At 45.1% G+C, this 212142-nt stretch overlaps 7 protein-coding genes across 11 annotated transcripts; 2 read left to right on the plus strand and 5 right to left on the minus strand.

Moving 5' to 3' along the window:
• The first annotated feature begins 39715 nt into the window (after positions 1 to 39715).
• LOC121574009 (protein adenylyltransferase FICD) lies at positions 39716 to 42228 on the plus strand. Its single transcript, XM_041886516.2, has 3 exons — positions 39716 to 39883; positions 40178 to 40524; positions 40804 to 42228. The coding sequence occupies exons 2-3, from the start codon at positions 40251 to 40253 to the stop codon at positions 41898 to 41900; spliced, it is 1371 nt and encodes a 456-aa protein (XP_041742450.1). The 5' UTR covers positions 39716 to 39883; positions 40178 to 40250; the 3' UTR covers positions 41901 to 42228.
• A 2846-nt stretch (positions 42229 to 45074) lies between these two features.
• sart3 (spliceosome associated factor 3, U4/U6 recycling protein) lies at positions 45075 to 59577 on the minus strand. 3 transcript variants are annotated; one of them, XM_041886494.2, is made up of 20 exons: positions 59486 to 59577; positions 58773 to 59071; positions 58017 to 58143; positions 57617 to 57721; positions 57338 to 57522; positions 56978 to 57083; positions 51947 to 52071; positions 51508 to 51663; positions 50765 to 50903; positions 50429 to 50557; positions 50241 to 50318; positions 50092 to 50150; positions 49856 to 49965; positions 49626 to 49738; positions 49404 to 49480; positions 48998 to 49169; positions 48229 to 48701; positions 46824 to 46976; positions 45488 to 45678; positions 45075 to 45277 (listed from the first exon to the last, which is right to left on the minus strand). In XM_041886494.2, exons 2-20 carry the CDS (start codon positions 58956 to 58958, stop codon positions 45088 to 45090), a joined length of 2874 nt encoding a protein of 957 aa, XP_041742428.2. In that variant the 5' UTR covers positions 58959 to 59071; positions 59486 to 59577; the 3' UTR covers positions 45075 to 45087. The 3 variants fall into 3 exon arrangements, with proteins under 3 accessions (XP_041742428.2, XP_041742437.2, XP_041742418.2); XM_041886503.2 differs by lacking the exon at positions 59486 to 59577 and having other exon boundaries at positions 50450 to 50557; positions 58773 to 59438; XM_041886484.2 differs by lacking the exon at positions 59486 to 59577 and having other exon boundaries at positions 58773 to 59437.
• On the plus strand, positions 58150 to 72617 carry LOC121566909 (iron-sulfur cluster assembly enzyme ISCU, mitochondrial-like). The gene is made up of 5 exons (XM_045226936.1): positions 58150 to 58240; positions 64483 to 64596; positions 64765 to 64875; positions 64999 to 65077; positions 71704 to 72617. Exons 2-5 carry the CDS (start codon positions 64585 to 64587, stop codon positions 71775 to 71777), a joined length of 276 nt encoding a protein of 91 aa, XP_045082871.1. The 5' UTR covers positions 58150 to 58240; positions 64483 to 64584; the 3' UTR covers positions 71778 to 72617.
• Positions 72484 to 73926, minus strand: LOC123493097 (oligodendrocyte-myelin glycoprotein). The gene has a single exon (XM_045226991.1). The coding sequence runs from the start codon at positions 73924 to 73926 to the stop codon at positions 72484 to 72486; it is 1443 nt and encodes a 480-aa protein (XP_045082926.1).
• Positions 73927 to 78282: 4356 nt separating this feature from the next.
• Positions 78283 to 98401, minus strand: tmem119a (transmembrane protein 119a). 2 transcript variants are annotated; one of them, XM_041899797.2, is made up of 2 exons: positions 98292 to 98401; positions 78283 to 79429 (listed from the first exon to the last, which is right to left on the minus strand). In XM_041899797.2, exon 2 carries the CDS (start codon positions 79412 to 79414, stop codon positions 78566 to 78568), a length of 849 nt encoding a protein of 282 aa, XP_041755731.2. In that variant the 5' UTR covers positions 79415 to 79429; positions 98292 to 98401; the 3' UTR covers positions 78283 to 78565. The 2 variants fall into 2 exon arrangements, with proteins under 2 accessions (XP_041755731.2, XP_041755732.2); XM_041899798.2 differs by lacking the exon at positions 98292 to 98401 and adding an exon at positions 83461 to 83561.
• Positions 98402 to 98829: 428 nt separating this feature from the next.
• Positions 98830 to 100942, minus strand: selplg (selectin P ligand). Its single transcript, XM_041899796.1, has 2 exons — positions 100854 to 100942; positions 98830 to 100247 (listed from the first exon to the last, which is right to left on the minus strand). Exon 2 carries the CDS (start codon positions 100235 to 100237, stop codon positions 99503 to 99505), a length of 735 nt encoding a protein of 244 aa, XP_041755730.1. The 5' UTR covers positions 100238 to 100247; positions 100854 to 100942; the 3' UTR covers positions 98830 to 99502.
• Positions 100943 to 109959: 9017 nt separating this feature from the next.
• On the minus strand, positions 109960 to 164457 carry LOC121573995 (coronin-1C-A). Of its 2 annotated transcripts, none has more exons than XM_041886458.2 (11): positions 163673 to 164457; positions 140057 to 140256; positions 119382 to 119504; positions 118168 to 118297; positions 116310 to 116491; positions 116031 to 116150; positions 115755 to 115859; positions 115369 to 115514; positions 114825 to 114882; positions 114262 to 114504; positions 109960 to 112858 (listed from the first exon to the last, which is right to left on the minus strand). In XM_041886458.2, exons 1-11 carry the CDS (start codon positions 164361 to 164363, stop codon positions 112739 to 112741), a joined length of 2118 nt encoding a protein of 705 aa, XP_041742392.1. In that variant the 5' UTR covers positions 164364 to 164457; the 3' UTR covers positions 109960 to 112738. The 2 variants fall into 2 exon arrangements, with proteins under 2 accessions (XP_041742392.1, XP_041742402.1); XM_041886468.2 differs by lacking the exon at positions 163673 to 164457 and adding an exon at positions 162578 to 162708.
• Between the last annotated feature and the right edge of the window lie 47685 nt (positions 164458 to 212142).

Genomic DNA, 212142 nt, shown 5'->3' on the forward strand with positions numbered 1-212142 from the left:
ACAAGCCAAACAGAAACAAGATCCCACAACTAAGGTAGGCAACAAGGCTGCCTAAGTATGATCCCCAATCAGAGACAACGACCGACAGCTGCCTCTGATTGGGAACCACACCCGGCCAACATAGAAATATATAAACTAGATTTCACACCCTGACCAACTCAACTAGAGATCTCAATGTCAGGGCGTGACAGTACCCAAAAAAAGGTGCGGACTCCGGCCGCAAAAACCTGACTCATTAGGGGAGGGTCCGGGTGGGCATCCAGCCTCGGTGGCGGCTCTGGCTCCGGCTTCGGACGTGACGTAGGCAGTAAACTCTTCTCCCATCCTGCCTCCCCTTTGCACGCCTGGCCCTGTCTGGACCCTGGTGTGGGAGCCCTCGACCCTGGAGAGGGGCTGACGTCTGGTCCCGGCCCAGCAGTCCTCCCGCAATGCACCAAGTCCTGTCTGGACCCTGGTGTGGTAGACCCCGACCCTGGAGAGGGGTTGACGTCTGGCTCCGGCTCGGACCCCGGTGGAGCGGATGTCTCCGGCATGGGGGAAGAGTAGACGACCGGACCCGGACTAGGCACCGGTGAAGTGGACTGCCCCGGCTCTGGTAGGGAGCAGATAACCGGAGCTGGACTAGGCACCGGTGGAGCGGACTGCTCTGGCACTGGAGTGAAGCAGCTGACCGGAGCTGGACTGGCTTCGGATCATCAATGGAGGCTTCGTGCCATGGATCATCACTGGAGGCTTCGTGCCATGGATCATCACTGGAGGCTTCGTGCCATGGATCATCACTGGAGGCTTCGTGCCATGGATCATCACTGGAGGCTTCGTGCCATGGATCATCACTGAGGCTTCGTGCCATGGATCATCACTGGAGGCTTCGTGCCATGGATCATCACTGGAGGCTTTGTGCCATAGATCATCACTGAGGCTTCGTGCCATGGATCATCACTGGAGGCTTCGTGCCATGGATCATCACTGGAGCCCGGCAAGTGCGGGGCGCTGGCACATGACGCACTGGGCTGTGGACACGCACCACTGGTTTGGTGCGAGGAGCAGGCACGGGCCGTACCAAGCTGGGGACACGCACCACTGGTTTGGTGCGAGGAGCAGGCACGGGCCGTACCAAGCTGGGGACACTCACCACTGGTTTGGTGCGAGGAGCAGGTACGGGGCGTACCAGGCTGGGGACACGCACCACTGGTTTGGTGCGAGGAGCAGTTACGGTCCTTACCGGGCTGGAGACACGCACCACTGGTATGGTGCGAGGAGCAGGCACGGGCCGTACCGGACTGGAGACACGCATCACTGGTTTGGTGTGAGGAGCAGGTACGGGGCGCACCGGGCTGGAGACACGCACCACTGGTTTGGTGCGAGGAGCAGGTACGGGCCGTACCGGACTGGAGACATGCACCACTGGTTTGGTGCGAGGAGCAGGTACGGGCCGTACCGGTCTGTGAAGGCGCACTGGTGGCACAGTGCGTAAAGCTGGCGCATAGCCTGGAGCCTGCACGGTCACACGCTCCTCAAAGCGAGTATGGGGAGTTGGCTCTGCTAAACCTGGCTCCGCCAGCCTCTGCTCTAAGGACTGAGCTCTCTGCTGCTGGAGGTTTAACTCCTCTCTCAGCTCCTCCTGTTGCCTGGCCAGCTCCTCTCTCCGTGCATCCACTGACTCCTTCTCCCTGTGGGCCTCCTGCAGCGCCTCCTTCTGAAGGGAGAGCATCTTCTCCCTCTTAACTAACAGCTCCCGTAAGGCGGTGGTCTCCTCTCTCAGAGTACTGAGCTGCAGGTCTTGGAGGGCATCTATCATAGTGGCTTCTTCTATCGCTATCTCCCGCTCCACAATCAGCCCTTCCAGGGCCTCCTGCTGCTCCGCCAACCCCCCCGTGTGCCCCCCCCAATTTTTTTTTATTGGGGCTGCCTCTCGGGCTTCCTTCGTGATCGGGACCTTTTGAGTCGCTGTTTTTTCTCTCCTGCCTGGGCTTCTTCCTTCGCCAAGGTAAGGTAGGCAACATGGCTGCCTAAGTATGATCCCCAATCAGAGACAACGACCGACAGCTGCCTCTGATTGGGAACCACACCCGGCCAACATAGAAACATATAAACTAGATTTCAAACCCTGACCAACTCAACTAGAGATCTCAATGTCAGGGCATGACACATTCTCCACAAACCACTCAGAAGCGACATAGAAATGTGCCATTCAAGAAAGCAGAATATCAAACATTTTTCTTTAGACTTAATTTTTAAAAGGCCCAGTGCAGTCGAGATTCTGTTTTTCCTATGTTTTATATCATATTGTACAAAGCTGATGAAACTAACAATGTAAAAGTGTGAAAAAATGTTTCCTGATAGTTGCTTGACCAATAACAGAGTTCCAAACCGCTTTGCCAATAACAGCTAGTTTTCAGTTTTACCCTCCCCTCTTTGACCACTCCCAGACAGTCCTAGCATAATTCTTGCTTGAGAAACAGTGTTTTGCTAAAAAGCTGTTTTTGTCAATTTTAATGGAAATCTATTACAGTAAGGTACTTAATTGTTACCCAGAAATGATTTTATATTGATATAACAACGGCTGCATTGGGCCTTTAAGATTATACCTAATAGTGACCTTGAATGATGTGCTTCGGGATCAAGCCTAGTGGGTTCATTATTTCAGTTATTCTCATATCCTATTCTTCTGAACATCATACATGTAATCCTCTACTTACTCAGCAATGTCCTCTGACTTCCAGCACAGTGAAACTCAATTCCCAGTGGTCCAGATCAATACCCACACACTCAGATTACACATGCTCCTCAGGCACTTCTGTTTCTGGTTTGACATTAATAATCTGCCATCCCATGCATAAGCACAACTGGATATGCATTATCATTGTGGCTATGCTTCAAATAATGAGCAAAGGGACCAGTAACGTCCCACAAAACCTTCCCTGTCATATTTCAAGTCATGCAGGCCTGTGGAGCAGTTGGGCTGAGGCCAATTTCCTTTGATATCCACTCATACAGAACTGTTAGAGTGGATATGCTGCTGAAGCTTTCACACCCTGGTTCTGGGGGATTGAGCACATCAACTATTCACAGGCCTTGCAGATGTGGTGCTTGAGGGATTGGGAGTGCCTCTGGGTATTTGTTTTGATATTACAAGGAGCATGTCGCCAGATGGGAGCGCCATGCTTAACCGCCATATGGGACTGTGATGATTAATCGAATGACAATGCAATTGGTGCCCCCAGCCCCCCCTAACCCCCCACCTGCTGGCAGCTTATTCAAATCAAATGTATTGGTCACATACACATGGTTAGCAGATGTTATTGTGAAATGCTTGTTCAGATCATTTGATATCCACTCATCTTTGTGTTTGAGGAAAACATTACATCTGAGGCATATTATAACACAACTCAATTCTCTTCCCTGACCAACCATAGACAGAACATGAAATAAAAACTGGACAGGAAAAATACTGGAAAGGCATCTCATGGTGCATATAAATGGCATATCAGTATGCCATTATAACCACATTGCTTATTGTAATGGGTCATGTTACAGGGAGGATTTGAGACTACCTTCCTTAGTTTTCGTTTTACCCCACTGCAGGTGAACAAGCCCCTCCGAATCTACCTAGTATAGCTGTTAAACAAAGGAATTGCATTTAATATTTTCAGTGTTATTTTTCATGTATGGTTTCCAGTAAATTTCAGGCAAGTACTTTACTTCAAAACATGTGTGATAACAACCAATCAAGTCAACCCACCAGACAACCACCTCACGTTCTCTCTGTGTATGATAAGATTATATTTTCCTGCCACCCACAGAAGCTGAGTGATCTCTGTGTACTGAGACATGTCCCTGTTAGTATTTGACTCCTGGGCTGCATCTCAAGTGGCACCCTATTCCCTATATAGAGCATTACTTTTGACCAGAGCCCTATGGTAGTAAAGTAGTGCACTAACAAGGTAATAAGGTGCCATTTGGGATTCATATCTGGTTCATTTGGCTGTACAGGAGAAAGCAGATGTCGGATGGTGATTATTGTTGGTAAGTGAAACAGGAGTCCCTTGGAGGCCTCTGGTAGTTGTTGCCCTACAGCAGAGGCCTGAGGTTTCTGTTCTGGGCTATTTCTATCTCCTGTCACTCTGCACGCTACTGTATCCCATACACCACTTCATCAGCTGGTGGCACTGCTGGAGTCCAATAGTATACAATTATCTCAGAGGAATCGCTAGGTACCACACCACAGGAGACTGCCACTGTGGCTAGCCTACAATAGGTTATTTGACAGAAAACATAAATGTTATTGATCATTCTATAAAGATTGTTATATTGAATTTTATTTTCTGGGGATTGTTATGCAGAGGTTCTTTGTTCCACATTTACATAGCTATAGTGTTCCTTAGACTCTCTAGAACTGATCAATGAATATGGTATTGATGAACAGGGGAAGGGGGGTAATCACAAGAAAAAATAAAATAAAGAGTTGGGTAGGTCCTAATTTACTTCAATGTTCTACACTGATTCACTTTTCTCAGAAAGTGCCTGCTGTCCCAGACTGGTCTCATAGACTAGACGTAACATAGTAAATATAAATTTGGGACACTCAAATTAGTATGATATGTTACGTTTGGTATGGTTACATAAGACAGGTTACTTATCGCAAAAACTAAATTAGGGTGGTTGGTCGGGGTGGCTGGGTGGGCTTATAACGCAAATGTTTAGCAACTCAAAAGGATGTGTGTTCGAATCTCATCCCTAACCTTAACCTTTCAACCGACCTTCTAACCTTAACCCTAACCCCTAGCCACCTCGCTAACGTTAGTCAAAACAAAATTGGAATTCGTCACATATACGTTTAGCAAATTCGTAACATATCTTACGAATTGCAATTCGTAACATATAATACAAAATGGATGATGTACATCCACTAATTAATACATACCTGTTATGATGAGTTTCTCAGGTATCAAAGAATCAAGGATGCAAGGATATACTTAGACATTCTGTGGAGATTTCATACCAAGTATTTATTGAATCACGAGCTTGTGGGTTCATCTAACCAACGGACATAGCTTTGCCCTTCGTCAGTTGAACTCTTGAACAAAGAAGACACTCTACCTTATATACCCTTTATTACCCACTTCCTGGCATACATCTGGCAAGTCTCCATGGGCACTCCCTGTCTTTGATGTTCATCACTCTTTACCCCAAGTCAGTATCCTAAACATCACTCATCTACCTTGACATAATGGAATGTAGACTTCATGGCCCCAAACCACTCATCTCTTAACTCTTCCTCTGTCCTCACAATCCTATAACATGACATCATTACAATACCATACTAATTGCAGTGTCCTGGATTTACATTTACTATGTTACGTCTACTCCTGAGTCCAGGTTGGCTGTCCCTGGCCTACACACACAGCTACTGTATGCCCACAGAAAGAGAGAGGGAGAGTATCCTCTGTGTTCAGCCATTCATAAAGGATGCCTCAATGTGAATAGCTACCCTCAGGGGGCTGTGTCAATGAGGTAAAGAGGAAGGATGGATAAGAGCATCAAGTGTTGCCATCTTGTTGTTTCCAAGATGGCATAGTAGTGCGGTGATGTATTGTGTTGTGTCCTCGTGTAACTAGCCTGTTTTTTTTGTTTTTTGTCTTTTATTCGTATATATATTTCTCTCTCTCACTTTCCATCCTTTAACTAAATATACTTTCCTGCAACCCGCCTCACCCAATGTGGAACGGATTCAATTATTTCTTAATTTTTATCAAGAACCTACGGCTAAAACTAGCCAGCTAACTAGCTACTTGCTATTAGCCACCGTTAGCGGTCTTCAGCACTGTCCGTGGCCTGCAGTACCTACCAGCCAGCTCTAGCCTGGGCAATTATCGGCCAGTCTGCACAGCGTGCTATCAACCCAGAGCATATCGGATTTTCTGCCGGAATCACTGAATCACTGGACCCCAACACCGGACCATCGCAACTAGCTAGCTGCAACTGAATGGCTGTTGTTGGCTAATATCCACTTCCTGACGTACCAGTTAGCCTTGAGCTAGCCTCGAGCCAGGCCCATCTCCCGGCTATCTACCTCTCTGTCAACCGGACGGGACCTCCTAGTGTCGACACGGAGCCCTGCCAATCCATCGTGTCTGGTCTGCTGACGTAATCGTCTGATGAGGCTTCCCGTTGCGACGACCACGAAGATCCATCTGCTAGCCCCGGCCCACTAGCACGCGCAATCAACAGCCGTGCCTCCTGCTCGCCTGTGCTTTAGCAACCTACGATCTGCTCCCGGACTTACTTAGTGCTGTTCACTGGACCTTATGATCACTCAGCTACACAGCTAATGCCTGCTGGACTGTTCCTTTACACGGTACCCCATCCTGTTTATCTGTTTAGCCTCAGCCCAAACTTTCATCGACATTACCAGTTGTTGTCTTAGCCCTCTCGAATAACACCTGTGATTGCGTTATGCCTCTCTCCCATGTCAATATGCCTAGCCTATTGCTGTTTGGGTTAGTTCTTATTATACAATTTCACTGTAGAGCCCCAAGTTCAGCTCAACCAGCCTCAGAGAGCTCATTTGTCCCACCCCCCATACACGCGGAGACCGGCTCAATCGGTACCTCCAGTGATGCTATCTCTTTCATAGTTACCCAATGCTTAGGTGTACCTCCACTGTACTCAAATCCTTCCATATCCTTGTCTGTACATAATGCCCTGAATCTATTCTACAACGCCCGGAAATCTGCCCCCTTTCTCTGTACCCAACGCACTAGAAGACCAGTTCTTAAAGCCTTTAGCCGTATCCTTATTCTATTCCTCCTCTGTTCCTCTGGTGATGTAGAGGTTAACCCAGGCCCTGTAGCGCCCAGTATCACTCCTACCCCCCAGGCGCTATAATTTGTTGACTTCTGTAACAGTAGAAGCCTTGGTTTCTTGCATGTTAACATCAGAAGTCTCCTCCCCAAGTTTGAGTTATTCACTGCGTTAGCACACTCTGCCAACCCTGATGTTCTAGCAGTGTCTGAATCTTGGCTTAGGAAGGCCACCAAAAATTCAGAAATGTTGTAGTTCGGAATGGACATTTTCCGTCTAGATAGAACTGCCAAAGGGGGCGGAGTTGCAATCTACTGTAGAGATAGCCTGCAGAGCTCTATCATACTATCCATGTCAGCTTCCTGCTTCCCCTGTTTGTCTCCTGGCCTCTAGAGGTCAGCTGTGTTCCCCTTTGCCTTAGTTTTTCCTCATGTGTCCTAATTAGCTTATCTATGTCACCTGTGCCTTGTTTCCCCTTGAGTATTTTAGCTGTGTGTTTTCCCCTTGTTTCTCACTTGGTTATTGCGTCCTGTCTATGTGTCTCCTGCTTTGTCCCACCGTATCAGTCCTAGTAAGTTATTCGAAGTTATCTTTAGTTTGTTTTTTCCCCTCGGGGAGTTGTTTTGTTTTGCCTCCTGTTTTGGAACATTAAATCTACTTACCTGGAGTATTGCCTTGGGTGTTTCATTTGGGTCCTACTACATCTCCTCTGTGGCTAAGGGGTAGTACCCCCAGCTCTACACACATTTGAGACCGGAGTTCTAGCCCGGCTTGTGACAGAATAACCAAGTCAATCATGGACCCAGAAACACTCAGTTCCCAGGACCTGTTGGCGGTGATCATTCGACATGAGGCTTCTTTCCAGCGCCATGAAGCCGTTCTCAGCCGACAAGAGGAGCTGATGGCTAGACATTCTCAAGTCCTGGCCGAAATGATGAGTTCCCTTCACCAGCTCTTTGAACGCCTCCTTGGTTCTCCCCTTCCCCCGGTCACCTCCCAGTGACGACAGGCCTTCTCGGTTGGCGGAGCCCCCGACTACCACCTCCCAAGCCCTTTTCTGGGGATCCAAGCTCTTGTCAGGGTTTCCTCACCCAATGCTCCCTCACCTTCGAGCTCCAACCCTCAAGTTTTCCCACAGACCGTTTCCAAGATTGCCTACCTCATTACCCTTCTTTCAGACAAGGCGCTCGCCTGGGCCTCTGCGGTGTGGCAGTCCCAGGAGGCCTGTTGTGACTCCCACGCTGCATTTGTAGAAGAGTTCAAGCGGGTGTTCGATCATCCTGTCAGTGGGCGGGAGGCTTCCAAGCGCCTACTGTCTCTCCGTCAGGGCCCCCGAAGCACGGCAGATTTTGCCATTGAGTTCCGAACCATAGCAGCAAGGAGCGGATGGAATGATGAAGCGCTGAGGGTCTGCTTTCAGGGAGGGTTATCTGAGCCCCTTCAAGATGAGTTAGCCACCCGTGAACCAGCTGAAGATCTCGAGTCCCCTCATAGCCTTGGCCATCCGCCTGGACAATCGTCTAAGAGAGCGGAGAACGGCTCGCCGTCAGGTGTCTCAGTCCCAAGTTCCTCTGAGCAGCTCTGTTTCTCCTGTTTGGACTCCGTCATTCAGAGCTGCCCCGGCTCCTGAACTGCCCCAGGATTCCCCGGAGAGCATGCAGTTAGGCCGTTCCAGGCTTTCTTCAACGAAAGGGAACGTCGCATGAGGGAGCGTCGGTGCCTCTACTGCGGGGTTGCCGGCCACTCCGCTCCACTTGCCCCGAGCTGGGAAACGCCTGTCCCCGCCCAGCTACAGGAGGGTTGTGATGGGGAAAATTAGAGCTCCTCCTACTAACGCGGTCCTAGCTATTCCAGCCACTCTGTCCTGGGAGGGCCACCAGCATCGGGTCCAGGCTATGATCGATTCCGGTGCCGCAGGTGATTTTATGGATGTAACCTTGGCTAAGGAACTTAAGATCCCTACCCAACTACTTCCTCAACCCCAGGCAGTTACAGCCTTAGATGGCAGACCTCTGGAACCAGGAAAAGTTACTGAGGCGACTCAGTCCCTGCGACTTACCATCTCTCAACACCAGCAGGAGGAGACCTTCTATCTCATTGACTCTCCCGAGTATCCTATTATCCTGGGTCACCCTTGGCTATGCAGACATAATCCCCAGATCGACTGGCCTACTGGCACCATTCTTAGCTGGGGTCCCACTTGCCAACTCACCTGCATGCTTCAGAGTTCCTCAGCCCCTAGTACCCAGTTTCAAGAGTCTGTTGACGTCTCCCGAGTCCCCAGTGTTTACCATCGGTTCAAAGCAGTGTTCAGCAAGGCCCGGGCTACTGCCTTACCGCCTCATCGCACTTATGACTGTGCCATTGATCTACTCCCTGGGTGCTGCCCTCCTAGAGGTCGGATCTTTTCCTTGTCCTCCCCGAGCACGCAGCTATGGACACCTACATTAAGGAGTCCTTGGCAGCCGGCCTCATCTATGCCTCTACTTCCCCGGCTGGGGCGGGCTTCTTTTTTGTTGAAAAGAAAGACGGGGGTCTGAGGCCTTGTATTGATTACCGGGGACTCAACAAGATCACGGTTCGGAATCGATACCCTCTTCCTCTCATGGCCACTGCTTTTGAGCTGCTTCAAGGGGCTTCCATTTTTACTAAGCTGGATCTCCGCAATGCTTACCATCTCGTGCGGATCCGGCCAGGAGACGAATGGAAGACGGCGTTCAACACGCCCACGGGACACTATGAATATCGGGTGATGCCGTTCGGGCTCACCAATGCCCCCGCAGTATTCCAAGCCCTGATTAATGATGTTCTCCGGGATATGCTTAATCTGTTCGTCTTCGTGTACCTGGGACGATATCCTCATCTTCTCGAGGTCACTGAAGGAGCATGAGGGGCATGTTAGCCGGGTTCTCCAGAGGCTCCTTGACAATCACCTCTACGTTAAGCCTGAGAAGTGTGAATTTCATGTTTCTCAGACTCAGTTTCTCGGGTTTATTGTCACTCCCGGGCACCTAGAGATGGATCCCAAGAAGGTCAAGGCGGTCCACGATTGGCCCACACCTGCCACGGTCAAGGAGGTTCAACGGTTCATTGGCTTTTCTAACTTCTATCGGAAGTTCATCAAGAATTTCAGCTCGGTGGTAGCCCCCTTGACGACGCTTACCAAGGGAGGAGGGACCAAGATTCACTGGGGTCCGGAAGCAGCAGGGGCCTTCGAGGATCTCAAGCGCCGCTTCACTTCTGCTCCGATTCTGGTGACCCCTGACCCAGAGAGACCTTTCGTGGTGGAGGTGGACGCCTCAGAGGTGGGGGGTGGGAGCCGTCCTGTCACAGAGGGGTGCGGATGGGAGATTACACCCTTGTGCCTTCATGTCTCGCCGCCTGTCTGAGGCCGTGCGCAACTACCACGTGGGGGATCTAGAGTTGCTTGCGGTTAAACTGGCCTTGGAAGAGTGGCACCATTGGCTTGAGGGGGCTCAGCACCCTTTCCAGGTTCTCACAGACCACAAGAACCTGGAATATCTCCAACAGGCTAAGCGGATGAACCCTCGGCAAGCACGATGGTCCCTTTTCTTTAATCGATTCCAGTTCATCCTGACTTACCGACCTGGCACCAAGAACGTCAAGCCGGATGCTCTGTCTCGAGTCTATTCTCCCGAGGTACAAGAGAAGCCCTGGGCATCGATTATTCCGAGGTCTAGGATCGTCGCACCTCTTCAGTGGGAACTTGAAAGAGGGGTACGAGAAGCTCTTGCCCATGAGCCCGATCCAGGCGGTGGTCCTGCCGGTCGCCTGTACGTTCCTCTCTCGGTTCGGGCCCGCGTCTTGCAGTGGGGTCATGAGTCGCCCTTGACATGCCATCCTGGCAGTGCTCGCACACTGGAGTTCCTCCGACGGCGGTTTTGGTGGCCGTCCATCAAGAAGGACGTGCAGGTCTATGTTGAGGCCTGCCCTGTGTGCAACCAGGGAAAGTCGACACACCAGCGACCCCAGGGACTGCTCCATCCCTTACCTGTTCCTCGAAGGCCATGGTCACACCTTTCTCTGGACTTTGTTACGGGACTTCCTCTATCCCAGGGCAACACCGTCATCCTTGTGGTGGTAGACCGTTTCTCTAAGGCTGCCCGGTTTATTCCCCTGCCCAAGCTGCCCTCGCTAAGGAGACTGCGGAGCTCCTCATGAACCATGTCTTCCGGATATTTGGCATTCCCCTGGACGTGGTCTCTGACCGAGGTCCCCAATTCTCGTCCCGGTTTTGGGGGGCCTTCTGCAGGCTTATTGGGGCCACAGCCAGCCTATCGTCAGGATTCCATCCAGAGTCTAATGGCCAAACGGAACGGATTAATCAGGATCTGGAGACCACCCTGCGGTGTATGGCGGCCAGTAATCCCACGTCTTGGGCCACCTATATCATTTGGGCTGAATATGCCCACAACACCCTCCAGTCCTCAGCCACCGGATTGTCCCCCTTCGAATGCCAGTTCGGTTACAACCCTCCTTTGTTTCCAGAGGAAGAGGCGCAAGTTGGTGTTCCCTCGGCCCAGCGCTTTGTCCAACGCTGTAGGCGGACCTGGAAGAAGGCCAGGTGTACCCTCCTTCGGACCTCCCAGAGATACCAAAGTCAGGCTAATCGCCACCGCCGGACGGCCCCTAGTTTCCGAGCTGGTCAGAGAGTTTGGTTGGCCACTAAGAACTTGCCCCTCCGGGTCGAATCCAAGAAGCTTTCCCAGAGATACATCGGCCCTTTCCGCATTTCTAGAAAGGTTAACCCTGTGTCGTATCGTTTAGTTCTGCCTCGCTCCCTTAGAGTTAACCCCACTTTCCATGTTTCACTCCTTAAACCTGTCTTGTCTTCTCCTTTTGCCCCCCCACACAGACCCCCGCCACCTCCCAGGATCATAGACGGCCAGCCAGCCTACACAGTCCGCCGGATACTGGACTCCCGGAGGGTCCAGAACTCTCTGCAGTATCTGGTGGACTGGGAGGGCTACGGGCCAGGAGGAGCGCTCCTGGGTTCCGGCCAGGGACATCCTGGACCCAGGGTTGATCCGAGATTTTCGCACCCCTGGGGCCAGGGTGTTCTGGAAGGAACGTCAGGAGTCGTTCCTAGAGGAGGGGGTCCTGTCAGCTTCCTGCTTCCCCTGTTTGTCTCCTGGCCTCTAGAGGTCAGCTGTGTTCCCCTTTGCCTTAGTTTTTCCTCATGTGTCCTAATTAGCTTATCTATGTCACCTGTGCCTTGTTTCCCTTGAGTATTTTAGCTGTGTGTTTTCCCCTTGTTTCTCACTTGGTTATTGCGTCCTGTCTATGTGTCTCCTGCTTTGTCCCACCGTATCAGTCCTAGTAAGTTATTCGAAGTTATCTTTAGTTTGTTTTTCTCCCCTCGGGGAGTTGTTTTGTTTTGCCTCCTGTTTTGGAACATTAAATCTACTTACCTGGAGTATTGCCTTGGGTGTTTCATTTGGGTCCTACTACATCTCCTCTGTGGCTAAGGGGTAGTACCCCCAGCTCTACACATTTGAGACCGGAGTTCTAGCCCGGCTTGTGACAATCCAGGTCTGTGCCCAAACAGTTTGAGCATCTACTTCTAAAAATCCACCTTTCCAGAAATAAGTCTCTCACTGTTGCCGCTTGCTACAGACCTCCCTCAGCCCCCAGTTGTGCCCTGGACACCATATGTGAATTGCTTGCCCCCCATCTATCCTCAGAGTTCGTACTGCTTGGTGACCTAAACTGGGATATGATTAACACCCCGGCCTTCCTACAATCTAAACTAGATGCCCTCAATCTCACACAAATGATCAAGGAATTTACCAGGTACAACCCTAAATCCGTAAACATGGGCACCCTCATAGATATCATCCTGACTAATTTACCCTCTAAGCACACCTCCGCTGTCTTCAACCAGGATCTCAGCGATCACTGCCTCATTGCCTGCGTCCGTAATGGGTCCGCGGTCAAGCGACCACCCCTCATTACTGTCAAACGCTTCCTAAAACACTTCAGCGAGCAGGCCTTTCTAATTGACCTGGCCCGGATACCTAATTCCGTCAGTAGAGGATGCCTGGATGTTCTTCAAAGGTGCTTTCCTTTCCATCTTAAATAAGCATGCCCCATTCAAAGAAATTCAGAACTAAGAACAGATATAGCCCCTGGTTCACCCCAGACTTGACTGCCCTTGACCAGCACAAAAACATCCTGTGGCATACTGCATTAGCATCGAACAGCCCCCGCGATATGCAACTTTTCAGGGAAGTCAGGAACCAATATATACAATCAGTTAGGAAAGCAAAGGCTAGCTTTTTCAAACAGAAATGTGCATCCTGTAGCACTAACTCCAAAATGTTTTGGGACACTTGTGGTATCTAAATATATGTTGCTAATTATGCTGTGAGAACAAGGAGTCCGCTTACACTGTACTTTGATTATAAAGGTTTATTATTTCAAAAGATTTCAGCGTAAATTTACAGACATCTGCAGGCATCTGGAGAACAACGGACCCAAAATAATATGTTGTTCTGTCCTCCTTTGTCCCAACCAAGTATTTATAATCTTTAACATGATATGGGTGGTTTCCCCTACATACCAATACCATGACTCCACACAACAGACTTCCTCTGTTTTAGGGTGCCCCTATAGAACTGCTCTCCAGATGCTCTCCTAAGCTGAATCAACATCCTCTAAGATACCATTTGCAAACGTTAGCAAAGTCACAAATTGCTCAGACACCACACACTGTAAAGTCCATGGAGAATAAGAGCACCTCCTCCCAGCTACCCACTGCACTGAGGCTAGGAAACACTGTCACCACCGATAAATCTACGATAATGAAGAATTTCAATAAGCATGTTTTCTACGTCTGGCCATGCTTTCCACCTGGCTACCCCTACCCCGGCCACCAGCTCTGCACCCTCCGCTGCAACTTGCCCCCCCCCGCTTCTCCTTCACCCAAATTTGGATAGCTGATGTCCTGAAAGAGCTTCTAAATCGGGACCCCTACAAATCAGCTTAGCTCGACAATCTGGACCCTTTCTTTCTAAAATTAGCAGCCGGAATTGTCGCAACCCCTATTACTAGCCTGTTCAACCTCTCTTTCGTATCATCTGAGATCCCCAGAGATTGGAAAGCTGCCGCGGTCATCCCCCTCTTCAAAGGGGGTGACACTCTAGATCAGGCCGACTCTATTCTCTGTGTATATCAATGATGTCGCTCTTGCTGCTGGTGACTCTCAGATCCACCTCTACGCAGACGACACCATTTTGTATACATCTGGCCCTTCATTGGACACTGTGTTAACAAACCTCCAAACGAGCTTCAATGCCATACAACACTCCTTCTGTAGCCTCCAACTGCCTTAAACATTAGTAAAACTAAATGCATGCTCTTCAATCGAACGCTGCTGGCACCCGCCCACCCGACTAGAATCACTATTCTCGACGGGTCTGACTTAGAATATGTGGACAACTACAAATACCTACAGTGGGGAGAACAAGTATTTGATACACTGCCGATTTTGCATGTTTTCCTAGTTACAAAGCATGTAGAGGTCTGTAATTTTTATCATAGGTACACTTCAACTGTGAGAGACAGAATCTAAAAAAAAAAAAAAAAATCCAGAAAATCACATTGTATGATTTTTAAGTAATTAATTTGCATTTTATTGCATGACATAAGGATTTGATACATCAGAAAAGCAGAACTTAATATTTGGTACAGAAACCTTTGTTTGCAATTACAGAGATCATACGTTTCCTGTAGGTCTTGACCAGGTTTGCACACACTGCAGCTTGGATTTTGGCCCACTCCTCCATACAGACCTTCTCCAGATCCTTCAGGTTTCGGGGCTGTCGTTGGGCAATACAGACTTTCAACTCCCTCCAAATATTTTCTATTGGGTTCAGGTCTGGAGACTGGCTAGGCCACTCCAGGATCTTGAGATGCTTCTTACGGAGCCACTCCTTAGTTGCCCTGGCTGTGTGTTTCGGGTCGTTGTAATGCTGGAAGACCCAGCTCTTTCTGAGGGAAGGAGGTTGTTGGCCAAGATCTCGCGATACATGGCCTCATCCATCCTCCCCTCAATACGGTGCAGTCGTCCTGTCCCCTTTGCAGAAAAGCATCCTCAAAGAATGATGTTTCCACCTCCATGCTTCACGGTTGGGATAGTGTTCTTGGGGTTGTACTCATCCTTCTTCTTCCTCCAAACACGGCGAGTGGAGTTTAGACCAAAAAGCTATATTTTTGTCTCATCAGACCACATGATCTTCTCCCATTCCTCCTCTGGATCATCCAGATGGTCATTGGCAAACTTCAGACGGGCCTGGACATGCGCTGGCTTGAGCAGGGGGACCTTGCGTGCGCTGCAGGATTTTAATCCATGACGGCGTAGTGTGTTACTAATGGTTTTCTTTGAGACTGTGGTCCCAGCTCTCTTCATGTCATTGACCAGGTCCTGCCATGTAGTTCTGGGCTGATCCCTCACCTTCCTCATGATCATTGATGCCCCACGAGGTGAGATCTTGCATGGAGCCCCAGAACGAGGGTGATTGACCGTCATCTTGAACTTCTTCCATTTTCTAATAATTGCGCCAACAGTTGTTGCCTTCTCACCAAGCTGCTTGCCTATTGTCCTGTAGCCCATCCCAGCCTTGTGCATGTCTACAATTTTATCCCTGATGTCCTTACACAGCTCTCTGGTCTTGGCCATTGTGGAGAGGTTGGAGTCTGTTTGATTGAGTGTGTGGACAGGTGTCTTTTATACAGGTAACGATTTCAAACAGGTGCAGTTAATACAGGTAATGAGTGGAGAACAGGAGGGCTTCTTAAAGAAAAACTAACAGGTCTGTGAGAGCCGGAATTCTTACTGGTTGGTAGGTGATCAAATACTTATGTCATGCAATAAAATGCAAATTAATTACTTAATTACTAAATCATACAATGTGATTTTCATAGGTACACTTCAACTCACAGTTGAAGTGTACCTATGATAAAAATTACAGACCTCTACATGCTTTGTAAGTAGGAAAACCTGCAAATTCGGCAGTGTATCAAATACTTGTTCTCCCCACTGTAAGTGTCTGGTTAGACCGTAAACTCTCCTTCCAGACTCACATTAAGCATCTCCAATCCAAAGTTAAATCTAGAATCAGCTTCCTATTCCGCAACAAAGCCTCCTACACTCATGCTGCTAAACATGCCCTTGTAAAACTGACTATCCTACCGATCCTTGACTTCGGCGATGTCATTTACAAAATAGCTTCCAAAACTCTACTCAGCAAATTCGATGTAGTCCATCACAGTGCCATCCGTTTTGTCACCAAAGCCCCATATACTACCCACCATTGTGACCTGTACGCTCTCGTTGGCTGGCCCTCACTACATATTCGTCGCCAAACCCACTGGCTCCAGGTCATCTATAAATCACTTCTAGGCAAATCCCTGCCTTATCTTAGATCATTGGTCACCATAGCAACACCCACCCGTAGTATGCATTCCAGCAGGTATATCTCACTGGTCATCCCCAAAGCCAACACCTCCTTTGGCCGCCATTCCTTCCAGTTCTCTGCTGCAAATGACTGGAACGAACTGCAAAAATCTCTGAAGCTGGAGACACTTATCTCCCTCACTAACTTTAAGCATCAGTTGTCAGAGCAGCTTACCGATCACTGCACCTGTACACAGCCCATCTGTAATTAGCCCACCCAACTACCTCATCCCCATATTGTTATTTACATTGTTATTTATTTTGCCCACTTGCACCCCAGTATCTCTATTTTCACATCATCTTCTGCACATCAATCAATCCAGTGTTAATACTAAACCCCACCACTTTAAGGAACACCTGGGATAGGATAAAGTAATCCTAACCCCCCCCCAAAAATAAAAAAATAATAATTTGTAAAGTGGTTATCCCACTGGCTATAAGGTGAATGCACCAATTTGTAAGTCGCTCTGGATAAGAGCATCTGCTAAATGACGTAAATGTAAATTGTAATTATTTTGCACTATGGCCTATTTATTGCCTTACCTCCATAACTTACTACATTTGCACACACTGTATATAGATTTTCTATTGTGTTATTGACTGTACGTTTTGATTTTGTTTATTCCATATCTAACTGTGTTGTTGTTGTTGTTTTTATTGCACTGCTTTACTTTATCTTGGCCAGGTTGAAGTTGTAAATGAGAACTTGTTCTCAACTGGTTTACCTGGTTAAATAAAAGGTGAAATAAACATTTTTTAAATAACATTTTTTTTTAAAGTTAATTAATCATGCCAACTGTGGAGACTATAGACAGAAAGTCATGTGGAAAAAAGCCCCTCTCCCGCAGGCCTAGTTGTCTAATTTTGGAAGCGCATAGCATTAAGAGTGATTATCTTCCCAATCCATCCTCCCAGTCTACTGGTGTGTGGCCTAACCTCTCTGCAGAATGAGCTATCCACATAGCTGATGCAATAGTTCACTGAACCATGCTGAACAAGGCAGGGTCAGTTGGGACACAACTGTGGGATTTGGAGTAGGGTTAGAGGTCAGAAATTATTTGATAAGGACATTACCATAAACTGTTTGTAAAAGCATATTTGTTGTATGCTCGCTCGGATTATACAGTACAATATATTGCATGTTGATTTATGTTCACTATAACAGGCAGCCAATTCTCATTCTGAGCGCGAGGCAAAGTTGGACACTGAAATAGCTGTGGAATGAGTACATCAGGGAGGCCTTCTCTCCATCCACTCCCCCCCCCTCCCCCCCCCATTCCCTGCCCTCTGAGCCATCCATACTCAAACGGAAAAGAGAGTGGCCATCCCTCCATCTTTCTCCCCCGCTCGCTCTCTCCCTCTGACAGTTTAAGGAGATCCCTCCATCTGTGACACCCAGCTCTGTCACCCAGAACAAAGCCTCTCCACAGACAGGAGCACAGCTCTTAAAAGCTGGGCCAAGAAGAGAGAGAGTCTGGGGAGAGGGGGACAAAGAGAGGGACAGAGAGAGTGTGTGTGTCTGTGCCAGAAAGATTTGTTCACTGAGCCTGATAGGTCTCTCTTTTCTCTCTCCCAGTGGTTGGATAGATTCTCTATCTCTTGAGACCAGTGTGTTTTTTTAATTGTCTGTAATGGAGCACTCTGTATCAGTCTCAGTCTGGAGGGGGATCTCGTGCTGCTTCTGTGTTCACAGGCCTGTGTTGTGAGCACACACATGATACCTGACGTGATGAATTGTCTATCTTATACCAGCATAGTGCAGGTATCACATCATTGATTCATCCCTATGCAGATCATACAAACACTAGTACCTACACGTAAAAGAGACATTATACAATTTGCCTGGTGAGGGGTATGTACAGTATGCCGGTCTCTCACCGCTGGCCCGTTGTTCACGTACCATGCATAGCAATAACGTAGAAGCACTGAGCCGGGAGATAACAGAATATGAATTTGTCCCAGATAACAGGCGCCTAACCTGTTTTTGTAAGACTTTCATTTCAATAATAATGCCAAAGTGACATAAGCATTTAATTGCATCTGCACTAAGTGCTCTGAATTAGCATTCATCAGGGATTTCATCCCTTCACCCACACAGTTTTATCCTATTCTTGCAGCCGAGAGGTTTCTGCTTAGCATATGCCAGATGGACGCAGAATTAGCCCAAATTATGACCCGAGGGTCATCCATCTCATAACTTCATGTTTCCCTGAGCCTTTGCTCATTCTGCCTCAAAGAGAATTCCCTTTCAATCATGCTCCATTTTCAACTGGAGTGTTGTTGTGAATTCTCACCCAGAGGGTTAGCTATATGATGTCACTGTTCTGCAGATCAGAGATCTTTTGACTGTGTTCTCAGTCAAAGTGACTGGGAGAATAGCTGCAGATAACATTAAACAGCAAGGTCTTTGGTTATTTTACTGAAGGTGTATAGCCGAACATACACTGAACACAAATATAAATGCAACATGTAAAGTGTCAGTCCCATGTTTCATGAGCTGAAATAAAAGATAGCAGACATTTTTCATATACACAAAAAGCTTTTCTCTAAAATGGTGTGCACAAATTTGTTTACATCCCTGTTAGTGAACATTTCTCCTTTGCCAAGATAATCGATAATCCATCAACCTGACAGGTGTGGCATATCAAGAAGCTGATTAAACAGGTGCACCTTGTGCTGGGGACAATAATTTTGTCACACAACACAATGCCACAGATGTCAAGTTGAGGGAGTGTGCAATTGGCATGCCGACTCCAAGAATGTCCACCAGAGCTGTTGCCAGAGAATTGAATGATCATTTCTCTACCATAAGCAGTCTCCAACGTTTTAGAGAATTTGGCAGTATGTCCAACCGGCCTCACAACCGCAGACCACGTGTAACCACGCCAGCCCAGGATCTCCACATCCGGCTTCTTCACCTGCGGGATCATCTGAGACCAGCCACCCAGACAGCTAATGAAACTGTGGGTTTGCACAACTGAAGAATTTCTGCACAAACTCAGAAACCATCTCAGGGAAGCTCATCTGCATGCTTGTCGTCCTCACCAGGGTCTTGACCTGACTGCAGTTCAGCGTCGTAACCGACTTCGTTGGGCAAATGCTCACCTTCCATGGCCACTGGCACACCGGAGAAGTGTGCTCTTCACGGTTCAATCCCAGTTTCAACTGTACCTGGCAGATGGGAGACAGAGTGTATGGCGTCGTGTGGGCGAGCGGTTTGCTGATGTGAACAGAGTGCCCCATGGTGGCGGTGGGGTTATGGTATGGGCAGGCATAAGCTAAGGACAATGAACACAATTGCATTTTATCAATGGCAATTTGAATGCACAGAGATACCGTGAAGAAATCCTGAGGCCCATAGTCGTGCCATTCATCCGCCGCCATCACCTCATGTTTCAGCATGATAATGCACGGCCCCATGTCTTAAGGATCTGTATACAAATCCTGGAAGCTGAAAATGTCCCAGTTCTTCCATGGCCGGCATGCTCACCAGACAAGTCACCCATTCAGCATGTTTGGGTTGCACTGGATCGACGTGTACGACAGTGTGCTCCAGTTCCCGACAATATCCAGCAACTTTGCACAGCCATTTAAGAGGAGTGGGACAACATTCCACAGGCCACAATCAACAGCCTGATCAACTCTATGTGAAGGAGATGAGGCAAATGGTGGTCACACCAGATAGACTTGTTTTCTGATCCTAGCCCCTACCTTTTTTTAAAGGTATCTGTGTCCAACAGATGAATTTACTTATATTTATTTTACCTTCATTTAACTAGGCAAGTCAGTTAAGAACAAATTCTTATTTACAATGACGGCCTACACCGGCCAAACCCGGACAACGCTGGGCCAATTGTGCGCCGCCCTATGGGACACCCAATCATGGCCGGTTGTGATACAGCCTGCAATCGAACCAGGGGGTCTGTAGTGACGCCTCAAGCACTGAGATTAGGGCCTCATGAATTTATTTCAATTGACTGATTTCCTTATATGAACTGTAAAATCTTTGAAATTGTTGCATGTTGCATTTATATTTTTGTTCAGTGTAATTGAAAATATTTGGCAAGACCTGAAAATGGTTGTCTAGCAATGATCAACAACCAATTTGACAGAGCTTGAAGAATTTTGAAAAGAATAAATGGGCAAATGTTGCACAATCCAGGTGTGGAAAGCTCTTAGAGACTTACACAGAAAGACTCCCAGCTGTAATCACTGCCAATGGTGCTTCTACAAAGTATTGACTCAGGGGTGTGAATACTTATGTAAAAAAATGTTTTACAATTCGTTGTCAATAAATGAGGTATTGTTAATCCATTTTGAATTCAGGCTAAAACACAAAATGTGGAATAAGTCAAGGGGTATGAATACTTTCTGAAGGCACTGTATAGTCGGGCAGTTGCAGATGGATTAGCAATTGCGGGTGGGTGCAGGTGAACAAACAGCTGACCCGTGCACCAGTACACACATGTTCAAAATTAATGATGCAACTTTGAAACCAGGACTTAAAGGCGCTGTCATTAAACACTGGAGTTAAGGTGGGGTTATTCCAAATAGGGGTGCCTGGCGATGTTGGTTCTTTCCACCGCATGAATTTATGTACATTTTCCCTAATACAAATGGAATTGAGAATCATTGGATTGTCAGTTTTTTTCTTCAACAACTTGGACCCGAAGAAGTTAATATATTTTAGATCATAAGGTATTACTTTTGTGGCTTTGGCAGTCCTCCATGCACAAGGATGGTCTGCTGTCCATTGTTTAAGTGAACGCAGTTGTGCAACCCAGTAATACATCTTCATATGAGGTAGTCCTCCAGATTTATAGGGTAAGTGTAAAACAGTCAATTTGATTCTAGGTCTTTCCATTCCAAATAAAGTTGGAGCAGGCCATTATTTTATTTTAAAAAGTTGGATGGAATAAATACGTCAACCTTGGTAATATATTCATTTTGATTATATTGACCCTACCTAACAAAGAAATAGGGAGAGAGCTCCATCTCTGAACATCGGATTCAATCTTATCTATTAAAAGGAACGTCATTGATTTTATATGCCTCCTCCAGATTGCATGGTATCGGTACACCCAGGTATTTAAATTTTTTACATTTACATTTTAGTCATTTAGCAGACGCTCTTATCCAGAGCGACTTACAGGAGCAATTAGGGTTAAGTGCCTTGCTCAAGGGCACATTTACGTCATTTAGCAGACGCTCTTAACCAGAGTGACTACAAATTGGTGCATTCACCCTATAGCCAGTGGGATAACCACTTTACAATTATACCTTTTTTTTTTTGGGGGGTAGAAGGATTACTTTATCCTATCCCAGGTGTTCCTTAAAGAGGTGGGGTTTCAAATGTCTCCGGAAGGTGGTGAGTGACTCCGCTGTCCTGGCGTCGTGAGGGAGCTTGTTCCACCATTGGGGTGCCAGAGCAGCGAACAGTTTTGACTGGGCTGAGCGGGAACTATGCTTCCGCAGAGGAAGGGAAGCCAGCAGGCCAGAGGTGGATGAACGCAATGCCCTCGTTTGGGTGTAGGGACTGATCAGAGCCTGAAGGTACGGAGGTGCCGTTCCCCTCACTGCTCCATAGGCAAGCACCATGGTCTTGTAACGGATGCGAGCTTCAACTGGAAGCCAGTGGAGTGTGCGGAGGAGGGGGTGACGTGAGAGAACTTGGGAAGGTTGAACACCAGACGGGCTGCGGCATTCTGGATGAGTTGTAGGGGTTTAATGGCACAGGCAGGGAGCCCAGCCAACAGCGAGTTGCAGTAATCCAGACGGGAGATGACAAGTGCCTGGATTAGGACCTGTGCCGCTTCCTGTGTAAGGCAGGGTCGTACTCTCCGAATGTTGTAGAGCATGAACCTGCAGGATCGGGTCACCGCCTTGATGTTAGCGGAGAACGACAGGGTGTTGTCCAGGGTCACGCCAAGGCTCTTCGCGCTCTGGGAGGAGGACACAACGGAGTTGTCAACCGTGATGGCGAGATCATGGAACGGGCAGTCCTTCCCCGGGAGGAAGAGCAGCTCCGTCTTGCCAGGGTTCAGCTTGAGGTGGTGATCAGTCATCCATGCTGATATGTCGGCCAGACATGCAGAGATGCGATTCGCCACCTGGTTATCAGAAGGGGGAAAGGAGAAGATTAGTTGTGTATCGTCAGCGTAGCAATGATAGGAGAGGCCGTGTGAGGATATGACAGAGCCAAGTGACTTGGTGTATAGGGAGAAAAGGAGAGGGCCTAGAACTGAGCCCTGGGGGACACCAGTGGTGAGAGCACGTGGTGCGGAGACAGCTTCTCGCCACGCCACTTGGTAGGAGCGACCGGTCAGGTAGGACGCAATCCAGGAGTGAGCCGCGCCGGAGATGCCCAGCTCGGAGAGGGTGGAGAGGAGGATCTGATGGTTCACTGTATCAAAGGCAGCAGACAGGTCTAGAAGGACAAGAGCAGAGGAGAGAGAGTTAGCTTTAGCAGTGCGGAGAGCCTCCGTGACACAGAGAAGAGCAGTCTCAGTTGAATGACCAGTTCTGAAACCTGACTGGTTTGGATCAAGAAGGTCATTCTGAGAGAGATAGCAAGAGAGTTGGCTAAAGACGGCACGCTCAATAGTTTTGGAAAGGAAAGAAAGAAGGGATACTGTTCTGTAGTTGTTGACATCAGTGGGATCGAGTGTTGGTTTTTTGAGAAGGGGTGCAACTCTCGCTCTCTTGAAGACAGAAGGGACATGGCCAGTGGTCAAGGATGAGTTGATGAGCGAGGTGAGAAGGTCACCGGAGATGGTCTGGAGAAGAGAGGAGGGGATGGGGTCAAGCGGGCAGGTTGTTGGGCGGCCTGCAGTCACTAGTCGCAAGATTTTATCTGGAGAGAGAGGGGAGAAAGAAGTCAAAGCATAGGGTAGGGCAGTGTGAGCATTAGACTTAACAACAGTGTCATTAGACTTAACAAACGAGGATCGGATGTCGTCAACCTTCTTTTCAAAGTGAGGAGAATGTGGCAAAGTGCTTCCTAGGGTTAGAGGCAGATGCTTGGAATTTAGAGTGGTAGAAAGTGGCCTTAGCAGCAGAAACAGATGAAGAAAATGTAGAGAGGAGGGAGTGAAAAGATGCCAGGTCGGCAGGGAGTTTAGTTTTCTTCCATTTCCGCTCAGCTGCCCGGAGCTCTGTTCTGTGAGCTCGCAATGAGTCATCAAGCCACGGAGCTGGAGGGGAGGACCGAGCCGGCCGGGAGGATAGGGGACACAGGGAGTCAAAGGATGCAGAAAGGGAGGAGAGGAGGGTTGAGGAGGCAGAATCAGGAGATTGGAGGGAGAAGGATTGAGCAGAGGGAAGAGATGATAGGATGGAAGAGGAGAGAGTAGTGTTAGAGAGAGAGCGAAGGTTGCGGCGGCGCGTTACCATCTGTGTAGGGGCAGAGTGAGTAGTGTTGGAGGAGAGCGAGAGAGAAAAGGATACAAAGTAGTGGTCGGAGACATGGAGGGGAGTTGCAGTGAGATTAGTAGAAGAGCAACATCTAGTAAAGATGAAGTCAAGCGTATTGCCTGCCTTGTGAGTGGGGGGATGGTGAGAGGGTGAGGTCAAAAGAGGAGAGGAGTGGAAAGAAGGAGGCAGAGAGAAATGAGTCAAATGTAGACGTGGGGAGGTTGAAATCCCCCAAAACTGTGAAGGGTGAGCCATCCTCAGGAAAGGAACTTATCAAGGCGTCAAGCTCATTGATGAACTCTCCAAGGGAACCTGGAGGGCGATAGATGACAAGGATATTAAGCTTAAATGGGCTAGTGACTGTGACAGCGTGGAATTCAAATGAGGAGATAGACAGATGGGTTAGGGGAAAAATTGAGAATGACCACTTGGGAGAGATGAGGATTCCTGTGCCACCACCCCTCTGACCAGATGCTCTCGGGGTATGCGAGAACACATGGTCAGACGAGGAGAGAGCAGTAGGAGTAGCAGTGTTTTCAGTGGTAATCCATGTTTCCGTCAGCGCCAGGAAGTCGAGGGACTGGAGGGTAGCATAGGCTGGGATGAAGTCAGCCTTGTTGGCGGCAGAACGGCAGTTCCAGAGGCTGCCTGAGACCTGGAACTCCAGGTGTGTGGTGCGTGCAGGGACCACCAGGTTAGAGAGGCAGCAGCCACGCGGTGTGAGGCGTTTGTATGGCCTGTGCGGAGAGGAGAGAACAGGGATAGGCAGAGGCATAGTTGACAGGCTGCAGCAGATGGCTACAATAATGCAGAGGAGATCGGAATGAAATGAACTAAACATCTGGGAAGGGAGAGAGCAGGCCTCCCTCACCAAAAAAATAAAATAAAATATATATAACTCTCCCAACTTCCACCTCAGAAACTATAATTGTTTCACTGAACCACCCGAGTAAAACTCTCCCAACTTCCACTTTAGAAATTAGAATTGTTGTAAACTACAGCAGACTGTTATCAGTAGCTGTAATTAAGTACAGCAGCTACCAACCACCTAACGTTAATGCCTCGGATGAGGTTAGAAAAACAGCTGAATGGTAGCAGCTAGCTGGCTCAATCACAGGTACTCTTAAGCATGAAATAACATTGGAAACAATTAACCACAGTTGCAAAAAGTTACCAGTAGCTACCCGCTAGCTAGCTAGCTAGCTAGCTAGCTTTGTTGGTCCAAGTAGTGGGTAAGCTAGCCTCGTGCTTCGCCGGGGTCTGCCGAATACAATACTTACCTACAATAACCTTCAATAACTACCTGAGTAAGCTACCTATAATACCAAACTACAATCTAAATACATGGTTTAAGCTTAACTCAACACCATATAAGAAGCCAAGCTTACCTTTCATAACGCAGCAATGATTAAACGTTGGGTAGCTAGCACAAAGATATTGTATTTAGCTACCACAGTACAGCCAGTTGGTAGTGTTGGCTAGCTAGCAATGGCTGCTGTGTTGACTTTGTTTGAAAAACGGCGTCGCTGCGAACGAATGTAGCTGGCTAAAAGGATATTGTTTTTAGTTGCTACCATTGCTAATAGCTACTCGCCAGCTAATCCAGGAGGTGAGTTAGCTAGCTAGCTTCGTGCTACACCCGGCTTTTAGTTGCTACCGTTGCTAATAGCTACTCGCCAGCTAATCCAGGAGGTGAGTTAGCTAGCTAGCTTCGTGCTACACCGGCACCGCCCGAATACAAAAGTAACCTACAATAACTACACAACAGCTACCCACAACAGCCCACGATGCCTACCTATACTACTTAATAATATACAGCCCACGATGCCTACCTATAATACCTAACTACAATCTAAATACATAGTTTAAGCCTTACTCGACAAAGCCCAAGCTATGTATAAAGCCAAACTGGCAGACTGCAATCAGTAGCCGTAATTAAGTACAGCAGCTACCAACCACCTAACGTTAATAATAATGAGGTTAGAAAAACAGCTGAATGGTGACGGCTAGCTGGCTCAATCACAGGTACTCTTAAGCGTGAAATAACATTGGAAACAATTAACCACTGTTGCTAAAAGTTACCAGTAGCTACCCGCTAGCTAGCTAGCTTTGTTGGTCCAAGTAGTGGGTAAGCTAGCCTCGTGCTTCGCCGGGGTCCGCCGAATACAGTCCTTACCTACAATAATTACCTACAATAACCTACAATAACTACCTGAGTAAACTACCTATAATACCTAACTACAATACCTACCTACAATCTAAATACATGGTTTATTTCATGTGTCTTTGTCCATTTCCACTTAAATGTACTTTCTAAACTTGAGATATCATAATTAGAAATTCTCCCAATTCACTTTGAATCCTGATCAGTAGTAAAATAGATGACAGAGATTGTTCTGGTTCAGATAAGTAAAGTAAAATGTCATCTGCATACAATGATATCACACGTTGATCTCCACCAATCTCTATGCCCCGGATTGAGCCATGAGTTCTAATTATTGATGCTAGGGGTTCTGTGGCTAAATAAAATAAATATCTAGACAAAGGGCCTCCCTGTCTTGTCCCTCTTGATAACTTGAATGATTCCGAGATATGTCAATTTGTTCGTATATGCATGTACAGTGGCTTGCAAAAGCATTCACCCCCCTTGGCATTTTTCCTACTTTGTTGCCTTACTACCTGGAATTAAAATAGATTTTTTGGGGGTAAGGATAATTTGATTTACACAACATGCCTACCACTTTGAAGATGCAAAATATGTTTTATTGTGAAACTTGGGGTATGTCTCTATAAGCTTGGCACATCTAGCCACTGGGATTTTTTCCCCATTCTTCAAGGTAAAACTGCTCCAGCTTCTTCAAGTTGGATGGATTCCGCTGGTGTACAGCAATCTTTAAGTCATACCACAGATTCTCAATTGGATTGAGGTCTGGGCTTTGACTAGGCCATTCCAATACATTTAAATGTTTCCCCTTAAACCACTCGAGTGTTGCTTTAGCAGTATGCTTAGGGTCATTGTCCTGCTGGAAGGTGAACCTCCATCCCAGTCTCAAATCTCTGGAAGACTGAAACAGGTTTCCCTCAAGAATTTCCCTGTATTTAGAGCCATCCATCATTCCTTCAATTCTGACCAGTTTCCCAGTCCCTGCCGATGAAAAACATCCCCACAGCATGATGCTGCCACCACCATGCTTCACTGTGGGGATGGTGTTCTCGGGGTGATGAGAGGTGTTGGGTTTGCCCCAGACATAGCGTTTTCCTTCATGGCCAAAAAGCTCAATTTTAGTCTCATCTGACCAGAGTACCCTCTTCCATATGTTTGGGGAGTCTCCCATATGCCTTTTGGCGAACACCAAACGTGTTTGCTTATTTTTTTATTTAAGCAATGGCTTTTTTCTGGCCACTCTTCCGTAAAGCCCAGCTCTGTGGAGTGTACGGCTTAAAGTGGTCCTATGGACAGATACTCCAATCTTCGCTGTGGAACTTTGCAGCTCCTTCAGGGTTATCTCTGGTCTCTTTGTTGCCTCTCTGATTAATGCCCTCCTTGCCTGGTCTGTGAGTTTTGGTGGGCGGCCCTCTCTTGGCAGGTTTGTTTTGGTGCCATATTCTTTCCATTATTTAATGGTGCTCCTTGGAATGTTCAAAGTTTCAGATTTTTTTATAACCCAACCCTGATCTGTACTTCTTCACAACTTTGTCCCTGACCTGTTTGGAGAGCTCTTTGGTCTTCATGGTGCCGCTTGCTTGGTGGTGTTGCAGACTCTGGGGTCTTTCAGAACAGGTGTATAAATACTGAGATCATGTGACAGATCATGTGACACAGATTGAACACAGGTGGACTTTATTTAACTAATGATGAGACTTCGGAAGGTAATTGGTTGTACCAGATCTTATTTAGGGGCTTCACAGCAAAGGGGATGAATACATATGCACACACCACTTTTCCGTTATTTATTTTTTTGAAACAAGTTTCACCAATTTGGACTATTTTGTGTATGTCCATTACATGAAATCCAAATAAAAATCAATTTAAATTACAGGTTGTAATGCAACAAAAATAGGAAAAATGCCAAGGGGATGAATACTTTTGCAAGTACTTTTGTAAACACATACACTTTGGGGGATTTGTACAATAGCTCAATCCAGGAAATAAATATCAGACCAAAAAAGAAATAATTATATAAATAAAATAAAAAATCCCATTATAATCTACAGACTACAGTAGGTTCCCCGACTTGTCTTGGGTTCGGTAGCCTTGTCTTTCAACATAAACAAGGTACACTATCACTGGAGAACACTCACATTTCCTGAGTCATTAGATGAGCCGTTATCCTGCAATTAAAAACTAATTTAGACAATTTTGTTTTTGTCAGCAAGTCATGGTGCCAAATCTGTCCATTGACTTACAGCGAGGGAAAAAAAGTATTTGATCCCCTGCTGATTTTGTATGTTTGCCCACTGACAAAGAAATTATCAGTCTATAATTTTAATGGTAGGTTTATTTGAAAAGTGAGAGACAGAATAACAACAAAAAAATCCAGAAAAACGCATGTCAAAAATGTTATAAATTGACTTGCATTTTAATGAGGGAAATAAGTATTTGACCCCCTCTCAATCAGAAAGATTTCTGGCTCCCAGGTATCTTTTATACAGGTAACGAGCTGAGATTAGGAGCACACTCTTAAAGGGAGTGCTCCTAATCTCAGCTTGTTACCTGTATAAAAGACATCTGTCCACAGAAGCAATCAATCAGATTCCAAACTCTCCACCATGGCCAAGACCAAAGAGCTCTCCAAGGATGTCAGGGACAAGATTGTAGACCTACACAAGGCTGGAATGGGCTACAAGACCATCGCCAAACTTGGTGAGAAGGTGACAACAGTTGGTGCGATTATTCGCAAATGGAAGAAACACAAAATAACTGTCAATCTCCCTCGGCCTGGGGCTCCATGCAAGATCTCACCTCGTGGAGTTGCAATGATCATGAGAACGGTGAGGAATCAGCCCAGAACTACACGGGAGGATCTTGTCAATGATCTCAAGGCAGCTGGGACCATAGTCACCAGGAAAACAATTGGTAACACACTACGCCGTGAAGGACTGAAATCCTGCAGCGCCCGCAAGGTCCCCCTGCTCAAGAAAGCACATATACAGGCCCGTCTGAAGTTTGCCAACGAACATCTGAATGATTCAGAGGAGAACTGGGTGAAAGTGTTGTGGTCAGATGAGACCAAAATCGAGCTCTTTGACATCAACTCAACTCGCCGTGTTTGGAGGAGGAGGAATGCTGCCTATGACCCCAAGAACACCATCCCCACCGTCAAACATGGAGGTGGAAACATTATGCTTTGGGGGTGTTTTTCTGCTAAGGGGACAGGACAACTTCACCGCATCAAAGGGACGATGGACGGGGCCATGTACCGTCAAATCTTGGGTGAGAACCTCCTTCCCTCAGCCAGGGCATTGAAAATGGGTCGTGGATGGGTATTCCAGCATGACAATGACCCAAAACGCGGCCAAGGCAACAAAGGAGTAGCTCAAGAAGAAGCACATTAAGGTCCTGGAGTGGCCTAGCCAGTCTCCAGACCTTAATCCCATAGAAAATCTGTGGAGAGAGCTGAAGGTTCGAGTTGCCAAACGTCAGCCTTGAAACCTTAATGACTTGGAGAAGATCTGCAAAGAGGAGTGGAACAAAATCCCTCCTGAGATGTGTGCAAACCTGGTGGCCAACTACAAGAAACGTCTGACCTCTGTGATTGCCAACAAGCATTTTGCCACCAAGTAATAAGTCATGTTTTGCAGAGGGGTCAAATACTTATTTCCCTCATTAAAATGCAAATCAATTTATAACATTTTTGACATGCGTTTTTCTGGATTTTTTTGTTGTTATTCTGTCTCTCACTGTTCAAATAAACCTACCATTAAAATTATAGACTGATCGTGGGCAAACGTACAAAATCAGCAGGGGATCAAATACTTTTTTCCCTCACTGTACTTCAGTTACCATCTGTTAAAGCAATGAAATTATTCACCATGCTCCTCTAATATAGATTAATCCGACTCCTTCAGTGAACAAATTGTGTGTTCTGTTATGCTAAATTGATTTGATGTGGATGTGCAGTAAGAGACATTTACATAAAGACATCCCATTTCTTAATCTTGTTCAATGGTATTGCAATTTCTTTGTACACCAACTCCCATGGCATTACTTTATGCATTGTACTTAAATCTGTAGAGACTTGATTCAACAACTGTCTGTTCACCCTTCTGCAGCTGCACCTACTGAATTAGAGCCACACCTCCTGCTGTTCAACTCAGTCCAGGTTACGACGTGTCTGCCCATGAGCCTAGATTCTCCCTGGCCATGCCTGTCCCTGCCGCTCCATGGCCCTCCCCCAGCAGCCTCCCTGGCCCTGTCAGTTTATTCCTCTGCAGTGGCCCTTTAGTCTGATTTGATGGGCTCTTTATAAAAGTCTTAACGCTGTGGCGTAGCAGGGGCTTTAGCCAAGCATGCCAGTATCACTGTTAAATGTCTGAAGAGGCCACACGGGTTGAAAGCTCCGCCCTATGTGATGGAGATTTAATTATCATTGTCCTCAGATGACTTATGTTAACCGTCTGAATGAGAGAAACATATTGTAAGACTTAGGGGATAGTGGGGTAAGTTGAGCCACGCTTGTTTCTAGGAAACCATTCATTAAATTTAGAATTTGACCAAATATTTAGGATGAGGTCATCATTTCATGGAGTCTGTAAAGGAAGAAATAACATGAAAAAAAATGGTAAGCAAGTTAGGTTCATAAAAATGATTTTCACCAAGTCAGATGAATTTATTGTGTTAAAGGTTTCATGATGCTTGTATCTAAAACGAAGTAGATCATTTTAAGATTGATATAAGCTTCAATATAAGGTCCTAAACCTAGCATGAAAGCGCATCCTTGTTGCTTTGTGTGCTAATATAGTCAAACTGTTTGCCTTGGGGTAAGTTGAGCCAATGGTTGAGCCAGTGACAAATTGAAGTGTTTTCTTCCCAGGTGTAATGCAAGGCAGTACAAAGTGTTTGTTAGGTGTTAAGCCGGTGTTAAAATATACTTAAGACATAAAAACGATTGTGATGAATTGTGTTCGGGAAATAAAGATAGATGGTTTTAAAAGCTAGTTGAAATATTTCATTCAGTACAGAAATGTGTAGGCAGCTTAACTTACCCTGTCTTGGGGCTCAACTTACCCCATACCCGGTAAGCTGTGTTTTCAAAACTGTAATGTTCACATGAATTCTGATTATTTCCAGGGATACACAACATCCTGAAATATATGTAGATATCTTTGTTAGAAATAATATTGTATTTCCCTTGACTGAGTGATGCTGAATGTAAAAAATGGCTCAATTTACCCCACTCTCCCCTATCATTGACTTACCCTAGTTCTCTAGATAACATGTGATGTTGGTACAGAGATCAAATGTTACAGTTGACCAAATCAGTTTTATATGGCTGTAACTTAAGTCAAAGTAAAACTTTGATCTTGCATCAATAACAACTTTGACATGTTGCTTTTACCTGTAGGACTTAATTGTAGTGCTAAACATTGGCAGTCTCTCAGAGACACACCCTGCCTGAACTATAACACAGTAATCTCATAAGCACAGAATCAATGAGAGATTTATAATAACTGGCTTCCTACTATAGTGGTTTCAGGCTCTGAATTATCTCTGCTCCAGTGGTCATAAGCAGATATACCACTGTACAATATCAAGCAGGATGTGCTGTACAACAGATGGAAGAAGGACTTCTGATTTATTCCAGCTCTGAAGTACCGTCACACAGCCAAGGTAAAAATAGCAGCAAACACGCAGTTTGGATGCGTGGGATGGTGTTGCACACCTAGATGGCATACTAAGTAGACTGTCTACGGGAAATGGGGTGAAGAGACACCTCTCTTCTCCCTCTGACATTTCTTCAGATGAGGGAATAAAAGCTTTGAATCATCACATGAAAGGATGAGCCTTTGGGGTAGTTTTTTTCTCTCAGAATATCTGTTTGCCATGGGCCAGCAATATAAGACCTTGGCTTGTGTCATGAATTATGGAAGGCCTTCTCCTCCAAGGCACACCTGTAATAATATATGTGGGCTGGTGAAGAGAGAATTGCATATACTCGGGTTCTATCTTCAAACCTGCCATATATAGCACACAGTATGAGGGCAAGGGGGGTTTGACAGTTTAACAGCATTATATCTCCCTACAGCAGATATGCTTTTATCTGTAACATTTTGATTAAAGTTCTCCCAAGGATTGATATCTCTTGCTCTAATAAATGCTTTATTGGCATGAATGGGTGGTTGCCACTGTTGGCAAAGCAATGTACAGTATATGAAGTAATACATAAATGAACAATATTTATCTCTCTCGTACACCTCCAACCCAATTCGATTGAGAGCAGGATGGAGCCTTTACAGTAAATACACTTGGCTGCTAGAACTGCGTGAGGTTGCAGAGGAGAGCTCTCTCATGCTATAAATCACACTTCCCTTGGCCCCGCAGAAGACACAAACAGCTGGAGCTGGCCTCAGCCTGTTGGGAAGGCTGTGTTTATACTCCTGCATGCATGTATTAAGTGTTTGTCTGTATGTCTGTCTGTGTAGCCTGGTCTCGTAAGACTAGACTGTTATGATGAGTTTCAGAATGCTTTGACCCCTCATGTTTTGCAGAGGGGTCAAATACTTATTTCCCTCATTAAAATGCAAATCAATTTATAACATTTTTGACATGCATTTTTCTGGATTTTTTTGTTGTTATTCTATATCTCACTGTTCAAATAAACATACCATTAATATATAAGACTGATCATGTCTTTGTCAGTGGGCAAACATACAAAATCAGCAGGGGATCAAATACTTATTCAAATGATTATGTTTTACCAATTATTCTTAATACCAATTTCTAATATACTTCCCAATTTCTGTTAGCATCGCTCTGTGTAGTGTGTCCTTCTTGCAGCGTACCAATAGGGAAGTTGAGTCCCTGCTCTCCCCCTAGATTCTGTCCAGCTCTGACTACTTTAATCCTTTACTGCCACATAGTCTCCACAGCACAGAAAATGCCCAGATTCTACTGTTAGTTCTGGCCGAGAAGCCTTCACCCTTTGAAAGAAAGTCTTCAGAACATTGTTAGATGATACACCCTATGCTACTTCATCCTGTCTTCATACCAGTCAGTAGAAACCTTGATATTAGAAAGTGCACATTTTCACTAGTTTCCTAGACAGGCCTTCTCTACATACTGCCTTATACCATGTTATGCATCCCAAGCGTACATGAAGTCCCCATGACATTTCTTCTCAAAATAAATGACATGTTTACCCAAAACTCACATCATACAATTATGTGTGTGCCCCTTTAAGACCCACTAAAATAAAAATAAAAAAACCCTATCTAAAACCTCATACTAGGTGGGTTGTGTGTGGTTCTGAGAAACCCTATTGGAAAACCTCAAAAAATTGCCAGGCCTTATTTAATTTGGTAGCTCCCTCTTATGACCTAACATAAGACTGCCTAATTTTACTAACTGTTCCACCTAGCCTACATACTTTTGAAACATCCCAATGAGATATAAGGAAATCCCCATTCTCCTGGAAGAGAAAGTATATATGTCGTTAACATTCAATTATAAATCAGCAATCCAAAAATATTAATTTCACACAAAACATGATGCAGATATACACCCTGTCCTATCGCACATCAATAATCGTTTGTTTTAATCTAATTCCTCATAACTACTCCAGAAGATGATGACATACATCTCTCAAAAGATGAAAACCACTCAAAACACATCAGATAAAACCATGTTTCATTAATTTCCTCAGCCTGTTGGGAAGGCCGTGTTTATACTCCTGCATGCATGTATTAAGTGTCTGTCTGTGTAGCCTGGTCTCATAAAACTAGACGTAACATAGTAAATGTAAATCTAGGACACTGAAATTAGTAGGGCGGTTATACAGTTCAAACGTCTACTTTTTAGCTACTTTGCATGTTAGCTAACCCTTTCCCTAACCATTTAACCTAACTCCTAACCTTAACTAAACTCTCACCTCTCACTGTCAACTGTTATTTTACGCAAACTTAACATTTGTAAATATTTGTATGAACATAATAAGATTCAACAACTGAGACATAAACTGACTGAGACATAAACATAAAGTTCCACAGACATGTGACTAACAGAAATTGAATAATGTGTCCCTGCACAAGGGTGGGGTCAAAATTAAAGCAACAGTCAGTATCTGGTAAGGGGGGGTTGAAGGATTACTTTATCCTATCCCAGGTATTCCTTGGCCCTGCCTGATGCTAGAACCTTCATGGGTTCCACAGGTGCATGTTCATTAATTGTTTATGGTTCATTGAACAAGCATGGGAAACAGTGTTTAAACCCTTTACAATGAAGATCTGTGAAGTTATTTGGATTTTTACTAATTATCTTTGAAAGACAGTGTCCTGAAAAAGGGCTGAGTTTTATAACGTGAATGTCTAGCAACACAAAGGTTGTGTGTTCGAAACTCATCATGGACAACCTTAGCATTTTAGATAATTAGCAACTACTTTTGAGCTACTTTGCAACTACTTAAAATGTTAGCTAACCCTTCCCCTAACCTTAGCCCTTTAAACTCTAACCCTAACCCAGCTAACGTTAGCCACCTAGCTAATGTTAGCATTAGCCACCTAGCTAACATTAACCACAACAAATTAGAATTCGTAACATATCATACGTTTTGCGAATTCATAACACTGTTGAGTTCTAACTTGAAATATACTTATTCCTGTCGCTATAAAACAACTTATTGATTACGTTAAATGTATGATAACTATCAGTGAAGGTTGAATAAGGAATGTGTATGGAAAGTTACTGAGGGAGGGGAAGGGCAACAGTCTCTGATAAGGTAGGCCAGCTGCGGGACTAGGAAGGAGCGAGGAATTCAGCTCGAGGTCAAGTCAACAGATGAAGTGAGAAGAAACCTCTGGGTGGGAGGCCAGAGGGGCCCACCCCAACGGCCCTCCTACTACAGCCCTATCTCACACATGTACACCTCCACACCCATGAAGGTTCTAGCATCAGGCAGGGCCATGACTACACCAGTGAGAGGAACCAGTTAAGTTCCTGCCTAGCATCAGAGATGTATTGGCTGTCTAAATTTGTAAAAGTTTACCCCACCTAGTAGGACATTATAAATATATGTGCTTGGACATTATAAATATATGTGCTTGGACATTATAAATATATGTGCTTGTATCTCGTCTTTGCATCTGTATGACCCAATGGTATGAATAAACTTGGCTTGCGCTTTTTTTATTCATCCGTCTGAGTCATTACTCTGTGTTAAGAACCTAACAGTATGAATTGCAATTCGTAACATATCATGCCCTCCTTTTCTCATCAGTAACATTCAGCGTTTACACAAAATGTCCTCCCTTGAGGTTTGTGTAGCACTCAGTTGGATCGAGGTGTTATTTATAGCCTACCCATCAGCTTTGATGATGTTGATCAGTGGTGGCTTTTGATTGTAGCAGGGGATCGATTCACACCATCATGCAATGTTAACAGTGAACACGGAACGATGTATCCTCAGTCAGTAGTACCCCAGGAGGTCCAAAAGAGTACACCTAAAATCTAATCAAAAGAGGGAGGGATACATTACTATAAACCAGTGGTTCCCAACTCCAGTCCCCACAAAGGTACTTATTTTTATTGTAGCCCCAGACAAGCACACCTGATTCAACTTGTCAACTAATCATCAGGCCCTCAATGAGTTGAACCAGGTGTGTTTTTCTGGGGGCTACAACACAAATGTGTGCTGTTGGGGGTACTCGAGGACCGGAGTTGGGAACCACTCCTATAAACCAATGATAAATTGTTGGTGTAATAATCACAATGATTTTATCAGTGTGGGGAAAAACAAGAGGCAACATATTTCACGATGGTAATGATGCAGTAACACTGTGGCAGCAGTAGTGTTACTCTTGTTGTTCAATGATATTACTGTTATCAAACACAGTAATTCGGCTTTGAAAAATGTAAAGAGTATGGCAATACTGACCTCCCCTGTTTATAAGTGAAACTACAGAGAAATTCACAGCTCATGAAAAAAAAACATATTACAGATCAGAATATGAACATTTTATACAGCTTTACAGTGACTGACTAAAAGGTGATTGTATAAATTAGAATGTAAGTATCCAGATCAAATGGAAATACAAAGACTGAATTATGGGGAAATCCTGTGGGTCTGTTGCAGATCGATCTGAGACCTATGACTAGCTGTCACCTCAATCAGGCTTATCAGTGCTTTAAATGGAGATCAGTAGTAGGAGGACATTTTAAGTATATTTCTCTGCAAATGCATATTTTGCTGTATGCCTTTTAATGAATTTCCTTCATAGCCTCCAGTAGCAGGGATCTACAAAACAGGGCTCTCATTAACCTATCAAAATGAGCAGAATCAACTGCTCCCCCAGAGGTTTGGCTTGTGCCAGTCTAATTACATGCAAAGCCTGTTCCTGCATTACACCGCTGGCTGGTGTTCCTCTGAGGCCCTCCACACTGCCTGGACTCTAATTGAGCTGTAACAGGGAGAGAGAGCTAAGCATGACACTTGAGGGGTTTATCTGATCACACAGTATTGCCTATAGATGTTTATTAATATGCTAATGCTACACATTGCAAATATCCACTGTATTTTCCGGAAAGAAATAGCCCTTCAATTTCCAATTAACACCTACTCAAGGCGACAATGACTGGATTATCAGTGAGTCAATAAAAAATTGGTTTAGCTGATAGGCCTACACCAGATCCATTCAATACAAGGACTAAGGAGATATGATCAGGTGGAACAATGTACAGTGCCTTCAGAAAGCATTCACACCCCTTGACTTATTCCACATTTTGTTGTATTACAGCCTGAATTTAAAATTGATTAAATTGAGATTGTGTGTCAATGGCCTACACACAATACCCCATAATGTCAAAGTGGAATCATGTTTTTGAAATGTATACAAATTAATTTAAAATGGAAAGCTGAAATGTCTTTAGTCAATAAGTATTCAACCCCTTTGTTATAGCAAGTCTAAATAAGTTCAGGAGTAAAGATGCGCTTAACAAGTCACATAATAAAATGCATGGACTCACTCTGTGTGCAATAATAGTGTTTAACATGATTTTTGAATGACTACCTCATCTCTGTACCCCACACATACAATAATCTGTAAGGTCCCTCAGTCGAAAAGTGAATTTCAAACACAGATTCAACCATAAAGACCAATTCAACCATAAAGACCAGGGAGGTTTTACAATGCCTCGCAATGAAGGGCACCTATTGGTAGATGGGTAAAAAAAAAAAAAAGCAGACATTGAATATCCCTTTGAGCATGGTGAAGTTATTATACTGAACAAAAATATAAGGGGCGCATTGGCCCACCCACTGTGGAGCAAGGCCCAGCCAATCAGAATGAGTTTTTCCCCACAAAGGGGCTTTATTACAGACAGAAATACTCCTCCGTTTCATCAGCTGTCCGGGTGGCTGGTCAAGTTATTAATTACACTTTGGATGGTGTATCAATACACCCAGTCACTAAAAAGATACAGATGTCCTTCCTAACTCAGTTGCCGGAGAAGAAGGATATCGCTCAGGGATTTCAACATGAGGCCAAATGTGACTTTAAAACAGTTACAGAGTTTAATGGCTGTGATACAAGAAAACTGAGGATGGATCAACAACATTATAGTAACTCCACAATACTAACCTAAATAACAGTGAAAATAAGGTAGCCTGTACATAATACAAATATTCTAAAATATGCATCATTTTTGCAACAAGGCACTAAAGTAATACTGCAAAAAATGTGGCAAAGGAATTCACTTTTTGTCCTGAATACAAAGTGTTATGTTAGGGGCAAATCCAATACAACACATTACTGAGTACCACTCTCCATATTTTTAAGCATAGTGGTGGCTGCAATCATGTTATAGGTATGCTTATAAAAAGGACTGGGGAGTAGAATGGAGCTAAGCACAGGCAAAATGCTAGAGGAAAACCTGGTTCAGACTGCTTTCCACCAGACACTGGGAGATTAATTAACCTTTCAGCAGGACAATAACCTAAAATACAAAGCCAAATCTACACTGGAGTTACCAAGAAGACAGTGAATGTTCCTGAGTAGCCGAGTTACAGTTTGGACTTAAATCTGCTTGAAAATCTATGGCAAGACTTGAAAATGGTTGTCTAGCAATGATCAACAACCAATTTGACAGAGCTTGAAGAATGTTGTACAATCCAGGTGTGCAAGCTATTAGAGACAAATATATTAGAGAAATATTTCTGTTCTCATTTTCAAATAATTTGCACAAACATGTTTTCACTCTGTCGTTATGGTGTATTGTGTGTAGATGGGTGAGAAATAAAATATATTGTATCCATTTTGAATTCAGGCTGTAACACAACAAAATGTGGAATAAGTCAATACTTTCTTAAGGCACTGTGTCTGTCCGTGGGATATGTTTGAGTGAGAGTTAGAGAGAGTGAACTATCCAGCTCATGACACAATTGTGCCTTGTCACTGTTGATCTCAAAGCTCGCAGGAAGCCAGGGGACAGAATACTGATGTGTTTTAATTCTCTGTAATAGCTGCTGGATCTATAATTAATCAGGAGATCATGGAAAGTAAATAACCAGTGTTCTGGGGGCAAGGATGTCTTTGCTAGTAGTTGTCTCCTCTGAGAGAGTTGATATTGAGTCGTTCCACGAAATGAGTCCCTTTGATATTCTAAGTAGAAATTGTGCAGCAATTTTACATTTGAAAAGCCTGTTATATTAAATTAAGTGTCCTTTAATATAGACCACATGGAAAATGCAATAAATTCAGCATTTTGGCATGTCCCTCTGTGTACTCTCTGTGACTTCTAGGAAGATTTGAACTCACTTAACCCCAACATTTCTCCATGTTTTCACCATCATTGTAAAGCCCTGGTTATTTTGTTGCTTTGACAAAGTAATTTCTGAAAATTATTATTTATTTCATGTGATTAGTGATTCATTTTAAGGTTAAAAAAAACAACAACCTGTCCCTCATTTTAAGGTAAACCCTGTTACGTGAAATGAACTCTAATTTTAATATGGTTTTTTAAACATGTCAACCCTGTTACCCATAGATAGACAGGCTAGAAATGTTTTAACAATAAACATTTTTGAGGTGAAGCTTGAATTCAATTGCCCCTCCATGTAACGGGCTTCCATTCCCCCTCTCACAAGGGTATTCAAGACTGATTAAATATGAAATCGTCAAACCAGTTACGGTCAACCGTGTTACTTTATTTGGTACTTAGTCATTTTTTTATTTAACCTCTTGAGATGGGAAAACATGTTTTTTATTAAGTTGAACACGTGCTCATGACAGAATATAAAAATGTGGTGAAATAAAACAGTTTTTTTTACAGGGGTTACAATACCCAAAAGGGACTCATTTAGTGAAATGACCCTATTACCCACATGCTCAAACTGGTAGAGGATGCTTCTCAGCACTGACTCTCATGGTAAAATAAAATGGGAATATCTATAGGCCAATTTGCAATTTAGGAGTAGTGTTAGAAGCGTTGCATGATCACCAAGTTAGTTATTCAGTGCTGACTGTCAACATAGGCTGCAGGCTAGGCTAGGTTGCTGCTTATACAATACAGGTCGACCTATTTAATCAATGCATAACGATTTACTCACCAAATTATATTGTCATAATAACCTGACAGTTATTACATTATATACTGTTAACTCTGGTTAATAGGTAATAGGCCTACATTTTCATCAGGCAAAGAGAGCACAATTTGTACAGTACTGCAGTAAACATCCAATCAACGACAGCTACGACCCGGTGTTTGTTTTGCTGAATAAAAGCATGCTTGGGAGATCTGAGCCAATGAACAGCAAGGAACAATCTTGTTGTGACCAATCATATTCCAGCATATATACCAGGCCTGTTTTCCCAGGAAGTTGATGATGTGTATTTACAAGACGTTCATAGCTAGCGAAGCTGCGCTTTAGCTACTTAATGTAGTCTACAAACGATAGTGGTTACTTAGAGACTGATACTTTTATTTAACATTTATACGTAGCTTGTTGTTTGATTTCTAGTCAAGAATGGTGTAATATGGTGAGTACGCTGATGAAGATGCTTTGCTAGCTAGCTAACAGCTGTCAGTGCCGTCTTTGCAGTACTAGCCTAGTTTGTCGAAAATACTGCCAGTAGCTAGCTATGTATCCTGTGATTTATATTTAGCCATATAGCTAGTTAGGCTTACTAATTTAGCTACTCAATTTAACACATTTTAGCTCTACGTTAGCTAAAGACTGCCTCCGCAGTTTTTCGTTTGACATGCACACAGTTGTCAAAATGAAACGACCATCAATTCTGTGTGAAAATTGCTTCTGCCTCTCTTCTACACAGCTGTTCCTCGACTAGCCCAACTCGAATAGATGGGGGACGTGTCACTTGAGAATGGAGGATACTATCATCAGTGATGATGGCTGCATTAACGGTGTGGTGGCGGTACACAAGTGGCCATCTCCTTGGCGGATGGGGACCGCTGCTCTGCCTGTTCCTGGGCTCTCTGGTGGCGCTGTTGATGCCCATGGTGGGGGTGGAGGACCAATGCTGTGCCACTCTAAAGGGGATTGCCCAGTTGCACTGCCAGCTGTGGGGTAAAACTCAGCGCCCCACTGTCCAGTCCACCAGCCTCACTGTCCCCTTTACAGCCCTTGATCTCCTGCCCCTTAGGGCCAAGCCCAGTATAGGTAAGTGTGAAGCTGTCATGAAATATACTTCTGGTTGTACGAACTAAATCAATGGTTGGTGGTAGTGCACTGTTCAAAAAGAAAATACAACTGTCAGCTAATAGGGATAATTCATTTCCAGAGTGTATTAAGGGTGGGAGGATAACACCCTCCATACTCTTCGGTTCATGATTCATATTTGAAAGTACAAATATGAAATCACCTTTTTTGAATGGGTTAATACATGTCTTGGACAGCACAGCCTGGTTATGCAATGTATTTGGTGTGTGCTGATTGCAGAGACCCAGCTGGAGGCCAAGGCAGCCCTGCAACAGGCTGTGGAGATGAAGAAGCAGGGGAAGAGAGAGAAGGCCCACAAGCTGTTGGTGCATGCACTCAACATGAACCCAGACTTTGTGGAAGCTCTGACGGAGCTGGGGACCATTCTGGAAGAGAAGGACGTTGTCCAGGCGGACCATCTGTATACCAAGGCCCTGGCCATCTCACCATGCAACGAGAGGGCCCTGGTGAGCCGTGACCGCACACTCCCCCTGGTGGAGGAAATCGACCAACGCCACTTTGGGGTTATCGACAGCAAAGTACGCAGGCTGATGTCCATCCCCAAAGGTAACTCTGCTCTTAGACGTGTCATGGAGGAAACATACTACCACCACATCTACCACACAGTGGCCATAGAGGGCAACACACTCACTCTGTCTGAGATCCGCCATATCATTGAGACTCGCTACGCCGTACCCGGCAAGAGCCTGCAGGAGCAGAACGAGGTCATCGGTGTGGACGCGGCCATGAAGTACATCAACACCACGCTGCTGTCCCGAGCTGGGGCCATCACTGTCAATGACATCCTGGAGATCCACCGGCGCGTGCTGGGCTATACAGACCCTGTGGAGGGTGGGCGGCTGCGTACCAGCCAGGTGTTTGTAGGCCACCACATCCCACCCCACCCCCAGGACCTGGAGCGCCACATGCAGGACCTGGTGCAGTGGCTCAACTCAGAGGAGGCCCTACAGCTGCACCCCGTGGAGTATGCAGCGCTTGCGCACTATAAGCTGGTGTACGTGCACCCCTTTGTGGACGGGAACGGACGTACATCACGGCTGCTAATGAACCTGGTGCTCATGCAGGCACGCTACCCACCCATCACCATCCGCAAAGAGCAAAGGTCAGAGTACTACGCCGTCCTGGACACTGCCAACGAAGGCGACGTCCGCCCCTTCATCCGCTTCATAGCCAAATGCACAGAGATCACCCTGGATACCCTGCTGATCGCCACCACTGAGCACCCTGTGGGGCTGCCTGGCTCCAGCCACCACCAAGCCTGTCCAAACTGCAAACAAACCATACCTGTCCACAACCGTGAGAGGGGACGGGAGTGAGTGGGGCGGGAGGGAGGGTGCATGACTGTTTGGCTTTGTATTTCTCTTTTTATTTAGATAACTAATTTGGGGTTAATCCTGCTCTAAGTGTAAAGATATGTCCGTTGATTTATGTATTACTAATAGCAGCCCTGTGTCAAAATGATAGCATGACCTTGCCCATTTCTACAGGGAAATTGCATCTTTACATAAAACAAATATTCCCATATCTCATGGTTTAAGGTTTCCTCATACCAGGTAGCTTGAGGTGCAGGTCAGTGGAGGCTGCTGAGGGGAGGACGGCTCATAAATGGCTGGAATGGAGTAAATGGAATGGCATCAAACCATGTATTTGACGTATTTGATACCATTCCACTCCAGCCATTACCACGAGCCTGTCCTCCCCAATTAAGGTGCCACCAACCTCCTGTGGTGCAGGTGTTTTGAACTAATTATGTTGGGTTGTGATTTAGAAAACAACACATTTTCAGCTGTAGATTGTTAATAAGGGACAAATGTAAAAAAAAAAAAGTTAACATAAGGGTCATGAATTTGTTGGCAAAGACTCAAATGGGGCTGTTTCATACTCTTGGCAATGCTACTCATTGTTTTTAGTGTAGCTTCTAAATAACATTTAGGCCTATAACTGCATTCTATCCATCTGTTATCAGTTTTTTTTATTAGCGAATTCATTACAATAACTGCAAGTGTTACGAATGGGTAATACAGTATGTGTACATGTCTGAGATAAGATTGAGTTCTGTGATTCTGATTAGATGTTTCTCCCTTACGGACAAGACAGACCAACAAACATTGGCTGTGCGCAGCAGATCACCTGTTCGGTGTCGACGAACGGTGATGTAATGTAGCTTATCCAAGTGGGTCATACCGTCTGATATTTCACTGAAGCACTTTCATGTATTTAATTGAGTTTATTTATTTACTACAAAATAAATTATTTTATTACCTGTTGAATGTGATTTAGTTAAGTTTAAAAACTCAAACATCTATTTGAATTACTTTAATAAACAACTTTAGGCCAGAAACAGCAACAAAATGACAATTTTACAACACCCAAATGACAAGTGTAAAACTTGGAACAAGCAGTAAATAAAATAATCACTGAACAAAAATAGACCAAGTACAATCTCGTCAGAGAAAGTTGCATTGACAATTGTTTTTAAAAAAAGTTTAGTTTACATTTGTTCTAATAATAGAAAAATGAAAACACCATGACAACAAAATTATTTTTAAATGACCATACAATGTGCATACACCATATTTTAGTATTTGACAAAACAGAAAGCGACTTCTAAAGATCAAACATTTGTAGTCTCTTAAACTAGATTAGGCCAGGGTTTCCCAAACTCAGTCCTGGGCCCCGCCCCTGGTGTGCACATTTAGGTTTTTGCCCTAGCACTACACAGCTGATTCAAATAATGAAAGCTTGATGATGTTATTTGAATCAGCTATGTAGTGCTAGGGCAAAAACCAAAATGTGCACCGGGGGGGGGGCAGGACCAGGACCAAGTTTGGGAAACCCTGGATTAGGCCACTGTGGTGATAGAACATTGATAGATATAGCTAATAATTCTCAAACATAGAAATGTATTACAAAACTATGGCCTACCACTGGGTGTGTGTGAACACACATTTGACGTTCCCCACTCATCAAAACAGGGTTACTTGTCGATTTAATTTGAAAGGAAAAGGAGACAGTTCTGAATTAAGTATAAACCTACATTCCCATGATGTTATCACTTACTGAACTTATTGATATTGTAGGCAGATTTGATACATGGACATGAAGTGCTCTTGCAATCAAACAGCTGCATAGATTCACTTGTGGACAGGACTCATTACAATACTGGGATGACTGTAAAAGACAAGGCCTTTTAGGACTTCTCCAAACTGTCAGTTCTTCATTCCCTACCCATCTCAAGACTTACACAGATAGCTTATTCAATACCTTAACCAGGAAAGAGCAATCCATTAAAAAAAAAAGTTAGCTGGAAGTAAATTGGAGTACACCAAAAATGTCTTCCCTTCAATCATTTCACGTAGGACAGCCTAAACATGATTGGCAAAAAAAATGGGGTGCCGGGTTACATGCTACCTGTTAAATTATAGTGCCAGCAATAAAAGTCTCAGTAAGGGATTAGTAACAAAGGATTTTAACAGCTATAATTGAGACATGCCTTTTCTTTTTTGTTTCGTATGGACAAAGACTTTTGAAAACTACATTCTAAAATGTGAGCACAGAACAGGTGAGGAAGTAGTACATCTGCAAATAAATTATTTGTACAACTGCAGTTTAAGGTAATATTCTGTAAAGCGAAGCATTAGTCTTTCACTGGCTGGGAACAAATATCGTTGCATGTTAGCTGCCCTGTAAGGGACGCAAAAGATGTTAGTGGTATGTTGACATCTTAAGTTGCCTTATAGGAAAGATTCACCCATTCTGAACGTTATTGTTTTTGTGCATCTCTGAGCGATCGGCTATCGATTCCCGGGGTCATTTCATGTTTATCTGATGCAAAACGCATCATAGTGGCTGTATTTCTGCCTGCTTGAACAGCAAATAGCTCAGATAAACATGAAATTACCCCCGGAATCGATAGAACATTGCTCAGAGATGCACAAAAATGATATTCAAAATGGGTTAATCGTTACTTAAAACACAAACGGGGAAATTCTTTTCATTGTTGTAATACATATACACAATCTATAACACATCTCATAAAATGTCAAGGTCTTGCATATACCTTTTAAAACAACAAGAAACATGATTCACAAGCTGGGTTGTTTTAGCATGGCAAATACTAAACTCAGAATTTGTCAAACCCTTTCCTCAATCCAGAACAAAATAATTTACACATATCACGTCTTCTATAAAAACACCTTTTCCAATCTAAAAAAACCAAGCCGAAATTGGTCATTAAAACAGAGATTCTCACACTTTTTCAAAGGCAATATCAATCAATCATTGTTCAAAGGGATGGTAATATGTGGTTTGGGACCAGTTGAAGGAGCCAGGGAGATTAAGGCTTTCTCACAAAAAGTGACAAGGAGAATGAGGCCATGGGAGTGATTTAAAGGAGAGTCAAACACTTACAGCACAATATCTGCCATTTCTTCTCCTCAAGGACACAAGATGGCTTTCCATACAAAAGGGAGTTATTTTATTACTTTTGTTTTTCCATAATTTTCACTTTTTGAGAAGCATTTTGGCAAAGTCTGAATTGGACATGGGCTTGGCGTGTGCGTCAAACCCAGCGTCTTCGGATGCACCCCCTGTGGGTTTAGGTGCAGTCCCATTTTCTGCTTTACTTTCTGATCCAGTCTGCCGATGTAGGGAACGAGGGATTAGTGAGAGTTGGGTTCGCCCTTTTCCCCTTCTGAAAAATAAAACCAAAGGAATCAGAGCTCTCAAATTCACATCTATATATTTATTCAGTGAACAGGTGAGAATAGCCGATTTAAAAGGCAGCTTATGTTTCATGAGTTGGAGAAACATAGCCAATCGGATATTAGTATTGAGTACTATCGTCAGGGTAACATCTTTCCTTGTTAGAAGAGTCTTATTACTAGAGCGTTGGCCAACTTACGATCCATAGACCATAGCCCGGGGCATCATGGCTCCCATGGGCCTGCTGAAGTCAGGCTTGTCGGCTGCATTTCTGCGAGGTGGGTTGCTAATGGCAACAGAGAGTGTGTGTTCCTGTAGTACGGTGCCATCCAACTTCAGCACGGCCTGGGAGGCCTGAGTCTCATCTTCAAACTCCACGTATGCCAGACCCTGCAGAGACACGCCACAGCAGCACATTAGAGCAGCAACTCCCATGAGAGCTATCCATTTTACGTGTGTAAGTAAATGGAGCTTCTACATGTGTGATTCAAATTATATGTTTGGATGTTTACAAAGATGGGTGTAATATTAAACACATTACAACAAATATAAGTTACTAACTTATTACTCAATTGGAGAACTCAAGAGCAAATTAAATACTCTAAACCTAACATCTGGATAGAGAAAAATACCTAACCTCCCTGCCCCAGACCTGTATAGCCTCACCTCCCAGCCCCAGACCAGTACAGCCTCACTTCCCAGCCCCAGGCATTCTAGTCTCCCAGGCCCAGATCTCCCAGCCCCAGACCTGTACAGCCTCACCCACCTCCCAGCCCCAGACCTGTACAGCCTCACCCACCTCCCAGCCCCAGACCTGTACAGCCTCACCCACCTCCCAGCCCCAGACCTGTACAGCCTCACCCACCTCCCAGCCCCAGGCCTTCTAGTCTCCCAGGCCCAGATTTCCCAGCCCCAGGCCTGTATAGCTTAACCTCCCAGCCCCAGGCATCCTAACCTCCCAGCCCCAGGCATCCTAACCTCCCAGCCCCAGGCATCCTAACCTCTCAGCCCCAGGCATCCTAACCTCTCAGCCCCAGGCATCCTAACCTCTCAGCCCCAGGCATCCTAACCTCTCAGTCCCAGGCATCCTAACCTCTCAGCCCCAGGCATCCTAACCTCTCAGTCCAAGGCATCCTAACCTCTCAGCCCCAGGCATCCTAACCTCCCAGCCCCAGGCATCCTAACCTCTCAGCCCCAGGCATCCTAACCTCTCAGCCCCAGGCATCCTAACCTCTCAGCCCCAGGCATCCTAACCTCTCAGCCCCAGGCATCCTAACCTCTCAGCCCCAGGCATCCTAACCTCTCAGCCCCAGGCATCCTTACCTCTCAGTCCCAGGCATCCTAACCTCTCAGCCCCAGGCATCCTAACCTCTCAGCCCCAGGCATCCTAACCTCTCAGCCCCAGGCATCCTAACCTCTCAGCCCCAGGCATCCTAACCTCTCAGCCCCAGGCATCCTAACCTCTCAGCCCCAGGCATCCTAACCTCCAGCCCCAGACCTGTACAGCCTAACCTCCCAGAGTTATGCCTCCTCACCTTGGGTTTGCCTGAGCGGTTGGTGACCAGACGGATGTCTTTGATGGTGCCTTGATCCTTGCACAGCTCCTCCAGCTGCTCCTTGGTGCAGGAAAAAGGCAGGCCCGAGATAAATATCTTGTGTTTCTCCAGGTTTGTGTTGTACTTAAACACCTAGAGGAAGAGACATTAAAAGAGTAACTCACTATCTACATGGTGAAACCACCATTCCATTCATCCACCCCTAAATCAAAACTAACATACTGAACAAAAATATAAAAACAGGCAACAATTTCAAAGATTTGACTGAGTTACAGTTCATATAAGGAAATCAGTCAATTGAAATAAATTCATTATGCCCTAATCTATGGATTTCACATGACTGGGAATACAGATATGCATATGTTGGTCACAGATATCTTTTTTTTAAAGGTAGGGGCGTGGATCAGAAAACCAGTCAGTATCTGGTGTGACCACCATTTGCCTCATGCGGGGCGACATCTCCTTTGCATAGAGTTGTTCAGGCTGTTCATTGTGGCCTGTGGAATGTTGTACCACTTCTCTTCAATGGTTGTGCGAAGTTGCTGGATATTGTCGGGAACTGGAACATGCTGTCATACACATCGATCCAGAGCATCCCAAACATGCTCAATGGGTGAGTATGCAGGCCATGGAAGACCTGGGACATTTTTCAGCTTCCAGGAATTGTGTACAGATCCTTGCGACATTGGTCCGTGCATTATCATGCTGAAACATGAGGTGATGGCGGCGGATGAATTGCACGACAATGGGCCTCAGGATCTTGTCACGGTATCCATGTGCATTCAAATTGCCATCAATAAAATGAAATTGTGTTCATTGTCCATAGCTTATGCCTGCCCATACCATAACCCCACCATGAGGCACTCTGTTCACAACGTTGACACCAGCAAACCGCTCGGCCACACAACGCCATACACATGGTCTGCGGTTGTGAGGCCGGTTGGACGTACTGCCAAATTCTCTGAAACGTTGGAGGCGGCTTATGGTAGAGAAATTAACATTAAATGATCTGGCAACAGCTCGTGGACATTCCTGCAGTCAGCATGCTAAATGCACGCACCCTCAAAACTTGAGACATCTGTGGTATTGTGTTGTGTGACAAAACTGCACATTTTAGAGAGGCTTTTTGTTGTCCCCAGCACAAGGCGCACCTGTGTAATGATCATGCTGCTTAATCAGCTTCTTGATATGCCACACCTGTCAGGTGGATGGATTATCTTGGCAAAGGAGAACAGGGATGTAAACAAATTTGTGCACAACATTTTAGAGAGGTTTTGTTTGTGGAACATTGCTTGGATCTTATTTCAGCTCATAAAACATGGGCTCAACACTTTACATGTTGCGTTTATATTTTTTGTTCAATGTAGATGGGTCTCACGCTCACCTTAAAATCAGGGTTCTTGTTTTTATCCACACAGGGCGATACGAACATTGGCCTGCCGTCCACCTCTCGCCGGTCCATCTTCAGGGCCTCGGGCACGGACACTTTGCCCTCAAACTGTACGTAGCAGTACCCTCTGAAGCCCTTGGCAGCATAGACGGGGCGCACCGACTGGACAGGACCGCAGGGCTCAAACAACTCCTTCAGTCTCTTCTCTGGATCCTCCATGCTGAAGGCCAGGTTACTGATAAACACACTGCAGTCATCCTTGCGTTGCTCTGGATTGTCTTCCTGGGTCTTCCGTACGGTGGCTGGTGCCATCTGCTGGCCCCTTTTAGCACCCGGGGGTTCCTGTCTGCGGCAAGGGGGGGCTCTCCTCCCAAACAGTCCACTCTCTGTCTCCATGAACTCCTCAGCGCCTCCTCCCCTGAAGCTGCCCTGGTTGCCCTCCCCTCGGTGCCTCTTTGGAGGTTGCTCTGTTGCACAGGAGATAAATTAGGTGTAAGGCCCTGCAATAGACTAGCGTCCAGGTGGTGTACTTGTACATCAAGCTGCCTCACGCTACAGAATCAGGAGATAGGCTCCTGCCCTATGAGTGGCTCAAGGCTACTTACTTACTGTTGCACAGAGAGGTGACACAAAGTTTAGCAAACACACAGGATTACTTTTATACATGCCACTTTGTTAGCATAAGCGGAGACCAAGCAATAAAATTCCTATGTAAAAAATAAAACAATAAAAAAGGTAGGATCATCATGATGTCTCTCCTTACCTGATTCCTCCCCCCACTCATCGTCGTTGTCCTCGTCCTCTGCCTTCCTCTTCTCCCCAGGCCTGCTGCCTTTCTGGCCCTTCTTCTGGTTCTTCTTGTCTGCCTTGGCCCTCCGTCGCTGTTCAGTCTTCTCCTCCTCCTGTCGGACCAGATGGGCCTCTTTCTCTGCCACCTGAGAGATGGACAGGGATGAAGTTATGAACATGACAGCACAGAAACAGACAGCTGCACAAGCAAAACGTTTGTTTTTTCCTTTCAATTCTGTTATAAAAATCTACAACTGTTCCCATTCCCCTTACAACCCCAACTCATCCTTCCATCCTCCCCTGCCCAGTATAATCAACGTCCTACTATGTCCACAGGCCTAGCTAGCAGCAGTGTTGTGAGTGTTGCAGGGTCATCTTACCTTGGCCCTCTGCTCGTTGACTCTGTTCAGCCTTGTCTCAGTCTTCTGCACCGCTGCATCCCAGTCCTCCAGAGACCCTGGTGGTGACACACAACAAACTGCACTGAAACACTCACACCATGATTTATGTGTTATGTTTTCTACAAATCAGCCAATCCATCACACCAACTGACACCTCTGATACCTGTCCACTTATTCATGACATTTCTATCACAGACTCACCCTCGACCCTCTCAAAGGTGAGCAGGACCTCACACACATGCTCTGGGTAGTCGGTAGTACACTGGACGGCCCTGTGGAGGGCTTTCCTGCAGTGGAGAGCGTCTCCATACGACCTGCAAAGAGTCAACCCATATCACAAAACCACCATCAGATTTGTCACTGATAAATCAAGGTCTCTAACCATCAAATCAACAGTTCACAGGTGACCACTAAAGAGTGACCTCACTGACCTCTCCAGGTTATAGTACTCCAGCCACATGTTAGCGAATTTGGCATTCCCTTTTGTCATGATGCTGTCCCACAGTTCTCTAGCTTTCTGAATGTTCTTACAATGCAGGGCCTAGAAAGAAAAAATTGTATAAAATCACATTTTAATTTGTATAGATGCTATTTTTGCACTGACTTGTATCTGCAATGATAGGAGCAAGTGAACACAAGACAAGTTTGTCATGATCTTCACCCTTACCTCTATCTTTGCCCAGACCTGCATGATGGTACAGGAAGGGTCTCCACTTTCACTAAATCCTAGACAGGAGCAAGACACAGTGGTGAGTCTCCAACACAAACACACAAGGACCAAGATGAGTACTGTACACAGGCTGCAGGTCGACTTACTCTCTTCCACGTCCTGTTTCATATAGTCTAGAGAACGGGTGAAGGCTGCCCGCAGCTCCTCCAGCTCTCTGCTCGACTCTGGAAAAGAAAGAACAACACCATTATCAATAGAGGACTTCTTTCATCCATACATTTTACTTTCCCCACACCACAAATAAGATCTTATTAGTTCAATTACTTTGCATTACCCAATGTTAAGGTGCTTTCACCTTTGCTGAAATTGACGCGCCTCCTCAGGTAATCGAGGTATGCTTCCCAGATATTCACGTAATCTGCGGCTTGTATGAAACCGGCATTCAGGGCCTTTTCAAAAATGTCTGTGGAGGGGAAAAAAAGAGATGGTCTTTCATGATTCCGAAGTCCCAGTATCAATAATAGGGGCGATACAACATCTTTAAACAAGTTCACCCCTTATGAATGAAATGTATGTTTCAATTCAGTTTGAAATCTCCTTGTTTACATCCACACAATACATGACACATATGAGTGATGCCTCCATAACCCACCTGTGGTCCAGTGCTTACCTGATATAGTGTGGTGGTTGGCCCCATGCCTCTCCAGGGCAAGCAGGTAGTTCTTCCACAGGCCCATGGTCCAGGGGCAGTTCCTGACTGCACGGTCGTGAGAGGACAGGACCAGGTCTTTGATTTTTAGTTGACGATCCTGAGGCAACAGCAAAATACTTGTTAATAAAACAATCCAACAATAAATCACAACCCACATTGACAAGGAACTCAAAGACCGTAAATCTACAGTAATTTCTACCTGGGTGATAACAGACTTGTTTGCTAGAAAGGTGAACCTGTGGGATAGCGTTCATTTTCCATCATAACGCTGCACAAGGAATACTATACTGCCCAACACCATTAGGCAATGTCATAACTTGATTCATGTGTGGAAGCATATAATGCACTTAAATCGCACCTCCATCAATTTAATCACTTCCCTTAGTATATGCAGGAGGCCAAAACGTGGCTTCTTAAAAAGAGCCTAATGGATTACAGGTTTGGAACAATAAGATTAAACTTTTGTTTTTTCATCAAACTGGTGAAACGCCCAGGCTCTGATGAATTACTGGATGTTGTCCATGTTTAGGGTTGCGATCTCAGCATCTCATTACCATCCCATTAAAGCAATTAAAAGGCCATGAATAAATTTCAGGAGCTGCTGGAGAGAGCGAGAGACGGCTGGCTGTGAGTAATTAAAATGAGCCCAGTGCAGCACGTCACCCGGTGCGGTGCAGTGGAAGGGGCTGGGGGACACTCACCAGGTACTTGGTGTACTTGGCCCACATGTCTGGTACCAGGCAGTTCTCTGCCAGTGCCCGCTCAAAGATGATCTGGATCCGTGCCGGGTCACCCTCCCTTTGCTCATAGTCAATGTAGGTCTGATACTCTGCCAGCTTGGGCGGCTCGGCTGCCATCTGAAACACAAACGTTGGCATGTTAAAGGCATTGAGCAGACGACCATGTCTAGCATACAGACTCACACCAAGACTCACAATGATTTCAGAGGTACATGTAGGAAAAAGCAATCAATTTGCTTAAGCACATAATGCTTAAAACGATACAAAACTTTACTACTAATCTACTGCTACTTTCTAGGCAGTGCAATCAGAATTGAATGCTTCAGATCCATTGAAAATCCTTCCAAAACAAACAGTATGGTACAAAATGTCCAGAGTAGAATACAATCTAGGTAAGTACCAAAGTCTCCTCATAAGGCTTGCTCTTCTCCATCTGTTGCAGGGCTCTCTTGTACTTCTGGGAGACTGTTTCAGACACCCCCTGGTCAGACCACTCCTCATACTCTGCATATGTTCCTTCCATGTCTGTAAAAGAGCAGCTTTCATTAGGAGAAACCTTTCACACGGTCAACCCTGAATATGCATTCAACACTCAGCCACAAGTGTGGCTTAGAATGAAGGTGATTATATAAAAGAGCATTCTGTGCATTTATTACAATAAATTCAAGGGAGGAACACCAAAAGGTTAAAACTCATTCAGAAGGATGTTGGCTTTTGACATTGAGTTTGTCCACATTTTACCAATAGCACACAGCCATGTTTTCTTTTTCTTTGTGCCATCATCTTGTGGAGGTAGAAAGCAGTGACTGACAGGCCACACTGAGCGTTGGCACCATGGTTGGCACAGGTCATAGAAGCGAGAGATGGGTTTAGCCATTCCAGAAATGCCTCCAGTGGCCGTTCAGCCGGACCAGAAAAAAGGCAGCAGACAATGCCAGACCATCTGGCTATCTCTTGGCCAGTCCTGCGCTTGGATGAAAGGCTGGTCAGGGACCACATTACTGGGCCTGGTGAGTATGAGTGCTTTCTCTGTAAACCTCTATTGAGTCTATCAAAAGCCACATAGTAAGAGAAAGCAACACTCAGCAACTCTCCTAGTGGCCGGTAATTTTAATGCAGGAAAACAAATCCATTTTACCTAAGTTCTACCAGCATGTCGCCTGTGCAACTAGAGGGGGAAAAAACTCTAGATCACCTTTACTCCACACACAGAGACGTATACAAAGCTCTCCCTCCATTTGGCAAATCTGACCATAACTCTATCCTCCTGATTCCTGCTTACAAGCAAAGACTCAAACAGGAAGTACCAGTGACACGCTCAATTCGGAAGTGGTCCCATGAAGCAAATGCTAAGCTACAGGACTGTTTTGCTAGCACAGACTGGAGTTTACCACATTGAGGAGTTTACCACATCAGTCACTGTGTTCAATAATAAGTGCATCGATGACGTCGTCCCCACAGTGGCCGTACGTACATATCCCATCCAGAAGCCATGGATTACAGGCAACATCCGCACTGAGCTAAAGACTAGAGCTGCCGCACTGAGCTAAAGACTATTGGGCCTCCTGTAGCTCAGTTGGTAGAGCATGGCGCTTGCAACGTCAGGGTTGTGGGTTCGATTCCCACGGGGGGCCAGTATGGAAAATGTATGCACTCACTAACTGTAAGTCGCTCTGGATAAGAGTGTCTGCTAAATGACTAAAATGTAAATGTAGCTGCCGCTTTCAAGGAGCGGGACACTAACCCGGACGCTTATAAGAAATCCCACTACGCCCTCCAACGAACCATCAAACAAGCAAAGCGTAAAAACACAGGACTAAGATCTAATCCTACTACACCGGCTCTGATGCTCATTGGATGTGGCAGGGCTTACAAACTATCATGGATTACAAAAGGGAAACCCTGCCACGAGCTGCCCAGTGACACGAGCCTACCAGATGAGCTAAATGCCTTCCATGCTCGCTTCGACACTGCCTTGAAGCTCTCCATAGCCAATGTGAGTAAGACCTTTAAACAGGTTAACATTCACAAGGTCAGACTGATTACCAGGACGCGTACTCAGAGCATGCGCTGACCAGCAGCTACATTTTCAACCTCTACCTGACCCAGTCTGTAATACCTACTTGTTTCAAGAAGACCACCATAGTCCCTGTGCCCAAGAACGCCAAGGTAACCTGTCTAAATGACTATCAGCACTCACATCTGTAGCCATGAAATGCTTTGAAAGGCTGGTCATGGCTAACATCAACACCATCATCCCAGACACCCTGGACCCACTCCAACTTGCATACCACCTCAACAGATCCGCAGATGACGCAATCTCTATTGCACTCCACACTGCCCTTTCCCACTTGGACAAAAAGAACTAGGGCTCTCCCCGACTAAAAAATCTTGGTCGACTAAGAATCTGTTCTTTCGACCAATCGACTTCTCTAAAGTAAAAAACGTGTATTTGCCCATATATAGACACACCCTATGTGTTTTAATCAAATAAACTTGTCTGATCACAAACTGTAAGTCGCGCTGGATAAGAGCGTCTGCTAAATGACTAAAATGTAAATGTAAAATGATGCTTTAAGTACACTGTGATTAATTAAGACACAAAAATGACTCAGAGTGAGCCAGAGATCAAGAAAACCAGAAGAAAAAAAACCTGTTCCCGAACCACCGCCTCCCACTGCTGCTGGCCTTCGCAGATTCTGCCATTATGCTCCCGAAGTTGCCGGTAATAGGCTACACCAGGGGTTGGCAACCTTTTTATCTTACCCTTTCTACCGATCTGCATGCCAGTTATGATTTTCATATGCACATTTTCGTGGAACAGTTTCATTTATTTTATAATAAAGTTGTCGTATCTCAAAATCATTGTCATGTGATTAATACAATTATATCTAAATGAAAATTATATTATATTGCCAACTATGTAAAAAATAGCCTACATAACGCCAACAAATAAAAACATTGCAGCCTGCAGGTAGAAAAGATCCTGATTAAAATAAATCACATTGGCTACACATGGCCTGTCTACAAGGAACTTCAAATAATGTATCAACTATCAACTTGGTCCAGCCAAAAGCTTGTGCTAATAAACTTGCAACATTGTATAAAATATTCTGGACCCTCAGTTTCCCGTGCCAGTGAGCTCCAGACAGACACAGCTGTAGGCTATTTGCGGAAGGGATAAGAAGTAAATCAGAAAGGCCTATTTTATGACGTTTCTACTGGATCAGAGCATGACATTTTTTTTCCCTTTCACGACGAGTGGTTATCGAAAGGGAGAGTGCTGGAAAGATTTTTCAAATAGGCTACATTGAGGAACAATTGTCATTCTCAATGGATGTAAAAACTGACTTTGTTTACTTAATGTTTGAGTTGAAGAAAACATTACTTTGAGAAGCTCCACAGCTCATTAGTGGTGGTGCGTTAAGACAATCAGAAATAGTATCAGATCCCCAAATGTGCACATTTATAACGCTACATTGGCGCGCAGGCCAGGTAGCATAGGCCTACTTCTATGTGTAATCAGGTGCATGTCCTTACTAAACATTGACAGGAGCGCTCCAAATAAAAACTCGTAAATGGAATGAAATAAACCAAAACTTGTCTCTCACAAGTGTAGCCTAGGTTGTACACTCTGCAAACAACGTGTCCACTCCGACAATGAGAACTGTAAACGACTGTAATAATAATATATTGAATGCATTAACTGATTTACGATAACCAAACAAACATTGTAGATTACTAATTATGGGAATTAACAGTAAATGTACTACTGGTGATACTGGTGTGCCACCTCAGGAATGGAATAGTCCACTGAGATAGGCATCGATCAAGACATGTGCCATAAAACATTGTTTTTTTTGCAACTGCTCGACTAAAAATTGGGTCAGCCCTAAAAAGGAACACCTACGTGAGAATGCTGTTCATTGACTACAGCTCAGCGTTCAACACCATAGTGCCCTCCAAGCTCATCACTAAGCTAAGGTCCCTGGGACTGAACTCCACCTTCTGCAACTGGATCCTGGACTTCCTGATGGGCCGCCCCCAGGTGGGGAGGGTAGGCAACAACAGATCCGCCACGCTGACCCTCAACACGGGGCCCCTCAGAAGTGCGTGCTTAGTCCCCTACTGTATTCCCTGTTCACGCACAACCGCGTGGCCAAGCACGACTCCAACACCATCATTAATTTTGCCAATGACACAACAGCGGTGGGCCTGATCACCGACAACGATGAGACACCCTATAGGGAGAAGGTCAGAGACCTGGCAGTGTGGTGCCAGGACAATAACCTCTCTCTCAACGTCAGTAAGACAAAGGAGCTGATTGTGGACTACAGGAAACAGAGGGCCGAGCACGCCACCATTCACATCGACGAGGCTGTAGTGGAGCGGGTCGAGAGCTTCAAGTTCCTCTGTGTCCATATCACTAAGGATCTATCGTGGTCCAAACAGACAAGCACAGTCGTGAAGAGGGCACGACAACACCTCTTCCCCATCAGGAGGCTAAAAAGATTTGGCATGGGCCCTCAGATCCTCAAAAAGTTATACAGATGCACCATCGAGAGCATCTTGACCGGCTGCATCACCACTTGGTTTGGCAACTGCTTGGCATCCAACCGCAAGGCGCTACAGAGGTTAGTGCGTACGGCCCAGTACATCACTGGGGCCGAGCTCCCTGCCATCCAGGACCTCTATACCAGGCAGTGTCAGAGGAAGGCCCAAAAATTGTCAAAGACTCCAGTCACCCAAGCCACAGACTGTTATCTCTGCTACTGCACGGCAAGCAATACTAATGCACCAAGTCTGGAACCAACAGGACCCTGGACAGCTTCTACCCCAAAGCCATATGACTTCTAAACAGCTAACCAAATGGCTACCCGGAATACCTGCATTGACCCGTTTTTGCACTGACTCTGCACACACACTGGACTCGACCCACACACATACTTACACGGACACCCCAACACACACACCTTTCACACTCACCACATACGCTGCTGCTAGTAACTTTACCCCTACCTATATGTACAGTACATAGCTACCTCAATTACCTCGTACCCCTGCACATCAACTCGGTACTGGTACTCCATGTATATAGCAATGTTATTTTCTACTCCCTATATATAGCCATGTTATTTTTATTTATTAGTTATTCACCGTCACATTTATTTATTTTTTATTTTTGTTTCTGATCTTTAAATCTGCATGGTTGGAAAAGGACCCGTAACTAAGCATTTCACTGTTAGTTTACACCCGTTGTCTACGAAGCATTGCACTGGCTCTCCACGTCTCAGTCCTGAAAGGTATTTGTGATGGGTACCTCCCAAGTGTGCCATAATAGCCTCTCAAGGACATGTTATTCCATCCAACCAACCCCCCCCCCCACCCTCTGTACAGCATCCCCTCCAGAGTGGAGCAGGGGGAGCCTTACCCATTAAGGGGATGGCCAGCTGGCGGCGGAACAGAGTGTGGATGCGCTCGAGCTGAGTGTTCAGAAGCTCCTGCTGTTCACGGGTGGGGACGCTGCCAGGGGGAGGCTGAGGAAAAAGCAGGGAGAGAAAACTGAGTCAAAATCCAGCAAAGAGCCTGGTTTGTGTAATATCAGATTGCATTCAATCATGCTTTTTTTAACATTTCTGCCCAAGACTGAAGATATAAGGAAAATATACCATCATTAATTTAGCAGATGGTATTATACAAAACACCCTAAGAAATATAGACATGGGGAGATATAGAAAAATGAGCAGCATGTTGCAGCTACTTGAGATCATTATTCTTCAGGGGCGCTCACCTGAACAGTTGCCAGTATGGCGTTCTCAAACTCCCTGTAAGCCTCCCACACAGTCGCCCCCTTGGTCATGTGCAGCCCCACGGCTGTCAGGGCTCTCTCAAAGATGGACCTCACTTTCTCCATCCCACCAGGCAGTCCCATGCCCCCGATAGAGTACTGGGCATACTCCAGCCAGATTTCAGGGCCTGAAGGCCACACAAGAATTTCAATGTTTACTTTACAATAACATCACATCATATAGAATCGTAACACAATCCAATGAGTGGGGACAGAACTCACAGATATAATCTTTCACAGCTGTCTCAAAGAGTTCGTAGACTTTCTCCCGGTTCGGCTCCTCCTCGGTTAGGCGGATCTCATCCTTGAGCCAGTCCAGCCAAATCTCTGCAGGAGAGGACAAGTCAGCTTTATAGAGTTCACAATAACATTCAGTATGTTTACAACAATGAAACCATCAGTTTTCACAGAAATTATGAAACAGTAAACCTTGTTCCAAATTACTGAATCATCATCATACATAAAAGGCTTCTTCACACCAATTAATCACAAAAGGAGCAGCAGACCTTCTTGCAACGAGTTTTATATTTAATCTAGTCTACAACATAAAGCACTTCAGCTCAATCATAAAAGTTGCCAAGCATAAAGATGGCTGCATCTCCAGAGGCCATCAGACACAAACCTTCGGTCAGTGGGAAGAGCTCACTCATCTTCTGCCTTGCCTTACGCAGTGGAGGCAGTTCCCCCTCCTGCCTCAGGAGTTTTATGAGATCCACATGACAGTTGTAGTCAAAAGCATTGATGGACAGCTGAAAGTCAGAGAGAGCATAGAAGACAAGTCAGACCAACAACCTTAGGGGTGTATTTACAGACGTTGTCTTTGGTTAGCAAACAAATACACAATATGTAAGTAAACTAGACACTGTAATGAGTATTGCTTGTGCCATCAACCAGATAGCTTGACTGTTCAATGATGTTGCTGACTGGCTAGCTACCTTTCCCAACTGCAGCTCGCCGAAAGGGCACGTGTTTACAGGCTGTAATACAGCTTCAAGCACGTTGGCTGGTATTACGATGGCTGGTATTATATTCACAAGTATTATATAATTGTGGCTGGGTAACATGCTAGCTGACTAGATAGTTAAATAATGAGGCATCAACTAATAGCTAGCCGACGTTGCTAACTATTAGCATGCGAGCTAGCGTTAACTAGGTAGCTAGCTAGCTTTCTTTGCAGTACAAGCGGTGCAAGTCTGCAAACAAGCCAGCTTGTTGTTTGTGATGTGTTGTTTGCTTTTAAATCAATGTAACCAACAACGTTGTCAGCTAGTTGACATCAAACGTTATACGGCTAGCTGTAACACTGTGGATTAAAATAGCTAGCTAGGTTTCCATTCATTTCTCAAACACAGTTAGCTTAGTCAGCTAGCTAACGTACCTGCTCCTCCAAACGCTGAATTTCGGCTTCATTATCTTTATCATCTTCGGATGAATCGTCTTCTTCGTCGTCGGAATTTTCGATTCCCATACCCTCCTCTTCATCTGAATCTCTTTCCCTTTCCATCCCTGCCTCTTCCTCCATCTCTTGCAACTGCGTCTCTTCTGCGTTCCCCGTTGCTGCCATGTTGGAACTATGTCTGCCTGGTAACAGTAGTGAGAGCTGTCCAAGGTAGAGCCTGGCTGGCAAACCCACCCTCTGATTCTATGCTAAATTCGAAACGTCACGTAATCTGTTACCTACATGGAAACAACACAACCAAATAACTATTTATTAATATTACTTGGACAATAACAGCTATAACCACTATACATTGCATTTGCTAAGATTCCTCCTGAAAAGAGCGGGTACCGAATCTCCCTGCAATTAAAAAGAGGGACTCCAGTACGGCAATTTTAATGGCCGACGTCCCTGTGCACGCTGTGCAATGATGAGAAGCACAGAAGCAGCCTATTGTACTGTTATGCAGTTCTGTTTTGCAGTTCATCGTCCATATCATGAGTAAAACGCAAAGTGTGAGATCTAGATCTATGTGTTCCTATATGATCACAGAAATAAATGATTCCTGTGTATATGCTAATGCGGCAATATGCTACGTTACACTCTATATTATTGTGCAGATGAGACTTAATAGAAATGTTGCAACTAATTACAATTTGTTATTTGAATGCACAAAATAACTTGTTGTTTGGCGCCACAGCACGGCATACTGCCAAAAAAAGATTATACAGCAGACAACCGCCTTTTCTTCTCGAGCATAAAAAATTCGAAACTGTCGTGTGTTTGCGTGACGTCATCCATGACGCTAACTTCTTCTTCTTCGGTATTATGACGGTCCGTAAACAAATATTTTAGGTGCATGCTGCCACATACTGTATTGGCTGTGTATCAGCCTACAATTCTGTAGTATGAATTAATGACACTTTGTGAAAACGTGTCAGTTTGTGAATTTCACGAGGTTGGAGTAATAACTACTTAAGACATTGAATATAGGTTGTGACTTTAGATTTCAAGAAAATTAACAACTAAGGAAGAATGTTTCACTTCTCTCATTGACTTCTTTAACCCCTAACCCCGGCCTGGTCTGCTTCGCAAGCGTTCCCGGAAGTCTCGCGATATTGCGCCTATGGGTTTAGAAACTCTGTGATCTGATCCTACTCCAGGCCAGCAGCCTGGTAGGACGGGACACGTTGAGCCTATGGGTTTAGAAACTCTGTGGCCAGCAGCCTGGGCGGACGGGAAACTATAGTTCAAAACATCTTGTAACTCTTATGCAGTAAAACCTTGTACACCCAACTACTTCTCTGCAGCTGCCTTAAACAACATATATCCTCTGTGATTTACGTTCCATTCCTGCGTTACAATTGACAACCATGGCCATGAACGCCAAAAAATACAACCTTACTGAATGAAGCACATGTTATTCCTGTCACTCAATTCAATGGGATTTATTGGTATGGGAAACATATGTTTACATTGCCAAAGCAAGTGAAAGGCTGGTCATGGCTCACATCAACACCATTATCCCAGAAACCCTAGACCCACTCCAACTTGCATACCGCCCCAACAGATCCACAGATGATGCAATCTCTATTGCACTCCACACTGCCCTTTCCAATCTGGACAAGAGGAACACCTACGTGAGAATGTTATTCATTGACTACAGCTCAGCGTTCAACACCATAGTGCCCTCAAAGCTCATCACAAAGCTAAGGATCCTGGGACTAAACATCTCCCTCTGCAACTGATCCTGGCTTCCTGACGGGCCGCCCCCAGGTGGTAAGGGTAGGTAACAACACATCTGCCACGCTGATCCTCAACACAGGGCCCCTCAGGGGTGCGTGCTCAGTCCCCTCCTGTACTCCCTGTTCAACCATGACTGCATGGCCAGGCACGACTCCAACACCATCATTAAGTTTGCCAACGACACAACAGTGGTAGGCCTGATCACCGACAACGATGAGACAGCCTATAGGGAGGAGGTCAGAGACCTGGTCATGTGGTGCCAGGATAACAACCTCTCCCTCAACGTGATCAAGACAAAGGAGATGATTGTGGACTACAGGAGGAAAAAAAAGAGGACTGAGCACGCCCCCATTCTCATCGACGGGGCTGTAGTGGAACAGGTTGAGAGCTTCAAGTTCCTTGGTGTCCACATCACCAACAGACTATCATGGTCCAAACACACCAAGACAGTCGTGAAGAGGGCACGACAAAACCTATTCCCCCTCAGGAGACTGAAAAGATTTGGCATGGGTCCTCAGATCCTCAAAAAGTTATACAGCTGCACCATCGAGAGCATCCTGACTGGTTGCATCACCGCCTGGTATGGCAACTGCTCGGCCTCTGACCGCAAGGCACTACAGAGGGTAGTGCGTACGGCCCAGTACATCACTGGGGCCAAGCTTCCTGCCATACAGGACCTCTATACCAGGCGGTGTCAGAGGAAGGCCCTAAAAATTGTCAAAGACTCAAGCCACCCTAGTCATAGAGTGTTCTCTCTGCTACCGCACGGCAAGCGGTATCGGAGCGCCAAGTCTAGGTCCAAAAGGCTTCTCAACAGCTTCTATCCCCAAGCCATAAGACTCCTGAACAGCTAATCATGGCTACCCAGACTATTTGCACTGCCCCCCACCCCACCCTATCCCCCTCTTTTACGCTGCTGCTACTCTGTTTACTATTTATGCATAGTCACTTTAACTCTAACATGTACTAGCCGGTGCCCCCACACATTGACTCTGTAACGGTACCCCCCTGTATATAGCCTCCATACTGTTATTTTATTTTACTGCTGCTCTTTAGCTATTTGCTTTTATTTTCTATTTTTCTTTAACACTTTTTTATTTTACTTTTTTATTTTTAAAAAACTGCATTGTTGGTTAAGGGCTTGTAAGTAAGCATTTCACTGTAATGTCTACACCTGCTGTATTCGGCGCATGTGGCAAATACATTTTGATTTGAAATAGATAATAAACTCTCTATTGGCCTGTCGTTTCCAACGGGAACAAATGAGTCATAGTGGGCAGAACAATCAAGGAGGTGGGCAGAGCCAAGCACGAGCTGACAAATTCCTGTTGGCACCTTCTAGCGTACATCTGCATATTTCCGTTATGGAACGCCTCCTCTGTGAAGTGCGCAATAACGCCATTCGCCTTTGCACTCCTTCTAAACAACGCACTCCCCGGCTGGTGGCCGGGGTAGGGGTAGGGGTAGCCAGGTGGAAAGCATGGCCAGCCGTAGCAAAATGCTTGTTGAAATTCTCGATTATTGTAGATTTATCGGTGGTGATAGTGTTTCCTAGCCTCAGTGCAGTGGGCAGTTGGGAGGAGGTGCTCTTATTCTCCATGGACTTTATAGTGTCCCAAAACTTTTTGGAGTTAGTGCTACAGGATGCAAATTTCTGTTTGAAAAAGCTAGCCTTAGCTTTCTTAACTGCTTGTGTATATTGGTTCCTCACTTCCCTGAAAAGTTGCATTTCGCGGGGGCTATTCAATGCTAATGCAGTACACCACAGGATGTTTTTGTGCTGGTCAAGGGCAGTCAAGTCTGAGGAGAACCAGGGGCTATATCTGTTCTTAGTTCTGAATTTTTTGAATGGGGCATACTTATTTAAGATTGAGAGGAAAGCACTTTTAAAGAACAACCAGGCATCCTCTACTGACGGAATGAGATCGATATCCATCAAGGATACCTAGGCCAGGTCAATTAGGAAAGCCTGCTCGCTAAAGTGTTTTAGGGAGCGTTTGACAGTGATGAGGGGTGGTCGTTTGACCGCAGACCCGTTACGGACGCAGGCAATAAGGCAGTGATTGCTGAGATCCTGGTGGAAGACAGCAGAGGTGTATTTAGAGGGTAAATTAGTCTGGATGATATCTATGAGGGTGCCCATGTTTACGGATTTAGGGTTGTACCTGGTTGGTTCCTTGATAATTTGTGTGAGATTGAGGGCATCTAGTTTGGATTGTAGGATGGCCGGGGTGTTAAGCATATCCCAGTTTAGGTCACCAAGCAGTACGAACTCTGAGGATAGATGGGGGCAATCAATTCACATATGGTGTCCAGGGCACAGCTGGGGGCTGAGGGGGGTCTGTAAGCAAGCGGCAACAGTGAGATACTTATTTCTGGAAAGGTGGATTTTTAGAAGTAGGAGTTCAAACTGTTTGGGCACAGACCTGGATCTCTACAGTAGATTGCAACTCCACCCCCTTTGGCAGTTCTATCTAGACGGAAAATGTTGTAGTTGGGGATGGACATTTCTGAATTTTTGGTGGCCTTCCTAAGCCAGGATTCAGACACTGCTAGAACATCAGGGTTGGCGGAGTGTGCTAACGCAGTGAATAACTCAAACTTAGGAAGGAGGCTTCTGATGTTAACGTGCAGAAAACCAAGGCTTTTACGGTTACAGAAGTCAACAAATGATAACTCCTGGGGAATATGAGTGATACTGGGGGCTGCAGGGCCTGGGTTAGCCTCTACATCATTATTGACCCGGTCTCGGCGTGTATGGGGGGTGGAACAAAGGAGCTATTTGAGGCAGTTTGAGAATGACTTGGGGTTCTATATTGAAATTATATAATAAGAACTAACTGGAACAGCAATAGGCAAGGCATATTGACATGGGAGAGAGGCATAAAGCAATCACAGGTGTTATTAGAGAGAGCTAAGACAACAACTGGTAATGGTGATGAAAGTTTGGGCTGAGGCTAAACAGATAAACAGGACAGGGTACCATGTAAAGGAACAGTCCAGCAGGCATCAGCTGTGCAGCTGAGTGATCATAAGGTCCAGTGAACAGCAATATGTGAGTCCGAGAGCAGTTCGAATTGGTGCTAAAGCACAGCGAGCAGGAAGCACGGCTGTTGTTTGCGTGTGCTAGCGGGCCGGGGCTAGCAGATGGATCTTCGTGGTCGTCGCAACTGGAAGCCTGTTGAAACCACAGACGATTACGTCGGCGGGGCTCTGTGTCGACTCTAGGAGGTCGTGCGTTCCTTTTTCTCAGAAGACGTCGTTGACACCGGAAATTAAAACGTAATGCCCTTATCACAAAAGGGTAATGTTCTTTACTAGCTATATTTCACTATATTTTAACTAATACATTTATCTCAGGTCTAGTTTACCCGATATTTACTCTAAATGCAGTGTGAATGCTAAAGCTAACATTAGCTGGTTAGCAACAGTAGCTAGGGCACAGTTGTTATTTTTGTAGCTAAAGTTGTCCAGTAGCTAGCTAACTAACAAGAAGTTGCTTAATCTTTTAAACATTTTACATTTTTTGTCATTTTAGCAGACGCTCTTATCAATTTTTTTTTTTCATACTGGCCCCCCATGGGAAACGAACCCACAACCCTGGCGTTGCAAACGCCATGCTCTACCAACTGAGCTACATCCCTGCCGGCCATTCCCTCCCCTACCCTGGACGACGCTGGTCTCCTGGTCGCGGCCGGCTACGACAGAGCCTGGATTCGAACCAGGATCTCTAGTGGCACAGCTAGCACTGCGATGCAGTGCCTTAGACTACTGCGCCACTCGGGAGCTGCTATGTATTTGATCCTGATGCCATACTGTTACGAATAGCTTTTGTCCCCATATGTATGCTTTGTTTCCATGACTTGAATGTCATTTTCTTGGGTCTTTTCTGTGCCATTCTCAGGTAGTGGACCACTATGAGAACCCGAGAAATGTGGGTTCCTTAGACAAGAATGCCAAGAATGTGGGGACTGGCTTGGTGGGTGCGCCTGCATGTGGGGACGTTATGAAACTCCAGGTATGTCAGTTCAGAATCTTGTTTATGTGCAGTGGATTGTTTTGGAATCCTTTGGAATTATTAGTTTTTCTTGTCTGGGGTTTGATTCTAAGTTCATCATAAGTAAATCGTAAGTAAGTAGTGGTCTTTTCAGTAATGTGCAACTGTTAAATATTTGTTTGTCTGCAGATCGAAGTGGACGAAAAGGGAAAGATAGTGGATGCTAGATTCAAGACCTTTGGCTGTGGCTCAGCCATTGCTTCCAGTTCTCTAGTAACAGAGTGGGTAAAGGGCAAATCCGTAAGTTGGTCAGCCCAAATTTAACAGGCACTGTGAATGTACAGTACTCTCTCTGCATCATTCTGTATGTGTGTTGGTAGGATTGGGGTTTCGGTTTATTCTCCTATGTGTTTCCGCTTGCAGATTGACGAAGCTCTGAAGATCAAGAACACTGATATTACCATAGAACTCAGCCTTCCACCAGTCAAGCTCCATTGCTCTAGTAAGTTAGTAAAACATACCGGTACTACAATAGGGATAGGGTCTAGTACCTACAGTGCCTTGCTTCAGAAAGTATTCATATTCCTTGACTTATTCCACATTTTGTTTTGTTACAGCCTGAATTCAAAATGTATGAAATCGTTTTTCTCTCTCACCATCTACACACAATACCCCATAATGACAAAGTTTAAACATGTTTTTAGACATTTTTGCAAATGTATTGAAAATGAAATACTGAAATATCTGCTACTTATATAAATATATAAAATCCTTATCTAAACCCCAATTCGTAATGAAGACATTCCAAGTAAATGACAGAAACAAAAAAATGATATTTTCATTGTTTATTGAACAAAAGTGGTTTATTTAACAGAAACTCAGATTTGATGTGTGCAGAAATATGTGAACCCCTTCAGTCAATAGCTTGTGGCACCTCCATTAGCAGCGATAACTTGGACTAAACGTCTCCTATAGCCAGTAATCAGTCTCTGACATCTGTTTACAGAACTCAGCCAATTGAGTGAGGTTTGAGGGGTGTCTGGCATGAACTGCCCGCTTCAGGTCCTGCCACAGCATCTCGATTGGATTTAGGTCAGGACTTTGACAATCCAAAACACAAATCTTCTTTCTTCTGAGCCATTCTTTGATAGATTTGCTTGAGTACTTTGGGTCGTTGTCTTGTTGGAAGTCCCATTTTCGGCCCAGCTTTAGCTCCTTGACTGATAGCCTGACATTCTGTTCAAGAATCAAAGTTAAGACGGGCAGTTTTGTTCTTTTTTGACAGCAGAGGCTTCTTCCTAGCAACCCTCCCATGAATGGCATTTCGATTCAGTGTTCTTCTTATTGTTGAAGCATGCACAGGTACCTGAGATGCAGCAAGGGAGGTCTGCAAATCTCTAGATGTTATGTTTGGGTTGGCTTTTACCTGAGTTATTATTGTTCTTGTGGCTCTTGGGGATATTTTGAAAGGGTGTCCACTTCTAGGCCGAGTTGCTGTCATGTTAAATGCTCTCCATTTGTAAATGATTTGCCTCACAGTGGACTGATGGAGCTCAAATCTTTTTCAGATGATTTTATAGCCTTCCCCAGACTGATGTGCTCTCACTACCCTCGTCCTGATGTCCTCTGAGATCTCCTTTCCTCTCGGTATGGTGTGCTTTGCATTTACCTGGATAGGTAACACCAAACTGACCAGGTTTCTTATCTCTAGTTATCAGAGTCCCGCCCAAACTCTTTCCTAACGATCTCTCCTTTGATTGTTTTATTTGGTAGCTAATTATTTACCCACCTGATTCTACTTATCTACTTGATTTAACCAACGCAACCTGGGGTTCACATATTTTTGCACCTGCACTAATTCCTTTTTAATTTTGTTTTTCTACTACACGCATGATTTCCTCTACACCAACATATGGTATGGGTAAATATAAACCTGTTATGTCAGATCAAAAAGACTGGTTCTGATTAAATTAAGATTTCATGGTAAAAACTGAACAAATCTGTAATTGCACAAGGGGTGCACATACTTTCAAGCAACACTGTATAAGTATTCACACCTCTGAGTCAATACATGTTAGAATCACCTTTGGCAGCGATTACAGCTGTGAGTCTTCCTGGGTAAGTCTGTAAGAGCATTGCACACCTGGATTGTACAATATTTGTACATTCTTTTTAAAATTCTTCAAGATCTGTCAAGTTGGTTGTTGATCATTGCTAGAGAGCCATTTTCAAGTCTTGCCATAGATTTTCAAGCTAATTTTAAGTCAACTATAACTATGCCAATCAGGAATATTCAATGTCATCTTGGTAAGCAACTTCAGTGTATATTTGGCCTTGTGTTTTAGGTTATTGTCCTGCTGAAAGGTGAATTTGACTCCGAATGTCTATTGGAAAGCAAACTGAACCAGGCTTTCCTCTAGGATTTTGCCTGTGTTTAGCTCTATTCCGTTTCTTTTTATCCTTGATGACAAGCATACCAATAACATGATGGAGCCACCACCATGCTTGAAATTATGAAGATTGGTACTCAGATGTGTTGTATTTGCCCTAAACATAACGCTTTGTATTCAGCACATAAAGTTAATTTCTTTGCCACATTTTTTGCACTTTTACTTTAGTGCCTCATGATGCATGTTTTGGAATATTTGTTATTCTGTACAGGCTTCCTTCGTTTCACTCTGTAATTTAGGTTAGTATTGTTGTCATGAGCCCTCTCACTCCACTGGGTTACCACCTTAAGTTGTTTCCACTCTGCTCACCACTCTCTCTCTACTCAGCCTAACTAGCTCCACCTGTCCCTGCTCTGCTCGGCTCTAATTACTCTGCCAGCTGCGCTGCATTACCCACTAACCTCTCCCAGTATTTATAGCCCTGTCTTTCAGCTCTCCTTTGTCAGATCGTCTGCAAAGCTCACACCCCGAACCTGTGTGCTCGCGCTTTCTGGTTCACCCCTGTTTTGTGACCCCGGACCTGCCTGATTCCTGGATACTCTTCTGCCCCAGGAGAACCAGACCTGCTTTCTGCCATTACGACTCCTGACTACTCTTCGACCCGGTAACTCTGACTGGCCTTCTGCCTTGCTACAACGTATTTGGATTTCCCTTGAACTGTACTTCTGCCTGTTTTCATCTGCCCCGTTGTGTCTGTGTTTCCTCCCCCCAGGACTTCTGGACCACCAACCACCGGCGTCATCGGACGCATCGCTGCCACTGGGGGGAGGCACAGACCCAGCACATCGGACGGGATAACCCCTGGAGCCTTCACTCACTCCCTACATCCCTTTCCCCTTAAGTTTAAATAAACTTTCTGGTGTGACGCATTAAGTGTGGTCCTCTTGTCGTCTGTCTGAACCGTGGCAGTACGATCTGACCATCATGGACTCAGCACACTTCCCCCGACAAGGAAACCGAAGAACCTGAGCAACCCACCGCCATGCTACGCCTGGAACACACTGAGAGAGAGCTAGGCCGCATGAGGCGGGACATCACCTCTCTGCTTCAGGTGCCACCAACAGCATCAGCAGTTCCAGCAGCACCAGCAGCAGTCCCAGCAGCAGCAACAACAACTCGCCATGATCATTCGGCTCCTCACCAACCTGACCCCAGCCAGTCTGCCCCACAGCCCTGCCCCCGAGTTACCTGCCCCGGTCATTGCAGCCGCTGCTCGAACCCAAGATTGGAAACCCCGACCGGTTCAACGGCGATTCAACGCAGGTCCGGCCATTCCTGACTAGCTGCCGACTTCAGTTCTCCTTGCAGCCAAGGACCTTCGCCACGGAGGGGCTAAAGTTGGGTATGCCATCACTCACCTGACGGGCCGAGGCTCGACTGGGGAACAGCGAGTTCGAACGTCAAACCCCGCATGTGCAACCTTCGACCGGTTTGCTGAGGAGATGCTGAAGGTGTTTGACCTGGATTCACCGCAGAGGCGTCTCGTGAACTGTTCAGTGATCGCAAGGCAGACGTACAGTCGCAGACCATTCCATCGACTTCGAAACCCTGGCTAGACGCAGTTCTTGGAACACACCATCGTTGGTGGACGCGTTCTTCCATAGTTTGGCTGACTATATCAGAGGACGAGTTGGTCTCCCAGGAACTGCCTTCCACTCTTGATGAAGCCATCGCACTGACTGTCAGGATCGACAGAAGGATACAGACCCGTCGTCGTGAGAGGGGGCGCCAAGGTCCACCTACTACCGGCATTCGGAGAGATCCGACTGGTTCCTGTCATCTACTGCCACTCACCCAGGTCAGCTAGATCAGTCTGAGCCTATGGAGATTGGGCGAGCCTCTCTCACTCCTGCAGAGCGCCAGCGACGCTTCACCTCAAACCTCTGCCTCTATTGTGGGGAGGTGATGGACATCGTGTGGTAACCTGCCCTTTAAAGGGCGAAGCTCACCGGGCATAGGGGGGTCCGGTTGAGTTCCATGACCATCCCAGTCCTCCGACCGCAAACCCCTGCTACAAGTTCACCTCCGCCTCTCTGACTCAACTCACACCCTGGCTGCTCTGGTGGATTCTGGCGCGAAGCCAACATAATGGACATCAAGCTGGCACGCCAACTGGGACTGGAGAACCTCCGTTTGACACCTCCTATTCCTGCCCGGGCACTGGACGGACACTTACTCGGATCGGTCCTCATGTCACGGCCCCGGTCTCGATGGGTCTGTCCGGAAACCATCAAGAAACTATCCAGTTTCACCTGCTCCCCTCTCCAGGCCAACCCCTCATCCTGGGTTACCCATGGCTCCGCCCGGGCACAACCCTCAGCTCGACTGGGTGACCGGGGTGATCAGGGAGTGGGAAGAGGACTGCCACCGAACCTGCCTGCTTGCTGCGGCGCTGCCCCCTCGGCCAGTACCTACTAACTCGGCTCCTGACCTCTCCAATGTCCCAGAATGCTACCATGGCCTCAGAGAGGTGTTTAACAAAGCTAGAGCCACACTCCTCAGATCCGTTGCCAGCTACTACCACCGGGGCCAACCGTCGGAGAATTCCTGCTCCCACCTACCATGTTGGTCAAAGGGTGTGGTTGTCATCGAAGAACCTGCCACTCAGGGTGGAGTAGTTGCAGAAGCTGGCACCTCGGTTCATTGGCCCATTCCCTATCATAAGAGTGATTAGCCCAACTGCTGTCCGGCTCCAACTGCCTGATTCCCTGAGGGTGCACTCCACATTCCATGTGTCTAAGATTAAGCCCATCCATGAGAGTCCGCTGGTCCCTGCTGCGCCTGGTCCTCCTCCTCCACGGCTCTCGATGGTGGTCTGGTTTACACCGTCCGCCGCCTGCTTCGGTCCAGACGGAGGGGTAGGGGTCTCAGTACCTCATTGACTGGGAGGGCTATGGACCTGAGGAAAGCTGCCAGCTAGTCGGATTGTGGATAGGACTCTCATCACCGCTTTCCACCAACGGCATCCTGATCAACCTGCAATCCGTAGGGGGCCCGCCCCAGAGGGATCCTAACCGTCCTGCCCGCTCGGCTTCCTGTCCTGTGCCTGATCCTGTCTCGGGACCTGTCCCATCTCCCGACCACGGCCCTCCGGCTTCCTCCGAGGATGAGGACGTTCGCTCGGACCGTTCGGAGGAGTTCTAGCCCTCCTCCGGCTCCCCTCCTCCCGCCCGGCGTGGTGTTGCTCTTGGGACTTCTGGGGCCGTCCCCTTGGGGGGGTTCTGTCATGAGCCCTCTCACTCCACTGGGTTACCACCTTAAGTTGTTTCCACTCTGCTCACCACTCTCTCTATACTCAGCCTAACTAGCTCCACCTGTCCCTGCTCTGCTCGGCTCTAATTACTCTGCCAGCTGGCTGCATTACCCACTAACCTCTCCCAGTATTTATAGCCCTGTCTTTCAGCTCTCCTTTGTCAGATCGTCTGCAAAGCTCACCCCGGAACCTGTGTGCTCGCGCTTCTGGTTCACCCCTGTTTTGTGACCCCGGACCTGCCTGATTCCTGGATACTCTTCTGCCCCAGGAGAACCAGACCTGCTTTCTGCCATCGACTCCTGACTACTCTTCGACCCCGGTAACTCTGACCAGCCTTCTGCCTTGCTACAACGTATTTGGATTTCCCTTGAACTGTACTTCTGCCTGTTTTCATCTGCCCGTTGTGTCTGTGTTTCCTCCCCCCAGGACTTCTGGACCACCAACCACCGGCGTCATCGGACGCATCGCTGCCACTGGGGGAGGCACAGACCCAGCACATCGGACGGGATAACCCCCTGGAGCCTTCACTCACTCCCTACATCCCTTTCCCCTTAAGTTTAAATAAACTTTCTGGTGTGACGCAATTGTGGTCCTCTTGTCGTCTGTCTGAACCGTGACAATTGTGGAGTAACCACAAAGTTGTTGATCCATCCTCAGTTTTCTCATATCACAGCCATTAAACTCTGTAACTGTTTTAAAGTCTCCATTGGCCTCATGGTGAAATCCCTGAGCGGTTTCCTTCCTCTCCGGCAACCGAGTTAGGAAGGACGCCTTTATCTTTTGTAGTTACTGGTTGTATTTATACACCATCCAAAGTGTAATTAATAACTTCACCATGCTCAAAGGGATATTCAATGTCTACTTGTTTGTATTTTTACCCATCTACCAATAGGTGCCCTTCTTTGCGAGGCATTGTAAAACCTCCCTGGTCTTTGTGGTTGAATCTGTGTTTGAAATTCACTGCTCGACTGAGGGACCTTACAGATAATTTTATGTGTGGGGTACAGAGATGAGGTGTTCATTCAAAAATCATTGAGTCCATGCAACTCATACATTTTTACTTCTGAACTTATTTAGGCTTGTCATAAAAGGGGTTGAATACTTAGACTCAAGACATTTCAGCTTTTCGTTTTTTATTAATTCATAAAGTGTTTAAAAACATAATTCCACTTTGACATTATGGGGTATTGTGTGTAGGCCAGTGACTATCAATTCAATCAATTTGAAATTCAGGCTGTAATACAAAATGTGGAAAAAGTCAGTGTGAATACTTTGTTTCTGAAGTCACTGTATATCCCAGATTTGTTGGCAAATGATTTTAATTAAAAGTAAAGATCATTACAATCATTCATGTGCAGGTGTTTTTTATTTTACCTGGGGTGACATTGTATTGCTCCCTCTCTGTGTTGTTTCATCTCCATTTAGTGCTTGCAGAGGATGCTATAAAAGGCAGCCTTGGCAGGCTACAGGGTCAAATAGAAGGAAAACTCAGCAATTAGTCCCTGTTCTTCCCAATCGCCTTTCTCTGACATCCTAACCACCTGTATGATGCAGGTCTGAAAGGTGAACATGATACAGGCCAACAATCATGGCCAAGTTCTCCAATGTGTGATTGATGCTTTCAGTTTGAAGTAAAGCCATAAATCAGAACTGCTGGAGAGTGTTTGTATCATTTTAAGTTTTTATGGCAGATGTTTAAGAATTGTTTTTGTTTGCCGTTATGGATGCCAATTCTCAAATGATAATCCTAAATGTTGAGATGGAATAAAACAATCCTATTTTGTATTTCCAACTGCCAAGAAAGGCATTTAAACTTAATTAATAGATTAGACATGGACATTATCAAAAATGTACTTTTATTATTATGTACATTTGATTTTTGGCAATCAAGTTTTTTGTTTAGTTAGCTCAGTGGTTATACATAAACAGCATCAGGGTTCCTGTGGGAAGTTACACATAACTAGACAATTGAGGTACAGTTACATTTCAGTAATTGAACTGCTGATAATATAGCGCCATTGAACAAATTGAATAAAAATATAAATACTGGTATGTTAGTGTATGTTCTTCTTTGTCACTCTGGGGGACACATTGTCCCTACTGTTGAGATCTCATAAATCACAGCAAGTGTGATTTATCCATCTGTGTGTTACAGTAGCAGTTAAAATAATCTGATCATCAAAATGTTTTTAGTACATTTTACTCTCATGATTGCTGAAATGGGGCCACCCTCTGGTTATGCGCAAGGATCTTTTTCAGGATCAGCAGCACTGCTAGAATGAGAAGACCCACCAGCACACACAACACAGCCAACAGGCCTATGACTGCTGAGAAGCCGTGCAGAGTGAGGGTTCTGGGAGTGGGTGCAGGTGCAGGTAAGGAGCCATCCTTGTTTGTGGAACTTGTTGCTTCTACAACGCTTGAGTTACCATGAGGGTATCGGCCTGTAGAATTGTCTAAACACCTGGGCTCCTCAATTGGTAAAGAAGTGGTGGAAGGCTCCTTGGGTGTTGCTACAGATGGTGTTGAATTCAGAGACAAGCAGTCTTCATAGCTTCGATCCTGTAAAGTGTAGTGGTCAGACAGAAGGCGTGACAGAGCAGTATCTTGGTGAGGGTATGGCGATTGAGTGGGGCTCTCTACATTGGTGAATGTTCCCTTCGATGCTTGCTTTGATGAACCAGAGAGACTTCCAAAAGCCCTGGTTTTGATGGGTGAGTATACAAAACCAGGCACAGGGGTTTTCACTGTGGAGGTACCCAGCTGTCTCTCTGGCTTGGTGGTGGAGCTGAGGTGAGAAACTTTCTCATTAGGCTTTAGGACCCGTGGACAGATAGCCATGACAGATAGGGTTAGGAGCATGCGATGTGCAAGGTGTGTTGGTTCAGCACACACCAGGTCAGTGGCCATCTTCAGCCTTCCACTCAGTAGCCACCGGTACAGGTACAGGATGTCACACTCACACAACCACAGGTTGTTGGCCAGCTCCAGAGAACGGAGACTTGGTAGCCCGTCAAAGGCGCTCTCTGGCACTGAGCGCAGGCAGTTGCTGTTGATCTTCAGGACCTGCAAGTTGACCAGTGCATTCAGCGAGGCGAGGTCCAGGGCAGAGATGCAGTTAGCTGACAGATCTAAGTGGATGAGGGAGGCTGGCAGGTTCAGAGGCAGGCTGGTTAGTTGGTTCCCCTTCAGAGTCAGAACCTGCAGCCTCCCCAGGCCCAGCAGAGCCCCTGGCTGGATGGCACGGATGCGGTTGTCCTCCAGGTCTAGGTGGGTGAGGTTGCCCAACTGGCGCAGGGCCCCGGTGGTGATGTAGGTGATGCGGTTCTTCTGCAGCTGCAGGGTCTCCAGGCTGGGGGGCAGGCCCCGGGGGAAGTGAGCCAGTTGGTTGTGGCTGAGGCTGAGCTCCTGCAAGCCAGAGAAGGGCCAGAGTAGGTGGTCCACATTACAGAGCTGGTTCCGGGCCACAGAGAGGACAGATGTGTTGAAGGGGACGGAGACCGGCAGGGACCTCAGGCCCAGGGACTCACAGAGGACCAGCAGCCCAGGGTGAGGACAGCAGCAGCCCTCGGGGCAGTGGGATGTCACAAGGCAGGCCAGTGGAGACACACATAAAACCAGTAGGAGACCATAGAGGCGCCACGGCATGGCTCACTAGGAGGAGTGGAGGGAGAGGGAGGAGAAAGGACAAGGCAACATGAGACATGGAGATAGGCACAAGCTGCAATCTACCTAGCTACTAATGACTAACTAATCAGGATAAAGATACAGCAGCATGCACTGCATTTAGTAACAGACAACTGTGTGTGTGTGTGTGTGTTTCTGATACCAAAGGCAGTTTCAGAGGCTGATGTCCATTTGGATGGATATAATTATAAGGAAGGGGAGTCACTCAGACTTTTCAGAGCTGTTATTCCAGTCATTTGATTGCATATGAAGCTTGGATGTTTAAAAGATAAGACTGTGTTGATGTAGTAAAAGCCAAATAAGATTGTTATTGTAAAAGACAGTGTTCTCAATTACTTACCTGAATAAATAAAGGTGAAAAAAATAACTTTTTGAAAAAACGAGCTATCGTCATGTGTCAATGTAATCATCGTCATTGTAAATCACAAAGTAATTGGCTTACATTTTTATACACAACCTGTAACTACTACTGTACCATTATTTACCATTCTTCCAAGGCTCTGTTTCATCCGCTCTTCCCAAGAAGTTGACCAGCCAAGACGGCTATGATCCTCACATGATCCACTGTGTGACTGACCCTCTCCAGAAACCACAGTCTGAGAATTCCAAGCAGCTGCACATCAAAGTTTAATGATACCCTTAAGGTGCTCTATTACCTATTTTGCATCCTCTTCATCCTCCAAATTAATTGAGTGCTCCTATTCCTTTAAGGGTAGAGAGACAACACTGAAGTCTCAAAATAGAAACCCAACAATTGTCTCTCTCAGGAGCAGACCTCCCTCTGGTAGTGTCCTCTCTACGGTTATCCTCCAGGTCATATGGCATCCTTTAGCATACTGTCACTCTGAGAAGCGTGACTAAATATAGCCAAGCCAGTGATATTGACAGCCCGAGACACTTTGGGTGGTCCTGTCCTTTGGCTGTGTGCCTTCTGTTCTCCAGGTGGGAAGAGTTAGAGTGCAGGGGTAGTAATATTCCAGAATTATTTAGCACCTTGTTGACAAAAGAGCAGGGAATCGGACCTTGGTGCGAGGCTCCCTCAGTGCTCACGTTTCAGGCGCTACAAGGCTTCACTTGCTTTTGGGCTGTTCTGCCTTCATCTTTGATGTTTGTTCTTTGTTAACTTGACTCTGAATAACTGGCCTTCTGCCATGGGATAAAACTTCCAGTTTTCACTTTGAAAATTAATTGGTATTTATGATATACATTCATTCCCTTTCTGTGAAAAAGAGCAATAGGATATTTTATAATTAAATCATAAAAAATAAAGATGGCAATCAATACTTTAAATTAATTATTTCTGTATCGGATATATTGCAAGCATTTCTGCACCGTTATTTATAGGCATTCTCACAAAGAATATTCACATCAAGGAATCAACAGTTTTTTAGGGTCTGGTTTTAACTATGTTCTTTCTGGCAACATAAACAGCTGGTGCGTCCTCTTACAATACTTAAAATGTTTGCAGGAGGGCAGCAGTTGCCTGACATTTAATCAATAGCTTACATTTTCTTTATAGGAAATAGGCCAATCTTTACATATCCCTGGTACAATATCAGATAAGTGATTTATCTTCAAGTAACCTGACTTGATATGGGCATGTGGACAAATCAGTGTGTCTTGTTTTCAAATACGCTCATGTCCAGTTTCAGAGCAAAGTACTTCATGTAGTTGGATTGACGGCTGTTGAAATATTGATTGCATCTTGTAAGGAAGCCAGGGGGAAAGACAAAGGAGCTCTCTCGTCATCTCAAGGCTCTGGTGCCTTTCACTGGCTTTGTGTTTGGGCATGACATTACACAATGGTGCCAGCCTCCTGTCCCTGGCCAATCAGTTGACACTAGTCATATTTCCCCCTGTAATGTGTGAGTGGGCAGAGTATTTCAAAGTTTGTCGCTGAAATATTTATTATAGTATATGTAATATGAACCTAAAAATACAACCGTAGCCTCGTCTGTCAATGCTGACAAAGTACATGCAGTAGCATGCATGTCACTATAATTGTCCTTAAGCGTTTTGGAGAACAAACATAACAAACCAGGCAGATTTTCTTCAAACAGGCTACTGAAGTTATTCTTGGGTAGAAATCAATTTAGATGAAAATTAGGGGATCCAAAGTTGTATCAAATGTTTTTACACACCCTGTGGCCAAATTGTCAGCACTACCATTCAGGCATGGCCAAATTCCACATGGCAATTTATGTTATAGAAACACAGCTTAGTGAAAATTGTGAAATCTCTTCCTCACACTCAATGAAAGACTTTTGCACTTACAATTTCAATAAAAACAAATATATCAACAAAACCTCTTTATTGAAGCTGGACAAAAAGAAAATAAGAAAACTACCACAATCTACAGCAGAACTGAGGGTCACTGTAAAACTATCCTTAATGGGATTCAGGAGAATCATTGGATTTTAATTGACTTTAGAATAAAGTAAGTACCAGTATTTAAAAAAAGTTAGTATGCACTGACCTTTAACCACATACTCGCACCAGTAAATCACAGTTTTGTTTGAAAAATAGATTACAAAAAGCAGCTCTACCCTCTATCCATATAGCATTAGCAAATTCTCTTAAATAATAATCCATAAATCACTAATGAAAATGTATGTAATTTCAAAATGTCTAATTAAGTCCACTCAAAGAATAAGACATTTTCTCACATCAATTAATTGAGTATAGTTAGCAGAGAGACATATGCTTGGCTTTCTCTCTTCACAGATGCCAACTTTATTTTCTCTGTGTGATCTAATGGTAACTGCCAAATAAAGGAAACACCAACATAAAGTGTCTTAATAGGGTATTGGGCCACCAGAACGGCTTCAATGCACCTTGGCATAGATTCTACATGTGTCTGGAACTCTATTGGAGGGATGTGACACCATTCTTCCACGAGAAATCCCATAATTTGGTGTTTTGTTGATGGCGGTGGAAAACGCTGTCTCAGGCGCCGCTCCAGAATCTCCCATAAGTGTTCAATTGGGTTGAGATCTGGTGACTGAGACGGCCATGGCATATGGTCTACAACATTTTCATGCTCATCAAACCATTCAGTGACCACTAGTGCCCTGTGGATGGAGACATGGTCATCCTGGAAGAGACCACTCCCATCAGGATAGAAATGATTCACCATAGGTTGAAGGTGATCACTCAGAATGGTTGTGTATTTATTGCCGTTTACCTTGCCCTCTAAGGGGTTGAGTGGACCTTAACCATGCCAGGAAAATGCACCCCACACCATAAGAGCCCTCATTTACTCAAGCGTTTCCTTTATTTTGGCAGTTACCTGTACATCTCTTTAGTAAAGCTAAACTGAGCAGTACAATTTCCCAACAGTAATAACAACATGCAAACATCCTATAAATACTGTCTTGGTATAATATGTCTTGATATGTATTTTTTTTAAACTATCAACAATTGATGAACCAATCTCATATCACAATGACCGTTTTCTACATCAAGGGAAGTATTGGAGGAATCATATATATATACACTACCGTTCAAAAGTTTGGGGTCACTTAGAAATGTCCATTAAAATAACATCAAATTGATCAGAAATACAGTGTAGACATTGTAAATGTTGTAAATGGATATTGTAGCTGGAAACGGCTGATTTTGTATGGAATATCTACATAGGCGTACAGAGGCCCATTATCAGCAACCATCAGTCCTGTGTTCCAATGGCACGTTGTGTTTGCTAATCCAAGTTTATCATTTTAAAAGGCTAATTGATCATTAGAAAACCCTTTTGCAATTATGTTAGCACAGCTGAAAACTGTTGTGCTGATTAAAGAAGCAATAAAACTGGCCTTCTTGAGACTAGTTGAGTATCTGGAGCATCAGCAATTGTGGGTTCGATTACAGGCTCAAAATGTCCAGAAACAAATAACTTTCTTCTGAAACTCGTCAGTCTATTCTTGTTCTGAGAAATCATGGAATAGCCTTTTATAGCCAGTATTTATTGCTTCTTTAAATCAGCACAACAATGTTCAGCTGTGCTAACACAATTGCAAAAGGGTTTTCTAATGATCAATTAGCCTTTTAAAAGGATAAACTTGGATTAGCAAACACAACGTGCCATTGGAACAGGACTCATGGTTGCTGATAATGGGCCTCTGTACGCCTATGTAGATATTCCATTAAAAATCTGCCGTTTCCAGCTACAATAGCCATTTACAACATTAACAATGTCTACACTGTATTTTCGGATCAATTTGATGTTATTTTAATGAACAAAAAAAATTGCTTTTCTTTTGAAAACAAGGACATTTCTAAGTGACCCCAAACTTTTGAATGGTAGTATATATATACATACACACACACATACATACACATGATATGGCATATACTGTGTGTGTATATAGATATATATATATATAGATATATAGGCAGTCAGGCCTGAAATTCCTTCTGTTTTAAGGCCTTTGTATGCTAACTAGACCCAATTGTATCTGTATGCTAAAGGTACCCACAGAGTCAGATTCCACAGACAAGTTTGGCACACAGCAGCGGACGTACCCAGGGAGTTCCCTCTGCACAAGAAAAGGCCTCAATCTCCGTTTTTGCTAGTTTGCATGGTTGGAGCCCCAACCTATACTTAGTGGTTGGCCTTCCGCAGGTGGCAGGTGCAGACCATGGGCTGGCTGGTGCTGGGGCTGGAGCTCGGCTGCACCTCCTCAGCCTTCTGGCCTTTGTGCTTAGGCTCCACTCTACGCGTTTCCTCCTCCTCTACCTCCCTCACTTTCTGGACCTCCTTCGGTTTGGGCTCCTTGCCCACCTTTTCCCCCACCAGTGCAGCGGAAGGGGTGCGCAGATTCTTGGGGGTTCCCTGGATCCTCCTGGCAGAATCAGGCCCGCCGAAGACCCGACTCTGGACCTCACTGGAGGGTTCGACTCCTCCAGCTGTGTCGCCAATGTACTTCCTGGGTGGGTTGGCAGGGGGTTTGTAGGCCTCCATCTTGCGCTTTTGGCTCATGGTAGCGGCACAGCAGATGATGAAGATCATGACAATGAGGAGGGAGGTGACCACGATGATGATCAGCATATTATCCTGGAGGAAGTCCACCACCCGGGTGAGCATAAAGTCCTTGAGGCGGATCATGGTGATAGTGATGGTGTTGGTGATGGTGCTGACCAGGGTGGGGGGAGAAACAGGGGAGACATCGGTGGGGGAGACATCAACGGGGGCGACATCGACGTTGACGACATCTACAGGGGAGACATCAACGGGGGAGACGTTGATGGGGGCGACATCGACAGGGGAGACATCTACGGGGGAGTAAGGGTGGGGGGGGCCATCGATGGGGATTATGAGATCCGGCTCCCCTCCGTCACCACTGCCATCCATGGAAATTCTATAGACCATGGGCACATGCACTGCATTCCCATGGCCACAGAGCAGAACTAGGCTCACACATGCCAGGTGAAGAATCAAGTGGTTACTCATATTTCCTTCAGAATCCTGTAAAGACAAGAGACTTTCAATACAACATTTCTCAAAATTGCAGATGGTTTAGAAATGTTTTGATGTCAAATTCATGACTGTTTGGGCTGATTTCAAGAATATAGGCTTTCATTTTCTGCATCTATATTACATCAGCTACTGTAGGCCTACAACATGCCTCCCCACTGAGCACAAACTGGTTAAATCAATGTTGTTTCAACATAATTTGTCAACGTATTGTGATGTGGAATCTACATGGTAAATACATTGGATTAGAAAAAAGTAATCCACGCAAACTGTTGTTGAGGGTAAAATTTCAACCACAGGATTAAGTCTTCATGTTAACCCATTTTCAACTAAGACAAACCTTTTATGTCGAATTTGTATCCACTATAAGCAACAACAAAAAACAATAGCCTGGGCAGCACCTCCTACTGGAGAGTTGATATATCTACAGATATCCATTCTGTCCCCCATTCGGAGCTGCAACCTGGTCTCAGAGCATTTTGTATTACTCGGTACGTAAGTCCGACACTCCATTTAGTATGATATGTTAGGTTTCATATTGAGTTGCACCCCCCCAAGCCCAGCACTGCTTAGCTTTGATATTTGTCACTGACTACTACCAATGTGCTATAGTGAGAATGATTAAGTTATTCCAAAGGGTAGGTTCAACAGTGCAAATTATATCAATCACATATTATCAATGATGCTATTCATGCATAGGCGGCATGTAAGTTTCAAGTTTGGGGAAGCTAATTTTGATCATTAAAATGCGCCTTTATAATAAAGCAAAATATGTTTTCCCACTATTGTATTTTGAAATATTGCGATATGCCTGGCTGGGCCTCTACTTTTCACTGACAGTTACAACTCAACAATCATGTATTCGGTATTTGCCACGTGCGCTGCCCAAATTGTGCACGCTGCCTCTCCTTCCGACTGTAGGCAATGAGATTTAAAACACTTTTGTTTTTGTTTTAAGAAGCTAGTGATCCTCTGTGGCCAAATCATGCTTTCAGGGGCATATTTGGACATCTGGCAATTCTGGCAAATGCCAGATGGGCTGGACACTTTTTTGTTGGGTGAGCTTATTGAAATTGACAAACACAAAAATATGTTTTATATACAGTACCAGTCAAAAGTTTGGACATACCTACTCATTCAAGGGTTTTTCTTTATTTTTACTATTTTTTACATCGTAGAATAATAGTGAAGACATCAAAACTATGAAATAACACATGGTTACTACATATCATGTAGTAACCAAAAAAGTGTTAAACAAATCAAAATATATTTTATATTTGAGATTCCTCAAATATCCAACCTTTGCCTTGATCATAGCTTTGCACACTCTTGGCATTCTCTCAACCAGCTTCACCTGGAATGGTTTTCCAACAGTCTTGAAGGAGTTCCCACATATTCTGAACACTTGTTGGCTGCTTTTCCTTCACTCTGCCATCCAACTCATCCCAAACCATCTCAATTGGGTTGAGGTCAGGGTACTGTGGAGGCCAGGTCATCTGATGCAGCACTCCATCACACTCCTTCTTGGTAAAATAGCCCTGACACAGCCTGGAGGTGTGTTGGGTCATTGTCCTGTTGAAAAACAAATGATAGTCGCACTAAGCCCAAACCAGATGGGATGGCATATCGCTGCCGAATGCTGTGGTAGCCATGCTGGTTAAGTGTGCCTTGAATTCTAAATAAATCACAGACAGTGTCACCAGCAAAGCACCCCACACCATCACACCTCCTCCTCCATGCTTTACGGTGGGAACTACACATGCAGAGACCATCCGTTCACCCACACCACGTCTCACAAAGACACGACGGCTGGAACCAAAAATTTCCTATTTGGACTCCAGACCAAAGGACAAATTTCCACCCGTCTAATGTCCATTGCTCGTGTTTCTTGGCCTAAGCAGGTCTCTTCTTCTTATTGGTGTCCCTTAGTAGTGGTTTCTTTGCAGCAATTCGACCATGAAGGCCTGATTCACACAGTCCCCTCTGAACAGTTGATGTTAAGATGTGTCTGTTACTTGAACTCTGTGAATAATTTATTTGGGCTGCAATTTATGAGGTGCAGTTAACTCTAATGAACTTATCCTCTGCAGCAGAAGTAACTCTGGGTCTTCCATTCCTGTGGCGGTCCTCATGAGAGCCAGTTTCATCATAGCGCTTGATGGTTTTTGCGACTGCACTTGAAAGAACTTCCAAAGTTCTTGAAATGTTCCTTATTGACTGACCTTCATGTCTTGAAGTAATGATGGACTGTCATGTCTCTTTGCTTATTTGAGCTGTTCTTGCCATAATATGGACTTGGTCTTTTACCAAATAGGGCTATATTCTGTATTTTTTAATTGTTTTTTGTGTGCAATTTCTCTGTTATACTAATCTATAATGAGCCTTTGGCTGATCAGTGGGCAACGGTCAGCCCCCATACCAAGATGGACCGGTCCGGTTTTCTGATATGCTGAGCGGAGGTCACTCAAACTCAGATTCAAAGTCAAACGCGGCATCAGCAAAGAGACCTCTGTCATCAGTTAGACAGCCAAGATCATGAATTGTACAAACCTAAAAAAGGTGCCTATAAACGTAGAAAGTGCACATTCTACATTGTCACCTCAGTAAAGTGCATTATCCTCATGATTCATGTAATGAACGTGTCTGCCATGCCCCTATGCCTGTTTCGCTGGGGTATGTTGCTGTGATGAGCGACCACTCCTCTACCCGCATGCGCTTGAGGAAAATGCGTTCTGATCATATAACACTTCAAAATGCAATTACGGGAAAAACACAGCTTTGGAAGCTTCGTCCCCTTGTCCCTGTTGAAGATATTAGGCTCTCGGCTCTCTGTAGGTATCATTTTTATTTCTTAACTCTCAATATTTAGCTTAATAGCAACTATTTTACAACCAAGATAATTGATAAGGCATTGAGATATGGAGCGGCACACGCGCGAAATGCACACCGGCCTTTGCGAGGGTATAGGCCTATAGGTCTCATGGGTAGTAGCCTACAACTGCCGTTTTTTTTACATTACATTTACTGTTGGATGAATACATGGCTACTAACAGTAGGTATTATATTTAGAGTTAGCAATCTAGTTATTGGATTTTGAGTTTCTACTTCCTCTGGTGTGGAAACCCAAATTAAGGTGCCTATGATAGGCCTATTAGTTAGTGCACATAAAGATGTATGTAATTCATCTCTATTGAAAAGAAAAACCCGGGATATTCTGGAGTCCTATTTTGACAGTAAAAAATAACAACTATAGTCTAATTGTCAACCCAAAATTCATGTCAATCACTGGATTAGGTAGCACATCCAAAATATATTGAGTCATGCATTCCTGCTTGGACGTGTTAGATGAAACCACCTATTTATGTAATACCTCAGTAGTCTATTAATTACACTTCTTAATAAGGCACTATGAATGACTATATAAGATGATTACTAGTGATTTGGGTCCGACCAAATCATGGACTTGTGCCACCAACTGTAAAAGTTAGAGGCACCAGTGACACCAGGGGAAAATGTTAGTCTGGAATATTTTAGTAATTAACACTTAGGGTAGGTGTTGATTCAGGGGAACACATATGACAGGCACTAATTTGCAATATAGCCTAATGGCTGGTTTACAGTCCGTCTATCGACATGTCTGTAGACAATTGTCGTAGCGACATCATGAACATTCTATTGTCGTCCGACATCAAACTTGTCGTCCTTATTAAAAAAGTACACAAACCACAGCCTCTGCATGACATCAGCAGCCCGGTGCTCCAAATAGCATATTTTCTCTATTTTAACACCAATAAACCCATCCATAAAAAAATTAATCAAGTAAATAAATGTCAACCTAGCAAGCCAGGCAACTAAAAGCAATTTTCTAAACAATGTTTTGGTTCGTTGCTAGGTATTTAGCTAGCCAGTTAAAATAATTACCAGAGTATAGCTAACAACGTCTTAACTTGATCTACTTTTTTTCATTACTACAGGAAAATAAACCCACAACATAATTATTTACAAGGTAATGGTGAGTTTACAGAAAATAGCTTACTGCCACAGTGTGACAAAATAAAAGTAGGTCATTCCAAAGACAGACAGTACAGTATGAAAATAGGCTAAAACTACTCCTCCAATAGAAATCCCCGATCACACTTGTAGGTGATGTTATGGCGACTCATGCTAGAAACACGTAATCGGGTCTAACGGTCGTCTCGCACCGAACTGCGCATGTGCAGGCCGTCAAATCAAAGACACCCCTTCGATAAAAAGTCATTTTTGATGAAAATGTGTCAGTTTGTCACTTTCACGAGGTTGGAGTAATAACATGTTCAACTACTTAAGACATTGGCTCGAATCTAGGGTGTGCCTTTAGATTGAGAAAATGACCAACTAAAGAATAATGTTTCACTTCTTTCATTGACTTCTCTAACCCCAAACCCCGACCTGGTCTGCTTCGCAAGCGTTCCCGGAAGTCTCCCGAGTTTATAAACTTTGTGGTCATTCTATCAGAGAATTTAATAATTCTATCAGAGAATTTTATAACTCCCATCATCTTGTCACAGGAGGATTTCCCGGTTGCTGTCGCAGTCCGGTAACCACAACAACGGACGTTGCGACAGTCACAGATAAACTTATTTCATGTCTGTGCAACAAGGAAAACGACAGTCGCAGCGACGGACGGTCTACAGCAGGGGTCTCCAACAGGTCGATCGCGAGCTACTAGTAGCTTGGGACCTACCTATGAGTAGCTCGCCAAACAATTCCGAAAGTATACGCAATTTTTCATGTGTTCCATCGCAAACTGTCAAAAACAAATCTCAGCTACTATCTAATCAATGCAACATTGACATTATCCCACCCCTGATTAGCCACTATTGGCTTAAAAAGCCAAACCTAACACAACATCTGCCAATTAATTTCCAGGAATATTGACCCTGTCTGTGTAGTGCGCGCGTTTGTCTTACACTCCTTGTGTAGCCAGTTGATGCATAACCATCTTGTGGGTTGACAGCAGTGGGGCTGCTGAGGGGAGAATGGCTCAAAATAAGGGCTGGAAAGGAGACCATGGGTTTGACGTGTTTGATACTGTTCCACTTATTCACAGCATTTCATCATTTATGGATTGTCTGTAGCCCAATCACAAGGCATGCTTAGTCGGGAACCCCCGGCAAATCTGTCAGTGAACAGAATGCAGCCAAAACAGGCCATTTGCAATATTTCAAATACAATGGTGGGGAACACAGGTTGGAAAGCAAATGGCTCCTGCTGAAAAGAGAAGACTAATCTGTATGTAGGCTACCAAATACGTTATCAACTTCCAAATAGGCCTATTGAGTCGAAGAGCATTGTTTTAGAAAGTAAAACAAGCGAGAGATAGGTGGGAACTACACATGCAGAGATCATCCGTTCACCCACACCACGTCTCACAAAGACATGGCAGTTGGAACCAAAAATCTCAAATTTGGAGTCCAGACCAAAGGACACATTTGCGCAATTAAAGCCAAAACAGGCCATTCGCAATATTTCAAATACAATGGTGGGAAACACAGGTTGGAAAGCAAATGACTCCTGCTGAAAAGAGAAGACTAATCTGTCTGTAGGCTACCAAATACGTTATCAACTTCCAAATAGGCCTAATGAGCGAAGAGCATTGTTTTAGAATGTAAAACAAGAGAGAGATAGGCTTTTGCGATGAGCACATCGGCCATCGCGGGTGAGTGAGTTGCGCATCATTGGGTGAGTCAGTGAAACTGGAAAGCTTTTTTAGGACTATAATTTCATCATCATATTGTACAATATGTGTCTCCACACACCTAGCTCTAGGCTATTGATGGATTCAAGACAAGGTCATTTTTATTGATCTCAGTTTCTCAGTGTCAAAGTAGCTTGTCATTTCGATAATTTGTGAGGTATTAAAAAAATTCTGCTGAAGTCTCCAGTCAATTATTTAGAATTGCATGAAATGTGTTTATAAAAAGGCACACACAAAAATATCCCCATGTGTGCAACTTCTGCAAGTGCCTCTACCGCTCTATGCCAGCAAACAAGAGCGATGGTAATGAAAGCAATGCTTTATTATAAAAGGTGATTATTTTTTATGCGTTCCGGTACCTCAGAGCCCCATAGGTCACCCCCCTCTAGGGTCACTTTTTGTTCTGGCACCTCCCAATTTACAAATTAAGCACTACCTGTGTCTAAGTAGGGTGTGTAGGGTCAAGGTAGGGCAGGGGTCGGCAACAGGCGGCCAAAACCGCAAAGTGATTTATTTTTGTTCCCCAAAGTTTTTTGTAAAAAAAAAAAAAAAAACGTTTATATATACAGTACCAGTCAAAAGTTTGGACACACCTAATCATTCAAGGGTTTTTCTTTATTTTTACTATGTTCTACATTGTAGAATAATAGTGAAGACATCAAAACTATGAAATAACACATGGTTACTACATATCATGAAGTAACCAAAAAAGTGTTAAACAGATCAAAATATATTTTATATTTGAGATTCTTCAAATAGCCACCCTTTGCCTTGATGACAACTTTGCACACTCTTGGCATTCTCTCAACCAGCTTCACCTGGAATGGTTTTCCAACAGTCTTGAAGGAGTTCCCACATATGCTGAGCACTTGTGGGCTGCTTTTCCTTCACTCTGCCGTCCGACTCATCCCAAACCGTCTCAATTGGGTTGAGGTCGGGGGATTGTGGAGGCCAGGTCATCTGATGCAGCACTCCATCACTCTCCTTCTTGGTAAAATAGCCCTTACACAACCTGGAGGTGTGTTGGGTCATTGTCCTGTTGAAAAACAAATTATAGTCCCACTAAGACCAAACCAGATGGGATGGCATATCGCTGCGGTAGCCATGCTGGTTAAGTGTGCCTTGAATTCTAAATAAATCACAGACAGGCCTGGCTTCCCAGATTTTTCATAGTGTTCTATTGTTTCCAGTACTTGCCTTATATTATCTCCAATGTATTGTCCATGTAAAAAACCTGTCTGATTAGAATGAATAATGCGCTATACATTTTGCTAGAATTTTTGCATCACAACACTGAAGTGTAAGGGGCCTCCAATTTTTTAAAATGGACTGAATCTTTATATTTCCCACTTGTATCCTGTTTCAGTAATAATGAAATCAGACCTTCTTGAGTGTCTGATAATCTACCATTTACATAAGAGTGGTTAAAACATACTAATAACGGTCCTCTGAGTATATCAAAAAAGGTTTGGTATACCTCGACTGGTATGCCATCCAACCCTGGAGTTTTCCCGGACATAAAGTCTTTAATTGCATCCAGAAGTTCCTCCTCTGTAATTTCACCTTCACATGAGTCTTTCTGTATGGCTGTTAATTTTACATTATCAATAGAAAAAAAATCCCTACAATTAGCTTCAGTTAGAGGAGATGGAGGCGACTGAAATGAAAACATATGCTTAAAGTACTGTGCTTCATCCTTCAAAATATCATTTGGTGAATCATGGGTGACTCCGTCATTTGTAATCAGTTTCAGTCAATTATATTTGGTAACATTTCTATGTTGAAGATTAAAAAAAGAATTTGGTGCATTTGCCCCATATTCCATCCAGTTTGCTTTATTTTTATAATATATTACACTTGATCTTACTTGAATAAGTTTCTCAATTTCTTTTTGTTTTTCCTCAAATTTATTCTGAGCCTTTATGTTACAGTTTTTATTGCTATCTATCTGTTCTGTTAGACCTATTTCCTTTGTTAGTATGGACTCTTTTGACCTAAATTGCTAGTTAAAAACAAGTTATCATCCAATAGGCTTTGATTACATTTCCAATATCCTCGCCCATGTGGAAATTCAGTAAGAGTAATGTATATGCCATTTTATTTGATGGGCCGACCGCATTCTGTCCCCTATCAACACTTTTTAAAAACTTTTGGTGCCAACGAGAATGAGATAAGAAAGAAGTCAAGACGACTAGCTTGATTGAGTCTCCATCATGTATATCTCACTAGGTCAGGATATTTAAGCCTCCATATATCTACTAGTTCTAATGTATCCATGACATTCATGATTTCCTTAAGAGCATGAGGGTGATCGTTTGTAGTGTGATTTCCTTTACGGTCCATTGAGCTATTTAAAACAGTATTATAATCTCCCACCATAATAATAGAGTCTTGTATTGCTTGCAGGGTTGATCATTTATTATATATATATTGTCAAAGAAGTGCGGATCCTCATTATTTGGTCCATAAAGGTTAATGAGCCATATCTGTTTATGGTCCAATAATATATTTAAAATCATCCATCTCCCTTGCGTATCTGTTTGGACAATTTGCACATTCGGATCGAAATTACTGTTCATTAATATCATCACCCCTTTTGAGTTTCTTTGCCCATCTGTCCTTTTTCCACACATCTTCATCTAGAATTGTTGAATGAGTTTCCTGTAAACAATATATATTATATTCCTTCTCTTTGAGCCATGTAAATATTGTTCTTCTTTTGTTATTATCTGTTATGCCATTACAATTATAACTGGCTATACTTATTTCACCACTTACCATAATGTGATACAAGTTTCAAATCAATTTATCATAATATATGTTTGTAAATTTACCAATAGAAAATACCATAGTGAATGAGTGTCCATATACAGTTGAAGTCGGAAGTTTATATACACCTTAGCCAAATACATTTAAACTCAGTTTTTCACAATTCCTGACATTTAATCCTAGTAAAAATTCCCTGTCTTAGGTCAGTTAGGATCACCACTTTATTTTAAGAATGTGAAATGTCAGAATAATAGTAGAGAGAATTATTTATTTCAGATTTTATTTCTTTCATCACATTCCCAGTGGGTCAGAAGTTTACATACACTCAATTAGTATTTGGTAGCATTGCCTTTAAATTGTTTAACTTGGGTCAAACGTTTCGGGTAGCCTTCCACAAGCCTTCCACAATAAGTTTGGTGAATATTGGCCCATTCCTCCTGACAGAGCTGCTGTAACTGAGTCAGGATTGTAGGCCTCCTTGCTCGCACATGCTTTTTCAGTTCTGCCCACACATTTTCTATAGGATTGAGGTCAGGGCTTTGTGATGGCCACTACCTTGACTTTGTTGTCCTTAAGCCATTTTGGCACAACTTTGGAAGTATGCTTGGTGTCATTGTCCATTTGGAAGAGCCATTTGCGACCAAGCTTTAACTTCCTGACTGATGTCTTGAGATGTTGCTTCAATATATCCACATAATTTTCCTTCCTCATGATGCCATCTATTTTGTGAAGTGCACCAGTCCCTCCTGCAGCAAAGCACCCCCACAGCATGATGCTGCCACCCCCGTGCTTCACGGTTGGGATGGTGTTCTTTCGGCTTGCAAGTGTCCCCCTTTTTCCTCCAAACATATGATGGTCATTATGGGCAAACAGTTCTATTTTTGTTTCATCAGACCAGAGGACATTACTCCAAAAAGTACGATCTTTGTCCCCATGTGCAGTTGCAAACCGTAGTCTGGCTTTTTTATGGAGGTTTTGGAGCATTGGCTTCTTCCTTGCTGAGCAGCCTTTCAGGTTATGTCGATATAGGACTTGTTTTACTGTGGATATAGATACTTTTGTACTTGTTTCTTCCAGCATCTTCACAAGGTCCTTTGCTGTTGTTCTGGGATTGATTTGCACTTTTCGCACCAAAGTACGTTCATCTCTAGGAGACAGAACGCGTCTCCTTCCTGAGCGGTATGACGGCTGCGTGGTCCCATGGTGTTTATACTTGCGTACTATTGTTTGTACAGATGAACGTGGTACCTTCAGGCGTTTGGAAATTGCTCCCAAGGATGAACCAGACTTGTGGAGGTCTACAATTTTTTTTCTTAGGTCTTGGCTGATTTCTTTTGATTTACCCATGATGTCAAGTAAAGAGGCACTGAGTTTGAAGGTATGCCTTGAAATACATCCACAGGTACACCTCCAATTGACTCAAATGATGTCAATTAGCCTATCAGAAGATTCTAAAGCCATGACATCATTTTCTGGAATTTTCCAAGCTGTTTAAAGACACAGTCAACATAGTGTATGTAAACTTCTGACCCACTGGAATTGTGATACAGTGAATTATACATGAAATAATCTGTCTGGAAACAATTGTTGGAAAAATTACCTGTGTCATGCACAAAGTAGATGTCCTAACCGACTTGCCAAAACTATAGTTTGTTAACAAGAAATTTGTGGAGTGGTTGAAAAACGAGTTTTAATGACTCCAACCTAAGTGTATGTACACTTCCGACTTCAACAGTACATATCCTTTAAATGATAATATTTGGTTGAGTCATTGATCAACCAAACACAATTCAATAACACTTTTGTACATTAGGCTATTTACTATCTTACAAACTAATATGACAGTATTTATTCAACCTTAAAGGGCAACCTCATTTTCATTATCTCCAGCACAATACCAGTGTCAACATGTGAAAACGGTGCATTTCTATGTTTTGTAGAAAAAAAATATGAAGTTAAAAAGTTCTACCCGATGACATCAAAAGTTAAAACATTTTAAAAACAGTGATTTTCAAACACTATGAGATTGGCGGTGACGTTGGAAGCAAGAAAATACCCTCCCTTGGGCTAGAAACTTGTTGCAGGTTTTGAAAATCACTTTCTTTTCATTTAATCCTACCCTGTGATGTCACAGAGAAGGATTTTTATGGACCTTTTTAACCACAGATCATAGAAACGCACTGTTTTCACATGTGCAGGAGATGATGAATATGACGTTGTTACGGATACAGGTATACTGTATGTGTATTTGTGTTTGTGTTTTTCCTCTCCTTCTGCCATAATCACAGGTGTCCTTTGTGTCCTGATTGGAGGTCGTTGGTGTGTCCCACCTGTCAGTCATCAGTTCATCTGCTGATTGCTGAGGTGGACCAATCAGTGGCCACTTCTCCTGATTGCACCACCTGTTTCTGGTTTTCATTTCCCAATCACATCACACATCCCTTGTTTTAAAAGCTAGTCAGATGTGTTTTCTGACAGATACTTTTTTGTTTGTGAGTATGGATAATGTGGTGTCTTGTTTTTTTTGTGTACTCACTCATTTGCTGTTTACTCCATATGGTATCTATGTTGTTTGTTTGTTCCTGGGAAAAGGGGATTTTTAGCAAGTCGCCATTGGGCGTACACTACCCGTAGGAAAACTTTGTCTAAAAACACTAGTTAGACCTGAGCGGACCACCCACTGTATTTTTGTGTAGTTAGTAGTAAGCTTAGCGGTTCTTGAGGCAGGCCAGATCAGTTTAGGGGTTTTTGACATTATTGTTTCATTCCTTGGGTCCTGCTCAGCCCCTTTTCCCCAAACCTTTTACCGTGTGTTTATAATACAAAAAAATGTGTTTGACGGTAGCTTTTTGGTTGTCGGCATATTTTGTTCTCACTGTTCGTTGGCAATATTCTAATTAGCATGAGTTATGTTACGTGTCTCTTTTCCATCCACCCTAGACTTTTAAAGCCACAGGGTTCGTAACAGATGTTAAAATGGCGGAATCACCCTTTAAAATGAGTGCATGTTCAGGGTCGCAGGTCTGTGGAAATCTTAACATTTGCTAAAAGAATCTGCACAGAATCTCAAAAAACGCATTGATTACTTGCACCATGTACTTTAATGTAATCTCAACTAACTGCAATCCAGGTAATTTGGTTGTGCTATTAGATCAAGCACAGTGATTACACATTAAGTTGTTGTATAAATAAACAATCTGACATTGTATTCCCATTTGAACTTTGCTGTGCTTTTAAAATGGTTGAAAGTGCAGTGATAACACATTTAGCCAACTAAACAAAAACTCTGACATTGATTTTTCATTAGAATTTGGTTGTGCAGTTAGATGGTTGAAAACATAGTGATAACACATGGACTTGGACAGCGACGGGTGAGGTTGTCTCTCTCTCTGGCAGGAAGTAAGCTTGGCTCATATGGTGTCGAGTAAAGATTAAACCATGTATTTAGATTGTAGGTAGGTAGGTATTGTAGTTAAGTATTGTAGGTAGTTTATCTAGGTAGTTATTGTAGGTAAGTATTGTATTCGGCTGAGCCCGGTGAAGCACGAGGCTAGCTAACTCACTACCTGGACCAATAAAGCTAGCTAGCTAGCGGGTAGCTACTGATAACTATTAGCAACTGTGGATAGTTGTTTCCAATGTTATTCCACGCTTAAGAGTACCTGTAATTATGCCAGCTAGCTACCTACCATTCAGCTGTTTTTCTAACCTCATTATCTGAAGCGTTAACGTTAGGTAGTTAGTAGCTACTGTACTCGAAATGTAGCTACCTGGATAGCTAACTAAACAATAGCTGGAACGACCTAGCGTTAATATTTGGAGACGCTTTCTCTCCGTTGGGACAGACGCGAACTGGCTGAATCGATTCAGTGGCTAGCTTTGCACTTAACTGGCTAACAGTAGCTACTAAGGGTAAGCTATAACCTACATTTATTTTTGTTTTGTTTTTACATACTGGTAACCAGAGTCGTTCAAGGGAATTCGGGACATGGGTAACTAGCTAACATTAGCTTGGCTCTCTGTGTGGGGGTTAGTTCGTTGGCAGAGAGCAATGGCTAGCTAGTATGCTAACTATGCTAGCTAACTATCTGGCTGAATAAGTTGACGACGTACTCACTCAGACTGTCAAAACTACCCAAAAATGTACACACACGTTAGACACGGACACGAATGATCTGCTTGGTGTGTTAACACACTGGTGGTTTGTTGTAACCGAGTATTGGTGCTAAACCGTGTTATTGGAGGCTGGCATGCTAGTTGGCTTTGGCGTCATATGATTCGGTGTACCAAGTTAGCTAGCTGAATAAACTAAGTTAGTCTATTCCTAGAAACATTGAACCGCTGTAGTTTACAACAATTATAATTTCTAAGTGGAAGTTGGGAGAGTTATATTTGAGTGTTTCAGTGAAACGTAAGTGAGGGATGCCCCGCTCTCTCGCTTTCCCAGATGTTTAGTTCATTTCTTTCCAATCTCCTTTGCATTATTGTAGCCTGTTAACTATGTGTCTGTCTATCCCTGTTCTCTCCTCTCTGCACAGGCCATACAAACGCTTCACACCACGTGGCTGTTGCCACTCTAATCTGGTGGTCCCTGCGCGCACGACCCACGTGGAGTTCCAGGTCTCTGGAACTGCCGTTCTGCGGCCAACAAGGCAGAGTTCATCTCAGCCTATGCTACCCTCCAGTCCCTCGACTTCTTGGCGCTGACGGAAACATGGATTACCACAGAAAACACTGCTACTCCTACTGCTCTTTCCTCGTCTAACCATGTGTTCTCGCATACCCCAAGAGCATCTAGTCAGCGCGGCGGTGGCACAGGAATCCTCATCTCTCAAGTGGACATTCTCTCTTTTTCCCCTGACCCATCTGTCTATCTCCTCATTTGAATTCCATGCTGTCACAGTCACTAGCCCATTCAAGCTTAACATCCTTGTCATTTATCACCCTCCAGGTTCCCTTGGAGAGTTCATCAATGAGCTTGACGCTTTGATAAGTTCCTTTCCTGAGGATGGCTCACCCCTCACAGTTCTGGGTGACTTTAACCTCCCTACGTCTGCCTTTGACTCATTTCTCTCTGCTGCCTCCTTTCCACTCCTTTCCTCTTTTGACCTCACCCTCTCACCATCCGCCCCTACTCACAAGGCAGGCAATACGCTTGACCTCATCTTTACTAGATGCTGTTCTTCTACTAATCTCACTGCAACTCCGACCACTACTTTGTATCCTTTTCTCTCTCGCTCTCCTCCAACACTACTCACTCCGCCCCTACTCAGATGGTAATGTGCCGTCGCAACCTTCGCTCTCTCTCTCCCGCTACTCTCTCCTCTTCCATCCTATCATCTCTTCCCTCTGCTAAATCCTTCTCCCTCCGATCTCCTGATTCTGCCTCCTCAACCCTCCTCTCCTCCCTTTCTGCATCTTTTGACTCTCTATGTCCCCTATCCTCCCGGCCGGCTCGGTCCTCCCCTCCTGCTCCGTGGCTTGACGACTCATTGCGAGCTGATAGAAGAGGGCTCCGGGCAGCCGAGCGGAAATGGAGGAAAACTAGACTCCCTGCGGACCTGTCATCTTTTCACTCCCTCCTCTCTACATTCTCTTCCTCTGTTTCCGCTGCTAAAGCCACTTTCTACCACTCTAAATGTAAAGCCTCTACCTCTAACCCTAGGAAGCTCTTTGCCAACTTCTCCTCCCTGCTGAATCCTCCTCCTCCTCCCTCTCTGTGGATGACTTCGTCAACCATTTTGAAAAGAAGGTTGACGACATCCGATCCTCATTTATTAAGTCAAATGATACCACTGGTCTTGCTCACACTGCCCTACCCTATGCTTTGACTTCTTTCTCCCCTCTCTCTCCAGATGAAATCTTGCGACTTGTGACGGCCGGCCGCCCAACAACCTGCCTGCTTGACCCTATCCCTTCCTCTCTTCTCCAGACCATTTCCGGAGACCTTCTCCCTTACCTCACCTCGCTCATCAACTCATCCTTGACCGCTGGCCATGTCCCTTCCGTCTTCAAGAGAGCGAGAGTTGCACCCCTCCTCAAAAAACCTACACTCGATCCCTCCGATGTCAACAACTACAGACCAGTATCCCTTCTTTCTTTTCTCTCCAAAACTCGAGCGTGCCGTCTCTAGCCAACTCTCCTGCTATCTCTCTCAGAATGACCTTCTTGATCCAAACCAGTCAGGTTTCAAGACTGGTCATTCAACTGAGACTGCTCTTCTCTGTGTCACGGAGGCTCTCCGCACTGCTAAAGCTAACTCTCTCTCCTCTGCTCTTATCCTTGTAGACCTATCCGCTGCCTTTGATACTGTGAACCATCAGATCCTCCTCTCCACCCTCTCCGAGTTGGGCATCTCCGGCGCTGCTCACTCTTGGATTGCGTCCTACCTGACAGGTCGCTCCTACCAGGTGGCGTGGCGAGAATCTGTCTCCGCACCACGTGCTCTCACCACTGGTGTCCCCCAGGGCTCAGTTCTAGGCCCTCTCCTATTCTCTCTATACACCAAGTCACTTGGCTCTGTCATATCCTCACATGGTCTCTCCTATCATTGCTACGCAGACACACAATTAATTTTCTCCTTTCCCCCTTCTAATAACCAGGTGGCGAATCACATCTCTGCATGTCTTGCAGACATATCACTGTGGATGTCGGATCACCACCTCAAGCTGAACCTCGGCAAGACGGAGCTGCTCTTCCTCCCTGGGAAGGACTGCCCGCTCCATGATCTCGCCATCACAGTTGACCACTCCATTGTGTCCTCCTCCCAGAGTGCAAAGAGCCTTGGCGTGACCCTGGACAACACCCTGTCGTTCTATGCTAACATCAAAGAGGTGACCCGATCCTGCAGGTTCATGCTCTACAACATTCGCAGAGTACGACCCTACCTTACACAGGTCCTAATCCAGGCACTTGTCATCTCCCGTCTGGATTACTGCAACTCGCTGTTGGCTGGGCTCCCTGCCTGTGCCATTAAACCCCTACAACTTATCCAGAACGCCGCAGCCCGTCTGGTGTTCGACCTTCCCAAGTTCTCTCATGTCACCCCGCTCCTCCGCACACTCCACTGGCTTCCAGTTGAGGCTCGCATCTACTACAAGACCATGGTGCTTGCCTACGGAGCTGTGAGGGGAACGGCACCTCCTTACCTTCAGGCTCTGATCAGATCCTACACCCAAATGAGGGCACTACTTTCATCCACCTCTGGCCTGCTAGCTCACCTACCTCTACAGAAGAACAGTTCCCGCTCAGCCCAGTCAAAGCTATTTGCTGCTCTGGCACCCCAATGGTGGAACAAGCTCCCCCACAACGCCAGGACAGCGGAGTCACTGACCACCTTCCGGAGACACTTGAAACCCTACCTCTTTAAGGAATACCTGGAATAGTATAAAGAAATCCTTCTACCCCCCTCCCCCATAACAAAAAAGTGGTTGTCCCACTTGCTATCATAAGTTGAATGCACCAATTTGTAAGTCGCTCTGGATAAGAGCGTCTGCTAAATGATGTAAATGTAAAACAATTAAACACGTTGGGGGAAATTCAACAAACTTTTGGCTGTCTTTGAGTGTGAAAAGGTTGGAATCTCAACGTATCTACCAAATATTACCCAATTCTCCACGTTGAAATGAGGTGTGCCCAGTGGGTCCCTTTCTCTCTACTAAGGATGGAGGGGCATTTGGGTTTCTAGTATTAGAATGAAGAAACACTCAATGGTTTGATAGTACAGAGGATGGATTTAGTGTTATTATAACTCAGAACAAAGTAGAAACTGCTCAGATGTTGTTCCCAATGACCAGATTCATCTAGTTCTACATCCACTATTTTTCCCATTTCACATCTTGTATTAAATCTATTTTAACTGTCTGTAGTCATTACTTATTTGGGGTGGAGGCCGGCAGTTTGGTCGTGGTTTAAATTTGTATAGTGGAGGGAGGCCACCCATCCACCACACCAAAGAGGCGAGGAAGCTATATATGCCACAGAGAGCAGGGAGGCGTGGGAGACTTGTGGCTGTGGTCTCTATATTTACACTGGGCTGCAGCAGGCTAACAACAGGCTACGGCAGGGATCGGATGGATTCAGCCTGCCTTAGGAACGGGTACACTTACAGTATGCTCTACAGAGAAAGAGTCAGTCTCTAGAATCAACTAATGCAGTTCAAACAGTCTCGCTCTCCTAACATAATATTACACACCAGTAGCCCAAACTCTCTCTCTAAATCTGTAACCCAGTAACTTCACTCCATCTGGAAAACAGTTGAAGTCAGAAGTTTACATGCACTTAGATTGGAGTCATTAAAACTGGTTTTTCAACCACTCCACACATTTCTTGTTAACAAACTATAGTTTTGGCTTTTGGCAAGTCGGTTAGGACATCTACTTTGTGCATGACAAGTAATTTTTCCAACAATTGTTTACAGACAGATTATTTCACTTATAATTCACTATCACAGTTCCAGTGGGTCAGAAGTTTACATACACTAAGTTGACTGTGTCTTTAAACAGTTTGGAAAATTCCAGAAAATAATGTCATGGCTTTAGAAGCTTCCGATAGGCTAATTGACATCATTTGAGTCAATTGGAGGTGTAGCTGTGGATGTATTTCAAGGCCTACCTTCAAACTCAGTGCCTCTTTGCTTGACATCATAGGAAAATCAAAAGAAATCAGCCAAGACCTCAGAAAAAAAATTGTAGACCTCCACAAGTCTGGTTCATCCTTGGGAGCAATTTCCAAACACCTGAAGGTACCAGGTTCATCTGTACAAACAATAGTACGCAAGTATAAACATCATGGGACCACGCAGCCTTCATACCGCTCAGGAAGGAGACGCGTTTCCTCTCCTAGAGATGAACGTACTTTGGTGCGAAAAGTGCAAATCAATCCCAGAACAACAGCAAAGGACCTTGTGAAGATGCTGGAGGAAACAGGTACAAAAGTATCTATATCCACAGTAAAACGAGTCCTATATCGACATAACCTGAATGGCCGCTCAGCAAGGAAGAAGTTAAAGCTTGGTCGCAAATGGGTCTTCTAAATGGACAATGACCACAAGCATACTTCCAATGTTGTGCCAAAATGGCTTAAGGACAACAAAGTCAAGGTATTGGAGTGGCCATCACAAAGCCCTGACCTCAATCCTATAGAACATTTGTGGGCAGAACTGAAAAAGCGTGTACGAGCAAGGAGGCCTACAAACCTGACTCAGTTACACCTGCTCTGTCAGGAGGAATGGGCCAAAATTCCCCCAACTTATTGTGGGAAGCTTGTGGAAGGCTACCCGAAACATTTGACCCAAGTTAAAGAATTTAAAGGCAATGCTACCAAATACTAATTGAGTGTATGTAAACTTCTGACCCACTGGGAATGTGATGAAATAAATAAAAGCTGAAATAAATAATTCTGACATTTCACATTCTTAAAATAAAGTGGTGATCCTAACTGACCTAAAACAGGGAATTTTTACTAGGATTAAATGTCAGGAATTGTGTAAAACTGAGTTGAAATGTATTTGGCTAAGGCGTATGTAAACTTCCGACTTCAACTGTACATGTAATTACACAGTGCTGCTTACTACTCTCTGGTGAGAATGGCTGGCTTTCTAATCAGCCTAGTTACATTCAACCTCTGCATCCTTACTGTAAATGATGTGCCCATCATGTCTGCTTGTGTGGTCATGCATACAGTATGTATGTACTGTAAACTACAGTCATACTAAAATGGATGGTTAGCTTGATCTCCCCACCCATGTATGTTCAGTCAGGGTGGCTACAGAGCCATGTGCGCTGTGACTAGACCATGGTATTTACCAGCCATAATTACATCTTCAGGAATAGTCTCCTGGTTGGTCATCTCTACAGTCCATCCACTAAAAAACCCTCTAAAGAATCATCCTGAATTCCTCTATCCATCTTCACCTACAAGCACCACCATGTTATTGTGACTTTTACCCCTCTAATTATTAAGATTAACTTTCTAATGTGACATGCACCATAATCATATTTTTAAACATTCTATTAGCTGGAGGACTTAACCTCTCGAACTTTGATATTTCTGAACAAAAGGACTCTTACTTCGATCATTCTAAACCTAAGATTATGATGGATTTATGTTAATCTACACTTTTTAAACCTTCTCTGATGTCTTCACCAAAAATGTAAGACCACAACTGATCTTGTATGACAAATGAAACGTGACAGTGGTTATGGTTAAGGACTCTTGTCCTTAAGTTGACAGGTTTATCGTACTCTACAAAGTCTACAGCAATCAAAACTACTATTTATTCTTGTTACACATATCCTAACCGTGAATTAAACAAAGAAATAAAGAAATTAAAAGGTCTGTACTTACAGATGTTCTGTCTGGCTGAAGTGTCTCCTCTGGAATAAATGGTAAAGGGATTCTAACAGCAGAGAGAGAAGAAAATTGAGGGAAAGAGAGGGAACGTCTAAGTTGCTACCCTCTCCTGTAACTTCCAGTATACTGAAAGTTATTTCTCCAGTTCTAAAAAAGCCTGCAGAAAGACGTCCATGCCTCTACATTTCCATCTCCTCCCCCTACCGCTCTACCTACCTCCCCCTAAAGCATCCTCTCCCGGGAGAGGGGTCATGGTGGATGCTCATACGCTTTGGTGGATGCTTTGGCCAGTCTAGAAAGGAGGGACAGTTAGGGGCAGCCGGACTGCATGTATTTTCCTTGTTTGCTCCTAAACCTTACATATGATGGAGATATTTATGAGGCGAACATCTTTGTCCACTACATATTGATATTTCTAATTGTTCACAATCACTGAGTTACTGGTTCACGTGGCAATCCTGAAAGCGATGAGGTCAAATACAAAATTCAGCTGAAATGTGGTCAATGTTAGTGCAGGAATAAAGCACACGAGTAGCATGTGATTTTCTTTAATATCAAAGACAAAATCCTCACTTCCCCCTTGCCTTTACACACAGTTGAATCAGTATTCTCTAAAATGGACAATACCACTTTTTGTACATGTTGACAGTTAGTGGATATTTATGTTCTCCACAGGGCGAGTCCCTATGTTTCTCTGTTTCTCACGGAGACCTCTAATTATGTGCTCCAGATTACAGCCCGTCTCCACACAGCCTACAAGACCAGCTCACAGGGAGAGGGCCTGTCTTTCATCATATCACACATGTACAAACCTAACATATAAACTTTACGGTCTGCTACAAACATGTGCCTCAGAACTCATCCCTGCTGGCGCTGCAGGGATTCTGTTTTTGCCCATGGCTGTTTGGAGCACCTCATGCCTCAGCATTGCCGTAATAAGATTTTATATCATAGGTTGAAGAATTCAGTATGACAGAAAAAATATCATATTGATTTAGTTTTTGATGTTGTTATTCAGTACGTACAGGGAAGGTCAGGTATACACATGCTTGGCCATAGTGATAGATTTTTATTTCTCATTAGAATAATGCTGAGAGTTAAGCGATGCACTTCTTTTTCTGTTTAAGGACAAAATATTTGCTATGTAGCTGACAGACAAAGCTCAAGTGTGTTATTGTGAAGTGCGAGTTTGACTGTGTGAAGTATTACAAGCCTCCGTCAAGGTCTGGGATGAAGCTGTTGAGAGTGAGATTGTCCCCCTCGCTGTCCTCTGCGCTAGGCATTAGGGTTACATTGATTTTGGGGCATCTGGATCTCCCCTGGCCTCTATCAGTGGTATTGGTGGGGACCATTGCTGAGATGCACACCATCTCTGTGCCCTGTCCCTGCAGCCACTGGGCTCTGTGCCTGTATCTGCTGCCCCTCAACTTGGTCAGGAGGATGACGGTGCTGACTATGAACATTGTCATCAAAGCAGCCAGCACAGCGATGATGATCAGGCACTGACCTACCAGCCCTCTCCCCTTAGGGGTCATGGTCGGGCATGTCACTTTGTTCGAGACACTGACACTTCCTGGAATGGAGGATTTTGTTGTCCCTTCTGTGAAGGAGTTGATGGCAGTGGTAGGGTAGGGCGGTGGGGATGTGGTTGGCTGCAGGGCTGATGGGACAGGTGTTTGTTTAACTCTCACCGTGGTGTGGGAGAGCTCAGTCTCATGGTCTGTCTCTGAGGTTTCAGTTCTCACTGTTTGCTGGGTATCGGAGTCTTTGGTGAGGGCTACAGGGGGCGTTGTTTGATGTGGTAGCTCGGACAGGTTTGACTCCTGGGGTCCATGGGTTGCTACCTCCCCGTGGCTAGGTAGACGTCTTGAGACAGCCTTGCTTGACAGAACCAGAAGTAACACAAGAGCTGGAAATCTCCCAGGCCTTGGGGTAAACATAGTGGCAAAACTGCAAAGGGAAACGATAACAGCAAATATTGAAAGCTGAGTTGTACAACTGTTTCCTTGAACATAGACGTTCATCACAAAACTATAAGAGGTATAGCTATGCCCAATTCAAGCCTTCCTGTTTTACACTTCCTTAGCATGCGCTAAGGATGAACCAATGTGATGAGTGCTATGAGACAAAAAGTGTGAAAAAGTAACTTGCCATTCTGTAATATAGTGTGATACATTACAGGACACTGCACTGAACCGAAATTCCAGCACTGTCAAGCACAAATACCCAATACTTGTAATAATACTGTATACATTTGCTTAATATTTAAGATGCGATGTTGCTCATCAACATCACATCACTTTGAGCCTCTGTAAAGGGATCCATTTCCTTCACAAATAATATTAGTGATAGTGACTGACTGATAATCATCTGAGATGCAACCGCATGTAACTCTACCCCATCAGTGATGTTGCAACATTTCATCAGCATTTCAGAAAAAACAAATCAATCTAATTACAGGTTGTATATTTTTTTTTAAAGTGGAGACTTTGTAGTAAATGTATACTAGCTCATGCAGCCCACCACTAATGATCATCCCACTGCTATGACACTTACCCAAATGCTGGGGGAGAAGTCTTGTTTTGTGGTATATTGGCCCCTCAACCAGCAGATTGTTCCTCGTCAAGCAAGAAGCGAGACATTGGCTGATCTGTGAGGAATACAGGAAGCATGCTGCCTTTCACAGAAGTGAAGTGTTTTTTTTTTTTTTTTTTTACACTGACAAGTGTCAAGATGACAAATGAGGAATGGGGTATGGTCACATACATTGGTTTCAGAAACAATGAAAGCAAGAATCTCTTGAAAAAGAAGAGCAAGTATGTGAGAGCAACAGTATATGAGCGTACACTGTTAATACCTTGACATACAGTGCATTCGTAAAGTATTCAGACCCCTTCCCTTTTTCCACTATTACGTTACAGCCTTATTCTAAAATGAATTAAATAAATACAAAATCTTCATCAATCTACACACAATACCCCATAATGACAAAGCAAAAACAGGTTGCTATGAGACACGAAATTGAGCTCCGGTGCATCCTGTTTCCTTGATGTTTCTACAACTTGATTGGAGTCTACCTGTGGTAATTTCAATTGATTGGATATGATTTGGAAAGGCACACACCTGTCTATATAAGGTCCCACAGTTGACAGTGCATGTCAGAGCAAAAACCAAGCCATGAGGTCGAAGAAATTGTCCGTAGAGCTCCGAGACAGGATTGTGTCGAGGCACAGATCTGGGTAAGGGTACCAAAACATTTCTGCAGCATTGAAGGTCCCCAAGAACACCGTTGCCTCCATCATTCTTAAATGGAAGATGTTTGGAACCACCAAGACTCTTCCTAGAGCTGGCTGCCCGGCCAAACTGAACAATCGGGGGAGAAGGGCCTTGGCCAGGGAGGTGACCAAGAACCCGATGGTCACTCTGACAAAGCTCCAGAGTTCTTCTGCGGAGATGGGAGAACCTTCCAGAAGGACAACCATCTCTGCAGCACTCCACCAATCAGGCCTTTATGGTAGAGTGGCCAGACGGAAGCCACTCCTCAGTAAAAGGCACGACAGCCCGCTTGGATCAGCTTAATATTGCAGATAGATTGCATCTTCTATCAATGTAATTGTCTGCATCACTTCCAATCCCCCATGTTTTTTATATATATACTCCCCTTTATTACTTTTCAACCCCGCCATCATTTCCCTACTTTGAGTAAATTAGTGAACACCAATGCCCAGGCCTCTACTTCCGATCTATACTTACTATCTACACCTTATGGACAGAGTTAATTTTACAATAATTATATTATATATATTTTTTATTTTATTTTTTTTGCTCCTGAACTTCTTCTACTCTCAACCTCTCCGATCATTTTCATGATGTCCATCCGGTTTGCTTCTATATGCCATATCTTTCTAACTGTGCTCTTTCCCAAAAGCTCCCAACATACAACCTATATACTTATTATGGACACAGTATGCTTACATTATTAGCTATCTTTGTTATTATTTGTTGTTATTTGTTATTAGTCCCATCCTTCAACTCTATTCAATACCTCCCATCTATCTCTTAACACCATCCATATAGGATTTCTATTTGCCATTGTGATGTCACGAGAGGCTGTGTCCTGGAGGGACGTTACATCCCCCTGAGGTGGCTGCAAACCCAGACAGCTATGGCTCCATCTGCTGGTATGGTCGGGAACTCCACCCCTCTATGGCCAATCTTCCCACGCAGCTGAAACAAATGAGGAGCTGATGAGCTGAAGGTTGGGGAAGGGAAGAGACACAGTCTCCAACCTGGGCTCTCTGGAGGACAAGAGTGCTGCACGTCCACTTCCATGAGGAATATAAGGATTTGGAGATACTTACCTTTGGGAAAATACTCACCTTTGGATATATGCACCTGTGGAAATACGTGAGAGACATTTGGAAGGACTTTTTGCTGGGTTGGCCACTAGCTGCAACGTGGACTACAGTAAGGCTGGGGAAAAGTTATCTGAGCGAGTGAGAATTATGATTCTGGATGTGGAAGAGACATCCCTGAACTGTTAACCCTTAAAGAGCCACAAGAGAACAGAATTTTGTTATATTTCCGTTAATTTCCCAAGACCTATAATAAAATCCTTGTTTTGTTTGAACCTTGTCTCCTTGCACTACTTGAGCAATCCCGCTGAAAGCTGTGTAGCCTCTCGTGACGTCACAGATGGTGGAGAATACGGGCACGCTCAAGCGTTAATAGTGCATGTCAGAGGAGGATACCGAAGGTTTGATCACCCAGTTTTCCAAGTTGGCCGTAGGCTCCCCGCCGACTGAAATGGAGGACATATTGAAAGCCCCTTGTTGCTGGCCAGCAAGCCCAGATGCAAGCAAACGTGGCTCTCTTGGAGGAGCAAAAGAAAGCCAACCTTCTGAAGGCAGAGGAATTGCAGTTGCAGAGACAGAGGGTTGTCCAAAATACCCGCCCAATAAAGGCAAGTGACTTTATATCTAAGATGGGAGCTACCGGTGACATTGAGGCATACCTGCATGCATTTGAGGCCACGGCCACTAGGGAAGCCTGGCCCAAGCAACAGTGGGTTGGTCGGTTAGCCCCCTTTCTAACCGGGGAATCGCTGAATGCTGTCCGGGACCTGGGCCCTGACCAGGTTACTGACTATAATGCCCTGAAGTCTGAGATCCTCAGCAGATATGGACTCACAAAGTTTGGTATGGCCCAGCGCTTTCACGGCTGGACCTTCCAACCAGACCAACCTCCTCGGGCGCAGATGCATGAACTTGTCCGAATCGCAAGGAAATGGCTGGATCCGCAGAGGAATACAGCAGCGGCGGTGGTGGAGGCCGTTGTGGTGGATCGTTACCTACGCGCCCTGCCTTATGAGGCAAAACGGTTCATCAGTCAACAGGACTTGACCACGGCTGATCTGACCGTGGAAGCTGTGGAAAAGTACCAGGCCACAGCGGAGATGCTGAATGCTTCCAAAAGACCCCAGGAGTGCGGCCCCACCACAAATGGGAAGAACCCGTCCAAAGGACCCCAAGGTCTCGAACCCAGCCACGTCAGGACTTATCCCGGCTCCAGGGGGAGCCAGAAACCAGGCGGGTCCAAGAAGAGTACACCAGGAGGGGGAAACTCGACAGTGTTACCGGGTGTGGGGAGATGGGACATATCTTCTGGCAGTGTGGGAAACCAGCCGATGAACCTATGCCCACTGCGGAGTCCTCCAGCTCAGCACCCACACACCGTTTTGCCTCACTCTTGGGAGTCGTAGATGGCGGCCCAGATCGACCCCCCCACCTGCCCGGTAACTGTGAATCACCATGATGTGGAGGCCTTACTGGATTCTGGTAGCCGGGCCACCCTGGTGCGTAAGGATTTGGTGGGCCCAACGTGTCTGACCCCGGGAAAGTCCTCCCAGTTTCCTGTGTCCATGGGGACACCAGAGAATACCCCATTACTGAACTTACAATGACCAGCACACGGGAACCATACACACGACGGCGGGGGGTGGTTGATTCCCTCCCCGTCCCTGTCCTAATTGGACGAGACTGCCCAGCCTTTTACCCACTCTGGAGAGAGTCTCAGGAGAGGATAACCCGAGTACCTCGGAAACGGAGAGGCAAGACTCATCCTGGGAAGGCTCCGGTGCAATCCTCCGAGTTACTCACTCCCGCCCGGGCTCTGATAGGGATGGCAGGTGCCCAGACCGACACAGAGACGGAGCTACAGAATCTGGACAAAGAACTGTCTGGTCTGAAGGGGACCGCTGAGAGGTATCGTTTGTTAAAGCAACAGTTAGACATGAAGACAGAAGAGTTAGATATCCTCCAGGCTAAACTTCCAACAGAGCTCCTTCCCTAAGCAACAGGAGGAGCTGGAGAGGCTGCGCAGGACCATCGAGGAGTGTGAGGAGACCCTGCGCAGTAGTAAGGAGGTCCAGAAGAAGGCAGAGGAGAAGTACAAGGTGTTGGAGAACAAGATGAAGAATGCGGAGGCCGAGAGAGAAGGAACTGAAAGCTGCTCAACAGAAGCTAAACTCTGCTAAAACCAAGGCTGATGCGTTCAGTAAGAAACTCAAGGAGAGACAACAGGAGGCTGAGTCCCTGGTCCTAGAGTTGGAGGAGTTGAAGAGAGAGCAGTCTGGCAAGCACCACGGCAATGCGGACGCCCTCTCCCGGCGTGATGCCTTCTTCGCTGCCTTTACCCCGACGAGGACGTCGGTCCCGAGGAGGGGGATGTGTGATGTCACGGAGGCTGTGTCCTGGAGGGACGTTACATCCCCCCTGAGGTGGCTGCAAACCCAGACAGCTATGGCTCCATCTGCTGGTATGGTCGGGGAACTCCACCCCTCTATGGCCAATCTTCCCACGCAGCTGAAACAAATGAGGAGCTGATGAGCTGAAGGTTGGGGAAGGGAAGAGACACAGTCTCCAACCTGGGCTCTCTGGAGGACAAGAGTGCTGCACGTCCACTTCCATGAGGGAATATAAGGATTTGGAGATACTTACCTTTGGGAAATACTCACCTTTGGATATATGCACCTGTGGAAATACGTGAGAGACATTTGGAAGGACTTTTTGCTGGGTTGGCCACTAGCTGCAACGTGGACTACAGTAAGGCTGGGAAAAGTTATCTGAGCGAGTGAGAATTATGATTCTGGATGTGGAAGAGACATCCCTGAACTGTTAACCCTTAAAGAGCCACAAGAGAACAGAATTTTGTTATATTTTCGTTAATTTCCCAAGACCTATAATAAAATCCTTGTTTTGTTTGAACCTTGTCTCCTTGCACTACTTGAGCAATCCCGCTGAAAGCTGTGTAGCCTCTCGTGACGTCACACCATATATATTTCAACCGTACTGTGATGTTTTACAAAAGTTCTGAACCTTTCTATTCTCATTGCTTCTACAGATTGTGAATTAAAAATAAACATTTTTGCTAAAAGTATTATTATATTATTGATTGATTGACTATGACTTTTCAGATCACACAGTAATGCTATCTGCAAGGTTAGCTCCAGGTAAATATTGCAATCCTTTAGCCATTCCTGGACCTGTGTCCAAAAACAAGCTACAAATGGACAGAACCAAAACAAATGATCTAATGATTCTGTCTCTTCACAGCAAAATCTGCAGAGCTGGGAAGATTGTATCCCCCATATAAATAACATTCTATTGGTAGCAAGAATTTTATATAATAATTTAAATAGAAAGATTCTAATTTTTGAATCCGGTGTCGTTTTGCGTGTCAGTTCTTAAACACTATGCCATGGGATCGGTACGTCAAAGATCTCTTCCCAACTATTTTGCAATCTATATGGGACGGCTGTCAATCCTTTGGTCCTTAAGTGAAACTGATATACTTTTTTATTTATCACAGTTTTCCTTAACCAATTATGTTCTTTAATGCAAGGCCGACAGACAAGTTCCTTACTTTCTCCCCCTTCCACTTTCCTCTTCCACTTTTGTGGTAAGGCTGCAATTATTTGGTTGTAATTTTGGGTAGAGCAGACATTTCCATATGTTTTTGTTAGCTGCATGTGCGACATAACTCCACCAGTCCTACCGATTATATCATTTACGATGGTAAAACGATGGTAAATGATATCATTTACCTTTTTTAAACATTGTCAAAAAAGTTAGGTTTTTTGTCAATTAGTATATTTGAATTTAACCACAATATTTGTTGCATTATTTGAAATTGAAATTGCAACCAACTTTCTATGGCTTGTTTTAGAAAGAGTGATATTTGGGAGATTATTTCCTTTTCAAATAACTGCAAATGAGTTGTTGTAATCTGAATAAAGGGAAAAAGGCCTTTCTTGAACATTGGGTGAGACAATCTTACTAATTTGCTTGAGAACCAGTTCGGATTTAAGTATAACTTTTGTATGACTGAAGCTTTTAGTGATAGGTCTAATGCTTTAATATTTAATAATTTTTGTCCTCCGAATTCATATTCATTATATAAATATGCCCTTTTAATTTTGTCTGGCTTGCCGTTCCAAATAAAATTGAATATTTTTTTCTCATAATTTCAAAAACTGTTCGCTAGGCGTAGGCAAGACCATAAGCAAATAGGTAAACTGGGATAATACTAAAGAGTTAATCAGGGTGATTTTTCCACAAATTGACAGGTATTTTCCTTTCCATGGTAGTAAGATCTTATCTATTTTTGCTAACTTTCTATTAAAATGTATTGAAGTGAGATCATTTATTTCCTTTGGGATATGTATTCCGAGTATATCCACATCACCATCAGACCATTTTATTTGTAAACTACATGGTAATGTACATTTTTTATTTTTTAGTGATCCAATACGTAATATAGTACATTTGTCATAATTTGGTTGTAATCCAGAGAGGTTAGAAAATGTATCTAGATCCTCTATGAGGCTGTGGAGGGATTCTAGTTGTGGATTTAAAAGAAAACCTGAATCATCAGCGTACAATGACACCTTTGTTTTTAAGCCCTGTATTTCTAATCCTCTGATATTATTATTGGATCTGATTTTATAGCTAACATCTCGATGGCCACAATAGATAGATATGCCAATAGTGGACAACCTTGTTTCACTCCTCTTGACAGTTTAAAACTTTCTGAGAAATAGCCATTATTTATTATTTTACACCTAGGGTTACTATACATGATTTTGACCCATTTTATAAGAGATTCTCCAAAATTGAAATGCTCCAGGCATTTATATATAAACCCCAGTCGAATTTTACCAAATGCCTTTTCGAAGTCTGCTATGAATAGCAGGCCTGGTTTCCCATATTTTCCATAGTGTTCTATTGTTTCCAATACTTGCCTTATATTATCTCCAATGTATCTTCCATGTAAAAAACCTGTCTGATTAGAATGAATAATATCCGACAATACCTTTTTAATTCTATGCGCTATACATTTTGCTAGGATTTTTGCATCACAACACTGAAGTGTAAGGGGCCTCCAATTTTGTAAATGGACTGGATCTTTATATTTTTCACTTGTATCCTGTTTCAGTAATAATGAGATCAGACCTTCTTCTTGAGTGTCTGATAATCTACCATTTACATAGGAGTGGTTAAAACATGCTAATAACGGTCCTCTTAGTATATCAAAAAAGGTTTGGTATACCTCGACTGGTATGCCATCCAACCCTGGAGTTTTCCCAGACATAAAGTCTTTAATTGCATCCAGAAGTTCCTCCTCTGTAATTTCACCTTCACATGAGTCTTTCTGTGTGGCTGTTAATTTGACATTATCAATAGAAAAAACATCTCTACAATTAGCTTCAGTTAGAGGAGATGGAGGCGACTGAAAAGAAAACATATGCTTAAAGTACTTTGTTTCTTCCTTCAAAATATCATTTGGTGAATTATGGGTGACTCCGTCAATTGTAACCAGTTTCATTAAGTTCTTTTTGGTAGCATTCCTATGTTGAAGATTAAAAAAGAATTTGTGAATTTTTCCCCATATTCCATCCAGTTTGCTTTATTTTTATAATATATTACACTTGATCTTTCTTGAATAAGTTTCTCCATTTCTTTTTGTTTTTCCTCTAATTTATTCTGAGCCTCTATGTTACAGTTATTGCCATCTATCTGTTTTGTTAGACTTTCTATTTCCTTTGTTAGTATAAACTCTTTTGACCTAAATTGCTTTTGTTTTCGAGATGAATACTGAATTGCATGGCCTCTAAAGGCACATTTAAAGGTGTCCCATACAATAAGGGGATTCGCTGTACCTATGTTATGTTGGAAAAAGTCAGTTATAAATTCCTTTGTTCTAATTATAAATAAATTACCATCCAATAGGCTTTGATTACATTTCCAATATCCTCGCCCACGTGGAAATTCAGTAAGAGTAATGTATATGCCTATTATATGATGGTCCGACCGCATTCTGTCCCCTATCAACACTTTTTTTACTTTTGGTGCCAACGAGAATGAGATAAGAAAGAAGTCAAGAAGTCAACGCCCGCTTGGAGTTTGCCAAAAGGCACCTAAAGATTCTCAGGTCTGATGAAACCAAGATTGAACTCTTTGGCCTGAATGCCAAGCGTCACGACTGGAGGAAAACTAGCAATATCCCTAAGGTGAAGCATGGTGGTGGCAGCATCACGCTGTGGGGATATTTTTCAGCGGCAGGGACCGGGAGACTAGTCAGGATCGAGGGAAAGATGAACGGAGCAAATTACAGAGAGATCCTTAATGAAAACCTGCTCCAGAGCGCTCAGGACCTCATTCTGGGGTGAAGGTTCACCTCCAACAGGACAACGACCCTAGGCACACAGCCAAGACAATGCAGGAGTGGCTTCAGGACAAGTCTCTGAATGTCCTTCAGTGGCCCAGCCAGAGCCCAGACCTGAACCCGATCAAACATCTCTGGAGAGACCTGAAAATAGCTGTGCAGCGATGCTCCCCATCCAACCTGACAGAGCTTGAGAGGATCTGAAGAGAAGAATGGGAGGAACTCCCCAAATACAGGTGTGCCAAGCTTGTAGCGTCATACCCAAGAAGACTCGAGGCTGTAATCGCTGCTTCAACAAAGTACTGAGTAAAGGGTCTGAATACTTATGTAAATGTGATATTTCACTTTATTTTTACATTTGCTAACATTTCTACAAACCCATTTGTGCTTTGTCATTATGGGGTATTGTGTGTAGATTGATGAGGGGGGAAAAAACTATTCAATCAATTTTAGAATAAGGCTGTAATGTAACAAAATGTGGAAAAAGTCAAGGGGTCTGAATACTTTACGAATGCACTGTATCTCAGATATTGCTTGTTTGAAGATGGTCAAGTCATGTTTGCCGTTTGCCCACTCCTCTGGATCACTCATTAACTTGACACCAGAAAACAATTCTTTTTTTTCTTTATTCATTTTTCTGATAATTAATAAGTTTGATACTTGAAGCAGAAAAAATGAACAAAAATGCTTAACAGACCTCCACAAGAGGCTGAATTCTTGTTTGTTTTTCTTCTGTTATTCATTTCTCTCTTTTTGTATTCATAATACCTGTGATAGAATGGAGATTCTGTTCTGTCATGACGCATTATGGCAAGGGCAGGGAAAGCAGACAAGAGGAAACGTTCAAAACCAACCATAACCCAACTCCCAAACACACTTCAGCCCAAAACAATAAACAAAACAAATAAATGAAAACAAATATTTACAAAGCTTTAAATCATTTTCTAGGCCTTTATTTCAAACATCACATACATCTATCTCTCTACAGCATATTTATCCAACCTACAGTGTCCCTTTTAATAGCTATTCACTAATATTCCAAACATCACATCTCTCGCTGCCTTGAGTGGTCCAAGGAGGCTGAGGAGAAGCACTTACAGGGCAGTACAGGACAAGGCCCAAGACAACCTCCCCTGACAGATCAATATCATATCTCAGTAGAACACCTTGAAGTAATTCTCAACCCCAATAAAATATTACAGAACACCAGACGATGCATATTTAGTGTAAAACTGAATCCACGGATATAATCTTAGATCCTGGGAGGCCAAGATGGATTGATTGATATAAACTTACATTTCTCAGTGCTTTCTATGCCCAACACCCCACTGTCAAAGTTCCACTCAGGGTGCCTATCCACTCTCTCCTGCTAAATAACTCACACCATTCTCAAACCGCAGTCATCAATTAAGCACTTCCTGTGCACAACTATATGGCACTTTCTGATCTCTTCAGTGGTAACAAACTTTAAAGGCTAACAAACTCTGAAAGTTAAACCTAACCCACCCTTCCGCTGTAAAATAAGCATAACAAAAATAGCATGACAACAGAACTAATATCGCAGTTGGCAACACCATCAAATATTCGGACGATCCAAACAACTCCTTGTTCCTCTGATTCTCTAGTGATGTGACTGAGTATTTAAGGGGAAACTATTAAAAATCCTGATAAGGAAGTACACATAGTGGGATATCTGCAACGGGAGAGCCGGAGAAGGAAGCACAGGCTAAAACACACAGTATATAAACTACTATCACCACCACACCATCCAATTCTGTTATCATAGGCCAGAACCTTGGTCACACCCTACGGTGAACCCATATAATATCTAAAATCCTCCTCACATTTTCTATCTGGGAAAACAAAAACAAAACTCATAAAAAGGTGCATCCTCTACAACTCCAACCAGGCCAAAGACATATTCACACATCTCCACGTTACATCTTGTCAACCATGATCAAAACAGTCAAAATTGTTATTGTTTCAGACACATCCCGGTCACTCACCCTCTGGTTGGCTGTATGGATATGGGCCAATGAGGTGGTGAATAGTGAGCATCCTGGCAAACACAGCATTTCGCTACACCCGCAATAACATCTGCTAAATGTGTATGTGATCAATACATTTGAAGTTGATTTGAACACAAGGGCATGGTTCAACATTGGGGTTTATGACAGCACAGATTACACACAAACACCTCAGAGGCAGAACAAGGCTGATACACTGCTAAAAGTCTGTGGGAATGTTTACCAGCCTGGTAACCCACAATTCCATTGGTCCTTCTCTGGGCAGCACACAGGACATTGCCACAAGAACCCGTACAAGCCACCCAGGTGACTGCATATCATGTGTCAGCAGCAGCACTGTGACTTACAGTGCAGAGCTTATTATAGTACATACCTACCATCTGTGTCACAGGGCCAGAGTGGGACATACTAACAAACAAACAAGGAACATATTGGCAAACTATGGCACATTTCAGTTTCATAAGACTCAAACGCTAACAATGTTGATCGCAGAGGTCACCTAAATGATTCAAAAGGATTTTTGGATTGGGGCACGTGCATTGTAAACAACTCCAAACAAACCAGTTTAAGGGAAAATCTAAGGCTACGAGAAGTACAATGTGCAGGGTGACATCTCACCTGTCGTTTTCATCTACAAAGCTAAGGGGAGTCCACTGATAACCCTTTCTGTTCCTGGGACACAAAATTGATGGAGATTATCAAAACGTTGTTCAAGTTGCATACATAAGTTATACCAGGTATCAAATGATATGTAAGGACTGCATGTTTGCTGCTTGCTTAGTAAAACAAGCTAGAGAGTAAGAGATCAAAGATGGAGAAAGAACAGTGGAGAATGAATCTCTTGAGTAGAATATCTATGAATGTATTAACTCTGGTCAGGGTCAGGAGATGTTAGCAAGTGTAAAGACAGCGGTCCCGTTACAATCTAGTCCACTAAGATGGGAGGAGAGGGAAGGATTTAGAGGTTCAGAAAAGCCAGGCAGGAGAGCGAGAACCTTCACACTTACAGCCAGAATCACGCCACCACTTTTACACCTCAGAGTTTTTAGGCATCAAAGACAACAGAATTACTGTGATACATCAGGATCGAGTGTTTGATGGTCAGTCAGTTTCTCATGAGTTAGTTCTCCTCCATTGTCTTTTACAGTAATTGTTTGATTGTTTAAATCTCCCCCCCTTGCATTACCAGCCTATTGCATTGTCCCTTATAGTTTGTATTTTGAATCTTCCCGGAAAACAAAGAGAGAAAAAAGAAAAAGAAATACTGTCAAGGAGGTGTGTAAACAAAACTCCTTTAAAATTTGGCAACATAAGAAGTTGGGATATGGGGGAGACAAAATACTGCTACCTACATATAAAACATTTGGGTTTACCCAAATAGGAACGTTTCACATTGGAATTTTCTTGGTCACAATCTTAAAAGCAAAAAGAATATGTAAGACTTTTTCATTCAATAAACAAGACTAAACTGCCACTTATTAATAGGAATGGAATAGTTTGCCATATTTCTCTCTTATTCCATAATGTTAACTGAGGGTTAGGGGCTGACTAAGAAAAGTTAATCTCGGAATGTTGCTTGGGATTGTTGCTAGGCAGGTTTCAGGCGGAACGCTGTCATTGAGATTGGCAGTGACGGGTCCCGCCCACCTCCTAGCCAATGGATCGTCCTGAACTTTGGCGGGAGGGTCCTTAAATGGCGATCTTGGACATCTGCTCCTCGAGTTGGATGATTCGCTTCTCCTGACTGCTGACCAGGTCCTTGAGGGATTTGATTTCTTTCAAGACCTCATCCAGCTTGGCTTCGTTTTTCTGAGGAATACAGAGACAGAGCAAGACATGAGAGGCCCTTTCTGGAGATGTTTGTACCAGTCCTAGTATAGTTAAAAGCTTTTGCACCAAGACGAAATTGCTGTGAATTCAACAGATTTGGTATTTTGTTATCTGAAAAGAAATGTAGGGTCTACATTAGGGTTCCCTAACTTGCGGCCCGCGGACGATTTTATTTGGCCCCCAAATGAGCATTTAAAAAATATATATGTTTATTAAAGTTTTATTGTTGTACTGTAAAAACACCAGCAAATCAGTGCCAATGATTTTTATTTTGGAAATCTGTTCCAAAATATTCCCACCCATAATAATATGATCGAATACAAAATGTAAGCAAGTTTTGAAATGATTATGTTTTAGTCAAATATTATATCCGTTTTGGGCTTCTTGCGGTCATTTTGCAAATTATTTGTAATTATGTTCCAGCCCCCTGACCATCCACTCAAGAAAAAAAATCTGCCCGTGTCTGAATCTAGTTGATGATCCCTGGTCTACACACTGTATGTATATATATATATATATATATATATCTAGTGAATTTCCTCAGATCCATTCTATCCCTGCAGGCATGTTATGCTGCAGGCAGGCAGGGCTCCAGTACCCTGTGACACCCTGAGGGTTAACATGGTGCGCCCAGTCTGCCATGATTACAGGCCAGAGCTGCAGATAGATGCGGAGGCCAGGGCTGGGTCCCACGCGGGTGGCTGTGTTGTGGGCGAGGTGGGGCAGGACGCCCAGAGCAGCAACCGCCCCTCAGTTAGTGGGTCAGAGAGAGCGAGGGGGGTGGAGACTTCTAGTAACCACCTTATGAAGTCAGGCAGCCACCCCCCTCTTCACGTTCCAAGTCCCCGGCTGCAACATGTCGAGGCCAGGGCTGAACTAAAGGCCATTTAATGCCTGTTTCAGTGGTAAGGTGGTGGTGGGTGTGGTGATCATCAGACTAGTCCTGGGAAAGCACTGTACATACCCATGTAGATACATACTGTAATGTTGGTATACTGATCCAGTCTGGTGTCAACTTCCACTCAAAACACTAATGGCACATTGCACATACAGAATAATATCCTGGTGTCTGGTGGGTAGTACTTGTATCCATAAAATAGAGCAGTGTTTCCCAACTCCTGTCCGCTAGTACGTCCAACAGTACACATTTTTATTGTAGTCCCGGACAAGCACACCTGATTCTACTTGTCAACTAATCATCAGGCCCTCATTGAGTTTAATCAGGTATGTTAGTCCGGAACACAACACAAATGTGTGCTATTGAGGGTACTCTAGGACTGGAGTTGGGAACCAATGAAATAGAGTGGAGAGAGAATGTAACAGTCTCTCCAATACAACCCAGTCAGAGTCCTCCCCAGACAGAGACAGACAGTAATCCTCACTCTGGATGGAGTGGGCGAGGCAGACTTGTTGGCTGGGCCCCTTTTCTCCGCGTTCTTGCTCAGCTTGTTGTCCAGGATGTTCTTCTTGACCACCTTGAGGTCGCGGTTCTTGCCAGGGACGTAGCCGTTCTTCAGGGATATGAGGATGGGCTCGCCGTTCTTCCCCTCGAACCAATCCTCCGCCTCGATGGCACAGTCTGGTCCTGCCGTGTCTGGGTACAGGTCGTCCTGGAACAGGTCAGACTGCAGGGAGAGAGAGGAAAGAGAGAGGAAAGAGAGAGAGAGAGAGAGAGAGGGGCACAGAGACAGCTGTTAGAGAACACTGTACCAAATGCATAGTTCCAGTTACCAAGACACAGATTAAACATAATCCTGGATGAAAAAGCATTTTCAACTGAGATTCTTCATTGATCTTGCTTTCTTAATCTGTGTCCAGGAAATCACCCCACAATATTCTATAATCTATCCCTAGCCTCAAAACAGACAGCTTGAGTTAAATGTGGCATTGATTGTTGAAATCATTCATATATCGACTGTCTCTAGATCAGAATGAAGAAGCTCACCTTTCTGGGCACAGTCATGATGATCGGTTCACACTTCCTTTCGTGCAGTTTATAAAACCTGTCAACATAGAAGTACAAATAAGCATATTATTCACAACATCATATAAACAGGCCTACTGTCTAACATCCTTTTACACACACTGCAGCCCAGCCCAATGCACTTCTACTTCCAGGACACTGGCAATACTCTCAGGCAGCCTCAGTAAATATGGAGCTGTAGAACTGCATGGTACATGATTCTGGTTGGCAGGGCCTGAGTTAAACACAGTTTAGAAGGAAAGAGCTCTCCTCCAACATGTGGTTCTGTGCTGCCTCCTGGTGGACATGGACAGCTAATAGTGTCACATCACAAGTCATGCCTTCCATTTAGGGCCACCTCATTGACCCTCATCATAGACCCAGCCAAGCACCAAAACACTTGGTTCAACTAATCAACTAGACCTTGCTGAACTGGATCAGGGTTGTGCCCAACAAAGCATGATTATCAGATATGATAGAGCAGTCCTAAAATGGCTGATCCGTTTCCCTATCCAGCGAGCCCTACCTGGCGATCTCACACTTGTTGACGTCCAGACCTCTCTTGGGCATGTATCCCATCCCCCTCTGGGGCTCCTTGGTGGTGAAGGTGTTGAGGTAGTGGACAAATGGGGCCTCGTCTGTGATCTCAAAGTAGCGGATGCTGCTGTCACCCTACAAACCACAGAGACAAGATAACGGCCTTTTAGTGTTTGTCTGAAATCCTTTTTTTTTTTTGGGTTGATGACTTAATGAGCAGCAATAGACTAAAGTTTAAGATATAGTATGACGTTTTAGTAATGGCTTCATGGATAACACTTCATCATGCCTAACTTCATGGATCAAAGTAAGACCTGTTATACGTTACATGCACAGCAGATCAAATGGATGTGTATGTATGTAATCTCCACTTACCTTACCACACAGATAAACCACATTGGTGTCTGGGTCATAGAAGGGCAAGAGAACTCCATTGCTGGTGTCCATCTCATGCACTGAGATTGCCTCGTCCATGGCTTGCTGTAAATTAAACGTTGACATAAAGTCAGTTACTGAGCAGTCCAGTAACATCTTTAATATAGTGCACTACTTTTAATATAGTGCAAAAGTAGTCCACTATAAAGGGAATAGAGGGTGCCATTTGGGACTCAGCCCAGGAGTTGTGATGGTGAGGAGGACAGGGTGACCCACCGGGTTCCACAGGGCTAGCTGTCGCTCACTCATACGGCTGAAGCCTGTGGTGAACACGTTCCCGTCCGCCAGGAAGATGGCCCTCATCGGCCGCGCCCCCTCGTGTGCCTTTTCCTTCTCCTGTGACACAGAGGGTCAACATCAACATAATGTACGTACATCCTAAATCATCATCTCAGAGAGATCCCTTGAAATTAGATTCTTTTGGGGGAAAGTTACCGGAATTTGACAACCCTATACAGCAGATTTGTTAGTGAAAGTCCTGTCAGTGGTGCTCACCCCTACGATCTCCTCCTTGCGGGGGTCGATGACACGGATGGTCTTGTCCTTGCAGGCGGTGCAGATGAGGCTGCCGTTGCGGTTCCAGCAGGCGCTGAAGATGACATCAGGGTGCATTTCCTCCAGCTGAATCATGGCCTCGCCCGTCCCCACGTTCCAGATGATGATCAGGTTGTCACAGCCTGAGGAATACACACATTTAATATACACACAATACACAAGAGAAGCATGGACACAATACCACTGATATGGCAAGATAATACCATCTACAACTCTTAGTTCATTCTGGTTTGGTTTTGACATGGAGGACAGGGTCATTCTTAAAGGGATACTGTGAGATTCTGGCAATTAAGCAATGACGACGTCTACAGGTACAGTAGCATACGCTAGCGTACCTACTGCTCTGTTCAATCCTTAGGCATTTCTGAGTTCAACATTATTACATTGGAAATGTTTTACGTCAACATTTTTCAGAGACAGCCATGTATGCATTAATTAATCAATTATACAATCAATTTGACTTTGTTTTTACCACTAAGTACATAACATAATGGTAATCATTTATTTATAGTACGAAAATGCTGTATGTCGCTTTGGATAAGAGCGTCTGCTAAATGACTAAAATATAAAATGTTTAATTGGAATGGTAAATCTCTATTGATAAACTGGATAAATCAAGATATAGCCTAGGCCTATCTGCAATACAGATGAATGCATATTCAATAGGAGTGTGTGTGCATGCATTGAGTAATTGAGCTTGTTTTGGCTGATTTCATGGGGCTACAGATGACAATCTGTTTCCCTTCCATTTGGGATGTATTGTACTGTACTGAGCAACAACATTTGCATAGAAGTAGTTTATTTTTATAAAAGTGTGCGCTGTCTCTAACCAGTAATGACATCATTCACAAGAGGGGTGCGGCCTGTCATGGCCCACACACAGTCAGTTCGCTGAGGCAATAGATCATCTTTGGGAGAGACGTGAGCGAGTCCGATTAAGTGAATCAATAAAGTTTTGGTAGCAATCAGCTTTGAAATCAGCATATTTTGCGTTACAAAGTACTAGGGTAGTGAATTGATGTTGGCTTCAGCTAGTAAGGAAACTTAACCTACAAAGCTGGAAGCTACTGGTATCTTATTGCATTGTAAAGTGTTCTAGCCTGTAGACATTGTTTTGCGAACAGTAATGAACAGTTTCAACATTTCTACATGCCGTGTCGCATTATTCAAGTGTGTTCATTTCTGTGCAGCATGAGTGGGGAGCAAACCTGATGCAGCCCAGACTCCCAGTGCAGGCTAAGTGTAGCAGGCACGGTGCGCTCGCGCTAAGGGGGACATTGGCTGCGCTGATACAGAGTTGATCCGTGAGAAATTCGACAGAAGTAGCGGAAGTAACAAAAATTATAGTACCGAACCATTTTTTATGTTCTAGTATCGAATAAGTACAGGCATTTTGGTATACCATGCAACACTAGAGGACATTTTACATTTACATTTTAGTCATTTAGCAGACGCTCTTATCCAGAGCGACTTACAGTTAGTGAGTGCATACATTATTATTATATATATATATATATTTTTATTTTATTTTTCATACTGGCCCCCCGTGGGAATCAAACCCACAACCCTGGCGTTGCAAACGCCATGCTCTACCAACTGAGCTACATCCCTGCCGGCCATTCCCTCCCCTACCCTGGACGACGCTGGGCCAATTGTGCGCCGCCCCATGGGTCTCCCGGTCGCGGCCGGCTACGACAGAGCCTGGATTCCAACCAGGATCTCTAGTGGAACAGCTAGCACTGCGATGCAGTGCCTTAGACCACTGCGCCAATCGGGAGATAAGGAGGACACCACTCACCAGCACTGAGCAGGACGTTGCGTGCCGTGGGGTGCCATGTGATGATGCCAACTCTTTTGGAATGTCCCTCCAGGACCACAACAGGCTCAGACAGGCCAGTAACCAGTCCGTTCTCAGGGATCTGCCACACCTGCAGACAGAGAGAAGGGTCAGAGGTCAGGGGTGAGGACCAGGGCATAGCTAGGGTCATTATAGCATCATATACTGAGGTCAGAATGTATGGCTGCAGTTCCCCTGCTGTTGTGTCATAAAGCGCTAAACTGGTGGACCGCAGAAAGCAGTACATTCACATGAACCAACTTGTCAAAAACCCTTTTAGATTGACATTACTGTGACAGTAAGTCAGTAGATCACACTTACAACCATGAGACTCAAGGTGGCAGCAGAGATCTAAAGTCACTCACCATACTTATGTACATACTGAGTAGCTTACTTCCTCCTGACAAAACAGCCAGTAGAGACTATACAAATATGGTCAACATTGCAGAATCAGAACATGATCTATGGAAATGAAGACTAAAGTTGAAAGTCACTATGGATTCAGGAGTCTCAACAGCAACACATCAGGAAACTTAATCTAAAGTCAACATTACTTTTAGAGAACCTATTCAGGGGGTATTTCTAGCAGCAATATCAAAAGTTCTGAAGAGAGAGGAACCTTTGGCGGTTCAACTTCTGTAAATACACTTGGAACACTGCACCCATTTCACAGACTGAGGTATTTTTCTGGTGTTCAGAGAGTTGCTTGGGGAAGTCAACGCCTACAGGTGGGGAAGTGGTAGAGCACAGTGAAGTACACTGCACACACTGATCACTGCCGTTCACAGCCCAAATAAGGACATATGGAGAAAAGTACAGCACCAGCCTCAAACAAGTTAGTGACCTCAGCCCTATAAAAAGGCTAAATCATTCCCCAGAGCTGATTCCTATACGACACGTCTCTCTCTGCGTCTAATCTAATCCAGACTAGAGGGCGAGCCCTGCCTGCACCCATGCTTAGCTACCCTATCACCATCTGATTCGGCACCCTTCCCTACACTATCAGTCTGGCCTTTCACAACCAAAATGTGTCATCTCCTGTCGGTTGGCATCGGTGAGAGGGTGTGTATAGAGCAACAGGTTAAGTATGAACAAACACACATTAGTGTACTGCTCCACTGAGAGGAACAGTCTCTGCTGAGGCGTGTGAGGGAGAGGGGTGATTGTAACCTTACCATAACTGTGCAGTCCTCCGAGCCACTGGCGATGACCTGGTCATTGTGGGGGCACCAGTCGATGTCCAGCACAGGGCCCGTGTGACCACACACTGTGGGGTAGGCCTTGTCAATGCGGCCCGACTGTGGAGAAACAAGCAGATACACAAGCAGACATGAGATTAGTCACGGATGTCATTGACGCCTGGTGATCTGAGGGAACAACCTGACACAAGTTTAACTTGAACCATAAAATCAGGGTTAGGCCAACCAACCAGAGACGATGTACAAAACAAGGAGTATGCAATTGATATCATCCCTGTGAGCCGAGAACAGGAAGACACCTCCAGCCGAGGAGGAGGAGCTCAGTCAAACATTAACAAGACACATTTTGACTACCTGTATTTAAATCTGTGTTTCGGTCCAAATTACACAGTCCATTAATGCATTAAGAGCATAGAGGGGAACAGAGAGAGAGATTCCCCAGCTTAGCACTGTCATAGCCTCAAAAATCTATTTCTGTTTGCAATTCTGCTGCATAGCTACAGCCTAGGACTCATTTAGATTAGAGCTTATCTTTGTTGAATATGTAAATTAAGGTGTGTTGTTGGTGGTGATGACGTCATCAGACGCATGCCAGCAGATGCTTAGTTTTTGCTCTTTAAAGTGAAACACTGAGCTAACCTCCAATCTGAGCCCCTTATATAACCCCCTTATACAACACACAGGCCAGATGGCCAGAAATCACTTCCCCAGTCATCATACAACACACACACACATACCACAAAGGAGCCAGACAAAGGGAAGGCTGGTCTGTGAGGGCGGGTAATATCTTGACCTCTGACCCTATTGTGATTGGAGGATCAGGTGCTCTCCACAGTGTGAAGTCTGGGTAACGTATAGCTCTGAAGATGCTGAGAGGGGTTAGGGTTGGATTCGGGAGACTAACACATCCTTTTCCATGCTCCCGTCTGTTGATTCCCCAACCAGACCACCGCAGGGCCCGACAGTCAGATGATGTCAGCGAGACAGAGAGCCCTGCTGGCTGCAGCCATACTTAGAGCATAATGGTCTGCCTCATGAAAATCACTCACTGCCCACAGCCATTCTAGCATTAGACTGGGCACCATGACAACAATGGTTTCAGAGGGGCTAAATTTAAGTGCTACATATTCAGTCACGGGTAGAGAAGAGCTTTTCCAGGTCTCTACTGTAGACATTAGAAAACAAAATAACAGTACCTGTAAGCATTAGGCACTACAGCCTTTAGTGTTGACTTCAAAACCATTCAGACAATAACCTCAGAGCGTGAAGTCAGAGAGAACAAAAATATTCAAGTATGAAGAATCATGAACATGTAATAGAGGCGTATGTGGACAGAGAGAGGTAACAAACAATGAACCTGAGTGGGCGGTCTAGGCCCTATGTCTAAATGCTTGTGTAACAGCAGACTGGCCACTAGGACCCAGACAGCCATTTCAGACCAGAACAGGATATGAGTCAGTATGTTGTCTGAAGTCTCCTCCATATTTCTCCATTACTTCCCTGCCTGCTGTGGCACTGGGGAAAACAAAGACTGGCCAGTTCAACTCTGCTGTTCACATGTCACAATACACCACACACAGCCTTAGGTTCAAACCACCACACACAGCCTTAGGTTAAAACCACCACACAGCCTTAGGTTCAAACCACCACACACAGCCTTAGGTTAAAACCCACCACACACAGTCATAGGTTAAAACCCGATTACAATAATGGTCAGTGAGTAACAGTAGTTCAACACAAATAAAAATTAATCTGGTAAAAAGGTCTCATTTTGGGAGTGCCAGACATTGCCATGGGTATAGTGGTCATAGATGACAGTCAATTGGTTCACACCACAACGCACTGCTCAGGACACATTCACAGCCCTCCCTACAGCTCAGAGTCCCTCACAACATCAGAGTTGGGCCATGACACAAACTCCAAGCTCAGTGATCAAAGTCTATGCGAGTGTGCTATACCTGAGTGTGTATGAATCTAAAATCACATGACCTAGTCCATGCCTCGCCCTGTCCAGAGAACACTCCCGGAAATCTAACATCAGAATAATCAGCAGCTGTTCTGGGCCAGGGAGGGAGGGATAGGCTATAATAGCACAGGATACTGCTCAGTACTACCGTTTCCTCTTAGCTGCTTCGGCCTTGCTCAGTGCTTCAACATACAGCTAGCTAATGGCTTTGTTCGAGAGTATCAAAACTGATGTATCATGGGTAAATTGTGACTGACTGATCTACAAATATTATTGAGTAGTTATTTATGATGCATGGGGATTTCTACATCAGTCAGTTTCGACTCGCCTTTAAAGTCGGCTGCAATGTGGAACACACCCAATGTTTTTCATCAGGCTGGGTGGTTGGTTGTATAATGTCCTCATTGTCAGCAGAGCTGTAGTTTCCCTGGCTTCATCTGACTGTGACATGTTGAGCTGCAGGTTTTCAGTATACTTTATTTTTTTCTTCACAGGGACAACAAAGGTGTGAGATGACAGACTAGAATCTGGGTGTGTGCAGTAGATGGGTCTATACACAGTGTACAAAACATTAGGCTCTTCCCATGACATAGACTGACCCGGTGAATCCAGGTGAAAGCTATGATCCCTTCTTGATGTCACTTGTTAAATCCATTTCAATCAGTGTAGATGGAGGGGAGGAGACAGGCTAAAGAAGGATTTTTAAGCCTTGGGACAATTGAGATATGGATTGTGTATGTGTGCCATTCAGAGGGTGAATGGGCAAAACAAAAAGATTCAAGTGCCTTTGAACGGGGTATGGTAGTAGGTGCCAGGCGCACTGGTTTGAGTGTGTCAAGAACTGCAACGCTGCTGGGTTTTTCACGCTCAACAGTTTCTCGTGTGTATCAAGAATGGTCCACCACCCAAAGGACATCCAGCCAACTTGACACAACTGTGGGAAGCATTGGAGTCAACATGGGCCAGCATCCCTGTGGAACGCTTTCGACACCTTGTAGTCCATGCCCTGACAAATTGAGGCTGTTCTGAGGGCAAAAGGGGATGCAACTCAATATTAGGAAGGCATTCCTAATGTTTTGTGAACTCAGTGTATGTGCTGATCGTGAATGACAAACACTGCTACATTATACAGCGGTAGGCTTATAAAACACACAGGTGGGTGCCTGTCTTAGTGGTATTTGCTGCCTGCCTGTCTCAGTGGTATTTCCCGCTGACATAAGCAGTATCATGTCCTCTAGCTGCAGCCTGGTTCACAGACCCCAGAGAGATTAGGGCTACCCCAAATGGCATCCTATTCCCTATAGAGTGCACTTCTTTTCTCCAGAGCCCTATGAGTTCTGGTCAATAGTAGGGCATTATATAGGGGACAGGGTGACATTTGGTACACAGTTGCAGACTAGGACTATGTGCACAGGGTCTGGGGAGGACCTCGGCACTCAACAGGAGACTCACATTTCACATGGAAACTCCCACACACCTGTTCAAATTATATGCTTTTGTCAACACGCTTTTGTTGTTCTTTACCAAAAAACTAAAAAGGAGTACAGTACAGACTGTCACCCAACCAATAATCATCTACATGGCTGACTTGTGAATAGGGGACATATTGCCCAACAGGAGTGAGGGGCTGCTGTAGGCCTGTTACCACACAGCTCACAGGGCTGCTGACGTGCCTTCCAGCAGGCCTGAGAGCCTGTCGTTCCAGTCATTCCACACCCCAGGCAGCTCTGGTATGGCTGTGACTAATGAGAGTGAGAGGGCCGCGGGGGTGTTAAACGCACCACTCTTTGAGGTGTTAATCGTGTTTGTCTCTGCTATACACAATAAGGAATTCCAGTCAGAGAAGTACAGGAGAGGATCTCGCTTCAAGCCTGAATAATTATTATTTGAAAGCGTTGTGATAATCTACAAAAGGCTGGAATGCTTGTGTACGGTGAGGTCACTGTGGTTAGGAAAGGACTGCCAATAAACAGATCCTAGCCAAACTGTTCAAACACTTCCAAGGCAGGCACGACACCACCATGCTGCTGTTTATGAGTACAGACCGTATACACATGTATCTTACTCTTTTAGACCACGACTTCTCAACGCATAATGACAAAATCAGGCTTATTTTTATAACCATTTTGGTTATTTAGCAGACACTCTTATCCAGAGTCCAACTTCCTTGATTCAGGTGAACACAGGTAACTAAGCTAGATTCTCAGAGATAATAAGGAGCAGTAGGAGGACTGGCCTGTGGCAACCTGCCTCTGCTCTGACTGACTGGCTCCTCCCTGAGACGCAGCCTGAGGCAGGTATGTATAGCTGCGTTTACACAGGCAGCCCAATTCATTTATTTTATTTTATTTTTTACTTTTTTTTAAAACTAATTGGTCTTTTGACCAATAAGATCAGCTCTGAAAAATATGTGATGTGAAAAGATCTGATGTGATTGGTCAAAAGATAAATTAGTGGAAAAAATATTGGAATTGGGCTGCCTGTGTAAACGCAGCCAAAAGATACGGCCAGCCTTGATTCTTATTACAGTGTGATAATATTTACCCTCATGTCATTCAGTAACCACAGAACTATGTGGAACTGGAACCAGTCCGGAGAAGAAGGTGCCAGGTGAAAATGTGCTAAAGCTGAAGATAAGGTAAGTGGATAGGTGCTGATAAAAGATGCTCGTAAGTAGAGAATAGTGCTCTAAGCTAGAGATCAGGCAGAATACAAGGACCGGCTACAAGTAGAAACACAGTGAAGAAAAGACAGTTAGCTACTTGGCACAGCCCCTTTACATGCCTGCCTTGAGTGACATCACAGAACACTTTCACAAAAAAAAAATAAGAGCTGCTCCTGAAACAGACCAAACCAGCAAAGAAGCAAGGAATGGCAGACCAGACCGCTGATCATCAACTCCACGGCAAACAGTCCAGTGGGAGCACAGTGGGAGAGACAGGAGACTGGGTAGGAGTGTGTTTCATGTAGACAGGTGGGAGTTGGAGATATTTGACAGCCTGTTGAGCAAACCACTGACATTAGTAGAAAGGCTGAATAGCACGGTCAAAATCATACGCAATTGAGGCAACCCATCAAATATATAAGCTAAAGCCTGTATTGAATAACGCAATCCAAATGTAAGCAGCAGTCTATACATTATTCAATTGTCATTAGTGTTCAATATGTTACTACTGTATTCTGTAAATGACCAGAACACCCAAGGACCTTGACTAGGCTATGTGCTGTATGATATCCTATGATAGAATGTCTGTCAAGCAAGCAGACCTGTTGGATAGCAACAAGTGAAGTTACACAAAATGTGCTTGAACCTCATAACAAGATATAACAAAACAAATGGACGATGACATCAACGTTGACACTTTGAATCCCTAAAACCCAAGAGAGGCATCATGCACAAACACATCCTTACAGCAAAACATGTGATACTCACACACTAAGAGAGGTCTTACACGCATGCTTCCCCTCTGAGCACCATGGAAAGGTCCACCTTTCCGCTTCCCTTTGTGAGTGTATGGCCTTGAGAGCACAGCTGAGGCTGCTGCCCAGTCGGACCCTGGGCTGGTCTCCATGACAAATGCAGCACAATGAGAGGGGAGGTACAGTACAGGCAGACTGGACAGGACACCACCGTGAGGCCCTCTACTCTGACTGTCCATGGCTGAAGATCTGCTCCAGCTTTAACATGGTAATGGAGGGATAGAGCAGAGGAAAGGTGGCCAGACATGAGTGATGACAGGGCAGGAGCCAAGACCAACATGTGGCTTCCCAGGCCCAGTTAGGTTAGGAGAGAGCCTGCAGGTACACAGAGAGAGAGGGGGAAACTATTGCTCAGGGAAATTGTTTTGATATAGAGATCAAAAGAGTAATGAATCCTGGGCCCAGCATGTCTTACAAACCCCATTAACAAAAGGTTTATAGGGACATGATTTTGTCACTCAACCAGCAAAACACTTTACCAATCGTGAGGAGAGATTCTACTTAGTTCATTCAATGTTCACATGTTCCATTCATAAGCAATTTCTTTGCCTTTCAGAAAAAAATTATGGAAAAGCAATTATATACAAAACAATGAAAAACTGCACCAAGCAAGCATAGTCTTAACCTTGTATTAGAAAATCAATGGCACTAATAACAAACAGAACATGGCAATGAGATCCACAGAGGGACTGTGAGGGACTGGCTGACAGACAACACTTGACTCAAATCTCCCTTCTCATCCAGGCCCCTCTCTCATCTCCAGCCTATCCCTGAAATCACAGAGAACTGGCAGTGCTGGCAGCCAATGACGAGGCAGGGAGGAAATGGTCCTGTAAGGCTGTCAGGCGGTGAGCAGTGAATGGCCATATATGGTCAAATCTGCAGTCAGCAGGACTCAGTTGCAGCAGTGGCGAAAGCAGAGGCATTATAGGGCTCCTGGAATACAGATTGAGCAGTGGGCAAAGACGCTTATAATACCCCTCTTCCATATGTTTAAGAGTTAGGTAGGGAGTGTGTATGTGTGAGAGAGATAGTGTGTGTGTCAGGGTAATAGCCGGCTTTTGGCAACAAAAAAAAAAAAAGAGAGAGAAAAAACAATAAAACAAAAAAAATTGCCGCAGGCCAATTGTCAGTGAGAATAAATACAAATCCTTTGCAAAATACTGCTTTTTAGCCCATTCATTGATGTAAATACATTTGACCGGTCGTGCTTATCGGTCTATAGGTTAATTTGCATAATTTAGTGGAATTAATTGCTGCATGTATTTTTGTTAGTTGTTATACATCTCATTTAACACACCCGCACAGCATATAGTGCCTAGTTTGAGCGGAAAATCTGTCAGACAGCGCGAGAGCTGCTGCTACAGCGCCTCAAACAGCTCTTTCGTTGCTGCTGGAGTGAAATGTGCTTTTATAAGCCCAATCATTGTGCAACAACTCTAAATGCAATCGTGTGCTAAAAAACTATTTTGATGGCCACGATTAAAAAAAGAGCTAGTATTTTCCTTTCTCCACTGGTAATTGAAGCACGCTTCCCATTCACCATTGAAGTGTACAGGCAACGGTAGGGAGGCTTTAGCGCATCACACACCACTTTGCAATGAGCTGGAGAGAGTATGCATTTTGAAAACATACTTAATTGTTTGAAAACTGAATGTTTTACTTTGTATTATATTATGAGGCATGTCTTACCTTGCTTCAAAGTAGCCTAGCCAAAACCAGACCATAGAAATGTGGCGGCAACGGATATTTTCATCTCCATCACATGAAAGCGCTCACATGTGGCATGCGTTTTTTCCCCCGCTAACTGCATTATGGAAGGAACATGTGTAGCCTAGTGCCTTGTAGCATTACAGCGCTCATAGTTTATCAACATTTTAAGCTAAATGTTCTGATCCGTTGCATCAGCCTCGTTACTTAAAACAAAAATAATGTAGCCTCGGCCTACTGGTTGGATGAATGTGGGATCCATCATCCCACAACTGTCCCAGAGTCTGTTTGGAATCGGCCATTTCTTTCTCGCACAGAACAACAAGCTGACCAATAGAATAGGTATACATTTCTACTATAGGGGATTGTAGATTGACATAGGCTAGTGATTTTACTGTTTGTTACTCGTCTAGTTGACTGAGGAAAAGTAAACGTGAACAGCTTTAACATCTTAAAAGTGCGTATCGGAATTCGGTAAGAAGGAAGCACGCCATTGCATCCTCGAGTGGCATGTTTGGTTAAGAATAATTACCATAATGTAAATGTGATTTCTGTCATTCTGAGCACCGTGGGTTCTGAGCACGCCCTAATCAGGATACGCACCCAATGTACATGGGTCTGGTAAATGTCTCAAATGTCTGGTCAATTTAAATGCTGCCGGTCAAATCTGTCAGGCGCCACTAACGGAAACCCTGTTGTGTGTGTGTGTGTGTGTGTGTGTGTGTGTGTGCGCTTGTTTGTGTGCACACATCGAGAGATCTCTTATGCCAAAAGGGTGAGCTCTGGATGAATGGGGGATTGAGGATGGGTCCAAACAAAACATGGCCAAATCTGATCTTCCTCTCTCTACGGTGAAGAAAGAGTGTTTGAACCACTGGGTTAGAACATGACCCCATATACAGAGTGTCCTGGCTGTAGTTTTATCCCAAAAGAGTCCCAGAATGGACAGAAGAAACCTACTGCCTCAGTCTGAAAAACTTTATTGTAACACACTGACCAACACATGGAGATTACACATGGGAAATAAAGACACAGAGGCTACTGAGCCAGCCAGTCACCAAGAAGAATTCAACAATTTAATGCTTGACTGAATCAAATGAAGGATTTCAAGGCATGGGAATATGAATCATAACAATTGTGGTTTATTGAGACTTTCCCCCTCTACAGAGTTGGGCCAGGCAGATTGAGAGGACAAAGCAGGAATGTCTCAGCGCAGTTGCTACAGCATTCAGTCTCCCACTGCTTCCTTCATATGGAAATGAGGGAATATATTACATTGCGTCAGGCGCAGAGAGAGAAAGGAGGAGATTGAAAGCATGAGGGTTGAAGAAGACATGCGTTCAATCAGACACCTGACACCTCCACACATCCCTCTCTGTCCTGACAGGACGCAGCCAAATATGCAGGCAGCAACAATGAGGCGAGGAGGGGCACTGAGTCATCATGGCCTGCCACAGGAACCACCTCCTACACACAGAGACACACCCAGCTCATCCCTGTGCTACAAATGACCAATACCACAGGCACCTTATGGCCTCACACACACATCGCTCCACAAGCTCAAGCACAGGCCAACGTGTCCAAGCACACTCATACTCAGAGTAACAGTCAAAAGTTTGGACACACCTACTTATTCAAGGGTTTTTCTTTATTTTTACTATTTTCTATGTAGTAGAATAATAGTGAAGACATCAAAACTATGAAATAACACATATGGAATCATGTAGTAACCAAAAAAAGTGTTAAACAAATAAAAATATATTTGAGATTTGAGATTCTTCAAATAGCCACCCTTTGCCTTGACAGCTTTGCACTCTCTTGGCATTCTCTCAACCAGCTTCATGAGGCAGTCACCTGGAATGCATTTCAATTAACAGGTGTGCCTTCTTAAAAGTTAATTTGTGGAATTTCTTTCCTTCTTAATGCGTTTCAGCCAATCAGTTGTGTTGTGACAAGGTAGGGGGGGGGGGATATACAGAGGATAGCCCATATTATGGCAAGAACAGCTCAAATAAGCAAAGGAGAAACGACAGTCCATCATTACTTTAAGACATGAAGGTCAGTCAATCTGGAACATGTCAAGAACTTTGGAAGTTTCTTCAACTGCAGTCGCAAAAACCATCAAGCGCTATGATGAAACTGGCTCTCATGAGGAACACCACAGGAATTGAAGACCCAGAATTACCTCTGCTGCAGAGGATAATTTATTAGAGTTTCCAGCCTCAGAAATTGCAGCCCAAAGTTCAAGTAACAGACATCTCTACATCAACTGTTCAGAGGGGACTGTGTGAATCAGGCCTTCATGGTCGAATTGCTGCAAAGAAACCACTACTAAAGGACACCAATAAGAAGAAGAGAACTGCTTGGAACAAGAAACACAAGCAATGGACATTAGACGGGTGGAAATTTGTCCTTTGGTCTGGAGTCCAAATTGAAGATTTTTGGTTCCAACCGCCGTGTCTTTGTGAGACGCGGTGTGGGTGAACGGATGATCTCCGCATATGTATTTCCCACCGTAAAGCATGGAGGAGGTGGTGTTATGGTGTGGGGGTGCTTTGCTGGTGACACAGTCTGTGATTTATTTTGAATTCAAGGCACACTTAACCAGCATGGCTACCACAGCATTCTACAGCGATACACCATCCCATCTAGTTTGGGCTTAGTGGGACTATCATTTGTTTTTCAACAGGACAATGACCCAACACAACTCCAGGCTGTGCAAGGGCTATTTTACCAAGAAGGAGAATGATGGAGTGCTGCATCAGATGACCTGGCCTCCACAATCCCCTGACCTCAACCCAATTTAGATGTTTTGGGATGAGTTTGACCGCAGCGTGAAGGAAAAGCAGCCAACAAGTGCTCAGCATATGTGGGAACTCCTTCAAGACTGTTGGAAAAGCATTCCAGGTGAAGCTGGTTGAGAGAATGCCAAGAGTGTGCAAAGCTGTCATCAAGGCAAATGGTTGCTATTTGAAGAATCTCAAATATAAAATATATTTTGATTTGTTTAACACTTTTTTGGTTAGTACATGATTCCATATGTGTTATTTCATAGTTGATGTCTTCACTATTATTCTACAATGTAAAAAATAATAAAAAATAAAGAAAAACCCTTGAATGAGTACGTGTCCAATCTTTTGACTGGTACTGTAAGTGCAAGGAAAGTACGAGGGGTGAATCTCAAGGCAAAATCTCAAGACACCTTTAGTCAAAGCGCAAACCTACACGTATTTGGAGGGTTTCTGTGGTTCTCTGACTTAACACCAACAATACTGGATGTGGATAGGGAGGTAGACCATATGAAGATGAAATTAGGGCCACAGTATGCATATCAGAAGGGCCATATTTTGGGGGTTGGATTCAAGGAGCAGCACCCTCCTTCCACCTCCAGCCCCCCCCAGCAGGCAGAATGCAGAAATGACAAAGGGCCTGGCTGGGAGTGAGCGAGAGACAAAGGCTCTGAGCAGCTGGCTGCCCAAACAGGCTGGGAACAGCACAGCATGGGCAGATGGGCCAGATCCACCCTCACATGGGCTATAGTGTGTGTATGTGTGTGTGTGTGTGTGTGTGTGTGTGTGTGTGTGTGTGTGTGTGTGTGCAAAAGAGAAGACATGGCAGAGAGAGTTAGACAGACATGCGTAGACATATTGATCTGAACCCTGTGCCCTGCTACGAGGCTGAGAGGTTATAGGTTACTTCTGACATGGTGTGTAAGGGTTGAGTCCCAGTCAAACAGCCATTTAGCATGACCACCACACTAGGGCTGCCTGTTTTGTTGAGAAAGAAACACACTCAGCTCAGCCATGATCAGAATAACTAGAACTCAATAACATCACTAAAATCAGAAAGGTCATCTGTAAATCAGGAAGTAGTCTCCAAATCCATTTTAAAAGGCTGCAGTTGCAGAAGACAACCCTGAAACCCTGATACTGCAGTGTTTATTAATGCTGTGTAACGTTCCTGTTTACAGAGTAGTATTTTCCACGCTGCCATAGAGATGTAAGCTTATACGGAGACAGCAGCCTGTCCCTGTCCTTTCTCTGAAAGATTACATTTTGACATAGTGGTAACAAAACACTTAATGGCCATTTGAAACGATATGAACTCTTCTTACTTAGTGTTTTAGAGCATGGCCTGTTGATGGGACATTAAAGGGAGATTAGGCCATGCTGCCAGCCCACAGCAGAAAGCTCTCTCAGAAGTCAGTTAGAAAATCAAAAGCCAGTCTACCCCAATGATGTATAAACCATGGATTGATGATGCTATGCATTGGCCAACGAGAGGCTTTGAAGCCACCGGTCGGCCATATTAGCACTCCCAAGAAGAAGCAGTCCTCCATAGGAATTAATGGAATTCTATAGTATTTCAATTAAATGTTTTAAGGACAAAATGTATTTAAGTATTTTTTTTATGTCGTAGTGGGCACAGTAACATTAGAACTTTCCAATAATTTTACTTTAAGGAAAATGTTGTTATACATTTTTAAATGCTTTAATTTTTATGTTTAAGTCACATAATATAATTTAAAAGTATGCATTAAGGTGTCTAATAGAATAAACGTGGCAAAAACAAAATGTAGACATTAAATGCATTTCTATAGCTTCCAAAATATTTTTTACAACAGTGGGGGAGTGCCAAGATGGAGGCGCAGTGGCTTCAAAACAGCACCCCGTCAGTGTATATATAAATCATTGGTCTAGCCCTGACACACAGCCAGGGTCTGGGAGCTGGCAGTGGGACAGGCAGGCGGTGGCTGTATTGAGTAAGGTGCTGAGAGGTGTAAGGCTGTGTGATGACAGGCCAGAGGATCCACTTCCCAAGACCATAGCAGAGTCAGATGACATGGCCCACCAATGGTCTGCTCGGATTACAGGCCTAGGTTACAGGCTGTCAAAACCACACAGACAGACAGAACTTACTGTATGTCACCCAGGGTATATCTGGCTCTGGCTGGCTGACATTGGGGCACTGCTGGACCAGACATACAGGTACGCCACCAGGCTGTGTGTGTCTGCTGCTGCAGCCAGACATCTACTACTGACCACTTATGACACTGTAATAACACCTAATGGGGTTACTGAGGGACATTCCAGACCAGAGACCTTGTTGGCTTCAACGAGTGTCTGACCTTCTACACTTTAATTAAACCAAGTATGAGGGGGGTTGGGTCCGACAATAACGATGCCCTGATGGCCCAGGGCCAGTAAAAACATGTCGGGCCAGTGGATCTCGTCAGTCACTGGCCCGACATGTTTTTACTGGCCATAACTTCTCAGCACATTTTTGCGTTCCAGTTCAACATTTACCTGCTCTGTCACAGTCCACCATTGTAGACTAAACACGGAAAAGTCTTGCCATTTGTATTTGAGCAATATGATCGGCAGTTCATTCAAGCACCACCACGCTGCCGCAAGTCACAACTTGGAGAAGTACAGTGCCTTGCAAAAGTATTCATCCCCCTTGGCGTTTTTCCTATTTTGTTGCATTACAACCTGTAATTTAAATTGATTTTTATTTGGATTTCATGTAATGGATATACACAAAATAGTCCAAATTGGCGAAGTGAAATGAAAAAATAATTTCGTTCAAAGAATTCTAAATAATAAATTACGGAAAAGTGGTGCGTGCATATGTATTCAATCCCTTTGCTATGAAGCCCCTAAATAAGATCTGGTGCAACCAATTACCTTCAGAAGTCACATAATTAGTTAAATAAAGTCCACCTGTGTGCAATCTAAGTGTCACATGAACTCAGTATATACAGTTGAAGTCGGAAGTTTACATACACTTAGGTTGGAGTCATTAAAACTTGTTTTTCAACCAAATTTCTTATTAACAAACTATAGTTTTGGCAAGTCGGTTAGGACATCTACTTTGTGCATGACAAGTAATTTTTCCAACAATTGTTTACAGACAGATTATTTCACTTATAATTCACTGTATCACCAGTGGGTGTGGGTAAGAAGTGGGTCAGAAGTTTACATACACTAAGTTGACTGTGCCTTTAAACAGCTTGGAAAATTCCAGAAAATGATGTCATGACTTTAGAAGCTTCTGATAGGCTAATTGACATCATTTGAGTCAATTGAAGGTGTACCTGTGGATGTATTTCAAGGTCTACCTTCAAACTCAGTGCATCTTTGCTTGACATCATGGAAAAATCTAAAGAAATCAGCCAAGACCTCAGAAAAAACAATTGTAGACCTCCACAAGTCTGGTTCATCCTTGGGAGCAATTTCCAAACGCCTGAAGGTACCACGTTCATCTGTACAAACAATAGTACGCAAGTATAAACACCATGGGACCACACAGCCGTCATACCGCTCAAGAAGGAGACGCGTTCTGTCTCCTAGAGATGAACGTACTTTGGTGCGAAAAGTGCAAATCAATCCCAGAACAACAGCAAAGGACCTTGTGAAGATGCTGGAGGAAACAGGTACAAAAGTACCTATATCCACAATAAAACAAGTCCTATATCGACATAACCTGAAAGGCCGCTCAGCAAGGAAGAAGCCAGACTACGGTTTGCAACTGCACATGGGGACAAAGATCGTACTTTTTGGAGAAATGTCCTCTGGTCTGATGAAACAAAAATAGAACTGTTTGGCCATAATGACCATCGTTATGTTTGGAGGAAAAAGGGGAATGCTTGCAAGCCGAAGAACACCATCCCAACCGTGAAGCACGGGGGTGGCAGCATCATGCTGTGGGGGTGCTTTGCTGCAGGAGGGACTGGTGCACTTCACAAAATAGATGGCATCATGAGGAAGGAAAATTATGTGGATATATTGAAGCAACATCAAGACATCAGTTAGCTTGGTCGCTAATGGGTCTTCCAAATGGACAATGACCCCAAGCATACTTCCAAAGTTGTTGCAAAATGGCTTAAGGACAACAAAGTCAAGGTATTGGAGTGGCCATCACAAAGCCCTGACCTCAATCCTATAGAAAAGTTGGTGGCAGAACTGAAAAAGCGTGTGCGAGCAAGGAGGCCTTCAAACCTGACTCAGTTACACCAGCTCTGTCAGGAGGAATGGGCCAAGATTCACCCAACTTATTGTGGAAAGCTTGTGGAAGGCTACCTGAAACGTTTGACCCAAGTTAAACAATTTAAAGGCAATGCTACCAAAATCTAATTGAGTGTATGTAAACTTCTGACCCACTGGGAATGTGATGAAAGAAATAAAAGCTTAAATAAATCTCTCTACTATTATTCTGACATTTCACATCTTAAAGTAAAGTGGTGATCCTAACTGACCTAAAACAGGTAATTTTCACTAGGATTAAATGTCAGGAATTGTGAAAAACTGAGTTTAAATGTATTTGGCTAAGGTGTATGTACACTTCCGTCTTCAACTGTATATGCACACCTGTTCTGAAAGGCCCCAGAGTCTTCAACACCACTAAGCAAGGGGCACCACCAAGCAAGCGGCACCATGAAGACCAAGGAGCTCTCCAAACAGGTCAGGGACAAAGTTGTGAAGAAGTACATATCAGGGTTGGGTTATAAAAAAAATATCAGAAACTTTGAACATACCACAGAGCACCACTAAATCCATTATTCAAAAATGGAAAGAATACGGCACCACAACAAACCTGCCAAGAGAGGGCCACCCACAAAAACTCACGGACCAGGCAAGGAGGGCATTAATCAGTGAGGCAAAGAGACCAAAGATAACCCTGAAGGTGCTGCAAATCTCCACAGCAGAGATTGGAGTATCTGTCCATAGGACCACTTTAAGCTGTACACTCCACAGAGCTGGGCTTTTTGGAAGTGGCCAGAAAAAAAGCCATTGCTTAAAGAAAAAAATAAGCAAACACGTTTGGTGTTCACCAAAAGGCATGTGGGAGACTCCCCAAACATATGGAAGAAGGTACTCTGGTCAGATGAGACTAAAATTGAGCTTTTTGGCCATCAAGGAAAACGCTATGTCTGGCGCAAACCCAACACCTCTCTTCACCCTGAGAACACCATCCCCACAGTGAAGCATGGTGGTGGCAGCATCATGCTGTGGGGATGTTTTTCATCAGCAGGGACTGGGAAACTAGTCAGAATTGAAGGAATGATGGATGTCGCTAAATACAGGGAAGTTCTTGAGGGAAATCTGTTTCAGTCTTCCAGAGACATACTCCAAGAGACTTGCAGCAATTACAGCTGGAAAAGGTGGCTCTACAAAGTACTGCCTTTGGGGGGGTGAATAGTTATGCACGCTCAAGTTCTGCTTTTTTTGTATTATTTCTTGTTTGTTTCAGAATAAAACATATTTTGCATCTTCAAAGTGGTAGGCATATTGTGTAAATCAAATGATACAAACCCCACAAAAATCCATTTTAATTCCAGGTTGTAAAGCAAAAAAATAGGAACAATGCCAAGGGGGTGAATACTTTCACAAGCCACTGTAGGCCTACATGAGTTGATGCCTTCACACAGCACACGCAAGCTGTCCCAAGCATTGATCCACTCTGAGCTTATTTTACAGAAAGTGATTTACAAAAGTAAACATTCAATAGTGAACATACTAGCAATATGCTGCCTACTGGTAGTCTGCAAAAAGAAGCCTAGCATTGGTCTTGGCTCACCTTCTGTAGCCAGTCAATGTCTCTTTTGGAACATTTGTCTTAAAAAGGGCAGAGTCCTATTTTGATGTAACAAAAAAAACATCTCAAAATGACATACTTTTAAAAAGAAATGAATGCATCAATTCAATGCAAGAATAGGTTAATGACTTGCGTTGTTCAATTATATTACAGTTTTTTTATACATCATAACCTAATGTAGCCTATTAATAGCTGAATATAGAGAGAAAGCATGCCAACCTATAGGCCCTGCATGACCCCAGGAGGGGGTGTTCAGTCAACTGTTTACAGCCATACACTGTCAAAATGCTGTTCATCTCCAAGTTGAGGGTAGAGCAAAGTGGTCTGAGCTCTTTAAGGCCCTTATATGGAGCTGAGCAGCACAGAGAGGTCCTGTCCCCAGAGGCCTTTGGTTTAGTTTGTGTTGTACACAACGCTATGATAAATGAGACAGCCAGCCAGCCAACCTATAGTGAGGGTTAGGAAACCTCACTCCGGGAGAGCTGACACAATCATCCCAGTGGCTCAGACACTAACACTGTTTGTCCTCCCTGTAGTGAAATCTGAAATGCAAATGTAGGTTTATTTACTGTATGCAAAACAGACATTTTCACTGGAAAACAACCTTGCTGTTAAAAGGGGCAAAGCTGAAAAAAAAGGCTTGTCTGGCTGGCCTTTGCTGTCCATCAGGAATAGCCTAGCTTCCAAAGGCATTGTAACACTCCCCACCCTATCCTGTCCTCCTAGGTCCCATGTCTGCCTTCATGTGTGTCCAAGTCTCTCAGACGTCACCTCATCATCATCCTGCTTGTATCAAATATCTGAAGCCAGTTTGGATGCTTTCCTCTAAAAATACACTTTAATACCCTTAAAGGGATACTTCAGGATTTTGGCAATGAAGCCCTTTATCTACTTCCCACTAGTCAGATGAACTCGTGGATCCATTTTTGAGTCTCTGCATGCAGTTTGAAGGAAATTGCTAACTACACTACATGACCAAAAGTCTGTGGCCACCTGCTCGTCGAACATCTCATTCCGAAATCATGGGCATTAATATGGAGTTGGTCCCCCCTTTGCTTCTACAACGGCCACCACTCTTCTGGGAAGGCTTTCCACTAGACCTTGGAACATTGCTGCGGGGACTTGCTTCCATTCAGCAACAAGAGCATAAGTGAGGTGAAGCACTGATGTTGGGGGATTAGGCCTGGCTCGGAGTCGGCGTTCCAATTCACCCTAAAGGTGTTCGATAGGGGGTTGAGGTCAGGGCAGGCCAGTCAAGTTCTTCTGCACCAATCTCGACAAACCATTTCCGCTCTTTGTGCATGGGGGCATTGTCATGCTGAAACAAGAAAGGGCATTCCGCAAACTGTTGCCACAAAGCTGGAAGCACAGAAACGTATAGAATGTCATTGTATGCTATAGCGTTAAGATTTCCCTTTCTGGAACTAAGGGGCCTAGCCCGAACCATGAAAAAACAGCCACAGACCATTATTTCTCCTCCACCAAACTTTACAGTTCGCACTATGCATTGGGGCAGGTAGAGTTCTCCTGGCATCTGCCAAACCCAGATTCGTCCGTCAGACTGCCAGATGTTGAAGCGTGATTATCACTCCAGAGAACGCATTTCCACTGCTCCAGAGTCCAATGGCGGCAAGCTTTACACCACTCCAGCCGACGCTTGGCATTGCGCATGGTGATCTTAGGCTTGTGTGCGGCTGCTCGGACATGGAAACCCATTTCACGAAGCTCCCGACAAACAGTTATTGTGCTGACGCTGCTTCCAGAGGCAGTTTGGAACTCAGTAGTGAGTGTTGCAACCAAGGACAGACAATGTATATGTGCTACGCGCTGCAGCACTCAGCGGTCCCGCTCTGTGAGCTTGTGTGGCCTATCACTTCGCGGCTGAGCAGTTGTTGCAGCTCTAGCAGGGCAGAAATTTGACGAACTGACTTGTTGGAAAGCTGGCATCCTATTACGGTTCCAAGTCACAGATCTTCAGTAAGGCCATTCTACTGCCAATGTTTGTCTATGGAGATTGCATGGCTGTGTGCTCAATTTTATACACCTGTCAGCAATGGGTGTGGCCGAAATAGCCAAATCCACTAATTTGAAGGGGTGTCCACATACTTTTGTGTATATAGTGTAGCGTTAGCCCAATGACTGGACTTAGTGCCTTAGGAAAGTATTCAGACCCCTTGACTTTTTCCACATTTTGTTACGTTACAGCCGTATTCTAAAATGGATTAAATGATATTTTTCCCTCATCTATGTACGCACAATACCCCATAATGATAAAGCAAAAACAGGTTTAGACATTTTTGCTAATTTATTTAATATAAAACATTACATTTACATAAGTATTCAGACCCTTTACTCAGTATTTTGTTCAAGCACCTTTGGCAGCGATTACAGCATCAAGTCTTCTTTGGTATGACGCTACAAGCTTGGCACACCTGTATTTGGGGAGTTTCTCCCATTCTTCTCTGCAGATCCTCTCAAGCTGTGTCAGGTTGGATGGGGAGCGTCGCTGCAAAGCTATTTTCAGGTCTCTCCAGAGATGTTCGATTGGGTTCAAGTCCGGGCTCTGGCTGGGCCACTGAAGGACATTCAGAGACTTGTCCCGAAGCCACTCCTGTGTTGTCTTGGCTGTGTGCTTAAGGTCGTTGTCCTGTTGGAAGGTGAACCTTGACCCCAGTCTGAGGTCCTGAGCGCACTGGAGCAGGTTTTCTTGAAGGACCTCTCTGTACTTTGCTCCGTTCATCTTTGCCTTGATGCCGACTAGTCTCCCAGTCTCTGCCGCTGAAAAACATCCCCACAGCATGATGCTGCCACCACCATGCTTCACCGTAGGGATGGTGCCAGGTTTCCTCCAGACGTGCCGCTTGGCATTCAGGCCAAAGAGTTCAGTCTTGGTTTCATCAGACCAGACATCTTGTTTCTCATGGTCTGAGAGTCTTTAGGTGCCTTTTGGCAAACTCCAAGCGGGCTGTCATGTGCCTTTTACTGAGGAGTGGCTTCCATCTGGCCGCTACCATAAAGGCCTGATTGGTGGAGTGCTGCAGAGATGGTTGTCCTTCTGGAAGGTTCTCCCATCTCCGCAGAAGAACTCTGGAGCTTTGTCAGAGTGACCATCGGGTTCTTGATCACCTCCCTGGCCAAGGCCCTTCTCCCCCGATTGCTCAGTTTGGCCTGGCGGCCAGCTCTAGGAAGAGTCTTGGTGGTTCCAAACATCTTCCATTTAAGAATGATGGAGGACACTGTTCTTGGGGACCTCCAATGCTGCAAAAATGTTTGGGTACCCTTCCCCAGATCTGTGCCTCGACACAATCCTGTCTCTGAGCTCTACGGACAATTCCTTCGACCTCATGGCTTGGTCTTTGCCCTGACATGCACTGTCAACTGTGGGACCATATATAGACAGTTGTGTGCCTTTCCAAATCATGTCCAATCAATAGAATATACGACAGGTGGACTACAATCAAGTTGTAGAAACATCAAGGATGATCAATGGAAACAGGATGCACCTGAGCTCAATTTCGAGTCTCATAGCAAAGGGTCTGAATACTTATGTAAATAAGGTATTTCTGTTTACAATAAATTAGCAAACATTTCTATTCATTATGGGTTATTGTGTGCAGATTGCTGAAGATTTGTATTTATTTAATCCATTTTAGAATAAGGCCGTAACGTAACAAAATGTGGAAAAGGTCAAGGGGTCTGAATACTTTCCGAAGGCACTATCATGCTAGCTATTACCATAGACGTCCAGTCATTGCGCTAACACTAGTTAGCAATGGCTTGCGAAACTACCTCCAACTTCCTTCATACTGGATGCAGAGACATAAAAATGATCATCGCCACGGTAAGTACATTATCACACAGGTCACCCGGCCGCTGAGGATATAGGAAAGAGCCAACAGGCACAAAGAACAAAAAGGTGGATGTTATCTGCTACAGCATTTTATGGTACTGTATTGTCCCTCCCTAAGAGAAGATAAAATACATAAAAATGAACTGTAAATCTTTGACAGCAGGTTAATTTAAGGTCCTGTCATTAAAGCTGAACTGCCGCTGAGCTGACAGGGCCTTTACTTTCTTTCTATTCAAAATATAGGAGAAGTGAACACAGACTTGAGTTACTAACAAGACACTGAATTGATACAAAGATAGCACTAATATTGGATCTTCCTCAGAATAGTGAATCTGTAGTATCGGTCTCCCACATCTGGACCAGTCAGACTGCAGTCTCTCTCCACTGACCACCACCAGTATGTACTGCTGCCTGCCTGCACTGCTGAGCAACCCAGCTTGTTAGAATCCATTTCAATCTCACCCGCTCAGCCAGGCCACCAGAGACCAGTCACACAGCTAAAAATCCCTGTCTGTCCACAACCTGAAACATGCCTATGTGATGCTGCTGACACACAATATGCTGCTGCTTTTTCCGCATGAATGACTAAGGGAAATATGTAGGCTCCCGAACACACACAAAACGTAATTTTTAAACTGCAGAGTTGGGATTTGTAGGTGGCCAATGTGTGATTTCCCCTGGATGTGTGTGGGTCTATCTGAGCAGTAAATTGTGCTGTGTGTGACGTGCCTGGTTGTTCCCTGCAAACAGGGCGTGTTGGAACTGACTCTGGGAAGGAGGAGGGGGAGGGGCTGGCCCAGGCCAAAGCCACGCAGACACACACACTCCGTCATGTCCCCAGGGGGAGGTGTGTGTGTGGGAAGTGTGTGTCAAAGCCACAGACGTAGTAAGGACAGGTCAAACGAGGCCAAAGCCCAAATCTGCTCAGGCAGCAATAGCACATGCCCATATGAATGTATAAACCTCTGTTGCTTGACATACGTTTCCTTGTGAAACCCACTGACAGATCCACACAATGCAGTTTTTATAGTCAATAATCCGACTCACCTTGTTAAGAGGGAGGACCAGGAAGGCCCCGCCCCCGCTGGCCTCTATGATGATGGCGACAAACTTGGGGTTGACGGCGCAGAACGAGCTGTCCCATGTGACCCGCGACACTCTGATGTCGTCGTAGCACTGGTCATTCTTCAACGCCTGGCCAAAGACATGACGGAATTTGCTCGCTCGCACAACTCGCCTGAACATATCTGGATAGTGGACCGGGGGGAGAGAAAAGTTGGGGTTTTAGTTTGGAAACTGTCACTCACAATCAAAGGGAAAAGACAAAACCAAGCAGTCAAGGAATTTATGCCTATAACATCTCAAGTGACAACTCTTTCTCCTGGTTGCATTAGGCCTAAAGAAAACACAAAAACACAGAATTTCACACGGTGCAGCATGGCTGAGAAATAGAAAGGCTGCAGCTCCCACATGAGTACGTGTTTACTGCTTGTGAGACATGGGTGCCTTGAACGTCCTGTCCCCTAGCTGTGGCTGCTACTCTGCAAGACAGATTGATTGCATGTGTGACTGAGCCCTTTACACATTCCCCTCCCAGATGTGTGAGGCTCAGCCTCAGTCAAAGTATGCATCCCAAATGTCACCCTATTCCCTATTGGCCCTGGTCAAAAGTAGTGCACTATATAGGCAATAGGGTGCCATTTGGGACGTAGCCTAAGGTAAGGTTCTACAGCAGCAGTACATTCAGAGAGAGGAGCCATGTGGCAGATCAGACTAACCCTCCTTCCCCATCCCTCTGACACAAGACCAGGCTGACATTCAGCAGACATGTGCCAGCAAGGGCGCCAATTATCTAGAGTTGAGCAATGAGCATAGCTCAGCTGTATCATTCCTTTGTTCCACCACCAGAATTTGGCCTACACTGGCTATTGTGTACTTCCTTACACACTGGCAACGAGGAACTAGATAATAACAGAGAGTAGGCAGAGATTGTAGGCCGAGAGAGCAAGACAGAGAAAGAGATAATAGCAAAGCTGGGCAAGCAAATCCTCCCTGAGTGAATTACTGGAATGGAAAATAATGTTAGCGTAGGCTTTGCCATGAAGGTTAAAGTGTAATCACAGTCTAATAAAACCAAGAGATAAAACTCTTGGCTTGACAGGGAGGAAAGGTAATCCTCAAATATCCTCATATCTAGGCATATACATGGATATTTCTTTAAGCCCTGCCCTAGCACATGAACATGTTTGACATAACATTCCACACAAGGCTCACACCTCTCATCACATTTCATTTGTTTTCGTTTCATCTTGCATTATGCCAACTATCAAACTTAGAAATACAAGAACCATGTTTTATCCATTGAATAGCCCACCTACTTAAGTGCCATTTCCCAACAAAAATAAGACATGTCCAATTCAAATATGAAACAGTCAGGGACTGTGTAGCTGGTTCAGTTGAAATTCTCACCCAGTAATGAAATCTGTCAACAGATGAGAGCTTTGGAAAACATAAATTGTTTTAACAGCTACAAGTGAAGTCACATCTCTGAGCAGCCAATCAGCAGTAACCTAGTTTTCAAAGATAGCGGGAGGATAAGGGGAATTCGACGGTAACGGAATTAGGATGTCTCCAATTTTTGTCTTTAAAATATATGCCAAACAAAAAACATTGATTTCAAAGTTTAAAAACCATACAACTCCTGTAAATGTGTTTTTGTCAAATGTTCTGTGTAAATTCTTAAAAGTAGTCCTTGTGCATAGAGTTGTATGGTTTGTTAAACTTTGGTTTTTCAATGGTTTTTGTTTGGTATACATTTTAAAGTGACAAATCTGAGTCTCACCGTAATTTCGTTACCATGGAAATGCCCATAACTAATCACAAAACTAACTGGGCCACTTTGTCTTAGTTTATCAACTAAGCCTATAGTACCTCTTGCAGCAGAAAAGTGAATGCTGCCATCATTCTATCATTGAGTGCAAAGACTAAACAACAACAACCACAATTTCGTGCAGACAGGTGTGATACTGTAGTGTGGGCTGGACGATATCGAATTAATTTGAATTAATGTTTTTGCGCGATATTCCAAATGCCGGTATCGCAGAATCAAGGTTTTTCGTTTTTATGATCGTTTATGGCCGCTTGTTCTCATGTTGTCTTTCTGGTCTCGTCTCGTTCGCTCCTTCTGTGCTGTGCACGTTCCCATTTACACCAGAGATCTGTACATAATGACGAGATGCTCATGTCTCCGCCCTAACAATGGGAGTCGTTGTCCCAAAGGCGGGAACGCAGGCGACAAGTTTAGGTTCAAAATAAGCAACAAGCGTATAGAAACGCATTAAGCTAATTTTGGACTGATTTTGGCGAGAGTGAAACCTCTCGATTCGCCTCTTCCTCAAAGGCCCTCCCCTCTCACAACAACAAATATGAGAGATCACGTCTTCCTCTGACAAACGGTTCCAACTCGCTATTTGCATTTGTCAAAAATCGGTCATATGGACACCGAAACACAGAGACATTATTTTACTGTAATAGAGAAATTAACATTTCAAACCATACCCTGTTTATGTTTCAACTCCTCAAATTTCGAGCAGGTAGATGCTACTAAAACGGATGTACCAATGAACATTAATTCTGGAAAATTAATGCTCAGTTTGTCACGCGCGCATTACAGTAACACGTATCGCTAGCAGCATTTGAGTCAAATAAAGATTGTTATACTAGCTTTTTAGTCTGTGTTTTATAAATGTGCAATAAGCATAAAACATTCTGAGAAATAAGGTAGGCCACTTGATTTCAACATCTGAACAAAGTGGACAGGCTAGCATGCTGTTCAAACAGTTGGAGACGGACAGAAGGTTGTTTTCATAACAATTCAACTGTTTTGCCTTGTTAGCAGAATTCAGAGCTTGTGAAATTATACCTAGATCCAAATTGGCTAAACATGAAATATAAATATTAGCTGGCTACTCACTAGCACGTGGCCTTGTGCTTGAGAGATCGTTTATGAGACCGGTGTTAATGCCTGCTACATTATTAGTGAATGTGTATTATGCATGGTTCTGGTTAAATTTGTTACAAAAAGGGCATTTTTATAGACAGACCTGAAAGCCAGATCAGTGATTATTGCAACAAAAAAAGCAGGTACAACTATTTTTATAAAATAATAAAATTATTAGTGGAAGGCATATATTCAGCCTAGGTATAATTTCACAAACTCTGAATTCATTAGATTATTGCTGACTGTTTTAAATGGAGTGTATTTTACCTTTAATTGTAAAACAAAGCTTAGAGAAAAAAAATTATATATATTAATCACCCATAATAATATAAATAATATGCCATTTAGCAGACGCTTTTAACCAAAGCGACTTAGTCATGTGTGCATACATTTTTACGTATGGGTGGTCCCGGGGATCGAACCCACTACCCTGGCGTTACAAGCGCCATGCTCTACCAATTGAGCTACAGAGGACCACATAAGTTTGATTTTTTTTTCTTCGAGATATGAGTTTTAGGCCATATCACCCAGCCCTAAGTCCAGGTTGACTAGATTAATACATTGTTATTCAACAACTCAAATCACCTCTCCTTTTACACCTGATTTGGCAATTAAACAGACTTACTTCAACAGATGAAATACAGTGTTGCTGAGGCAACCAGGTAAGGGAGGAGAAACTAGGTCCTACATCATATAGCCACATCCCTTCTCTGGAACATAGTATGGCATCTCACCTACATCTTTTTAGTTTAGCCTGAGAAGGAAGTCTCTCATTTAACTGACCTGCCTGAACTTCTGATGATGATTTGTGTAGTCGAGCCATGATCCGCTGATATGATGCACAACCACCTGGCAGAACTAGGCTATCTACTATTCACACCCTTCACTACCCATGTCCCATTCCCATCCTAATTCACTGATGAAGCAGGGCATGTGGTGGTGGCGGTGTCAGCAGAAGAGAAGTGAGAGGATTTACCCCGCCCCAAATATGTCCCTGTGAGATAATCCCCATTTTTGTATGGAGGTCTAGGATAGTGTCGAATTACAGGAGGCTTAGTTGATCAATTTACTGATACAAGTTGATGCATGTGGCATTCCGGCCACTTTGCAAAAAACGACTTAGTTGTGCCCGTTGTTTACATGTGTATCTGCCCGCTCATTGGCTAGAGAGGGCAGATACGCATGATCTCGCCTTCCTTCAATCATTGAGGACATGTATTTCCATTTTTAGAGCGGTCACTCGGCTATCTTGTCAATATAGTAGATCATCTTTCGTGTCAGTCAGGCAGGAAGTTCTTCCTGTGGAGGGGTGTGGCACTGTGACACAGGCAGATAATATGCAACACTTCTTCCACTATTAACCCTTGTGGAATACAAGCCCAGATCCTCCCATCACCAACCTCCTTACCATGCTACAGGCAGTCAGGCACACAGCCCATGTATGCCCCCCCATGCTGGATCTAAAAGAGGGAAGAACCTTGGCAGTAAAAGTTAAATGGGTAGGCTATACATTCAATTCATTGTTCTGCTATGCATTTGTCCTTATTTGTTCCATCTATGTTAGCGAGGGGAATTAGCCACGCTATTGCCACTACTACTATACTGAACCTCACCTTCTAACCTATGATCTTCATACTCCAATCTGCTTGTTTCTCAAACCAACACAAACTGGGAAAATGGGAAATGGTTCTTCCTCAGTGTGAGGGCCGTTTCGTCAAAATACTCAACAAGGGTGACTTAGTTTTAGGGAATGAAAGCCCCCAAGGCCCTGTATGCCCACCCTCCCACGACTGGGGATCTACCACAGTGCTTCTCTGTAATGGCAGGCAGCACTGTAGGCACTTAAAATCAACCACCATTTCCTCTGGGAGGCCAAATGCCTAGTCCACAGAGTCCAACCCAAACAGAGACACCTTCTCCTGTTGACCTCTTCATCACCCTAGTAGGGACCAGTGGGTTAACAGTAACACACAAAACAAACCCCTATGAGAAAGTGTGTTCTGAGCGACTGAGCTAGGAGTACATACATGCTATAAGAAAAAGGGGTTATCCTTTATGAATAACATGATGCTTATTCAGCTTTTTCCACACAAAGCTCTGAAAATGTATACCATAACAGTGAGGAGTAATGCCATAACAGCTGTATGGGACAATATGGCCACAGAACAACACTTAAAGCCTCACAGGATTTCTTCCATGCTCCTCTATGGCTTTTCCACACAATATGAGTGTGTGCTGCTGGTATATAAACTGATGTAGAGGGAGAGATAAAAACCCAGGTCATCTGAACAATCTAGCGTATTGTCCTGCCAAAAGCATAAACCCACTACAGTGTGTGACACAGGACAGATTAGGCCTTCAGCCAGCTGGGAGCTGTGGGGAATTGCCATGGAATTTGGACATTTGTAAAGCGATAAATTGCATAAAATGTCCTTAATCATTTGATGTTTTGGCATGGTGGCCATGTCGGCCTGTGCAGTTTGAGCCCTCTTGGTCTAGATCTGTTTGTGTGGTCTGAAGGTTGCCTAATGCCTATCAGCTTTAGTGGCACAGTAGGCAGTATTGCCCTTTTTCGCACCATCATGCCGCCCTAAACCGTACTGTGCTAGCACAGTAGGCCTACAGTTTGTTTCAGCTCAGCTCAGTAGTGTGAAAAGGGCTAAATGTGACCCCAGTCTTGTATGTCCTCATTATACCAAGGCTGAGGGAACACAGAGTGGAAACAGCTGGCATACAGCAGCCCAGTACAGAACATTGCTATAACCTGTATGAGTTTCCATCAAGCTGCCTGAACCTGTATTCCATACGGACAGCTTGTGATCCAATGCAGATCACACTCGCCAACTCCAGAAATAACACTATCTTAAAAAGGCATGATACAGGAAGACACATTTAGAGACAGACATTTTAGCTCCCTATGGTGCCAAGATGTCGGTGTGGTAGCAAAGATGCATAAAACAGCTTTAGTCAGGAACAAATCGTGGCGACAAGTGGATGACCGGCTAATTGAGGACCACTCCAAATGTTCAATTAAAACCAGTCTCTCCCTACTGTGTGTCTGATGGCACCATATGGTCCCTTGTCTGGAGGGAGCCAACTCTACAGAATGGGGGAGGCAATCATTGACTTGTGGTCTATTGTGAACAGCAGAGCTCACCAGGGTCCTGGCTCAGTCAGAGCAGAGTGGGGCCTGATTGGTCCCGAGTGTGTGCGGGACCATGGCTAATTATCACAGTAAGCTAATCAGTCTCTTGTTAGTGCAAAGATGCTGAGGGGGGTACATATGATACCTGTTCCATTTCGTCTGAAGTACGGTTGAATAAATAAAGTCAACAGGGTTCCCCTCTGTCCGAGTGATCCATCTGCTGCTAACAGACAAAACTTCCCAGGTCTACCACACATCATACACAGATGGATGAGTAGGATGGAACTATGCATGGATAATGAGCAGTTTGTTCCTGCAGTGACAGGTTTTTGCCAGCAGAGCAGAGCAGCCACAGCCCCAGCTCCAGCTCCAGCCCCAGCCCCCAGACAGACACACTCCTAGCTTAGCCTGGCCTGCGCATCACAGGCTCTGCCTGTCCCACCCATTGGACCCTGGGCTTCACTCTGAGTCAGACAAACATACTGCTACTCCAGTTTGGTCAACACGCCAGTCTGCCTGACCAGAATGCATAATGACCACTCTCCCTCCTGGCGGGGAGCAATGCATTCTGGGACATTCTGCTACGCGCTACGGCCCCTGCATCAAGGGTCAGCGCAGGGTCACGGCTGCAGATCTTGGCAGTTGGCAGATATGCTGCGAGTTAGGTGAGGCTGGGACTTCTGACTGAGACAGCTAGACAAAGCGAAAGATGGTGGAAAAGTGTTTTCTCCTCAGCACAGTAAGGATGTGCTTGACAGGCTGGCTCTGTGTTGCCAAATGCACCAGTGGTCTGCTGTAGCCTAATGCGTGAGTCAGCCATGCCTGAAGTTGAGACTTGGTTGAGACTGGACGGCTCTGCCAAGTCGCAGTAAGGTCTCCAGGCCATGTTTGCAAACACAGACGCTGCTTAGCAACATCAGTAAAATACCAGCCGAGGAATGTTTAAAAATGTCAAGCATTAATGCGAGAAGGTGTGGTCATAGACAAACAGCACAGTTAATTAAGCCTCATGTCCATGAGTAGTATTTGAAGATAATCTGCTCTCAGATCAATTGAACAGGTAGAGTGGAATGCCCAATTTCATGCCATGAATTACACACAGATATCACATTTCTCTAAACAATTAAAGGGAACAATTTAATAAAAAGCTATTTTAACTCTTGATAAACATAGGCCTAACACTAAGAATTGTGTTTTGTTTATCATGCCATTATCCAAAAGTCTCCACACGTACAAGAAAATAAACATTCAAGGGGCTACATTAGGCTACTGCCCGGAGGACAGAGAGAGCGGGACAAGCAGTACAGTAGTGTGACATAGGGTAGTAGTCACTGTACCGTAGCTCTACCCTGACTAATATGAAGAGATTAATGATGTGAAAAATTGCTCATAATGTGTGCTAAATGTGAGAATAATTTGTAAGCATTACAGAGTCAGAGAGAGGCCATGCAGTGTTCAGAGCTAAGCCAGTCTTCAGTTGCCAATCAAGAAGCAAAGCTCTGTGAGAAGTTCTGAGAACAGAAAATATATATATATATATATATATGTTAGGCTAGGCCAAGTTAAGCTACTCTGGCAAGTACAAGAAGATCATGCAGTTCTGCTCGCTGTATCTGGTCCATAAAACTTTTTAAACGTTTTTAATGTTCAGCTAGTGCATACAAAAGCCATATATGAAACATACTGTACGATTCAAAGGCAATGAATATGAAAAGTTTACAGGAAGACAGACAGGTGGGGTTTTACAACTGTGGTATACAACAATGATAGCAGGGTCGGTAGGGGAGGGAGTTGTGTAACAGAGCTCGGTCAGAGAGTCTCGCATGGCGGAGCGCTGTAGCCTGGCTTTCCTATCCTCTACTTAAGCAATAATACATGAAAGGCCGGCCATGTGTTGACATTTTTATCATGGCTGTGACATGGTCATAGCCAGGAGGCAGTCATAACACATGGACTCAAGTGTATTATTGCTTTTACACACAGGTTACCAGCATAAAAACGCAAGACTCTTTTCCAAACCATACATTTTTTTACAAAACATGATGCTACATTCACTAACCCTGGTAGTCAAGCGCAACTTTAGGCGTTTTCTGGTCATTAGTTCTATTCGTATTGACTGCCATGTAAAGCAAAACCACTACCCAAGCGCTGGTTGACAGTTCCAGAACACTGCAGGTTGCTATAGCAAACAAAGCATGAGAGCTACTTTAAAAAAATGTATCATCATTACGAGCTACAAAATTTTTTGATATACTTCTGCCAGGTAAGCCTACTTTGCAGTTAACATTTAATTGAGAAGGTTTTGGGGAAAGTATTTCTGTCAACCCACAAGACTGTTAGCACATCAACTGGCTACACACAGAGTGATAGACAGGGGCAATATTGCTGGAAATTAATTGGCAGATATTGCGTTAGATTTGGCTTTTTAAGCCAATAGTGGCTAACCAGGGGTGGGATAATGTCATGGTTGCTATTGATTAGATAGCAGCTGGGAGCTTGCGGTGTCTGATACTTGTGAGATTTGTGTATAACAGTTTGCGGTGGAACACGTGGAAATTGCATGTACTTTCAGAATTGTTTGGCAAGCTACTCGTGATCGACCTGTTGGAGACCCCTGCTATTGAGGCTCTTCCCCCCCTGCTAGCTAGCCACTGGATCGATCCAGTGTTGTGTTCAAGACCACCTAAAGTGAGACCGATTCAAGACAGGAGCAAATCGAGTCAGAGTCAAGACCATGATTGTAATTGTGTCAAATTGCAACCATAATAAAAGTTCAAAAACTCCATTATTTCTGTGTTCATATTTCATAAGAACATGTGGATTCTTTAGACCAGGGGTTCGTAAACCTTTTCAGCCTGGGACACAAATAAGAAATTCTGTGTTTTCCTGGGACCCAAGCTCATGAAAACATGACCCCCTTTTGTATTTGTATTTATTATGGATCCCCATTAGCTGCTGCCAAGGCACCAGCTACTCTTCCTGGGGTCCAACAAAATTAAGGCAGTTATACAATTTTAAAAACATTACAATACATTCACAGATTTCACAACACACTGTGTGCCCTCAGGCCCCTACTCAACCACTACAATACAAAATCCATGTATACGTGTGTGTATAGTGCGTATGTTGTCGCGTGTGTGTGTGTGTGTATACAGTGAGGGGGAAAAAAGTATTTGATCCCCTGCTGATTTTGTACGTTTGCCCACTGACAAAGAAATGATCAGTCTATAATTTTAATGGTAGGTTTATTTGAACAGTGAGAGACAGAATAACAACAAAAACATCCAGAAAAACGGATGTCAAAAATGTTATACATTTATTTGCATTTTAATGGAGGGAAATAAGTATTTGACCCCCTCTCAAATCAGAAGATTTCTGGCTCCCAGGTGTCTTTTATACAGGTAGAGAGCTGAGATTAGGAGCACACTCTTAAAGGGAGTGTTCCTAATCTCAGCTTGTTACCTGTATAAAAGACACCGGTCCACAGAAGCAATCAATCATTCAGATTCCAAACTCTCCACCATGGCCAAGACCAAAGAGCTCTCCAAGGATGTCAGGGACAATATTGTAGACCTACACAAGGCTGGAATGGGCTACAAGACCATCGCGAAGCAGCTTGGTGAGAAGGTGACAACAGTTGGTGCGATTATTCGCAAATGGAAGAAACACAAAATAACTGTCAATCTCCCTCGGCCTGGGGCTCCATGCAAGATCTCACCTCGGAGTTAATTTTTTAAATTTTTATTTCACCTTTATTTAACCAGGTAAGCCAGTTGAGAAAAAGTTCTCATTTACAACTGCGACCTGGCCAAGATAAAGCAAAGCAGTGCAAATGTAGCAAGTTATGGAGGTAAGGCAATAAATAGGCTATAGTGCAAAATAATTACAATTAGTATTAACACTGGAATGATATATGTGCAAGAGATGATGTGCAAATAGAGATACTGGGGTGCAAATGAGCAAATTAAATAACAATATAGGGATGAGGTAGTTGGGTGGGCTAATTTCAGATGGGCTATGTACAGGTGCAGTGATCGGTAAGGTGCTCTGACAACTGATACTTAAAGTTAGTGAGGGAGATAAGAGTCTCCAGCTTCAAAGATTTTTGCAATTCGTTCCAGTCATTGCAATGATCATGAGAACGGTGAGGAATCAGCCCAGAACTACACAGGAGGATCTTGTCAATTACCTCAAGGCAGCTGGGACCATAGTCATCAAGAAAACAATTGGTAACACACTACGCCGTGAAGGACTGAAATCCTGCAGCGCCCGCAAGGTCCCCCTGCTCAAGAAAGCACATATACAGGCCCGTCTGAAGTTTGCCAATGAATATCTGAATGATTCAGAGGAGAACTGGGTGAAAGTGTTGTGGTCAGATGAGACCAAAATCGAGCTCTTTGGCATCAACTCAACTCGCCGTGTTTGGAGGAGGAGGAATGCTGCCTATGACCCCAAGAACACCATCCCCACCGTCAAACATGGAGGTGGAAACATTATGCTTTGGGGGTGTTTTTCTGCTAAGGGGACAGGACAACTTCACAGCATCAAAGGGACGATGGACGGGGCCATGTACCGTCAAATCTTGGGTGAGAACCTCCTTCCCTCAGCCAGGGCATTGAAAATGGGTCGTGGATGGGTATTCCAGCATGACAATGACCCAAAACACATGGCCAAGGCAACAAAGGAGTGGCTCAAGAAGAAGCATATTAAGGTCCTGGAGTGGCCTAGCCAGTCTCCAGACCTTAATCGCATAGAAAATCTGTGGAGGGAGCTGAAGGTTCGAGTTGCAAACGTCAGCCTCGAAACCATAATGACTTGGAGAAGATCTGCAAAGAGGAGTGGGACAAAATCCCTCCTGAGATGTGTGCAAACCTGGTGGCCAACTACAAGAAACGTCTGACCTCTGTGATTGCCAACAAGGGTTTTGCCACCAAGTACTAAGTCATGTTTTGCAGAGGGGTCAAATACTTATTTCCCTCATTAAAATGCAAATCAATTTATAACATTTTTGACATGTGTTTTTCTGGATTTTTTTGTTGTTATTCTGTCTCTCACTGTTCAAATAAACCTACCATTAAAATTATAGACTGATCATGTCTTTGTCAGTGGGCAAACGTACAAAATCAGCAGGGTTACAAATACTTTTTTCCCTCACTGTGTGTGTGTGTGTGTGTGTGTGTGTGTATGTATGTATGTATATATATTTGTGTTGCTTCACAGTCCACACTGTTCCATAAGGTGTATTTTTATCAGTTTTTTAAATCTAATTTGATTGATTGCATCAGTTACCTGATGTGGAATAGAGTTCCATGTAGTCATGGCTCTATGTAGTTCTGCGCCTCCCATAGTCTGGACTTGGGGACTGTGAAGAGACCTCTGGTGGCATGTCTTGTAAGGGTATGCATGGGTGTCCAAGCTGTGCGCCAGTAGTTAAATCGGTGCATTCAACATGTCAATACCTCTCACAAATACAAGTAGTGATGAAGTCAATCTCTCCTCCACCTTGAGCCAGGAGAGATTGACTTGCATATTATTAATGTTTTCCCTCTGTTTACATCCAATTGCAATTTTCTTAAGTCCCTCTTTGTGGCACCTGACCATACGACTGAACAGTAGTCCAGGCGCGACAAAACTAGGGCCTGTAGGAACTGCCTTGTTGATAGTGCCGTTAAGAATGCAGAGCAGCGCTTTATTATGGACAGACTTCTCCCCATCTTAGCTACTGTTGTATCAATATGTTTGACCATGACAGTTTACAATCCAGGGCTACTCCAAGCAGTTTTTTTGGCTACGTAACACGGAGTGGGAGAGCGAGCGAGCAAAAGTAGCCAAACCAACTCGCACAAGTTATACAAACTTGTTGCTGCGATAGTTTATCTATCATCTCATCTGGTAGCGTCTGCCTTAACTGCATCAAATTGATGTAAAGCTAACTAGTTAGCTACACTAGCCAGCTACACTAGCCAGCTGGCTAGCAAGGTTATTTCGCTGAGCTCCCACCGTCCTTGTCTACAACATCTCCATTCATATTAAACAACAGCCTACCTGTTGGTTGATCATTGTAGCCTACTCCTAATTTAGCCAACTTAATTCTGTAATTGTAATTCTATTTTGCATTGAATATAAATCTACCACTTCACTTGTTACACATGGTAGCGCAGCTTTGATTGACCGACAATAACAAGCTACACGCGTGTAAGCTAGTGTTTAGGCTACCGGTAGGCCTACGTCTTTTTTATGGGGCGCACTCATAAAAACGGTCATAAAACCTATTTTATTAAGTTTCTAAATGTCATGGTCTATCCTTGTATGTAGCAATGCCACATAGATATGTTAATTTACTTTTAGACATAGCATATATTAAACTAGACCTATATTTTTTTCCTCAAAAATGAATACTCTTGCAAGTAATCGAATACTAACATCCATTTGGATATTTGAATATTCTAATAACCGTGCATATCCCAACTGTAAAGAGCTTCACACCTACAGTGGGGAGAACAAGTATTTGATAACCTGCAAAATCGGCAGTGTTTCCTACTTACAAAGCATGTAGAGGTCTGTAATTTTTATCATAGGTACACTTCAACTGTGAGAGATGGAATCTAAAGCAAAAATCCAGAAAATCACATTGTATGATTTTTAAGTAATTAATTTGCATTTTATTGCATGACATAAGGATTTGATACATCAGAAAAGCAGAACTTAATATTTGGTACAGAAACCTTTGTTTGCAATTACAGAGATCATACGTTTCCTGTAGGTCTTGACCAGGTTTGCACACACTGCAGCTTGGATTTTGGCCCACTCCTCCATACAGACCTTCTCCAGATCCTTCAGGTTTCGGGGCTGTCGCTGGGCAATACGGACTTTCAGCTCCCTCCAAAGATTTTCTATTGGGTTCAGGTCTGGAGACTGGCTAGGCCACTCCAGGACCTTGAGATGCTTCGTACGGAGCCACTCCTTAGTTGCCCTGGCTGTGTGTTTCGGGTCGTTGTCATGCTGGAAGATCCAGCCACGACCCATCTTCAATGCTCTTACTCAATACGGTGCAGTCGTCCTGTCCCCTTTGCAGAAAAGCATCCCAAAAGAATGATGTTTCCACCTCCATGCTTCACGGTTGGGATGGTGTTCTTGGGGTTGTACTCATTCTTCTTCTTCCTCCAAACACGGCGAGTGGAATTTAGACCAAAAAGCTCAATTTTTGTCTCATCAGACCACATGACCTTCTCCCATTCCTCCTCTGGATCATCCAGATGGTCATTGGCAAACTTCAGACGGGCCTGGACATTCGCTGGCTTGAGCAGGGGGACCTTGCGTGCGCTGCAGGATTTTAATCCATGACGGCGTAGTGTGTTACTAATGGTTTTCTTTGAGACTGTGGTCCCAGCTCTCTTCAGGTCATTGACCAGGTCCTGCCTTGTAGTTCTGGGCTGATCCCTCACCTTCCTCATGATCATTGATGCCCCACGAGGTGAGATCTTGCATGGAGCCCCAGACCAAGGATGATTGATATCGTGGTCCTCTGTAGCTCAGCTGGTAGAGCACGGCGCTTGTAACGCCAAGGTAGTGGGTTCGATCCCCGGGACCACCCATACACAAAAAATGTATGCACGCATGACTGTAAGTCGCTTTGGATAAAAGCATCTGCTAAATGGCATATTATATTATTATTATTATTATTATTATTATAATATTGACCATCATCTTGAACTTCTTCCATTTTCTAATAATTGCGCCAACAGTTGTTGCCTTCTCACCAAGCTGCTTGCCTATTGTCCTGTAGCCCATCCCAGCCTTGTGCAGGTCTACAATTTTATCCCTGATGTCCTTACACAGCTCTCTGGTCTTGGCCATTGTGGAGAGGTTGGAGTCTGTTTGATTGAGTGTGTGGACAGGTGTCTTTATACTGGTAACGAGTTCAAACAGATGCAGCTAGTACAGGTAATGAGTGGAGAACAGGAGGGCTTCTTAAAGAAAAACTAACAGGTCTGTGGGAGCCGGAATTCTTACTGGTTGGTAGGTGATCAAATACTTATCTCATGCAATAAAATGCAAAATAATTACTTAAAAATCATACAAAAGTGATTTTCGGGATTTTCGTTTTAGATTACGTCTCTCACAGTTGAAGTGTACCTATGATAAAAATTACAGACCTCTACATGCTTTGTAAGTAGGAAAACCTGCAAAATCGGCAGTATATCAAATACTTGTTCTCCCCACTGTATCTATAAGTTGGCCACGCAGGCCTCCTGTCCTGTGTCAGTGCCACACAAAGTGCATTATAGCACAACCAGTGAAGAGAATGACGAGACAGAGAGAGAGAGCGAGACTGAGCACAGCATGTGAAGTAATCAGTGATAACAGAAGAATTCAGCCCATTCCCACTTTCCTTGAGAGCACAGAAGGTTAGAGGTCTCCTCTCCACCAAACAGTCGAAGCGGAGTGCTGGGGAGTGGGGACTGCTGCCTTTTATTAAACCAAGGCACATTGTTATGCTCTGACATAAGGCTGGGAAGCAGTTACTGAAAAGAGAGGCGAAGAGTGAAAAAAAGAGGAGAGCGAGAGCTCGTAGTTGCCCGAAGAGAGACAGAATGCCTTCTTTTATTTCCCTTTCAGCTGAAGACAATCTAACACTATACATGGTTATGTTCATGCATCACAATTAGGCCTACTACAGCATGGCCATCCCATTCTGTCTACGACTATCAGTGCCAAAACTGGTTTGTCAATGAGAAGGCTGCCACACTGTAATACTGCCCCACCCTGACAATGCACCACAAGGATCACTGCAAAACAATACAAACAAGGAAATAGAAAACATAGTATCAATCTGGGGGAAAAGGTTAGTTCACTGATCAATCTGAATCATCCTGAGTAAAAGGGATATCGTACACAGACAAAGAGCCAGGAAAATGATGAGGAAGGGCTGTATCCTGTCTGATCCCAATCCCTCCACCCACCGACAGATCAGGTCAGCATGTCCTCCACTTTAAAGTCCCATCGTGTATCTCCTTCTCCCTGTCTCTGTGAAAGCCACTAATAATTTAAAAGAAGGGAGGGGCTAATCCTAGTACATGGAGAATGGGCAGGTGGTCAACCAAAGCCAAGGTGAACAATGTCAATCCAAATAGAATTGACTTTTTAAAATAATGCATTTAACCATCCGCTCACTAGAGTGGTTACTAGGGAACCAGACAGGTGCTGATGCTATCAAGCACTCCATTTCATAGCTCACTGCAGGGAGCTCAGTGAGATTTGACCAGGAAATCCAAACAAACACACTGTTCCCACTAGTTACCACAGCCACAAAGTCCAAATAGGCTAAATCATAACAATTCCTGAAAACAAAAACGTGCTTTTTGGTTTTAGGATTAGGCATAAGATTAGTAGTGTGGTTAAGGTTAGGTTTAAAATCAGATTTTAAGAAGATAAATTGTAGAAATAGGCGGGGTTTATGACTTTGTGGCTGCGGTAACTAATGACAACCAACACACTCCCCTATGTGGAGAAGGGGAGGGGTATAGTCAGCCAAGGAAAGAGAATTAGGAAATTATCAAACATGATGGCACCACTTCATAAGAATAACACATAGCAGCAAATCGGAATCTGTTCAATCATTAGGCTATATTCACACCACACCTTGGTACTATGATTTAAACTCTCAAAGAGAGAAAAACTTGAAAATAAGATTGTTTCTCCAAATGTGGCCAATAAAATAGCACAGAGAAACAGGTGAAGAAAAGGAGCACTGACCATGTTTTACAAACACCAGACATGTCAGAATTTAACCAGCACTTGTGTGTCTGTGCTTTCCAAGTTATGAAAGATGTCCCATTTGGTAATTTTGTAAATTGAAAGCCATTTGCCCCCGAGGACACTGATGATTTACAAAGTTGAGCAGAGAGAGCATCTTTTGTTGACAGATATTAGGTTTTGCTTCCTCAACTGACAGGATGAAGTTCACTAGGTAGCCAAACTGCCCGCATCACTTGAATATCGTTGCTTTAACCCATAAGAGTCTAAGCCCTGTCTAAGCGGGGGTTCTACTAAGCTATATGGAATTGTTTTAAGGTCATACCAAGGATCAATTAGCTATTGGATTTGTAATTGTAAGTTCCCTTGAAGTATAAAATTGTAAACAATTATTTGATGAAAAACATTTTGGGGGACCCATACAAACATATTGAATAACAGATTCACTGCATGGACCAACAGATAGTCCCCCTCCAAAAAAAATCTACAAGAAGTTGGTTCTGAAGTGTCTGTCCTCTGAGAGATACAAGAAAGATCAGGAAACTATTTTATTTTACATTTAATTATCCCATTATTTTAGGTACTAAACTATCTCCATATATACACTTCCATATAAAAAAAACTGGTACCAGGGACCTTCAGACAAGTATTGTGAGGCTTGTGGGCGTCCTAGAGCAGGGTTTCCCGAACTCGGTCCTGGAGCCCACCCATGGGTATACGTTTTGGTTATTGTCCTAGCACTACACAGCTGATTCAAATAACCAACTCATCATCAAGCTTTGATTATTTGAATCAGCCGTGTAGTGCTAGGGCAAAACCCCAAAACGTGCACCCAGGAGGGGCCCCAGGACCGAGTTTGAGATACCCTGTCCTAGAGCACAACGGAGAATACCATCGTGTTCGTGAGAGTCTCAGCTTTCCACAGATATTAGTGTGTAGCCCAAACCGTTCGGACGCTACAGACAGAAGTTGGCAAAAGAGGCTGTACCAACTTCAGACAAGTCTTGTGAGCATCCTAGAGCAAAACAGAGAACACCATCGTGTTCGTGAGAGTCATCTTTCATTGCAGTGGTCATACTATTCTTATAGGCCAAACCGGTCGGTCGCTACACAAATGTTTTTGTGAGAAGACCGATTTTCGGGATGTCTCATGGTCTGACAAACACCGCTCTAGCTCTGCCACCTTCCACCGCAGATACGGAAGGGCGATATCGGCGGATTGAGACCAGCCCATGCAAGAAACTGATATCTCTAGCTTAATGTATGGCCCATAAGGCTCAGGTAGCATCAGGCTTGAATTTTCACGCTGATCAAAGCTCTAATCAAATCCAGACACATTTATATGCTTTAAAATAACACTTCTGGTTTGGGTGGGAAATACCGGGTTGCCTAGGAGAACAGTGATTTTTCTCAGGATGGAACATACAGTGGGGAGAACAAGTATTTGATACACTGCCGATTTTGCAGGTTTTCCTACTTACAAAGCATGTAGAGGTCTGAAATCCAGAAAATCACATTGTATGATTTTTAAGTAATTAATTAGCATTTTATTGCATGACATAAGTATTTGATCACCTACCAACCAGAAAGAATTCCGGCTCTCACAGACCTGTTAGTTTTTCTTTAAGAACCCTCCTGTTCTCCACTCATTACCTGTATTAACTGCACCTGTTTGAACTTGTTACCTGTATAAAAGACACCTGTCCACACACTCAATCAAACAGACTCCAACCTCTCCAAAATGGCCAAGACCAGAGAGCTGTGTAAGGACATCAGAGATAAAATTGTAGACCTGCACAAGGCTGGGATGGGCTACAGGACAATAGGCAAGCAGCTTGGTGAGAAGGCAACAACTGTTGGCGCAATTATTAGAAAATGGAAGAAGTTCAAGATGACGGTCAATCACCCTCGGTCTGGGGCTCCATGCAAGATCTCACCTCGTGGGGCATCAATGATCATGAGGAAGGTGAGGGATCAGCCCAGAACTACACGGCAGGACCTGGTCAATGACCTGAAGAGAGCTGGGACCACAGTCTCAAAGAAAACCATTAGTAACACAGTACGGCGTCATGGATTAAAATCCTGCAGCGCACGCAAGGTCCCCCTGCTCAAGCCAGCGCATGTCCAGGCCTGTCTGAAGTTTGCCAATGACCATCTGGATGAACCAGAGGAGGAATGGGAGAAGGTCATGTGGTCTGATGAGACAAAAATATAGCTTTTTGGTCTAAACTCCACTCGCCATGTTTGGAGGAAGAAGAAGGATGAGTACAACCCCAAGAACACCATCCCAACCGTGAAGCATGGAGGTGGAAACATAATTCTTTGGGGATGCTTTTCTGCAAAGGGGACAGGACGACTGCACCGTATTGAGGGGAGGATGGATGGGGCCATGTATCGCGAGATCTTGGCCAACAACCTCCTTCCCTCAGTAAGAGCATTGAAGATGGGTCGTGGCTGGGTCTTCCAGCATGACAACGACCCGAAACACACAGCCAGGGCAACTAAGGAGTGGCTCCATAAGAAGCATTTCAAGGTCCTGGAGTGGTCTAGCCAGTCTCCAGACCTGAACCCAATAGAAAATCTTTGGAGGGAGCTGAAAGTCCGTATTGCCCAGCGACAGCCCCGAAACCTGAAGGATCTGGAGAAGGTCTGTATGGAGGAGTGGGCCAAAATCCCTGATGCAGTGTGTGCAAACCTGGTCAAGACCTACAGGAAACGTATGATGTCTGTAATTGCAAACAAAGGTTTCTGTACCAAATATTAAGTTCTGCTTTTCTGATGTATCAAATACTTATGTCATGCAATAAAATGCAAATTAATTACTTAAAAATCATACAATGTGATTATCTGGATTTTTGTTTTAGATTCCGCCTCTCACAGTTGAAGTGTACCTATGATAAAAATTACAGACCTCTACATGCTTTGTAAGTAGGAAAACCTGCAAAATCAGCAGTGTATCAAATACTTATTCTCCCCACTGTATGTAAAATATTCAACCTTAGTGTGTGCACATGAAGTAGCCCTACATAACTTGCCACTGATTAACTCCATAGCCCATCAACACAAACCACCACTCTGGAGTGGAGGCCCCCTTTCCCTCCCCCCCAGTGTCTGGCATCTATGTTGTCCCAAGGCTTTTCTTTCTGTACTGTCGCCTCAATGCTCTCCATGCACTGGGCAGACTTTGCCTTTTGTCACTCAGAACGCATAGAGACGCCACCTAAATCCCCTTCCTGTAACCAAATCCACAGTGTACCATTGTAATCAAATTCCAGCTACATTCCACTGCTTTTCTCAACAATGAGATAAGGTGCTGTTTTTTCACCCCTCTCTGTTCCTGGGTGACCATGTGGTCTGTGCTCTGCTCTTTGTAAAATACCACGAGGGCACAATGTCAGCAGCACAGTTCAATGGAATGTTGTATTGTTTTACAAACTTGGGACTACGCGCTCAAGGGCCAAGAAGACTGTATCCTCCAAAATACAGACAGTCAGTGTAACAAGACAATCCACTGGAACTGATCCACTTATTTCCCTATTCATCCATCTACAGTGCATTCGGGAAAAGTATTCAGACCTTGACTTTTTCCAAATTTTGTTACGTTACAGCCTTCTTCTAAAATTGATTAAATTGTTTTTTCCCCCTCAATCTACGCACAATACCCCATAATGACAAAGCAAAAACTGTTTTTTATAATTATTCAGAGCCTTTACTCAGTACTTTGTTGAAGCACCTTTGGCAGCGATTACAGCCTTGAGTATTCCTGTGTATGACGCTACAAGCTTGGCACACCTGTATTTGGGGAGTTTCTCCCATTCAACCTGTTTTCACTGTCATTATGGGGGATTGTGTGTAGATTGCTGAGGATTTTCTGTTATTTAATCCATTTTAGAATAAGGCTGTAACGTAACAAAATGTGGAAAAAGTCATGGGGTCTGAATACTCTCCGAAGGCACTGTATTTATCCATCTATCTATCTTGCTCAGACGAACCAGACCAGACATTTCAACAACATTCAAACGGCACATCAAATGTCCAATGAGGATGAGGTACAGCAGCATTCACTATTTCACCTTGTTCTTAAACTGGAAGGTCAGGATCTGATACAGAACCTTACCAGGGACTAGCCTAAACTATAAGAATAAAATGTCAACTGTCTCAAAGGAGGACCTTCGTCTACACGTGTACTTATCCAACTTAATTCCAAGACTTGAGAAAGCCCACTCCCCCAACCCTATAAAGCTACTTAAATCAGGACAGGCTTTAGGCAGACAACTTAGGACACACAGCACAGGAGTTTAAGGTGAGAGGTTCTGTTGTTTTATATCCACCAAGACAATAAAACCCACTAAATGGGAAAGTCTAAACAAAAAGTGTGTGCGATAGTTGTGATGAAAAAATAATTATTGACCAGATGAATCCACTGCCAGAGAAATCATGTTGAATGGTGTGCTCATCAGATCAGTGCATGCTCCTGGCCACTTCCCAAATGAGTTGCATCTACAGACAGACAGACGACACACATCACATGACATCTTGGTCTCAACCTCAACTAGGCCTGTGCAGTCCTATGTCTGTCTGTCACAAACAATCTCACCCTCGTTCTGACATGGTCAGTCAGGTCCTCCTCCCACACTGAGCCGTCGTCCAGCCAGCCATGGCCCATTTCACCAGATGTGAGCCGTGGGTGGGGAAAAAATGACGGGAAGAAATCACGTTGGTTTGTAACTGCTGAAACTTCAGAGCAGGTTTGGGAGCACAAACACAAAACAGGGCAAAGGAAATGCGGCTGGCCAAAATACCATTACACTTGGCTTCCCAAAAATGAGGAGAGGTGGATACTGTTGGCAAGACACGAACACCTTTCCACGATGGGTCATGTTTCCAGCACCAAGGGTACTAGTGCCTACTAGCCCTAATAAAAAAAAGAGACTAATGGTGTTGGGTGTGATAATACCAGCAAGAACTGGGTGTGATACAACCAGCAAGAACTCAGAGCACATGTGCAAGTTTGTGTGATGGTTTCTCGATACCTCCACTGGGCAGAAAATAATTGGTTGAATAAACCAGTTGCTGGTGTGTAGGCCTACTCCAAATCATTATCAAAATCCAATTTAAAGTTGCATAATTTTATTTCCCTGTAGAGGAGTCTCAGGAGAAGACATACATCCTTCACTTTGGTGATGTGGCCTCAGATAGCACCACCTTGCACAGACAGGACCTGACACAAACTCAAGAATGTGAGACATGAACTGAGGTATGCAATCAGAGTTACCATCAGGCAGAAATGCTACCTGAAAATGTGCACGTTCTTGTTGTGTTCCCCTGAATTTCCTAAGGACCTTCATCTTGGAATCCATTTATACAAATGCGGTTGGAGGGGGGTTGCGAGGACTCACCATCGCCAAACCCCACTCCATCTCGCTGCATCCTCTGTAGCCTAACACTTCCTTGCATCTCACGCTTAATTTCCCTCTGCATTCTGACCCACTTCCTCTCCCAGCCGAGCCATGGGAGGCAGGGGGTGACTTCTGAGTTAACAGTGGTGCTGTCTGAGTGGCCAGCCAACCTGACTGCCAGAGGGTGATGTGTCCTGACATCCAGACCAAACATGACTGTGGTGTTAACATGTGCCCCTCTGGTCAGACTGACAACTAGCTATGACCTGCACCCACAACGACTCACTCACTCACTCTCCAATGGAAGGGAACTCCCAAGCTGCTTATGCAAACACAATTCTATGCAAATAGTTCTGGGGGGTGATCGAGGCTAATAATAGGCTAATCCTTTTGGTCTGAAAACCAAAACCCATCAAGTAAAATCAAGGTTAAATGCTATTTTTTAACAGCCTGAAAAGTGTAAAGGCTGATCAAAGCTATGGCTGTTTAATACATCTAGCCAAGCCACAGTGACAGCTTTAAGTAGGTTGGCATTATACAGGTCCATTCACGGTGACCCATCACCTCGGTTAGAGAGCAAAGCCATACCGAAATGTTTATGGGCGATGTTAGATACAAAGGGGGACGCATAACGTCTTTATGGTCACACTAGAATATATTTTTATACAATTAATTTAATCCAATCGATGTTTGAAACATAGCTGTGCCAGTAGTAGCACAGATGTGCTGTGGTGACAAGATGTGCTTTTGTCAGGGAATTTGAGTTGTTGCAAACATCATCACCCAGCTGACATTGTAAAGCTGAAAGATGAATGAAGCTCAGCTGTCTGAATCAATAGTTCCCAGTTAACTAACTAGCTAGTTACCTAATATTATCTACTTTTGTTCAGTTTGAGGCTAAATTACATAACCCCATCCTCTTCTTTTTAGCTGGAACCACAGGTTAGTTCGGTTCATCAGATACGATTACATTGTCGTGGAATAATACCCCACCCCAACTGGCTGCTGCTGGACTGGCCATTCATCCGCATGGTGGTTAGCTAGTCAGCTAATGGATATCATAAGTATTAGAGGCAAAAAAAAGGTAGCTAGTTAGCTACCTAACTTAGCTAGGTAACTAACTAATTGGCTGTAGCTTTCCTCATTGAATTCAAGCAAGTTGTGCCTCGCTTACTAAAGCACAGACGGCACAGTTTAATACAATAACCAAGTCGGAATGTCGCTAACTGTGTGTACAATATTAGTAAAGATAAAGCAACAAGACTTACCTTCCAGATCAAAGTACAAATATCCCTGACTGCTGAATTATCTAAAATAGGACTGTCGACGTTTATCCAATTGAATCCACCGCTGACAACTCGCTTGCGCTCTCTTTTCCTCTGTCACTGCTGCACCGGACGCAACGCCCTCCCCTATCTCCATTCCCCGTCTCAGTTATTGCTTGACCAGGCATGTTTGGAATAGATGAGCAGCAGCCAAGGCCACCAATCACAATCACCGTTAGAGCTGGGTCAGAGAGCAAGACACATGCCTCCAATATGTAATTGTTAATGTGATGATACATAGTGTGTTATAATGAATAACATAAAAAGGAAATCCAATAGTTTTTTCTATATAATAACACATCTACTGTATATTATTACAATGTCATAAATGTGAACGCCTGGAAAATCTGAAATTTGAAGAGCAATAACCACTGACATAATCCCCCTCTATTTCTTCTAATAACAGATGTGTACAACTTGAAGACATGGGAGTGGTTGGTGCACTGTCCCTTATAAAAAGTCATGTCCCAGGGCCAGCAGAGGTAGGCCGAAAATATATTCTGACTGTACATATGCAAATATCATCCAGACTCAGTTAAAGGCAAGAGGGCAGTGTACTGTAGTGTGTTGCTATAACCGCCTCCTCTAAAGCTGTTGACAAATGTTGTTTAGAGGTATTTTAGCTAATAGATTAAATAGAACATGAATTGAGAACAAAATCTACCTCAGGAATTTGTTTATTCTGCTTGCCACAAGATGGCATCATTTTACAAATTCACATGTAGTGGAATAAGCCACATTCTACAACTGTAATACAAATAGCGGCTGCATCTGCCCTATCAGCCACCAAATGTTTTCCCTGAGCCTTGTTGCTTAGGCCCACTAGATGAAGGTAGATTTGGAGGTGATTGGGATAAATCACATAACTAAGTTAAAACAGAAAAGCCTGTGATTACCAAATACTTTCAGCATACAAATTATTCAAATATACTAGTTTCTGATTCATGCACATGGTGCCCTGTTATCTTTAATTAATCCCCACTTACAGTAGGCTGTCACATAATGCACATTTCAGATGATAACTTGTAAAGCTCCTACCTTTTCTCACAGATGGTTTCCTCTCCAGTGCCTTCTCTGGGGATTTCTTGGGGGAGTCAAAAGCCGCCAAAATTTGAGCCACCTTCACAGACTGGGCTTGCTCCGAAACTCCATCAGGTTTTGCTTCCAATGACTTTGTCAAATCCGGATGCTTCAGCTTTTCTTGTAGTAGAATATTCTCCTTTATAAGTTCAGAGACAGGCCTCGATTTAGGAGTATCCTGTTGTTTGTCGCTCTCTGAGACAGTTTGGTCCTTGTGCTGGGTAGACTTTTCGTCAGAGTGGACTGCAGTGGTGCTCTCTGTAACTTGCTGTGACACAGGCTCTATTTTTAAAGTCACATCTTGAGACTGAAGCTTCTCATCTTTGCTCTGATTATCCATACTCTCTTCTGATAGAGCCATCCCAGTTCCTACCGAGGCTGAGGCAGTCTCTATCACTACAACTGGGATGTGTGTTATTTGAGGAGGGTCCTTCATGGTCTTAGCCTCCTCCATAGACTCAGAATGCAAGGCCTCTGAGGTGCATAGACTGGGTGTTGTTTTCCCCGCAGTGGTATTTTCTGGTTTTGGTGGAGGAATCTCAGTGACAGTGATAGTGCTGGGTGATTCATCTATGTTGTGTAAAGGCAGGGGCTCTGTGGTTTGATCATCCTCTTTGTTGCAGGATGGAGACTCAGTAGACTCAGTCATGAGCTCATCAGACACTGAGGAAGAGGCAGGTTTTTCTGTGATGACCTCACTCCTAGTGGAGGGCCTGCCTTCAACAGGCAGACTTGTCTGTGAGGTCTCTGGTGACCGGGTTTCAGCTGGGGGAGTATTTTCCATTGTCTTCCCCTCATTTTGGGGTGAGGCAGCTGTTGTTGCAGAGTACTGCTCGGAAGCCTTACAGTCAGCCTCATCCAATGGTGATGACATTCCCGCTTCTCTATCAGTGACAGATCCAGTCTCTAGAGGTGGAGCTGGTGGACAGATGATATCTGTAGAGTCCTGAGCAGTTTTCCCTGCCTGGTTACTCTTTGTCAGGCTTTGTGAATGAACCTCCTCATGGCAGGGCTTAGTGTTAGTTTCAGCTCCATGGGGTCTCTCTGTTGCACATGCAGAGGATGATGACATTATGGTTTCCTCCTCAATATGGCATTGTAATCCAAGGTTATTTTGATCTGATGGAGCGGTCTTTGCAATATCAGCGGATGGTTTTGGTGTTGTTTTCTTCACGTCAGGTTTTGGTGTTGTTTCCTTGGCAGCAGGTTTTGGTGTTGTTTCCTTGGCAGCAGGATTTGGTGTTGTTTCCTTGGCAGCAGGTTTTGGTGTTGTTTCCTTCACGGCAGGTTTTGGTGTTGGCACAGCCTCTGTCTCCACAGCCACTGGATGAGGCTTTGTCTCAGGTTTCAGCTGGTCATGGTCATCAGACTGGTCCCTTGACACAGAGACCACCTTTCTAACTTTGGAGAGATCTGGAGACGGCTCATTTTTGTTTATTTTCAGTAACTTCTCCAAAATAGAGCTGGGCTCCACTGTAGGCTCCATGGGCAAGGCTTCTTTGTCCCTTTGAGTGGGAGGGTCAGTTGTAGGGGATCCTGCCTCTTCCAGCTCACTTTGTTTGTGATGATCATTCAGGCCAGGCTTAATGTGACACCTTGCTGCCTCTGACACTTTATTTTCTTTCTCAATGTCCCCCTTGTTTTCATCTCCATGTGGCTTTACCTGTCCCACTGTTGGAGGGTCTTGATTCAAGGTCCCACCCACGGCTAACAGAGACTTTTCCCCTTTTGTCTTTTTCAATGGTGATTGACGTTTATCCTTATAGGGGTCTTTCAGCTCTCTCAAACCACCTACAGCTCCATCAATGCACTTGGTGTCTCCATCCTCAACTGCCTTTGAGGTTTCATTTTTCATTTTAATTTCCTGGTCTTTCTGAACAGGCAACTTCTTTCTTCCTCCCTCTTGAATGACGTCATCAGTAGTTCCTGTATTAGTCCCACCCTTGCCGACTTTCACAGAACCCTCCTTCTTGTATTCCATGGTGCTCTCACCCATTGAAACAGTGCCATCAGTTTTCTCCACAGCTGAATTATACGTCTCACCAGTAACTCCCTCTGAAGCAGAACAGAGATTTTCTTCCTGGTTTTTCTGGTGTGGAGCTGTTCTCTCATCTCGATGGTCCATCTTGGCAGTTTTACCCTCCTTCTTCTGCTTCTCTCTCACGTTTTGGGTGGATTGTCTGGGTGTTCTGGCCTTCTCCTCACTCTGTGTGTTACTCTCTGGGCTATGGCTATTGTACCGATCCTGTGGAGTCAGTGGAGCAGTCCTGCCTCCCTTCTCCCTTCCCTCCTCTCCTCCAGCCCCTCCCTCTCTCACCTCCCCCTCCTTGGAAGGACTCACCCCTTTCTGAGTGCTTTGGTTTTTCTCTGCTGAAGGTGTTGTTGGCTCCCTGCCTGGACCTTCATTCAGACTTTCAGCGTCTGCTTTTCCTGGGTCCTCCCCGGCATTACCGGCCTCCTCACAAGGGCTTCCTCCCTCCATGGCACCGCCCGTGTCCTTGCCTGCATCCCCTAGGTCGGGGCAGGGCCCCCTCTCCTCCGCCCTTCCCCTGCCGACATGTTCATCCCCTTCCACCTTGTCTTGATTCTGCCCCATGCTAGTCTGTGGACAGAGACAAGCTGTTACCCTCCTCACTCTGAAGTAGCAGTCGACAATAATGCCATAGCTTTGGCATGCCAGTCCAGCAGCGTTTATTTAACTGTAGACCCTGTGCTCTGCTCTCCCACATCCACTCTCTCACTCACTCCCTCCATCTCCTTCTTTTCTTTCAAAGCGGGGTGTATGATTTTACCTGTCCCACTGAGAACAGGCAGAGATAGAAATATGAGCTGAAAACATGAGAAGTAGAGACAGGAAAAGGAGCAATGTAATCAGATATCAGGAACAGAGCTAGGTTAATTTACTGTGAAACACCACAAATCTGATCATGTGTAGACACAGTGTAATCATTATATACCACTAGTCTGTTATGGCACACTAAACAGGAGCCATTTACATGGTCTGCTCTGGCTAAGCGTCTTTTGACCACAACCACTCTAAACCCCAATGATTGTTCATGCTCTTGCAATGTCAACCCTTATAGGGTCAACTTAAGAAAAATACATTGGAGTCACAAGATTTCTCCTTCTGAGGATGATCATGTCAGCACGTAGGACCTTAGCCAAGCATGACAAATTCTGATGTATGTAAAAGGAGCGGTATGACATTATTGAAGGTAATTACGCTACTAAAAAGAGGTTAGGATAGATCATCTCAAATTAACACATTTAATAGTAAGTGGGTGACAGGCATGCAGGACATGGTCCTTTGATTCTAGTATTTGAGATGGTCAGGGTAAAGCCTGACTCCACAGTAGATGAAGTAGAGGCACATAGACGATTTAATCTCTCTAGTCTTCAACTACACTGATAATAATCCCTCTCTCACTCTTTGTGAGTTTATGAGGTTTTTAATAAAATTTCTGGAGATTTCTTTGTCCATCTTTTCTTAACAAAATGTATTTCCCAGCCTTTGGATTGAGAGGACATTGGGTTGGCAAGCTATTTTTGTTTGGAGGCAGTTCAATTTATCACCGGATATTTGTTCTCAATAATAGTAATTAATTGACCTACTCAAAATGAATGCCTATGCAGGACATCTTAAAAGATGACTTCCTATGATTTGGACTCTGTCCAATACTGTATATTTAATTTCTGAAAGCAGGATTTTCATCCAGTAAATCTACTGGTTATATTGTAAATTTTTCCTTAGTTATTTTAGTATTCTATCCATTGTTATTTAGGAGGCTGTTGTAGGGGCACAAGCAATCCTGGATCTGGTGTTTGTCTGTCTATGGTTTTAGCTGCTTCATACATGACTACGTCTAAGGACAAGGGAAGGGGATACCTAGTGAGTTGCACAACTGAATGGATTCAACCGAAATGTGTCTTTTGCATTTAACCCAACCCCTCTGAATCTGAGAGGTGTGGGGGGCTGCCTTAATTGACGTCCACGTCATCGACACCCGGGCAGCAGTTGTTGTTAGGGGTTAACCAGCGACCTTTCGGTTACTGGCCCAACGCTCTTAACCGCTAGGCTACCTGCCGCCTGTATCATTGCATCCCAAGCGATCTAAGCTTCCACTCGTGTTGCTGGTGAGTGTATCAGTTGGTCCTCCATGTTACAGAGCTTATTTTCTCACACTGAACTGCAGTGGTCAGCAGAGAGAATGATGAAGCACAATGGACAGAGGTCTGGAACAAGAGTCTGTTTCCTGTCAGTGCCCCTACTCTACTTTCCCTGTCTATTAAAGCCGTGGCTGCTGCTTCCTTAGCATATGACTGCTCTGAACATTCACCAGACAGACAGAGACATGACTGGGTGAGAACAGACTCCACTAACAGCCGATCACTATGTAGAAATACAAACATGTTGAAAATAAGTTGAAATCTGTGCGTGTGTGTGTGTGTGCATGCAATTTGGAATGAAAATGTGAGAAATGACAGAACAATATGTATCAAAGTGTTAAAATACATGTTTAAATTACATGGTATATACATGATATATCACTCAACCCTGAGTCCATTGTTTGAGTATTATAGCTGAAATGAAGATAAGAAGTGTAGCCTACCATTATTTTTCCTCTAGAGAGAGAGAGAGACGTAATAGTTCCTACAGCATTGGTACATCAAGCTCACTGTGCAGTCACAGCTATACTGAACTCTCCTGTAGACTGTGTGAAATGACTCCTGTATGAGAAAACTTCCCTTACCATCACACACCAGTCATGTGAACACTGACTACTACAAAGGCTCACCCTAAAATCACCCTCAACTCAGACTCCTGAGAGTCCTGCAGGCCCCATCAGCACCATGCTCACTGCGAGGAGGACCCACTGCCTCAAGTCATCTCCTCCCTGGCTACAACTACCCCATTGTCCTGCATCCTTCTGCCGTAACGCCCAAGGCAGATCACTTGATCGCCTTGTGCTCTGCTGCCCCATCTCAAACCAACAACAACAAGCCAGGAAGCACAAGTAAAAAAGTTATTCCAGTCTTACAATGGCATCCTGAATGAAGGTAGCTTACAGTAGGCTACACATTCCCAACACTCGGGTAAGCTGACTGGAGAGGCAGCCAGGGTTAGGCCTGGCTCCTTACAGTTACTACAGTGATGGATATAGTTTTGATCTGTCCTGTGTTTGTGTAAAAGTGTGACGGACACTCACTGGTCAGTTCTGTCTCCGAGCCAAATGCTCACCCAGGACTGACAGAGCACTCTTTGTTAGTTGGTTGGTTGGTTATGTCGAGTCCTCCCTCAACTGCACTAGCAATGGGAGGCTTATATTCCAGCCTTGTGATGTCACAGCCCATTTGCCTAATACAATAAGTGTCTCGTCAAGGTTTATCAATTAAGGCCAAGCTCCCGGTTTCTAATTTCCATACGATGGTGAGATACACACCGCACTGTGACCTGTAAACTCTATAAATCCACCGATCCACCATGAAAAGCCTTACTCCTCATCAACTCATTCAAGGCATGTTTATGTTGAGTTCTAGAGCACCTTTCCACCCAATTCTTTACATTTGGAGCTGTTCATTACTAGACAAGGTCTGATATCCCCTTATCATGTCGGGTACAGTACATCCAGAATGAATAAGGGATAAGTTGGAACAAAACATAGGCATACACAGCAGACCCAGATTTGGAAACATCTTCTCAGAGTGCACAAGTCATCTTCACTTTGTGATATTCAATAGGAGAGAGATTTTTCAGAGCGGAATTTCTACTCTCATAGGAAACAGGATGAGAGGTCTGGCTCAGCAGACAGTGAGGACCCACTGGGCACGTGGAAATGTGGGTAATATTTGGTTGAGACGTTGATCAATGAGATTTCAACCATTATTCACCCACTCAAAAAGACAGCCAGAATGTTGTTGAATTCTCAATCATTATGCTTTCAATCATCTAAAAGCACAACCAAATTCCAATGGAAAAACAATGTCAGATTTTTGGTTTAGTTGTCATCTAAATGTGCTATCAATGCGCTTTCAACCATTTAAAAGCACAACAAAGTTAAAATGGGAATACAATTGTATTTATACAACAACATCTTATTACTGTGCTTAATCTAATAGCACAATCAGATGACTTGGATTGCAGTTGAGATTACATTAAAAGTACATAGTGCAAATTATCAATGCTGTTCAAGATTCTGCGCAGATTATTATAGCAATTGTGAAGATCTCCACAGACCTGCGACCTTTGCATGCTATCTTGAACATGCACGCTTTCTATGATTACATAAGGATAACCTGAAAATATGACCATGGATGTGCTACTCATATTAAGGTTGAATAAATACTGTTACATTAGTTTGCAAAATAGCCGTAACTTTAGGCTATTTACTGTATTGCTAAAGTATTATTGAATTGTGTTTGGTTGTCAACGCAACCAAATATCAACATTTGAAGGAGATGTATCTTTTGTGCCACTGATCAAAGTCAAGGAATAGGACTAAATTAAATCAAATCACATTTTAAATGCACTTTAAGTAAAGTTTGATTTAGTCCTATTCTTTAACTTTGATTCCTGGTTGAGATGGAGACGAGAATCCAACATATCAAATCATTAATTTGTAGACAAACTGGAATTTTTGGTTAAGATGGAATTAAAACCAGACAAAGTCAGTGGCACAGATGGAACTCTCCAAGCAAAATATTTCCTTCAAATTTTTATATTTGGTTGCGTTGACAACCAAACACAATTCAATATCCAGTTTGTCTAGAAATGTATAATTCAAATGTTGGATTCACGTCTCCATTTCAATCGAAGTTAAAGAATAGGACTAAATATAATATAATCAAACAAATGCATTTTAAATAAAGTTTTATTTGATTTAGTCCTATTGTTTAACTTAGATTTTTGGTTGAGATGGAGACGTGAATCCAACATATTAAGGATTAACTTGAAGATTACATTTGAATCAACCAAAGCTTGAAACCCTAGGCCTATATGTATTGTCTATTATTTGTTTAACCATGTATTGAATTTAAACAATAGCTGTTGATAACTTTACAAATGTTATAGAACTCGCCGGCTTGTAGTCCTAAAACCCGGTGTGACGAGTACTGAGGATACGAAGAGGCAGGACGCAGACATCAACAATGTAAAGGTTTACTTAACACTGAGCAAGAGAACAACAGAGAGAGAGTACACGACAAGACACTAACAATCACACACACAACACTGAACAGTCCAGGGCTATATAGGGGTGGTGGAGGTGATTAGGGTGCGTTGGGTTTCCATTCGGGTGTTGCCGAGGTGGTGCGCTCAGACCGGGGGCTCAGTAGACCGGCGAATCAGAGCACCGGAGGGGAGCAACGGGAGGAGACGTGACAGTACCCCCCCGGACGAGGCTACCGCCGCAGGACGTCACCAGCCAGAAGGACGACCCCGAATTAGATTGGGGTCCAGAACGTCCCCAGCCGGAAACCCAGCTCCTCTCCTCAGGACCATACCCCTCCCAGTCCCCCACGAAACCTGGAGTCCAGCAGGTCCCTCACCGCATACGCCGGAATCCCGTCAATGTCCAGGGGCGGAGGGGGCATACCCCGGGGGACGGCATCCGCCAGAGGACCAGGAACCACCGGCCTGAGGAGAGACACATGAAAAGTGGGTGAGACACGGTAATGAGGGAGAAGGAGCAGCCGGTACGATACCTCATTTATCCGCCGGAGGACCTTAAATGGCCCCACAAACCGGGGGCTCAGTTTCTTGCAGGGCAGGTGGAGAGGGTTTTTTTTTGTGGACAGCCAGACACGATCACCAGGCTGGAATACGGGGGCCTCACTGCGGTGGCGGTCGGCTTGGTCCTTCTGCCAACGAATGGCCCTCTGGTGATGGACGGCGTCCCAGACCTGTCCGGCCCTGCGGAACCACTCGTCGACAGCGGGCGCATCGGTCTGGCTGGGTGTCCAAGAGGCCAGGGTCGGCTGGTACCCCAGGATGCACTGGAAGGGAGTGAGCCCTGTGGAGGAGTGAACAAGGGAGTTCTCGGCATATTCTGCCCAGGGTAGAAACCTCGCCCACTCACCCTGCCGGTCCTGACAGTGGCAACGAAGAAACCTCCCCAGCTCCTGGTTCATGCGCTCCACCTGCCCATTCGACTGAGGCCTGTACCCGGAGGTGAGGCTGGCCGTGGCCCCGATCTTCTCCCGGAAAGCCTACACTCGGGAGGTGAATTGGGGGCCACGGTCCGAGACGATGTCCTCCGGAAGTCCATAATGCCGGAAGACCTGTTGGAACAGGACCTCAGCGACCTGGAGAGCAGAACGAAGACCAGTTAGTGGCAAAAAAACTGCATGATTTGGAGAACCGATCTATGACCACCAGGACTGTGGTGAAGCCATCAGAACGTGGGAGGTCGGTGACAAAGTCTATGGACAGGTGTGACAAAGGTCGCTGAGGCACTGGGAGAGGAACTAGTTTGCCTGCCGGGGCATTCCGAGGTATCTTTGTTTGGGGACATACGGAACAGGAGTTGATATAGCAGGAGACATCAGTAGCCAAGGTGGGCCACCAGTATTTTTGTGAGAGAGAATGTAGGGTGCGCGTCATACCGGAGTGCCCTGCCATATGGGTGGTGTGCGCCCAGATCAGCAGACGGTCATGGACCCTGGTGGGTACATACGCGCGCCCCGGAGGGGCGTTGGCAGGCGCTGCGTCCTCCTGAGCCGCCAGGAGGATGTCTTCGTCCCCATCCCAAACGACAGGTGCCACGATGAGAGACAGTGTCAGGATAGGACCCCCCAGATCCTTCCTTTCTCCGGTATGGTGCATCCTGGAGAGTGCGTCGGCTTTCACATTCTGGGAACCTGAGCGGTAGAACAGAATAAACTGAAAGCGAGTAAGAAAATTGGGTCCACCTGGCTTGACGAGAGTTCATCCGTTTCGCTGCCCATATGTGCTCCAAATTCCGGTGGTCTGTAAGAATCCGGAATGGATGGACTGCACCCTCCAGCCAGTGTCTCCATTCCTCCAGATCGAGGACCACCGCTAACAGCTCCCCGTCTCCAACTCCATAGTTCCGCTCTGCGGGGGTAAGCTTTTTCGAGAAAAAGGCACAGGGATACATTTTTTCTGGCTTACCTTGCCGCTGGGAGAGGACCCCACCCACGCCTTCCTCAGATGCGTCCACCTCCAGGATGAAAGGACGACCTAGATCTGGGTGTTTTAGGAGGGACGCTGTGGTGAACCTGTCCTTCAGCCTCTTGAAGGCAGCGTCAGCCTCAGGGTTCCAGACCAGCTTCTGAGCCCCCCCTTAAGGAGAAAGGTAGCTCTGTAGGCCCTTGATGGTGGTGGGAACTGGCCATGATCTGACGGCGTCCGTCTTCGCTCTTTCCATGAACACCCCCTAAGGACTGATCCTGTATCCCAGTAAGGAGATGGCCTGTTGGTGGAATTTGCCTTTTTCCCCCTTCACCAACAGGCTGTGTTCCTGGAGGCGGAGTAGGACCGCTCTGACGTCCCTGACGTGTTCCTCGAACGTAGCCGAGTAGATCAGGATATCGTCGATGTACACCACCACCTGTCTACTCAGCATGTCTCGGAACACGTCATTGACGAAGGACTGGAACACGGAAGGTGCGTTGGCGAGGCCGTAGGGCATGACGCAGTATGCATAGTGGCCTGAGGTAGTACTGAATGCCATCTTCCACTCATCTCCTTCCCGGATTCGGATCAGGTTGTAGGCACTCCTCAGGTCCAACTTGGTAAAGTACCGGGCCCCTCGAAGCTGCCGGGGGTACCGGTACTTGGTGGTGACTGCGTTCAGCCCCCGGTAGTCAATGCACGGTCTCAGTCCTCCGTCCTTTTTGGCCACGAAGAAGAAGCTGGCGGAGGCAGGAGAGGTAGAGCGTCTGATGAACCCCTGTTTCAGGGTCTCCGCCACATACTTCTCCATGGCCTCAGTCTCCGCTATGGCGAGGGAGTAAATGCGACTCTTCGGGGGGGTTGTCCCTCCAGCAGGTCAATGGCGCAGTCCCAGGTCCTATGAGGAGGGAGACACTTAGCCTTGGAGGCAGAGAAGGCATCGGAGAGATCTGCGTACTCACGTGGAATGTTGGGCTGGAGGGCGGACTCCAACAAACCACCGGCAGGCAGGTCCTCCGGCATGAGGGGGACCAGGAGGCTGTGATCCTCTTGGTGATCCAATTGATGGTGGGGTTGTGTAGTCTGAGCCAGGGCAATCCCAAGACGATCCGGTGAAGGGGTGACGTGACGATGTGGAAGGACAGCTCCTCGTGGTGCTCCGGTAGTGTGGGAATGGTGATGGTGATGGGGAGAGTGACATGCATAATGGTACCTGATCCAAGTGGTTTATTGTCCAGCGAGGTGACGTGTAGCAGAGAAGGCAGTGGCACGGTGGACAACCCCCATTCAGAGACCAGCTCCCTATCGATAAGGTTCCCCGCTGATGTGGAATCTATCATTGCCATGGAAAGCGAAGAGAAGGAAGAACCATTCACCGTTAGGGGAATTCACCGTTAGTGACGGAACACTCACGGAGCGGCGACGGGAGTCATACCGCCTAGATAGGGAGCCGCCAGGAGATCTGTGGTGGTGTAGAGGGTGCGGCCCACCTCCGTGGGTGTGGAATCGGAGTCAGGGCGGCTTCCATAGCTCAGATGGGGTGAGCGTCGAGGCTCGGGAGGTGTTGGGAACGCCGTCGGTCTCTCAACATGTCTTGAAGAAGAATGGACGTGGCGATGAGGGTATCAAGGTCTATCTCGTCGTCCCGACATGCGAAGTTTCAGTCGTGATGTCCTCCCGTAAGCCTCTCCTGAAGGCCGTGCGCAGAGCACGCTCATTCCAGCCAGAAGACGCCGCCACCGTGCGAAAGCTCAGGGCGTACGCGCATGCGGCCCCTCTCCCTGTTGTAGCCGGAGGAGACGCTCACCCCGTCCTTTCCTCCGTGGGATGATCGAACACCGCCCTGAACCGAGCAAGGAAGGTGGAGTAGGGAAGTGCCGCGGCCTTTCCCTTCAGTAGCGAAATCACCAGCGCTATCCCGGCTTGGTCCGATGGAGATGCCCCACACTGACGCGCCAGATACAGTGAAACCTGTAGCAGGAAGCCTCTACATTTCGTTGTTTTCCCGTCATAGCGCTCCGGCAGGTCGAGGGGTCCCTCAGACGTTGGTGATAGCCCGGGAGGAGGTGGACTGGGTGCACTCGCCGCTCCCTGAGGTGGAACCGGAGCGATGGTCAGTTTATGCAGCGTTTGGAGCACTTCCTGCATGGCGGCGTTCAGCTGGGCAATCTGCTGCTGGTGCTGGTTGACGCGCTGGGAAACTCCAGGAGGATTACCTGCTGCATCCATCTTCGTGATTGGTGTGTGATTCTGTGACGAGTACTGAGGATACGAAGAGGCAGGACGCAGACGCAGGAATCAACAATGTAAAGGTTTACTTAACACTGAGCAAGAGAACAACAAAGAGCGAGTACACGGCAAGACACTAACAATCACACACAACACAACACTGAACAGTCCAGGGCTATATAGGGGTGTTGATGAGATTATGAGGTGCAGGTGCGCTGGAGGTGATTAGGGTGCGTTGGGTTTCCATTCCAGTGTTGCCGAGGTGGTGCGCTCGGACCGGTGGCTCAGTAGACTGGCGAATCAGAGTGCCGGAGGGGAGCAACGGGAGGAGACGTAACACCCGGAAATGAGTTAGATCTGGTTCGTTCAGCCATCCCTATGGGAAAAAATGAATTGGGAAAGAAATGGGTTTTGGAATAAATGCCGAAAATAACGTCTGAGGTTAACACAGGCTTAGGAGACCTTATACGTTTTGTTCTATGAGATAATATCAGTCAGTTAACATAATCTTTATGAATTACTAAGCTGGGTCACGCTGCGTAAAGGTTCAGCAGCAGGCTCTTAGCACTTCATATGTCACGAGTTACAAAGCCAGAACCCAGAAGCAGACCAGGACAAGGTAAGTTGAAACGAAGGTGAGTGTTTATTTACAAATTCAAGAGTGATGCTGAATAATCCAGGGAACAGAGCGGGCGGCGTTGATTAGTTGTTGGGGGTGCAGTGGTTGATCCCATCATGGCTCGGCAGCCGCCGACCACCAGGCAGAGGTTGGATGAAGGTCCCGGATGAGTGACTGCAGATGGAACAAAACGGAGGTAAGTAAACAACAAACCAACAAGGTGCAAAACAACAAAACTAACGCTAGACGCTCTAAGACTGATACTCTGGTAAACCTACTGTTCATGGCTAACGATCCGGCAGGGAATGGATGTTAGGCCAGAGCCTAAGAAGGGTGATGATCAGGACCAGGTGTGCAGATTGCTGATGGGATGCAGGTGCGGAAATCAAGAGAGCTCCCCGGAGCGTTCCAGAACCCTCGGGAAACTGGAGATCACGAGCAGAAAAACTAGTCCACAGACAGGACCCGACTCAGACTGCCGGGATCGTTACAGTACCCCCCTCCGACGAACGCCACCGGGCGGACTCCCCGGAGCGCCAGGATGGAGGCGGTAGAAGTCACGGATGAGGTCAGCATCTAGGATCTGTCGCCGCGGAATCCAACTCCTCTCTTCAGGACCATACCCCTCCCAGTCCACGAGATACTGGAAACCCCGGCCCCGCCGTCTGGAATCCATGATGCGCCGCACCGTGTAGGCAGGACCGCCTCCGATCATCCGAGGAGGAGGAGGAGGAGGCGGAGGAGGCAACAGAGGACTGAGGAAAACAGGCTTGAGGCAGGAGACATGAAAGGTGGGATGGACTCTGAGCGTCCTCGGGAGTTTGAGTCGAACTGCCACCGGATTGATCACCTTCTCCACCACAAACGGACCAATGAACTTCGGTAACAACTTCCTAGACTCAGTCCGTAAAGGAAGATCCCGTGTGGCCAACCAGACCCTATCTCCGATGGTGTAGGTGGGAGCGGGGATCCGGCGACGATTCGCCTGGAGCTGATACCGGTCCGAAACTCTAAGGAGTGCCTTTCTGGCCCGATGCCAGGTCCGGTGGCAACGACGAATATGGGCCTGAACAGAAGGCACTGAGAGCTCCTTCTCCTGAGAAGGGAACAAGGGAGGTTGGTAGCCATACAGGCACTGGAAGGGAGACATCCCAGTGGCAGATGTAGGGAGAGTATTGTGGGCATACTCAACCCAAGGCAACTGAGAGACCCAGGAGGTGGGGTTGGAAGAGGCCAGGCAGCGTAGCGTGGATTCCATCTTCTGGTTGGCTCTCTCCGCCTGACCATTAGATTGGGGGTGAAACCCAGATGTGAGACTGACTGTAGCTCCAATGGCCAAACAGAAGGACTTCCAGACAGCAGAGGTAAACTGAGGGCCACGGTCGGAAACGATATCACTGGGCAACCCATGGACCCTGAAAACCTCCCTAACCAGGATCTCGGACGTCTCGAGGCAGAGGGAAGCTTGGCAATTGGCACAAAGTGGGCGAACTTGCTGAATCTGTCCACGATAGTCAGAACGACCGTGTTCCCCTCAGAAGCGGGCAACCCAGTGACAAAGTCCAGGGGCCAGATGCGACCATGGTCGCCGGGGAATAGGAAGGGGTGAAGTAGTCCAGAGCTGGGCCGATTGGTACTCTTATTCTGCGCACACACTGGACAGGCAGCAACATAACCCCGAGTATCCTCGGCCATGGCAGGCCACCAAAAACGTCTGCGAAGAAACGCCATCGTCCGAGCCACGCCAGGGTGACAAGCCATCTTGCTGGCGTGGGACCATTTGAGGACCGCAGGACGAACCGACTCAGGCACAAACAACCGACCGGGTGGACCGTTACGGGACCGGGCTGCGTCCGAAGAGCCGCCATCACCTCCTCCTCAATCTTCCACCTAACAGCTCCCACGACGCAGTTCCGGGGGAGAATTGTCTCGGTCTTGGACCCACTCTCCTCCGTCTTGGAGAACATCCGAGACAAGGCGTCCGCCTTGCCGTTCTTAGATCCAGGTCGGAACGTCAGGGAAAAATTGAATCGTCCGAAAAACAACGACCACCTGGCCTGACGGGAGTTGAGACGTCTAGCTGATTGCACGTAAGCAAGGTTCTTGTGGTCAGTCCAGACAATAAACGGCTGCTCCGCCCCCTCCAACCAGTGGCGCCACTCCTCCAAGGCAAGTTTCACCGCGAGAAGCTCCCGGTTACCCACATCGTAATTCCTCTCCGCAGGCGAAAGGCGACGAGAGTAGTAGGCGCAGGGATGGAGTTTACTGTCCGTGGAGCATCGCTGCGACAGGATGGCGCCAACTCCCACATCAGACGCGTCCACTTCAACGACGAACTGACGGGCCGTGTCCGGTTGAGAGAGAATCGGTGCGTTGGTGAATCGCCTCTTCAAATCCAGAAACGCTCGATCCGCCTCCGGATTCCACTTGAAGCTCCTGATACTGGAAGTCAAGGCCGTCAACGGAGCGGCCACACGGCTGTAATCCCGGATGAATCTGCGGTAGAAATTCGCAAACCCCAAAAATCTCTGGAGCTGCAATCTCGTACCGGGCTGGCCCCATTCCAGAACCGCTCTAACCTTCTCCTGGTCCATCCTAATCTCTCCCCTGGAGATGATGTACCCGAGAAAGGATGTCGTGTGGGCGTGAAACTCGCACTTCTCGGCCTTCACGAACAGGCGATTCTCCAACAATCGCTGCAGAACCTGCCGGACATGCTGGACGTGGTCGGAAGGTTCCTTCGAGAAGATCAGAATGTCATCCAGGTAAACAAACACAAAGAGACCGATCATATCTCTCAGGACGTCGTTCACCATACTCTGGAATACCGCTGGAGCATTGGTCAGTCCAAACGGCATCACCTGATACTCGAAGTGACCCATCGGTGTATTGAAACCCGTCAACCACTCGTCTCCCTCTCTGATCCGGACCATGTGATACGCATTGCGTAGGTCTAGCTTGGTGAACACCGTAGCACCCTGTAAGGAGTCGAAGGCAGAACTCATCAAGGGCAGGGGATACTTGTTCTTGATCGTGATGTCATTCAAACCCCGATAATCAATACACGGTCGAAGAGAGCCATCCTTCTTACCCACAAAGAAGAATCCTGCCCCCAGGGGTGATGACGAGGGACGAACGAGACCAGCAGCTAGGGACTCCTTGATGTAGGTCTCCAAAGCCTCACGTTCAGGGCGGGAGATACTGTATAACCTTCCCTTGGGGTAGACAGCTCCAGGGAACAGGTTGATGGCACAATCATATGGTCGGTGGGGAGGGAGTGACAGAGCCTTCTGCTTACTGAACACTTCCCCCAAATCGTGATATGTCTCGGGAACCAGGGACAAATCTGGGGGTTTAGCCTCAATCACCTGACTGGGAACCGAATGGGGACAGGCAGTCTTGAGACAGTTAGCATGACAATCAAGGCTCCAACTCGTTACCTTGCCCGTCACCCAATCGAACATGGGATTGTGTTCCTTCAGCCAGGGGTATCCAAGGACCAGAGGAACATGGGAAGACGGCAGAATGAAGAATGAAATCATCTCCGAATGATTCCCCGACAACAGCATCTTAACCGGTTCAGTCCTCATCGTGATACGTGCCAGACTACTGCCGTTCAGAGTGGTCGCTTCAATGGCTTCCGGCAATTGCTCCTTGGAAAGCCCCAGCTGTTCCACCAACTCGGCATCAAGAAAGCTTCCATCGGCACCTGAATCGATAAAAGCGTTAATCGCTAAGCTCTGATTCCTGTTCACAAGGGTAGCCGGAAACGGGGTCTGACAGAGGTACTGAGAGGTTGAAACTGGCTCGCTAAAAGTCCTCCCAACTTTAGCGAGCCGGGCAGTTTGACGACCGCCGGGAACAAGTGGAGATGTAATGTCCCGAGCTACCACAGTAGAGGCAGCAGTTGGTCTTACGTCTATGTTGACGCTCCTCCTTGGTTAACCCGTGCCGCCCCACTTGCATGGGTTCAGAATCGGGAGAGGACCTCTCCACTAATCCTTTGTGGTGGAGAATGATCGACGTGTTCTGGTCCACCACCCGACCCGACTGGGAACTGAGAAGCTGATCGATTGGACGGACCCCATTGCTTCTCCCTCCTTCGCTCTCGGACTCGATTATCCACCCGAATAGACAAGGCTACCAAGCTGTCCAGGTCACTAGGCTCCGGATAGGAGATCAACTCATCCTTGAGCCGCTCCGACAGACCCTGGTAAAAGGCCGCTTGCAGAGACTCCTCATTCCACCCACTCTCCACAGCCACGAAGAAGAAGCTGGCGGAGGCAGGAGAGGTAGAGCGTCTGATGAACCCCTGTTTCAGGGTCTCCGCCACATACTTCTCCATGGCCTCAGTCTCCGCTATGGCGAGGGAGTAAATGCGACTCTTCGGGGGGGTTGTCCCTCCAGCAGGTCAATGGCGCAGTCCCAGGTCCTATGAGGAGGGAGACACTTAGCCTTGGAGGCAGAGAAGGCATCGGAGAGATCTGCGTACTCACGTGGAATGTTGGGCTGGAGGGCGGACTCCAACAAACCACCGGCAGGCAGGTCCTCCGGCATGAGGGGGACCAGGAGGCTGTGATCCTCTTGGTGATCCAATTGATGGTGGGGTTGTGTAGTCTGAGCCAGGGCAATCCCAAGACGATCCGGTGAAGGGGTGACGTGACGATGTGGAAGGACAGCTCCTCGTGGTGCTCCGGTAGTGTGGGAATGGTGATGGTGATGGGGAGAGTGACATGCATAATGGTACCTGATCCAAGTGGTTTATTGTCCAGCGAGGTGACGTGTAGCAGAGAAGGCAGTGGCACGGTGGACAACCCCCATTCAGAGACCAGCTCCCTATCGATAAGGTTCCCCGCTGATGTGGAATCTATCATTGCCATGGAAAGCGAAGAGAAGGAAGAACCATTCACCGTTAGGGGAATTCACCGTTAGTGACGGAACACTCACGGAGCGGCGACGGGAGTCATACCGCCTAGATAGGGAGCCGCCAGGAGATCTGTGGTGGTGTAGAGGGTGCGGCCCACCTCCGTGGGTGTGGAATCGGAGTCAGGGCGGCTTCCATAGCTCAGATGGGGTGAGCGTCGAGGCTCCGGGAGGTGTTGGGAACGCCGTCGGTCTCTCAACATGTCTTGAAGAAGAATGGACGTGGCGATGAGGGTATCAAGGTCTATCTCGTCGTCCCGACATGCGAGTTTCGTCGTGATGTCCTCCCGTAAGCCTCTCCTGAAGGCCGTGCGCAGAGCACGCTCATTCCAGCCAGAAGACGCCGCCACCGTGCGAAAGCTCAGGGCGTACGCGCATGCGGCCCCCTCTCCCTGTTGTAGCCGGAGGAGACGCTCACCCCCGTCCTTTCCCTCCGTGGGATGATCGAACACCGCCCTGAACCGAGCAAGGAAGGTGGAGTAGGGAAGTGCCGCGGCCTTTCCCTTCAGTAGCGAAATCACCAGCGCTATCCCGGCTTGGTCCGATGGAGATGCCCCACACTGACGCGCCAGATACAGTGAAACCTGTAGCAGGAAGCCTCTACATTTCGTTGTTTTCCCGTCATAGCGCTCCGGCAGGTCGAGGGGTCCCTCAGACGTTGGTGATAGCCCGGGAGGAGGTGGACTGGGTGCACTCGCCGCTCCCTGAGGTGGAACCGGAGCGATGGTCAGTTTATGCAGCGTTTGGAGCACTTCCTGCATGGCGGCGTTCAGCTGGGCAATCTGCTGCTGGTGCTGGTTGACGCGCTGGGAAACTCCAGGAGGATTACCTGCTGCATCCATCTTCGTGATTGGTGTGTGATTCTGTGACGAGTACTGAGGATACGAAGAGGCAGGACGCAGACGCAGGAATCAACAATGTAAAGGTTTACTTAACACTGAGCAAGAGAACAACAAAGAGCGAGTACACGGCAAGACACTAACAATCACACACAACACAACACTGAACAGTCCAGGGCTATATAGGGGTGTTGATGAGATTATGAGGTGCAGGTGCGCTGGAGGTGATTAGGGTGCGTTGGGTTTCCATTCCAGTGTTGCCGAGGTGGTGCGCTCGGACCGGTGGCTCAGTAGACTGGCGAATCAGAGTGCCGGAGGGGAGCAACGGGAGGAGACGTAACACCCGGAAATGAGTTAGATCTGGTTCGTTCAGCCATCCCTATGGGAAAAAATGAATTGGGAAAGAAATGGGTTTTGGAATAAATGCCGAAAATAACGTCTGAGGTTAACACAGGCTTAGGAGACCTTATACGTTTTGTTCTATGAGATAATATCAGTCAGTTAACATAATCTTTATGAATTACTAAGCTGGGTCGCCGCTGCGAAAGGTTCAGCAGCAGGCTCTTAGCACTTCATATGTCACGAGTTACAAAGCCAGAACCCAGAAGCAGACCAGGACAAGGTAAGTTGAAACGAAGGTGAGTGTTTATTTACAAATTCAAGAGTGATGCTGAATAATCCAGGGAACAGAGCGGGCGGCGTTGATTAGTTGTTGGGGGTGCAGTGGTTGATCCCATCATGGCTCGGCAGCCGCCGACCACCAGGCAGAGGTTGGATGAAGGTCCCGGATGAGTGACTGCAGATGGAACAAAACGGAGGTAAGTAAACAACAAACCAACAAGGTGCAAAACAACAAAACTAACGCTAGACGCTCTAAGACTGATACTCTGGTAAACCTACTGTTCATGGCTAACGATCCGGCAGGGAATGGATGTTAGGCCAGAGCCTAAGAAGGGTGATGATCAGGACCAGGTGTGCAGATTGCTGATGGGATGCAGGTGCGGAAATCAAGAGAGCTCCCCGGAGCGTTCCAGAACCCTCGGGAAACTGGAGATCACGAGCAGAAAAACTAGTCCACAGACAGGACCCGACTCAGACTGCCGGGATCGTTACAGTACCCCCTCCGACCGACGCCACCGGGCGGACTCCCGGAGCGCCAGGATGGAGGCGGTAGAAGTCACGGATGAGGTCAGCATCTAGGATCTGTCGCCGCGGAATCCAACTCCTCTCTTCAGGACCATACCCCTCCCAGTCCACGAGATACTGGAAACCCCGGCCCCGCCGTCTGGAATCCATGATGCGCCGCACCGTGTAGGCAGGACCGCCTCCGATCATCCGAGGAGGAGGAGGAGGAGGCGGAGGAGGCAACAGAGGACTGAGGAAAACAGGCTTGAGGCAGGAGACATGAAAGGTGGGATGGACTCTGAGCGTCCTCGGGAGTTTGAGTCGAACTGCCACCGGATTGATCACCTTCTCCACCACAAACGGACCAATGAACTTCGGTAACAACTTCCCTAGACTCAGTCCGTAAAGGAAGATCCCGTGTGGCCAACCAGACCCTATCTCCGATGGTGTAGGTGGGAAGCGGGGATCCGGCGACGATTCGCCTGGAGCTGATACCGGTCCGAAACTCTAAGGAGTGCCTTTCTGGCCCGATGCCAGGTCCGGTGGCAACGACGAATATGGGCCTGAACAGAAGGCACTGAGAGCTCCTTCTCCTGAGAAGGGAACAAGGGAGGTTGGTAGCCATACAGGCACTGGAAGGGAGACATCCCAGTGGCAGATGTAGGGAGAGTATTGTGGGCATACTCAACCCAAGGCAACTGAGAGACCCAGGAGGTGGGGTTGGAAGAGGCCAGGCAGCGTAGCGTGGATTCCATCTTCTGGTTGGCTCTCTCCGCCTGACCATTAGATTGGGGGTGAAACCCAGATGTGAGACTGACTGTAGCTCCAATGGCCAAACAGAAGGACTTCCAGACAGCAGAGGTAAACTGAGGGCCACGGTCGGAAACGATATCACTGGGCAACCCATGGACCCTGAAAACCTCCCTAACCAGGATCTCGGACGTCTCCGAGGCAGAGGGAAGCTTGGCAATTGGCACAAAGTGGGCGAACTTGCTGAATCTGTCCACGATAGTCAGAACGACCGTGTTCCCCTCAGAAGCGGGCAACCCAGTGACAAAGTCCAGGGCCAGATGCGACCATGGTCGCCGGGGAATAGGAAGGGGGTGAAGTAGTCCAGAGCTGGGCCGATTGGTACTCTTATTCTGCGCACACACTGGACAGGCAGCAACATAACCCCGAGTATCCTCGGCCATGGCAGGCCACCAAAAACGTCTGCGAAGAAACGCCATCGTCCGAGCCACGCCAGGGTGACAAGCCATCTTGCTGGCGTGGGACCATTTGAGGACCGCAGGACGAACCGACTCAGGCACAAACAACCGACCCGGGTGGACCGTTACCCGGGACCGGGCTGCGTCCGAAGAGCCGCCATCACCTCCTCCTCAATCTTCCACCTAACAGCTCCCACGACGCAGTTCCGGGGAGAATTGTCTCGGTCTTGGACCCACTCTCCTCCGTCTTGGAGAACATCCGAGACAAGGCGTCCGCCTTGCCGTTCTTAGATCCAGGTCGGAACGTCAGGGAAAAAATTGAATCGTCCGAAAAACAACGACCACCTGGCCTGGACGGGAGTTGAGACGTCTAGCTGATTGCACGTAAGCAAGGTTCTTGTGGTCAGTCCAGACAATAAACGGCTGCTCCGCCCCCTCCAACCAGTGGCGCCACTCCTCCAAGGCAAGTTTCACCGCGAGAAGCTCCCGGTTACCCACATCGTAATTCCTCTCCGCAGGCGAAAGGCGACGAGAGTAGTAGGCGCAGGGATGGAGTTTACTGTCCGTGGAGCATCGCTGCGACAGGATGGCGCCAACTCCCACATCAGACGCGTCCACTTCAACGACGAACTGACGGGCCGTGTCCGGTTGAGAGAGAATCGGTGCGTTGGTGAATCGCCTCTTCAAATCCAGAAACGCTCGATCCGCCTCCGGATTCCACTTGAAGCTCCTGATACTGGAAGTCAAGGCCGTCCAACGGAGCGGCCACACGGCTGTAATCCCGGATGAATCTGCGGTAGAAATTCGCAAACCCCAAAAATCTCTGGAGCTGCAATCTCGTACCGGGCTGGCCCCATTCCAGAACCGCTCTAACCTTCTCCTGGTCCATCCTAATCTCTCCCCTGGAGATGATGTACCCGAGAAAGGATGTCGTGTGGGCGTGAAACTCGCACTTCTCGGCCTTCACGAACAGGCGATTCTCCAACAATCGCTGCAGAACCTGCCGGACATGCTGGACGTGGTCGGAAGGTTCCTTCGAGAAGATCAGAATGTCATCCAGGTAAACAAACACAAAGAGACCGATCATATCTCTCAGGGACGTCGTTCACCATACTCTGGAATACCGCTGGAGCATTGGTCAGTCCAAACGGCATCACCTGATACTCGAAGTGACCCATCGGTGTATTGAAACCCGTCAACCACTCGTCTCCCTCTCTGATCCGGACCATGTGATACGCATTGCGTAGGTCTAGCTTGGTGAACACCGTAGCACCCTGTAAGGAGTCGAAGGCAGAACTCATCAAGGGCAGGGGATACTTGTTCTTGATCGTGATGTCATTCAAACCCCGATAATCAATACACGGTCGAAGAGAGCCATCCTTCTTACCCACAAAGAAGAATCCTGCCCCAGGGGTGATGACGAGGGACGAACGAGACCAGCAGCTAGGGACTCCTTGATGTAGGTCTCCAAAGCCTCACGTTCAGGGCGGGAGATACTGTATAACCTTCCCTTGGGGTAGACAGCTCCAGGGAACAGGTTGATGGCACAATCATATGGTCGGTGGGGAGGGAGTGACAGAGCCTTCTGCTTACTGAACACTTCCCCCAAATCGTGATATGTCTCGGGAACCAGGGACAAATCTGGGGGTTTAGCCTCAATCACCTGACTGGGAACCGAATGGGGACAGGCAGTCTTGAGACAGTTAGCATGACAATCAAGGCTCCAACTCGTTACCTTGCCCGTCACCCAATCGAACGTGGGATTGTGTTCCTTCAGCCAGGGGTATCCAAGGACCAGAGGAACATGGGAAGACGGCAGAATGAAGAATGAAATCATCTCCGAATGATTCCCCGACAACAGCATCTTAACCGGTTCAGTCCTCATCGTGATACGTGCCAGACTACTGCCGTTCAGAGTGGTCGCTTCAATGGCTTCCGGCAATTGCTCCTTGGAAAGCCCCAGCTGTTCCACCAACTCGGCATCAAGAAAGCTTCCATCGGCACCTGAATCGATAAAAGCGTTAATCGCTAAGCTCTGATTCCTGTTCACAAGGGTAGCCGGGAAACGGGTCTGACAGAGGTACTGAGAGGTTGAAACTGGCTCGCTAAAAGTCCTCCCAACTTTAGCGAGCCGGGCAGTTTGACGACCGCCGGGAACAAGTGGAGATGTAATGTCCCGAGCTACCACAGTAGAGGCAGCAGTTGGTCTTACGTCTATGTTGACGCTCCTCCTTGGTTAACCCGTGCCGCCCCACTTGCATGGGTTCAGAATCGGGAGAGAGGACCTCTCCACTAATCCTTTGTGGTGGAGAATGATCGACGTGTTCTGGTCCACCACCCGACCCGACTGGGAACTGAGAAGCTGATCGATTGGACGGACCCCATTGCTTCTCCCTCCTTCGCTCTCGGACTCGATTATCCACCCGAATAGACAAGGCTACCAAGCTGTCCAGGTCACTAGGCTCCGGATAGGAGATCAACTCATCCTTGAGCCGCTCCGACAGACCCTGGTAAAAGGCCGCTTGCAGAGACTCCTCATTCCACCCACTCTCCACAGCCAACGTCTTGAACTCGATCACGAAGTCGGCCACGCTGCGAGTTCCTTGGTGAAGCGAAAACAGGCGCCTAGCGGCGTCCCTCCTCGGACGGAATGGTCGAAGAGCTTCCTCATCTCGGCCGTGAACCCCTGGTATGAAGCCATGCAGGGGTCTTGTCGTTCCCAAACGGCTGAAGCCCACTCCAGCGCTCGACCACGCAGCAACTCAATCACAAAGGCTATCCTAGCCTTGTCTGTGGCATAAGAGTAGGGCTGTAGATCGAACACTAACCCACACTGCATAAGGAAAGAACGGCATCTTCCCAGCTCCCCCTCATATTTATCCGGCGTCGGAACCTTGGGCTCACGGAAGGACACAGCTCCAGACGCGGCAGGCGAGATGGGTGAAACCGGTAGTGGATCCTCCACCGGAAACTTGCGCTGGTTCTGGACCTCCGTCAGACCGGTAGAAAGGTTCCGAACTGACAACGCTATCTCCTGTAGTGCCGTGCTATGTTGTCCCAACATCTTCTCCTGATGGGAAATGGCATGGCGAACAGAGTCCAGGTCCGCTGGGTTCATACTGGCCGGATCGTTCTGTCCCGAGTTACAAAGCCAGAACCCAGAAGCAGACCAGGACAAGGTAAGTTGAAACGAAGGTGAGTGTTTATTTACAAATTCAAGAGTGATGCTGAATAATCCAGGGAACAGAGCGGGCGGCGTTGATTAGTTGTTGGGGGTGCAGTGGTTGATCCCATCATGGCTCGGCAGCCGCCGACCACCAGGCAGAGGTTGGATGAAGGTCCCGGATGAGTGACTGCAGATGGAACAAAACGGAGGTAAGTAAACAACAAACCAACAAGGTGCAAAACAACAAAACTAACGCTAGACGCTCTAAGACTGATACTCTGGTAAACCTACTGTTCATGGCTAACGATCCGGCAGGGAATGGATGTTAGGCCAGAGCCTAAGAAGGGTGATGATCAGGACCAGGTGTGCAGATTGCTGATGGGATGCAGGTGCGGAAATCAAGAGAGCTCCCCGGAGCGTTCCAGAACCCTCGGGAAACTGGAGATCACGAGCAGAAAAACTAGTCCACAGACAGGACCCGACTCAGACTGCCGGGATCGTTACATCATATCTGGCTTAAAGACTACTGTCACTCTGTTGGGATAACTTTTATTGACAATTCCGACACTTTTTGGAGATAAAAAAATGCTCTACAGCGATGATGGACTCCACCCAAACCATCTGGGAGCCTAGACCCTCTCTTCACATTTAAAGGCCACGTTAAGATATTGACTCAGAGACAGTCCAAGCACCGCTAAGGTAATACCTCCCTTCCTTTCTAAGCGTCATACTGTTGTCTATACTGCCATGGGTGTAGTCAGTTGTAATCTTGTACCCATTTGCAGTGGTGACTTTAGCACCAATGCAAAAACAAAACATGTTTTGATGCATGCCAGCAAAGCAACTACACAACACAACAATAAACTCCAATTTGTAAGTCGCTCTGGATAAGAGCGTCTGTTAAATGATGTAAATGTAAATGTAAACAATACATTAATTGCACTATAACGGTGACAAACGGTGCCCACAAACTGTTAGGGCCTATATAAAGCTTTCCCAACAGCAATTCCAACACCTTACCACTGCTACACGAGCCTTGTCTAGCAGCGAAACAGTTCATTCAGCCTAATTTACTGCCTTTAAAAAAAACATAGCTGATATGGCTGACTTGCTTAAACAAATGTGGTTTATACTGACAATTGAGATGTACAAACTATGGCATAAAGGGACGACGAGCGGATAAGAGGCAATCCGTAATTTCAATTAAGACATTAATGAGCGAGCTAGGATGGACGTAGTCAATATAACTATTTGTTCAGCACTTTTGAAATGTACAGCGACAGAATTCAGAATATGGGCCGTTCTTACAGTATTCTCCCTGTACACCAAGTCAAAACCATAGGATAAATAAAGGGGCCATATAAGCAGGCAATGAAAGCTCTTACAATATTCGATGATGACATTTCTCTAAAACAGGCTATAGGCTACATGTGCACCACCAAGTCAGAACAGTAGGCTAAGTTATGAGGGGAAAAGGGACCAAATTATTAGGGTGAGGCACATGGGCTACTAACAGCTTACTACACAACATCAAATCAAATCAAATTTACAACAGGTGTAGACATTACAGTGAAATGCTTACTTACAGCCCTTAACCAACAATGCATTAATTTTTTTATAAAAAAAGTAAAATAAAACAACATCAACAACAAAAAAGTGTTGAGAAAAAAAGAGCAGAAGTCAAATAAAATAACAGTAGGGAGGCTATGGGGGGGTACCGGTGCAGAGTCAATGTGCGGGGGCACCGGCTAGTTGAGGTAGTTGAGGTAATATGTACAGTGGGGGAAAAAAGTATTTAGTCAGCCACCAATTGTGCAAGTTCTCCCACTTAAAAAGATGAGAGAGGCCTGTAATTTTCATCATAGGTACACGTCAACTATGACAGACAAAATGAGAAGAAAGAAATCCAGAAAATCACATTGTAGGATTTTTTATGAATTTATTTGCAAATTATGGTGGAAAATAAGTATTTGGTCAATAACAAAAGTTTCTCAATACTTTGTTATATACCCTTTGTTGGCAATGACACAGGTCAAACGTTTTCTGTAAGTCTTCACAAGATTTTCACACACTGTTGCTGGTATTTTGGCCCATTCCTCCATGCAGATCTCCTCTAGAGCAGTGATGTTTTGGGGCTGTCGCTGGGCAACACGGACTTTCAACTCCCTCCAAAGATTTTCTATGGGGTTGAGATCTGGAGACTGGCTAGGCCACTCCAGGACCTTGAAATGCTTCTTACGAAGCAACTCCTTCGTTGCCCGGGCGGTGTGTTTGGGATCATTGTCATGCTGAAAGACCCAGCCACGTTTCATCTTCAATGCCCTTGCTGATGGAAGGAGGTTTTCACTCAAAATCTCACGATACATGGCCCCATTAATTCTTTCCTTTACACGGATCAGTCGTCCTGGTCCCTTTGCAGAAAAAACAGCCCCAAAGCATGATGTTTCCACCCCCATGCTTCACAGTAGGTATGGTGTTCTTTGGATGCAACTCACCATTCTTTGTCCTCCAAACACGACCGAGTTGAGTTTTTACCAAAAAAGTTCTATTTTGGTTTCATCTGACCATATGACATTCTCCCAATCCTCTTCTGGGTCATCCAAATGCACTCTAGCAAACTTCAGACGGGCCTGGACATGTACTGGCTTAAGCAGGGGGACACGTCTGGCACTGCAGGATTTGAGTCCCTGGCGGCGTAGTGTGTTACTGATGGTAGGCTTTGTTACTTTGGTCCCAGCTCTCTGCAGGTCATTCACTAGGTCCCCCCGTGTGGTTCTGGGATTTTTGCTCACCGTTCTTGTGATCATTTTGACCCCACGGGGTGAGATCTTGCGTGGAGCCCCAGATCGAGGGAGATTATCAGTGGTCTTGTATGTCTTCCATTTCCTAATAATTGCTCCCACAGTTGATTTCTTCAAACCAAGCTGCTTACCTATTGCAGATTCAGTCTTCCCAGCCTGGTGCAGGTCTACAATTTTGTTTCTGGTGTCCTTTGACAGCTCTTTGGTCTTGGCCATAGTGGAGTTTGGAGTGTGACTGTTTGAGGTTGTGGACAGGTGTCTTTTATACTGATAACAAGTTCAAACAGGTGCCATTAATACAGGTAACAAGTGGAGGACAGAGGAGCCTCTTAAAGAAGAAGTTACAGGTCTGTGAGAGCCAGAAATCTTGCTTGTTTGTAGGTGACCAAATACTTATTTTCCACCATAATTTGCAAATAAATTCATTAAAAATCCTACAATGTGATTTTCTGGAAAAAAATTCTCAATTTGTCTGTCATAGTTGACGTGTACCTATGATGAAAATTACAGGCCTCTCTCATCTTTTTAAGTGGGAGAACTTGCACAATTGGTGGCTGACTAAATACTTTTTTCCCCCACTGTACATGTGGGTAGAGTTAAAGTGATTATGCATAAATAATTAACAGAGTAGCAGCAGCGTAAAAATATGGGGTGGGGGTGGGGGGGCAGTGCAAATAGTCCGGGTAGCCATAATTAGCTGTTCAGGAGTCTTATGGCTTGGGGGTAGAAGCTGTTGAGAAGTCTTTTGGACCTAGAATTGGCACTCCGGTACCGCTTGCCGTGCGGTAGCAGAGAGAACAGTCTATGACTAGGGTGGCTGGAGTCTTTGACAATTTTGAGGGCCTTCCTCTGACACCGCCTGGTATAGAGGTCCTGGATGGCAGGAAGCTTGGCCCCAGTGATGTACTGGGTATTACACTTAATATTACTTTCTTATCTACAGTATACATATCTCCCTGGCATATTACATCATTTATGCAGCAGCATACAATACATCTTTGGACTCACCTTGTTGTGCTGTGCTCACTTGAACAGGAAGGTGGCACGGCAGTCCTACGTGTCTGGCATTCTCTGGATTTATGGTGCTTTCAAGACAACTGGGAACTCGAAAAAAAAAAAGGTTGAATCATGACGTCAGTGATCTTCAGGTCGGAGCTCTAGAAAGAGGCCTGAGTTCCCGACTAATTCCAAGTTGGATGACCATTCAAAATGAGTTCCCAGTTGTCTTGAACTCACTGAAGTCTGAGATTTCCCAGTTCCGAGTTTCCAGTTGTTTTGAATGTGGCAGAAGTCATGCTGGATTGACAGCATGGCCAGTGTTGAATGTTTATCCTTTTAAGCTTGGAAAAGAGACCCTGAAACCCGGACTTGGACCACACACCCACTCCATTGAATAGCAGGCTAGTGATTGCTTTGCAATGCTTGCAGTTAGCCACTGATTCCTTCCAAACCACTCATTGTTGAATTTGCGATTTCCAACTTGTTGTGTAATGTGTATGTCAAATGGCCGATGAGCACAGATACATTTTATCTATAATTTCTCTTCATATGACAAGGATTTGACTGTAGATTGTCGACTTGATTCATGATGATGACTGCTAGCTTGCTAGCTAAGATTTTGAAAATATGATGTTGACATGATCAGTCCAATCAAAGCTGTGGTAGATATGTGATTTCATATAATTTTATCTGTGGCCAATGACCTTGAGCCTTTTTGGTTGGGCACTTCTAATGTAACTCTATGGCAGCACCCAAGGGGCTTGAATTTTCTAGCTCTCCCTGTAGATTTTGCTGCGACGTAGTGTCCCCATGAGTGACAGAATACTGAGCCAATCACGGCGCAACTAGAGAACATTACCAACCCCTACACCCAGTATTTTTCGCTGGCTGCCCCACCAACACAGAAAGCACTGAGCTAGGCTGAAACACCTGCACTTGGGAGCTGCTTCACACAAGAAAGCAAAAAAGACACCATGTTTGTATGCGGCTTTATTAACTCATACATTGTTTGCAAACTGATATGTGACACATATTAATGCCATAATAACATGCAAAACAGGCGAAAAAGATATATACAGTGGGGGAAAAAAGTATTTAGTCAGCCACCAATTGTGCAAGTTCTCCCACTTAAAAAGATGAGAGAGGCCTGTAATTTTCATCATAGGTACACGTCAACTATGACAGACAAAATGAGAAGAAAGAAATCCAGAAAATCACATTGTAGGATTTTTTATGAATTTATTTGCAAATTATGGTGGAAAATAAGTATTTGGTCAATAACAAAAGTTTCTCAATACTTTGTTATATACCCTTTGTTGGCAATGACACAGGTCAAACGTTTTCTGTAAGTCTTCACAAGATTTTCACACACTGTTGCTGGTATTTTGGCCCATTCCTCCATGCAGATCTCCTCTAGAGCAGTGATGTTTTGGGGCTGTCGCTGGGCAACACGGACTTTCAACACGTCAACTATGACAGACAAAATGAGAATTTTTTTTCCCTCCTCTCCTCCCTTTCTGCATCCTTTGACTCTCTATGTCCCCTATCCTCCCGGCCGGCTCGGTCCTCCCCTCCTGCTCCGTGGCTTGATGACTCATTGCGAGCTCACAGAACAGGGCTCCGGGCAGCTGAGCGGAAATGGAGGAAAACTAGACTCCCTGCGGACCTGGCATCTTTTCACTCCCTCCTCTCTACATTTTCTTCATCTGTTTCTGCTGCTAAAGCCACTTTCTACCACTCTAAATTCCAAGCATCTGCCTCTAACCCTAGGAAGCTCTTTGCCACCTTCTCCTCCCTGCTGAATCCTCCTCCCCCTCCCCCCCCCTCCCCCCTCTCCTCCCTGCTGAATCCTCCTCCCTCTCTGTGGATGACTTTGTCAACCATTTTGAAAAGAAGGTTGACGACATCCGATCCTCGTTTGTTAAGTCAAATGACACTGCTGGCCCTGCTCACACTGCCCTACCCTATGCTTTGACTTCTTTCTCCCCTCTCTCTCCAGATGAAATCTTGCGACGTGTGACGGCCGGCCGCCCAACAACCTGCCCGCTTGACCCTATCCCCTCCTCTCTTCTCCAGAACATCTCCGGTGACCTTCTCCCTTACCTCACCTCGCTCATCAACTCATCCTTGACTGCTGGCTATGTCCCTTCCATCTTCAAGAGAGCGAGAGTTGCACCCCTTCTCAAAAAACCGACACTCGATCCCTCTGATGTCAACAACTACAGACCAGTATCCCTTCTTTCTTTTCTCTCCAAAACTCTTGAGCGTGCCGTCTTTAGCCAACTCTCTTGCAATCTCTCTCAGAATGACCTTCCTGATCCAAACCAGTCAGGTTTCAAGACTGGTCATTCAACTGAGACTGCTCTTCTCTGTGTCACGGAGGCTCTCCGCACTGCTAAAGCTAACTCTCTCTCCTCTGTTCTTGTCCTTCTAGACCTGTCTGCTGCCTTTGATACTGTGAACCATCAGATCCTCCTCTCCACCCTCTCCGAGCTGGGCATCTCCGGCGCGGCTCACTCTTGGATTGCGTCCTACCTGACCGGTCGCTCCTACCAAGTGACGTGGCGAGAATCTGTCTCCGCACCACGTGCTCTCACCACTGGTGTCCCCCAGGGCTCAGTTCTAGGCCCTCTCCTATTCTCGCTATACACCAAGTCACTTGGCTCTGTCATATCCTCACATGGCCTCTCCTATCATTGCTACGCAGATGACACACAACTAATCTTCTCCTTTCCCCCTTCTGATAACCAGGTGGCGAATCGCATCTCTGCATGTCTGGCAGACATATCAGTGTGGATGACGGATCACCACCTCAAGCTGAACCTCGGCAAGACAGAGCTGCTCTTCCTCCCGGGGAAGGACTGCCCGTTCCATGATCTCGCCATCACGGTTGACAACTCCGTTGTGTCCTCCTCCCAGAGTGCGAAGAGCCTTGGCGTGACCCTGGACAACACCCTGTCGTTCTCCGCTAACATCAAGGCGGTGACCCGATCCTGTAGGTTCATGCTCTACAACATTCGGAGAGTACGACCCTGCCTTACACAGGAAGCGGCACAGGTCCTAATCCAGGCACTTGTCATCTCCCGTCTGGATTACTGCAACTCGCTGTTGGCTGGGCTCCCTGCCTGTGCCATTAAACCCCTACAACTCATCCAGAATGCCGCAGCCCGTCTGGTGTTCAACCTTCCCAAGTTCTCTCACGTCACCCCACTCCTCCGCACACTCCACTGGCTTCCAGTTGAAGCTCGCATCTGCTACAAGACCATGGTGCCTGCCTACGGAGCTGTGAGGGGAACAGCACCTCCGTACATTCAGGCTCTGATCAGTCCCTACACCCAAACGAGAGCATTGCGTTCATCCACCTCTGGCCTGCTGGCCCCCCTACCTCTGCGGAAGCACAGTTCCCGCTCAGCCCAGTCAAAACTGTTCGCTGCTCTGGCACCCCAATGATGGAACAAGCTCCCTCACGACGCCAGGACAGCGGAGTCACTCACCACCTTCCGGAGACACTTGAAACCCCACCTCTTTAAGGAATACATGGGATAGGATAAAGTAATCCTTCTACCCCCCCTTACCCCACCCCCCCAAAAAATAATAATAATAAAGATTTTTAAAAAATAATACATATTGTAAAGTGGTTATCCCACTGGCTATAAGGTGAATGCACCAATTTGTAAGTCGCTCTGGATAAGAGCGTCTGCTAAATGACGTAAATGTAAAAATGTAAATGTGATCATTGTCCATTGATATAACACAATAGGTTTGAAGCGTTCGCTCCAAGCCGCGCTCCCCGGTAATAACTATAAACAATATCTGATGGCCCACTCTCCCGAGCGCAACAGTTAGTCCAGATGAAAGATAACGGATTCGGTGGATGTATGTTGATTTGAGGACGCACACAATGTCTGGATTAGACAGAGTTGGGGGAGAAAAATCAGCGAGGTCAGGCGGTGGCGATTTCCTCCTTTTAATGAGTTGAGATCTGTCTTACATTTCCACCCGACCTATTTTTTTTTCACCTTTATTTAACCAGGTAAGCCAGTTGAGAACAAATTCTAATTTACAACTGCGACCTGGCCAAGATAAAGCAAAGCAGTGCGATAAAAAGAACAACAACACAGAGTTACATATGGAATAAACTAAACGTACAGTCAATAACACAATAGAAAATCTATATACAGTGTGTGCAAATGTAGTAAGTTATGGAGGTAAGGCAATAAATAGGCCATAGTGCAAAATAATTACAATTTAGTATTAACACTGGAGTGATAGATGTGCAGAAGATGATGTGCAAATAGAGATACTGGGGTGCAAATGAGCAAAATAAATAACAATGTAAATAACAATATGGGGATGAAGTAGTTGGGTGGGCTAATTACAGATGGGCTGTGTACAGGTGCAGTGATGGGTAAGCTGGTCTGACAACTGATGCTTAAAGTTAGTTAAGGAGATAAGTGTCTCCAGCTTCAGAGATTTTTGCAGTTCGTTCCAGTCATTTGCAGCAGAGAACTGGAAGGAATGGCGGCCAAAGGAGGTGTTGGCTTTGGGGATGACCTGTGAGATATACCTGCTGGAACGCATACTACGGGTGGGAGTTGCTATGGTGACCAATGATCTAAGATAAGGCGGGGATTTGCCTAGAAGTGATTTATAGATGACCTGGAGCCAGTGGGTTTGGCGACGAATATGTAGTGAGGGCCAACCAATGAGAGCGTACAGGTCACAATGGTGGGTAGTATATGGGGCTTTGGTGACAAAACGGATGGCACTGTGATAGACTACATCCAATTTTCTGAGTAGAGTGTTGGAAGCTATTTTGTAAATGACATCGCCGAAGTCAAGGATCGGTAGGATAGTCCGTTTTACAAGGGCATGTTTAGCAGCATGAGTGAAGGAGGCTTTGTTGCGAAATAGGAAGTCGATTCTAGATTTAACTTTGGATTGGAGATGCTTAATGTGAGTCTGGAAGGAGAGTTTACGGTCTAACCAGACACCTAGGTATTTGTAGTTGTCCACATATTCTAAGTCAGACCCGCCAAGAGTAGTCATTCTAGTCGGGCGGGCGGGTGCAAGCATCGTTGGAGCAGTTGGAGGCCACGGAAGGAGTGTTGTATGGCATTGAAGCTCGTTTGGAGGTTTGTTAACACAGTGTCCAATGAAGGGCCAGATGTATACAAAATGGTGTCGTCTGCGTAGAGGTGGATCTGAGAGTCACCAGCAGCAAGAGCGACATCATTGATATACACAGAGAATAGAGTCGGCACGAGAATTGAACCCTGTGGCACCCCCATAGAGACTGCCAGAGGTCCAGACAACAAGCCCTCCGATTTGACACATTGAACTCTATCTGAGAAGTAGTTGGTGAACCAGGCGAGGCAGTCATTTGAGAAACCAAGGCAATTTAGTCTGCCAATAAGAATGTGGTGATTGACAGAGTCAAAAGCCTTGGCCAGGTCGATGAAGACAGCTGCACAGTACTGTCTTTTATTGATCGCGGTTATTATATCGTTTAGGACCTTGAGCGTGGATGAGGTGCACCCATGACCAGCTCAGAAATCAGATTGCATAGCGGAGAAGGTCGGTGATCTATTTGTTAACTTGGCTTTCAAATACTTTCGAAAGGCAGGGCAGGATGGATATAGGTCTGTAACAGTTTGGATCTAGAGTGTCACCCCCTTTGAAGAGGGGGATAGGGGTAGCCAGGTGGAAAGCATGGCCAGCCGTAGCAAAATGCTTGTTGAAATTCTCGATTATTGTAGATTTATCGGTGGTGACAGTGTTTCCTAGCCTCAGTGCAGTGGGTAGCTGGGAGGAGGTGCTCTTATTCTCCATGGACTTTACAGTGTCCCAAAACTAATTAAAGCGCTCAGGGCCAGCTGCGCAAGCGGACATTAATTAAAGGTTGATTACGCCAACTCCATGGGCCTTTTCCACACCCTCGTTTTTAAAATCACGAAGAGGGCTTGGGCTGGTACACGATAGCTTTAACTTAAGTAAGTTTATAACATTCCATCATTGGTTACTCAGAGTTCCTCATATTGACATTGGCTGCAGCCTCTGGACCTTTGGTGCCAACTTTGGAAAAGTAATTCCAATTTCTACTCTTTCCTCTATTACTAATAGGGATATAGACCAAATGGGGCAGTTCTATGCAATCTTATAGCCATACCAACTATATCAAGATCAACCATCAGACAGGGCCTGCAACAGCCAATTGAACGTAGCTTGTTTGTGTTGGAAACTCCATGTGACTGTAAAAATCGTAAAGGACTTGGGATAATGCATCTGAACATTAGGAGCTTAGACATTCTGGTATTGACTGAAACTTGGATCTCTGGGGACATTCTGGACTCTGATATTAATATTGAGGGTTATAATGTAGCTCAATTGGTAGAGCATGGCGCTTGTAATGCCAGGGTAGTGGGTTCGATCCCTGGGACCACCCATACGTAAATATGTATGCACGCATGACTGTAAGTCGCTTTGGATAAAAGTGTCTGCTAAATGGCATAATATATTATTATTATTTATAATGTGTTCAGAGCTGATAGACAGGGTAGAGGTGGTAGTGGCCATTCTTATAAAAAACGTATTTCTCTGTCTCTTTACTGAAATCTATTTCCCTTACCAAAAATGTTTAAGCCTTTGTTTGGGGAAAAATGTATCCATAACTGTCACTTTCATAGGGATCTACCTTCCTCCCTCAGCTAACCTTTGTGCACCAGAGGAGTTAACTAGTTTGTTGTCTTTTACTAAATCAGAAGTTATTATCCTGGGTGACCTACAGTACCAGTCAAAAGTTTGGACACACCTACTCATTCAAGGGTTTTTCTTTATTTTTACTATTTTCTACATTGTAGAATAATAGTGAAGACATCAAAACTATGAAATAACACATATGGAATCATGTAGTAACCAAAATAGTGTTAAACAAATCAAAATATAGCCACCCTTGATGACAGCTTTGCACACTTGGCATTCTCTCAACCGGTTTCACCTGGAATGCTTTTCCAACAGTCTTGAAAGAGTTCCCACATATGCTGAGCACTTGTTGGCTGCTTTTTCTTCACTCTGCGGTCCAACTCATCCCAAACCATCTCAATTGGGTTGAGGTCGGTTGATTGTGGAGGCCAGGTCATCTGATGCAGCATCCATCACTCTCCTTCTTGGTCAAATAGCCCTTACACAGCCTGGAGGTGTGTATATTTTGATTTGTTTAACACTTTTTTGGTTACTACATGATTCCATATGTGTTATTTCATAGTTTTGGCCTCTGCACTATTATTATACAATGTAGAAAATAGTAAAAATAAAGACAAACCCTGGAATGAGTAGGTGTGTCCAAACTTTTGACTGGTACTGTATATTATGATTGGGAATTGCAGGCTTCAGACAATCTAAAAGACGTGTAATGATCTAAACCTAACCCAGCTGGTGACTAAACCTACATGTCCCAACTCTGATTGATCTTATTTTAACGAATACACCAGAGAAATATGTTCCTACTGGTGTCTTTGCCCCAATATATTAGTGACCATTGCCCTGTTGTTTGTGTTAGAGATGTGAGAATACATCAATATAAGCCTCATGTCATCACAAAGAGCAACTTAAAAAACTTCAGTGAATAGTCTTTTTTACATTATCTTGATTTTAGTGACCTTGATTGTATTTCAGCTATCCCTGAACCTGATGTAGCTTTTAGCCTTTTTGCAGATGTCTTCAATACTATTGTGGATAATCATGCTCCCTTCAGAAAATGAAGGGTTAAAGGTAGATCGAATGCCTGGTACAATCCGGATTTTCAGAAAACATTCATAAAAGGAATAATTGTGTAAGACAAATCAGAAAGGCTAAATTTGATTATTACAGTGCCTTCAGAAAGTATTCACACCCTGTCACACCAGCCTTCGCTTTGGCTCCCCCTCCTGTCCAGCTCAGGCGTTCGGCGTCGCCGGCCTTCTAGCTGCTGCCGAACATCCTGCTGGCAAACACCCTTCACTCATCAACCCCGGACTTGTCTCGTCATCATTACACACACCTGTTTCCAATCCCCACTCTATCACTGTATACAGTGGGGAGAACAAGTTTTTGATACACTGCCGATTTTGCAGGTTTTCCTACTTACAAAGCATGTAGAGGTCTGTAATTCTTATCATAGGTACACTTCAACTGTGAGAGACAGAATCTAAAACAAAAATCCAGAAAATCACATTGTATGATTTTTAAGGAATTAATTTGCATTTTATTGCATGACATAAGTATTTGATACATCAGAAAAGCAGAACTTAATATTTGGTACAGAAACCTTTGTTTGCAATTACAGAGATCATACGTTTCCTGTAGGTCTTGACCAGGTTTGCACACACTGCAGCAGGGATTTTGGCCCACTCCTCCAGATTTTCTATTGGGTTCAGGTCTGGAGACTGGCTAGGCCACTCCAGGACCTTGAGATGCTTCTTACGGAGCCACTCCTTAGTTGCCCTGGCTGTGTGTTTCGGGTCGTTGTCATGCTGGAAGGCCCAGCCACGACCCATCTTCAATGCTCTTACTGAGGGAAGGAGGTTGTTGGCCAAGATCTCGCGATACATGGCCCCATCCATCCTCCCCTCAATACGGTGCAGTCGTCCTGTCCCCTTTGCAGAAAAGCATCCCCAAAGAATGATGTTTCCACCTCCATGCTTCACAGTTGGGATGGTGTTCTTGGGGTTGTACTCATCCTTCTTCTTCCTCCAAACACGGCGAGTGGAGTTTAGAACAAAAAGCTCTATTTTTGTCTCATCAGACCACATGACCTTCTCCCATTCCTCCTCTGGATCATCCAGATGGTCATTGGCAAACTTCAGACGAGCCTGGACATGCGCTGGCTTGAGCAGGGGGACCTTGCATGCGCTGCAGGATTTTAATCCATGACAGCGTAGTGTGTTACTAATGGTTTTCTTTGAGACTGTGGTCCCAGCTCTCTTCAGGTCATTGACCAGGTCCTGCCGTGTAGTTCTGGGCTGATCCCTCACCTTCCTCATGATCATTGATGCCCCACGAGGTGAGATCTTGCACGGAGCCCCAAACCGAGGGTGATTGACCGTCATCTTGAACTTCTTCCATTTTCTAATAATTGCGCCAACAGTTGTTGCCTTCTCACCAAGCTGCTTGCCTATTGTCCTGTAGCCCATCCCAGCCTTGTGCAGGTCTACAATTTTATCCCTGATGTCCTTACACAGCTCTCTGGTCTTGGCCATTGTGGAGAGGTTGGAGTCTGTTTGATTGAGTGTGTGGACAGGTGTCTTTTATACAGGTAACGAGTTCAAACAGGTGCAGTTAATACAGGTAATGAGTGGAGAACAGGAGGGCTTCTTAAAGAAAAACTCTGGTTCTTACTGGTTGGTAGGTGATCAAATACTTATGTCATGCAATAAAATGCAAATTAATTACTTAAAAATCATACGTGATTTTCTGGATTTTGGTTTTAGATTCTGTCTCTCACAGTTGAAGTGTACCTATGATAAAAATTACAGACCTCTACATGCTTTGTAAGTAGGAAAACCTGCAAAATCGGCAGTGTATCAAATACTTGTTCTCCCCACTGTATATACTCCCTCTGCCATTTGTCTTTGTCAGTCATTGTATATGTTTGCTTGTTTCCTGAGAGGAATCTTTCCTACTATTTCTTGAGTACTTTATATTTTGCACTGTGGGTTTCGTCCCGCTTTAAGCTATGGTGCTTTAATAAATTAAGTAGTTCTAACCTGCGACTGCCTCCTCTCTACACTTTGTGACACACTCCTTGACTTTTTCCACATTTTGTTGTGTTCCAGCCTGAATTTAAAATGGATTAAATTTAGATTTTGTGTCACTTGCCTACACACAATACCCGACTAATGTCAAAGTGGAATTATGTTTGTAGATTTTTTTAAAAATTAATTAAAAATTGAAAAACTTAAATAAGTAAATAAGTGTTCAACCTCTTTGTTATGGCAAGCCTAAATAAGTTCAGGAGTAAAAATGTGCTTAACAAGTCACATAATAAGTTGCATGGACTCACTCTGTGTGCAATAAGTGTTTAACATGATTTTTGAATGACTACCTCATCTCTGTACCCTACACATAGAATTATCTGTAAGGTCCCTCAGTCGAGCAGTGAATTTCAAACACAGATTCAACCACAGAGACCAGGGATGTTTTCCAATGCCTCGGGAAGAAGGGCACCTATTGGTAGATGGGTAAACAATACAAAAAAGCAGAAACTGAATATCCCTTTGAGTATAGTGAAATTATTAATTACACTTTGGATGGTGTATCAATACTCCCAGTCACTACAAAGATACAGGTGTCCTTCCTTTCTAACTCAGTTGCCGGAGAGGAAGGAAACCGCTCAGGGATTTCACCATGAGGCCAATGGTGACTTTAACACAATTACAGAGTTTAATGGCTGTGATAGGAGAAAACTGAGGATGGATCAACAACATTGTAGTTATTCCACAATACTAACCTAAATGACAGAGTGAAAAGAAGGAAGCCTGTATAGAATAAACAATATTCCAAAACATGCATCCTGTTTGCAATAAGGCACTAAAGTAAAAATTAACTTTATGTGCTGAATACAAAGTGTTATGTTTGGGGCAAATCCAACAACACATCACTGAGTACCATTCTTAATATTTTCAAGCATGGTGGTGGCTGGATCATGTTATGCGTATGCTTGTCATCGGCAAGGACTAGGCAGATTTGGGCTATAAAAATAAATGGAATAGAGCTAAGCACAAGCAAAATCCTAGTGGAAAACCTTGTTCAGTCTGCTTTCCAACAGAAACTGGGAGACAACTTTACCTTTCAGCAGGACAATAACCTAAAACACAAGGCCAAATATACACTGGAGTTGCTTACAAAGATGACATTGAATGTTCCTGAGTGGCCTAGTTACAGTTTTGACTTAACTCAGCTTGAAAATCTATGGCAAGACTTGAAAATGGCTGTCTAGCAATCAACAACCTAGGTGTGTACAATCTAGGTGTGCAAAGCTCTTAGAGACTTGCCCAGAAAGACCACAGCTGTAATCGCTGCCAAATGTAATTCTAACATGTATTGACTCACGGGTGTGAATACTTATGTACAGTAAATTAGATATTTCTGTATTTCATTTTCAATACATTTGCAAAAATGTCTAAAAACATGTTTTCACTTTGTCATTATGGGGTATTGTGTGTGGATGGGTGAGAGAAAAATATTTGTATCCATTTTGAATTCAGGCTGTCACACAACAAAATCTAACCGCACTTTCAGATTGTAATGGGAACCCGGCAAAGTTCTGGAAAACTATCAAATCCCTGAAGGGTTCTACTTCTTCCTCTCAGCCATAACAAATGAATTCAGACACAGGCCTCATTACAGAAGAAAACGCCATCATTGATGCGTGGTCCTCTGTAGCTCAGCTGGTAGAGCACGGCGCTTGTAACGCCAAGGTAGTGGGTTCGATCCCCGGGACCACCCATACACAAAAAAAAATGTATGCACGCGTGACTGTAAGTCGCTTTGGATAAAAGCGTCTGCTAAATGGCATATTTTTTTATTTATTATATTATATGCATTTAATCACCATTTTATTTCAGTGGGCTCTCTCTTTGAAAGAACTTCCAGGCCTATTCACAATGATATTGGTCTGGATGCTCATAGGGGAACCTTGCTGAATGATCAGAGAAATGATAGTCAAAGCTTTTCTTTTAGGCTATTCACAGAAAAATAAGTCCTGGATGCTTTGCTAGCAATAGACAACAATAAATCCACAGGAGCTGACCAATTGGATCCCAGTCTGCTTAAGTGTGCAGCGCCCATCATTGTTGGCTCAATAACACAAATTTTTTATTTAACATTATCAGGAAATATTCCAAAAGTATGAAAATCAGCTCTTGTGCTGCCACTCCATAAGGGCAGGGATAATAGTGATCTTAATAATTATCGCCCCATTTCAAGGCTTCCTTGTCTAGCTAAGATTCTTCAAAAAAAAATGATTTTTTTTATTTTTTATTTTAAATTTTTTTTGGGGGGGATGGATCAGCTTAATATTGCAGATAGATTGTATCTTCTATCAATGTAATTGTCTGCATCACTTCCAATCCACCATGTTTTTTTTATTTTTTATATATATATTCCCCTTTATTACTTTTCAACCCCACCATCCTTTCCCTACTTGGAGTAAATTAGTGAACAACAACGCCCAGGCCTCTACTTCCGGTCTATACTTACTATCTACACCTTATGGACAGAGTTAATTTTACAATAATTCTATATCTATATATATATATATATATATATATATTTATTATTTTTTTTGCTCCTGAACTTCTTCTACTCTCAACCTCTCCGATCATTTTCATGATGTCCATCCGGTTTGCTTCTAAATGCCATATCTTTCTAACTGTGCTCTTTCCCAAAAGCTCCCAACATACAACCTATATACTTATTATGGACACAGTATGCTTACATTATTAGCTATCTTTGTTATTATTTGTTGTTATTTGTTATTAGTCCCATCCTTCAACTCTATTCAATACCTCCCATCTATCTCTTAACACCATCCATATAGGATTTCTATTTGCCATATATATTTCAACCGTACTGTGATGTTTTACAAAAGTTCTGAACCTTTCTATTCTCATTGCTTCTACAGATTGTGAATTAAAAATAAACATTTTTGCTAAAAGTATTATTATATTATTGATTGATTGACTATGACTTTTCAGATCACCCAGTAATGCTATCTGCAAGGTTAGTTCCAGGTAAATATTGCAATCCTTTAGCCATTCCTGGACCTGTGTCCAAAAACAAGCTACAAATGGACAGAACCAAAACAAATGATCTAATGATTCTATCTCTTCACAGCAAAATCTGCAGAGCTGGGAAGATTGTATCCCCCATATAAATAACATTCTATTGGTAGCAAGAATTTTATATAATAATTTAAATTGAAAGATTCTAATTTTTGAATCCGGTGTCGCTTTTGCGTGTCAGTTCATAAACACTATGCCATGGGATCGGTACGTCAAAGATCTCTTCCCAACTATTTTGCAATCTATATGGGACGGCTGTCAATCCTTTGGTCCTTAAGTGAAACTGATATACTTTTTTATTTATCACAGTTTTCCTTAACCAATTATGTTCTTTAATGCAAGGCGACAGACAAGTTCCTTACTTTCTCCCCCTTCAACTTTCCTCTTCCACTTTTGCGGTAAGGCTGCAATTATTTGGTTGTAATTTTGGGTAGAGCAGACATTTCCATATGTTTTTGTTAGCTGCATGTGCGACATAACTCCACCAGTCCTACCGATGATATAATTTACGAAGATTATACCTTTTTTAAACATTCTGTCAAAAAATTAAGGTTTTTTGTCAATTAGTATATTTGAATTTAACCACAATATTTGTTGCATTATTTGTTCTGTCGTTTCTGGAGGATTAAATTGAAATTGCAACCAACTTTCTATGGCTTGTTTTAGAAATAGTGACATTTGGGAGATTATTTCCTTTTCAAATAACTGAAAGTGAGAGGTTGTAATCTGAATAAAGGGAAAAAGGCCTTTCTTGAACAGTGGGTGAGACAATCTTACTAATTTGCTTGAGAACCAGTTCGGATTTAAGTATAACTTTTGGATGACTGAAGATTTTAGTGATAGGTCTAATGCTTTAATATTTAATAATTTCTGTCCTCCGAATTCATATTCATTATATAAATATGCTCTTTTAATTTTGTCTGGCTTGAATCTTTGGTAAATGTACAACTCTTTTTTTATCTGAGAAATGTTTTTTGAATGTAAACCAATCAGGGTTTAGGCCTGGGCATAGCACTATTACAGCAACCACTTTAGTTGTTAATGATCTTGTCAATGCTTTAGATACTAAAATGAAATGTGCTGCTTTGTTTGTGGACCTGTCAAAAGCTTTTGATACTGTTGATCATGCTATTTTATTGAATAAGTTGTCCTCGATAGGCCTGAGTTCTGACGCCTGTTCATGGTTTCATGATTATCTTAGTGACAGAACTCAGGCCATCGTGATTGATGGAGTTAAGTCCACATTTCTTGAAGCACATTAAGGTATTCCGCAGGGGTCGATACTAGGACCTGTTCTTTTCACTATTTATATAAATGCTATTGGTCAATCTGTTAACATTTTTACATTTAATCTATATACGGATGATACTATTATGTACACAATTGCTCCGACTGCTGACCTGGCTGTGACAAGGCTACAGTCCAATTTTGCAGTTGTGCAGGAAGCCCTTACTGATTTAAAACTTGTACTTAATACGGGCAAAACTAAATACATGTTGTTTTCAAGTTCTCATAAGATTATCTCAAATGGATTACATCATTACTCATCGGATGGCTGTGTAATCGAACGAGTCCCTGCATACAAATACCTTGTTATTTGGATTGACAATGATTTATCGTTTAAAAAACACAACTGAGTTTGTTAAGAAACTAAGATTTAAAATGGGCTTTTTTCACAGAAACAGATCTTGTCTCTCTCTAGTCAGCAGGAAGCAGATTGTGCATTCAACCTTTCTACCTGTTCCTGATTATGGTGATAGTATTTATTAAAGTGCAGCTGCCTCTACTCCTAAACCCTAGGATTCATCACTGTATTATTTTCCAAAAGGTTGGCTGGACCTCTTTGAAGTCACATAGATCACATCATTACGCTCTTTTTGTTTACAAAGCCCTGTTCTACAAACTTCTGACTTACCTAACATCACCGTTTAGATTTAAAACGACAAGTTATCAAACACGTTCACAGGGTTGGTTAACTCTGGAGACTCCTTTGGAGTTAGGTAAATCAACCTTTAATTTCCTTGCACCTTACTTGTGGAATGATTTACAATACACTTTAAAATTGGAGGAATTGGTGCCTCTAGGGCATTTCAGATGGATGTTAGGGGACCTTTTTAATGAAAAATGTGTCTGTATTTTAATGTGCATATGAACGTATAGTTGAATGTGTGTATTGTATTTTGATGTATATTGTGGTACTATACAGGGCTCATCTGGAAAAGAGACCTTGGTCTCAGCATTGATTCCCTGTTAAAATAAAAGATTAATAAAAATATTGTGAGAATGAATATTAAAAGATCTCTTAATAACTAAATATATTTGATGACTTTTTTCAAATCCAATGTCAAACTTTATTTAATGATGACTTTTAATGTTTTCCCACAAATTACATTGAAACAACTCTGATTCAACCAGTTTGTGCCCAGTGGGGAGGGATGCGGATCCTGACACCATGAGCTCTAGAACTCCTTAACCTCTACCGACTGTTAAGATGAAGACCGTCCTCTTCCTCTTCCCAACTATGTTTACATACTCCTGCCACGGCCTGCCGCATATGAACACATGCCAGAAAACTGTTTCAAAGAAGAGGGAGAGCGTGAAAGAATGTGAGAGTATGTTTGTGTATGTGAGTGTCAGAGGGTGAGTTCCTCTCCTCTGTGTAGAGTATGGCTGCAGTAATGGCAAACCAAGGCCCCTGACTAACCAGGAGGGAGGAAAGAGAGCTGAACAATAGCTGAGAAAAATGTCTGTTTTTCCCCTGGTCTCCATAGTAACTTCCAAAACAGGATACTTACTCAGATAATAAAACAAAGGGGAGGTATGGCAGCCAAGAATTCACCAGCAACATACGCTGCAGCAAGTAAAGATGGGCCAGCCGACAGCCAGCTAGCATTGAGTCTGAGGGCCGCCGCTGTTCAGACAGCCAGCAGTTCCCCAAAACACACCACTGGCAATCGGTGCCTGTTTGTGTTTGAAGAGTGTGATATGACACTCTAGGGAGGTTGCGTCATCCCAATATAACGCCAACGCCTCTGTGAGCATGGCAGTCGGCCCAACTACATCCCTGATTCTATTAAAAGCTTCTTTTTTTTACGTTCAAAAGGGAGACTCCTAACCTGTTTGCTGACCAAGGATGACATTTTAAACCGTCTATCACTTTTTACCATTACACACTCAAACCACAGTTCAGTCATGGAGCTCAAATGAAATGAAATTGTTACAGTTATCTGAAAATTTGATCTCATTTATGTTTTAAGGCAGTGTTGATTACCAGAGTGATAAAAAAAACATAGCAAAATATAACAGTTGTTTTCAGATAACTATAAAGAACCAAAAAAGCTTTGATCCTCGTTCACCTCACCCTGTTATGACATTGTTAGTCCTACTGCAGTGTTCATTTTGCCACTCTTTTTTAGATTTAGTCTAGTCTTAGTCACATTTTTGTCATTTGAATAAGGATTTAGTCTAGTTATTGTCAAAATGACAAAAACAGTGGGCCATTTTAGTAATCTAAATGCCCTGTCATTTTAGTCACATTTTAGTCATCATATGTGTATTACCTCATTAACCTATAGTAAACATAAATCACTGACTTCTACAGTATGTGCAAACATTCATAGCCTTGTCCTACCAACATATTTTTCTGCATAACATCCTATTCTCTTCCCAACAGCAGAAATATAACAAACGTATATAAGAATATAACAATTATCTATGTAAATTCCTAATTCAGCCTACATAGATATTGCACATTACATACAAAATAACCAGACACAGAGAAGTGCAGAGAGAGAGAGTGAGCGACAGTAGCACAATCACCAGATGGTGCCGCAAAGTATTGGCAAAGTAATATGTGACTACTTAGCTCGGGGAAGCAAGAGTTGCCTGCACAATGTGTATAATCAAAGCGGAGCCTGTCTGCCCACACACATCGCTTGCTCCCCAGCAGCTCACCAGCTGATGTAGGCTGTGTGTGGGGGGTGTGGCTCTCAATCTCTCCAAAAACTCTTGTCCAGTCCACTTAGTAGTCAGATTTTAGTCACTAGCTAGGTTTCCATCCAATTGGAGACAGATTTATGTGAATATTCTAAAATCAACATTAAGAAAATATGAGCATTTTCCCACCAGTGGTGTTTCCAAACACACTTACATTTTTTAAAATATATATTTCATTACATTTCAAATTACAATACAATAACAAAAAATCATGGGACATCACTACATATATTTTCTCTAAAGAAACAAAAATAACATAGTAAAAAAATGAATAAACACTACACATGAATTGAGTACCTAAAATTGTGATGAGGTGTGAATGACGGAGTCAGGCGCAGGAGGTAAAACACCGAAATCAAGAGTTTATTCAGTGTACAATAATGTACCAGGTGTGTGTGATTGACAAGACAAGACAAGACAAATGGAGTGATGATAAATGGAGCGGTAGTGGCTAGTAAGCCGTGACCGAAACCTGCCCGAGCAAGGAGGGGCAGCCTCAGCTGAATTCGTGACAGTAACCCCCCCTTGACGCGCAGCTCCAGCAGCGCGCCGACACCGGCCTCGGGGACGGCCAGGAGGACGCAGAGCAGGGCGAGTCGGATGGCGACGATGGAAGTCCCTCAGCAGAGAGGGATCGAGGATATCCCTCACCGGGACCCAGCACCGTTCCTCCGGACCGTACCCTTCCCACTCCACGAGGTACTGAAGGCCCCCCACCCGGCGCCTCGAATCCAGGATGGACCGGACAGAGTACGCCGGCGCCCCCTCGATGTCCAAAGGAGGTGGAGGGACCTCCAGCACCTCAGACTCCTGGAGCGGACCAGCCACGACCGGCCTGAGGAGAGACACATGAAACGAGGGGTTAATACGGTAATACGGGAGTAATAACCTATATGTGACCTCGTTGATTCTCCTCAGGACATTGAATGGCCCTACAAACCGCGGGCTCAGCTTCCGGCAGGGCAGGCGGAGGGGCAGATTCCGGGTCGAGAGCCAGACCCGATCCCCCGGTACAAAAGACGGGGGCCTCACTGCGGTGATGGTCAGCGTTGGCCTTCTGACGACGCACAGCGCGTTGGAGGTGAACATGGGCAGCGTTCCACGTCTCCTCCGCGCGCCGAAACCAGTCATCCACCGCAGGAGCTTCGGTCTGGCTCTAGTGCCATGGTGCCAGAACCGGTTGATAACCTAAAACACACTGAAATGGCATTAGGTTCGTAGAGGAGTGGCGGAGAGATTTCTGGACATATTCTGCCCATGGCAGGAACACCGACCACTCCCCCGGCCGGTCCTAGCAATAGGACCTCAGGAACCTACCCACATCCTGATTAACCCGTTCCACCTGCCCATTACTCTCAGGGTGGAACCCAGAGGTTAGGTTGACCGAGACTCCCAGATGTTCCATAAACGCCTTCCAGACTTTCGACGTGAACTGGGGACCTCGGTCAGACACTATATCCTCTGGTACCCCGTAGTGCCGGAAGACGTGTGTAAACAGGGCCTCCGCAGTTTGCAGAGCCGTGGGGAGACCGGGCAGAGGAAGGAGGCGGCAGGCCTTCGAAAAGCGGTCCACAACGACCAGGATGGTGGTGTTCCCTGAGAGAGAGGCAGATCAGTTTAAAAAATCAACACTCAAATGACACCATGGTCGTTGTGGAACTGGTAAAGGTTTTAACTTACCCGCTGGGAGGTGCTTAGGTGCCTTACTCTGGGCGCACACTGAGCAGGAGGAAACATACACCCTCACGTCCTTAGCCAAGGTAGGCCACCAGTACTTCTCGGTCAGGCAGCGCACTGTACGACCGATACATGGGTGACCAGAGGAGGGTGCAGTGTGTGCCCAGTAGATCAGACGATCACGGATAAGCGCAGGCACGTACTGCAGCCCAGCTGGACACTGCGGTGGAGATGGATCTGTGCGTAATGCCTGCGCTATATCAGTGTCCATCGCCCATACTACCGGCGCCACAATGCAGGAGTCTGGCAGTATGGGGGTATTGTCTCTGGGTCTCTTCTCTGTATCATACAGCCGGGACAGTGAGTCTGCCTTCACGTTCTTCGTACCCGGAATGAATGACAGTGTAAAATCAAACCGGGTGAAGAATAGGGCCCACCTGGCTTGGCGAGGGTTCAGTCTCCTCGCTGCCCGGATGTACTCCAGGTTACGGTGGTCCGTCCAGACGAGGAATGGGTGTTTCGCCCCCTCGAGCCAATGTCTCCACACTGTCAGAGCTCAGACAACAGCCAACAGCTCCCGATCACCAACGGCGTAGTTCTACTCGGCCAGGCTGAGCTTCTTTGAGAAGAACGCACAGGGGCGGAGCTTGGGTGGCGTGCCCGAGCGTTGAGACAGGACTGCTCCCATCCCAACCTCGGACGCATCCACCTCCACTACGAACGGTAGTGATGGATCGGGGTGGGCCAGTACCGGGGCCGAGGTGAACAGTTCCCTCAGGTTACTGAAGGCCATGTCAGCCTCAGCAGAACAGCGGAGCCGGGACGGCCCACCCTTCAACAGAGATGTAATGGGAGGTTACATCCAGATAAACCTCCGATAATAGATGGCGAAGCCAAGGAAGCGCTGCACCTCCTTTACCGTGGTTGGAGTTGGCCAATTACGCACGGCTGCAAGGCGGTCGCCCTCCATCTCCACACCTGTGGTAGAAATGCAGTATCCGAGGAAGGAGATGGACTGCTGGAAAAACCTACACTTTTCTGCCTTAGCATAAAGGTAATTTTCCAACAGTCGGGCCAGTACTTTGCGAACCAGGGACACATGCTCGGCGCGCGTAGCGGAATACACCAAGATGTCGTCGATGTAGACCACTACACCGCGACCAAGCATGTCCCGAAACACCTCATTCACAAAGAACTGGAAGACTGAGGGAGCATTCATCAAACCATAGGGCATCACCAGATATTCATAATGCCCCGTGGTTGTGCTGAATGCTGTCTTCCACTCATCTCCCTCTCGGATACGCACCAGGTTGTACGCACTCCTGAGATCTAATTTAGTGAAGAAGCATGCTCCATGCAATGACTCAACCACTGTCGGAATGAGGGGGAGAGGATAACTAAATCTAATCGTCTCCTTGTTCAGTGGTCGACAGTCAATGCACAGGCGCAGACCGCCGTCTTTCTTCTTTACAAAAAAGAAACTCGAGGAGGCGGGTAAAGTGGAGGGACGTATGTACCCCTGGCGCAGGGACTAGGTGACGTATGTCTCCATAGCCTCCATCTCCGCCTGCGACAGGGGACACACATGACACCTGGTAGGTACAGCGTCTACCCGAAGGTTTATTGCGCAATCCCCCGCCCGATGAGGTGGTAATTTAGTCGCTTTATTTTCAGAGAAGACTTGTGCCAGATCATGGTATTCGGGGGGAATGCGCACGGTGGAGGCACCGTCTGGACATTCCACCATCGTTGCACCAACGGAAACACCCATACACCTACCCTGACACTCTCGCGACCACCCCGTGAGAACCCTCTGCGGGCATGAGAAAGTGGGGTTGTGGAGTGCTAGCCATGGAATACCTAACACCACAGGGAAAGCAGGAGATTCAATGATGGAAAAAGTGACCTGCTCACAATGCATCTCCTGTGTGATCATGGTGTCTGGTACCGTGACATCCTTTATCAACCCGGACGCTAATGGTCGACTATCAAGTGCTCTGATGGGGCGTGGACTGGATAGGGGAACTAATGAAATGCCCTGGCGGCGTGCGAAAGTTTCGTCCATAAAGTTCCCAGCTGCGCCTGAATCGACTAGCGCCTTACACTGGGGAACTCTCATGTGATCAGGGAAGTATATGGGTATAGTACAGTGCTCAGCAGAGGGCTCTGAACAAGAGTGGGTGCTCAATACCTGGGGTGATGCGAGAGTGCCCTGCCGGCCACCTCCTGACCCAAAAGAGTGCTGACGACAACGTGTGGTGGAATGTCCCTTTGTGCCATCCGAGTGGCACTGGCGCGGTCGTCCTCCGCTCTCTCGGTGCACGGTACCACCCAGCTCCATGAGCTCTGGATCCGCGTCGGTCGGGGTAGGAACAGGCACACCTCCTCCAGGACGTCCTCTGGTTGCCAGCAGGTTATCCAGACGAATGGCCACGTCCACCAGTTCGGTAAAAGACAAACTGGTGTCGCGGCAGGCTAGCTCCCGTCGGCCGTCCTCCCGTAGATGGCACCGGAACTGGTTGATCAGGGCCCGCTCGTTCCACACAGACCCTGCTGCCAGGATCCAGAACTCCAGCACAAACTCCTGTACTGTCCTCGTCCCCTGCCTCAAGTGGACAAGCTGCTCACCCGCCTCTCGACCCTCGGGCGGGTGATCGAAAACCGCCCAAAATAGGCGGACGAACTCCCTGTAGTCCTCCAACGCGGCTCCTCCTTCTCTCCAAACCGGCGTTGGCCCACTCCAGGGCTTTCCCCGAGAGGCAGGAAATGAGGACGGACACCTGCTCTCGATCTGATGGCGCCAGCCTGACACTGGAGCAGTACAGCTCCAGTTGGAGAAGGAATCCCTGACATAGAGCCGGCGTCCCATCGAACGCCCAAGGTCAGGATATC

This window comes from Coregonus clupeaformis, chromosome 18, assembly GCF_020615455.1.
Source record: "Coregonus clupeaformis isolate EN_2021a chromosome 18, ASM2061545v1, whole genome shotgun sequence".
Taxonomy (NCBI): domain Eukaryota; kingdom Metazoa; phylum Chordata; class Actinopteri; order Salmoniformes; family Salmonidae; genus Coregonus; species Coregonus clupeaformis.

Bases quoted from the DNA above. Each gene is read 5' to 3' on its own strand.
- LOC121574009 (XM_041886516.2), top strand. From the start codon at position 40,251: ATGATGGCTGCATTAACGGTGTGGTGGCGGTACACAAGTGGCCATCTC. The intron at 40,525-40,803 runs GTAAGTGTGAAG...TGCTGATTGCAG, and splicing joins TAGGGCCAAGCCCAGTATAG to AGACCCAGCTGGAGGCCAAG.
- sart3 (XM_041886494.2), bottom strand. From the start codon at position 58,958: ATGGCAGCAACGGGGAACGCAGAAGAGACGCAGTTGCAAGAGATGGAG. The intron at 57,722-58,016 runs GTTTGTGTCTGA...CCTCTCCTGCAG, and splicing joins GCTCTTCCCACTGACCGAAG to AGATTTGGCTGGACTGGCTC. The intron at 57,084-57,337 runs GTGAGCGCCCCT...CTTTTTCCTCAG, and splicing joins CCATACTGGCAACTGTTCAG to CCTCCCCCTGGCAGCGTCCC.
- LOC121566909 (XM_045226936.1), top strand. The intron at 64,876-64,998 runs GTAAGTTGGTCA...TTCCGCTTGCAG, and splicing joins AGTGGGTAAAGGGCAAATCC to ATTGACGAAGCTCTGAAGAT. The intron at 65,078-71,703 runs GTAAGTTAGTAA...ATCTCCATTTAG, and splicing joins AGTCAAGCTCCATTGCTCTA to TGCTTGCAGAGGATGCTATA.
- LOC123493097 (XM_045226991.1), bottom strand. From the start codon at position 73,926: ATGCCGTGGCGCCTCTATGGTCTCCTACTGGTTTTATGTGTGTCTCCA.
- tmem119a (XM_041899797.2), bottom strand. From the start codon at position 79,414: ATGAGTAACCACTTGATTCTTCACCTGGCATGTGTGAGCCTAGTTCTG.
- selplg (XM_041899796.1), bottom strand. From the start codon at position 100,237: ATGTTTACCCCAAGGCCTGGGAGATTTCCAGCTCTTGTGTTACTTCTG.
- LOC121573995 (XM_041886458.2), bottom strand. From the start codon at position 164,363: ATGACTGAGTCTACTGAGTCTCCATCCTGCAACAAAGAGGATGATCAA. The intron at 140,257-163,672 runs GTAGGAGCTTTA...TCCACTATCCAG, and splicing joins GAAACCATCTGTGAGAAAAG to ATATGTTCAGGCGAGTTGTG. The intron at 115,515-115,754 runs GTAAGTGGAGAT...TGTGGTTTGTAG, and splicing joins TGGTTTATCTGTGTGGTAAG to GGTGACAGCAGCATCCGCTA.